General features: G+C 43.3%; 4 protein-coding genes across 15 annotated transcripts; 2 read left to right on the forward strand and 2 right to left on the reverse strand.

Annotated features, from left to right (window-relative positions):
* Positions 1 to 39,245: 39,245 nt before the first annotated feature.
* On the reverse strand, positions 39,246 to 85,570 carry LOC310922225 (uncharacterized protein). 4 transcript variants are annotated; one of them, XM_083882667.1, is made up of 6 exons: positions 85,466 to 85,570; positions 47,635 to 47,818; positions 45,300 to 45,401; positions 43,301 to 43,368; positions 40,477 to 40,575; positions 39,246 to 39,430 (listed from the first exon to the last, which is right to left on the reverse strand). In XM_083882667.1, exons 2-6 carry the CDS (start codon positions 47,808 to 47,810, stop codon positions 39,375 to 39,377), a joined length of 501 nt encoding a protein of 166 aa, XP_083738793.1. In that variant the 5' UTR covers positions 47,811 to 47,818; positions 85,466 to 85,570; the 3' UTR covers positions 39,246 to 39,374. The 4 variants fall into 4 exon arrangements, with proteins under 4 accessions (XP_083738793.1, XP_083738794.1, XP_083738795.1 ...); XM_083882668.1 differs by lacking the exon at positions 85,466 to 85,570 and adding an exon at positions 81,693 to 81,783; XM_083882669.1 differs by lacking the exon at positions 45,300 to 45,401.
* A 5-nt stretch (positions 85,571 to 85,575) lies between these two features.
* On the forward strand, positions 85,576 to 203,461 carry LOC310922222 (chromodomain-helicase-DNA-binding protein 1-like). 9 transcript variants are annotated; one of them, XM_083882653.1, is made up of 37 exons: positions 85,576 to 85,685; positions 87,184 to 87,360; positions 145,316 to 145,499; positions 147,733 to 147,834; positions 149,145 to 149,212; positions 151,490 to 151,639; positions 151,931 to 152,184; positions 156,491 to 156,716; positions 157,596 to 157,696; positions 157,957 to 158,135; positions 158,680 to 158,807; positions 158,904 to 159,120; positions 159,741 to 159,830; positions 161,120 to 161,310; positions 162,527 to 162,715; positions 162,884 to 163,046; positions 164,661 to 164,813; positions 165,099 to 165,170; positions 171,312 to 171,461; positions 172,120 to 172,268; positions 172,546 to 172,642; positions 172,724 to 172,819; positions 176,421 to 176,597; positions 176,809 to 176,966; positions 178,585 to 178,626; positions 179,229 to 179,359; positions 179,795 to 179,933; positions 180,651 to 180,801; positions 183,683 to 183,805; positions 184,168 to 184,296; positions 186,645 to 186,899; positions 187,308 to 187,448; positions 198,009 to 198,187; positions 200,298 to 200,394; positions 200,603 to 200,660; positions 201,624 to 201,828; positions 202,002 to 203,461. In XM_083882653.1, the coding sequence occupies exons 2-37, from the start codon at positions 87,311 to 87,313 to the stop codon at positions 202,363 to 202,365; spliced, it is 5,358 nt and encodes a 1,785-aa protein (XP_083738779.1). In that variant the 5' UTR covers positions 85,576 to 85,685; positions 87,184 to 87,310; the 3' UTR covers positions 202,366 to 203,461. The 9 variants fall into 9 exon arrangements, with proteins under 9 accessions (XP_083738779.1, XP_083738778.1, XP_083738782.1 ...); XM_083882652.1 differs by lacking the exon at positions 85,576 to 85,685 and adding an exon at positions 86,009 to 86,095; XM_083882656.1 differs by lacking the exon at positions 85,576 to 85,685 and adding an exon at positions 86,009 to 86,095 and having other exon boundaries at positions 200,606 to 200,660.
* A 29,654-nt stretch (positions 203,462 to 233,115) lies between these two features.
* LOC310922223 (endogenous retrovirus group K member 5 Gag polyprotein-like) lies at positions 233,116 to 237,590 on the reverse strand. Its single transcript, XM_083882661.1, has 2 exons — positions 236,706 to 237,590; positions 233,116 to 235,057 (listed from the first exon to the last, which is right to left on the reverse strand). The coding sequence occupies exons 1-2, from the start codon at positions 237,306 to 237,308 to the stop codon at positions 235,022 to 235,024; spliced, it is 639 nt and encodes a 212-aa protein (XP_083738787.1). The 5' UTR covers positions 237,309 to 237,590; the 3' UTR covers positions 233,116 to 235,021.
* A 553-nt stretch (positions 237,591 to 238,143) lies between these two features.
* LOC310922232 (uncharacterized protein) lies at positions 238,144 to 244,114 on the forward strand (the record flags this gene model as incomplete). The annotated part of the gene is made up of 5 exons (XM_083882691.1): positions 238,144 to 238,240; positions 238,354 to 238,729; positions 240,301 to 240,336; positions 240,595 to 240,805; positions 241,718 to 244,114. The coding sequence occupies 5 exons, from the start codon at positions 238,144 to 238,146 to the stop codon at positions 241,730 to 241,732; spliced, it is 735 nt and encodes a 244-aa protein (XP_083738817.1). The 3' UTR covers positions 241,733 to 244,114.
* Between the last annotated feature and the right edge of the window lie 44,244 nt (positions 244,115 to 288,358).

The raw sequence follows: 288,358 nt of genomic DNA on the forward strand, positions 1-288,358 counted from the left end.
TGTTTTATCTTGGCATGGATGGACTCAGAGTTATTTTTTAAGTTCATGCAACAGGGGAATGACGTGGAGCTGCACGTCCTCCTCAGATTTGATGTGGAAGGAGATCTCAAACTGCTTCTGTATTGTTAGCAGCAATGGTGCAAGTGTTATCTGAAGCCTGTGACGCTTTCTTTCCTCCGGACTGCTCTTGTGGATTTGCAGGACGCGTCCATTTAGCAGGAATCCATTGAGAGCCTGTAGGGGTGGAAACACATACATACCCTCTTCCCCAGTAAAGAACCTGAGCAGGGCTTTGCTACACACCAGTTTTACGGTCTCTATATGTAACATATACAGGAGGGACGGGTGCGGGGTCCTTCTGAAAATGCATGATGACAGGGGGCACATCCCTGTCAGCAAACAGGCAAAGATGATTTAATACAAACAAAGCCCTAAGCAATCTTTCTGCTGGAATGTGTAGATCGGTATATTTTTCTAAATACCGCTTCAGGGTGCCATTGGCTCGTTCTACTACTGTCTGACCTGTAGGGACATTAGGGATTCCCCTAACATGTTTAATGTTCCAAAAACTAACTAATTTTGCAAATCTCTGACTGGCATAGGCAGGCCCATTGCCTGTTTTGATTTCCTTAGGAACACCCATAACTGCAATACAGCTATGCAGGTGTCTCTCAACGTGCTTTGCTTGTTCTCCTGCCTGTGCGGTTGCCTAAATGTAATGACTATAGGTATCAATTGTAACATGAATATACTTCAGTTTCCCAAATGCTGCAAAATGAGTTACATCCATCTGCCATAATTGATTAGACTCCAAACCTCTGGGGTTGACTCCTAGGCCAATTCCTTGGCCTCCATTGTGGAAACTACAAGTGGGACATGCTTTTACTATTGCTCGAGCTTCGTTAAGTGAAATTTTAAACTCGCGAGCAAGTCCTTTGGCATTCTGATGAAAAATGCTGTGACTTTCTCGTGCTGCCGTCGTGCGTGGGAGAGGAGCTGGTTGTTGTATTGCTACTAGTTTATCTGCCCTGGCATTGCCTTCTCCTAAACCTTCTTCCAGTTTATGGCTTCGGATGTGTAGTATGGAGTATGGGTGCTGTCGATTCCGTAGTGTTCTCTGTAGCTGCATGAAGAGTTTTCCTAGCCGTGGGTTGTTGACTTCCTTGATGCTCGCATCTTCTATTCTTGACGCAACTCCAACAGTATACATTGAATCTGAGATAACATTTACGGGCTGTGCAAAAGTTTGAAAGGCCCAAATGACCGCCACTAATTCCAAGGTTTGCAGGTTGTCTTGTGGAGTGGCCTGAATAATGTGATGATGCCACTGTTCTTTGATTTTCCATGTGACAGCTGCTTTTCGTGATCGTCGTCCAGCATCAGTGAAAACAGTAAGCGCATTCGGGATAGGCTTATCCTCCCGAAGGGGTTTAACAATCCACTGCCATTGTCTTAACCATTGCAAAGCTTTGGGGCCAGCGGTGCTGAGGTGATGTGGCTAGGGGCATTAAGCAGGGCTTCCGCAAGTTCTGAAGAGTTAAGAAGATACCAGTCCATTGTCGCCTTGTGTTGCGGTGCACTCACGACGTATGTGTCCAGTACGTCCACATCGAAAATACTTCATCCGAGCTTCTGTGGGAGCTGGACGGCGCTGCACTGCCGGGGCCTGAAGGGGTGCAAGGGCAACTAAAACCTGTTGCTGAGCCTGTGCCTGATTATTCAGACCTTCACTTATCTTTTCCCCTATTTTTTCTAATGCCTGTATCATAAAAACTTGACTGCCAGCCGGGAGTGCTGCAGCCTTGTCTAACAAGTCACGAACCGACCAATCTCCTGGTGCAGTCGAGATAAGAGACCGAGTGGATGAATTTCCGTTCTGAATAACACATTGTTTCAGGATTGCATCACGCATGTGATCAGCAACGCCTGCTTTGGATAAAGCAGTCATAATCTTATCTACAAATGCACCAAGAGGTTCCTCACGACCTTGTTTAATTCCCATATAGATGGGGAGACCTCCCGGATCCCGAACTTTATCCATGGCTCTTTTTGCAACCGTCATAGCCTCTCTAAGCTTTTCCGGTCCTAACGCAGCCTGCTGTTCTAAAGGAATGTGGTTACCATCGCCCATGAGCTCATCTAATGTAATTCCCTGAAGAGGATCTCCCGCAGGGCGCGGCAATGCAACACAAGCAGCTGCTTCCTCTTTCCAGCGCGCCTCAAAAAGTATTTTCTGGTGGGGGGTATATATTAAACGAGCTATGCCTTTAATATCTCCGGGCAACAAGACTGTGGAGTTAAAAAGATAATCTAACATCTGTTTTGCGGGCTCGCTGGTGACCCCAAACTGAGCTACAGTGGCACAGAGCTGTGCTAGCAGTTTCCAATCTAACTGTGTTACGTCCGCTCTCGGGGGCGCCCCTTGACGCTGGTGAAAAATAACAGGGAACGCCAGCGACATTGCCGGAACTTGTTCCTGGGCCGCCGCTGCCAGATCTAAATCGCCGTCATTAATGCCTTGCTTAGCCAACGCTGCCCATGCCTCCCTTCTCTTTTTTGCCATAGCCTCCGCGATATCCGACAGGGCACCGGGGAACGGCTCCGTGGCATTACTGGGAGAGGGGGGTGGTCCGAGCGGAACCGGAACGGCAGATGGGAGTACCGGCGGCAAGCCGGACAAGGCTGACGGTGGGACCGGCGCGGAAGCGACAGGACCATGAGGAAAGGGGGGGGCTGACGGAGAAGCGGCAGGATTATCAGGAAAAGGAGGAGCTGGCGGGGGAGCGGCAGGGAAAGGGGGAGCTGGCGGGGGGGCCTCTGGGATTTCTACCGACGCGAACATAGGGGGATTAGGTGCGGAAGGATCGTAGTCCCGGTTTCGCGCCTGCGCTAACCGAGCGCTTTCCGCCGCTCGTTTTTCCGCCTGAACCATAAGTAACGCATTCTGCACTACTTTCCAAAATTTACTCATCTTTTTTGCTGGCTTATCATCATCTAACACTAAATCCCACAAACGATCTCCGTATCTGCGCCACTCAGCTAAATCATGAACACTATGAGGGTCTGAAAAGAACCCGTACGAGAGCGCATGCGCCAAAAGCGCTGGCAGATCTTTATCTAAATCTACACCCTTAATATCCCGCTTCCTAAGAAAAGTAGTAAAAAGTTCATACGCCGCTTGCCTGTCCATGCTTACTCGGTACCGTTGCAACCCTCAGGCTTCGGCAGCGCGTATCGGCAGAGTGCACCGATATACCCCTCTGGGCGGAGTGGCCTGACGACTTCTTCCGATGAAGCAAGGCGCAGCGCCGAGATCCGCCGTCTTAGTGACCCGAACCCATCACAGCTCTTTTAAGAGGGAAAGGGGAATTGGCTATTCGGGCGCCAATTGTAAGGGATTTATTGAGCCGTGGTAGACATGCCTCATGCTTTCATGGTCAGCATATCTCGTTTTATTTCAATTTGTCTTACACTTTTATACACTTCATAACTAGCTCATACATATGGCAAAAGTATAGCTCCTTATTGGCTCTCAGCCAATGACGCACACGTTGCTAAGTCCTAATCCCACTGTTAGTGTTATCCTTATCTTTATGGCTTGCTCTACATTCCTCAGGAAGCTTCTGCAAGGTCCCATTCCTTCAATTGCCTCATTTATTTTTCTAAAATCATGTAAAAGCCTCCATCCCCCAGACCGCTTTTTAATTACAAAACCAGGTGAATTCCAAGGACTATTAGATGGGATTATATGTCCCTTTTTCAGCTGCTCCTGTACCAATTCCTGTAAAATGCGCAGTTTTTCTAATGACATGGGCCATTGGTCCGCCCAAATTGGATCAGATGTTTTCCACTTCAATTTGGGTGTATTGCACGTTCCAGTGACCCTCAAACAAAATTTGACAGTATAAAAATTCCCCACTGAGACAAAACATCTCTCCCCCACAAGATCAGAGGTGCTGAGACCACAAATGGTTTAACAGAAGCAACTCTTCCCTCAGGCCCTGTAATTTGCACCAGATGATGGCTCTGATAACTTTGGCTGTTCCCACCCACCCCCAAAAGGACCTGGGGAACGGGCATCAAAGGCCAATCACTGGGCCATTGTCTCCGGGAGATAAGACTAATGTCTGCCCCGGTGTCAATAAGTCCGGTTAAAATTAACTCCTTGCCTTTCAGAGACACTTTACATTGGCATGTGGGACGCTGAGAAGTGATACGTTGTGTCCAAAATACTTGTGGTAGCCCAGTGGAACCAAACCCGCCCCCCTCCAAGCAGCTATCGGGAGTGCCAACAAAGGGCCTGCCGGGAAAAGAATAAGCTGAGCAATTTTGCTACCTGCGGGGACCATGCAAGGGAGGTGTGGGGTCCAAGTCATGATTTTTATTTCCCCAACTGTATCAGAGTCAATGACTCCTGGCAAAACAAACAGACCCATAACAGAGGTAGAAGATCTACCTAAAAGCAAAGCATGGTAACCCTGTGGTAAAGGGCCACAGATTCCTGTGGGGAGACAAAACACTGAGGAATTTGTTAACGTTACTGTGTTACTGGTTGATATGTCCAACCCAGCGCTTCCAGGAGTGGCTGTACATAATTCTGCAACAGAGGAGGCAGGGCTGGCTGGAAACTGTAAGTTGGTTCTGGCAGCTGTGGCTGTGAAGGCTGTGGAGCTTGTGCTTTCATGTGTCGCCATCCCATGTTGCGAGATGAGTTTCCCTGCAAAGGCTGGCCATTTTTGTGAAATTTAGAATGACAGGAATTAGCAAAGTGAGGACTCTTCTGGCAATGAGGGCATAAACTCGGTGTTTTTGCCTTTTGCACCTTTCGGCAGTTTTTTTTTATGTGCCCAGGCTCCCCACAGCCAAAACAAACAGACTGTTTCCCGGGCAGTATTTTCAAAGCAGCAAAAGCTTCAGCTATACCTTGTCCTACAGCTTGGGAGGTCACAGCTATAGTATAATGCAATGTCCCCAGGCGGTTACAAGCCTCGACCATTTGAAGTAATGTGGGCTTTGGTTCTGGGGGAAGATTTTTCAAAAGGCGTTTGCAATCCTCATTAGCATTTTCAATAGCAAGTTTTAGCAGAACCACTTCTCTCGCGTGGTCATTATTGATCTGTCTTTCTAGAGTTTGTTTCAGTCTGTCCACAAACTGCATATAGGGTTCTTGTGGAGCTTGCTTAATATTTATGAATGATTGTTGCAGGGTTTTTGCATCAGGCACTTTGAGAAATGCATATCTAGCTGCCTCAGTAACCCCCTCCAGGGCTTCCCTCGGCAAAGCAGCCTGTGCATTTGGATCGGTATGTGCCCCCTCGCCAGCCAATTGGTCAGTAGTTAAGGCAGCCAAGGCTTGGTTTGCATGCCCTGCATATGTTAAAATTAAGTTTTCCAGTCTTTTTTTCCACTGTGCCATAAATATTGCATATTGTGTTGGGGTAAGCAAAAGGTTTGCCAGGAATTTAACGTCATGAGCGGTCATCGGGTGAGTAGAGAAGATTGCTCTTAGTAAATTGCTGAAGTAAAGGGACCCCAGACCATATTCTGTCACTGTTCGGCGCAGTTCCTTAATCTCTGAATGACTTAGGGGCTCCCATCTCGGATTCCCCCCCCCCCCCCTCGAGTCGAGTTGCACAGGAGCTACAAAGATTTCTGCCACAGTTTCAAAGTCTCTGTCCTTAAGGGCTTTCTTTTTTATCTGTAGCCAATTGTTATGCGTTTTTGTAGGGAATGGGTCCGGATCTTTTTCGGGGCTGGGGTCGAAAGACTCTCCGTCGCTACTAGAGTCACTGTCTGCATATTCAATTAACATTTGGCGGCTCCGGGGTCGCTGGTGGAATAGCGGCAAGGCTACAGGTGGCGTCTGGGCTCTGTCCCTGGCTTTTGTCGGGGACAGGGTGCGGACGGGAGAGGGAGAGTAGGACCCAGGCTGATCGGGTTTTAACACGGCTGCAGGGACCGTCTCCGCAGTTACTTCACAGGTCCCCTCGCCTCCCCCCTCTCTTTTAATTGCGTTCATGACCGCCCTCCAAGCAGGGAGCAGGCGAAGCTCTGGCTCGTGGCCAGGCAGCGTAGCCAGGTCGTAGAGTTTTACACCGACCTTGTCCCAGTAGCAGAAAGAAAAAATAGAAGAAGAGGTGGTGTCGGGAAATATACGTGACACCCATCGTAGAAGTGACTTAAGGTCCCTCTTAGGGATGGGGGATCCATGCTTGCTCTGAAGGCGTAGCATGGTTTCATAGACGTCTCTCTCGGTGGACATTCCCTGTCCCGTATTTTAGTTCCCCTGGCTCACCTGTCACGTCGCAGCGTACAGGGATTGTGGGCCCAGATGTGGTTCTTTCACCATCACGATCAGTTCCAGGGGCATCGCCGATTGCCGGTTCTTCTCCTCTCACACTGATTTATTAAAAAAAACTATGGATATTGATCTATTACCAATATCCAACTATGACGGACAAAGACTCTCTAACAGTTTAAAGTTAGAAAGTGTATGTTTATTACGACGCCGAGCAGCGTGCGGGATCGCTCCCAAATACACACGTGCAATTTACAGATCATCACAGGGTCTTTTATGTATAGGAGTATTGAATACACAAACTACAAATGCATATTCATAGCTCTGGTACCTCCCATTCCCCGCTTCGTATGGTAATTAGCCCAAAAAGCCACCAAGCATGCGTAGTTTGTTCTTTGAAATGGGTCGGTGGTCTTTTTTATAGGGTAGGGTCCCAAAATGATGAAGTAAGATGGGTCTTCCTCCCTTGACTTTTTAACCTTTAGTGTTTGTGACAGCTAAATCCTGTTTTTTCCAGGACTGTTTGATTTATGATTGTATTGTATTCATGGGGTCTATTGATTATTCAGGATGCAAAAGCCTAGTTTGACAGCTCCCATGATTTATCAGTTCCTTATCAGTTCCTTATCAGTTCCTTCAGTCTGGCTTCTGTTAGCAAAAGGGAAGTCCTAGCTACATTATCTCAGCACTATCTATTTTGACTACAGTCTTTAATTCTTCTAAATCAATGCCTCATTTTCCCCACTTCTCTTTTTTAAAGTGAGTAAATTCTTTTACTCAAAAGTGTCTTCCTCATCAATCCAATTTGTACAGCTATTGTCTCTCAAGACCAAGCCATACACTTTTGATAATGAGGTTAAGGCTGCTATTCGTCATAGCATCCTCCAATTCCAAACAAGCATCACAACAGATAAAACTAAACTTATACTAACCAGAATAAGCAACACAACTATAGGGTGGACTAAGGCATTTAGTATACTAGTTGCTGTTGGAGACCACCCAAAAAGCACATCTCACTAATGATGGGACAAATGTTCCTCAAGCTTCTTAAATACTCCTTTGATGGTTTCTGTGTCATGGTGAATTGTAATTAATGTCCTTCTTCCCCCTTCTCTAATTTTCTTTAAGATTTCTTTCAGTCTGGGATGTTGCTATGGGTACAGGCAGTATCTTACAGGTGCCCGATAGGAAAAATCACATCCCTTAATTCTAACAAAATTGCAAACACACAAATTGAATTGGGTTACAACTTGGTTGTCTATTGGCATGCTGTCTTTGGACAGACACAACCTTGCCCTGTATACACCAGTGAAGTTTTTTTTTGTTTGTTTGTTTCAAAGTGACAGATCCTAACTGTCTTCTTGCAGTACAGGGCTCTAGATTAACAGTTTGCCATTTTCCTTCAATTTCTTGTGCTCACATCCGGTGTTCAGAAGGGTACAATACAGTTCCTTCATGATTTAATCTTTAGGGGACTATTGGCATGTACTTTTTATTGCACACCCCTCTATTTTGAGTCTAAATGGAGGACATTTCCTTCTCATAAGCTTGCATTTGTAACCCTTAGCATCTTATTTAAAGCCTTACGAGAGTAAGCATCATAAGCTTTTCTTTGGCACCTGTTTATCTCAGTCACATTGTACCTACACAGTATTGTGTTGACCCTTGTTATGGTTAAGCTTATTACTGCAATAATTACAACTTTTCACATAATGTCCATAATAACTATTAGTCCATCTATTCGTGGTTCCGAGTGAGTTTCTGTTTTAGTTCATCGTCGCCTGGTGTGATTTTTTAGATTCCTTCTGGGGCTTTCTTCACTTGGGAATGATGGATCCAGGCCTTCTGTTCTTTGATCTTGATTGCAGTGAAAGTAGTAAGAAGCATCTGGAATGCTCCTTCTCACTGTGGTTCCAAGAACTTTTCTGCAAAAGACTTAATTTCTAGGTTGTCTAATTTTTGTTTTGAGCTCTAGCCACATATTTCTTAATTTCTCTAAATTGTCTATTTAGGGCCACCATATACTTGTGGTCCTCTATCTGGGGATATGGTGGCTGGAACTCTACCCCCGGTATTATTTTTTTGCAACCGTGCTTTGGTTACTTCTCGGGCTTTAGCCGTTCTAGTAGGCAAGGCTTCTGGCCATCCTGAAAAGGTATCAGTTAACACCAATAGGTAACGATATCCTCCCTTCCTGGGCAGCTCTGTAAAATCAATTTGCTATTGTTGCCCAGGTCCACAGCCTTTCCCAATTTGTCCCATTTTAGGCTTTGGTGTATTTTTGGAATTAGTTTGGCGGCAAAGACTACACTGATGGGTTACCTGTATTACTGTACCTTGTAACTTTCTGGCCACAATTCTTTCCTTCAAATAACTATACAAGATGTCTATTCCCCAGTGTGTTTTCTCATGTTCTCTTTGCACTAATGACCATAACAAATAGGAGGGTACTATAAGCTTCTCTTTTTCTGTCATGGCCCACCCTTCCTGATTATAATTTGCTTTCTCTGCTTTAATAAGTTTTTTTACCCTTCATATTACATACTGGCTTACCTTTAATTGAAATTTTTGTTTTTCATCTGGATAAGTGCTGTCTCAATTGTCTCATCGGGTATCTCACCTTTAGCTGTGTCTTTTGCCTCTCTGTCTGCCAGCATACTCCAATTAGAGCTCACTTTTTGATACGATCTGTGCCATAGCTGCACAGCATCTAGCAGCTTTAGGATTTTTTCCAAATGGCTCCGTGTGCAAGGACTACCTCAAAGGCATACCTTGAGTAGATGTTCAGCCTTCTGTGCAGAGGTGTTGGTGGGCAATGGTCCAGACTCTATTACCGCTCTGCTGATGGTAACTGCATACCCAGCATGCCTCTTTCCACTGACCACGTAGCTGCTTCTGTCAGTAAACCAGGTCTCAGCATCTTCAATCGGAGTGTCCTTCAGATCCAGGTGACTGGAGTAGGTGGTTTCGATGGTCTTCAGGCAGTCGTGGATCACTGGTTTTCCTATACTCTCGCCGAGGAAGGAAGCTGGGTTCACAATGTTAGTTACCACAATCTCAACATTATCTTGTTCTACCAGTATAGCTTTAATGTCCTCCTTTTCTTCAAGGACTGCAGACATTGTATGGGACACTAGCACAGGCATCTTCTGGCCTAGAGTGAATTCAACAGCTCTGAGGCACTCTTGCTGCCCGTTCCCGAGAGAAAACACAAACCAACAGAGTGTCAGTTTATGCGGTGCTTTATTTAGGGGCCCCGGGGACCTGAGGACTAGTGTCTCAAAGTCAGCGTCCCGAGTTGGTTACAAAAGATGCTCATCTTTTATACCTTTGTTACAAGTCTTACTTCATCAGCCTACGTGCAGTTTCCTACATACTTCACTTCAAACATTCACATTCATCTTCTAGATAACCTTTCTAACGGCTATAAATTTTGCACGCTTGCTTTGGCTAAAATAAAGGTTGATTTTCTAAGCTCAACTCCCACCATAGAAAACATTTTATTGGTAACCATGTAATCATGTTTCACAAGTAATTTGTATACCTATATGTACTACATGCTCTACTGAGTCCTTTAAACATTGTTCCTTGTATCTGCAGATTCTCAGGCCGCATTTCTCAGGTTTGGTTCCCATGGGCCTGCACAGGAACCAACTCCTTAGCCTAACTACTGCTAATGGAGGCCTTATGGCAACAACTCCCCCCTTTTGAGCATTCTTCAACCAGTTGCAAGGATGCTCAATTCTCTTCTTCATGCAGCAGTCTTTATATAAGATGGTGGTGGAGTAATTCTTGTCATGACTTCATTTCAGGTCATGGCCTTCATGACTCTTCTCGTATGCATCCTTTCCCTAAAGATCATTCCTAAGAAACAACGATATGCTACAAAAATAATCACAACCAAGATTATAATCATTATTACATATTGAATAACAGAGGATATCCAACCAGAAACCTGGATCCCTTAAGAGCTAAATATTGCTCCAATCCAATTGTGTTCAGCATCTTCTTTGGTTTCCTGTATCTTAGACTCTATATCGTCCAATTGACTTATGTCTTTTTCTACTTCCTTTGTAACATTTGGGATATGGATACAGCAATGATCTGTTCTATCATGTAAGTACCCGCAGACACCACGTTCCTTTAATAACAACATATCCAATGCCATTCGATTCTGTATAGCCATCCTACTAGTTGCTTGTAGCTGCAAATTCAAATCCTTAAACCCCTTTTTAGTGGCTGATGATAATCTCTCAGTTTGTCCCAAAAGCCGGTAAAGCATTTCCCTATTTCTATAGGTCGATATGGGAGCAAATAATGATTCTAACATCCAACCCAATTTGACCCCTCCTGATGGTTCATGCCACTCATCTTCTGGATTTATTCCCTCCATGACCTCTCTTTTATTCCTCCTTCCTATGTCCAAATCTGTCAATCTTGATTGTTTCCAGAATGGGCATAATGTGGGCACTCCCAACGTTATTTGGGTTACCAATCCATCTATAGGTATATGTGTGGTCCACATTCCATGTCCCATGACCCATACTAAATTCCCTGGACTCCTTATGGTAGTAGTTTTGCAATTCACCTGCTTTTGCCCTTTTAATTCTCCTTTTATAGAGTGGTTGTATCCTCTACATTCACATCCCCATTTCAGCAAAATCTTCACTGGTACCAGCCCTATCTGCTCTCCTGGTGTATCACACGTAATTACCCTTGTGCAATTCCATGACTCTACTTTCTCTGTCATTTTCCTATGACTTGTTTCTGCTGTCAGAACATGGGCATGTGTCTGGTTCTTTCCACCAGTCCATTGTATACACCATCCAATTTTCCCTAGATAACTATGTTTCCAGCAAGCTTGGCCCCCAGATTGCTTGCCATGTAGTCCACTCTTCCTTGCCATCTTGGCAAACCACTTCATAGTAATATTTTGTAGTGGGCATTTTATGCGATTGTACCTCATCATATTCACACCATCCTACATTTTTGAATCATCCAATCGTGATAAATTTGGAATTGGTTAAGGCTTCACAATCCCCTCTGCTTCCAGGTGATGACCACTGTTTGCGGAGAGTTGTTGTTTTAACTGTCCACTCAGTACGGTTATGCAAGTCTTTCCTACATTCCTTTGTCCCATTTCTGGTGATCGGAGGCATTTCAGTGATAGGAATAATTCCCCAGGGTATAGGATCTCCTGCTGCATGGGGTAAAGGTAGACAAGCAGTTATGGATGACACATTCTGAGTTTTTCCAAAGTCTCGTATCAGTCCTACTACCAGATTTTCCTGTTTAGAGTTTCTTGGTAACCCTACCTCATTATCTACCTGCCGAGTCACTCTCATCTCATCTAGGTACATCATCGTTCTTGCATGTGCCCACCAATCATCCTGTGCTATCCAACACCAGTAAATGCCTTCATCTTTTCCTGGCTGCACATTCCTTACTATCAGGATAATTGATTCTCCTAATCTTCTTTCTATCTGATACTTCCCTCCAGATGTTAAATTTTTCCCAAACCACCATCCATACTCGGAAAAATGCTGGCCTTCTTTAACTTCACAAGTAAAAATCACATCCTTCCCTTTGGTTACCCGGTATTCTCCATGTTGGGCCTTAATTTCAGAGCCTAAGTGGGCCCTTGCCTCCACCTTTCGTAACCCAAAATTCCCTTTCCCTCCACAGGACACTATGCACAGATATATACCTTCTGTCTCTCCTATCTTCGGATCAGTATAATTCAGCCACCCCTTCCCATAAGTTCCCAGAGTCCACCAACTTATATTCCCCAGCTGTCTTTCCCATTGCTGATGTTTATTCTGTTTCCACCACTTGACTTGGATATCCTGATAACATTTCTTTTCCAATTTGAAGGTACAATTTATTCTCAAAGGAGGTCCGTCCCACATATCCACCTGAGTTGAGACTGGAGTTACATTTACAGCTACAGTTTCTTCACTTATTTTCCCAGTATCCCATGGTAAAACTTTCAATTTGAAATTCCCATAATCAAAGCTTTCTCTTATCTAGACTACGCAACGATAACTGTCGCTGTCATTTATCGTGACATTGGATAGTTGCAGGGCAGTATTTCTCTTTTGCTCATCCTTATCCCAAACCATAGTTATACCTGTATGAATTTGTTCTGCCCCCCGTCTCCTCCACTTTATATTGACTTCTTCGGATCCAACTTTCTGGTTGTCCGTGAACAGACAGGTCATAGACACATTCATTCCTTCCATCATCACTATTTTGGGTTCGAATTCTGTAATAACTAAAAATTCATTGGTTAAAAGTAATAAACAGATCAGCAAGAACCCAACCGTCAGAATCCGATCTTGGGCCGGAACACCATTCGAGTGGAGGTTAACAGTTGAACTTCCCAACGGGTCGGCCCCTTCTTTACTCGGGTGTAATGTATCCAGTTGTCGATCCCCTCGACTTTTACTGCGGTGAAGGTGGTCATGATCACTTGTCGTGGGCCTTCCCATGTTTCTTTCAGGGGGTCTGTGTTCCAATTCTTCACATAGACCTGGTCTCCCGGCTGGATGTCATGGACAGGATTTTCCAGCGGCAGGGGTCTGTTCCATTGCAGGGCTCCTTTTAGGGCAGTAAGTACCTTGTTCAGAGACAACACATAATTAAAAAGCACATCATTTCCTACTACGTGAGGGTCTCCCTTTAATACTGTAGCATGATATGGTCTGCCATACATACATACACAAACCAACAGAGTGTCAGTTTATGCGGTGCTTTATTTAGGGGCCCCGGGGACCTGAGGACTAGTGTCTCAAAGTCAGCGTCCCGAGTTGGTTACAAAAGATGCTCATCTTTTATACCTTTGTTACAAGTCTTACTTCATCAGCCTACGTGCAGTTTCCTACATACTTCACTTCAAACATTCACATTCATCTTCTAGATAACCTTTCTAACGGCTATAAATTTTGCACGCTTGCTTTAGCTGAAATAAAGGTTGATTTTCTAAGCTCAACTCCCACCATAGAAAACATTTTATTGGTAACCATGTAATCATATTTCACAAGTAATTTGTATACCTATATGTACTACATGCTCTACTGAGTCCTTTAAACATTCTTCCTTGTATCTGCAGATTCTCAGGCCTCATTTCTCAGGTTTGGTTCCCATGGGCCTGCATAGGAACCGACTCCTTAGCCTAACTACTGCTAATGGAGGCCTTATGGCAACACTCTGGCCATCCTTTAGCAGCCGTGTACTCACGTCTGGAAGTCTCAGGGCTGGAGCTGACATGACGGCCTTCTTTAGCTGATCAAAGGCCTGAATAGCTTCCTTAATCCAGGTAAATGACTGTTTGCCTCACTAGATGGGCTTTCTTCTGGGATCTGCAAGCCCAAAAAGTTTAGGAGGCTTACCGTCCAGTCCACTCATGTTCCCTGGATCTGGGTAGCTATTAGGAGGTCTTCTGCATACTGGAGCAACTGTTTGCAAGCTGCTCCCCAAATATTTGGCGAAGCACACACTATGTGAGCTGGTTCTTCCATCCAGTTTGAGGTTTTCCTGTGCAAGAACCACCTCAAAGGACTCAAATGAAAAGATTTTCTGGCTGGCTTTATGGAGAGGGAGGCAAAAGAAAGCATCTGCACATCTAAAACAGTAAATGAGTTAACAAGATATAAGGGTTAGCAACTACTGAATACAAGCCTTCAGTTATCTTGTTAACAGCTAAGTTTTGTACTAGCCTGTATGACCTGTCAGGCTTCTTCACTGGCAAGATAGGAGTGTTGAAATCAAACTGACACTCCTTCAGTAGTTTTATCTTTAAAAAGTTTCCTTTGCCCTGCTGGCATGTCAGGAGCCTACACTCCAGGAAACACCTAATCTATTTTTTTTTTTTCAATTTTTTTGGTTATCTACATTAAACTTAACAGTTTTACATATTGTTGATTCTTTACCTCCAAAATAATTTTTCTATTTTTAAATATTACTTTTGCCTCCAGCTGCTCTAGTAGATCTCTGCCTAAAAGTACAGATGGAGCTTTAGGCATATAGAAATTGGTGAATTTTTCATTGTTTCCCCAATTTAAACTTCAATGGTTTGTAAAAGTAAGCCCTTTTTAGGTTGGCCAGCCGCTTCTTTTACTATTACATAGTTACTGGTTACAGGTGTTAGGGTTTTATTGTCCTGGTGTCTATCAAGAATTTTATTTCTTTTCCTCTGTTATGGCATCAAGCAGCAATTGGAGGTCTGCCTAATCGGGTAAATGCTGCTTGATTATAAACTTCATTTTCTTAGCAACCCCTATTGCATCACTTTGATAGCCTTTAGCACTCTTTTCCCAAATCTCTAAATCAATTGAGGAAAAGGGGACCTTAATCAGTTTTGTCTCTCCATCAGAGGTCATTGCTTGTCGAAGCACCAGCTGTTGAAGAAAGAATTTTTTTTAAAAAGGAAAAATTCTTTTTATTTAAAAGAAAAACTTCATACAATTGCCTAGACACTTAATCCAAATTACTGGTTATTAATTTTTAGGGTTTCTGAAATTCTGTCTCTGGGCAGGGGAACTCTTTGAACCAGCTTTTCAATTCTTGTGCCTTCTATTCCTGGGCATATAGTTTAACCAGAAGAAGGGAAAGAACAGCTTGTTAATCTTAAAACAAAAGGTTAGCAGTATGTATTCTTTTACATAAAAAAGAAAAAATTCTTTTTATTTAAAAGAAAAAACCCACATGATTACCCAGACACTTAATTCAAATTACTGGTTATTAATTTTTAGGGTTTCTGAAATTCCATCCCTGGGCAGGGGAACTCTTTGAACCAGCTTTTCAATTCTTGTGCTTCCTATTCCTAGGCATATAGTTTAACCAGAAAAAGGGAAAGAACATCTTGTTAATCTTAAAACAAAAAGTTCAGCAAAAATCCTTCATCTTCTTCTGCCGGCATTAGGCATAAGTTTTGAGTTCTCTGCTTTTCTTGCACAAAACTACCAGACTAGGTTCTTTCCCCCCTTCACCAAAACCTGTTTATGTGATAGCAATTTTTTTAAGCTCACAAAACAATGGGTTCTGAAGACTTCAAACTCACTTAGTTAAAGATTTTAACACAGCGTCTCCGATCAAAAACACTCCACAAATTTTCTGCACTGAGGAAAAAGCGGGGGGCGGGTTTCCCGATCAGGCAGTTCTGGCTCTTTTTACAATTAAAACTGCATTCTACAAACAAACAACAGTTAAACACATCAGGCTTTTTCAGAATTTCAAAGACACAGCCTGAGGCTACAAATCCCGGCTCCCTGCCGGTTACCGGGACAACTCAGATTCCTGCCCGATCACTGTGATATGTCAGGAATAGGCTTGCAAAAAGCACAAAAGAACACCCAAAACTCTTTTACACTTGCTTGTTTTTCTAATAAACAATAAAAAGTTTATTCACCCACAGATGTTTTTCTATTGAACAACACACTGATTAAAATCACACTATCAGTTATGCAGTCAGAACTCACAGCACCCTCCGTGACACCCTCCAGTCACGGCCCAAGCACATCCCCCCGAATTCCTCCGCTTTTCAAACAGAGGTATTTTCTGTGGATTGGCAGGGGGTTTTAAAATCTCTTACAACTTTAAATTTATAACACTTACAAGGGTTAGTAACACACTTTAAAAACAAAAACACTTACAACACAAACTTTCACAATTCACACACATACGGTACACAAATTATTCTCTTTGTAAGCACGCAATTACAAAGAAAACCCAAACAGACACAAATATCCACACACATCCAGCGCTCGCGACCGCAACTCAGAATGGGACCCTGTTCACCTCAAAAATTCAGGCTAGCCTCTCAGATTGTGAATTACCAAAGTGCACCTTTAAACTACAAGCCAAATTGAAGCCACTACGCTCCTATAACCAATACAGCAGCTCTGTGCCGCCGCTGCTTTCCCCCTGGAATGCAGCCAACAGTGACCAGCGTTACCTGGACAAACCAAAATTGGAGCCACTACGCTCCCAATACCAGCAGCTCTGTGTCACCGCTGCTTTCCCCCTGGAATGCAGCCAACAAGTGACCAGCTTTACCTGGAACACAACCATACAACACTCCTCGGAGATTCCAAAACCCAGTCAGGCCTCTGCTTTGCATAAGACGTCTCTTATGACTTATAAGCCGCCTCTATTCAAAGGTACCTGCATTCAATACATTTTTCTTTAAACATACCTTTTGTCAGTAGTTCCAGGAGGTTCTGGTCTTTCCCCGGGTGGACGATAAGGTCTAAGGAGCCCTCACCCTGAAAACTCCGGGCAGGCGCCTTGAGGGGGTCCTAGACCCCACCGGCCCCACGGCCAGAGAGAGCAGTTCTCCTGGCTGGCTCGCCAAAATGATTTATTAAAAAACTATGGATATTGATCTAATACCAATATCCAACTATGACGGACAAAGACTCTCTAACAGTTTAAAGTTAGAAAGTGTATGTTTATTACGACACCGGGCAGCGTGCGGGATAGCTCCCAAAAACACACCCGCCATTTACAGATCATCACAGGGTCTTTTATGTACAGGAGTATTGAATACACAATACCTCCCTGGTACCTCCCATTCCCCCGCTTCGTATGGAAATTAGCCCAAAAAGCCACCAAGCATGCGTAGTTTGTTCTTTGAAATGGGTCGGTGGTCTTTTTTATAGGGTGGGATCCCAAAATGATGAAGTAAGATGGGTCTTCCTCCCTTGACTTTTTAACCTTTAGTGTTCGTGACAGCTAAATCCTGTTTTTTTCAGGACTGTTTGATTTATGATTGTATTGTATTCATGGGGTCTATTGATTATTCAGGATGCAAAAGCCTAGTTTGACAGCTCCCATGATTTATCAGTTCCTTATCAGTTCCTTCAGTCTGGCTTCTGTTAGCAAAAGGGAAGTCCTAGCTACATTATCTCAGCACTATCTATTTTGACTACCAGTCTTTAATTCTTCTAAATCAATGCCTCAACACGGAGCATCAATTATCGGCGATTGAAGGAGAGACGGGGAGACTGACCATGATGAGAATCCGATTTTACTCAGGTTTTCCAAGAACTTATATACCATTTCAGTAAGGTTAATAATTTCTACTACAATAATTAGGTTAAAAGATCATACAAACAACTCATACATTTTTCAACATATCCATGTAGGGGGTTGATTGAATCTTCTTCTCTTGAGCAGATTTCTAATCCCATCTTCTCGTGAGCTCAAAGTTCTGTTTGTTCTTTCCAGGGCATCCTAGTCACCAGACTAGATATGCTAATTAAGTCTGTCTTACTCTCGTGAATTCCCACAGTTTGTTAGGTGAGACCAGGTGTCATTAAGAAAGGTAGAAGAATTTCTACTACCACATCCCAACCTTAGAGCCTGGGCTGGTCATGAGCTTCTGTACCTCAGGATTCCTACTAGTACGAGTCTATATTTGAGTGCAATTCCACTTTTCCCTTGTCCTTGGATCTTTTTGCCTTGACCTTATTAAATCAGGATATTTTATACTGACATGTAAGGGGTCCTCTTGATGCCAGAATGATTTTTGCTTTTATATTTTCTTCATATATATTTGTAGCTCTGTAGACTATTGTATAGTTATATAGTTCCTAGCTATCTCCAGTAATTTTTCTCCCCTGATAGGTAGAAAGACAAAACACGTTCCAAAGGCTCTGAGCCCTGGGGGTCCAAGGCTCCTATCCTATCTTGGTTCTTCCTGAAAGCCAAGAACGAGCTACCATCCCAAGACACTTTCTCATAAACAAAGTACAGCTGGTATCAAAAGGGGGGCTCCAGAAAAGGGCTGAACCAGAAGGGGGAATTACCTCATCACTTGTGCTTTTAATTGGGAATTCTTGTCAATTATGCTAATTTGTTAAACTTATAAAACTGTATTCACCCTATGTGGGTTGGGGATTTTTTCCATATCTGCCCCTGGAGGCCTCGAATAAAGACCAGCTTTTATACTACCTACTATGCAAATATCGTCTCAAAACTGTGTTGTTTTATTTCTAGATCTTTAAGGCATCATTCTGGGAGGCCTTGACTCCCTTCCCAATCTAGACACCAATGAACTAGCTGGATATATTCCTATTGTCCTCTTTGAGGGCTATTCCATATTTCTGGTATTTGACATCCCCAAGGGGTATTAGTGCAATCTGTCCACTGAGATATTTCTTGAGGTTATTTCCAGGTCCTGTTTTGAGATATTACAATTCTCAACAGTTTTGTTCTTATGTGTCCATTGTAAGGAATATACTCCTTCCATCTCTGTCCAATTGGCATGGGTACCATTTCCTTCCCACATGTGTTCCCAAATTTTTGTCAAATTTCTGACTAAAGCTCACCACAGAACTGGATTTTCTGCAGAGGTTGGTGTTGGCTAATAAGCTGTTGTAGAGGTTACATTCTATAATCTGCCAAAATCTTGCACTAACTTGAAGACCACATTCTCCTTCTGTCCTGGTTTAAGAGACAGGTGTCTGCCCAGGAAGGTGGGAACCTTTATGGAATGGAAAATATGTCGGGCGACAGGGTAGAGGGGAGATGGCTCCTCTTGCAAAACTCACAGGGAGCAGCTGGTCTCAGTGCCACTCCGGATGGCAAACTGGACTGTAGCACTAGCCTAGGAGCAGCAGGCTGGAAACAGCAGAGGCGAGCACACCGGGGTGGCAAACAAAGTGTAGCAAAAACTCTGGGGCAGCTGCGGGGAGGGGGAGGTCTTGGGCGGCCCCAGGAGGGGAGAGAAGGTGGAGGGGGGACGATGTGTTGAGTTTTTTTTCATTTCTCTGTCTCTCACGCGTCCCATGTGATGTCCTGGTGACGGCAGCAGCAATCTAACTCCTGCAAGCAGCCAGAGGTGCTTCCTCCCCCTCCTTCCGGAGCAGCGGGGAGAGTGTTCCGGGTTTCCCCTGAGACACACAAGTAGATGATGAGGGTCCCTCCCAGGGATGTTGGTGTTAAAAAGTCCCAGTTCAATGACCGCTTTTGTGAGCAGAGGCTCACCAATGGTAAGAAGCAGTGAAGGACAAAACTCCACAGTAGCAGCAAATTCTCCCCGCAGCAGCAGTCCAACATCAAAACAACAACCGTCTCCCCTCCGATCCCTGAGAGAGAGAGGGCTGAGCCCAGCTGTAGCAGAATTTCTCAGAGAACGAGGGCATGATCTGTATTTGGATTGAGGTTTGTGCTACCCCAGCTTGGGCCTCAGATTCAGGCCTGTGAAGCCTGTGGCGCAGTTAGAAATTATGTTAAGGTGTTAGCGAAGGACAGTGGTTTTTCTAGGTATTAAAAGGTACAGTTAGTAGTGTGAACACTTTAGCCACCTTAAGCATGAATTAAACAATGTCTGTTTGCATTTTTCCCTATGCTGTATGCCAATGAGAATGTAATTGTAAACTATTTTGAAGTGTATATAACCTGCCATTTTAGACGGAATAAACAGAGAACGTATGTTGACCATATTGGTTTGGATCTGCATTTGCTCCCATCCAGCTTCCCATTATTTTTAAGGGTTTTCTTGCATCGTCTGGCACCTGAACAGAGTTCCTTCGCTTAAATGTGGTTTGCTTAAATGCGATGCTTAAAGGCAGTTTTAATTTCTGCTTAAATGCGGTTTTGATTTTCGTTTGAATATGGGAAGACTCTGCACTTGGTCCCAGGTCGAAAACCAAAACGGGGGTGAGTTTTCAGAGCTGGGAAGTTGGAACACGATGATTGCCTGTCTCAAACAAAGAGCGACAGCGACTAGCCGTGGGGGGAAGGTAAGCTGCAGTGTGAAACAAAGATAGAGAAAGAAATAATGGAGAAAGAATTGCAATCAGTGCAATCTCTAAGAGAGGTTAAAAAATAAAAGAAAATGACCTAGAACAGTTAGCCCTGTGGGCCAAGAAGAAAGGAAAGTTAAATAAACCATCACTGATGTTTAGTGCGACAGAGTGGCGTGAGATAGGGGACCTTTTGTGGGATTGTGCTATTGGAGGCAGGAAAGACGGAAAAATAGCTCAGGAGCTCGGTTTTAATTACCTTGCAAACTGTCTCTGCTGAAAAAAAGGCTGCCGAGGCCACCATTCAGGCTCTTGAAGGGGCAGTGGACAAAAGAAAGGAAGTACAGAAACCCTCCAGGGTTGCAAAGTTCTTTGGTGTTTATAATACCTGCCCCATGAAAGGAGCGATGGTGCCAGTTAGTCCCACTTTGCAGGATGTACTAGATCACATGACTCAGGCAGAGGACATTTCTCCGCCGGTGCCAAGACAGACTGAAAGCGAACAGGAAGTGGCACAGCGGCCCCACTCTGGGGGCATGGTGAAATACGAGGAGTCAGGTGGAGCCGAGGGTAGAACGGGGCTGGCACAGGGGAAGAAGCAATAGGGTGGAGACGGGAGAGAGGCAGCGCAGCCCCTCTTTTCCCCCGTGTGGGGGGAGACAGCCCCGCCTCACACAGCAATGGCGGCAGAAGCTGCAGTGGCACAGGCACCGCCATGTCACAGTGTACCATAGAAGCAGCAGAATGTCCCCTCCTCACAGACTCTGACTCCTAAGCTTTAGAGATTGAAAGTCCCGATTCCAGGTCCCAAGGAAAACAGCGGTCACAGAAAAAATTACAGCGTGCAAATGAATTACAACAAATAATAGCTAAGCTCGCTGACCTCTCGAAACGACAAGATCAGTTAGAAAAACAAACATATGCAATTCTTCAGCCTTGGGCACAGGGGGAACATAATCCCCTTTCATCCTCGTCAACAGTTCCTCCTGCATTGTCGGTTTTTCCTTCAGCACAGCAGGTGTCACTGCCAACAATTCCAAAAAATCCAATTGAGAGACACTGGGCTGCAGTTGTTAAAGATGCTATTTTGGATGGAGATTGGCAGGCTGCCAGCTCTGTAGCCTGCCCTGTTATCAGCAATGGGACTGCTACCAAGGAACCTAACGAGTGGAAAGTGCTTTAGTCAGCAAAACAGACTGTCACCAATTATGGAACAGGATCAGAAGCATCCAGAAACATAATTCTATATATATTTACAGCAGATGTACTTTGCCCTGCTGATTCTGCAAGCATAGCGTCTCTGCTGCTTACGCCCTCATAATTTCTCATTTTTGAGAGAGAGTGGAAACATTTGGCAACTGAAGAAGCCAACAAACATCAAGTATTAGGAGACCCTTTCTATGGACTCCAACCAGACATGCTGACAGGACAAGGACCACATGCTACAACAAATGTACAACTTACCTATCCCATGGAAATGCATCAACTGTCTCAATCGCTGGCTCACAAAGCCTTGCTTCTAGTTCCAGACAAAAAGAAGCCAGCACCCTATTCTACAATAAAACAGGGTGCCACAGAACCATATGGACAGTTTATAGACAGACTGTCAGCTGCTTTGAAAGATGCACCAGATGTGTCACCAGAGGTGCAAGAACACTTGTTTTGTTCTCTTGCTTTGGAGAATGTCAATTCACACACAAGAACCATTCTAGCTACACTTCCTCAAGGCAGGCCAGTAGACGAAATGCTAGTGAGTGCCACCTGAGCAGAACAAAACAACCAGACTGCAGCGTTCACAGCAGCCATGCATGATGCCATGCAGCAACAAGGACACATCATTGCAGTTGCTTTGTCAGGTGGCAAAATTAATAACCCCAACCACAGCAACAAAACTCCTTGTACCAACAAACCAGCTGGCATCATTTGCTTCCGATGTGGCCAAACAGGCCATTTCAAACAAGTCTGTCAAAAGACTGTGTGGTGTCACAAATGTAATCTTGACACCCATGCCACTGAGGTTTGTCGCAAGTTGGGAAATGACGTTGACAACAGTGACTGTGACAACTCTGAAACTGATGAAAATTGACTTTATAGTGTGCAGAAAAAATAGTTTATATAATCATAGTTATAAGATTTAGTTTATTATAAGTTGTAATTAGTGTTTAAGATTGAAGAATAACCAGCGGTTGTTTTTCTTGACAGAGAACTGGAAAAGATAACCAAAAATATAAGCAAAATGTTGTGGATTGGAATGTTTGTTTTAAGCAATGTTTTAGCAAAGAGAGTATCTGGAGTGCTTGACATTGACCAAAGACAAAATATGTGGGTCACTTGGGCCAATCAAACTGGACAAGATTAATTTTTCCTGTCTTTAGCTACGCCGTCCAATCCTTTCCGTACCTGTTTATTGGAGACCCATTGAATTTTATGGCAGAGTTCAAAAATTGGACTCAAGCAAAAATATATTCAAATTTGAATGAAGCATGGAACATGTGGTGCAATAAGTCCACTGATTCCTCCAGCACTCGTTTTGTCAATTGGTGTGAAGCCCAGAAAATTCCAAAAAATGCTTTAGGAGCACAAGCTGTTGCAGTTGCACAAAATCTTAAAGTTATGGGTAATGAGCCACAAGAATTCGACCTTCTTGGTTCTGTACCAGGCAATTATTGTTTAATGTTTGGACATGAAAGGCAGCCAAAAGATGGCAACACTTGGTTGTTTCCCAAATCCCCATCATATTATAATTATTCCGGATATTGCAACAATTGGACTCAACTTGTAACACTGTTAAAAGGTGCTGCAAGAAAATTGTCACTACGAATTTTCCTCATTTGTGAGGACCGAGCCTGGTCTGCAGTACCTCAAAGAGCTGTAGGAGGTCTATGTTATTTTGGAAAATTAACACTGTTTGCTCCCACCATTCATCAAATTTCTGGATTGCCTCAGAAGCCCCAACGATCTAGATGTAGTGCTCTCGAACGAGACCCCAATTGCAAAGACCAAGTATCATTATGGGAGCGTCTAACTGTAATAGTAGCGCCAATTTTTTCCCCAGGAGTTGCTTCAGCGCAAGCTCTCATACAGTTGCGAACCTTGGCTTGCTGGACAGGAAAACAAATTAATATAACATCTAATATGTTGAGTGAACTTGCCACGGATGTTAAAGGCATCCGTCATGCAGTTCTTCAAAAAAGAGCTGCCATTGACTTCCTTCTTCTTGCCCAAGGACATGGATCTGAAGAATTTGAAGGCATGTGTTGTATGAATCTGTCTGACCACTCTCAATCAATCTACAAGCAGCTTTCACAGCTAAAGAGTAACATGGGAAAACTTGTAGTTGTTAACACTCCTTTTGATAAATGGCTCAATTCATGGGGTTTTACTGGTTGGATCAAAGACTTAGTCCATTTTGGTATTACTCTTTTTATTGTTATTGTAGCTATTTTAGGTTTTGTGCCTTGTTTATTGATGTGTATGTGAAAAATAGCTAGCCACGCCTTTGACTCAATCTGGGCAGCTCAAAAAAAAAAAAGGGGGGGGGGACTTGTAGCAGAATTTCTCAGAGAATGAGGGCATGATCTGTATTTGGATTGAGGTTTGAGCTACCCCAGCTTGGGCCTCAGATTCAGGCCTGTGAAGCCTGTGGTGCAGTTAGAAATTATGTTAAGGTGTTAGCGAAGGATAGTGGTTTTTCTAGGTATTAATAGGTATAGTTAGTAGTGTGAGCACTTTAGCCACCTTAAGCATGAATTAAACAATGTCTGTTTGCATTTTTCCCTATGCTGTATGCCAATGAGAATGTAATTGTAATTGTAAACTATATTGAAGTGTATATAACCTGCCATTTTAGACTAAATAAACAGAGAACGTATGTTGACCATATTGGTTTGGATCTGCGTTTGCTCCCATCCAGCTTCCCATTATTTTTAAGGGTTTCCTTGCATCGCCCAGCTCCTAATCCCTGCCAAGCCTTGGTTAGCCCTTCCCCCACGGTACCTCTGCGCTTCCCAAGAGAAACCCCCCAGCTAGCAAGCTCACTCCCCAGCTAAGGGACTGCACCAACTGTACCCCTTCCCCCCTCTGCCCCATCTCAGCCACATCTTTTGTCTTTTAAGTACTGTCATTCATCATCTCTTAGGCTACAAATGAGAGAAAAATTGCCTGAGAGAAGGGAAAAAAAAAAAGAAAAAAAGAAAAAAAGAAAAAAAGAAAAAAAACAACCTTCAACACTTTCCAAGAGATTAACAACATAGTTTCTATTATTATAAATGTGAAAATATTTATAATTTTCTTCTAGATCCAATAAATAATATCCACTTAGAAAATGTTATAAATGTATATTATAAAGTTGGCTTTTCGCAATATGTGTGCTGTATGATTAATAACATTGTGGTAAGGATATATGTTTTTTATTCCTGCTTTTAGTAAAGAAAATTAGACATAGTGGTAGTAGTTGATATAGTATGCTTAAACTGTCTATTTGGTCGGGATAACATCCAGTGAACATGTAAAGAAGACTCTGCTATTGATATACCATCAGCATCTACCATCTGAAGAAAGTATGGACCAAGGCCCACACTGGAGGTGATAATGAAGACACAACCAAGAAACAAGCATGCTCTAAAAAGGCGGACCCAAGGAGGGACCATGCAAAACAGTTCCTGGAATATGGAAACTAGTTTATGGAAAAATATGAATATTCAACAGATTGGTACAATAGAAAGGGTATTTAAAGAATGGCTCTGATATAGCAGGGTGTGGACTTGGCTGAATACCAAGTCACCCGGCCAGCTGTACTTTCCTTTCTTCCCATCCCCTAATTGTCTTATTTTTTTATTATTCCTATTTCCTAAAATTTACCAAGAAAGTGAACCTCGTTTTTCACAATCTGGGGGCTCTTGCTGGGATATACCTCGTCCCTGAAACCCCAGGAAATCCAGAGCAAGGGAGGTGCCCTGCCTGGGTTTTTGGCAGCTCAAAACTTTGTTTTTCCTGGTGAGAATTGGGGATTGCAGGTAAACATCTGAAGAGACAAGCAAGGAGAGAGAAAAAGCTAGTAAGGAAAGGGGCAAAGGCTCCCTAAAACTGCAGTATATTTTTTCTCTGTAAAAATCTCATACACAAAGAACCTGAGAAAGAAAAAGGATTGTAAGTATTTCTTAGGGGAGTGGGTTAAAGGGGGTCTGTGTGGTGTGTGAATGAGACACTGGCTGGGTACCCCTGACTGGTGAAATGGTGTGGTGGCTTCTTAAGCTGCGGTTTCGTTCTCTCGTGAGAGGGACGGCCAGTACGGAAGTGAAGCGAAAGATAAAAAGAGTGAAAGTGACTCCCAGGTGGCTGGGACGGGGTCCCAGGGAGGGGTTGGACCCCTCAGGAAGGGAGCCGATTGTTTTCCTATACAGTCCACTGGGAAAACAGGATAAAAAGTGGGGGACCTCCAAAAAATTGCCGGATTGAAGGTTACTTAACCTAAGACCATCCTGAGAGTGCCCAAACATATGAATTTTTTTGCCAGATTGAGGAAAAAACACAAAAAGGCTAGGGATGTAAGGACCAAGACACCTGGGTTAAAAAAAAAACCAAAAAGCTGCCAGGTTGAGAAAACACTAGAGGCTAAAAAAGTGTGATATTCCAAGAGCATCTGGAGGAGAATTAGTTAAATACCTATAGGTAAATATTAAATATTAAAAGAGGGTACAATTTTCTTGTATTTTTTGCTTGTGTTGTCTGGTTGTAAAGAGGGAAGAGTGAAAAAAAAAATTTAAAAAATTTATAAATAAATAAAATTGTGCAAGTGGGGTGAGTGAATGTATATGTAATATAGACTGTTGAATTAAAAAAGAATTTTTTGGAAGATGGTGCATGGAATTGTACTATTGAGATAAAGAGTTTTCTTTGTCTTGGGGGGAAAAGGGGGAAAGCGGTGTTCAGGCTGTTAGGGACAGTAGAAAAGAGAGACCAAGCGATAACTAGATAAAATCCTGAAAATGGGACAGAAAATCAGTAAAAATTTCAGGAAAAATAGGAAGAAAAGAGTTGCCAGCAGAAATACCCCAAGATAGCCCTTTGGGAGTTATGTTAGCAAATTGGGATCTAGATCCTTGTACAAGAAAAAAAGACAAAGTAAAGATTTTTCAATACTGTATGACTGAGTGGACAAAAAGGGAAATAAGATCTGACCACATTAATTGGCCTAGATATGGTTCTTTTGAAGGATGAATTTGTCAGGCTTTAAATATATTTGTAAATTCAAAATAACCGTTTAATCCGGAGGAAAAAAAAATATGCTTCCTGATGGAGAGGAGACATAGACCCTATGGGGATAAGAATTTTTAAAATATCAGAAACCCCAGAGACAGAGCAAGAGGAGAAAAAAAGAGAAAAGGGCTTAGATGTATTGAAAATTCTGCTTCCCCCACCTCTGCCAGCCGCCCCGCGTGCCCTCGTTCTCGTGCCACTTTCTCCCCCGCCCCTGCCAGCCCCCCCAGTTGACCCTGTTCCCCTGCCAGCTGCCCCTCTGTACACGGCCATCCTGCCCTCCCCAGTCCCCGTACCAGTGGCTTCCCCCCACATGTTGCTCCCGTGACGCTGGCTGGCCAGCCTTTCATGGCTGCCACGCCTGTGCTTGCTCTGGGCCAGACCGCATGGCCAGGGTTGCTCCGATAGACATGTCGGGGCATGTCCCAGCCCCAGTTCCAGCAGCATGGGCTGCAGCAGCTCTGCCAGAAACCCCGTCTGGCCACCCTTCCCCCGCCTGGGGCTGCTCTGGCTGTCCCTGCCCCAACGGCTCTGCCCTTGATGGTTCTGGCTGTGCCAAGTGCAGCCAGCAGAGACCACATGCAAAAGATTCGTGCCCCGATTTGGTTTCTGCCAGAAGACCCTGTCCTGTTGGCAGTTCCGGCTACAGCCCCCACCAAACCCCTCCCCTTCTTGAAGGACTCAGCTCCTGGGCGGACCCCTCCCCCTGTCCCTCCCTCTCTGCCAGTCCCAGCAACTCCTACCTTTGCCACCATCCCCATGGTAACAACAGCCGCTGCTGGCCAGAGGGCTTCTCCTCTTAAAGGGGAAACACCATACCAACATAAGGATAAAAAACAGTAAAGCTGGGATAAAGAGATTAATTTATTCCCATTACAAGAAGTTCCTATGGGAAGGGGAAGCATAAGGTTTGTAAATGACCCTTTGACTTCTTCAGAAGTCAGAAATTTTAAAAAGGAAATTAAAGGGTTGTTGGAAGATCCTGTGAGTGTTTTGGAGCAACTAGACCTCTTCTTAGGGCCGAATTTTTTTACTTGGGCAGAGTTACAATCAATTATAAAGATTTTTTTTTTTCCCCAGGAAGAAAGACAGATGATTAGAGCTGCTGGAATAAGGATTTGGGAAAGGGAAAACCTGCAGGGAGAACCATGAGACCAAAAAATGCCAATAGAACTTCCAAATTGGAATCATAATGATGAGGCAGGACAGAGATCTATGAATTATTATCATAATTTGATAATCAAAGGAATAAAAGAGGCCGTACCATGAGGGCAGAATGCCAGGAAAGCCTTTGAAGGACAGCAGGGAAAAGAGGAAACACCGACCGAGTGGCTCAAAAGACTCAAGAGAAATACAAAAAAATATTCTGGAATAAATCCTGAGACACCTGCTGGACAGGCTTTATTTAAGAGTTAATTTTGTTACTCATGCCTGGCCAGATATTAGAAAAAAGCTGGAAAAAATGGAAGACTGGCACAAAAAATCACTAAATGATTTACTAAGGGAGGCCCAAAAAGTTTATGTTAAAAGAGATGAAGAAAAAGCCAAAACAGAAGCAAAGATCATGGTAGCCATGATGCGAGAAAGTAATTTCCAAAAAAAAACAAAGCTCCCAGGTACCACTCCTAGATATTCAGGTCTTAGAGACAGGGAAAAGGAGAAAAACAGAGCCCCCAGTATGAACAAAATCTCAGGAGCACCCTAAGAATGTCTGTTTCTTTTGTGGGGAAGAGGGACATTACAAACATGAGTGTCCCCACCGAAAAAAGGATTTGAAAATTTTCAGAGAGATAAACCAAGAAGAAGAATAGGGGAGTCATAGGCTCTATTTTTTAGGGGACAAATACCATCAAGAGCCTTTGATAACCTTAAAAGTGGGTCCCCAAGAGGAGGAAATAGAATTTGTCGTAGATACAGGTGCCGAGAGAACATGCTTATTAAATATTCCCACAGGTTATAATGTAAGTAAAGACACTGTAAAGGTATCAGGGGCAAAAGGAGAAAGTTTTACAGTTCCTGTTATTAAAGATGTGGTGATAGAAGGTGAAACTAGAATCTGGATGGGACATGTCTTATTAGTCCCTGGGGCAGGTAGTAATTTATTAGGGAGACACAAGTAGAACTGGGAATAGGGGTCATACCACAAGAAGGGAAAATGACAGCTAAAATTTTAAAACTTGACCAAAAGGATGAGGATAAAATTAACAAAGAAGTTTGGGCTGGAGAAGGAAATAGGGGAGGATTAAACATAGACCCCATAAGGGTCACAAGTGAAAGAGAAGAATGTTCTATACGTGTACATCAGTACCCTATATCCTTAGAAGGGCGAGAAGGTTTGAAGCCGGTAATAGAAGGACTAATAAAGAATGGGACATTAGAACCTTGTATGTCTCCTCATAATACCCCTATTCTGCCAGTAAAGAAGCCTGATGGGAATTACAGATTAGTACAAGACTTACGGGAGGTTAACAAGAGAACTTGGACCTGTTATCCAGTGGTACCCAATCCTTATACTCTTCTAAGTAAGGTCCCACACCAGCATCAGTGGTTTAGTGTGATGGATCTAAAAGATGCTTTTTGGGCTTGTCCATTAGCCGAGGAAAGCCAAAATATCTTTACCTTTGAATGGGAAGATCCACATACTGGAAGGAAGCAGCCACTAAGATGGACTAGATTGCCGCAGGGTTTTTCTGAGTCTCCCAACTTATTTGGACAAGCTTTAGAAACAATATTACAAACTTTCCCTACTCCTCTTGGAATACAAATTATACAACATGTGGATGCTCTCTTATTAGCAGGGGAAGCTAAAGTTGAAGTTATGGAAGCTACCATAAAACTTTTGAATTTTCTTGGAGGAACAGGACGAGGAGTATCAAAAGGGAAACTGCAATTTGTAGAAACTGAAGTGAAATATCTTGGACACTTAATAAGCAAAGGTAGCCAAAAACTAAACCCTGAGAGGATTGCAGGAATTTTATCCCTCCCCCTTCCCTCTTAAAAGAAGGAAATAAGAAAACTACTTGGATTATTGGGATATTGTAGATTATGGATTGAAGGGTATACACAAGCAGTACAATTTTTATATGGAAAACTGACAGAGGGAGATAATATAAAGTGGACCAAGGAAGATGATGATAAATTAGAAGAATTGAAGTCAAAACTAGCCTCAGTGCCAGCTTTGAGCTTACCCTCATTAGAAAAACCTTTTCATCTGTATGTAAATGTAGAAAGTGGAGTAGCTCATGGAGTCCTGGTTCAAGAGTGGAGAGGAGTGAAGAGACCAATAGCTTATCTATCAAAGATGTTGGACCCAGTGAGCCATGGCTGGCCAGTATGTATTCAAGCTATAGCAGCTACTGCAGTCCTGGTGAAGAGAGCCGTAAGCTTACTTTTGGAAGCAAACTAGTTGTGTGTACATCTCATGCAATTTGAAATGTATTAAACCAGAAGGCTCAAAAATGGTTAACAGACTCAAGGATGTTGAAATATGAAGCAATCCTGATAGACAGTGATGACCTGACATTAGAAGTAAACAAGAGTTTAAATCCAGCACAAATTTTATATGAAGAACCAAAAAGTGACTTAACACATAATTGTTTAGAAATTATCCAGTACCAAACTAAGGTACGGGAAGATCTCGAAGAGCAAGCCCTTTCAGAAGGGGAAACAATATATGTGGATGGTTCTTCCAGGTGTATACAAGGGAGAAGAATGTCAGGGTATGCTTTGGTTGATGGGAAAAATATGCAAACCATTGAAAAAGGAAAGTTGCCTTCAAACTGGTCAGCCCAAGCTTGTGAATTATATGCTCTAAAAAGAGCACTAGAATATTTGACACATAAGAAAGGAACTATATATACTGATTCAAAATATGCCTTCAGAGTAGTACACACTTTTGGAAAAATTTGGGAAGGGGATTACTCAATTCAAAAGGAAAGGGGTTGATACATGAGGGTCTTATTTTGGAAGTCTTAGAGGCATTAAAGTTGCCTGAGAAGATAGCTGTAGTACATGTCAAAGGACATCAAAAGGGAATGACCCCGGAAATAAGGGGAAATAATCTGGCAGATCAAGAAGCTAAGGATGCAGCAGAGAATGGGACTCAAAAGGTTAAGCTAATTCTGACTTCAAATGAGGAGGAATTGGAAACTCCAAAATTCAGTGAAGTGGAAGAAGTATTAAATAAGGGGGAAAGTCAGATGAATCAAGGAGATGGAAACTTCCTGATGGGAGGCAGTTACGTAATAGGCCACTCACTAAGAAAATATTAGAAAACATGCATCAAAAAGCCCATTGGGGTACTCAAGCTTTGTGTGATCACTTTCTAAGGAATTATGGGTGTATTGGGATTTTTGGATTGGCAAAACAAGTAACTGAAAGATGTATAATTTGCCAGAAGGCAAATAAAAAGGTAAAGAGAAAAACAACATTAGGAGATCAAGAGTTAGCTCTCTGACCATTTCTAAGTATCCAAGTGGATTTTAGTGAACTTCCTCAAGTACAAAGATGGAAGTTTTTATTAGTAATAACAGACCACCTGACTCATTAGATGGAGACTATTCCCACTGTCAAAGCCACAGCCAATGTGGTATGTAAAACCCTTTTGGAACAAATTATTCCCAGGTATGGAATGGTTAATAGGATAGACTCAGACAGAGGAACACATTTCACATCAAAAGTCTTACAGCAAATAGCTCAAGCCTTGGGAATAAAGTGGGAATGACACACCCCATGGCATCCACAGAGTTCAGGTAGGGTAGAGAGGATGAACCAGACTTTAAAGAGAACCTTAACAAAATTAGTAATTGAAACCCAAATGTCGTGGGTGAAATGCCTACCTTTGGCTTTATTGAGGGTTCGCACACAACCCAGGTCAGACTTGGGAGTGTCACTTTATGAGATGATGTTTGGATTACCCTTTCTGACCACCCAACATGAAACAGACAGTTATGATGTAGGGGAGATGAGTGTTAAGAAATATGTCAACACAATTGCAAAAACCCTTGAAAATATGTGGTTGAAAGGGATAATCCCTCAAACCGCACCTTTAGACTTTAGAATCCATAATATCCATCCAGGGGAGTGGGTACTAGTTAAAACTTGAAAAGAACAATCTTTAACTCCACAATGGGAAGGTCCTTTCCAGGTATTGCTGACAACTGAGGCTGCGGTCCAGACCAGGGAACGAGGGTGGATCCACGCCAGCAGGATCAAATGACCCGTGGAAGAACCGAAGGAATGGACTGTAACATCTAAACTGGGTTATACCAAACTGACTCTTAAACGAGGACTGAGTGGTAATGAACTGAGGAGAACCTAAATGACCCAAGAAATATACAAAGAATCATACCTAATTGGAAAATAAGGCCAAGCTTATATCAGTGGTTTCAAGTTCAGCCTGGAAGAATTCCGAAACACCTCCATTATCCCCCCTGGGGAGGAATACTTTCATACTTTCACTTCAAATAGGAGGATCAGGACTGTTTTGGTCAGGGGATTCTCATATTCCCACCTTAGGACTTATACACAGAAGAAGAGGAGTTACTACCTTCATCAGAATTATACTATATACCCTGCCTGATTCATCCCAATACTGAACATGTTAGCTGGGTTAAATGTAAATGTTTTAATTGCAGAAAAAATTTGGTATTGTAATTCACAAAAGTAACACTCTCATTGTATGAAGTGTTGAGTGACAAATTTATTCCCCATCCCAGTGGAACTAAGAAGAGCTGAAATAGTAACTTTGCTTTGTGTATGGGAATTACTAGTGACTGTTGAGTGGGAAAATACCTGAGGAACAGTGGGAAATTACAGTTAAGAAGTGTCAAAGACGATTTGCCTGGAAATTAACAAAAAGGAAGTGATAAGGAAATAGAGGGCAAGACTGGGTTGGCCGCTGTACTTGCCACCAAGAAGACCATATACTCCTGCTGTGGGTTGCGACCCCATAGGCATGGAAGGTGGAGGTATAAGCCATACCAGACCTCTGTTATTCCTTTTTTTGTCACTCATTCTTTGTCTTTTCCCTTATGGGATATCAGCAAAATCATGCCACAAATTCTATCGAAAGTTGTATATGGAAAGACACCGAGGTTCCTTTCTTATTACACATACCCATATCGACAGTCACTGTTATAACCCATACAAATTAGATAGTTGTACTCATAATGGGAAAAAATATTAGATTGTGGAAAACTTGGGGACCAGTGGTGACGAGTTGAGAAATAAATGTCCAAAAGGGGAAAGATGGATTTGTTTCACATATGCTGTTGGGAGTAAGGTCCAAGATTTAGTAAAAGAGCAGCTGGTAAACAAAAAGACAAAGCCAGCACAGCAATCAAACCCAGTACAAATCTCACGCCAGGATTTGTATACAAAACTGGACCAGCAATTAGAAAAAGAAATAGATAACTTGAGACTGGGGAAAAATCTGTTTGTGGAACTGGGGGAAAGAAAAAACAAGGAACTTAACATAACCAACTGTTGGGTCTGTGGAGGGGCTTTGATGTCAGAGGAGTGGCCATAGAAAGGCAGTAGCTTAGGCCCAGTTGAACTCCTTAAGTGGAACCAGACAAATATAAAGGGGAAAACCGACTGGAAGGGTGGATTTTAAGCTCAACAGTGATAGGGGAAAAATGTCTCTGGCGCACTGGAAAAAATTTTCTTAATGAAGTAGGAAACACTCCCTGTAAAAGATATAAGGTAAGCAATGGAACTTTTACTTGGTGGATCCCAGAGAAACCAACTTGGTATTGGACTCAAAAGAAAATGAAAAATGGAAATTGTAAATATAATAACGAAGATGGACTTTTTCAATGTAATGATACAGAAAAAAATCCCTATTTTGGGATCCTAGAAATATCCAAATTCTGGGAGAATATAAATCAACAGGAAAATGATTATTGGAAAGCACCAGATGGTTTATTTTGGATATGTGAAAAGAGGGCATACCCAAGACTCCCCTCTAGGTGGAAAGGGAGTTGCACTTTGTGAATCATACAGCCAGGATTCTTTCTTTTACCAGGACCAAAGGGAGATAAATTAAGGATACCAGTTTATGAGGACTTGAAAAGAAATAAGAGGGATGTGATTGGAGGATTTCAAAAATGGAGGAATGATGAATGGCCCTCTGAATGCATATTGGAAACATATGGGCCAGCCACCTGGGCACAAGATGGGAGTTGGGGATATCGGACCCCAATTTATATGCTGAACCGCATCATAAGACTCCAGGCTGTTGTAGAAATAATAACAAACAAAACTGGTCAGGCATTGGAATTAATATCAAGTCAACAACGCCAAACAAGGGCTGCAGTATATCAAAATAGGTTAGCTTTAGATTATTTACTAGCTGAAGAAGGGGATGTTTGTGGAAAATTTAATACATCAGATTGTTGTTTGAAAATAGATGACAACGGAGATGCTGTTCTGGATATAGTCAATGATATCAGAAAAATAGCTCATGTACCGGTCCAAAAGTGGGAATCAATGCTAAAAAGCAGCTGGTGGGATAATTTACTGGGAATAGAATGGTGGAAAAAACTAGGATTTTTTCTCTTATATGCTACTGCTGGCCTGATATTTCTTCCTCGTTTAATCCCCTGTTTTATTCGGCTGATCACAAACATAGTTCAAGGCATGCAAGTGGTAACAGTGCCTACAGACTCAAAATTGACTATATCTGGAACGGCACAAAGGACCATGGTGTTAAAGAAACAAAATAATGTAAAAGACCCCTTTGAAGAAGCAAAATTGATCTATGAAAAAAATGAACAAATAATGGAGGCTAGAACACAAGGAATATGGCTTAATCCAAATGAATTATAAAAGAATGACGGGGGAATTATTATAAATGTATATTATAAAGTTGGCTTTTTGCAAGATGTGTGCTGTATGATTAATAACATTGTGGTAAGGATATAAGATTTTTATTTCTGCTTTTAGTAAAGAAAATTAGACATAGTGGTAGTAGTTGATATAGTATGCTTAAACTGTCTATTTGGTCGGGATAACATCCAGTGAACATGTAAAGAAGACTCTGCTACTGATATACCAACTATCAGCATCTACCATCTGAAGAAAGTATGGACCAAGGCCCACACTGGAGGTGATAATGAAGACACAGTCAAGAAACAAGCATGCTCTAAAAAGGCAGACTCAAGGAGGGACCATGCAAAACAGTTCCTTGTAGTGGTGTGGTTTTGTTTTTATCAGTTTTATGTATGTATTTGTTCCTTGTTTTATGTTCCTTTTTATACGTTGTAATGGTTTGCCCCATGCCACCCATGTTCCATCCTTTTTGGTTTTACCCCAATCCCAGTTATATGCCAATCATAAGTTGTACAGACCCTGGGTCTTGTCTGTCACTTTGGGGTCTCTCCCAAAAGTCTGGAAAGTTCCAGTAAGAACCCCAAGTGATTGGACAAGACTTCAGCTGTCTCCCCACTCGAGTTATTGATTTGTTACAATGTATGTCATTTACCTAGAGAGCCATACCCCTTTGGCCCCTGATTTGTCCCCAGTTAAACCCATCCCTGAGTTCCTCCCCCCAATAAAAGGTGTTGCATTGAGGGGTTTCCCGCCTTTTTTTCCCTCGCTTTTCCTCCCCGCTACTTCTGCTGAGGGGTGTCTGCTGGGGCAAATACCCTGATGAATAAAGCCAGCAGTTAACCCAGAACAGCCTCCTCTTTTTTCCTGCTGTCGTTGCTTCACTCCTTCAAGGAAGCAAGAACTCACAGGGGTCAGTGAGGTTCATCCTGCTACCAGGCCATACCCTTCACTGTCGAGGTGTCAAGGCTAGCCGAGGCAGAGACAAGACACCTCTACAGTTCCTGGAATATGGAAACTAGTTTATGGAAAAATATGAATATTCAACAGATTGATACAATAGAAAGGGTATTTTAAAAATGGCTCTGGTATAGCAGGGTGTGGACTTGGCTAAATGCCAAGTCACCCAGCCAGTTGTACTTTGCTTTTTTTCTTATCTCCAAATTGCCTTATTATTTTATTAAACCTATTTCTTAAAATTTACCAAGAAAGTGAACCTTACTTTTCACAGAAAATCACATCCTATACCCAAAATGATAGGATTAGTCAGTCTTGTTTCTGTTGTGTTTAATGTATGGTTTCTGGTTTTACCTTCATGAGATGAATCCAGGATTTGATTCCTTACACCCTGAGTGCAGTGTAGGTTAGGAGGAGGACTTGGAAAGGTCCTTTCCACTTTTCCTTTGAGAGGAATGACAGACTTGTCTGAAGCCAGGGATACTGATATTAAAAAAGGGTTAGACTGAGACAAACGTAGATACAACCACTATGGTTAATTCTACAAAGTCCGTTTATTACGTGCAGTGCAGCAACTTATATACTATTCTACATTGTTTATACATGTAACAACTTTTTCATTGGCACACAGCAGAGGAAAGAATGTAAACACACATTGTTTGGTTTACCCTTAAGGTGGCTAACACGTGCATACTAACAATTTTATTTAATGACCTTCAACACCCTATTATCTTTCCCAAACACCTTAATATCTAATTCTAACTGTGCCACAGCTCACTGAGAATTTTTTGCTGCGTCACTGGCCTTGGGTCTGAACTAGGCCTCAGTTAGGCCTCAGTTAGGGTAGTTCAAGAAGGTCTAAATACACATCATGCCCTCCTTTCCTGAGGAAATCCGTAATACTTGTCTTTACAAACAAGTAGTGCGTCTGGTAAATAAAACTGGCACTGAGAAATAAAAGAAACAGTGGGAAGGATTCCACTGATTGATGAATGGAAAAGAAGATATTTGCCTTTACAAACAAACTGTAGGTTTGCTGATAAATGAAATTGGATATTGAAAGATGTGAAAAACGAGGTTCATTTTCTTAGAAAAATCTATAAGTTTAAATAAAAAAAAATAGACAATTAGGAGACAAAATGAAGCAAAATACAGTTTCTTGGCTGAGGGTGCCTGGCACCAAACCAGCCAGCATCACACCCTTATCCTTTCAAATCCTTTCATTTTAAGGATCTCTGTGTTACATATTCAATAGACCCTAATGCATGATTCAAACATACTTTTTGGGTTTGATTTTCTTTTGTTCTGTTTCAATTCTCCCCCAATCATTTTATCTGGTAGATCCATCTGTAGGTGGCTCATTTTCTTCTGGTAACATAGGTCTCATAAATTCTTTTCTTGAAGTTCGGGTTATCTTCATTTGGATAAGATACTTGATAACAGAAGTTCAATAACTTTGGTCAGCAGTCTTTATGCAGGAATGCAGGGTCACTTCCTTTACTTTCTGGTTTGGTCAGTTTAGATATCACAAAGAGAAAAAAACCTAGTCTTTTACTGTTAACACTATGTTACAATCAGAAAATATACATTCATCACCTTTCTAAACTCTATTAATAAAAGATAATACAGTACAATCTTCCCACATTATACATATAGTATTCATTTTAATATTTGTGAAAAGCCAACTATATAATATGCATTTATAACAAAAGATGAAAGAAACTATGGGAAAACCCATAAATTCCATTAGAATTAAAAATTAAAAGGGGGTTATACAATAAAGGGGAATTTTAGGTATTAGGCACTCTGGGAAGTCGTTAACTCTCAAGTACCTCAACAAATGGGGAAAGAGAGAGGGAAATGCAGCCGGGAAATGAGAATAAATAGGAGGCTGCATCCTCCAAAATTTGAGGGACCCCAGGGGAAATGCCCCATGGCCTCTCCCTTTATTTGAATAAAGTAAAAGGACTACTCTGTCTCCTTTTTTGACATAAACCTCTGGCGTTTGTGGATTAATTTTCCTAACAATAATGATAAAAGAATATACAAAACAAGCGATGCACAATGCAGTTGCTCACTACCTGTTAACTGATGCCCAGCCAGACCTTGAGCAGCGACTGGCAGCTCTCAGCCAACAATGTGCCCCCCCCCCCCCCCCCCCCCCCCCGGTTTATATACTGAGCATGATGTCATATGGTGTGGAATATACCTTTGGCCAGTTCAGGTCACCTGTCCTGGCTGTGCTCCCTCACCGTGATGGCTTAAGTTTTAGCTTTCATGTTTTTTAGATTCTGTGCTGCCTAGGGTGTAGTTCTGAGCCTCATATTAAGTGTTAATAAGCTCTTTTCACAGAGTAGGTTGACAAAACAAATCCTTTTCCTGCTGGAAACCAAGGACAACGGGTACAAGTTTTCAGGCCCAAAAGCATAAACAACAGTGGACTGAAGAGAGAAAAGAAGAAGGATGGGACTTCATAGTCTGAAGCTGTAATAGGACAACTAAACCCCAATATGAAAATAGCCCAAAACTTATAAAAGTGTAAGACCTCGGTACTGGTCATCCATTTTGTGACCATTTTAAGTCCATCTTGGGTGTAGCCCTGGCCAGGCTCTTGTACTGCCCAAGGTGTACCCTTAAAGGCCTTTTAATATATACCTACTTTATTGTCTTAGCTCTGCTTAGTCTCTGTTCCAGGTCAGCCTTCCCAGGCATCAACAACTCCTTGTACACTCCCATCTTTCTCACTGGCAGGGCAGTATGAGAAGCAGAACAGTTATTGACTTAGTGTAAAGCACTGCTCAGCAACAACCAAAACATCAGTGTGCTATCAACTGCTATCTCATCCTAAATTCAAACCATAGCACTGTACCAGCTACTAAGAAGAAAATTAACTCTATCCCAGCCAAAACCAAGACATGATTAAAAAAAAAATTATAAAATTTAATTTAATCAAGAAGTATGCTTGAGGAAAAAATAGTAATATTTTAAACTATTATCTGACACTTCTTTATACAAGGACAATTTATTGCTTGTAGGATCATGGCTATAAATTTCTTTTTTAACCCTGGATGCTAAATTTATTCCTTTTACCTTCATCCAGGCAAGTTCTTATTGTGATTGAGTAAGGCTTCAGGAATTAATTTTTCCCCTACTCCAGAATATAGTCTGAAGCAGTCTACTATAGTTATAGGTTTGCCTTTAACTTAAAATATCAAGCATTATCGCCTAAGGAAAAAAACACCAAACTTCACTCTTACTTCTCCCTAGATAAATATTGAGAAAGTTATACTAACAGGAACACCATACTTATAAAGCAGGCAAGACATTTTTAGAAAAAAATTAATGCTTCCAGCAAGCCAAGAGGAATTTAAAGGCAGATAGAAAAAATCAGAAGAAAGAGAAGTGTGAGCTTTTCTCAGCTATCTAAGTATTTTAATTTTGAAGTCTCATTATAAAAATTTAAATGCCAATGTTTAAATTATTTATTTAATCTGTTCAGGAAAACCTTCAGTCAATGCACTAATTCAGTGTCAGTGTTTGGATGTTGCAATCATGTACAGATACTCTGTCCAGACAAGTCAGTGACTTGTAAAAAGGACCTTGTTTATTGTAGTACATATCAGGTTTAAGGACACTCTTGAATTATAATTGCCAAATTATCAGGTTATCATTCAATTCAGTTAAATTAATGTAGTTAAGTAAAGAAAAATGTTTGCACACACTTGTACCAGTTGAAGCTGGTATTTAATTTGAACTTGTAAATAATCACATTAAACTGAGGTATATACATGGGTATACAAGGGTGTTGTGGATTAACCCCAGTAGGCAGCTGAGCACCACACAACTGCTTGCTCAACCTCGGCCCATCCATAGTGGGATGGTAGAGAGAATTAAAGGGTAAAATTAAGAAAACTCGTGGATTGAGATAAAGGCAGTTTTATAGGTAAAGCAAAAGCCACATGCACAAGAAAAGCAAAATAAGGAATTTGCTCACTAATGCCCGTCAGCAGGCAGGTGTTTTGCCATCTCCAGGAAAGCAGAAGTTCACATATGCAGGAGTTACTTGGAAAGACAAATGTCATCACACCAAACATTCCCCCCTGTTAAAAATGGGTGGAGATAATATTTTTCTCCTTAAAATGCCTTTATTAATCAGCTCTTACAAGGGTGGCTCGAGGGAGGTTTCAGCCCTTCCAGGTTTACTCTTGAGGAGGAGGGTCTTGGTCAGCTTTGCAGTCTGAAGTTCCTGCAAAGCTGGGAACTCTTTCCTTGCCGGGGGTCTAAGGAGTTCTTGTTTTCGTCAGGTCGGCTTGGGGTCCTGCTTCTTCTTGGGTACCTTTTAGGTTACAGCGAGTTACAAAAAATTGTTCATTAATACTTTAGGGTATACATGGTTTAGTACTGTCTTTTATGGGTTTAAATTTTACATTGGTTTGTTTTTATAGGGGTTTTTTGGTTTTAAAAAGAGTCCCAGTTTACACTGGGGTTCTTAATTTACATGTTGGTAGCACGGGGTCGCCCCGGGGAGGTTATTTCGCAATCGGCGTTGCGGCAGCCTCATGGCGGGGAGTCGGGCCGGGGTCCGGCGGCAGCGGGACGGCCACGCGGCAGCGGTGGGCACTTTTGCTTTTGGTTTTACTCCGGCGGGAGCGGCGCGGGTTGGGCTGGCTCAGCAGCCCAGGGGTTTCGCGGCAGGAGAGCGGGGCCGGACCGGGAGTCGGGGCTGCTGCGTGCGCGGCAGGGGAGCAGGGACAGCCGCGCGGGCTCCGGGAGCAGTGGCAGGGCGCCCCGTAGGCCGTGCCACGCCGGAGCGGTGACGGCGGCGGGCGCAGGCGGCCACTTTTGTTTTCGGTTTTTCTGGCAGCTGGGGTTCTGGTGGCAGGAGCCGGGAGCCGCGGTGCCGGCAGCTGTTCCGCGACGGGGGAGGTTGGGCCGGCGGCGGTGCCCCGGCGGCGATTCGCGGGCTCTGGGAGCCGGGCTGCGCCGGCCCAAGGCGAGCGGACCGCTCGGGGGGGCGGCACGCCGGCAGCTTTTGTTTTCGGTTTCTTTGGCGGCTCGGGGGGGCACTCTGGCAGGCGCAGGGGCTTTTCTCTCCTCCGGCTGCTTGGGGGGGTGCAGTTTTCAAAGAGCCCCGCCCCCCCCCCAACCCGTTTTTGCCTACCAAGGTGGCTTCTCATTGTTACATTACAAGATAAACATTTAAGATATTAATACACTTATTATACAATAACTAAGGGTCTTAACACTTTAAATTCAACATATATGTACTTAGGAGCCTTCTAATTTTCATTTTCTTCACCCCTGCCCCTTTCTTCCCTCAGCTTTACATAGGGAGCATGACACCAAATGGTCTGGAATATCCATTTTGTCAGTTGAAGTCACCTGTCCTGGTAGTGTCCCCTCCCAACTTCTTGTGCATCCCCATCTTGATTGCTGTGGGAGCAGTGTGGAAGAAGAAAAGGCCTCGGCTCTGTGTAAACTCTGCTCAGATATAACAAAAACATCCCTGTGTTATCAACATTGTTTTGATCACAAATCCAAAACAGAGCCCTATGCAAGCTACCATGAAGAAATTTAACTCAGTCCCAGCTATAACCACTACGCTGGAAATGTGAATCGAGACAGTTTGCAAAAGTGAAAGCCATCTAGTTTGCCCTAGAGATTGCCAGTGGCCAATACTCTATCTCACTTTGATTCATGGATGATGGCAAATGCCCTGTGGGGGTGGCTACAGCAATGAAAATGGACCAACTGGCAGTACAGAGGCAATCCCATCTGGGCAAGATATTACTGCCTAGATAAAAAACATTGTTTTAAAGGTCCATCATATATATACTCACATACCCAAATGCTGTGCTACTGAAGAACACTGAAACTACAAGCAAGAAGACCAGGCTGCCAGAACTGAAATGACTCAGGTGGGGGAAACTGAAGAAGCCAAGAAGATTAAGGAGAATATAAATAAAATGTAGATGTCTCCCAAATTTTGCAATTAAGAGTTTAAGTGCTGAAACAGAACTCTGCTTGAATCTTAAGCTTGTCTAGTATTGGTAGTGATTGCAAGTGAGGTTGGCCAATGTAAATAAAGCACCCTCATTTCTTTGAGCATAAACAAAAGGGCATATACAGGTACTTCCAGGGGAATTGCATTTTAAAACATGTTTAGAAGTCTTAGGGACTGGAGAGTATCTCTAGGGTGACAAAGGGTGACTAGTATTCCTGAAGTGCTGTGTTTAGGAAGCAATTTATTTTTAGGGCACACAGGTTAGGATTTCTGCTACATTCAGAAAGCAGCCACACCTCACAGCTCTAAGTAAACCATGAAACTTCAAACAAGCAAAGGATTAATCCTCATTGGAAAATAGGTAAGTTTAACCATATTTGGATGCGGAAACTACTGATGTTGATGTCCTGACCAAAAAAAAAAAAAAAAAAAAGATAATTTTTAGCAAACTACCCAGTAGTAAGAGATTATAGCAAAAATTATGTCTGTGTGTGTGGGAGGGGGCAGGTCAGGCCTTGCTCTGGCAAGACAGTGTCCTGCCCCACACCCCCCAGCCCTAGAGTATCTGTCCTAGGTTAAAATGTAAGATGTGCCCAAAGTATGTATTCTATCACCATCCTCATGAGCTGTTGAAACAAGGTGGGGCAGTGTTTTCCTTTCCCCCTCCCTCTGGACTATCTTCTGTTATGGGCCCATCAATTCCTTGCCCCATGACTCATAGGTAACTCCCGCTGGGAGCTATCTCAGTTTAATGGGCAATCAAGGACCCCCTGCATGACTCATAGAATATCAGCCCATTGTGAGATGCTTCACCCAGTAGGAGGAGCCAAGCATTCCCACCTGGATATAATCTGGGATTTGGGACAGCACCTGGGGGTCTTTATTCACTGGATTCTCAGAGGACAAGCGCTATCACAACTTTCTATGGGATCACTGCTTCAACAAGACCACTACATCTGGACTGCTACCACTACCCTAACTAACAAGGTTTCAGGTTGTATTCTGACTCTGTCAGTGGTCTTTTGTATTACGGCATTTATTTTATTTTACTTTTTTTTTTTTTCCCCACATCCTATTAAATTGTATTTCTGACTTGGAGTCTCTCACTGGTTTTGCTTTCAAACCAGCAGAGCATCCCAGACCCACAGTGTCTGTCAATCATTTGGCACACCAGAGGCAGTGCTCCACTCTGTCTAACCCAGCTCCTGAGTGGCCGAATGACCGTAAGTCTCACCTGGGGGGGGGAGGGAGCCACGAAGGCCCAGAGGTATTTAAGGCTGCGCATGAGGCAAGCACTACAAAAAACTGTTTTAAAATATAATCATTGTGCCTACATACAGTCAGTTTAGACTGCTGCAAGTTAATAAATCAAGATGAAGGTTCTATCAAAAGCCTAATAAAACCTTTTGCCCTTTGAGAGCTGTCTCACCTTTCATATACTATCACATTTAAATACCACTAAGAAAATTGTTAGAATTAACTGGAAAAGAGGAATGAGAAAACAATTCAATTTCTATACACTGTTCATTAAAAAAATACAAAACAACACAACAAAAACCAAACAAACCCCACAAAATTACAAACAAAACAAAACCAAAAACACCCCTCCTACACACAAGAGGTCACTACCAATGAGAAAGTATAACCTTTTTCACAAACTATTTCATTTACAGCTTAAAACCAGATCAATTTCAACTTAGATTTATTGACTAGCCAAGATGCTTTATTACTGTCAAACCTGTAATAATTGGAGGGGGAAGGTTGCCTCTAAAGTGTATAAAAATTTGGCATTAACTACGGAATTCCAATTAAAATTTTATCTGAGACAACCTAATTAAGTAATTTCCTATTTCTTCAATAATTTTCAGAGAGGACCTTCAGCTCAAAAACATGCCACAAATAGGACTATTTTAAAAATAAAAAGTGGTGATGAATGTTTTTCAATAACACTGTAGGCAATACAGTCTCTTTTGCTCAGAAATGAATAGTGATATCATAGAACTATAGAATAATTTATGCTGGAAAAGACCTTAAAGATCTATATATATTGATTTCAGAGTATTTATTTTAAAATATTTCAAAATATTAATCAAAATTGAGAAGCGCAAGACTGTATTTCAAGTGCAGAGAAATTAAGACTGGCTAATTATAAGCATTGTGTAACCATAAGAAAAAATTATATTATTTATGAAAAAATCTTACTCTCTATGTTTTTTCTTCTTGGCTTCACTGGAAGAGTCATCTGCAGAATCTTCACTGTTCGATGAATCCTGCAGATGAAGAAAAGAATATATACGATTCATTACCACAAAAAGAATGAAGTATTTTTAGTATTAAAAAGATAATTCAGCTCCCACTTTCAAACTGAAATCCTATTCTTCATGTCTTATTCTCTTCACCCCCCTCAGTGTACCCACTGATATCGAATAAGATCAGGATTGCTACTGATTTCATATTTCTCCATCTAAAACATACCATGTCAGCATAACTCTAGAAACCACTACAAAAAACTGTTTTAAAATATAGTCATTGTGCCTACATACAGTCAGTTTAGACTGCTGCAAGTTAATAAATCAAGATGAAGGTTCTATCAAAAGCCTAATAAAACCTCTTGCCCTTTGAGAGCTGTCTCACCTTTTGTTATAAATGCAATGGCAAATATCGGATTAATAAAAGACTATTAATAACACAATATCGAACACCAGCAAAATGAGAAAGCCACAAAATAGGAAAATATCAGCGCCGCGCTGGGTGGATAGGTGTCCGCACGCCAGGGTACAAGACGCCCAAATCCACGCCTGAGCAGCTTTCAGTCCACCGTTTTATAGGATTTTTCTGCCCTTAGGCAGTCCAGGTGTCCAGGGTGGGCTGAATAGTCCAAATTTCTTTTCGATTGCCTTCCCGGATCTTGTCAAGTCCCGTTGTTCCATTCTGGGAAGGTTCTTTCTTATGTCAATTTCACAGATCAGTCCTATGTTGATTTCAGTTTGCATGTCCTGCCAGGGCGTTGATGAAATCTGCATCGTCCTCAAGAAGGAATTTCTCCTTGCATTGGCGAGGAAGTGATTCTTATCAAGGTTGGCCAGAGTCTTTGTCTAGTCTGATGATTCTTGTCCTGTTTCGCAACTGAAGCCGGCAGGCTGAGGGGGGGAACGGTTTGCTTCCTACTGGATTTTACATTTTATTAACATTGTTCTTATTATACATCGGATTATTATTTCATACACGAATTTTTACCCCAAATTTATCACACCTTTCATATACTCTCACATTTAAATACCACTAAGAAAATTGTTAGAATAGCATGTATGTTTCTTGTCGCTCCACTCCTGAACAAAAAATAATAAATAAATCAATGAACACTTTAAAATTATTTTCCTAAAACCAATCTCATAGAGATTAAATTCAAATCATTTTTACCCTGAAAAAAGAGTCTTCAGGAAAAGAGTACTATTTAGCAAGAGCAACAAACTAATATTTCAACTATATATAATTAACTCCTGTGTTCAGTTTTAATAAGCAGCTAGATCTGACTAAGAGACACACAGAGTAATGATGATTTGCAATAACAATGCTTTTTTTTTTTTTTTAATAATGAAGGAAATATGAAAGTCTGCTTTCAAATAAATTCTAATTCAGAGTCATTAGTGCCCCTAAAAGATATTTATACTGCACAAAGTCAACTTTTGTTGAGTCTATGGTTTAGGTTTTAAAAATCTCTAAAATTGAAATATGGTTCTTAAAAGACCAGAATTCTTTTATAAGTGTTACAAAAGTTGCAAAAAATCTAGCTTTCTACTCCATAGTGTTTTTGAAAACTTCAGCAGCTACCTTTATATAGGAACAATAGTGGAATTTTTTTTAGTATTTTTAACTGTCTTTATGGAACTCAGAAGGAAGAAATACAATGAAATTTAATACAACGTGACTCGAAAAATTTGTCCATACATCACAGACTATCTAGCTAAAGATATCAATCTAAACTGCCATCATTTTGACACAACTCACCTGAAAACACACAACTAAGTATTCCCCCCGTGGTTCCTCATAAATGTCAGTTATTCGAACATTACTTTTATAGACTAAAACCAGACTTAAACAAAGAGAGAACAGAACTTGGCTCTACATAATTTTATTCTAACATATAGGGTAATGAGAAATGCATTTTTACATTTTATTTACTAACTTATATGTTATTCACCTCTTCTGAACCACTGTCTGATGAGGCTGCCTTCTGCTGTTGTTGTTTCTTGAGCACTGCTGATCTCTGCACAGCAAGTATACTTGGACTGGACTTCCAAAACTGAATTGGAATTCAGATACAAGAGTCATTTAAACCTACTGAAACTTTCAAGTTTACCACATACTTACTTTTCTTAAGCTGAGCAGCATCCCTACTAAGATGAATCTCAATTTCTTTATTAATAAAAAACTCCCTACAAAATACTGCATGCATTAATAATACAGGATAGTATTTTAAAGTAGTGAGACTTCTGTAGAAAGGAATGTTATACAAGAATTGTTGGCACAATTTGTACACTAAGTATAACAACAGTTGTGCAGGCCTCTATTATTACCTCTTTTTTTTTTTTTTTCTTTTTTTTTAAAGTAAAAATTTAAACTGATCTAGATAAGTCCTTCCAGGCCACTTTGCTGATCTATTTTTGCTTCATATGGCAATACTGAAGTACACGCAATCATAGAATCATAGGTTTTCTTGAGCTGGAAGGGACCCATACAGATTGAGTCTAACTCCCTGCTCTTTGCAGGACTACCTAAAACTAAATCATATGAATAAGAGTGTCATCCAGATACTTCTTGAACTCTGACAGGTTTGGTGCAATGACCACTTCCCTGGAGAGCCTGTTCCCATGACCAATTATCCTCTCAGTGAAGAACTTTTTCCTAATGTCCAATCTGAACTTCCCCTGATGCAGCTTCATTCTATTTTCTTGACCTGGTCACCAGAGAGAGGACATCAGCACCTCCTCCATGTCCCCTTGTGAGGAAGTTGTAGACTGCCATGAGGTCACTCCTCAACCTTCACTTCTCCAAGCCGAACAAGCCAAGTGACTTCAGCCACTCCTTGTAAGTCTTGCCCTCAAGACCTTTCACCATCTTGTTCATCATCCTTTGGACACTCAGTTGGTTAGAGCATGGTGCTAATAACCCCAAGGTTCAATCCCTGTATGGGCCATTCTCTTAAGAGCTGGACTCGATGATCCTTGTGGGTCTCTTCCAACTTGGAATATTCTGTAACTCTAATAGTTTGATGTCCTTCATATACTGAGGTGTCCAAAACTGCACACAGTGCTCAAGGTGGGGCCACACCAGTGCAGTGCATGGCAGGACAATCACCTCTCTTGACTGGCTAGCAATGCACTCCAGGGCACAGTTGGCCCTTTTGGCTCCTAGGGCATACTGTTGACTCATATTCAATTTGCCATCAACCTAAATCCCCAGATCTCTTTCTACAGCACTGCTCTCCAGCTACTTGTTCCCTAATTTGCACTTATACCCAGGATTAATCTGCCCCAGGTGCAGAATCTGGCATTTGGTCTGATTAAATTTCACACAGCTGGTGACTGCCCAGTTTTCTAGTCTATCCAGATCTCTCTATAAGGCCTCTCTACCCCTGAGGGAGTCAACAGCTCCTCCTGGTTTAGTATTGTTGGCAAACTTACTTAATGTACATTCAATTCCTGTGCCAAGATCATTTATAAAAACATTGAAGAGAAAGGACCCTAATATTGAGCCTTGAAGAACCCTACTAATGACTGTTCACCAGTTCCATTTACTACAGCTGTGAGTCCGACCCATCAGCCAATTATTCACCCATCATTTTATGGACTTGTCTAGCTGTATGCTGGACATTTTATCCAGAAGGATACTGTGAGAGACAGTATCAAAACCATGAATATAAATATGAATAAAAAACCCCCAAAACACAAACACAAAAAAAGCATTCTTAACAGCCTCTGAATCTTACAGTAGGAAATATTTTACTACCCTTCATGTATATCATATCATCCAAATTAAGACCATATTACATAGAGAAACAGATGAGAACTGAGGTAACTCATCCATTGCATTGAAGAGATTTCTAGACACCACTTTTTTTTTTTTCTAAATTTGGCAGACTTTTTCCCCATACAGAAGACAAGATGTACCTAACCCTGAAATTGTTGTACATTTATTGATATGAAGAAACTCAGCATTAGAGAGATAAGTTTTTAAAAATTTAGAAATAGGAACATTATGTGTGGCTTTGTCTTCAAAAATATACAATATGTTAATACGTCTTCTGCATTATAAAATTTAGGTAATTATCTAACTGTAGGTATTTACCGAAATGAGAACTTAGCAGCCCTGTTTGTTATGAGAGCTAAGTATGTGTGTGAATTCATTAACCCAAACAACTTAACATTCTAAGTAAAAATTATGGAGGTTTGGTTTGTTTAAATCAAAACTACGTTTGCAACTATTCTGCACAGAGTATTTTTTTCCCCACAAAGGGTCAATTTGTTTTGTTTTACCTCAGATCCATCAAGTTTTGGTAGTAGTTTAGCTTGAACTTGTTTCTTCTCTCTAGATGTGTCAGACTCTGAACCAGACTCAGAGTCACTGCTACCTGATTGACTGCTACTTCCATCACTACTGCTTCCAGAGCTTGAACCAGATCCAGAAGCTGATGCTGACCCAGAATCATCATCTGACTGGCTGCAATTAGAAGTTAACAGGATATTACACAATGGCTAATTAAATAGGATTTTTTTAAAAAGTCACATAAAAAACCCTTTAGCTTCACCTATAAATTAATTGTTAGCTTAGCCCAGACACATGGATAGCATACAAATGAATGCACTGGATTAAATAAATCAGGAATGAGAATTCAGTTTAATCAGATACCTTTCACTAAACCTTAAAAGAAGCATTGGGCACTGGGGCAGAATGAGGAAGTGGCAAGGGAGGGAGAGAGGAGAAAGAAGAACATCTATCATTAATTTGGAGGAGTAAAACAAGACTATTTCTCACCCACCTAAATCCTTACTTAACTTTAACAAACACAATGTATTTTTGTGTATATACATACACCTAATTGTTTTAAGTCTTTTTAGATCAGCAGTGTGTCACCCTCCAATTTTTTATTTTGAGCATGCATTTCTTCAAAGCAAATATAAACTCTGTTTTGTTCCCCTACTTTTATTTTTTTTTTTCATTAAAAGAATAGGTGGGAAAAGTATTCATAAGGAAGTGCTAGCAAGCTACATTTAATGCTGTGATTTGGACCATTTATATACAAAATACAACCAAACACTTGATTAAATAAAATGTTTTTAAAAGTAACTCGAAAACCAAAGGTGTGTTGTCACACATAATATAAATCCATGCAGACCATCTTATACTGTTAAAATAACAGCAGTAAAATTCCCACAGAAAAACTCTGAATTTGTCACTAATTATGACTTGTACAAAGTCATACATAATCAGTGACCTGAGCATACTCTTGAGCCACTGGATTATTCCACCTGTACATCTATTTCACACTATACTTAACATATTCAAATAAAATAATATTTAAAGTTAAACATTTATTTTATGACTATTCAAAAGCATAGAAACATTTGGTTTTCTAAAATAATTTTACAAAGGAACCAAGCTGACACTTCAATCAAATTCCTCATTATATTAAATACTAGCATACTTTAGAGATATCATGGGGGAAAACATTGGAATTACAACACCACGCAAACAAAATGCTTTTGGATTATGTACACTTGAGTTGCAAGCATTTAAAAAGAAACAACATTAAAGATAATAAAAAAATCCAAGACAATAAAAACCCAAAAGCTAATATCAAAGTCTAAGCCTATCACTGCCAGCACAATTCATCTGGCTGTCAACCAGTAAGAATGTGTGTGTGTGGGTGGTAGCTTGATCATCTTCTGCACTAGAACATACTTATCTGACAACATTTAATGCCACAAAACAGAACCACTACTCTCCCTGCTGCTAACACCAATTAAATTGTATTAGGGAGGGGGGGGAAAAAATTTAAGCTATTCAAACTGATTCCTGTAGACAGCACCTCAATCATTTGCATCTGTTGACTTTTAAAGAAAGAAACGAACCATGATAAAACTTCCTTATTTTGAAGTGGAGGGATATGAAAAAATATGACTGCTAGCTTTACTTATACTTGCTGGAGAGCGACAAAGTTGCTTCCCATTCCTGTCATCAAGGGCCTACTTGAGGCATCATGCTATAATGCTAACATAATTAACCTGACTTGAAAAATAAAAGCAAGAGACCCACTGTAGAATATGACTGGAGTTTAAACTATTTACTAAAAATTATCTCGTTGGCATTTCTCCCATGCATCTAACTCAGAGTACATTAAAAAAAACCTGAAAGCCCTTTTAAGAGTCTCATTGAGTGAGTTTTTGGGGCCTTACATTTTAATTGGTGCAGTGAAGCAGGGTACTCTTGAGGTGATGAAGAGGTATTTTATATGAAGATAACCGCTAGTCGCGGAATAAAGGAGAAATTAATTTTCGGTCAAAACCGATATTCTCCATCAGAAAAGTCATGGAAACACGGGTAAAAATTGTCCTTAACTGCTCTCCACTGGTGAAGTAGCTAAAAGCTTATAAAGCTTGTCCAGCCCCAAACAGGAGATGTGGGCTGAGGAAATCTGGCACTACCTGCAGTAAGTTGCTGAGAAAATTCGAATTTTGGCAAAAGAAAAGACAAAAAAAAAGTAGTAAGGAAAAAGGTTTGATATCCATATGGGTGGAGTCTAGACTCAGAGCTGCAAAAAGAGAGAAATATGTTGCCTCGTAGCAACAGAAAGAGCTAATCTGAGTTACAAATTGCCTAGGAGGCTGAAACAATAGCCTACCTCAGGGCAGATTGAGAATTGAATGCACAGAAGTTAGCCCCAAACCTGAAAAACCTCCTCCGAATTGAGCTCATCCAGAGACAAAGAGCGTTAGATTTGCAAATTAACACTGCTGGGGAAAGTGTGGAGAATGAACCAGGGGTTTTCTACTTCGAGGAGGAGGGACGCCCCGAACACAATGCCACCTTCCTCCACTCCCTGGAGGAGGGGTTTGACTCAGCAAAACCAACCCCCTCCTCCTCCCAAGTTCTGCCCTCTTGAAAAGATGGAATTCGTTTACCCAAAGGTGGAGCCCGCGGTAATGTGTCTCACTCTGCACCAGATTTGGTTATGTGGGAAGAGAAAAGAAAATGAAACAGAGAATGATTTGAGAATTTCATTAATGGGGGTGAATGAAATAAAGCTTGCCGAGGAGGAGAAACATGGTGAAGAGACCTGGTCTCTTGCCCAGGGAGCAATCTGTTGCGTGAAAATTTGGACTTGTTGGAGGGGGCAGGACCCATCCCTTTCCCCACTCCAGAATGTGCTAAAATTACCAGGAGAGTGTGGAAGGCAGCTGGTCCAACCAATGCATGAGAAACAGCTGGTACCCCGTTGGCCTTCTCCCATGTTATTGTTATTTATTGCAAACTTTAAGGATCGAGACCGAGAAAACAAATTCTCAGTGTTGCCCTCAATAAGTGAGCTGGGAGGGGGTGGCAAATCCAAATATCCTAAAAGGCTCCCTGAAAATAAATGGAAATTCAGTTTCCCTGTATGCTCGATGAATCTTTGCAAAATGCTCCTACACTGCCACCTTCTGGTGGTAGTGAGTATAGAGCCTTGTTTGCCACTACAGACAATGAACAGAATTGACAAAGTCATTCCGGATTAAAGGCCACAGGTGCCTATGGTAGAAAACACAAAATAGCAACAGATGGATGGTCCTTTCTTTTTAAGACCGGTCCAAGTGGGATTGAGTTTTCTTTTTCTGTCCTCTTACAGGTATTCCAAGAGTAGAGGTGTTCCATGAGAGGATGAAGTGACAACAGGACTGAAGAGTTGCTCTTCTTTGCTGCATTGTTTACATGCTTTGATCTTGATAGTTTAAAGATATTTATGTTTGTACATGTTTTATAAAAGTTAGCAGCAAGCAATGTTTTAAGATGTGTTTTCTCTCTGGTTGCCACAGTGGATAGAGAAGATTCCTCTCTAAATTTACCTTTGGTTTTCATATGATTATGGAATCAAATTTGTATACCTCTTCCTATCTCCTCAGAGCAAAGCATAAAATTACTATATCGAGGAAAGCGCATGTAGTAACGGTAAGCAATGTGTAATGTAAAGCATGATTATGCAGAAGAAGGGGATGTCAAACTGTCGGTGACCCCTGGAAGGAGGGAGAAAAGGGGTTAACGGAGGAGCCGAAATGACAGCTGGAAAGTTCTCTCCAGCTGTAAATGAAGAAGGGATAAGTGGTTAAGCTGACAAAAGAGAAGCAGCAAGATTCTGGGTGGGAAAACTAATGAAGAGTTTGGTAAAGCTGGAAAGGTATTTGGTCCAAACCCAGGACCCTGACTGAAATTATATGCTGAGGAGATTGGAATGACTTGAATTTTGTTATATCTTTGACCCCCACTCCTGAAGCAATCCAGACTATTATGTGGTAGAATTTTTACTGAATGTAATTTTCCCATGGTGCACACTGACTTTTTCCTCTTTCCCTGGGTATGAGTCCCAGGGATCGCCCTGAAACCTGGTTGGTGGGAAGGATAAGGGTACTTATCTGGAACATGTATATCTGTTTGGGTTAGAACAATACCTGGACCTGTAAAATTATGGACTCCAAAAGGCAAGGCAGCCTAACTATGGAAAATTGGCATATCTTTCAAATTTGTATTTTTTGACAAGGAGTAAAACACTATCAATAAGCAATAAAGAATCCTAACTTGAACTTGCCACGTGTCAGAGACTGGAAAAAATTGATGTCCTGAGACATTTTGGGATGCCTGTGTGTGTGGGAGAAGGCAGGTCTGGCCTTGCTCTGGTGAGACAGTGTCCTGCCCCGTACCCCCCAGCCCTAGAGCATCCCAGACCCACAGTGTCTGTCAATCATTGGGCACACCAGAGGCAGTGCTCCACTCTGTCTAACCCAGCTCCTGAGTGGCCAAATGACCGTAAGTCTCACTGGGGGGAGGGAGGGGGGGGGGGCACGAAGATGGGCCAAAATAGTGCTGTGAGAAGTGTTTTATCTTGATTGGATGTTGTACTAAACCTTTTGACAAAGTTCCTTGATTTTCTATATTTTGCCAGTAAAGTAATTTTGACCTCTTGAGAATATCTAGTCGGTATTTCTCCCATGTGTCTAACCCAGAGTACAGGAACCTCTGTAAGACCCTTCCAGCGAGTTGTTTAGGGCCTTACACCATGCTGTTTTGGAGCTCCGCTTACAAGTCCAGCAAGTACCAAAAATGGCTTTATTAAATTGTCTAACGCTTGATATGTTATTAATGAGCAAGGAATATATAAAATGACCTCACCAAAGAAGAATACAGTATCAAGAAACATGAAGGAAATTACCAACCAATCTGCTGGATTCTTTGGTCATTGCAGCCGAAAGATTGGTTTAATGAACTCTCCCCCTGGATGCCGGTTTGCACCACACAAAATTGCCTGCAATTTTAGAGACTCACGGGATTGGGAGCGATGACTTGTGTGGGGGTGCTGGAATAGTATCATAAGTTTCTTAGTTGTAGGTTTGATGTGATTTGGACTTTAACCCTAGCCTGGTAAAGTTCCTGTCTTGGAATGTGCTTATCAGAGGTTGATAAGAGTTGCCAAGACAACTCTAATCCTCTGCCCTGGGTTTCGATCGTCCTATTGTGTTTTCCCCCATCCCATTGTACTTCTCCCCCACATGTCCACCATCCCCCAGACCCCAGACCTTCAGGAGAGGTGTCTGACAGGGATTGGTGAGTCTCCCAGGGCCACATCCCAAATCCACCTGATTTGTTAATGTTGTGTATTGCATTTTGACCTTACCCACCTGGCTTTGTGTGATTGGTCTCTGTAACTTGTGTCCACCCCTGAGATTTTGGGGGAACAAAAACCCCCTGTAACCGAGGCCCGGGGTCACTCCCCAGAGGCACAGGCCTGGAACCAGGGGCTGCCCCCTGAGTTACCCGAATAAAACCTTTTCTCCCTGAGCCTCCGGAGTGTCCCCTCTTTCAAACCACGGCCGAGACAGCTAAGGCAAAGGGGCTGCGGAGCCAAGGACCCACGCAAGGGTACTGTTGGGCGTATCACAGCTAGCAGGGTGGCTCAGCTGACGCTGAGCTGACCTGAGAGACAGATACGCGAAGCAACAGATTGGCGCCCATTCGTGGGGCCTGCAGACGCCTTTTGACCCGCTGTGCCGTGGGAGCTGACACGGAGGCCTGAGGAAGACTCGGACCCTGTGACCCAGAGACCTTTTGAGAGGACGTCGCCTTGTCGTGTCCCGAGGCCTTCAGCATTTCACGGAGCCACTGGGGTTGCTAAAAAGCACCCCTGGTGGAAGAAGGGAACAGCTCCTGCCCAGAGGAGTCCCTTCCGGCTTGTGGTTGCCCCAGCAACGTCTCCAGTGTCCCGAGGGCTTGGTGAGTATATTTCCTCTAAGGGAGGGGAGGATACCCACCACAGAGGCTTGGGAAGCCTCAGGGAACCCTAGGAGGGACGGGACAGGGGGGACCGGGGGTCCACCCGAAGGAAGCCCTTACCCCTAGGAAAGGACGCCCACAGGGATTTGGGGGGTGGTTTTGCTGGGAAGGGGTGGTGGAAAAGGATAACAGCTAGTCGGAATGGGAAACGGACTAAACACCACCCAGAAAGAGGTTTTTAAAAGTTTAATTGGAGTTTTAATTGTTGCCAAAGTTAAATACTCAAAAAAGGAACTGAAAAAGTTTATTAGGTATTTGTTTTTGCATTTTCCGAATGTTAATTCGGACCAAGTGAACAGCATTTGGTTCTGGGAAAATGCTTCTAAAAAGTTGGAAAAATTAGGGAAGTCAGGAGACGTCCTGGCTGCAAAATTTGCATTCTGGCCGTGGCAAATAAAAGCTGCCTTAAAAGAGATCACAGGAATGCAAGATAACAAAGTTGCATTCTCCCAGAGCATTCCCTCAGTCCCTTCCCCCCATCCTCCTCCCCCTGCCTCTCCCGAGTCCCCCCAACCCCCCCGGTCCCATCCCCCGGCCTCCCCGAAATCTCCCAAACCCCCCAGGTCTCCCCTTTTTCCTTCCTCCAGGTCACCCAAGCCCCCTAAGTCCCCTAAAACCCCCAAAACCCCCCCAGGTATTTTAAAAAATGCTCCGGCCCCCCACGGTTCCCCCTCGCCAAGCATTTTGAGAATTCCTGGATCCCCCGCCCCCCGCAGCCACGGCCGGGTTGCGAGAGGCTCCCGGGGCAGTCTGGCTGGCCAGAACGCCCAAACCCCCCCGACTACCCCCCTGATTTCCCCAGCCAACAAACCCAGAGTCCGTTTCTCATTCGCCGAGGAAGACCGCCAGTCCCCAACTACCCCGGTTGGGTCCGGCAGCGAAAACGGCTGTGAGAAACCCCCGAAGGGAGACACAGAGACCCCCCCCTCCCCAGAGAACAAAGGAAAAGGCCTTCATAATGGCGGCAGCCACGAGGTGCAGCCTCTTTGTGCCCTTCCCCCTTCTTCTTGTTCCCAGAATGCCTTTCAGCCCCCTCCTACTGGCCCTTCCCTCTACCCGCCCCCTTTTTCCTCACAAGGCTTGCCCCCGCCCCTTCCCCCGCCCCTTCCCCCGCCCCTTCCCCCGCCCCTGCAGAGCCAGGGGTGGGGTTTACCCAACTCCTACTGTGAGGGCACCGCCCCAACTCCGCCCAGAACCTTCCCCCTGCCCGCCCCGCCCCCGAAGTGGGCGGTTCCTTCCTCCGGAGAAACTCCTTATCATCCCCACCCCCTTTTTCCCCAGCCATCTTTCCCGGAACCGATCTATCCCGAGCCTTGTGGTCCCGAAAAAGCCCCGCACCCCCCACCTTCCCCACCCCTGCTCCTGGGACCGGGAGGGGATCAGGGCAAAACCCCAACAGCGTGGGGCTCGCCGCTGCCGCCGGTGCTGCCGGCCCCCCCTCCCCCGCCGAGGCTGCCGGCTGCCCCTCCCCTGCCCGGGCTGCCGGCGCCTCCCCCAGTGCTGGGACCGCCCAGTGCTGGGACTGCCTGGGCTGCTGCCTCCCCCCCCCCGGAACCGCAGCCGCCCGCTCCCCTCCCCCCACCGAATGCCGGCGCTGCCGCCACTTTTGCCGGGTTACCGGGACAGTGGCTGAGCGGACCGGACTCCGTGGCCCCCCCTCCCTTTCTCCCCCCGCCGCAGCAGCTCCCCACAGCGCCGTGGAGCCCCTTCCCTCCCCCCCACGGCGCGAGCGAGGCGCCGCCCCTGCCCCAGCCCGCGTTCCTGCCGCCCCCCCACGGCGCGGCCGGGGCGCCCCTGCCCCAGCCTGCCCCCCCGCAGCCACCTCCCACAGGGGGAGCCCCACCGGCACCGCCCCCGCCCTACCCCCCACTCGGGAACACGGTGTCCCCGGCTGCACCTCCTTTGGGAAATGCTTTTCCAAGCTTTCAACGGCCACAGCCGCCCGTGCCACAGGCAGGCTGGCAGCCGCCCCCAGCTTACAACTGGGAACCTGAGGCAGCGGCTGGGGTCCGGGAGGGAGAGAAGCAGGAGCTCAGGGGTGCCAATGCAGATGGGGTACCCACAGTTACTCCGGTGACATACCGAAGGAGCAGGGGGCAGGGAACCACGGTAGCCACCTGGAAAGCGTTGTCACAGACGCTTGTTAAAGACCTCATGAAGGCATTAAAGGAGTATGGGAGACATAGCCCTTATTTCGAAGGCTTGTTGTTTACTTCCTTTGGTGGAATCACAGTTGTACCTTTTGATTTGAAGCAGATTTTCAAGTGCCTCTCAAGCAAAATGGAATTTGAGCTATGGGAGGTCACTTGGAAAAAACTGCTGAAAGCTGCATTGCCAGGTTTGCTGGAGGACCCAACCACAGCAACTGATAATGCAGGCAATCCTATTACCCTAAACCACCTGTTAGGGGAAGGGGATTGGAAAGCAGCCTCAGACCAGGCCACCAACATTCCCCAAAATGTCCTTGAGTTTGTAGCTAATCAAGCATGCAAAGCCTTTCTGAAAATGCGGCCCGATGGCCCCTCACAATATTACTTAGACATTTTTCAGGAACCACAAGAACCCTATGTCAAATTTGTGGAGCGACTTGCTTCAGCTGTGGAACAGCAATTTAATGGAGAGGAGGCACAGAAACAAGTGATTCAGCAGTTGGCTTTCTCTCATGCGAACGAGGAGTGCACTGCTGCAATAAATCTGATACCCAGAGAACCAGGCTCGACACCTCCTCTCAAAGAGATGCTACAAGCCGTCAGTGCCGTCGTCCCACGCTGCAGAAAACCAGCCCTTAGAGAGGGGAAAACGCGCCAGAAAATCACCGCTGCGGCTGTGGAAACACCTAAAACACCAGAACCACACAAGAAGAACGCTCCTGCACGAGCTAACAGCCAGTGTTTTCTGTGTGGAAAAAGCGGTCACTGGATCAATCAATGTCCAATGAAGGGACAATTTGACAATTTCTTAAAACAGGAAAGGGAACATGAGGGGAGGGAGAACAAAAAGAACACCAGGGTGTCAAAAAACTGATTCGAGAGCGCGGAACTGCCCAGCGTGACGATCCCAATCGGGCAGCCCAAACAACCCAAAAAGAAAAAAGGTCACCTAAATCAGATTTGTCTCTCTCTTCACAGGACCTGACAAAACAAGGGAAACCGAGGCACATAGTATTGCCTGAGCCATCAGGATCCTTGACAACAGCGGACAGGTATGAGCCCTTTAGGCTCCAGTTGGCTGAGCCTCTTCACCTGCGGGACAGTCAGTGGCAAACAGCCATGGTCTCAAAGGAACCCGGCACGTGGCACATGGTGGAGACAAAATTTGTGGTCATTGGGGACTGTAAGTTCACCCCCTCAGACATACAGATCGCCCCTGGGACAATCACAACTGACCCAGAGCGATTTGTTGTGTGGCTCCGCAGTGAAAACCCACCCACCTTCCTACCAAAAGGGCAAATTATTGCCCAGGCCATCCCTGCAGTGCAAGGACTTGTAGTAAAGACTAGTCCAGAGGAAAGTGCCACAGAGAGTGGCAAAGGAGAAAGCGACAAAGACACCACTGTCGCTGTGGTAAAAAAGATAGGCTCAAACAGGCCAAAAGATTTCTGTAAGCTTTCTATGAGTGGGGAATCCAAACTCCTTAAAGGAGCTTGGGACACAGCTGCTGATGTGACGGTCGTCCCAGAAAGGATGTGGCCATCACATTGGGAACTGCAGGACATTGCCAAACATGTAAATGGTATTGGAGGCTTGCAATTAGCCAAGCAGTCAAAAAAGGCAGTGACAATTGAAGGGCCAAATGGGCAAATGGCCACGCTTCGCCCATTTGTTTTGGATTTTGATGAACCTCTGTGGGGAAGAGATTTGATGTCCCAATGGGGAGTCACGATTAACATTCCTGACCCTCCAAAGGTTTTTCAGGCAGTGGTCACTGAGGAGCGCCCTATACAGAAACTGAATTGGCTGTCAGATGAACCAGTCTGGATAGAGCAGTGGCCACTTTCTAAACAAAAGTTAAAGGCGCTCAATGAGCTTGTGGAAGAACAGCTGAAAAAGGGCCACATTGAAGAGACCACTTCACCGTGGAACTCTCCAGTGTTTGTCATTCAAAAAGCAGATAAGACCAGGTGGAGGCTCCTCCATGACCTCCGCAAAATTAATGAGGTAATTGAGGACATGGGATCCCTGCAACCAGGGATGCCCGCCCCAAGCATGCTCCCCGAAAACTGGAGTTTGACTGTAATTGACATAAAGGACTGTTTCTTTCACATTCCCCTCCATCCTGATGATGCCCCAAGGTTTGCATTCTCGGTGCCCACCTTGAACCGAGAGGCTCCACGAAAGAGGTATCAGTGGAGAGTTCTTCCGCAGGGTTTAAAAGTTTCGCCAGTGATCTGTCAAAGGTATGTTGCTTCCCTGCTCGCACCTGTGCGTGCAGCGGTGCCCCAAGTGATAATCCAGCATTACTTCGACGATGTGTTGATTTCTGCACCAACAGATGACCTGTTGGCACATGCCCTTGACCTCACCGTGGCTGCACTGGTTGATGCAGGTTTTGAACTACAGGAATCCAAAATTCAAAAGATGCCACCCTGGAAATACCTAGGGCTGGAAATTGGGAAGAGGACTATTGTTCCTCAAAAATTGGAAATCAAAACCCAAATTCAGACCCTTGCAGATGTCCATCAGCTGTGTGGAGCTCTGAATTGGGTGAGACCTTGGCTAGGTCTTTCTACCGAAGACCTGGCCCCCCTTTTCAATTTGTTAAAAGGGGGAGCTGAACTGAGTTCACCCAGGGCCCTCACCCCAGAGGCAAAAATTGCACTGGATAACATTCAACATGCATTGTCCACCAGACAGGCCAACAGATGCAAACCTGACCTGCCTTTTCGTTTCATCATCTTAGGAAAGCTGCCACATCTCCATGGGATGATTTTCCAATGGAACAACAAAACCCTCAAAAAATCAAGGGAGGTCCAAGGCAAAGAAGATCCTCTCTCTATTATAGAGTGGGTCTTTCTGAGCCACCACAGGACCAAAAGAATGACAAAGCCACAAGAGTTGATGGCTGACCTGATTCGGAAAGCCAGAATGCGCCTTAGGGAACTGGCTGGTTGTGACTTTGGGTGCATTCACGTGCCAGTCAAATTGAAATCTGGTCAAATTACAAAAGCTATGCTAGAGCATCTGCTTCAAGAGAACGAAGCGCTGCAGTTTGCCCTAGATAACTACCCTGGTCAAATTTCTATTCATCGGCCTGCCCACAAAATTTTCAATTCGGATGCCCAATTTCGATTGGAATTAAAAAGTGTCCAAAGCAAGGAGCCTCTTAAGGCTCTAACCGTCTTCACTGACGCGTCCGGAAAGTCCCACAAATCAGTTATGACTTGGCGGGACCCCGTCACCCAGAGGTGGGAATCAGAGGTGGTTGAGGTGGAAGGATCACCTCAGGTTGCCGAGCTGGCCGCAGTCGTTAGAGCATTTGAGACGTTCCCTGGACCTTTCAATTTGGTAACAGATTCAAGTTATGTTGCAGGGATAGTTTCTAGAGCAGAACATTCTGTGCTGCAGGAGGTTTCCAATGTCACTCTATTTAAGTTGCTTTCCAAGCTGGTCAAACTGATTTCCCACAGAAAGCAACCCTTTTATGTGATGCACACCAGGTCGCATACAGAGCTCCCAGGTTTCATAGCAGAGGGAAACAGGAGAGCCGATGCTCTCGCTGCCCCTGTGGAGGTAGCCCCTCTGCCAAACCGTTTTGAGCAAGCCAGAATCAGTCATCAGCTTCACCATCAAAACGCGCCAGGTCTGGTCAGGCAGTTCAACTTAACCCGTGACCAGGCCAAAGCGATTGTGACTGGTTGTCCGCAATGTCACAGGTATGCCATCCCATCCATGCCCACAGGCGTGAATCCCCGTGGTTTGTCCAGTTGTGAAGTGTGGCAGACAGACGTCACGCACTTTGCCCCCTTTGGGAGGCAGAAATACGTGCACGTCTCTGTGGACACATTCTCAGGAGCTGTTTTTGCTTCTGCCCACACAGGGGAGAAGGCTGGGGATGCTATCAAGCATCTCATCCAGGCTTTCTCTGTCCTGGGCATCCCAAAGTCCCTGAAAACAGACAATGGTCCAGCATACAGGTCCAAAGAATTCTGCAGTTTTCTGCAACAATGGGGAGTGGAACACAAAACTGGGATCCCCCACTCTCCGACAGGTCAGGCGATTGTAGAAAGGACTCACCAGAACCTCAAAAGAGTCCTCAGCCAGCAGCAACCGATTCTCAAGATTGAGCCACCGTCTGTAAGATTAGCCCGTGCCTTGTTCACGTTAAATTTTCTTAACTGTTCCTTTGAAACCATGAACCCGCCGGTGACAAGGCATTTCCGTGGGAGCTCACAGTTGGAGCCCCGGGAAAGGCCAAAGGTCCTTGTCAAGGATCCAGAGACTTTGAGAATACAGGGTCCCCATGATTTAGTAACCTGGGGACGTGGATACGCCTGCGTCTCCACTCCCACCGGTTTGCGGTGGATCCCCTCCAGAAATGTGAGACCCTATGTTCCCAAGGCTTCGGAAATGAAAGTACCCCAGGTCACTGTGGCCTCCTGGAGAAGGAGGAAAAAGGAGGAAGAGGATGCGGGCCCAGAGGCAAGTCCTCCCAGCCCAATTACTCTTCCCTCCTGGGTTTTCTGTCATGAAGTGGAAGCAGAAGAGCTGTTTCCCCCAGAGGAGTGTTTTCGATGGTTGTTTAACTAACCTTTTTTTGCTGAGTTTTATCATCTAAGGCTGAGATCATCAAAACATCAATCCAGCAGCTGCGAGGAATGGTCGAGTCTATCAAGCAAGAAACAGGGGACTGGTTTGACAACCTCTTCAAAGGTGTTGGACTCTCTAACATCGCCAGCTCGTGGATCAAAACCGGACTGTTGTTTCTGTTCATCATCTTAATTGTAGCCATTGCTTCTGGTTTGGTCAAAAGCCTGATCATGAATGCAATTTTCCCCACTACTGCCCCCTCAGTGCATTCAGTGACACCTGCCATCGAATTCCCACCAGACTCTGACTCCAGCAGCGAGTGTGATTTAGATATCTACACTCCAGACCAGTGACACAAATAAAAGAAAAAGGGGGAGGTGTGAGGGTGCTGGAATAGTATCATAAGTTTCTTAGTTGTAGGTTTGATGTGATTTGGACTTTAACCCTAGCCTGGTAAAGTTCCTGTCTTGGAATGTGCTTATCAGAGGTTGATAAGAGTTGCCAAGACAACTCTAATCCTCTGCCCTGGGTTTCGATCGTCCTATTGTGTTTTCCCCCATCCCATTGTACTTCTCCCCCACATGTCCACCATCCCCCAGACCCCAGACCTTCAGGAGAGGTGTCTGACAGGGATTGGTGAGTCTCCCAGGGCCACATCCCAAATCCACCTGATTTGTTAATGTTGTGTATTGCATTTTGACCTTACCCACCTGGCTTTGTGTGATTGGTCTCTGTAACTTGTGTCCACCCCTGAGATTTTGGGGGAACAAAAACCCCCTGTAACCGAGGCCCGGGGTCACTCCCCAGAGGCACAGGCCTGGAACCAGGGGCTGCCCCCTGAGTTACCCGAATAAAACCTTTTCTCCCTGAGCCTCCGGAGTGTCCCCTCTTTCAAACCACGGCCGAGACAGCTAAGGCAAAGGGGCTGCGGAGCCAAGGACCCACGCAAGGGTACTGTTGGGCGTATCACAGCTAGCAGGGTGGCTCAGCTGACGCTGAGCTGACCTGAGAGACAGATACGCGAAGCAACAGACTTGCATAGAAGGAAATTTTTATATTGACTAGACTTATGCTTTTGATTATTGAAATAGCAATTGTCCGTTATATGATTTCCTGTATACTTTCCTTTCTCCTCGGTCTGCTAGATTAGGATCCCACTGCTGCCACGAGAGGAAAGGTACCATTACTGTGGTCCCAGTCAATGTCTTGAGCCATGGGGTGGTATGAGAGACTGGAAGGATTGCTGGCTTGAAACATTTTGGATGCACGTGTGGGGGGGAAAGGGAAGGTCTGGCCTTGCTCTGGTGAGGCAATGCCCTGCTCTGCACATATGCACATTCTCCCACACACACTCCGGACCTGTATCCCAGCCCTGGAGTGGCTGCCAATCACTGGCACACTGGAGGCAATGCTCTACACCCCACCTCTGGAGCCCCTAACCCAGCTCCTAAGTGGCCAAATAACCAGAATTCCCACCTAGGGGAAGGGCCCAGGAAAGCCAAAGGGTACTTAAACCAAAGCATGAGGCAAGCACATGTCTTGACCCTACCTTTCCTTGGATTTTATATCACTGCTGGAACCAGGAATGGTACCTGTATTCATTCTGTTCTATATCTTTTCTTTCTTTCTTCTCCTTTTAATTCCGTCTTCTCAGAGTTTTGAGTAACTTAAAATTGGATGGGCTTGGAGTTTGCTAAGTTGAATGGGCAAAGTTAATGCTTTGTGAAATGTTTCACATTGATTGAATGCTGCTCTAAACTTTTGCCAAAGTTCTCTGATTTTCTGAAGTTGCCAGTAAAGTCTTTTTGTTGTTTTCACCTCTTGAGAATATACTGTCAGTATTTTTCCTATGCATCTAACTCAGGGTACATAAAAAAACATAAGCTCATTGAGCAAGTTTTTGAGGCCTTACACTTGGTTAGTGATAGCCTTGGCTGCAGTAATCACAATACTGCGGTGTTTGGGACCCAGCTGTGCACACTGAAGATTAGTACTAAGAAAAAGGTTTTAGATTTCAGAAGAGCAAATTTCATCTTGCTTAGAGCTCAGTTGTGAGGGATTCCATGGGAAACTTCCATGGAGGATAAAGGACCTAGCAAGTGCTGGGAGCTTTTCAAGAAAACTTTCATGGAAGCACAAAAACAGTTCATCCCCTTTAAAGGTAAGGGAAGTGGGTGAAGCAAAAGACCTCCTTGGCTCAACTGGGAGCTTCAGAGTCTGCTCAGAACCAAAAGAGAAACATACCAGAGATGGAAAAGCCTATGAATACACCTTGAGAGCTACAAGGGCATCACCAGGGTGTGCAGAGATTCAGTTAGAAAAGCAAAAGCTCAGCTTGAATTGAAATTGACTAGACACATCAAAAGCTACAAGGAAGGGTTCTTCAGGTATGTAAGCAACAAGCAGAAACAGAAGGCAAATATTGGCCCATTGTTAAACAGGAGAGATTAATTAGTCACCAACAACACTGAAAAGACAAAGGTTCTCAACACTTTCTTCACCTCTGTCTTTACCAGCACTGATGGGCCCCAGGACCTGGGAACAGGAATCCAGGTGGATGCAAACACAGACTCACCAGCAGTGAAGGAAGAGTAGGTATGTGAACTATTACAGGAGCTTGACCCCTACAATTTATGGGCCCTGACAATATCCACCTGAGGGTGTTAAGAGCTGGCTGACATTGTTGCAAGGCCACTCTCCATGATCTTTGAGAAGTTGTGAAGACTGGGGAATCTGAAGAAGGCTAATGTCACCCCCATCTACAAGAAGGGCTTAAAGGAGGATCCAGGAAGTTATAGGTCCATCAGTCTTACTTCTGTTCCTGGGAAAGTTATGGAACAAATTCTCCAGGGGCCTATCACAAGTCAGATGAAACATGATTGGGAAAAGCCAGCACAAGGGCAAGTTGTCCTTGACAAACCTGATAGCCTTCTATGACAAAATAACCTGCTCGGTTGATGTGAGGCAAGCAATGAACAACTGTCTACCTGGATTTCCCCAAGGCTTTCGATACGTTTTCCTAGTCTCCTTCTAGAGAAACTAATGTGTTATGGTCTAGACAAGTGGTCTGTGCGGTGGGTGGGGAGCTGGCTGACAGGCTACACACAGAGGGTAGTGGTAAATAGTTCCTTTTCAAACTAGCAACCTGTCACAAGTGGAGTCCCCCGGGGATCGTAATTGGGCCCATTGCTGTTTAATATCTTCATAAGTGATCTGGCGAATGAGATGAAGTGTACCCTGATGAAGTGTGCCAATGATACCAAACTGAGTAGGGAAGTGGACACCTGGGAAGGGAGAACCACCCTGCAGGAAGACCTGGATAGGCCAGAAGAGTGGACTAACAAGAACCTTATGAAGTTCAACAAAGACAAATGTAAGGTCTTGCACCTGTGAAAACATAATCCAGGAGTGCAGCACAGGCTGGGAAAGGGACATGGGGGTCCTGGTGGACAATGAGCTCAATATGAGTGAACTGCTGTGGCAGAGTCAACAGGATGCTGGGTTGCATAAACAATGGCATCACCAGCAGAGATAAAGAAGTCATCCCACTCAGTGCCTTGTCAGGCCTCACCTGGAATACTGTGTTCAGTTTTGGTCCTTGCTATAGGAAAAAGATGTGGACAGGTTCAAGAGGGTCTACAGAAGGGCCACAAAGATTATCAAAGAACTGAAACCTGCCATATTAACAAAGGCTGAGAGAACTGGGTTTTGAGGGAAGAAGGCTTAGGGGGAGACCTTATCACCATGTTCTAGTATTTAAAGGGTGGTGACAAAGAAAACAGACTCCCTTTTTACATGGAAAAGAGGAGTGGGGGTAATGGGTACAAGTTACTCCTGGGGAGATTCTGATTGGATACAAGAGGAAAATTTTTCACAATGAGAACAATCAGCTACACCATGTCAATTTGCCACCAGAGCATCTCTTTCTAGCAGTTTGCTTATGCAGCTATAACTTCACTGGGATATATATGTACTTGGCTTTTTATTTTTGTTTCACTTGTCTAGTGCTGACCTAGTAAAATTTGAACAGTCATTACCTCTTAGTATCACCTAAGCAGGGCTCAGATTCCCCTGTCTCAGGACTTGATTGTAGCCATTTTTTAAATTTTTTGCTACAGTATTTTAGCCAATGTATTCATGAAAGAAAAACAGAATTCCCCTACCCCAGCCTCCCCACATTTTACCATAAACACAAAATTACTGGCACACTAAGGGGTAAAAAACAGTAATGGAGAGCAGCCTTCTTTTCTCCCTAACACAGATACATTAAGCAACCCTTAGTTATTATAAATGAATATATATCTCTAATCCCTGTCAGGGGATTACTTAAGAACCTCTACCACATGAGCAGTAATTCAGGTGCTAACCCTAGGAGGAAGGAGGGAATTATTTAAGAAAAGGTACACAGTTACACACATGCATGTGCTTATGAAAAACCCTTACAGCTATCATCTCCTTACAAACAGAGGAGGAACTAAAGAAGCAGCAATTTCAAAACTTCACTTTAAATGCTACTACATTAATTTTGAAATTCTTTGATTTTCACACAGTTCATAAAATGGTACAAAGCAGCACTATGAGCTATCACAGCTGAAGTCAAGCACTTTGAAAGCAGTGTCTTGGTCCTCAAACAATATATTTGCTTGCTAGTGAGTGATGCTCCACAAGAACAGTTTATTTTGACATTGCTATTAATGCCCTCTCCAACCTTCCCCCAACACAGAACCCCCTTAGTGCTGTCAGTGCAGTCTGTAGAAGAAACAGATTCAGCTTTTAAAAAACATCCTACCAACTTAGACACCACACAACAGTGCAACAAGTGAGCACAACTGAACAGGACAATATTTCTTAAGACTGCTGTCCTGAAACAAAGCATAAACCAGTTCCAAACAATACAGAATTCAGGGAAAATAAATACATTTCAAGCACAAAGTGGTTTTGTTGGTGGATTTTGGTTTTTTCAATTTTAGTACATGCATAAACATTCCACATTGCATCATGACAGACTTCAGTTGCTTTTCCAAGTGCTTAAAATGCTATGCAGTCTAATACCTTTTCCCCTTTCTTCAAGGAAGATTACTGACATAACAACAACAAAAAAACCAAACCCAAACAACCACCAAACCAAAAAAAACCAAAAATACTCTAGAACCCACTACACTGCAATATCTCAGCATCACTCTAAGTTCAGAGAACTTACTTGCCATAGCTTTAAAAATCTGCTTGAGTTTTTAAAGCTTGTAGGAAAAAACTTACAAAATCATCAAGTCCAACAGTTAAAACAGCACTGCCATTTAAAAGGTAAATTCATGGAAACAATAACTGAGGTAGTCATATTTTAACATCCTTGGCACATTTTCTTTTCCTCCTTTGCCTTTGGGCTTCTTTGATTCTCCCTACATTATCTGTGGTGTAGCATACAAGCAATTCCTCCTCTAACTGAAGAACTTTAAATATTATCTGATGCTGTCCAGCTAGGGACCTGTGTTGGTTTTGGCTGGGGTAGAGTTAATTTTCTTCATAGTAGCTAGTATGAAGCTATGTTTTGGATTTGTGATCAAAACAGTGTTGATAATTCAGGGATATATTTGTTGTTGACGAGTGGTGCTTAAACAGAGTCAAAGCCTTTTCTGCTTCTAGTACCGCCCTGCCAGTGGGAGTGCACAAGAAGTTGGGAGGGGACACAGCCAGGACAGCTGACCCCAGCTGACCAAAGGGATATTCCATACCATATGATTTCATGCTCAGCAGATAAAGCTGGGGGAAGAAGGAGGAAAGGGGGACATTCAGAAGGATCGTGTTCTGTATTCCCAAGCCACCATTGCACGTGATGGAGTCCTTTCCTGGGGATAGCTGAACACCTGCCTGCCCATGGGAAATGGTGAATGAATTCCTTGTTTTGCTTTGCTTGTGTACATGGCTTTTCTTTCCCTATTAAACTGTCTTTATCTCAACTGATGGGTTTTCTCACTTTTACCCTTCTAATTGAACCCCCCATTCCAGGGGAAAGTGAGCCAACAGCTGTGTGGTGCTTGGTTGTCAACTGAGATTAAACCACAACAGTCCTTTCTGATACCACATATGGGGCTTGAAGGGTTTGTGATAATGACAGACTGACTAGGATATGCTAGATCAAATTTATAGATGTTATTGCTGTTTAGCTATTAATAGACAGGCTCCTATGCTTGCCGTGGTACTTGTTTGCCTCACTGTATATTAGTCTACTGCTCATTAGTTAGTGGATGCTTTTTCATAGAATTATATAAACAATCAAGTTGGAAAATACTTCAAAGGTCATTGAGTCCAACCATTAACCCAACACTGCCCAGTCCACCACTAAACCACGTCCTTAAGTGTTGCAGACAGGTAGAGGTATTATAAAAGAAAGGTCTTATAGTTTAGGCCCTGCTACTCTAGCTAAGCAAGCAGTAGCTTGTAAATTCTCATAAGGACAAATCATAAGAATGAAGGCAGTTAACACAACAACCTATTCTAATAAGAAAAATAAGTTTGCACCTGCATAAACAGTAGATCTGTCCCATGAGAATCCACAAAGAAAGATGTAAACTCCTGAGTAAAAGAGTCTTAGCACGTACACACAAAACCACTTTTTAACCAATGAATTGAGTGGCAAGAAAACTACTAGCCAATCAGAGTTGAACACGAGGTCTGTGAAAACGGAATAAAAATGAGTTATGTGAATAAAGAATTGGCTTTTCCTGCATGAAGGAACTGAGTCCCATCTGTTTATTACTGTAACACTTAAGTGCTACATCCACATGGCTTTTAAATACCTCCAGGGATGGGGACTCAACCGCTTCCCTGGGCAGCCTCTTCCAATGCTTGACCACCCTTTCAGTGAAGAAATTTTTTCTAATATCCAATCTAAACCTCCCCTGGCACAACTTGAGGCCATTTCCTCTTGTCCTATCACTTGTTACTTGAGACAAGAGATCAACTCCCACCTTGCTACAGCCTCCTTTCAGGTAGTTGTAGAGAGCAATAAGGTCTCTCCTGAGCCTCCTTTTCTCCAGGTCAAACACCCCCAGCCCCCTCAGCCACTCCTCATAAGACTTGTGCTCCAGCCCCTTCGCCAGCTACATTATCCTTCTCTGGACACACTCCAGCACCTCAATGTCTTTCTTGTAGCGAGGGGCCCAAAACTGAACACAGGATTCGAGGTATGGCCTCACCAGTGCCGAGTACAGGGGGAGTACAGGGGAACGATTACTTCCCTGGTCCTGCTTCCCACACTATTTCTGATATAAGCCAGGATGCCATTGGCCTTCTTGGCCACCTGGGCACACGTTGGCTGGCGTTCAGCTGGCTGCCGACCAGCAGCCCCAGGGCCTTTTCTGCCAAACAACTTTCCAGCCACTCTTCCCCAAGCCTGTAGAGCTGCAGGGGTTGTTGTGACCCAAGTGCAGGACCCAGCACTTGGCCTTGTTGAACTGAATACCATTGGTCTTGGCCCATTAATCCAGCCTATTCAAATCCCTCTGCAGAGCCTTCCCACCCAACTTGGCGGCATCTGCAAACTTACTGAGGGTGCCCTCGATCCCCTCATCCAGATCATCCATAAAGATATTAAACAGGACTGGACCCAATACTGAGCCCCAGAGAACACAACTAATGACTGGCCACCAGCTGGATGTAACTCCATTCATCACCACTCTCTGGGCTTAACCATCCAGCCAGTTTTTTACCCAGCAAAGAGTGCACCCGTCTGAGCCATTGAGCAGCCAGTTTCTCCAGGAGAATGCTGTGGGAAACAGTGTTAAGAGGCTTTACTAAAGTTTAGATAGACAACATCCGCAGCCTTTCCCTCATCAACTAAGTGGGTCACTCTGTCAAAGAAGAAGACCAGGTTACTCAAGCCTTTCATAAACCAATGCTGACTGGACCTGATCACCTGGTTGCATCTGACATGATGGCACTCAAGATGATCTGCTCTACAACCTTCCCCAGCAGCAAGGTAAGACTGATGGGCCTGTAGTTCCCTGGATCCTCCTTCTGGCCCTTCTTGTAGATGGGCATCACATTTGCTATCCTCCAGTCAATTGGGACCTCCTCGGATAGCCAGGACTGCTGGTAAATGGTTGAAAGTGGCTTGGCGAGCTCTTCCGCCAGCTCCCTCAGTACCCTTGGGTGGATCCCATCTGGCCCCATAGACAAGTAGTGTAGCAAGTCACTGACCATTTCCCCTTGGACTATGGTGGCTTCATTCTGCTACTCATCCCTGTCAGGGAGCTGAGTACCTGGAGAACAACTGGTCTTACTATTAAAGACTGAGGCAAAGAAGGCATTAAGTATCTCAGCCTTTTCCTCATCCTTTGTCGCTATGTTTCCCCCTGCATCCAACAAAAGATGGAGATTCTCCTTAGCCCTCCTTTTGTTGCTGATGTATTTGTAAAAATATTTTTATTGTCTTTTATGGCAGTATCCAGATTAAGTTCTAGTCAGGCTTTGGCCATTCTAATTTTCTCTGTGCATTACCTCACAACATCCTTGTAGTCCTCCCGAGTTGCCTGCCCCTTCTTCCAAAGTTCCTAAACTCTCTTTTTGTTCTGAGTTCCAGTCAAAGTTCTCTGTTCAGCCAGGCTAGCCTTCTTCCCCACTGGCTCATATTTCAGAACATAGGAATGGCCTGCTCCTGAGCCTTTAAGATTTCCTTCTTAAAGCACATCCAGCCTTCCTGGACTCCTTTGTCCTTCAGGACTGCCTCCCAACAGACTCTGTCAATCAGGCCCCTAAACAGGCCAAAACCCGTCTTCCACAAGTCCAAGGTGGCAGTTCTGCTGACCCTCATCCTTACTTCTCCAAGAATCAAAAACTCTTATCGTTTTGTGATCGCTGTGCCCAAGACGGCCTCCAACCATCACATCACCCACCAGTCCTTCTCTGTTCACATACAAGAGGTCCAGCGGGGCGCCTTCCTTAATTGGCTCACTCACCAACTGTGTCAGGAGGTTCTCTTACACGCACTCCAGGAACCTCCTAGACTGTTTCCTCTTTGCTGTATTGTATTTCCAGCAGACATCTGGTAAGTTGAAATCCCACAAGAGAACAAGGGCTAGTGATTCTCAGACTTCTCCCAGCTGTTTATAGCATATTTCATCTGCCTCTTCATTCCATAGCAGACTCCCATCAGATCTGCCTTGTTGGCCTTTCCCCTTAATGCTGACACTTAAATGCTCAACCCTATCAGTGCCATCATTAAGCTCTAGACAATCAAAGCACTCCCTAATATACAGGGCTACCCCACCTTCCTTGCCTGTTCCTTCTGAAGTGTTTATAGCCATTCATTGCAGCACTCCAGCTGTGTGAGTCATCCCATCATGTGTCCGTGATGGCAACTGTCATAGTTTTCCTGCTGCGCAACGGCTTCCAGTTCCTCCTGTTTGTTGCCCATGCTGTGTGCATTGGTGTAGATGCACCTCAGTTGGACTTTTCTCAGGCGCATCTGTAGTTTATAACACATCAATAACCCTTGTATCTTTGCTGCCACATGGATCTCCATCCCCTACCTCCACTGCAGATTGCAGACCAAAGGACCTCACTAGTTTCTTAAACATTGGCATGCTGCCTCCAGGCTTATCTCTAGTGAGCCTGGGTTTCTCTCTTTCTCCCTTGCAATCTAGTTTAAGGCTCTTTCAATGAGACCTGCTAACTCCTATGCAAAGATCTTTTTTCCCCTTTGACACAGGTGTACCCCATCTGTTGCCCACAGGCCTGGTGTCACATAGACCGACCCGTGATCAAAGAACCCAAAATTCTGCCAGTGACACCAGGCTTGGAGCCAGGTACTGATCTGCTGGCTCTTCCTGTTTCTTCCCTCATCATTCCCTGTGACTGGAAGGATAGAGAAGAATATTACTTCTGCTCCTGATCCTTTAACCAGTTGTCCCAAGGCCCTGAAGTCTCTCTTGATTGCCCTCAGACTTCCTGTTGCAACTTCATCACTGCCTACCTGAAAACTCAATAATGGGTGATAATTTGAGGGCCGTACCAGGGTAGGAAGCTTTCTCTTCACATCTTTAACCTGGGTCCCAGGGAGGCAGCAGACTTCCCTAAGAAGTGGGTCTGGTCTGCATATGGAGCCTTCTGTTCCCTTCATAAGGGAGTCTCCTATGACAACAACCTGTTTACTTTTTTTTATGGAAGCAGTTTTGATGCAGGGCATAGGCTGACTTAACCTCAGCAACACCTCCATGCTAGATGAACTACTGTCCTCATTATCGTTCAGCTCCACTTGCAGAGCCTCATATCTATTATGCAATGGCACTTGGGAAGGTGGGGCAGTCACAGAGGAGACGCACTTGCTGCGCTGGGCAGGCGCTTGCCTCCATTGGTCCCTATCCCTTATGTCACCATGTTCAGCTGGGAGGAGAGAGGATAGGGAATCCTCCATATCATGCAGCCTGTCTACCTGTCAGGCCTGTCCCAGGGAAGGTAGGGTGCGATTCCAGTAATCTCTCTCTCTCATACTTCCTGATACTCCTCAACGTATTCACTTCCTGCCAGAGCTCTGACACTAAGTAGAGGAGTTCCTTTACCTGGGCTCCCTCACCCCCCACAGGTGTGCTCACTACTGATGCCCAGTACTGGCATAAGAGCAGGGCACACCCTGCAGCCTGATACATGTTCCCACCGGAGCTCTGGGCAGCTGTGTCAGTTCACAGTGGGTGCAGAGTTTAGAGAGGCCATAGCTTTCTGCCGGGTAGATACCATTGCTCTCTGGAGCACCTCAAAGCATGTAGCCATGGATGAGCTCACAAAAGAGCAGGTACGCCCCTGGAGGACCTGCAGCCATGGGTAAGGCTTTGTTGGAACAAGTATACCCTTAAGGAACTGCAGTCCGTGGATAAGTCCAAGCCAGAACAGGGGCAAGGGGAGGAGTTCATTGCAATATTAAACCCTAGAACGTGGTCCAAAGGGACCAGTGATGGAGATTGTAGCAGAAATACCTTTAAAATGTTGCAACCAATGATTTGAGTTGCCTGTTATAGGAATTACAATAGCAGGAATCACCTGAACTAATGGTAGAGAAGTCTTACAAGAAGCAGTTGCAGTGCAGCAGTGACCCAACCTGAACTGACCTTGGTGCCCAGTAACTGCACCCAACACAGCACTTCTGTCCTGAGTGACCACTATAGCAGAGGGACCCCAAAGTCATGAACTAAATGAACTTGGTGGACATTTGTGGACATTTTGCAGGGGTGGTCCATAGACTAAGGGAATGATAGGTGAATTGTATCAAAGGATGGAAAGGGGGGTGGTGGTTAATGAGGATATATTGGATAGTGTGGGACCTGACCACAATATAAATGGTATGGAATAAGGGGTGGAGAATGTGCTGGTTTTGGCTGGGATAGAGTTAATTTTCTTCATAGTAGCTAGTATGGGGCTATGATTTGGATTTGTGCTGTAAACAGTGTTGATAACAGAGGGATGTTGTTGTTATTGCTGAACAGTGCTTACACACAGCCAAGGCCTTTTCTGCTTCTCACACCATCCCACCAGGGAAGATGCTAGGGGTGCACAAGAAGTTGAGAGGGGACACAGTTGGGGCAGCTAACCGCAACTACACCAACTACCTGGAGATGGATGAACACCTGCCTGCCCATGGGAAATGGTGAATGAATTCCTTGATTTGCTTTGCTTGTGCATGTGGCTTTTGCTTTCCCTATTAAACTGTATTTACTGCAACCCATGAGTTTTTTCATTTTTACTCTTCAGATTCTCTCCCCCATCCCACCAGGGGAGAGTGAGTGAGCGGCTGTGTGGTGCTTAATTGCCGGCTGGAGTTAAACCATAACACGTCCATAATTTGTCTAATTTTTCTCACAATGAGTAATGTCTATTAACACAAAATAATACCACTGACCTCTACAAGATTAATTCCTTGGATTGGCACTACTAATTACTGAGATTCTGGCATTGTATATCTAGCTTTAGGATGCAAGGAACATTAGAACTAAAATATTTCTTCAACCAAAGACTCAGAATGCTGTCATAATTACCTGCTACCCAGTGCTCTTACATAATCTCATATAATCAGCAATTATGATCCTCTGCTCTCCAGATTTCCTCTTACATAAAAAGACAAGCAAAGTGCCTCATCCATTGCCCCCTTCTCTTCCTGTACAGTCCAGGGTCAGTGCCTTTTCTTTAGATGCTTTTATTTGAAACAGTTTGGCAAAAGGTGAAAGTGGACACCACACTCATCCTGTTGTGGACACCTGAAGTAGCCTAAAAGAGAGCATTTGAGTACAATGCAACCAGCCTTTTTTCCCCTCTTTCAAGAAAACCTACTTGAAACTGGAAGGTAGGAGGCAATCTTCAGACACTTTAGCTTAAATTAGAGCCTTCCTGGTTTTCCCTCACCCTTTTTGAATATACTCAAGAGACTGGTAGAAAAACCATGCATACCTTACATATAATGAGAGAAAGAGACAAAGTACAAGACTTAATTTTCATTTATCTATTCACCTGTGTTTGTCAATTTACCCTATCCCACCTTTTCATAATCTGTCTTCCCTTTATTCTGCTCTTGCATTGCTGCCCTTTTCCAACCAACTCTATCCTGTGGTGTAATTTGCTTCCCCTCCTTCTTCATTGATCAATGTGCTTCCAAGAGACCAAACATCAACAGAAATTATAAATGCTATCAAGACGAGAATTGGAAGAACTCTAGATCTAAAACAATAGGGCAAAGCAAATTAAGCTACAGAATAAAGATGCTGTTAATATCATGTATACAGAAAGGGAATATTCAGTATTTGCTGTTGAAGAGCATTTCTGCTCTTTTAAATACTTAATTCTGTTAGCCAAAACAAAATTCACGCATTTGTAAGTCCCTCTTTCAAACATGTCATATAAGCCTTCCTTCTCTGTGCTTCAAACAATTTTTATACATTATATATACAAAACACAGTAAAACTGAAACAGCATTATTTGATAAAATATATTCTTGAAATAAGAAACCATATGTTACATACACTGTACTTTGCTCAATTAGGAAAAAAACACAAACAAAACCACCACCAAACCCAACAACACTGAACAAAGACAGGAATGCATGAGATTGTACAAAACAGGACTGTCACGAGACCATGAAAAATAAATAAAAAAAAGAAGCAAAAGTGATGGATAACGCAAGAATGACCTCTTCAATCCTATTGAAGTGAGACTACTTCTCAACTATGCAAACAAATTACTGCAACGATGCTGAAGTTAACTGACAGTGCTAACCTACTGTAGTAGGCATGCAGGAATATATACTGAGTGAATAGCATGCTCTCAGGATGGGATTTCTACATGAAAAAGTATCATTTTCTGTATGTTGGCAAACCAATGCAAAGTCTACAGAGAGCATCTTCCAGGATATGTAGTAAATAAACTTCTCACATCCCCTAGCCCTTGAGTCAAATAGTTGCATTTGTACAGCAGCATAAGGGAAATCTGACTTGGTATGATAGTTTGATACTGTCTCTGGATATTCTCATTATATTTAGGAGCAATTTAAGAGAGATTCACAAAAGCAATATTTATTTTCAAACTATTTTACAAGAAAAGCAAGATAGCTTATTGAGAGTACCAAGAAATAATTGTTTGCACCTGCTAATTTTTCAAATCCCAATTGTGATGGTGCTTCCCCCCCAGGCTGCACTATGATCTGAGAAATGCTGGTTAGGCCTTGGCCTTGATGAACAGCACCTGGACTAAGCTCCTCTTGAGCTTATCAGAAACACTGTCTGCTCCCAGGAACTTGTGCTGTCTAATAAGCTCCTGGTTTTTAACAGCCTTGGAAACTTATTTTTCTTGCCTGAATAACAACCCAAGTGGAATAACGTTTTTGTTATCAAACTTTCAAAGAAAGTTACTGACCCGAATTGCAGACAGGATGGAAAATCATTATGACTAAAGCCCACTCTCTTGCGGACCTATAAACACCAGTTCAAAATGAGACCCTTTGAGCTCTCCTGGACCACAGCGGGCTGTGACCAGCAACCTCCCTCTGAGTGGGGCCTCTCAGAGCCAGTGAACTCTCAAGTTTGCTATAGTCGGAGCATCACTGAATGATGATGGATCCTGGGCTGATATCCCCCACTCCTCGAGGCTCAACCCTTTGCCCATTGAGAAGATGCAAGTGCATCCAAAGTGAGTACTTCACTGAATTCAAGGGGAATTTTTCACAGGTAGCTTGTACAGACTCTTTATGTCTGCATGCATGCGAGTGTGAATATGCTATAGCATATGTACCAGAAATGCTGCTCTCCTAGATTCTTAAGCACGTTAGATTTGTAAGTTAGGCTTATAAGTGAGTTACTGTTGTGCTTATAGTAAGTTCTATAGAATCTCTTGTTAATTTGTTTGAATTAGGCTATCAATTAAGTGCTGTTAAGTTTAAGTGCTGTTAAAGCTTTAGGCCTAAACTGTTGGTCAAGTCCAGGGCTAAGTTTAGCAAGGAGGTCCACTCTGAACCTTGTGACTCAATTGGAGGCTCTCCCTCATTCCTTTTTATCCTCCATATACAAATTTTTTTGTTTATTTTAGTTTTAGATTGATTTATTTTAGATTTTAGTCCAATTTTTCTCTGTCCTAGAGCGACTATGATGCTTGTATCCCCAATCGTCTGTTCTGTGTGTTCTGTACCTTTAAGACTGGTTCTGGAAGTGAGCAAAGAAAGAAAAAGTGCGCAGTTTGTTTTGAAAAACTATTCACTCCTCTGCACTTTTTCTTCATCCTTCGACTGTGTGTTCATCGAACGCACAGACAGCAGTCAGGTTTTTTTTTTTTTTCCTTTAAGTTAGTCTAGCTAGCTGGAGCAAAAAAGCTTCCTAGACTGTTTTTTTTTCCTTTTTCTTAGGACTGTTTAAATCTGCTCTGGACTGAAAAACCCAGAGAAGCACCAGGAGCTGCACCTGTGGCCCACCAAGGCCTAGACCTCGGCATTTTCCAGCGCTGAAGAGGCTAAAACTGATAAAAGACTGAGAGAGCTGAGCTAACTCCCAGCAAGGACTCTCAGTTTTGCCATCTCTCTTCAGAGCAGCGAGAGGTTTTATTGTTTCATATTATTAATTTCTTATGCTTGTGGACAGTTTGTTTGTTAAATAAAAGGTTTTTTCCACTTTTCTCCGAAAAAATTCTTTTCCCAGACCAGCTAAGAGGAGGGGCCATTTGGGTTTGCCCTCCTGAAAAACCCCATTCGGAGGTTTTCTCCCAAACTTGCCCTAAACCAAAACATTCTCAGTGCGCTTTAACCATCTAGTAAGTAATAGAGTCAACCTTGCCGATGAACTTTGTTGTGCTTTTGCTTTTATATTAAACCTGCTGTCTTTGCCAGTGATTCTTTGAGCGACCTAACACACTCCTTTGTGACAAATGTCTATGGAATAAAATCTGAGTATGCCTTGGGGAGATGACAGGAGAGACAGACTTCAAGAAAAGCATGACTGGCAAACATTAAAAACAAATGTTCTGTCACAGAGTCACTAGTTCTTTTCAGCAGTCTTAGGTTTAGCTTCACTAGCTTACCTCTTAAAAAAAGGTCCTCCTGATCAGAACGCACAACTAGGAACAGTCAGCTAATTTATACAAGGCACTAGGAAGAGCAACTTCATGACAGACAGTTATACAAGCAAGCCATGCTGCAAAAGCACTGTTAGAGCATTTAGACCCCTGTATAAAGTCTATGTTGATAAAGGACCAAAGAGAGAATAATTTATCACTGCTCATTTAGAGGGCATTCATTACATTAAACTGCCTTAACAATCTCCCAATTAAAAACCAACAGGAAACAGAATATTATTTTGAGCAAAATAAAAGTTTAACCCATTAAAAGCAGAAAAGATTAATTCCTGCAAGGTCTTTGAAAAGCATCTGAGATGACAGTCCACCCTATCTTAATAAACAAAAAATCCAAGGAAGGTCATATATTTGAAGAGCCCCTTCCAGAATGAATAGAAGTAACAAACACTAAATGCCACGCTCTTAAAACTGAAAGTTTGCAAGTAAGTTTATTTAGGCAAATACAATTAAACTGGGCTTTTGTTTTATTAAGTAAACAGAACTACTCAATCTGATTTATATGTGTAAAAGACATTCATCTTATTAATCACCACTAATATAAAGCAAAGGGAACAAAGAGTATTAAGTTTAGGCTACCAAGAACTGTTATTTCCTGTCCTCATCTATTCTGAAACACGAACTCTTTTCCTTTTCCCTGACTTAGACTGACAATTCAAATTCATTTCTTGCCAATTAAAAATAAAGTAGGATGCTGAGACACAAAGACAAAACTAAAACACTTTCCTCCCTGTTATGGGTTAGCATAGTTTGGGTTTTAGTTGAAAAGGAATATGGAATAGTGCCCTGCCAGGACCTTAGAATTCTTTGTAAAGGACAGGGACCTATCAGGGGCCAGTTCTTGGATTGGCATGTGGTTTGACCACTGAGAAAAACGGAATGCGACTTTTGGTAATACCCATATAAAGCTGAGACTGGGTTCCAGGGCCCTCTCTTGCTCCCAGCTGGCTACCAGGTAACACTGTGGGCAGCCAAGGAGGGCCTGGCTTAGGCCCCGCTGCCCCAGGGCGGCCTGGCCCGGCCGGGCCTCTGGAAGATGCTGCCCACGGGGTGGGGCGGCCCGGCCGACTGAGCTCCCTTTTCCCCAGGCTGCCGGCAGGGGAGAAGGGAGTCTGCAGCTCAGGGCTGGCCACGTGCCAGGGGCTGCAGCAGAGGGGCCCTTGCCATGGCTGAGCTAAATAACAGCTAGCAGCGGGGAAGGGGAGGAAAGCCCGGGCTGCTAACATCTAACAAGTATTAAGCTTGCCCCGGCAGCTGCCCGTGCCGCCAGCCAGGGCTGGAGGGGGATGTTTTCCCCCCGCTGGGCCCCAGGGAGCAGCTCTGAGCAGCCCAGGCCATGAGATCAAGAGGGTGGAAAAGAAGGCATCCACCAGCCTGGCATGGCTTTGAAATGTTTGCAGCTGCCACCTGGCAGAGATCACATGACCACCACAGGCCTGGGCAAGTGTTAACTCTTTCCTGCCAGCAGATGGAACTTCTAGAGCACTAGCCCTTCCCGGAGTGAGAACAGACAAAGTGATTGAACTATTAGAAGCCACAGCATGAAATTGAAGTTAGTGAAGAGAGAGTGAAAAGACTATTTGGAACAAAGGAGGAGGAGTGGCCTAATTTGCCTGGACATCTCTAGTAAACTATAGAGAATGGACTATTTTTTCCTGTAACATATGAATGCTGTTGGGGGAGATGTAAGGTTCTAGTTAAAAGTGATGTGAAGCTCTTTGCTCCTAAGGAAAAGGAGATTGTTTCATTTTTGAGATGAAGATGATTTTGGAGATAGAAGAAGAGAATCTTTGTTTTATACTAGAGGAGGCATCCTTAAACAGTACCCCTAATAAGCAGACATTGACCCATATGCAGTGTTGGGAGAGCTGTTAATGGGTAGGATTTCACAGTTTGCAGAGGTTCCTTTCAGGCCGCTGCAGATTTGTGGCATGGAAGCCACCAGAGGACTGTTCCTCTTCTGGCGATGTCTCCTCCATAAGACTCTAAGAGAGACTCCTCTCCCCAAAGAACTGATGCAAGACTATTTTAAATGGTGAAACTGATTGAAAATTACAGGTTTTGTCTCTTTTATGTTGTATGTGAGAAAGTGAATTGTTAGTGAGGAGGAAGAGTGCTTTGAAAGTTTTCATTTTGATTTTCATTTTTCCTTCTTCTGGTGTGTGTTAATAAATCTATTTGTTTTATCTTTAAGCTTGAGCCTGCTTTGCCTCTCCTAATCCTACTTTACAGGAGAAAAAGAGAGTAAACACTAAATTTAGCAAACGGAGTTCGGCGAACGTGAAACCACTACATAAATGGGTGCATTGGCCGGGAAACGAACTCAAAACCCAGAACACTCCCCCAACTCCCTTCTTCCCAGGCTCACTTTCACTCCTTCATTTCCAACTTTCTACTTCTTCCCCCCGAATTCAGGGGTGGGGAGAGAATCATAGAATGGTTTTGGTTGGGAGGGACCTTAGAGATCTAGTTCCAACCCCCCTGTGGGATGGGAGGTTGCAGTCAGTTCTTAAGAGCTTATCAGCCACTCCTTCCTCTTCACGCTTTTCCCCTGCTCCAACATAAGATATCTCCCACAGGATAGTCCTTCACTAACTGCTCCAGCATGGGTCCTCTCCATGAGGTACAGTCCTTCAGGAATGCACTGCTCCAGTGTGGGCCCCCCAGGGGCTGCAATTCATGACAGAAAACTTCCTCCCCTCCAAAAGTGAGCTCTCTAGAGGCTGCAGCTTCCTCCAGGGCATATCTACCTGCTCCGTCATGAAGCCCCCCATGAGCTGCAGGATGGTTATCTGCTCTCGTCTTCTCCACAGCCTGTAAGGAAATCTCTGCTCTGACACCTGGAATACCTCCTACCCCTCCTTCACTGACCTAAGTGTCTGCAGAGCTGTTTCTCTTGCATTTTTCTCCCTCATACCTCCCTCTCTTCTCACATACACACACTGCTGCACAGCATTTCTTAAATGCTATCACAGAGGTGCCCCAGCTTCACTTATTGGCTCATGTTTAGCCAGTGGCAGATCTATTTTGGAGCCAGTTGGAACTGGCTTTGTCCAGCACAGCAGAAGCCCCATGTCTCTTCAGATGAAAGCTGCCCCTGCAGTCTCCTAACTACCAAAATCTCATCACATAAACCCAATACAACTCTCTATACATATGCACTTTTTCCTTTTTTTTTTTCTAATTTGTATTACATACTTCTACCAAAAAGAAACCAATAGATTAAAATACTTCCCTAATTATGCTTGTAGAATCTTTGTTTTTAACTCCCACTTAGGTTTCTTGAAAGCAGGAAACTTAGAATACTGGCTTTCAACTTACCTCTTTAATCTTCTGTGGAAGGTACAAGTTTATACAGCAAATTCAAGCTTGCTGACAAAGAGCTGGCTTTACTTAACCATCTTTTGTGGTCCACAGACTATTGAATCAACAAAGCAAATTCAATCCACAGAAATCACTGTCTTTCATTAACATCAGCTTTCAAGAACATAAACAATGGCAAGGGACCTTGGTGCAAGAAGCCACTTTCTGCTTACTGGAAAAAGGAAGTACCATTCCTTCTTGAAAAATATCCAGGCTTTTTGAACTCCTCTCCCCTAAATACTTATCAACGGAATTTTTAGGAAATTGTGAAAATATTAAAAATGTCTGCAGATCTGGGGTTATATCCAACTGCTAAACCCCACACAACCACTCACTTAACCCAATCCCCACCCAAGTAGGACAGGTAAGAGAATAGGAAGACCAAAAAAATGTGGGTCACTATAAACATACTTCTATAAATAAAAGAAAGAAGAAAATTAAAGAAAACAAAACCACAACTGATTCAGACAATCATTCACCACCTCCTACAAACAGATTGATGCCCAGCCAGTCAGCCAGTCTATGAGCAATGGCTATGTCCCCCAACCCCCCTCTCTCCTGCTCAGTTTTTATTGCTGAACATTACATCATATGGTACAGAATATTCCTTTGGCCGATTCAGGTCACCTGTCCAGGTTGTTTTCCCTCCCAGCCTTCATGCCCATCCCCAGACTACTTGCAGAGTGGGAAAAGGAGAAAGCCTGGATCCTGTGGAAGCATTCTTCATCAATAACCAAAATACTGGTGTGTTTTTAACAGTTTTAGTTGCAAATCCAAAATACAGTGCCATGTGGGCTGCTACAAAGAAAATTAACTATATCCCAATTATACCCAGTACAGCTTGGGAAAGTGTTTCAGTGTTGATTACCTTAACCTAAATTAAAATTTTAAAACTGAATTTAATTTAAAGCACTTTCATTCTGACATTTTTGGGTTTAAATTCCATTGATCTTGTGCTGTTGTTGTCTATCACACTCCCTTAAGCTGACTTAAGCAAATTTAAGTGCCTCAGGAAAGAACATAGTTTTATACAGCTTTTTTTGTGGGCTTTTGTATTGGGTTTGCATGGCCAGGTTTTGGTAGCAGGGGGGCTACAGGAGTGGCTTAAGTGACAAGCTTCTGGAAGCTTCCTCCATTTCCAGCAGAGTCAATGCTAGCTGGCCAATTAGAAATGGTGGTAATGTGTCTTAGGTTACAATGTAAGATGCAACCAAAAGAATGTATTCTATTATCATCTGTTGAAAACAGGTGGGGCAGTGTTCTTTCTCTCTTCTGTGACCCATCCTCCCTCCAGGGGGATATCTTTTGTTAATGGGCCATTGAGTCTCACTGCATGACTCCTAAAATTACATCCTCCCATTGTGAGATGCTCCGCCCACGGGGAAGAGCCAAGCCTTCCTACCTGGATATAATCTGAGATGTATAACACCACAGGCAGCCTTTTTCCACTGGATTCCCAGAGGAAGACCAAACCCTTCTACACCACCACTGAACCTTCAAAGAAAAAACACACCCTTCTGTAGGATCACTGCTTCAACAGAACCACATCTATCACTCCAAGAGGACTGCAGTCACCATTTAATCAGACTGCTACCAACACCATGATTGACAGGGTGTCAGGTTGTATTCTGACTCTGTCCGTGTTTTTGTACTATTGCATTTATTTCAATTTTCCTATTAAACTGTAGTTCTGACTTGGAGTCTCTCACTGGTTTACTTTCAAACTAGTACATAATGCCTCTGTGATAACATATTTACGAAGAAGAAAAAAGTTATTGTGCAGATGTAATTGCAGCCAGAGAAGAGTGGGATGAGAACATGTGAGAGGAACAACTCTGCAGACACCAAGGTTAGTGGAGGAGAGGGAGGAGGTCCTCTGGGTACTGGAGCTGGGACTCCTCTACAGCCAAGAGTGAAGACCATGGTGAAGCAGCTGTGCCCCTGCAGCCCATGGAGGAGACCCACACCAGAGAAGGTGGATGCCTGAAAGAAGATTGTGAACCCATGTGTCCTGGGTTGCAGTGTAGGATCTACACAAAATATTTATTCTATCACCATCTTCATGAACTCTTGAAACCAGGTGGGCTAGTGTTTTCCCAAGCCCCTGCCTTTGGGGTGTCTTCTGCTAATGGCCCATTAACGCCCTGCCCATGACTCACAGGTAACTCCCTCCAGGAGTTATCTCTGTTTAATGGGCCATCAAAGACCCACTTCACACTCCTCATCCCATTGTGAGATGCTCTGCCCAGGGGGAGGAGCCATGCATTCTCACCTGGATATAAGCTGGTATGTGGGACAGTGCAAGCAGCACTTACCTACTGGATTCCCAGAGGATCAGAGCTACCAGACCTTTCTACAGGATCACTGCTTCAGGAGACCACCTCACCTGGACTGCTTCCACCATCCTGCTCAGGTTGTATTCTGACTCTGTCAGTGGTCCTTTGTGTTATTGCATTTATTTTATTTTATTTTACCTTTTTACCTTTCTTCTTATTAAATTATATCTCTGACTTGGAGCCTCTCATTCGTTTTGCTTTCAAACCACAACACCATGGGAGACCTGTGCTGGAAGAGGCTCCTGGCAGGGACCTGTGGACCTGTGGAGAGAGGAGCCCACACTGGAGCAGGTTTCCTGGTAGGACTTATGACCCCATGGGGAACTCACTCTGGAGCAAGCTGTGCCTGAAGAACTGCACCCCATGGATGAGGGACCCACTTTGCAACAGTTAATGGAGAGCTGTTGCCCATGGGCTAGACTCACATTAGTGCAGTTCATGTAGAACTATCTCACGTGGGTGGAACCCCATGTTGGAGCAGGGGAAAGACTCTTCTCCCTGAGCAGTGGCAGAAATGTGTGATGAACTGACCATAACCTCCATTCCCTGTCTCCCTGCATGGCTAGGGGGAAGGAGGGAAAGCTGGGAAGGAGGGAACGATTTTTTTAGGTCTTATTTTACTTCTCATTATCCTGATTTACTTCTCGTCTGATTTTGTTAGTAATAAATTCAATTCATATCTCTAATTTGAGTCTGTTTTGCCTATGACAGTATTTGTTGAGTGATCTCTTCTGGTCCTTATCTCAACCCATGAATCCTTTGTTATATGTTCCCTTCCCTGTCCAGTTGCCGAGGGGAGTGATAGAGGTGCTTTGGTTGGTGCCTGGCATCCAGCCAGCATCAACCAACTACAGCTTTGAAGCTGTTTTCTTGTCTAAACACCTTCTTATGCTTTTTTAAAAAAATATTTCTAAGGAGGGGAAAAAGTGCATTGTCTCTAACTCCTGAGATTTTGAGCTATTTTCCTATGATACTTGAGAGATGGACTAGAGGAAATGTCTCACCTAGCCTCTGCTGCCGCAATCCAAAAAGGAGATGGAATTCCTGTGTAGAACAGCTGATCTCAACAGTTGGTGGGCTGAAGGAACAGCCGCAGGAAATCCCTGCAGCCCTGCTGAGCGGGTAGCAGGTGCCTTGGCTGCACACCTTGCTCACCCTACGGGGAGCAGTCATGAGATAAACCCTAAGCCAACATCTCTGACTGACGGACTATGACTCAGATACTGGCTCCTGGCCAACACAAATCTTCAGGTATGAACTGATTTGACAGCTAATGTAGCCACCTTGCTCTGGTATACCCACACAATGATTCTCTTCTTTCAAGCCTTCCCTTCCTTCGTGAGCAAACTGTCTATTCATGTTAATCTCAACCTCTTTTATGCTTGCAGAGTGATGAAGAAAATTCCAAGGATGGTACCATATCCTGGTCAGTAATGACCCCACAATCCTCCCTAGCATGATGAAGTGTGATTACATGTGTCATGGTTTAACCCCAGATGACAACTAAGCACCCTACAGCTGCTTACTCACTCCCTCCCCCCGCCAGTGGAATTGTTGGGAAAATCTTTATTGTAACAGGGTTAAGTCTTGCTGATGCTGACATCTCAAGAGTTAGAAATATTTAACAATTTGTTCACAGTTACAGGGAATGAGAAGGGGGTTATGAAACAAGGTCTTGTCTAATTGATGCAAAATGTGGAATAGGTAAAAATTTCTTAAGAAAAGATGTTCTTTGATGTTTGATCTTTGTAAACTTTTAAGCCTAATAAACAAGATGAGAAATTTAATCTGTGAAACAGAGCACCTTACAAGGTCTAAGTGATGTCCAGGTGTTAGAAAAACAAATTCAAGTTTAGGGCTTGAGATGCTTCAGTGATCTCAGACCTAGCGGGGAGGCTAACAAAGATTGGGAAGAAATGCAGAATTTGTGGGCTACAAGGACATTTGGCAGAACTGCCAAGATAAAGAAGAAACTAATAAAGCCAACTCAGCAACTGTGCTGAAATCAGCTCAAACTGGGTAAAAGATAATTCCAGCAGGGAGAGATCACAACCAGCAACCCACAGACCATCAACCCAAAAGAAGAGAGAAACTGAGCATGTCGATTAATTAGCATGAGAAGCTAGAGAATCATTAACCAGTAGAAGATAGAATGCTAATTAATAAGAGAAGTATGCAACTCATAAGAAATGAACACTAATTCTTTTGTTTGCTAAAATGTATAAATAATTAAAAGTTTTGATAGTTGGTGTGCATGTGTTAGGAGTGATTCCTCCACACACCCAGCACCGAAATAAAGTAATGCTTGCTTCTGATACTGAAATTACAGTTTTAGAGTTTTATTTTCCTGATATTTTCAATGATAGGGTGGGGGAGAGAATTGGAAAAGTGAGAAAACTCATAGGTTGAGCTAAAGACAGTTTAATATGTAAAGCAAAACAAGGAATTCATTCAGTGGCAGGCAGGTGTTCATCTATCTCCAGGAAAGCAGGGCCCCATCACATGTAACAGTTACTTGGGGAAGATCAATGCCATAAATTTGAACATCCTCCCCTTCCTTCTTCCCTCAGCTTTATATGCTGAACATGATGTCATATAGTCTGGAATATCCCTTTGGTCAGTTGGGGTCACCTGTCCCAGCTGTGTCTCCTCTCAACTTCTTCTGTAGCCTCAGCCTACTCCCTGGTGGGGTGGTGTGAGAAGCAGAAAAGGCCTTGGCTGCGTGTAAGCACTGCTCAGCAATTGAAAATAAAAAATCCCTGAATTCTGAACACTATTTTCAGAACAAAGGCAAAACATAGCTTCATACTAGCTATTATGAAGAAAAATATCCCAGCCAAAATCAGCACAATATGCAGGATTCCAAAGAGGACAAAGCAGGTAAATTACTTCCTCTTTCCAGCACTCTCTAATTATGTTGCTCAGAGCTGTCTTTTACTCAGTAGCCATTACTTTTTTTTGCTACTCTGGGAACAGGTAGACTCTAGCAGTAGGATTCTATTTTTTTTTTTTCTGAACATGAGCCATCTTAAACAAACAGCTTCCTCATTAATCACTTCAAAACAACTCGAGTTAGATATCAAGAGAAAGAAAGGAGTGTTCTGCCTCCAGCGGGAGGATGCTTTCCTCATGGAGGCAAGTGTTCTCTGTGCAGCTGCATGCCAAGCCTTCCTAAATATGTCCTAATTCCAACTGTAACTGCATAGGAAGACTAAGAAATGCATATGTGTTTGTTAGGGGGCTCTCATTTTAGACAGGAAAAACCTGAAACAAACAAACAAACAAAAAAACAAAACCCGCACCTCACTAAACAGTAACGTGGGGCTTAGGCCAGCTTCCCTGCTACACTGGGTGGGTCATGGGTGCCCCTCTGGCCGGGCTGCGCCGCGCCTTGCCCCCTCACACAGGGGCTGCAAGCGAGCACCAGGAGCGGCACTGGCCCCAGCGCCCGTTCGCTTCTGCGGCGGGCAGGCGAGCTCCTACTGCCTCCGGCCCCTGCAGTATCCAAAGCAGCTGGGAAGCCGCTTGGGTTCCGCCATGCTCTCCAAGTGGCCCTTCCTGCCGCTATGCCCCGGCGGCGCTGTCCCCTCCCGGCTGTTGCTCCTCCCCCCCGCTCTGTCCCAGGGCGCAGGACTGACATCACGCCCAGGGTTTCCATCCAATTAAGGGAGGAGGAGGTTAAGCGGAGTGGTAGTGTGATGGCGGTGGTCGAGAGGACGTAGGAAACAGCGGCGGAGCAACAGAGCACTTACCAGGGTTCTCCCTGCCCGGTTTGGGGCCCTATTGTTCAAGCTGGTGGGGGCTGCAGGCGAGCCCACTGCGTGGGGCTGTAAAGAACCGGCGCCCCAGGCCTTGTGGTGGCCGCAGGAGCAGCCTTCGACCCTAGGTTGCAGCACAGATCTCTTTGTGGAGTGTAGCGCCGTCTCGGATCAGGGCAGACCTAGGAAAGTCGGGCCGAGTGCACATACGCAGGTAGGCAGAGGCCCGCCATGGCTCCTTTCTCTTTCCCTGGTCCGGAGTTGCGTGGTGGTTGTCGCTTTCAAAGATGGATGGAGAGACGACTGGCGCTGAGAAGGAGTTGGATGCCTAGCGTGCCGCTGGGCCCCTGGAGCCGGTCTCTGTTTTCCAAAGAGGGAGGGATCTGTGAGAACTGAGGTGGGCAGTCGGGGTTGAATCTCGCTGGGTCCAGCGGGGTCTGTGACGAACTGGCTGGGAGGCCTTCGCTCTTCTCTGGCCATAGGGGGGCGCTGGGAGAAGCTAACACAGAGGACAGCGGCCGCCTTGGCAATACTTCCCGGGAGCCTTGACCAGGAGCAGCGCCTGTGCAGGTCGCGTCACCAGCAGAGGGCCATTTTCGGGGGCGGGAGGTGAACTCGCGAGAGGTAGGGAGGAAGCCCTGGTCTGGGTTCTCCTCGGGAGCTGTCGGTCACGGGAGGCCGCGACAGCGGGGTGCGGGTGGTCGGGGAGGATCGTCGCAGAGCAGGGAGTGGCCGACAAGGAGAGTTTCATGGCCACTAAAGATCTTTCCTGGGGCCCAGGGAGTACCGGTCCCAGAGGAGGCAGAGTGTTCGTACCCTGGGCGTGGGAGGGCAGCCAGCGCGGATCTTGGCCTCTTTGGGCAGCCAGCGGCCTATCTGTGAGGAACCACCAATCTGCCTGGCTCGCCGCCGCGGGGGCCCCAGTCTACCTTCGCGGCTTCTCTGGAGTTACAGGGCTCTTTCCTATCACTTTTTTTTCCCCCGTCACTGCTTTTGTTTGCTGCCTGGAGTGGCCCTGGTGTCTGAGATAGTGCCTGAGCGCAGGGTTTTTACCATCCCAGTACGAGGCGGCCTCCGCCTCCATAACGAGCTGGAGCTTGGGCTGTATTAGAGTACCTCAAAGCAGGCAACCTGCAGGCGGGCCCCTAATTGCTTTCACACCACTACATCTGTGAGAGGTGCTGCTCTTTAACTTATTACCAGTGATTTTATACTTGCACTCCATTTAATGTGAACCTAAACTTTTTCTAGGTGCATCTGACACGGTAGAGATCTGATTGAAGATGTTTGAAATAGTGATCACTCCATCTGTGGCATCTTGTTAGCTTGATGTAGTTGAGCCATTTTTTAAAAATGGGACAGTCTATTTTCTTGACTCTACCCCCAACAGAATGTAAACTTGGTGTCTAGAATAGCTTATGATATGTGTTTTGTGCATTAAATAATTTTGCTAGTCATATCTTAGAGCATTAATAATTATAATTTTTATTTATGTGTTTGAGGAGGCTGTTTTCTTTTAAAAGTAAGATCGAGTTGTTCTTAAGACAGGACTATGGCATACCAAAAGCTATTTTTCAGTTAAAAAGAAGATTCCAGATATGATAGATACTCCCTTTTGATGGTGTTATTACAAGATAAGTTATTTTCAGTATCTTTCAGTTGCAACCATCAAATATTTCAAATTATGTTAACATTTTTCTTTACTACTCTAGGCAATTTTGGAAAAATCTTGCAGAGAACAGTTGAGTCATCTGGAAAACAGAGTAACAAGAAGTAATTTCTTGGCATCTGCCTTCTAACCTGAGTGGAATTCTATTTTTTAATTTCTTAATATTTACGATGAATGGGCACAGTGATGAAGATGTAAGAAACAGTAGTGGAGAGTCAAGGTAAGCATTTTCAGTCCTTGGTTACATATTCTCCTGTATTTTGTTTTTTAGAATTGGTTTACATTTTAACTTTGTGCTAAAGCTTCCTGGTTAGCAAGTGGACTGACCATGCATTTTTACAGATGCTTTATCTGCTTGTTAAAATCAGATCCTTTAATTTAATGACTGTAACAATCGTGTATATACCTTACATAATACAGCTTTAATTCTATTTAAGCTCTATCAGCATTACTTTTTTTCCTCAAACGTTGTCTGAAGTGTCAAAAGCTGAAACAGATTAGATTGAAATGATAATGTAAAACTCATGTCTATCTATAGAGTGCATGGCATGCATGCATAATATGTACTATATAAACCCTAAACTATGCTATCTCTAAAGTTAGAACAGTGGACTGTTAATTCCAGTGAGGCTTCCTTTTTTTTTTTTTAATTGAGTTGTCAAAGCAGCATAACAGAAAGTGTTAACTTCGTGTTTGTTTTCCAAAGTGAAAGTACAGTTTTCCCAGCTGTTATCCTAATTAAAAAAAAAAAAAAAATCCACTCCTCTAATGTCGATGCTGGAGTTCTAGGGTATGTAGAGGGTTCACTTGGTTGAAAAAGCCTGGCTAGAACTTTCCTGCTGCAAGATAACAGTGAACTTGTAGGGGTGGAATTGAATTCTTGTTCAACTTAAAAGTATTCTAGAATAAGTATCTATTGCATTAGGAAGTTAACATTTCTAAAACTGAGAATATGATGAATGCTTCAGATTTAAGAAGGCAAGGTAAACTTACAAATAGAAGCTGTTGTGATCATGTTGTCAGTCTACCCATCTGTCTTGTCCATCTCCTCTTTCTGATCACAGCCTGTTGAACCTGTTAGTTGATTTCATGAGTCAAAGGTCATAAAGAAAACTGAGTTCTGTGGGCTTTATGAAAACAGCCAGTTGGGTAAAGGGGGTAAGATCTAAATTATTGCCGCAAGTGAAAAAATCTAAGAACATAATGGCCAGCTGATCATTCAGCACATGCTGGCCATTAGGCTTGCATGTAGCATAGTGTGAGTAATGGGGTGGGAAGAAGGGGGAAGAGAAGTGTTTAGGTGATATTAGGTGTGAAACCTCTGAGGGTCCGAGCCCAGATGATCAGACCCCTTTGAGTTTCTTCAGGACTTAGCTCTGTGGCAACTTGATGGAGAGAGAGAGACAGCTTCGATCCAGTTCTCCAAAAAGCAATTTTAATAATATGAAAATAACAAACAATAAGGTGTTCACTGTATTGGACTAAACCGGACCAAGGCAGTAACAAGGGGCAAAAGGCATGGTCTTGGGTCAGACGGGTACTTATGTACCTCGGTGTGGGTGGGGAGTTTAGGTGGGGTCTGAGGGAAAAGTCTAATAGAAGAAAACGATTAGGAATATTAAAATTCCTGTACTAAAAATCAACTTATAGTAACACAAAGAACTAAGAACTTTCTAGTAACAATTTGCATAGAGACTATGCTAATAAGCCTTTTGCTTATGGCACTGTAAATGGGGTTTCTCAAGGCATTTTTCCAGGGTTCTCTTCTTCCCCAGGGAAACTGCCCTCTACATCTTTCCCCTTTTGTCTTTCTAAAGAGAAAATGTTTTTTTCTAAGGTTTTGAACATGAGTTTTAACATGCAACAGGAAACAATCATTATAACTACTAAGAAAATTAACAGTCCAGTTTTAGCTATGGAGAGTGCATATGAGGATAGGTTCTAGCCTTTAAAAAGTTAATTGAACCAGTCTTTGTTGTCCATTTCGATTTTTTCAAGTCTTTCTTGTAGTACTTTATTTTTTAAGGAATATTTTCTTGGAGTCTTTAGGCCAGAAGACGCAGGATATTTGGTGACTGTGGCTTGGCATTAATTTAGCTTGGGTTGTTGCTTCGTTTATCTTTGCTGCTTTTTCTCTCTAATAAAGAACTCACATTACAGGTTAGATTGTTTCAAGACTCACATGAGATGTTATATGGGTAAATGTAAACAGGACACATACAAGGAATTAATTTTGACATATGTAAGGGGTAAAAGATATAGGTAAGAAAGTAAGCTTAACGTAATGATTAATATAACACTTAATTGAAACTTTTTCTTTCATTTCTTTGCTCTCAACCCAATACCTTTTATTCTTAGTAAACCACTTGTTTTCTTCAGTCTTTCTCTCGCTCTCTTCTTCTCTTTTCCTTTTTCTCCTCCTTTCTATACTGTCACTCCTCATCATCAAATGCCTTACATGCACTTTTTTTTTCACTTGCTTTTTCCTTCTTATTAAATTTCACCTTTTCTATTAACAAAAATTGTAGTTTAACATATGAGGCATAAAAGAAAGACACTTCATTGTTAAGAACAGAAAAGTAAAACTTATCATTTGTAAAAAGGCTTTTTAAACTAATGAAAAATCAAACCAGACTTATTATACCTTCATACTCGCCCCCTTTATTACTTAATTGTTTGTAGGGGTGAGAAATATTTATGATGTCACTAAACCGATAAACCTAATCTTTCTAGCTATTGGCGTGTCCCATCAAATTTTTTACTATGATGTTTAGGAGCTATCAAGGGTATAATGTTACTGGGTGGCTTGCTGCCGACTAATTACTTAAAACTTATAAGTTAAAACTTGAACATTATAAACAAACTAACTTAAAAACTATTAAAAGTAACATTTAAAACTGTCACAGGTAGCATTTTCTTTTGCTAGTACATGTCCTTTAAAGTGTCCAACTTGAGGTCCAGGTAAAGTTACAGGTGAGTTGTCATTCCGAAGGTCTCAGATTTCTATCTAGCTGGTGCAGATGGTCGTTATCCATCGAATATTATCCATCGAATACCAGCATCTGTGGAAATATATGCATATCCGCACCCCCAAGTGACTGTTTTGTACCAATACCTTAGGTTTAGGTAACTGGACGTCACTAGAGGACTGTAATGACAAAAGCTAATTCAAGATGACAGGATTTTGAGAGTTTTGCAATATTGTTAAAGTGCACAGGGCTTTGGCTACCCTAGTCTGTGGGGTTTCTCTACACCTTTCCCCTCTCTGTTTTTCAAAGGTGTGCTTTACCTGTGTTAGCATATCTGGTTGTCATGAGTTGGTGATGGCAGCCTACAGTTTTGTAAATAGGTTGTGCTGCTGAGATTAATACATGTGACTTCAGAGTAAAATTTTGCTACTTTGCCTCACTGATAAAAATTCAGTGAGTTATAGTATCTTGGTCAATTCTTTAAGAAGCCGTAAGTTTACAAGTGTTAGGTGTCAGGTTGGAGTGCAATGGTGTTTTAAACAGGCTCATTTAAAAGATTTTATTGTTCATGCTGGCTTTGACCTGGTGAGCACTGGTTAATCACAATACATATTTAATATGCACTTATCCTATTATTGTAATAAATGAAATGCTAGAATTGCCAATGCATCAAGCAATATAGCAAATTTATTAATTTGTTCAATAAAAGAGTGAGCAATTACAGCGCTGGATGCGCGGGGGTCACCGCCCCAAGGAACGCATGAATTCAGCTCTTGAGCAGTGGTCTTCTTATACCATTCTTGGCACTTCACTTCCCCAAGTTTTTAGTTATTTTCTGCTTGCTTTTCTTCATAACCAGCAGTTGCGGTTTTTGAAGGTCTGTTGGGGAGGTGGTCCAAGATGGTCTTCTGATGTCTCTCCAGCCCCCTCATTCTTCTTTTAAAATACCTTTTTCCACTAGCATTATTTTTGGTTATATAGTTTGCTTAAACAAGCACATATATTTTGTTAGTCAGCATACATTTTGCAAGCCTCCTTTCAGTCATTGCACAACCCAAAGGTAGCAGGGCTCCAACACCTGTCTGCATGAGGCTCTTCAGTTACAAAACCTCAAAATCAGCATGTTTCAAAATATCTCTGTCAGTTTATGTTAGTCTCAGTTTCCCTTTTAATGATTATAAATTCTTCTATATTTATACTAAGGACAGTTTAAAACTTATGCAAGGTAATCAAACAATTACAATTTTGTTGTTAAAACAAGCTGTTAGCTAAAAGCCTACTGTTATATAGTTGTCTTGTTAAACCCCACTTCCATGCCTTACTTAGCTGATTTAAAACTTCTTTATAATGATCCCATGGTCTCTGTCCACATTGCCCACAGACACACATGCTATTTGATTGACACAAATTACAACCTGATTTCTCACATTATGAACAGAAAGACAATACGTTTAATCAAAATAATAAGCACTACTAAACAAAAATACTTATAACTGCTTAAATGCTTAGGATAGAAACACCTGGGTTTGATGGCATTTTTTCCTGCCAGCCAGGGCCATGGCTTGGCCAGAGCTATGGTCCTGGTCAGGAGAGCTTCCCTAATATATCTTAAAAACAAACTTTTATTAATATTTACTGAAAAAGTTCCCTAGCATAAACGACTTATGAATAATCAAAGGAATACACATAAGTAACATCAAATAATATCTTATGGCTGGATCCTTGTTTGTGCCAGGCATGGAGTTTGAAGCTTACTAAAAATAAACACTTAAGAGACAAGGTCACATTTAGATTTTGATTCTGATTTTGTCATATGTTACTAATTTTTGCAAATGTATTATCAGTATATTTAACAACATCCCTCTCTGGAAACTGTAGCTGATATGATCTCACACTAATTCCAAAAAGGCACCTTTAAAAACCTTTAGCTTAATTTTTAGTGGGTAAATATTAAAACTAATTAAAGCAGATTTTTATTAGGAAAATTTCAGTCATAACAAAACTAACAAATGCATTCTGAAACTTTTTGGAAGGTAAAGATATCTTATGAGAAATTGAAATTAATACTGTTAAGTTAAAATTGATCCTTTTTTAAAGTAAAATACTGTATAAAAATAGAGCTAAGGTTGTTTTTGACGTAATATAAGATTCATTTAAACTCAAGGTAGTCTAAATATGACTGAAGATATCTTCACCGTGGGGGGGGGGGGGGGGGGGGTACCGGGAAGTGTTAGGTTTAACACGGAGAACTTCCACAGTTATATTAATTTGTTGTTTTGAACAGGCTTGGTAACAACGACAATGGTTTTTCTTTCTTCGCCGGCGGCGCTTGGCAGCTTTAGATCTCGGGGAAGCCCGAGTGGCAAGGGCTGTATTTAAAGGGTGCACTCGGCGTGAGCGGGGTGGCTGGAGTGGAGTGAAGCAGGTGGGCGGAGCTTCCGCCGCAGCACCGCGGGCGCGGGACCGGCCGAGGCCGCTGCCACCGCTGGGAGCGGGCGAAACCTGCATGGCGCCGCCGGGTTTTTTCCCCCTCGCATCCCTCCTCCCCGCCAGGCGGGGAAGTGACCGCCCTCCTGACTGGGCAGAGCGGGATCGGGCGGTGGGACTGAAGGCACCGTCACCTGGCGCTGCGTCATGGGTGGGGAGCCGTGTTGTGTCTGGGGCGGCCCCGGGCACTGCTCGGCTGCTGAAAGCAGCGGAGCCGCTGACCAGAAGTGGCATTCGGAGCAGCACAAAGCACGGAGGAGGTGGGAGCGGGGCTTCTGGCTACAACCCTGAGAGAATGGTCCCCTCCACCTCCTTCCCCAGAGGGAGTCAGCAGCACAGTCACCATACATTGCATGTTATCAGGTGTTAGGACACGCAAGGAAAAGGTGGCTGGCACCAAGCTGGAAAAGTACAGCGAGTCTTTCTTGTGCTCCCACACAGCTTCATTAGACTCTGGCTCTTCTGGGTGGTGGGCATGCCGCGAAGGAGTGCAGGCAGAGTGTGTGAGGAGGTTGCAACGGCGGTGCAGCCGCCGCGGCAATATGGGGCTGTGTGGGGTCGAGCGGCGCCGCTCGGTCTTCCCACGGCGCGGGCGGCGACGCTTTCGGAGCGGCTGGCTGTGGGCTGCCCATGCCCCGCTCCCGGCGCTGCCCTCGGCGGGGCAGGCGGGGGCGGCGGCGAGCCGAGGCGACCCAGGGAGTGGGCCACCGCCCCCGGGGAAGGCTCTGCTCCGGGAGCAGCGGGGGGAGGCGGCTGGGCTGCGTGGTGTTAGGTCGGAGGGCTGTGGAGAACACGAGGGGACTGGCGGGACGGAGCGAGGAGGGGTCCCCAATGGCTTGCGCATTGCCACTGGGGACCCCGGGTGGAGGTTCTGGTGCCGGCGGACACAGGACGTCGGGGTCACCGACAGTGTCGCATTGCTCCCCGGGCCAGACACGGGCACAGACTTCCGCTGTCTTGGTCCCGTATCTGTCAGCTGGAATGTCCGATGGAAAAACTCTCAAGGAGGACGAAGTGGGGTGTGTGTGTGTGTGTGTGTGTTGGCATTTCCGGGTTTTTCCGAGTCACTGGGTTTTTTAATGTCCGAAGAATTTTTAAACACCCACAAAATTAATTCTCGGAGCTCTTTTTTCTAAAATTTCTTCCCCCAGTTAGCCAACTTCAACTCAAAAACTTTGTTAATTGCTCTCTCTCGACTACAGACATCCGTACTCCCATTGTTAGACGGATGTTGCCCTTCTTCCTACCTTCTTCTGAAGGTCGTTGTTAGTGATTTATTAAAAAAATATGGATTTTGATCTAATACCAATATCTAACTATGACGGAAAAAGACTCTCTTAACAGTTTAAAGTTAGAAAGTGTATGTTTATTACGACGCCGGGCAGCGTGCGGGATAGCTCCCAAATACACATGCGCAATTTACAGATGATCACAGGGTCCTTTCATGTACAGGAGTATTGAATACCCAAAACACAAATGCATATTCATAACTCTGGTACATCCCATTCCCCGCATTGTATGGTAATTAGCCAAAAAGCTATTAAGCATGTGTAGTGTGTTTGAAATGGGTCGGTGGTCCTTTTTATGGGGCGGCGTCCCAAAATGATGAAGTAAGATGGTCTTCCTTGCGTTGACTTTTTAACCTTTTAGTGTTGCATGACAACTGAATCCTGTTTTTCCAGGACTGTTTGATTTATGATTGTATTGTATTCATGGAGTCTATTGATTAGTCAGGATGCACAAACATAGTTTGACAGGCTTCATGATTTATCAGTTCCTTAAATCCAGCTTCTGTTAACAAAAGGGAAGCTTATCTATCTTACCTCAGCAATATCTATTTTAACTAAAGTCCTTAATTCTTCTAAATTAATGCTTCATTTCCCACTTCTTTAAAGTGAGTAAATTCCTTTACTCAATATATAGTCTTTCTCATCTATCCAATCTGTACAGCTAGTGTCTCTCAAGACCAAGCCATACACCTTTGATAGTGAAGTTAAGGCTGCTACTCGTTGTAGCATCTTCCAATTCCAAACAAGTATCACAACAGATAAAACTAAACTTATACTAACCAAAACAAGCAACACAACTATAGGGTGGACTAAGGCATTTAGTATACTGATTGCTGTTGGAGACCACCCAAAAAGCACATCCCACCAATGATGAGACAAATGTTCCTCAAGTCTCTTAAAAACTCCTTTGATGGTCTCTGTGTCATGGTGTATTGTCCTGTATACACCAGTGAAGTTTTCTGTTTGCCTGGATGTGTTTCAAAGTGACAAATATTTTGGTCCGTATCCAAACAAGTGTCTTTGTCACCTTCTAATGTCCCTTCACCTATGTATCCTAGTTGTCTCCTCACAGTACAGGGCTCTAGATTAACGGTTTGCCATTTTCCTTCAATTTCTCGTGCCCACATCTGGTGTTCAGAAGGGTACAATGCAGTTCCCTCATGATTTAATCCTAAGGGGACCATTGGATGTATTAGGTCCACTGAGGCATCATGTATAGTTAAAACAAAGGCTGTCACTACACTGGTCACAGGGTTATAGGTGAAATTGACCAGCACCCACCAAGACTGAAGCTCCTTCTCCATATCAGAGGCATTGCCCCAAACAATTTTGTGAATTTCAGCAGGAAATGTTCCCTCTCCGCCTTCTCTGATAACTGCGGCAGCCACTGATTGCATCCACAATTGTGCCTGAGTACACCCTAGAGCCACTGAAACGTTTTCACTAGCTGAATTGGACTAATCCCTTCTCTATCTTCTTTCTTTAGGGGGTATTGTTTAACCCTTACTGGCTGTCTTTCTTTAAGTTTGATCTGTACTGGTAGTGCATTACTCCCAGTCCTTTTCCTAGCACCCCAGTGCGATCTCTCTTACTTCTAACATTAGGAGGCATACTTTTTTGGAGCCAAGTGGTCCAGTCCATAAAGGAGTTCTTGAGAAGTGGAGCATGTTCTGGTTTACCTGTACTCCCATTTCTACTAATTTTAAAGACCACTTGGGTTAATTATCAGCTTCTGAACTCCTGTCTTTTTAATAGCATATGGTCCAATTTTGGTAATTACAGGAGTTATTTGTTCCTCTACTTCTGGGATAGATGGCACCTGGGTGATCACAGCCTTTCTTGGCACTGGTGGAGTAATCTTGGTCTTGTCCTTATGGAGCTCAGTACATACTTGAGTGATGTTAAAGTCAATGTCATATCCTCTTATTGCACACCCCTCTCTTTTGAGTCTAAACTGAGGACATTTACTCAAGCATTTGTCACAGCATTCAGGACTAATCCAGATGGGTCTCATGGGCGAGTGGTAAGCCTCATGGAACCCATCCTGTACGAATGCATACTTACATCCCCAAACATTTCTTCCTTCCCATAAGCTTGCATTCGTGACTTTTAGCGTCTTATTTAAAGCCTTACGAGAGTGAGCATCATAAGCTTTTCACATTGTACCTACATGGTATTGCGTTGACCCTTGCTATAGTTAAGGTTATTACTGCAGTAATTACAGCTTTCCACATAATGCCCATAATAACTATTAGTCTATCTATTCGTGGTTCCCAGTGAGCTTCAGCTTCAGTTTGTTATCACCTGGTGTGATCTTCCAGATTCCTTCTGGGGCTTTCTTCATTCGGGAGTGATGGATCCAGGCCTTCTGTTCTTTGATCTTGACTGCAGTGAAGGTGGTAAGAAGCACCTGGAATGGTCTTTCCCACTGTGGTTCCAAGGTCTTTTCTGCAAAAGACTTAACATATACATAATCCTCAGGTTGTATATAATGTACTGGCCCATCTAATTCCCTGTTTTGAGCTCCAGCCACATATTTCTCAATCTCTCTAAGTTGTCTATTTAGGGCCACCATATACTTATGTAGGGTTTCCTCTCCTACTTGCATGGGTGTTGTTCCGTCTTGAACTGCATACGGCCTTCCGTACAATATTTCAAAAGGACTTAGTTTCTCTTTCGCCCTTGGTTTTGTCCGAATTTGCAATAATGCCAATGGGAGAGCCTGGGGCCAGGGCAAATTAACTTCTTGTCCCAATCTCACAATTTGTAGTTTAATCAAGTGGTTCATTTTTTTCACTTGGCCACTAGATTGAGGGTGGTATGGGGTATGCAATTCCCAGTCTATTCCTAGCTGGTTACTTATTTGCTATACAATTTTTGAAACAAAGTGTGGCCCTCTATCTGAGGATATGGTGGCTGGAACTCCAAACCTCGGTATTATTTCTTGCAACAGTGATTTGGTTACCTCTTGGGCTTTAGCCGTCCTGGCAGGAAAGGCTTCTGGCCATCCTGAAAAGGTATCAGTTAACACCAATAGGTAACAATATCCTCCCTTCCTGGGCAGCTCTGTAAAATCAATTTGCCATTGTTGCCCAGGACCACAGCCTTTCTCAATTTGTCCCATTTTAGTCTTTGGGGTATTTTTGGGATTAGTTCGGAGGCAAAGACTACACTGATGAGTTATCTGTATCCCTGTACTTTGTAACTTTCTGGCCATAATTCTTTCCTTCAAATAGCTATACAAGGTGTCTATTCCCCAGTGTGTTTTCTCATGTTCCCTTTGCACTAATGGCCATAACAAATAGGAGGGTACTACAAGCTTCCCTTCCTCTGTCACGGCCCACCCTTTCTGATTATAATTTGCTTTCTCTGCTTTAATAAGTTTCTTATCCTTCTCATTATATACTGGCTTACCTTCAATTGAAATTTTTCCATCTGGGATCAGTGCTGCCTCAGTTGTCTCATCGGGTACCTCACCTTTGGCTGCGTCTTTTGCCTCTCTGTCTGCCAGCATATTCCCTTTTTCCAATTCAGAGCTCACCTTTTGATGCACTTTGATGTGCATGATTGCTACTCTCTCAGGTAGCTGCACAGCATCGAGCAGCTTCAGGATATCTTGTGAATGTTTAATGCTTTTCCCTTGTGAGTTTAATAGTCCTCTTTCCTTCCAAATGTCTCTGTGTGCATGGACTACCTCAAACGCATACTTTGATTCTGTATAGATGTTAATTTCTTTCCCTTTTGCCAGCTCTAAGGCTCGGATCAAAGTGATTATTTCAGCCTTCTGCACAGAGGTGTTGGTGGGCAATGGTCCAGACTCTATTACCTCCCTGCTTGTGGTAACTGCATACCGAGCATGCTGCTTTCTACTGACAACATTCATCAGTAAACCAGGTCTCAGCATCCTCAATTGGAGTATCCTTCAGATCCGGGTGACTGGAGTAGGTGGCTTCGATGGTCTCCAGGCAGTCGTGGACCACTGGTTCTCCCATACTCCCGCTGAGGAAGGAAGCTGAGTTCACAATGTTAGTTACCACAATATTAACATCATCTTGTTCTACCAGTATAGCTTGATACTTCAGGAATCTCTGTGGGAAGAGCCAATGTCCCCCTTTTGCCTCAAGGACTGCAGACACTGTGTGGGACACTAGCACAGTCATCTTCTGGCCTAGGGTGAATTTGCGTGCTTCCTGGATATATATTCACTGCCACTGCTGCAACAGCTCTGAGGCATCCTGGCCATCCTTTAGCAGCCATATCCAGTTGTTTGGAAAGATAGGCCACTGCCCTCTGATATGGGCCAAAGTTCTGTGCTAATATTCCCAAGGCGATCCCTTGCTTTTTGTGTGAGAACAAGAAGAATGGTTTGCTCACATCTGGAAGTCCTAGGGCTGGAGCTGACATTAAGGTCTTCTTTAGCTGGTCAAAGGCTCAAGTAGCTTTCTTTGTCCACTGAAGTTCTCTGATTCCATCCATGATCAAGGCATATAGAGGTTTAACAAACGTTCCATAATTATAGATCCACAGTCTACACCACCCCGTCATGCCCAAAAAGGTTCTAAGTTCTTTCACTGTTTGAGGCTTTGGGGTCTGGCATATCGCCTCTTTGCGATCTTGCTCTAAGGTGCTTTGTCTAGCACTCACTTCATAGCCCAGGTAAATGACTGTTTGCCTCACCAGCTGGGCTTTCTTCTGGGATACTCAATACCCCTGCAGGCCCAAAAAAGTTTAGGAGGCTTACCGACCAGTCCACGCATGTTTCCTGGTTCTGGGTGGCTATTAGGAGGTCATCCACATACTGGAGCAACTGTGCTTCTCCTGGTGGAGGTTCCCAAGACTCCAAATCCTTTGCAAGCTGCTCCCCAAATATAGTGGATGAGTTCTTGTACTCTTAGGGAAGGAAGCACACACAATGTGAGCTGGTTCTTCTGTCTAGTTTTGGGGTTCTCCCACTCAAATGAAAAGATTTTCTGGCTGGCTTCATGGAGAGAGAGGCAAAAGAAAGCATCTGTCAAATCTAAGACAGTAAACTGGGTTAGTTAGGGGGTCAAATGAGTTAACAAGGTATAAGGGTTAGCAACTACTGGATACACGTCTTCAGTTATCTTGTTAACAGCTCCTAAGTCCTGTACTAGCCTGTATGACCCATCAGGCTTCTTCACTGGCAACATAGGAGTGTTGACTTTGCCCTGCCTGGTATGTCAGAAGCCCACACTCCAGGAAACACCTGATCTATTATTTTCCTGAAATTCTCTTCTTCATTTGCAACTTCAATTTCTTTGGTTATCATCATTAAGCTTAACAGTTCTACATATTGTTGACCCTTTACATCCAAAATAATTTCCCCATTCTTAAATATTATTTTTGCCTCCATCTGCTCTAGCAGATCTCTGCCCAGAAGTGCAGCTGGAGCTTTAGGCATATATAAAAATCTATGAATTCCCCATTGTTTCTCCAATTTATACTTCAATGGTTTGCAAAAATAAGATCTTTCAGACTGGCAAGTCACTTCTTTTACTATAACATAGTTATTGGTTACAGGTTTTATTCTGCACTGAAAATGTTGCCCCTGTGTCTATTAAGAATTCTATTTCTTTTTCTCTGTTCCCCAGTTTGACTATAACCAGAGGGTTCTCTAGGGTGGGGCCCTCTGGTCCTCTTCAGTCTTCTTTTACATGAGCAACCACCTTTTCCGCTTTTTGACCACCTATTTTATGTTCATTGATCTTTTCCCAGTTCTTAAGTTTCACTTGGTATTTCTCTGGTACAAAAATATGCTGGCCACATTCAACTTTAAGAATTTTTACTGGTTTCTTTAAGGTTCCTGAAATTCTGTCCTTGGGCAGGGGAACTCTTCTGAACCAGCTTTTCAATTCTTGTGCGTCCTATTCCTGGGCATATAGTTTAACCAGCAAAAGGAAAAAAACAGCTTGTTAATCTTAAAAAACCAAAAAAAGTTAGCAGTGTTATAAACGCAACGGCAAGAATCGGATTAACAAAGAAACAATTTATTAATAAAACGATCCCAATCACCGATAAAAAGAGAAAACCACAAAAGGATTCACAGCGCAGCGCCAGGTGGATGAGGGGACCGCACTCTAAGGCACGGTTTTCCCAAATCCACACGGAGCAGGTCGCAGCTCGGGATTTTATAGGGGTTTTCATGTCCCGAGGCAGAACAGGTGCCCAGGATAGTCCAAATAGTCCAAATAATTTTCAGATGGGCTTCCCGGATTTGTCGGACTCTGCAGACCGTATTCCGGGAAGATCCTTTCACAGGTGGATGGAGCTCGCTGGCCCATGTTTATTTCAATGTGTATTCCTCGGCGGAGAATTCTCCTTTTCATTTGGAGAGGAATTTCACTGTCTGGGTGCGATGCCGATTCTTATCTGGGTTGGCTAGTGTCTTTGTTTCTCGTAATGGTCCTTGTCCTGTTCTCTTTGTCTCAGGACTGAGGACGGTGGAAACCTGGCGGGGGAATAGTTTCTATGGACCATACCTTTTTATATTAACACCAATCTAACATATCTTGCTATATTCTTTTATCACAAATTTTTACCCAATGTCACATTTATCACAGTCCCCCACCTAATAATTTTATTAAATTAAAAATTTGTGCTTCTTTATTATATTTGTTTGCTGTGAAGAAGACTATTAATACCAATTGGGATCATAGTCCTTTTGAGAAATCTCACCACATCCCGGGAGTGTTTCACCTTCTTCAAATATTTTCAAGGTCCTGGCTGCTCTTCCGTTCCCTCCTCCCTCCTTCTAGTTTCTAATAAAGCAAGGGATTAAGCCAAGAAGAATAATAATACCTGCAATAGAACAGGCTATGAAGAGTACCAAAAAAGGGTTTACCAATGAGGTTGGTTGTCTTTTTTCTTTTACCCATACGGTTTTATTGCTTCGTGCACAAACTGGGATTGGGGGAAGCATCCTGACTCTTCGTTTACGTATGACATGTGGAGCTTTTTCCCCTCCCACAACACGAATTCTTGACTGACCATCCTTAAAACTTACCCCTGAGTGTCGGCACTGGACCTCCCCTTCCAATTCACAGAGACTGAATCGAGTGCCATTAGACCAACAATAACCTCTTTGTTGCCCTGGAGGGCAGTCGATTATCTGTCCGGTTAATGTGGCAGTCAGGCACTGCTCACACTTCCCTGGGGAACTCACCCCCAGAGGCACCTCGGGGATGGCCCCCTTGGTCAAACACAGGGCTAGACTCAGGACAGTCAGGATTCCCCACAGATGTATCCCTCTGCCTCGCCCTTCTCCCATATGTGAACATATGGCAAGGGAGACCATCTTCTCGGCAGCAGGGATAAGCTTCAGGGGCCCTTGTTGTCCTGACAGCAAATCTCCTTTTATAGATCGCCCACCGAGACAGCTTAATTGTATCACTTCTGCACGGTACTTTGATAGTCCTTCGGCACTCAATTGCCAAAATCTCTGCCTTGGCATCCAATTTCCCTTTTATCCCCTTTTTGTAAATTTGGTACCACTCAGGAGAGTCTAGCTCCAAAAGTCCAGCCCGTGTGGCAAGTATTAAGAGACAGCTAGTATATTCCTGTTCTTCGGTTAGACAATTGGTACACAGTCCCTTCGGTCTGTTCCCTCCCCAACAATGAGTTACCCAAACCTGTTTACAATAGACACATTTGAAATGAATAAAAGGAAAGTGTTATAAATGCAAAGGCAAATTTCAGGTTAATAAATGACAATTTATTAATAACAGAATATCGAGCACCTGAAAAAGAGAAAAACCACAATAATAGGAAATTGTCAGCGCGCGCTGGGTGGATAGAGGTCCGCACCGATGTACAAGACGCCCTAGTCCACGCCAGTGCAGCTCTCAGTCCACCGTTTTATAGGAATTTTCTGCCCTTAGGCAGTCCAGGTGTCCAAGGTGGGTTGAATAGTCCGGATTTCTTTTCGATGGCCCTCCCGGACCTCATCAAGTCTAGTTGTCTCATTCCGGGAAGGCTCCTTTCTTATGTCAATTCCAAGAGTCTGTCTTATGTTGATTTCATTCCGCTTGTAGCACCAGAAGGTTGATGAAATTGGCATCGTCTCAGGAAGGAATTTCTCCTTGCCTTGGCGAGGAAGTGATTCTTATCAGGGTTGGCCAGTGTCTTTTGTCTAAGTTGATGACCTTCGTCCTGTCTTTGCAACTGAGATTAGCAGGCTGAGAGAGAACGGTTACCCTTCTATTGGATTTTACAATTTTACTTTAGCTTTGTTTCATTATACATCGAATTATTATTTTATACACGAATTTTTACCCTATTTTTATCACAGTCCCCCACCTAATAATTCATCAAATTAAAAATTCGCTTTTCTCCCTTTATTGACCTCAATTTTAGTTTAAAAAGTCACATTCTTCCCAGTCCTCCTGGGAGGATTCATCACCTTGTTGGAGCTTCCGCTCCTTTTCGAATTCCTTTAGGGCCTCTGCAGCCCTTCTTTTACCTTTTTCTTCCTCAAGTTTCATTATTTTGGACACGGTTTTCCCTTGTGCTGCCTCTGGATCTATGGGAAGGGATGCTATTTGCATCCCTTGGACGACTGAATGTATCAGTCGAATGAAACAAGGGATCAGACACGGGAGGAAGACAATGCCTGCAATGGAGCACGTTATAAAGAATATTACCTTCTTCCACCATTCCCCCTGTCCGAACAGCTGGTCTCACTATGAAGCCTGAAGAATTGAATTCCACTTCTGGACTGGCACATGTGCCACCTTTTTGATTTCCTGTGCTAACCCTTTGATAGTCTCCCCATAGTCATCGATTTCGATGCAGCATTCTGATTCATTGAATCTGCCGCAGACCCCTCCTTCCTCTGCTAGCAGGTAGTCCAGGGCAAGCCGATTTTGATACACAAAAGCCCTCATTTGTGAATGCTGCTTTGCCAGGAGTTCCAAGGCCTCTGAGGTGTGGTTGGAAACCACTTCTACCACTGCTTGCAGCCGAATCAACCTATTCAGGAGGTAAATAGGTGTTCGATATCCCCAACTGCCATCGTTAGCCCAGGTGGCTGGCCCATAATACTCAATGATTCTTTCAGCGGGCCACTCCTCCTCCCCCCATTTCTGGTTGCCTCCGGCTATGGGTAGCACCCGTCTTATTTCCCTTCTCTGTCGGTTTAATGTTTCGAACAGAGGAGCTCCTAACAAACTGCTTTCGGCTCTGGGCAAGGTGAAAAAGAAGGGTCTTATCATTCCTAGGGTACAGGACCCCTTCCATTTTCGGGGAAGTTCGCTATAGGCCTTCTTTCCACAAATCCAATATATCCCATCTGGAGCTTTCCAGCCTATATTGGTTCTACCCGGCTCGTCCCAGTACTCTCTCAGTCCCGCTAGTGCCTGAAATGGATTAGCCCCGGGACTTTTGTGCCAACAAAGTCCCATAGTCTCAAACCACTCACAATCTTTTTCTCGAATTTGGCTCCAATATCCGGAGGGTGGTTCAGGTTGCCAGACCCGTGTTTTGTCATTCACCGTTAAAGTATTTATGCAAGGAGTATAACCCACCAGGTCGGTGAACTCCTTCCCCTCCCGGCTGATGCAGATAGTTCCCACTATCCTTTTTTCCAAAATCCATCCCTCCGGTCTCTTTACTATTTTTGACAATTTAGAGCTTTCCCATTTTAGAAGTTGTTCCGGGGCTAATCCTTCTCCTTTCCAGGGCCACCTTTCGGCTGACTTTAATCCCCCACAAATCCAGCAATCCGTCAGCCCCAATTCAGTGGCTATCTCCTGCATTAGTTCTACAAAGAGATTTTGGTTAGGGGCCGGAAATCCCCCATCCCCGTATTGCCTTTCCAATTGCTCGTACTGTTCACTGAGCGATTTCAACCTTTCCTGCTCAATTCTCCTCTTTCTGGCCTCAGCTTCCTTTTTCCTGAGTTCCAATGTTACCTGTTTCATTTTACTTTCAGGGTCCATCCCTTCCTCGTCCCTTGAAAAACAAAAAACTTGGTCAAACTGCAAACACACACGCTTATCTCCCGGAGGCAATAACTCGAAAATGATGGGTTCTGAGTCCAAGAGACCCGTTTCCTCATGTTTGAGATTCCTCCCTTCCCAATACAATTTTCCACCCATATTACATATTTTTAGTTTCGCTTTGTCGTAGCACAGGGGGTTCACCTTATAGTAGGCAAGGAAGGTAGATTGCCTTTTTCCTCCCATCCATACAGTTTTGTTACATTGTTGACATGTTGGTACCGGGTAAGGAGTTTCGAGTTCCCGCCTTTGTCTAACGAGTGAGTGAGCAGGATCCCTGAACAGCCCGCCCTTAGGACTTGCCCCTGAGCGTTGGCACCGGACCCTTCCTTCTAATTCACAAAGGTGAAACCGAGTGCCATTAGCCCAACAATCACCCAACTGCCTTTTTAGAGGACAATCCATTATCGGCCCGGTTTCTGGTGCTGTTAAGCACCATTCACACTTCGCGGGAGGATTCTCCCCCAGGAGCGCCCCTGGAAGGGCCCCCTTGGCCCAGCACACGGCTAGGCTCAGGACCGTCAGGATTCCCCACCGAAAAACCCCTCTGCCTTGCCCATCGCCCGTATGGGAACATACGGCAGGGTAAACCATCTTCTCGACAGCAAGGGTTTGCTTCAGGGGCCCGTGTGGTCCTGATGGCAAACCTTCTCTTATAGGTTGCCCACCGGGATAATTTGATTGTATCTCCTCGGCAAGGTACCTTGATGGTCCTCCGGCACTCAATTGCTAAGGGTTCTGCTTTAGCGTCCAATTTTCCCTTTATTCCCTTTTTGAAAATCTGATACCACTCAGGAGAATCTAATTCCAAAAGTCCGGCCCAAGTGGCAAGTACTAAGAGGCGGTCTGTGTTAACCTGCTCCTTGATTAGACAGTTAGTGCACAAACCTTTAGGTCGACTCCCTCTCTAACAGTGGGTGACCCAAACCTGTTTACAGTACACGCATTCAAAGTGAATGACAGGAAAGCACTCACAACCTGGGGTATTACAACTTATCTGGTCGGTCATCTAGGTTGACGCCTGAGTTTGATTTTGAGCTCTCCAGGAGGGGTGGTGACCTTCCAGTCCGAGGCTTTTGGGTCCTCGATCTTTTTTACCCTTGAGGAATGAGTCCAACCCTTCTCAGCGGTTCGAACTGCGGTGTCAGTCGTGAGTAGTACCAGGAACGGTCCTTCCCACTGCGGGGCGAGAGGAATCTCTTTCCAAGTCCTGATTAACACTTTATCTCCGGGCCGAATCTGATGAATCGCAAATCCGAGAGGGGCACTTTGGGGGATGAGTCCACGCCTTCTGAGCTCCTGTAAATTTTTGTTTACAGTGATGAGATAAGGTTGTAACTGCACATCCTCGACTCGGGGATGTCCCACAGGCATTCCGTGTTTGTATGGCATCCCATACAACATTTCAAAGGGGGACAGCCCCGTATCAGAATGAGGCATGGTTTTTATGTAAAGCAAGGGGAAGGCATTTTACCCAACACATCTTAGTTTCCAGCATGAGTTTTGCCAACTGAGTTTTTAAGGTCTGATTCATTCTTTCTACTTGCCCTGAACTTTGAGGGTGCCAGGGGGTGTGATATTGCCATCTGATTCCCAAGGCCTCGGTTAATTGTTTTATGATTTTCGAGGTAAAATGAGTCCCTTGATCTGAATCTATGCAATCCACGATTCCGTACCTGGGGACTATTTCCTCTAATAATACTTTGGAAACCGTTTGAGCCGTGGCTTTTGCCCTTGGGTACGCCTCTACCCAATGTGTCAATTTGTCCACAATAACCAATAAGTACCTATATCTCCCGACCTTTGGTAATTCAGTGAAATCCACCTGGATCCTTTCAAACGGCCGGTATGAAAGAGGACGACCTCCCCAAGCCGCTTGTCTGGATCTGGATCGATTCACTTTCTGGCAAGTCACGCACCCCTGTACCTCTTGTTTTGCCAACTCAAAGATCCCCTTGCACCCAAAGAATTTCAGAAACTGGTCAGCCAATGCCCGTGTTCCCCAGTGGGTCTGTTCGTGCAGGCGTCTCAGGATCCCTCTGGCCACACCTTTCGGGACCAATTCCCTTCCATCCGGCAATTTCCATTTTCCCATCTCCAATGCCCCTCCCATCTCCTTAAATCCTTCAATGTCCCTTTCAGAGGGACATATTTGGATTCCGGAGTTTTCCTCCCCAATCACCTCGGGGATTCTCACTGTGAGTAATGCTGCCCTTTTTGCCTCTTGGTCAGCCAGGTTATTCCCACGCGTCTGAAATTGCAATCCGATCTGATGCCCTTTCACATGCACTACCGCAATCTCTTTTGGTTCCCTGATTGCCTCCAAGATTTGTCGAATCATTTCGCCGTGGACCAAACCTTTCCCTTTTGTGTTTATCAAGCCCCTTTCTTCCCAAATTTTCCCAAAAGTGTGAACCACCCCAAACGCATATCGAGAATCAGTGAATATGGTCCCCTTCTTTCCCTTTAACCCTTTGAGAGCCCTTAGGAGAGCATAAAGCTCACAAGCCTGGGCCGACCATTCGGGTCTTAGGGGACCCGATTCCACCACTCTTCCTGTTCTGCCATCCACCACTGCGTATCCTGATTTTCTTTTCCCCTCGACTACTCTTGCCGACCCATCCACAAACCATTTCTCTCCTCCCTCCAATTCCTGATCCTCCAAATCTGATCTTACTTTTGTCTGAAGTTCCACGATCTCAGCACAATCATGCAACAGTTCCTCAGAAAGGTCTCCAAACATGAACTGTGCAGGGTTTTGTGCCGAGGTGGTTTTCAACTCCAATCCTGGGGAGCTGATTAGGATGGCTTCATATTTCAGAAGCCTGGAATCGGTCAGCCACTTTTCCGCTTTTTGTTGCAGAATGTTTCTCACATCGTGAGGGGTGTAAACTACCAGAGAGGCTCCGAAGGTAATCTTTCTCGCCTCTTCCACCAGGAGTGCCACTGCAACTATAGCCTGCAAACACATAGGCCAACCTCGACTCACAGGATCCAGGATTTTTGACAAAAATCCTATGGGTTTCTTTTTGCTGGCCCATTCCTGAGTCAGGACTCCCTGTGCAGTTTGCCCACTAACATCTACAAACAACTGGAATTCTTTGTTCACATCTGGAAGGGTCAGTACTGGGGCTGTCATGAGAACCTCTTTTAGTTTTTGAAAATCTAATTCATCCTGTTCGGTCCACTTCACCCTGTCGGTGTTTAATCTTTCATACAGAAATTTTACCTTTTCACTGAAACCCTCAATCCACTGTCTGCAGTATCCCAGGAGCCCTAATAATTGGCGTATTTGCCTTTTAGTTTTTGGCGCGGGCAATGCTATAATTCCCGCGACTCTCTCAGGGTCCAATTTCTTTTTCCCTTGGGATAGCCAATGCCCCAGGTACTTCACTTCGGGCTCCGTGAACTGCAGTTTGGATTTTGAAACTTTCAGACCCTTAGCTCCAATAAAGTTTAACAATTCCACTGTGCATTTCCTCACCCGCTCCTCTGAAGATCCTGCTATTAGCAGATCATCCACATACTGCAACAATTTCGTCCCTGCCTTTGGGGTAAACTGAGTCAAGAGGCGCTCCAGGGCCTGCCCGAATAGATTAGGGGATTCTACAAATCCTTGCGGAAGCATCGTCCATCTCAACTGCTGTTTTCTGTTGGTATCGGGGTCCTCCCATTGAAAGGCAAAGTAATCCCTGCTTTTCTCATCCAAAGTGCAAGTCCAAAATGCATCCTTCAGGTCAACCACACTATACCACACATCCTCAGGCGTGAGCCGATTCAACAAAGTATACGGATTGGCCACTACCGGAAACCTAGTCCTGGTTCGGGCATTCACTGCCCTCAAATCCTGAACTAACCGATAGCTTCCATCTGCCTTCTTTACAGCCAGTATAGGGGTGTTATGGGGGAACATGCATGGCTCTATTGTTCCTCCCCTCAAGAGGACATCGATAACCTGCTTCAATCCCTTTCTCCCTTCCAGGGGAATGGGATACTGTTTGACCCGTATAGGGTCCTCGGGGTTCTCGATTATAATATGAATGGGGTCTATTTCTAGCTTCCCCACCTCCCGTTTAGAGTGCCATACCTCTGGATTGATGTCTGCCTCATCCTTCTCAGTGAGTTTAAACATTTTCACCACAAGATCGGAACTTCTTACAACTATGCTAATTCCAAGAGCGATGATCATATCTCTCCCTAGCAAGTTGTAATCAGCTTCCTCTACCAACAACAAATTCCCTAGGCAGACTTTATTTTCTGATTCAATCTCCACGCTTTCTATCACAGGTACTCTAAAGGGATCCCCTTTTGCACCCACCACCACAACTTTCTCCTTACCGACCGTGCACCCTATTGGTAGATTTTGTAAAGTGCTCCTTTCTGCCCCGGTATCCACCAGAAAAACGGTTTCTTGACGCTGGGGACCTACTTTTAGTTTTTCCAGGGGCTCGTTAGATGTCCTGGTCCCCAAGGTGAAGAGCCCCTGACACCCCTAATCTTCCTGAAATACTTTTTCATCTTTCATTCTCTTTTTGCAGTCCCTCCGAAGGTGTCCTACCCTTTTGCAATAGTAGCACTCGGGCAGTTCCCTTCTCGTGTCTGGGGCTGCTTTTCGGGGGCCTTGAGACTTTCGCGGTAAGGTTTTATATTTCCCCGAAGCCTGTTCCTGTCTCTGGACCTCCTTCACCGCAGCTACCAAAAATAAAGACCTCAGGATTGCCATCAGGTCCTCATATGTATAAATGCTGCTCCCTAGGAACTCATCCAACCTGTCCGCCACACCAAAAGGATCATCCAACAATCGCCCCATTTCCTTTTTTGAACGCTCTTACGTCTCCCGTGTTGAGAGGCACATTCACAAATCCAATGATCCCTGGGGCCGTTGGTACTTCCCTTAATGGAAGTAAACTGTGTCCCACATTCTCATTCTCTCCCCATTCGTCACTCATCCTCCTTGCTTTCAATCGGGTTCTGCTAGCAGGGGGAGAACTGGTAGCAGTGGGTTGTCTCCCTCTCCGGACTGCGGGGGCGGGACTGCCGCCTGTGCAGCAGAGGGGGGTCTCTCCTCCGCTCGGAGCAACCCTGGTTGCGGCGGAAAAGGTGACCGAGAGTGCCCCCAAGCTGGCGCAGACGGGATCTCAGAGGGGGCTCCCGCGGTCATGGCATCTATCGGCGGGGGCGCCGCCGACGGACCCAGGCCAGACGGGAGAGGCAGGAGCGGGGGTGGCAGTGAGGGAGCTGCCAGTGGGGACAATGGAGGGGAGGCATGACTCCCCACCTGAGATGCCTGTGCCCCCAAAAGCTGGTTTGGAGGATCGGAGGGGGCTGTGGGCACCACTTGCTCTGGAGAGGGTGGGGAATTCAGCCCAATGTAGGGAGGTGGGAGGTGATCTAGGGGCTCCCAGGGCTCGGTCCCAGTTCCGGGCCGCCCTTTCTGTTTTATCGGGAACAAACCAGCTCGGGTGTTCAGCCAAAGCCGGGCGTATTCCCTCTCCTCGGGGTCTGAGGGGCTCTTGTTTTTCACATAGCGATTTAACTTACTACATGTCCAGCTTTCAAATGATCCCATTACCGGCCACGTGAGGTGATTCCCCAATTTCTCTCCACCCCACACATCCATGCAATAGTAAATCATTCTTTCCTTAGATTTCTCTTTCCTCTGTGGACAATCTCCCCAATGCTCCAACATCCACCCCAAGGGACTATTTCGAGGGATTTTCATGGTTCCCTTTTCCCTTACCAGTGGGGGGTCTTTCTGGGGTTTTTTTCTGGGGCTTACTCTTTCTCTGTCCCATGTTTCGCGAATTTCCTTACCAAATCTTCGAAATTCCCTGCAAGTCGACTTTTCTGCCTGTGCGTTGTGTCTTTGGTTGTTTCTCAGGGGATGGGGCTTTTTCGATCACTCCCCCTCCAGCGAGCTGTGCCGAGGGTTCCTGATCGGTTTTCAATCCTTTCGGATTCTCTTTGGACCCTTACCTTGGTCCGCTGGCAAAAAGGGTTTACCAATTCCCGAGCTCAACAGGACGTACCCTTCCCCTTTTTGCCCACTCCGTGATCGGTCCCCGAGACTTCCTTCGTCCCGGTTTTGACGAGCAATGTGAGAGAGTTTCACACTAAATCGCTTCCTTCGCGGCCGACCGCTCCCCTCGCGGGAAAAGACGGAACTGCGACCTTGAAGTCCACACTCGCTTCGTGATCAGATCACATCTCACACACTCGCCCGATCACCCGCTCAACCAGCAGTACTTACAGCTCCTTTTCCTGCGTGGATGTCTTCGTGCACTTAGACGTTTTACGAGCAATTGCAAGCCGCGGCTTTTCCGAAGGCCCTTTGCCTTCCCGAGCTCTCTTTGCCCCCGGATCCGTTCTTTCCCCTGTCCTATTTTTGTGGTTTTTCTCGCTCCTAAATTTGGTTCGGAGGTTCGGGTGGAGCCGCGGGGTCTCCTCACTCACCAGGCCGCCGAAATCGGCAGGGGTACCCTCCTGGATCGCAGGTCCCCGCAGCTTCCTCCGAATCCGAGTCACGGCACCAAATCTGTTATAAATGCAAAGGCAAATTTCAGGTTAATAAATGACAATTTATTAATAACAGAATATCGAGCACCTGAAAAAGAGAAAAACCACAATAATAGGAAATTGTCAGCGCACGCTGGGTGGATAGAGGTCCGCACCGATGTACAAGACGCCCTAGTCCACGCCAGTGCAGCTTTCAGTCCACCGTTTTATAGGAATTTTCTGCCCTTAGGCAGTCCAGGTGTCCAAGGTGGGTTGAATAGTCCGGATTTCTTTTCGATGGCCCTCCCGGACCTCATCAAGTCTAGTTGTCTCATTCCGGGAAGGCTCCTTTCTTATGTCAATTCCAAGAGTCTGTCTTATGTTGATTTCATTCCGCTTGTAGCACCAGAAGGTTGATGAAATTGGCATCGTCTCAGGAAGGAATTTCTCCTTGCCTTGGCGAGGAAGTGATTCTTATCAGGGTTGGCCAGTGTCTTTTGTCTAAGTTGATGACCTTCGTCCTGTCTTTGCAACTGAGATTAGCAGGCTGAGAGAGAACGGTTACCCTTCTATTGGATTTTACAATTTTACTTTAGCTTTGTTTCATTATACATCGAATTATTATTTTATACACGAATTTTTACCCTATTTTTATCACAGAAAGCAATCACAGTTAGGAGTGGTACAAGTTATCTGATTTGTCATTTATCGTGACGCTGAAGCCTAATTTTCAGCTCTCCTGGAGGGGTGGTGATCCTCCAATCTGAGGTATTTGAGTCCTCAACCTTTTTTACCCTTGATGAATGAGTCCAGCCTTTTTCCGCAGTTCGGACCGCAGTATCAGTGGTGAGGAGAACAAGGAAGGGTCCTTCCCAGTGTGGGGTGAGGGGAAGTTCTTTCCAGGCTTTGATTAACACTTTATCTCCCGGCTGTATCTGATGGATTGCGAATCCTAGAGGAGCACTTTGGGGAATAAGTCCACGCCTTCGGAGATCCTGTAAATTTTTGTTTACAGCAATGAGATAAGGTTGTAATTGTGCATCTTCGACTCGAGGGTGTCCCACCGGCATTCCATGTTTTAGGGCATTCCATACAACATTTCAAAGGGGGACAACCCGGTCTCAGAGTGCGGCATAGTTCTTATGTTAAGCAAAGCTAGAGGGAGGCATTTGATCCAAGACATTTTTGTTTCCAGCATAAGTTTAGACAATTGAGACTTTAGGGTCTGATTCATCCTTTCCACCTGTCCCGAGCTCTGAGGATGCCAAGGGGTGTGATACTGCCATCTGATGCCCAAGGCTTCTGAGGTTTGTTTGATAACTTTTGAAGTAAAATGTGTCCCTTGATCTGAATCAATATAGTCAATTATTCCATACCGAGGGATAAGTTCCTCTAGCAAAATTTTTGACACAGTCTGTGCAGTGGCTTTTGCCCTGGGGTAAGCTTCCACCCAATGAGTCAATTTGTCCACTATCACCAATAGAAATTTGTATCTCCCAATTTTTGGTAATTCCGTGAAATCTACCTGGATCCTTTCAAATGGCCTATATGAGAGAGGACGGCCCCCCCAGGTAATTTGTCTGGATCTGGATCGATTTACTTTTTGGCAGACGACACACCCTTGTACCTCTTGTTTGGCAAGTTCAAAAATCCCTTTGCACCTGAAAAATTTTAGAAACTGTTCAGCCAACGCCCGAGTTCCCCAGTGTGTTTGTCTGTGCAATCTCTGCAAGATTTTTCTCGCCGCTTCCCTTGATATTAATTCCCTCCCATCGGGCAGCCTCCCCTTACCCCTTTCTAGGACCCCTCCGATCTTCTCGAATTCCTCGGTTTCCTTTTCAGAAGGGGGTAGAGGGAATTCAGGGGCTTCCTCCATTGTCACCTCAGGGACACTCACCATAAGCAGAGCTGCTCTTTTAGCTTCCCTGTCGGCTAGATTGTTACCACGGGTTTGGAATTGTAGTCCTGTTTGATGTCCCCTTACATGGACCACAGAGATTTCTTTCGGTTCTCGAATGGCCTCTAGGATTTGTTTAATTATTTCTCCATGGATTAAGCCTCTTCCCTTCGTATTTATCAGCCCTCTTTCTTCCCAAATTTTCCCAAAAGTATGTACCACTCTGAAGGCATACCGGGAGTCGGTATAGATAGTTCCCCTTCTTCCTTTTAGCCGCCGAAGGGCCCTTAAAAGAGCATAAAGCTCACAGGCTTGGGCTGACCAACCCGCTTCTAGGGGACCTGATTCCACCACCTCTCCCAATTTACCATCCACAACCGCATATCCCGACTTCCTCTTTCCTTCCACTACCTTTGCAGAACCATCTATGAACCACTTCTCTCCTCCTTCCAATTCCTGATCTTCCAAATCAGGTCTTACTTTCGTCTGAAGCTCCACAATCTCAATGCAATCATGTAATAATTTTTCCGAGGCTTCTCCGAATAGAAACTGAGCCGGGTTCTGTGCAGAGGTAGTTTTTAGCTCCAAACCCGGAGAGCTGATTAGAATGGCTTCGTATTTCAGAAGCCTGGAATCAGTTAACCACTTCTCTGCTTTCTGTTGCAAGATATTTCTCACATCATGAGGGATATAAACTACCAAAGGCGCTCCGAAGGTTACCTTCTTCGCCTCCTCAACCAAAAGAGCGACTACCACAATCGCCTGCAGGCATGTTGGCCACCCTCGACTGACAGGATCCAAAATTTTGGACACAAAACCTATAGGTTTTCTTTTTCCTGCCCATTCCTGGGTCAGGACTCCTTGTGCTGTCTGTCCACTCACATCCACAAATAACTGAAATTCTTTATTTATGTCTGGGAACGTCAGCACCGGAGCAGTCATGAGGATATTCTTTAATTTCTGAAAATCAGATTCATCCCGCTCAGTCCATTTCACTCTGTCAGTGTTTAACCTCTCATACAGAAATTTCACCTTCTCACTGAAGCCCTCAATCCACTGTCTGCAATATCCCAGGAGCCCCAGAATCTGCCTGATTTGTCTTTTGGTTTTGGGTGCAGGTAATGCTATGATACCTGCCACTCTTTCAGGGTCCAATTTCTTTTTCCCTCGAGTTAACCAATGTCCCAAATATTTTACTTTGGGCTCCATGAATTGCAGTTTGGATTTCGAGACTTTCAGACCCTTCTTTCCCAGAAAATTCAACAAAGCTACAGTACATTCTCTCACACTTTCTTTGGAGGGTCCAGCTATTAACAAGTCATCCACATACTGCAAAAGCTTTGTCCCTTCCCTCGGGGTGAATTGGGTCAACAGTTGTTCTAATGCTTGTCTGAAAAGGTTTGGGGATTCCACAAATCCCTGGGGGAGGACTGTCCACCTTAACTGCTGTTTTCTGTTTGTATCCGGATCCTCCTACTGAAAAGCAAAGTAATTTCTACTTCTCTCGTCCAAAGGGCAAGTCCAAAAGGCGTCCTTCAAATCTATCACACTGTACCATACATCCTCAGGAGAGAGTCTATTTAGCAGGGTATAGGGATTTGCTACCACCGGGAATCTAGTTCGAGTTCTGGCATTCACAGCTCTTAAATCCTGCACCAGTCAAAAACTTCAGTCGGTTTTTCTCACAGCCAGTATGGGGGTGTTATGTTGAGACATACACGGCTCTAGAGTACCTCCCTTCAGGAGATCATCTATTACTTGTTTCAACCCCTTTCTCCCTTCCATCGGGATGGGATACTGTTTGACCCTTATGGGGTCCTCTGGGTTTTCAATCTCAATGTGAATAGGTTCGATTTCCAACCTCCCTACTTCTCCTTTCGAGTGCCAAACCTCTGGATTAATCTCTTCCTCGTCCTTCACAGTGAACCTAAACATTTTTACCACTAGTTCTGAACTTTCTGCAATCACACTAATTCCTAATTCAATGATCATATCTCTCCCTAACAAATTATAATCAGCTTCTTCTACCAGCAACAAATCTCCCAAGCAAATTTTATTTCCAGACTCAATTTCCGCGTTCTTTATTACAGGTACTTTAAAGGGATCCCCCTTAGCACCAATCACCATCACTCTTTCCCGACTAGTCTCACATCCAGACGGCAAATTCTGCAAGGTACTTCTCTCTGCTCCAGTGTCTACCAAAAAAAATCACCTCTTGTCATTGGGGGCCCACTTTTAATTTTACCAGGAGCTCTCTGGATGTTCTGGTCCCCAAAGTGAAGAGCCCCTGACACCCCTAATCTTCCTGAAAGATTTTCTCATCCTTTATCCTTTTTTGGCAGTCTCGCCGAAGGTGTCCTGCCTTTTTACAATAATAACATTCTGGAAGTTCCCTCGGGGTGGCCGGGGTTAATTTGCGAAAACCCTGAGGCTTTTGGGGCATCGTTCTATACTTACCCTGTGCCTGTTTTTGCTTCTGAACCTCCTTTACTGCAGCCACTAGGACCTTAGCCTGTAATTTCTGTACCTCCTCTTCCCTTCTCATGTATACCTTCTGGGCCTCTCTTAGGAGTTCCTGCAAGATCTTGTCTTGCCACCCATCTATCTTTTCTAATTTCCTCCTAATGTCCTCCCAAGATTTAGCAACAAACTGAGTTTTTAACAGAACCTCCCCCACCGGAGAATTTGGATCGGTTCCAGAATACATCTGTAAACTCCGCCGCAATCTCTCAATCCATTCAGTGGGAGATTCGTCCTTCCCTTGACATTCACCAAAAACTTTGCTAATGTTTTGGCCCTTTGGAACCGCTTCTCTTACACCTTGAATTATGATATTTCTCAAGTCTACCATATTCCGCCTCCCATTCTCTGTTTGCGCATTCCAACTTGGACTAGTGCTGGGCCACTTCTGGTCGCCTGGCGTCCCCTGTGGATTGCGCCGGTCCCAGTCTCTAATACCCGCCTGCTTTATCATTTCTCTCTCCTCGTTGTTAAACAAAGACCTTAGGATTGCCATAAGATCTTCATAGGTATAGATACTACTTCCTAAGAACTCATCCAACCTTTCTGCTACACCAAAAGGATCATCCAATAACCATCCCATCTCCTTTCTTAAAAGCTCTCACATCTCCTGTATTGAGAGGAACATTCACAAACCCGATAACCCCGGGGGCCGTCGGAACTTCCCTTAACGGAAGTAAACTGTGTCCCTCATTTTCACTCTCTCCCCATTCATCACCCATCACCCTCGCTTTCAAACGTGTTCTGCTAGCAGGAGGGGAACTGGTGGCCGTGGGTTGTCTCCCTTTTGTGGGCTGTGGGGGTGGAACCGCCGTTTGTGGGGCAGAGGCGATTCTCTCCTCCGCTCAGGCGGACTCTGGTTGCGGCGGCAGTGCCGGCAAGGGCAAGTAAGTCTTTTCCCGTCTTTGTGCGAACGGGATCTTGGAGGCGTCTCCAGTGGTCATGACGTCCACTGGCGGGGGCGCCGCCGACGGACCCAGACCGGACGGAAGGGGAAAGAGAGGGGGTGGCAGCAGGGAAACTGCCAGTGGGGACAAGAGACGGGAAGCCTGTGTCGTTACAGACATAGGGCTTCCCGCTTGGGATACTTGTGCCCCCATAGGTTGGTTTCGGGGGTCCAAGGGAGCCGTAGGCACCACTTGATCCAGCAAGGGTGGTGAGTCCGGCCCATTGTAAGGGGGTGGGAGATGGTCTAGAGGTTCCCAGGGCTCGGTCCCAGTTCTGGGCTGCCCTTTCTGTTTTATCGGGAACAATCCTGCTCGGGTATTCAGTCAGAGCCGAGCATATTCCGTCTCCTCAGGGTCTGAGGGGCTTTTGTTTTCTACATAGAGATTTAATTCATTACACGTCCATTTTTCAAATGTTCCTAACACCGGCCACGTAAGGTGGCTCCTCAACTCTTTGCCTCCCCACACATCAACACAATAATATATCATCTTTTCTCTGGATTTTTCTCTTCTCTGGGGACAATCTCCCCAATGCTCTAACATCCAGCCCAAGGGGCTATTTCGAGGGATGTCAAGCGTTCCCTCCTCCTTTTCCGAGAGAGGTCTTCCTGAGGTCTTTTTCTGAGGTTTATTCTTTCTCTGTCCCATGCTTTTGTGTATGTGATTTCTTACCAGTCTTCGACTCCTTCCTGAGTCAGTTTTCTGCCTTTGAGTTGTGTTTTGACTTTCTCTGAGGGATTGGGGCTTTTTGCTGATTATCGCCCCTCCAGCGAGCTGTGCCGAGGGGTCCCCTGATCGGCGTTCTATCTCCTTCTGAATTTTTTACCTGGACCCTTACCTTGGTCCGTTGGCTAAAAGGGTTTACCAATTCCTGAGCTCAATAGGATGTACCCTTCCCCTTTTAACCTCTCCGTGATCGGTCCCCTGTGACTTCCCTAGTCCCAGGCTTGACGAGCGAGATGAGAGAGAACTTTCACACAGAATCGCTTCCTTCGCGGCCGACCGCTTCTCTCGCGAGAACACGGAACTGCGACCTTGAAGCCCACACTCGCTTCGTGATCAGATCACGTCTCACACACTCGCCCGATCACCCACTCAACCAGCAGTACTTACAGCTCCTTTTCCTGCATGGATGTCTTCGTGCACTTAGACGTTTTTTGAGCCATATCAGCCGCGGCTTTTGAAGGCCCTCTGCCTTTCCCAAGCTCTCTTTGCCCCTGGATCCGTTTTCCCTCTGTCCTTTTGTGGTTTTCTCGTTCCTAAATTTGGTTCGGGTGTTCGGAGGGAGCTACGGGGTTTCCCGACTCACCAGGCTGCCGAAATCAGCAGGGGTACCCTCCTGGACAGCAGGTCCTCGCAGCTCCTTCGAATCCGAGTCACGGCACCAAATCTGTTATAAACGCAACGGCAAGAATCGGATTAACAAAGAAACAATTTATTAATAAAACGATCCCAATCACCGATAAAAAGAGAAAACCACAAAAGGATTCACAGCGCAGCGCTGGGTGGATGAGGGGACCGTGCTCAAAAGCACGGTTTTCCCAAATCCACACAGAGCAGGTCGCAGCTCAGGGTTTTATAGGGGTTTTCATGTCCCGAGGCAGAACAGGTGCCCAGGATAGTCCAAATAGTCCAAATAATTTTCGGATGGGCTTCCTGGATTTGTCGGACTCTGCAGACCGTATTCCGGGAAGATCCTTTCACATGTGGATGGAGCTCGCCGGCCCATGTTTATTTCAATGTGTATTCCTCGGCAGAGAATTCTCCTTTTCGTTCGGAGAGGAATTTCACTGTCTGGGTGCAATGCCTGAGGATGGTGGAAACCTGGCGGGGGAATAGTTTCTACGGACCATACCTTTTTATATTAACACCAATCTAACATATCTTGCTATATTCTTTTATCTTGAATTTTTACCCAATGTCACATTTATCACAGCAGTATGTATTCTTCAAAACAAGGCTCAAAGCATCAGCTGTTGAGGAAAGAATTTATGGTTACAGAAAAAAGGGGAAAAATTCCTTTTTATTAAAAAAAACCCTCCACACAATTAGCCAGACACTTTACCCAAATTGCTGGTTATTAATCACTCATTAAACTAAAATTTTGTTATGTTTTGCTCTGGGTATATCACTACCAAAATACATTTGAAAATTGCAATCAACTTCTTATACACCATAGCAAGCGTGCAGCCGAGAAGTAGTCGTATTTTCCGCCGTGTTGTAACTAAGAGACAAATGGAAATTTTGCAAATAGTAGCTGAGTTTCAGCAGAGATTTCACGATTCTATGCTCTGCTAAAAGCTGTGAAAACTGCGATTACAGCTCGTCTTGAAGCCTTTTGGATTATTGGACAGGTTTCTGCCACCCGAGTTAGAATGCTATAGAACGCAGTGTTAACTATTTCGCCTGCGTATCTCAGCACCGAAAATCCTTCAGCCGCTTCTGCCGGAGTTAGGTGTAAGTTCTGGGTTCTCTGCTTTTCTTGCACAAAACCACTAGACCAGGTCCTCTTCTCCCTCACCAAAACCTGCTCTGTGTACCAGTAATTTTCAAGCTCACAAAACAACGGGTTTCTGACAACTTCAAACCCACTCAGCTAAAGATCTTAACACAGTGTCTCCAAGAATCCTATGGATCCCGACCAAAACACTCCACAAATCCTTCCACACTGAGGAAAGGGGGGTCTCAATCTCAGGCAGATCTGGCTCTTTTTACATTTAAAACTGCACTCCACAAACAAACAACAGTTAAAACAAACACATCAGGCTTTTCAGAATTTCACAAAGAGCCTAAAGACACAGCCTAAGGCTAAAAATTCTGGCTCCCTGCTGGTTACCAGGGCAACTCAGATTCCTGCCCGATCACTGTAGTTCCAAAGAAGAGAAAAACAAACAAACAAACAAAAAACCCAAAAAACCCCCTTTCCGTCTCTCGCTCCTCCAAAACACAAAATAAACAGCTTAAACACACACACACAAATTCCTCTCACCAGTCAAAACTTTGTTGCTAATGTTATAAATGATTAGAAGCCAATCCAAAATAAAAGAATTTTTTTAGCAATTTTCCAAGATCAAATTAAAAGACCACAATAAAATCAGACAACATCGATCGAATGGTGGGTGGACAGGTTAACAGCAGCAAAGGTGCCATCCAACCTTGCCCACAAATGCTGGGTCTCGACGTACAACTTTTATACAGTTTTTCTGTCCAGAGGCTAAGTCTACTGAAAGTCTGAATAGTCATGCATTTCTTTATTCCTGAGTAAGGTTTTGAAAGGGTTTCCCCATAATTATGAAAGAAGTCTCAAGAGTCTTCCTGGACTCCTCTGGATCTTCCACCAAGATTGATACCAGGTCTTGAGTAGCAGTGAAGTGGAAGTCCATCCTTGATGAATGGGCCATCTCCAGTCCAGCCCTGTCTGTTTCTGTTGCAAATTTTGTGGTTTCACAGCTGCACAATGGGCCTTGGAATCCCAGAGACGCCCCGAGTAGCTTTTAATAGTCCAAACTCTTAATACAATATTTTTATACGTGAATTTATACACTACATCTATCACACTAACACACAGTCAAAATTACACACAATTCAATTCACAGCTAAATACAACAAATCCTTCTGCCCTTTTAAGCAAAGATATCCCTCCGCTGATTCCGGTGGGGATTTTAAAACCCTCTCACAACTTAAAACTTGCAAAACTTCCAAGAACACAAAGGTTAGTAACACACTCCAAAATCACACAAACCAAAACGCTTACAACACAAACTTTACAAACCATAACACATACGGTACACAAATGATTATTTTCTCCACCTAAGCATACACAATCCCAAAAGTATGGGACTATCAAACAGATATGGATCTGTCAGCAATAGACACACATCCGGTGCCCGCGACCATGACCCAAAATGGGACCCTCTTTGTCTCAAAACTCGGGCTAGCCCCTCAGATTATGGATTACCAAGGTGCACTTTTAAACTACAAGCTGAAACCGGAGCCACCACTGCTCCTAAAACCAACAAGACTGGCAGCTCTGCTGCCGCCGCTGCCCCCCCCAAAACGGGACGCAGTCACAGGTTACCAGCTTTTACCTGGAACAAAAACAACCATTTACAAGACTCCGTGGAGTTTCCAGAACCCAGTCAGGCCTCTGCTTCGCATAAGACATCTCTTATGACTTATAAGCTGCCTCTGTTCAAAGGTACCTGTATTCAATATTTTTTCCTTTAAACATACCTTTTGTCTGTAGTTCCAGGAGGTTCTGGTCTTTCCCTGGGTGGACAGCAGGGTTGTAGGAGCCCTCTCCCCAAAAACTCCGGGTGGGTGTCCCGAGAGGGGCCTAGACCCCATCAGCCTCATGGCCAGAGAGAGCAGTTCTCCTACCTGGCTCGCCAAAATGACTGATTAAAAAATATGGATTTTGATCTAATACCAATATCCAACTATGACGGAAAAAGACTCTCAAACACTTTAAAGTTAGAAAGTGTATGTTTATTACGACGCCGGGCAGCGTGCGGGATAGCTCCCAAAAACACACGTGCCATTTACAGATGATCACAGGGTCTTTTTATGTACAGGAGTATTGAATACCCAAAACACAAATGCATATTCATAACTCTGGTACATCCCATTCCCCGCATTGTATGGTAATTAGCCAAAAAGCTATTAAGCATGTGTAGTGTGTTCTTTGAAACGGGTCGGTGGTCCTTTTTATGGGGCAGGGTCCCAAAAATGATGAAGTAAGATGGTCTTCCTTGCTTTGACTTTTTAACCTTTTAGTGTTGCATGACAACTGAATCCTGTTTTTCCAGGACTGTTTGATTTATGATTGTATTGTATTCTTGGAGCCTATTGATTAGTCAGGATGCACAAACATAGTTTGACAGGCTTCATGATTTATCAGTTCCTTAAATCTGGCTTACGTTAACAAAAAGGAAGCTTATCTACCTTACCTCAGCAATATCTATTTTAACTAAAGTCCTTAATTCTTCTAAATTAATGCTTCACTAGAACAGCCTCCTCCTGGCTCTCTAGCCTCGAAGAGTCCCTCTTTGACCCAATGCCGGCACACTCATGAGAAGGATTCCTATGCTCAGCGCCTGGAGGAAGGGGCCGAGTCCTGAAAGGTCTCCTGGATCCCAAGAGTCCCAGTTTAGGCACCAGATGAAACTCCTGAGGAGTCCATGCCCAGATGACCAGACCCCTTTGAGTTTCCTTGGGACTCAGCCCCATGGCAACTTAATGGAGAGAAGCACCCTCAATCCAGTTGTCTGAAAAGTAATTTTAATAATACGAAAACAACAAACAATAAGGCATCCACTGTATTGGAACGAACCGGATCAAAGCAGTAACAAGGGGCAAGAGGCAAAAGGCATGGTCTTGGGTCAGACAGGGGTACTTATGTACCTCGGTGTGGGTGGGGAGTTTAGGTGGGGTCTGAGGGAAAAGTCTAATAGGAGAGAACGATTAGAAATACTAAAATTCCTGTGCTAAAAATCAACTTATAGTAACACAAAGAGCTAAGAACTTTCTGGTAACAATTTGCATAGAGACTATGCTAATAAGCTTTTTGCTTATGGCACTGAAAATGGAGTTTCTCAAGGCATTTTTTCAGGGTTCTCTTATTTCCCGGGGAAACTACCCTCTACATAGGTTTAAATCTGTAAGAAACCTATGAACAATAAAACTAAAGAAACTTAAAAAAATACACAAAAGTTGTTAATGTCAAGCTTTGATGTTATACCTAGAAATATTCTAGAAAGTCAGTAAACTTTGAATCTTGTGAATAATTTGTAAACTTTTTTGTTGTGATTTCTACTTCTAGTCAAGATTGTACTTGTTTATTTAGTAAACAAATTTTGGGTTTCTTCTAGTAGGTGGCAAAATATTCCTGATTACTTACATTTAAAAAGAAACAAAAAATCCAAAACCAAACAAAAACCCCCCAACCAAACCCAACAATATTTTTTGTCAGTTAAGTAGAGAAACATGAACAGAATAAAAGTGTGATCAAAGCTAGACTTTTGAACTTTCGGAGAGTTATAACTAAGACCTCCAATAAACATTAACTTACTGTGGACAACCCTGATGACTTTGTGTTTAGGAAGTTTTTTACTACTTTAAATGAGCCACCTAGCTAAAGATAATGTTTGAATAATACTGCATATCAAACTATGACCACTTGTAAATACCAGTATAACAAAATCACTCAAAAGTTGTAGCAATTATCATAAGACTAAACCAACTAAATATCAAAAAAGTATTCAGACAACTTTATTATAAGCAAATATCAGGAAGATGCAAATTACTTAAGACTGTTTTGCATCTTAAATTTGCTGCTGAGCACAATTTAAAGCTTTAAAAAAGTTTTAAAAGGTTAAATAATTTTTCCCTTATGCTTGTATCAGTCAGTAACCCTGTAGCCTAATTCACAGACAGATTTTGGAAAACCTATTTCTGTGCTTGCCATTTGCTATCAAGAAACTCTTGAACAAACCTTACTTCTCTGTAGGTAAAAAAAGAGTGTGCTCAGTAGAGCTTATATGGAAAGTAGCTGGCTGGGGTGCAATTCTACTTCCTTTTTCCAGTAAGCAGAAAGTGGCTTCTTGCACCAAGGTCCCTTGCCATTGTTTATGTTCTTGAAAGCTGATGTTAATGAAAGACAGTGATTTCTGTGGATTGAATTTGCTTTGTTGATTCAATAGTCTGTGGACCACAAAAGATGGTTAAGTAAAGCCAGCTCTTTGTCAGCAAGCTTGAATTTGCTGTATAAACTTGTACCTTCCACAGAAGATTAAAGAGGTAAGTTGAAAGCCAGTATTCTAAGTTTCCTGCTTTCAAGAAACCTAAGTGGGAGTTAAAAACAAAGATTCTACAAGCATAATTAGGGAAGTATTTTAATCTATTGGTTTCTTTTTGGTAGAAGTATGTAATACAAATTAGAAAAAAAAAAAGGAAAAAGTGCATATGTATAGAGAGTTGTATTGGGTTTATGTGATGAGATTTTGGTAGTTAGGAGACTGCAGGGGCAGCTTTCATCTGAAGAGACATGGGGCTTCTGCTGTGCTGGACAAAGCCAGTTCCAACTGGCTCCAAAATAGATCTGCCACTGGCTAAACATGAGCCAATAAGTGAAGCTGGGGCACCTCTGTGCTAGCATTTAAGAAATGCTGTGCAGCAGTGTGTGTATGTGAGAAGAGAGGGAGGTATGAGGGAGAAAAATGCAAGAGAAACAGCTCTGCAGACACTTAGGTCAGTGAAGGAGGGGTAGGAGGTATTCCAGGTGTCAGAGCAGAGATTTCCTTACAGGCTGTGGAGAAGACGAGAGCAGATAACCATCCTGCAGCTCATGGGGGGCTTCATGACGGAGCAGGTAGATATGCCCTGGAGGAAGCTGCAGCCTCTAGAGAGCTCACTTTTGGAGGGGAGGAAGTTTTCTGTCATGAATTGCAGCCCCTGGGGGGCCCACACTGGAGCAGTGCATTCCTGAAGGACTGTACCTCATGGAGAGGACCCATGCTGGAGCAGTTAGTGAAGGACTATCCTGTGGGAGATATCTTATGTTGGAGCAGGGGAAAAGCGTGAAGAGGAAGGAGTGGCTGATAAGCTCTTAAGAACTGACTGCAACCTCCCATCCCACAGGGGGGTTGGAACTAGATCTCTAAGGTCCCTCCCAACCAAAACCATTCTATGATTCTCTCCCCACCCCTGAATTCGGGGGGAAGAAGTAGAAAGTTGGAAATGAAGGAGTGAAAGTGAGCCTGGGAAGAAGGGAGTTGGGGGAGTGTTCTGGGTTTTGAGTTCGTTTCCCGGCCAATGCACCCATTTATGTAGTGGTTTCACGTTCGCCGAACTCCGTTTGCTAAATTTAGTGTTTACTCTCTTTTTCTCCTGTAAAGTAGGATTAGGAGAGGCAAAGCAGGCTCAAGCTTAAAGATAAAACAAATAGATTTATTAACACACACCAGAAGAAGGAAAAATGAAAATCAAAATGAAAACTTTCAAAGCACTCTTCCTCCTCACTAACAATTCACTTTCTCACATACAACATAAAAGAGACAAAACCTGTAATTTTCAATCAGTTTCACCATTTAAAATAGTCTTGCATCAGTTCTTTGGGGAGAGGAGTCTCTCTTAGAGTCTTATGGAGGAGACATCGCCAGAAGAGGAACAGTCCTCTGGTGGCTTCCATGCCACAAATCTGCAGCGGCCTGAAAGGAACCTCTGCAAACTGTGAAATCCTACCCATTAGCAGCTCTCCCAACACTGCATATGGGTCAATGTCTGCTTATTAGGGGTACTGTTTAAGGATGCCTCCTCTAGTATAAAACAAAGATTCTCTTCTTCTATCTCCAAAATCATCTTCATCTCAAAAACGAAACAATCTCCTTTTCCTTAGGAGCAAAGAGCTTCACATCACTTTTAACTAGAACCTTACATCTCCCCCAACAGCATTCATATGTTACAGGAAAAAATAGTCCATTCTCTATAGTTTACTAGAGATGTCCAGGCAAATTAGGCCACTCCTCCTCCTTTGTTCCAAATAGTCTTTTCACTCTCTCTTCACTAACTTCAATTTCATGCTGTGGCTTCTAATAGTTCAATCACTTTGTCTGTTCTCACTCCGGGAAGGGCTAGTGCTCTAGAAGTTCCATCTGCTGGCAGGAAAGAGTTAACACTTGCCCAGGCCTGTGGTGGTCATGTGATCTCTGCCAGGTGGCAGCTGCAAACATTTCAAAGCCATGCCAGGCTGGTGGATGCCTTCTTTTCCACCCTCTTGATCTCATGGCCTGGGCTGCTCAGAGCTGCTCCCTGGGGCCCAGCGGGGGGAAAACATCCCCCTCCAGCCCTGGCTGGCGGCACGGGCAGCTGCCGGGGCAAGCTTAATACTTGTTAGATGTTAGCAGCCCGGGCTTTCCTCCCCTTCCCCGCTGCTAGCTGTTATTTAGCTCAGCCATGGCAAGGGCCCCTCTGCTGCAGCCCCTGGCACGTGGCCAGCCCTGAGCTGCAGACTCCCTTCTCCCCTGCCGGCAGCCTGGGGAAAAGGGAGCTCAGTCGGCCGGGCCGCCCCACCCCGTGGGCAGCATCTTCCAGAGGCCCGGCCGGGCCAGGCCGCCCTGGGGCAGCGGGGCCTAAGCCAGGCCCTCCTTGGCTGCCCACAGTGTTACCTGGTAGCCAGCTGGGAGCAAGAGAGGGCCCTGGAACCCAGTCTCAGCTTTATATGGGTATTACCAAAAGTCGCATTCCGTTTTTCTCAGTGGTCAAACCACATGCCAATCCAAGAACTGGCCCCTGATAGGTCCCTGTCCTTTACAAAGAATTCTAAGGTCCTGGCAGGGCACTATTCCATATTCCTTTTCAACTAAAACCCAAACTATGCTAACCCATAACAGGGAGGAAAGTGTTTTAGTTTTGTCTTTGTGTCTCAGCATCCTACTTTATTTTTAATTGGCAAGAAATGAATTTGAATTGTCAGTCTAAGTCAGGGAAAAGGAAAAGAGTTCGTGTTTCAGAATAGATGAGGACAGGAAATAACAGTTCTTGGTAGCCTAAACTTAATACTCTTTGTTCCCTTTGCTTTATATTAGTGGTGATTAATAAGATGAATGTCTTTTACACATATAAATCAGATTGAGTAGTTCTGTTTACTTAATAAAACAAAAGCCCAGTTTAATTGTATTTGCCTAAATAAACTTACTTGCAAACTTTCAGTTTTAAGAGCGTGGCATTTAGTGTTTGTTACTTCTATTCATTCTGGAAGGGGCTCTTCAAATATATGACCTTCCTTGGATTTTTTGTTTATTAAGATAGGGTGGACTGTCATCTCAGATGCTTTTCAAAGACCTTGCAGGAATTAATCTTTTCTGCTTTTAATGGGTTAAACTTTTATTTTGCTCAAAATAATATTCTGTTTCCTGTTGGTTTTTAATTGGGAGATTGTTAAGGCAGTTTAATGTAATGAATGCCCTCTAAATGAGCAGTGATAAATTATTCTCTCTTTGGTCCTTTATCAACATAGACTTTATACAGGGGTCTAAATGCTCTAACAGTGCTTTTGCAGCATGGCTTGCTTGTATAACTGTCTGTCATGAAGTTGCTCTTCCTAGTGCCTTGTATAAATTAGCTGACTGTTCCTAGTTGTGCGTTCTGATCAGGAGGACCTTTTTTTAAGAGGTAAGCTAGTGAAGCTAAACCTAAGACTGCTGAAAAGAACTAGTGACTCTGTGACAGAACATTTGTTTTTAATGTTTGCCAGTCATGCTTTTCTTGAAGTCTGTCTCTCCTGTCATCTCCCCAAGGCATACTCAGATTTTATTCCATAGACATTTGTCACAAAGGAGTGTGTTAGGTCGCTCAAAGAATCACTGGCAAAGACAGCAGGTTTAATATAAAAGCAAAAGCACAACAAAGTTCATCGGCAAGGTTGACTCTATTACTTACTAGATGGTTAAAGCGCACTGAGAATGTTTTGGTTTAGGGCAAGTTTGGGAGAAAACCTCCGAATGGGGTTTTTCAGGAGGGCAAACCCAAATGGCCCCTCCTCTTAGCTGGTCTGGGAAAAGAATTTTTTCGGAGAAAAGTGGAAAAAACCTTTTATTTAACAAACAAACTGTCCACAAGCATAAGAAATTAATAATATGAAACAATAAAACCTCTCGCTGCTCTGAAGAGAGATGGCAAAACTGAGAGTCCTTGCTGGGAGTTAGCTCAGCTCTCTCAGTCTTTTATCAGTTTTAGCCTCTTCAGCGCTGGAAAATGCCGAGGTCTAGGCCTTGGTGGGCCACAGGTGCAGCTCCTGGTGCTTCTCTGGGTTTTTCAGTCCAGAGCAGATTTAAACAGTCCTAAGAAAAAGGAAAAAAAAACAGTCTAGGAAGCTTTTTTGCTCCAGCTAGCTAGACTAACTTAAAGGAAAAAAAAAAAAAACCTGACTGCTGTCTGTGCGTTCGATGAACACACAGTCGAAGGATGAAGAAAAAGTGCAGAGGAGTGAATAGTTTTTCAAAACAAACTGCGCGCTTTTTCTTTCTTTGCTCACTTCCAGAACCAGTCTTAAAGGTACAGAACACACAGAACAGACGATTGGGGATACAAGCATCATAGTCGCTCTAGGACAGAGAAAAATTGGACTAAAATCTAAAATAAATCAATCTAAAACTAAAATAAACAAAAAAATTTGTATATGGAGGATAAAAAGGAATGAGGGAGAGCCTCCAATTGAGTCACAAGGTTCAGAGTGGACCTCCTTGCTAAACTTAGCCCTGGACTTGACCAACAGTTTAGGCCTAAAGCTTTAACAGCACTTAAACTTAACAGCACTTAATTGATAGCCTAATTCAAACAAATTAACAAGAGATTCTATAGAACTTACTATAAGCACAACAGTAACTCACTTATAAGCCTAACTTACAAATCTAACGTGCTTAAGAATCTAGGAGAGCAGCATTTCTGGTACATATGCTATAGCATATTCACACTCGCATGCATGCAGACATAAAGAGTCTGTACAAGCTACCTGTGAAAAATTCCCCTTGAATTCAGTGAAGTACTCACTTTGGATGCACTTGCATCTTCTCAATGGGCAAAGGGTTGAGCCTCGAGGAGTGGGGGATATCAGCCCAGGATCCATCATCATTCAGTGATGCTCCGACTATAGCAAACTTGAGAGTTCACTGGCTCTGAGAGGCCCCACTCAGAGGGAGGTTGCTGGTCACAGCCCGCTGTGGTCCAGGAGAGCTCAAAGGGTCTCATTTTGAACTGGTGTTTATAGGTCCGCAAGAGAGTGGGCTTTAGTCATAATGATTTTCCATCCTGTCTGCAATTCGGGTCAGTAACTTTCTTTGAAAGTTTGATAACAAAAACGTTATTCCACTTGGGTTGTTATTCAGGCAAGAAAAATAAGTTTCCAAGGCTGTTAAAAACCAGGAGCTTATTAGACAGCACAAGTTCCTGGGAGCAGACAGTGTTTCTGATAAGCTCAAGAGGAGCTTAGTCCAGGTGCTGTTCATCAAGGCCAAGGCCTAACCAGCATTTCTCAGATCATAGTGCAGCCTGGGGGGGAAGCACCATCACAATTGGGATTTGAAAAATTAGCAGGTGCAAACAATTATTTCTTGGTACTCTCAATAAGCTATCTTGCTTTTCTTGTAAAATAGTTTGAAAATAAATATTGCTTTTGTGAATCTCTCTTAAATTGCTCCTAAATATAATGAGAATATCCAGAGACAGTATCAAACTATCATACCAAGTCAGATTTCCCTTATGCTGCTGTACAAATGCAACTATTTGACTCAAGGGCTAGGGGATGTGAGAAGTTTATTTACTACATATCCTGGAAGATGCTCTCTGTAGACTTTGCATTGGTTTGCCAACATACAGAAAATGATACTTTTTCATGTAGAAATCCCATCCTGAGAGCATGCTATTCACTCAGTATATATTCCTGCATGCCTACTACAGTAGGTTAGCACTGTCAGTTAACTTCAGCATCGTTGCAGTAATTTGTTTGCATAGTTGAGAAGTAGTCTCACTTCAATAGGATTGAAGAGGTCATTCTTGCGTTATCCATCACTTTTGCTTCTTTTTTTTATTTATTTTTCATGGTCTCGTGACAGTCCTGTTTTGTACAATCTCATGCATTCCTGTCTTTGTTCAGTGTTGTTGGGTTTGGTGGTGGTTTTGTTTGTGTTTTTTTCCTAATTGAGCAAAGTACAGTGTATGTAACATATGGTTTCTTATTTCAAGAATATATTTTATCAAATAATGCTGTTTCAGTTTTACTGTGTTTTGTATATATAATGTATAAAAATTGTTTGAAGCACAGAGAAGGAAGGCTTATATGACATGTTTGAAAGAGGGACTTACAAATGCGTGAATTTTGTTTTGGCTAACAGAATTAAGTATTTAAAAGAGCAGAAATGCTCTTCAACAGCAAATACTGAATATTCCCTTTCTGTATACATGATATTAACAGCATCTTTATTCTGTAGCTTAATTTGCTTTGCCCTATTGTTTTAGATCTAGAGTTCTTCCAATTCTCGTCTTGATAGCATTTATAATTTCTGTTGATGTTTGGTCTCTTGGAAGCACATTGATCAATGAAGAAGGAGGGGAAGCAAATTACACCACAGGATAGAGTTGGTTGGAAAAGGGCAGCAATGCAAGAGCAGAATAAAGGGAAGACAGATTATGAAAAGGTGGGATAGGGTAAATTGACAAACACAGGTGAATAGATAAATGAAAATTAAGTCTTGTACTTTGTCTCTTTCTCTCATTATATGTAAGGTATGCATGGTTTTTCTACCAGTCTCTTGAGTATATTCAAAAAGGGTGAGGGAAAACCAGGAAGGCTCTAATTTAAGCTAAAGTGTCTGAAGATTGCCTCCTACCTTCCAGTTTCAAGTAGGTTTTCTTGAAAGAGGGGAAAAAAGGCTGGTTGCATTGTACTCAAATGCTCTCTTTTAGGCTACTTCAGGTGTCCACAACAGGATGAGTGTGGTGTCCACTTTCACCTTTTGCCAAACTGTTTCAAATAAAAGCATCTAAAGAAAAGGCACTGACCCTGGACTGTACAGGAAGAGAAGGGGGCAATGGATGAGGCACTTTGCTTGTCTTTTTATGTAAGAGGAAATCTGGAGAGCAGAGGATCATAATTGCTGATTATATGAGATTATGTAAGAGCACTGGGTAGCAGGTAATTATGACAGCATTCTGAGTCTTTGGTTGAAGAAATATTTTAGTTCTAATGTTCCTTGCATCCTAAAGCTAGATATACAATGCCAGAATCTCAGTAATTAGTAGTGCCAATCCAAGGAATTAATCTTGTAGAGGTCAGTGGTATTATTTTGTGTTAATAGACATTACTCATTGTGAGAAAAATTAGACAAATTATGGACGTGTTATGGTTTAACTCCAGCCGGCAATTAAGCACCACACAGCCGCTCACTCACTCTCCCCTGGTGGGATGGGGGAGAGAATCTGAAGAGTAAAAATGAAAAAACTCATGGGTTGCAGTAAATACAGTTTAATAGGGAAAGCAAAAGCCACATGCACAAGCAAAGCAAATCAAGGAATTCATTCACCATTTCCCATGGGCAGGCAGGTGTTCATCCATCTCCAGGTAGTTGGTGTAGTTGCGGTTAGCTGCCCCAACTGTGTCCCCTCTCAACTTCTTGTGCACCCCTAGCATCTTCCCTGGTGGGATGGTGTGAGAAGCAGAAAAGGCCTTGGCTGTGTGTAAGCACTGTTCAGCAATAACAACAACATCCCTCTGTTATCAACACTGTTTACAGCACAAATCCAAATCATAGCCCCATACTAGCTACTATGAAGAAAATTAACTCTATCCCAGCCAAAACCAGCACATTCTCCACCCCTTATTCCATACCATTTATATTGTGGTCAGGTCCCACACTATCCAATATATCCTCATTAACCACCACCCCCCTTTCCATCCTTTGATACAATTCACCTATCATTCCCTTAGTCTATGGACCACCCCTGCAAAATGTCCACAAATGTCCACCAAGTTCATTTAGTTCATGACTTTGGGGTCCCTCTGCTATAGTGGTCACTCAGGACAGAAGTGCTGTGTTGGGTGCAGTTACTGGGCACCAAGGTCAGTTCAGGTTGGGTCACTGCTGCACTGCAACTGCTTCTTGTAAGACTTCTCTACCATTAGTTCAGGTGATTCCTGCTATTGTAATTCCTATAACAGGCAACTCAAATCATTGGTTGCAACATTTTAAAGGTATTTCTGCTACAATCTCCATCACTGGTCCCTTTGGACCACGTTCTAGGGTTTAATATTGCAATGAACTCCTCCCCTTGCCCCTGTTCTGGCTTGGACTTATCCACGGACTGCAGTTCCTTAAGGGTATACTTGTTCCAACAAAGCCTTACCCATGGCTGCAGGTCCTCCAGGGGCGTACCTGCTCTTTTGTGAGCTCATCCATGGCTACATGCTTTGAGGTGCTCCAGAGAGCAATGGTATCTACCCGGCAGAAAGCTATGGCCTCTCTAAACTCTGCACCCACTGTGAACTGACACAGCTGCCCAGAGCTCCGGTGGGAACATGTATCAGGCTGCAGGGTGTGCCCTGCTCTTATGCCAGTACTGGGCATCAGTAGTGAGCACACCTGTGGGGGGTGAGGGAGCCCAGGTAAAGGAACTCCTCTACTTAGTGTCAGAGCTCTGGCAGGAAGTGAATACGTTGAGGAGTATCAGGAAGTATGAGAGAGAGAGATTACTGGAATCGCACCCTACCTTCCCTGGGACAGGCCTGACAGGTAGACAGGCTGCATGATATGGAGGATTCCCTATCCTCTCTCCTCCCAGCTGAACATGGTGACATAAGGGATAGGGACCAATGGAGGCAAGCGCCTGCCCAGCGCAGCAAGTGCGTCTCCTCTGTGACTGCCCCACCTTCCCAAGTGCCATTGCATAATAGATATGAGGCTCTGCAAGTGGAGCTGAACGATAATGAGGACAGTAGTTCATCTAGCATGGAGGTGTTGCTGAGGTTAAGTCAGCCTATGCCCTGCATCAAAACTGCTTCCATAAAAAAAAGTAAACAGGTTGTTGTCATAGGAGACTCCCTTATGAAGGGAACAGAAGGCTCCATATGCAGACCAGACCCACTTCTTAGGGAAGTCTGCTGCCTCCCTGGGACCCAGGTTAAAGATGTGAAGAGAAAGCTTCCTACCCTGGTACGGCCCTCAAATTATCACCCATTATTGAGTTTTCAGGTAGGCAGTGATGAAGTTGCAACAGGAAGTCTGAGGGCAATCAAGAGAGACTTCAGGGCCTTGGGACAACTGGTTAAAGGATCAGGAGCAGAAGTAATATTCTTCTCTATCCTTCCAGTCACAGGGAATGATGAGGGAAGAAACAGGAAGAGCCAGCAGATCAGTACCTGGCTCCAAGCCTGGTGTCACTGGCAGAATTTTGGGTTCTTTGATCACGGGTCGGTCTATGTGACACCAGGCCTGTGGGCAACAGATGGGGTACACCTGTGTCAAAGGGGAAAAAAGATCTTTGCATAGGAGTTAGCAGGTCTCATTGAAAGAGCCTTAAACTAGATTGCAAGGGAGAAAGAGAGAAACCCAGGCTCACTAGAGATAAGCCTGGAGGCAGCATGCCAATGTTTAAGAAACTAGTGAGGTCCTTTGGTCTGCAATCTGCAGTGGAGGTAGGGGATGGAGATCCATGTGGCAGCAAAGATACAAGGGTTATTGATGTGTTATAAACTACAGATGCGCCTGAGAAAAGTCCAACTGAGGTGCATCTACACCAATGCACACAGCATGGGCAACAAACAGGAGGAACTGGAAGCCGTTGCGCAGCAGGAAAACTATGACAGTTGCCATCACGGACACATGATGGGATGACTCACACAGCTGGAGTGCTGCAATGAATGGCTATAAACACTTCAGAAGGAACAGGCAAGGAAGGTGGGGTAGCCCTGTATATTAGGGAGTGCTTTGATTGTCTAGAGCTTAATGATGGCACTGATAGGGTTGAGCATTTAAGTGTCAGCATTAAGGGGAAAGGCCAACAAGGCAGATCTGATGGGAGTCTGCTATGGAATGAAGAGGCAGATGAAATATGCTATAAACAGCTGGGAGAAGTCTGAGAATCACTAGCCCTTGTTCTCTTGTGGGATTTCAACTTACCAGATGTCTGCTGGAAATACAATACAGCAAAGAGGAAACAGTCTAGGAGGTTCCTGGAGTGCGTGTAAGAGAACCTCCTGACACAGTTGGTGAGTGAGCCAATTAAGGAAGGCGCCCCGCTGGACCTCTTGTATGTGAACAGAGAAGGACTGGTGGGTGATGTGATGGTTGGAGGCCGTCTTGGGCACAGCGATCACAAAACGATAAGAGTTTTTGATTCTTGGAGAAGTAAGGATGAGGGTCAGCAGAACTGCCACCTTGGACTTGTGGAAGACGGGTTTTGGCCTGTTTAGGGGCCTGATTGACAGAGTCTGTTGGGAGGCAGTCCTGAAGGACAAAGGAGTCCAGGAAGGCTGGATGTGCTTTAAGAAGGAAATCTTAAAGGCTCAGGAGCAGGCCATTCCTATGTTCTGAAATATGAGCCAGTGGGGAAGAAGGCTAGCCTGGCTGAACAGAGAACTTTGACTGGAACTCAGAACAAAAAGAGAGTTTAGGAACTTTGGAAGAAGGGGCAGGCAACTCGGGAGGACTACAAGGATGTTGTGAGGTAATGCACAGAGAAAATTAGAATGGCCAAAGCCTGACTAGAACTTAATCTGGATACTGCCATAAAAGACAATAAAAATATTTTTACAAATACATCAGCAACAAAAGGAGGGCTAAGGAGAATCTCCATCTTTTGTTGGATGCAGGGGGAAACATAGCGACAAAGGATGAGGAAAAGGCTGAGATACTTAATGCCTTCTTTGCCTCAGTCTTTAATAGTAAGACCAGTTGTTCTCCAGGTACTCAGCTCCCTGACAGGGATGAGTAGCAGAATGAAGCCACCATAGTCCAAGGGGAAATGGTCAGTGACTTGCTACACTACTTGTCTATGGGGCCAGATGGGATCCACCCAAGGGTACTGAGGGAGCTGGCGGAAGAGCTCGCCAAGCCACTTTCAACCATTTACCAGCAGTCCTGGCTATCCGAGGAGGTCCCAATTGACTGGAGGATAGCAAATGTGATGCCCATCTACAAGAAGGGCCAGAAGGAGGATCCAGGGAACTACAGGCCCATCAGTCTTACCTTGCTGCTGGGGAAGGTTGTAGAGCAGATCATCTTGAGTGCCATCATGTCAGATGCAACCAGGTGATCAGGTCCAGTCAGCATTGGTTTATGAAAGGCTTGAGTAACCTGGTCTTCTTCTTTGACAGAGTGACCCACTTAGTTGATGAGGGAAAGGCTGCGGATGTTGTCTATCTAAACTTTAGTAAAGCCTCTTAACACTGTTTCCCACAGCATTCTCCTGGAGAAACTGGCTGCTCAATGGCTCAGACGGGTGCACTCTTTGCTGGGTAAAAAACTGGCTGGATGGTTAAGCCCAGAGAGTGGTGATGAATGGAGTTGCATCCAGCTGGTGGCCAGTCATTAGTTGTGTTCTCTGGGGCTCAGTATTGGGTCCAGTCCTGTTTAATATCTTTATGGATGATCTGGATGAGGGGATCGAGGGCACCCTCAGTAAGTTTGCAGATGCCGCCAAGTTGGGTGGGAAGGCTCTGCAGAGGGATTTGAATAGGCTGGATTAATGGGCCAAGACCAATGGTATTCAGTTCAACAAGGCCAAGTGCTGGGTCCTGCACTTGGGTCACAACAACCCCTGCAGCTCTACAGGCTTGGGGAAGAGTGGCTGGAAAGTTGTTTGGCAGAAAAGGCCCTGGGGCTGCTGGTCGGCAGCCAGCTGAACGCCAGCCAACGTGTGCCCAGGTGGCCAAGAAGGCCAATGGCATCCTGGCTTATATCAGAAATAGTGTGGGAAGCAGGACCAGGGAAGTAATCGTTCCCCTGTACTCCCCCTGTACTCGGCACTGGTGAGGCCATACCTCGAATCCTGTGTTCAGTTTTGGGCCCCTCGCTACAAGAAAGACATTGAGGTGCTGGAGTGTGTCCAGAGAAGGATAATGTAGCTGGCGAAGGGGCTGGAGCACAAGTCTTATGAGGAGTGGCTGAGGGGGCTGGGGGTGTTTGACCTGGAGAAAAGGAGGCTCAGGAGAGACCTTATTGCTCTCTACAACTACCTGAAAGGAGGCTGTAGCAAGGTGGGAGTTGATCTCTTGTCTCAAGTAACAAGTGATAGGACAAGAGGAAATGGCCTCAAGTTGTGCCAGGGGAGGTTTAGATTGGATATTAGAAAAAATTTCTTCACTGAAAGGGTGGTCAAGCATTGGAAGAGGCTGCCCAGGGAAGCGGTTGAGTCCCCATCCCTGGAGGTATTTAAAAGCCATGTGGATGTAGCACTTAAGTGTTACAGTAATAAACAGATGGGACTCAGTTCCTTCATGCAGGAAAAGCCAATTCTTTATTCACATAACTCATTTTTATTCCGTTTTCACAGACCTCGTGTTCAACTCTGATTGGCTAGTAGTTTTCTTGCCACTCAATTCATTGGTTAAAAAGTGGTTTTGTGTGTACGTGCTAAGACTCTTTTACTCAGGAGTTTACATCTTTCTTTGTGGATTCTCATGGGACAGATCTACTGTTTATGCAGGTGCAAACTTATTTTTCTTATTAGAATAGGTTGTTGTGTTAACTGCCTTCATTCTTATGATTTGTCCTTATGAGAATTTACAAGCTACTGCTTGCTTAGCTAGAGTAGCAGGGCCTAAACTATAAGACCTTTCTTTTATAATACCTCTACCTGTCTGCAACACTTAAGGACGTGGTTTAGTGGTGGACTGGGCAGTGTTGGGTTAATGGTTGGACTCAATGACCTTTGAAGTATTTTCCAACTTGATTGTTTATATAATTCTATGAAAAAGCATCCACTAACTAATGAGCAGTAGACTAATATACAGTGAGGCAAACAAGTACCACGGCAAGCATAGGAGCCTGTCTATTAATAGCTAAACAGCAATAACATCTATAAATTTGATCTAGCATATCCTAGTCAGTCTGTCATTATCACAAACCCTTCAAGCCCCATATGTGGTATCAGAAAGGACTGTTGTGGTTTAATCTCAGTTGACAACCAAGCACCACACAGCTGTTGGCTCACTTTCCCCTGGAATGGGGGGTTCAATTAGAAGGGTAAAAGTGAGAAAACCCATCAGTTGAGATAAAGACAGTTTAATAGGGAAAGAAAAGCCATGTACACAAGCAAAGCAAAACAAGGAATTCATTCACCATTTCCCATGGGCAGGCAGGTGTTCAGCTATCCCCAGGAAAGGACTCCATCACGTGCAATGGTGGCTTGGGAATACAGAACACGATCCTTCTGAATGTCCCCCTTTCCTCCTTCTTCCCCCAGCTTTATCTGCTGAGCATGAAATCATATGGTATGGAATATCCCTTTGGTCAGCTGGGGTCAGCTGTCCTGGCTGTGTCCCCTCCCAACTTCTTGTGCACTCCCACTGGCAGGGCGGTACTAGAAGCAGAAAAGGCTTTGACTCTGTTTAAGCACCACTCGTCAACAACAAATATATCCCTGAATTATCAACACTGTTTTGATCACAAATCCAAAACATAGCTTCATACTAGCTACTATGAAGAAAATTAACTCTACCCCAGCCAAAACCAACACAGGTCCCTAGCTGGACAGCATCAGATAATATTTAAAGTTCTTCAGTTAGAGGAGGAATTGCTTGTATGCTACACCACAGATAATGTAGGGAGAATCAAAGAAGCCCAAAGGCAAAGGAGGAAAAGAAAATGTGCCAAGGATGTTAAAATATGACTACCTCAGTTATTGTTTCCATGAATTTACCTTTTAAATGGCAGTGCTGTTTTAACTGTTGGACTTGATGATTTTGTAAGTTTTTTCCTACAAGCTTTAAAAACTCAAGCAGATTTTTAAAGCTATGGCAAGTAAGTTCTCTGAACTTAGAGTGATGCTGAGATATTGCAGTGTAGTGGGTTCTAGAGTATTTTTGGTTTTTTTTGGTTTGGTGGTTGTTTGGGTTTGGTTTTTTTGTTGTTGTTATGTCAGTAATCTTCCTTGAAGAAAGGGGAAAAGGTATTAGACTGCATAGCATTTTAAGCACTTGGAAAAGCAACTGAAGTCTGTCATGATGCAATGTGGAATGTTTATGCATGTACTAAAATTGAAAAAACCAAAATCCACCAACAAAACCACTTTGTGCTTGAAATGTATTTATTTTCCCTGAATTCTGTATTGTTTGGAACTGGTTTATGCTTTGTTTCAGGACAGCAGTCTTAAGAAATATTGTCCTGTTCAGTTGTGCTCACTTGTTGCACTGTTGTGTGGTGTCTAAGTTGGTAGGATGTTTTTTAAAAGCTGAATCTGTTTCTTCTACAGACTGCACTGACAGCACTAAGGGGGTTCTGTGTTGGGGGAAGGTTGGAGAGGGCATTAATAGCAATGTCAAAATAAACTGTTCTTGTGGAGCATCACTCACCAGCAAGCAAATATATTGTTTGAGGACCAAGACACTGCTTTCAAAGTGCTTGACTTCAGCTGTGATAGCTCATAGTGCTGCTTTGTACCATTTTATGAACTGTGTGAAAATCAAAGAATTTCAAAATTAATGTAGTAGCATTTAAAGTGAAGTTTTGAAATTGCTGCTTCTTTAGTTCCTCCTCTGTTTGTAAGGAGATGATAGCTGTAAGGGTTTTTCATAAGCACATGCATGTGTGTAACTGTGTACCTTTTCTTAAATAATTCCCTCCTTCCTCCTAGGGTTAGCACCTGAATTACTGCTCATGTGGTAGAGGTTCTTAAGTAATCCCCTGACAGGGATTAGAGATATATATTCATTTATAATAACTAAGGGTTGCTTAATGTATCTGTGTTAGGGAGAAAAGAAGGCTGCTCTCCATTACTGTTTTTTACCCCTTAGTGTGCCAGTAATTTTGTGTTTATGGTAAAATGTGGGGAGGCTGGGGTAGGGGAATTCTGTTTTTCTTTCATGAATACATTGGCTAAAATACTGTAGCAAAAAATTTAAAAAATGGCTACAATCAAGTCCTGAGACAGGGGAATCTGAGCCCTGCTTAGGTGATACTAAGAGGTAATGACTGTTCAAATTTTACTAGGTCAGCACTAGACAAGTGAAACAAAAATAAAAAGCCAAGTACATATATATCCCAGTGAAGTTATAGCTGCATAAGCAAACTGCTAGAAAGAGATGCTCTGGTGGCAAATTGACATGGTGTAGCTGATTGTTCTCATTGTGAAAAATTTTCCTCTTGTATCCAATCAGAATCTCCCCAGGAGTAACTTGTACCCATTACCCCCACTCCTCTTTTCCATGTAAAAAGGGAGTCTGTTTTCTTTGTCACCACCCTTTAAATACTAGAACATGGTGATAAGGTCTCCCCCTAAGCCTTCTTCCCTCAAAACCCAGTTCTCTCAGCCTTTGTTAATATGGCAGGTTTCAGTTCTTTGATAATCTTTGTGGCCCTTCTGTAGACCCTCTTGAACCTGTCCACATCTTTTTCCTATAGCAAGGACCAAAACTGAACACAGTATTCCAGGTGAGGCCTGACAAGGCACTGAGTGGGATGACTTCTTTATCTCTGCTGGTGATGCCATTGTTTATGCAACCCAGCATCCTGTTGACTCTGCCACAGCAGTTCACTCATATTGAGCTCATTGTCCACCAGGACCCCCATGTCCCTTTCCCAGCCTGTGCTGCACTCCTGGATTATGTTTTCACAGGTGCAAGACCTTACATTTGTCTTTGTTGAACTTCATAAGGTTCTTGTTAGTCCACTCTTCTGGCCTATCCAGGTCTTCCTGCAGGGTGGTTCTCCCTTCCCAGGTGTCCACTTCCCTACTCAGTTTGGTATCATTGGCACACTTCATCAGGGTACACTTCATCTCATTCGCCAGATCACTTATGAAGATATTAAACAGCAATGGGCCCAATTACGATCCCCGGGGGACTCCACTTGTGACAGGTTGCTAGTTTGAAAAGGAACTATTTACCACTACCCTCTGTGTGTAGCCTGTCAGCCAGCTCCCCACCCACCGCACAGACCACTTGTCTAGACCATAACACATTAGTTTCTCTAGAAGGAGACTAGGAAAACGTATCGAAAGCCTTGGGGAAATCCAGGTAGACAGTTGTTCATTGCTTGCCTCACATCAACCGAGCAGGTTATTTTGTCATAGAAGGCTATCAGGTTTGTCAAGGACAACTTGCCCTTGTGCTGGCTTTTCCCAATCATGTTTCATCTGACTTGTGATAGGCCCCTGGAGAATTTGTTCCATAACTTTCCCAGGAACAGAAGTAAGACTGATGGACCTATAACTTCCTGGATCCTCCTTTAAGCCCTTCTTGTAGATGGGGGTGACATTAGCCTTCTTCAGATTCCCCAGTCTTCACAACTTCTCAAAGATCATGGAGAGTGGCCTTGCAACAATGTCAGCCAGCTCTTAACACCCTCAGGTGGATATTGTCAGGGCCCATAAATTGTAGGGGTCAAGCTCCTGTAATAGTTCACATACCTACTCTTCCTTCACTGCTGGTGAGTCTGTGTTTGCATCCACCTGGATTCCTGTTCCCAGGTCCTGGGGCCCATCAGTGCTGGTAAAGACAGAGGTGAAGAAAGTGTTGAGAACCTTTGTCTTTTCAGTGTTGTTGGTGACTAATTAATCTCTCCTGTTTAACAATGGGCCAATATTTGCCTTCTGTTTCTGCTTGTTGCTTACATACCTGAAGAACCCTTCCTTGTAGCTTTTGATGTGTCTAGTCAATTTCAATTCAAGCTGAGCTTTTGCTTTTCTAACTGAATCTCTGCACACCCTGGTGATGCCCTTGTAGCTCTCAAGGTGTATTCATAGGCTTTTCCATCTCTGGTATGTTTCTCTTTTGGTTCTGAGCAGACTCTGAAGCTCCCAGTTGAGCCAAGGAGGTCTTTTGCTTCACCCACTTCCCTTACCTTTAAAGGGGATGAACTGTTTTTGTGCTTCCATGAAAGTTTTCTTGAAAAGCTCCCAGCACTTGCTAGGTCCTTTATCCTCCATGGAAGTTTCCCATGGAATCCCTCACAACTGAGCTCTAAGCAAGATGAAATTTGCTCTTCTGAAATCTAAAACCTTTTTCTTAGTACTAATCTTCAGTGTGCACAGCTGGGTCCCAAACACCGCAGTATTGTGATTACTGCAGCCAAGGCTATCACTAACCAAGTGTAAGGCCTCAAAAACTTGCTCAATGAGCTTATGTTTTTTTATGTACCCTGAGTTAGATGCATAGGAAAAATACTGACAGTATATTCTCAAGAGGTGAAAACAACAAAAAGACTTTACTGGCAACTTCAGAAAATCAGAGAACTTTGGCAAAAGTTTAGAGCAGCATTCAATCAATGTGAAACATTTCACAAAGCATTAACTTTGCCCATTCAACTTAGCAAACTCCAAGCCCATCCAATTTTAAGTTACTCAAAACTCTGAGAAGACGGAATTAAAAGGAGAAGAAAGAAAGAAAAGATATAGAACAGAATGAATACAGGTACCATTCCTGGTTCCAGCAGTGATATAAAATCCAAGGAAAGGTAGGGTCAAGACATGTGCTTGCCTCATGCTTTGGTTTAAGTACCCTTTGGCTTTCCTGGGCCCTTCCCCTAGGTGGGAATTCTGGTTATTTGGCCACTTAGGAGCTGGGTTAGGGGCTCCAGAGGTGGGGTGTAGAGCATTGCCTCCAGTGTGCCAGTGATTGGCAGCCACTCCAGGGCTGGGATACAGGTCCGGAGTGTGTGTGGGAGAATGTGCATATGTGCAGAGCAGGGCATTGCCTCACCAGAGCAAGGCCAGACCTTCCCTTTCCCCCCCACACGTGCATCCAAAATGTTTCAAGCCAGCAATCCTTCCAGTCTCTCATACCACCCCATGGCTCAAGACATTGACTGGGACCACAGTAATGGTACCTTTCCTCTCGTGGCAGCAGTGGGATCCTAATCTAGCAGACCGAGGAGAAAGGAAAGTATACAGGAAATCATATAACGGACAATTGCTATTTCAATAATCAAAAGCATAAGTCTAGTCAATATAAAAATTTCCTTCTATGCAAGTCATCGCTCCCAATCCCGTGAGTCTCTGAAATTGCAGGCAATTTTGTGTGGTGCAAACCGGCATCCAGGGGGAGAGTTCATTAAACCAATCTTTCGGCTGCAATGACCAAAGAATCCAGCAGATTGGTTGGTAATTTCCTTCATGTTTCTTGATACTGTATTCTTCTTTGGTGAGGTCTAGTATTTTATATATTCCTTGCTCATTAATAACATATCAAGCGTTAGACAATTTAATAAAGCCATTTTTGGTACTTGCTGGACTTGTAAGCGGAGCTCCAAAACAGCATGGTGTAAGGCCCTAAACAACTCGCTGGAAGGGTCTTACAGAGGTTCCTGTACTCTGGGTTAGACACATGGGAGAAATACCGACTAGATATTCTCAAGAGGTCAAAATTACTTTACTGGCAAAATATAGAAAATCAAGGAACTTTGTCAAAAGGTTTAGTACAACATCCAATCAAGATAAAACACTTCTCACAGCACTATTTTGGCCCATCTTCGTGCCCCCCCCCCCCTCCCTCCCCCCAGTGAGACTTACGGTCATTTGGCCACTCAGGAGCTGGGTTAGACAGAGTGGAGCACTGCCTCTGGTGTGCCCAATGATTGACAGACACTGTGGGTCTGGGATGCTCTAGGGCTGGGGGGTACGGGGCAGGACACTGTCTCACCAGAGCAAGGCCAGACCTGCCTTCTCCCACACACACAGGCATCCCAAAATGTCTCAGGACATCAATTTTTTCCAGTCTCTGACACGTGGCAAGTTCAAGTTAGGATTCTTTATTGCTTATTGATAGTGTTTTACTCCTTGTCAAAAAATACAAATTTGAAAGATATGCCAATTTTCCATAGTTAGGCTGCCTTGCCTTTTGGAGTCCATAATTTTACAGGTCCAGGTATTGTTCTAACCCAAACAGATATACATGTTCCAGATAAGTACCCTTATCCTTCCCACCAACCAGGTTTCAGGGCGATCCCTGGGACTCATACCCAGGGAAAGAGGAAAAAGTCAGTGTGCACCATGGGAAAATTACATTCAGTAAAAATTCTACCACATAATAGTCTGGATTGCTTCAGGAGTGGGGGTCAAAGATATAACAAAATTCAAGTCATTCCAATCTCCTCAGCATATAATTTCAGTCAGGGTCCTGGGTTTGGACCAAATACCTTTCCAGCTTTACCAAACCCTTCATTAGTTTTCCCACCCAGAATCTTGCTGCTTCTCTTTTGTCAGCTTAACCACTTATCCCTTCTTCATTTACAGCTGGAGAGAACTTTCCAGCTGTCATTTCGGCTCCTCCGTTAACCCCTTTTCTCCCTCCTTCCAGGGGTCACCGACAGTTTGACATCCCCTTCTTCTGCATAATCATGCTTTACATTACACATTGCTTACCGTTACTACATGCGCTTTCCTCGATATAGTAATTTTATGCTTTGCTCTGAGGAGATAGGAAGAGGTATACAAATTTGATTCCATAATCATATGAAAACCAAAGGTAAATTTAGAGAGGAATCTTCTCTATCCACTGTGGCAACCAGAGAGAAAACACATCTTAAAACATTGCTTGCTGCTAACTTTTATAAAACATGTACAAACATAAATATCTTTAAACTATCAAGATCAAAGCATGTAAACAATGCAGCAAAGAAGAGCAACTCTTCAGTCCTGTTGTCACTTCATCCTCTCATGGAACACCTCTACTCTTGGAATACCTGTAAGAGGACAGAAAAAGAAAACTCAATCCCACTTGGACCGGTCTTAAAAAGAAAGGACCATCCATCTGTTGCTATTTTGTGTTTTCTACCATAGGCACCTGTGGCCTTTAATCCGGAATGACTTTGTCAATTCTGTTCATTGTCTCTAGTGGCAAACAAGGCTCTATACTCACTACCACCAGAAGGTGGCAGTGTAGGAGCATTTTGCAAAGATTCATCGAGCATACAGGGAAACTGAATTTCCATTTATTTTCAGGGAGCCTTTTAGGATATTTGGATTTGCCACCCCCTCCCAGCTCACTTATTGAGGGCAACACTGAGAATTTGTTTTCTCGGTCTCGATCCTTAAAGTTTGCAATAAATAACAATAACATGGGAGAAGGCCAACGGGGTACCAGCTGTTTCTCATGCATTGGTTGGACCAGCTGCCTTCCACACTCTCCTGGTAATTTTAGCACATTCTGGAGTGGGGAAAGGGATGGGTCCTGCCCCCTCCAACAAGTCCAAATTTTCACGCAACAGATTGCTCCCTGGGCAAGAGACCAGGTCTCTTCACCATGTTTCTTCTCCTCCTCGGCAAGCTTTATTTCATTCACCCCCATTAATGAAATTCTCAAATCATTCTCTGTTTCATTTTCTTTTCTCTTCCCACATAACCAAATCTGGTGCAGAGTGAGACACATTACCGCGGGCTCCACCTTTGGGTAAACGAATTCCATCTTTTCAAGAGGGCAGAACTTGGGAGGAGGAGGGGGTTGGTTTTGCTGAGTCAAACCCCTCCTCCAGGGAGTGGAGGAAGGTGGCATTGTGTTCGGGGCGTCCCTCCTCCTCGAAGTAGAAAACCCCTGGTTCATTCTCCACACTTTCCCCAGCAGTGTTAATTTGCAAATCTAACGCTCTTTGTCTCTGGATGAGCTCAATTCGGAGGAGGTTTTTCAGGTTTGGGGCTAACTTCTGTGCATTCAATTCTCAATCTGCCCTGAGGTAGGCTATTGTTTCAGCCTCCTAGGCAATTTGTAACTCAGATTAGCTCTTTCTGTTGCTACGAGGCAACATATTTCTCTCTTTTTGCAGCTCTGAGTCTAGACTCCACCCATATGGATATCAAACCTTTTTCCTTACTACTTTTTTTTTGTCTTTTCTTTTGCCAAAATTCGAATTTTCTCAGCAACTTACTGCAGGTAGTGCCAGATTTCCTCAGCCCACATCTCCTGTTTGGGGCTGGACAAGCTTTATAAGCTTTTAGCTACTTCACCAGTGGAGAGCAGTTAAGGACAATTTTTACCCGTGTTTCCATGACTTTTCTGATGGAGAATATCGGTTTTGACCGAAAATTAATTTCTCCTTTATTCCGCGACTAGCGGTTATCTTCATATAAAATACCTCTTCATCACCTCAAGAGTACCCTGCTTCACTGCACCAATTAAAATGTAAGGCCCCAAAAACTCACTCAATGAGACTCTTAAAAGGGCTTTCAGGTTTTTTTTAATGTACTCTGAGTTAGATGCATGGGAGAAATGCCAACGAGATAATTTTTAGTAAATAGTTTAAACTCCAGTCATATTCTACAGTGGGTCTCTTGCTTTTATTTTTCAAGTCAGGTTAATTATGTTAGCATTATAGCATGATGCCTCAAGTAGGCCCTTGATGACAGGAATGGGAAGCAACTTTGTCGCTCTCCAGCAAGTATAAGTAAAGCTAGCAGTCATATTTTTTCATATCCCTCCACTTCAAAATAAGGAAGTTTTATCATGGTTCGTTTCTTTCTTTAAAAGTCAACAGATGCAAATGATTGAGGTGCTGTCTACAGGAATCAGTTTGAATAGCTTAAATTTTTCCCCCCCCCTCCCTAATACAATTTAATTGGTGTTAGCAGCAGGGAGAGTAGTGGTTCTGTTTTGTGGCATTAAATGTTGTCAGATAAGTATGTTCTAGTGCAGAAGATGATCAAGCTACCACCCACACACACACATTCTTACTGGTTGACAGCCAGATGAATTGTGCTGGCAGTGATAGGCTTAGACTTTGATATTAGCTTTTGGGTTTTTATTGTCTTGGATTTTTTTATTATCTTTAATGTTGTTTCTTTTTAAATGCTTGCAACTCAAGTGTACATAATCCAAAAGCATTTTGTTTGCGTGGTGTTGTAATTCCAATGTTTTCCCCCATGATATCTCTAAAGTATGCTAGTATTTAATATAATGAGGAATTTGATTGAAGTGTCAGCTTGGTTCCTTTGTAAAATTATTTTAGAAAACCAAATGTTTCTATGCTTTTGAATAGTCATAAAATAAATGTTTAACTTTAAATATTATTTTATTTGAATATGTTAAGTATAGTGTGAAATAGATGTACAGGTGGAATAATCCAGTGGCTCAAGAGTATGCTCAGGTCACTGATTATGTATGACTTTGTACAAGTCATAATTAGTGACAAATTCAGAGTTTTTCTGTGGGAATTTTACTGCTGTTATTTTAACAGTATAAGATGGTCTGCATGGATTTATATTATGTGTGACAACACACCTTTGGTTTTCGAGTTACTTTTAAAAACATTTTATTTAATCAAGTGTTTGGTTGTATTTTGTATATAAATGGTCCAAATCACAGCATTAAATGTAGCTTGCTAGCACTTCCTTATGAATACTTTTCCCACCTATTCTTTTAATGAAAAAAAAAATAAAAGTAGGGGAACAAAACAGAGTTTATATTTGCTTTGAAGAAATGCATGCTCAAAATAAAAAATTGGAGGGTGACACACTGCTGATCTAAAAAGACTTAAAACAATTAGGTGTATGTATATACACAAAAATACATTGTGTTTGTTAAAGTTAAGTAAGGATTTAGGTGGGTGAGAAATAGTCTTGTTTTACTCCTCCAAATTAATGATAGATGTTCTTCTTTCTCCTCTCTCCCTCCCTTGCCACTTCCTCATTCTGCCCCAGTGCCCAATGCTTCTTTTAAGGTTTAGTGAAAGGTATCTGATTAAACTGAATTCTCATTCCTGATTTATTTAATCCAGTGCATTCATTTGTATGCTATCCATGTGTCTGGGTTAAGCTAACAATTAATTTATAGGTGAAGCTAAAGGGTTTTTTATGTGACTTTTTAAAAAAATCCTATTTAATTAGCCATTGTGTAATATCCTGTTAACTTCTAATTGCAGCCAGTCAGATGATGATTCTGGGTCAGCATCAGCTTCTGGATCTGGTTCAAGCTCTGGAAGCAGTAGTGATGGAAGTAGCAGTCAATCAGGTAGCAGTGACTCTGAGTCTGGTTCAGAGTCTGACACATCTAGAGAGAAGAAACAAGTTCAAGCTAAACTACTACCAAAACTTGATGGATCTGAGGTAAAACAAAACAAATTGACCCTTTGTGGGGAAAAAAATACTCTGTGCAGAATAGTTGCAAACGTAGTTTTGATTTAAACAAACCAAACCTCCATAATTTTTACTTAGAATGTTAAGTTGTTTGGGTTAATGAATTCACACACATACTTAGCTCTCATAACAAACAGGGCTGCTAAGTTCTCATTTCGGTAAATACCTACAGTTAGATAATTACCTAAATTTTATAATGCAGAAGACGTATTAACATATTGTATATTTTTGAAGACAAAGCCACACATAATGTTCCTATTTCTAAATTTTTAAAAACTTATCTCTCTAATGCTGAGTTTCTTCATATCAATAAATGTACAACAATTTCAGGGTTAGGTACATCTTGTCTTCTGTATGGGGAAAAAGTCTGCCAAATTTAGAAAAAAAAAAAAGTGGTGTCTAGAAATCTCTTCAATGCAATGGATGAGTTACCTCAGTTCTCATCTGTTTCTCTATGTAATATGGTCTTAATTTGGATGATATGATATACATGAAGGGTAGTAAAATATTTCCTACTGTAAGATTCAGAGGCTGTTAAGAATGCTTTTTTTGTGTTTGTGTTTTGGGGGTTTTTTATTCATATTTATATTCATGGTTTTGATACTGTCTCTCACAGTATCCTTCTGGATAAAATGTCCAGCATACAGCTAGACAAGTCCATAAAATGATGGGTGAATAATTGGCTGATGGGTCGGACTCACAGCTGTAGTAAATGGAACTGGTGAACAGTCATTAGTAGGGTTCTTCAAGGCTCAATATTAGGGTCCTTTCTCTTCAATGTTTTTATAAATGATCTTGGCACAGGAATTGAATGTACATTAAGTAAGTTTGCCAACAATACTAAACCAGGAGGAGCTGTTGACTCCCTCAGGGGTAGAGAGGCCTTATAGAGAGATCTGGATAGACTAGAAAACTGGGCAGTCACCAGCTGTGTGAAATTTAATCAGACCAAATGCCAGATTCTGCACCTGGGGCAGATTAATCCTGGGTATAAGTGCAAATTAGGGAACAAGTAGCTGGAGAGCAGTGCTGTAGAAAGAGATCTGGGGATTTAGGTTGATGGCAAATTGAATATGAGTCAACAGTATGCCCTAGGAGCCAAAAGGGCCAACTGTGCCCTGGAGTGCATTGCTAGCCAGTCAAGAGAGGTGATTGTCCTGCCATGCACTGCACTGGTGTGGCCCCACCTTGAGCACTGTGTGCAGTTTTGGACACCTCAGTATATGAAGGACATCAAACTATTAGAGTTACAGAATATTCCAAGTTGGAAGAGACCCACAAGGATCATCGAGTCCAACTCTTAAGAGAATGGCCCATACAGGGATTGAACCTTGGGGTTATTAGCACCATGCTCTAACCAACTGAGTGTCCAAAGGATGATGAACAAGATGGTGAAAGGTCTTGAGGGCAAGACTTACAAGGAGTGGCTGAAGTCACTTGGCTTGTTCGGCTTGGAGAAGTGAAGGTTGAGGAGTGACCTCATGGCAGTCTACAACTTCCTCACAAGGGGACATGGAGGAGGTGCTGATGTCCTCTCTCTGGTGACCAGGTCAAGAAAATAGAATGAAGCTGCATCAGGGGAAGTTCAGATTGGACATTAGGAAAAAGTTCTTCACTGAGAGGATAATTGGTCATGGGAACAGGCTCTCCAGGGAAGTGGTCATTGCACCAAACCTGTCAGAGTTCAAGAAGTATCTGGATGACACTCTTATTCATATGATTTAGTTTTAGGTAGTCCTGCAAAGAGCAGGGAGTTAGACTCAATCTGTATGGGTCCCTTCCAGCTCAAGAAAACCTATGATTCTATGATTGCGTGTACTTCAGTATTGCCATATGAAGCAAAAATAGATCAGCAAAGTGGCCTGGAAGGACTTATCTAGATCAGTTTAAATTTTTACTTTAAAAAAAAAGAAAAAAAAAAAAAAAGAGGTAATAATAGAGGCCTGCACAACTGTTGTTATACTTAGTGTACAAATTGTGCCAACAATTCTTGTATAACATTCCTTTCTACAGAAGTCTCACTACTTTAAAATACTATCCTGTATTATTAATGCATGCAGTATTTTGTAGGGAGTTTTTTATTAATAAAGAAATTGAGATTCATCTTAGTAGGGATGCTGCTCAGCTTAAGAAAAGTAAGTATGTGGTAAACTTGAAAGTTTCAGTAGGTTTAAATGACTCTTGTATCTGAATTCCAATTCAGTTTTGGAAGTCCAGTCCAAGTATACTTGCTGTGCAGAGATCAGCAGTGCTCAAGAAACAACAACAGCAGAAGGCAGCCTCATCAGACAGTGGTTCAGAAGAGGTGAATAACATATAAGTTAGTAAATAAAATGTAAAAATGCATTTCTCATTACCCTATATGTTAGAATAAAATTATGTAGAGCCAAGTTCTGTTCTCTCTTTGTTTAAGTCTGGTTTTAGTCTATAAAAGTAATGTTCGAATAACTGACATTTATGAGGAACCACGGGGGGAATACTTAGTTGTGTGTTTTCAGGTGAGTTGTGTCAAAATGATGGCAGTTTAGATTGATATCTTTAGCTAGATAGTCTGTGATGTATGGACAAATTTTTCGAGTCACGTTGTATTAAATTTCATTGTATTTCTTCCTTCTGAGTTCCATAAAGACAGTTAAAAATACTAAAAAAAATTCCACTATTGTTCCTATATAAAGGTAGCTGCTGAAGTTTTCAAAAACACTATGGAGTAGAAAGCTAGATTTTTTGCAACTTTTGTAACACTTATAAAAGAATTCTGGTCTTTTAAGAACCATATTTCAATTTTAGAGATTTTTAAAACCTAAACCATAGACTCAACAAAAGTTGACTTTGTGCAGTATAAATATCTTTTAGGGGCACTAATGACTCTGAATTAGAATTTATTTGAAAGCAGACTTTCATATTTCCTTCATTATTAAAAAAAAAAAAAGCATTGTTATTGCAAATCATCATTACTCTGTGTGTCTCTTAGTCAGATCTAGCTGCTTATTAAAACTGAACACAGGAGTTAATTATATATAGTTGAAATATTAGTTTGTTGCTCTTGCTAAATAGTACTCTTTTCCTGAAGACTCTTTTTTCAGGGTAAAAATGATTTGAATTTAATCTCTATGAGATTGGTTTTAGGAAAATAATTTTAAAGTGTTCATTGATTTATTTATTATTTTTTGTTTAGGAGTGGAGAGACAAGAAACATACATGCTATTCTAACACTTTTCTTAGTGGTATTTAAATGTGAGAGTATATGAAAGGTGAGACAGCTGTCAAAGGGCAAGAGGTTTTATTAGGCTTTTGATAGAACCTTCATCTTGATTTATTAACTTGCAGCAGTCTAAACTGACTGTATGTAGGCACAATGACTATATTTTAAAACAGTTTTTTGTAGTGGTTTCTAGAGTTATGCTGACATGGTATGTTTTAGATGGAGAAATATGAAATCAGTAGCAATCCTGATCTTATTCGATATCAGTGGGTACACTGAGGGGGGTGAAGAGAATAAGACATGAAGAATAGGATTTCAGTTTGAAAGTGGGAGCTGAATTATCTTTTTAATACTAAAAATACTTCATTCTTTTTGTGGTAATGAATCGTATATATTCTTTTCTTCATCTGCAGGATTCATCGAACAGTGAGGATTCTGCAGATGACTCTTCCAGTGAAGCCAAGAAGAAAAAACATAGAGAGTAAGATTTTTTCATAAATAATATAATTTTTTCTTATGGTTACACAATGCTTATAATTAGCCAGTCTTAATTTCTCTGCACTTGAAATACAGTCTTGCGCTTCTCAATTTTGATTAATATTTTGAAATATTTTAAAATAAATACTCTGAAATCAATATATATAGATCTTTAAGGTCTTTTCCAGCATAAATTATTCTATAGTTCTATGATATCACTATTCATTTCTGAGCAAAAGAGACTGTATTGCCTACAGTGTTATTGAAAAACATTCATCACCACTTTTTATTTTTAAAATAGTCCTATTTGTGGCATGTTTTTGAGCTGAAGGTCCTCTCTGAAAATTATTGAAGAAATAGGAAATTACTTAATTAGGTTGTCTCAGATAAAATTTTAATTGGAATTCCGTAGTTAATGCCAAATTTTTATACACTTTAGAGGCAACCTTCCCCCTCCAATTATTACAGGTTTGACAGTAATAAAGCATCTTGGCTAGTCAATAAATCTAAGTTGAAATTGATCTGGTTTTAAGCTGTAAATGAAATAGTTTGTGAAAAAGGTTATACTTTCTCATTGGTAGTGACCTCTTGTGTGTAGGAGGGGTGTTTTTGGTTTTGTTTTGTTTGTAATTTTGTGGGGTTTGTTTGGTTTTTGTTGTGTTGTTTTCTATTTTTTTAATGAACAGTGTATAGAAATTGAATTGTTTTCTCATTCCTCTTCTCCAGTTAATTGAATCATCTCAGTATTCAGGGTTGTCAATATAATATCTTCAAGAAAGGAGGGGTGGGGCAAAAAGAGCCTGTTATGCAAAATAGTACTTCTCAAGTGAAGTGTCATTCTGTCTTTTGTTACTTAAGAATGTGATTAAACCTAATATCCTAATCTATTACCAGAAAGATAGTTTAGAAACTAGTAACCAAATAACTCCATATATCCAGTGCTTCAATTTTGATTTATACCTATTTTGAACAAGTGTTTGCAGCTGTTATCTGACATGCAGAGCTCATTTCTATATATAAACTTAGTACAGGATCCAAGCTTTACAGAGTGTGGTGTTCTATATGTTTTCTATATCTCCAAATAAATCCAAGTTGTGTATTTGCATAGGAGTGGGAGAGTTGGTTGGTTTCGGGTGGGGTTTTTTTTTTTTCTGTTTTTATTGGAGAGAGAGGTTGTTGTTTGGGTGTTTTTTAATTTACAGCTTACAAAAAAACCCCCAAACTTTTAAGGAGACAGATGATTCTGTAGTATTTCCAAGACACACAGATGTATTGACCACAATAAAAATGTAATTTGAGGACCACTGCATATTTAATTGAAGGAAATGTCAAAGCCCTGATTCTTAGGTTTACTCATCTGAAATGGAATGAAAAGGTCTTTGAGTAATATTTTATTTTTGAAGGACATTAGTACTATTTGATCATCTTTGTCAAAGACCCCCCTTAAGACTGATAATAGATAGTAGTATAAAGATTTAGCAACCTTTCAAAAATGCATGCCAGACTTTTCTTCCACCCCCACCCAAGCAATTAAGATTAAATTTCTCTGTATAGAGTTTGAGGTAAGATACTGTTGATCAGTGGATCAGTGGATCATCTTTCCTCTTGCAAAGTAGAATATCTCAGCTAAGCAAGAGAACAAAGATACAGCCACTGGGAGTCACAAGTGGCTTAATTATAATATCTTGCATGAGTGTTAAGCACTGAATTGGAAGCTCAATTGGGGCTTTTGGGAGCCAGTGCCTCTGATTGCCATGGTTGAAGTCTTTCTGTGTGTTTCTCAGTCTGATTCTGTATTATTTTTTGTTCCTGTGCTGAAATTCCTAATTATTCACGAGACACAGGGGATATAGCTATTAGAGAATTTTGGATTTTGCAAAATATAATGTTATGGTTTTTATGATGAGCATAGGTAAGTTCCAGTAAATATGTATCTTTCCAACTAAAGTTATTGAGGATGTCGGGTTTATTCATGTCAAAATAACTCAATTATTAAAGCTGTATTTTATACAGAAATCCATATTTTTGGTCTGATTTGTTCTTTACATCTGTCTCTTGATAACAGAATTCAATTCCCTTTGAACCCACTTGGTATTTTTACCTGTTATCCATCCATGATAATTTTCTGTCATTCCAGCTGAAATGACTATTATAACATTTTTATTTTTGTGAAGAATGTTGAAATTAAAGCAGCAAGCCTGTGGTGAATGCTTGATTTAAAAACAAAACAACCCCCCTGAAAACTAATGCAAGTTACTATTTTGTTTCTCAATATGTACAGTGAAGACTGGCAAATGTCTGGGTCAGGGTCAGTATCAGGAACTAGTTCTGATTCTGAATCAGAGGAAGATAGAGAGAAAAGCAGTTGTGAAGATAGTGAATCTGACTATGAGCCAGAAAACAAAGTCAAAAGCCGGAAACTTCCAAGCAGGTAAGAAGGTCTTGCATTTTATCTGCTATTTCTATTTTGTAATCAAGTACTGTACTACTATAGAGGCAAATGAAAACATTAATATTTATTACAAAACTTGAAGACTTTTTTAATCCGCAAAAGATGTTATCATACCAGTGGTTTGTGTTGAATACCTGTTTTCTGTCTGCTCCAACTGAAATTGGTGTAACTGAGCAGTCATGAAAAATATGTTTTCAGAAACAAATACAGAAGGCTTATAATTGTCCATGTTGAAACTCCACTATTGTGTTGTATCTTATTGCCTTCAAGAATTGAGCCAAAAAGTGGCAAAAAGATTGCAGGACAGAAAAAGAGGCAGATTGATTTGTCGGATGATGATGACTATGACAAGAGAGGATCTCGTCGCCAGGCAACAGTCAATGTTAGTTACAAAGAAGCTGAAGAAACCAAGACAGATTCTGACGACTTGTTGGAAGTTTGTGGAGAGGATGTCCCACAGCCTGAAGAAGATGAATTTGAAACTATAGAGAAGTTTATGGATAGTCGAATTGGCCGAAAAGGAGGTAATTTTGTTATCAGTGTCCTTAAGATGCTGCACTGCATTGTGGTGCAATGTCAACAGCAATTACTCTCAGCTGTAAGTAACCTGTGATGTTTTTGAGAAGTTTTAAAATACCAGAAAGTAATCTTATTTTGTTTTTCATATTCATAAGGATGTTTCTTTTGTAAGCCTTATAAAATAAAGCATAGAACAACTTAAGTAACTAGAGAAGTGGTCACAGGACCAAGCCTGACAGAGCTCAAGAAGTGTTTGGACAATACTCTCAGGCACATGGTGTGACTCTTGGGGATGGGCTAGGAGTTGGACTCGATGATCCTTGTGGGTCCCTTCCAACTCATCATATTCTGTGATTCCGTGAAAGAGAAGAAATGAAGTGGAATACCGCTCAAATGCATAGCATACTGTTACATCACTATTTGTACAGTTTACTGATATTTGATAGGTATAAACTCTATACAGGAGGGTAAAGAGAAAATGGAATGAATACGAGAGCTAACCAGTAGTCTGAATGATGTAGGATGATGTTAGGAAGGCTGAACCATTGAGATTGTAATTTCAGTTATTTATTTTCAAATAGTCCCAGTACAGTGCAATGGATGGTGGAATATAAAATTTCAGTGGTGTGCTTGCATGTGCATTTCTAGAACTAATTTTATAGATGATGGTAGGGGTTTCATATTTCCAGCAGCTGATGAGATGCAGTGTCCTGCTTGTGTGTTGCTTCTTTTTTTCACAGTGTATTCTTACTCTAGCCCCTTACTCTAATGCATAGTGTCACTGCTCTGTTAAAAGCTTTTTGGACTAGACTTCTTATATTTTACATGCCTTTTACTATCACAATGCTCTGTTTCTATATCTGTCCCCTGCATCTGGTTAGGCCCACTTCCTTATTTGGCTCTCCTCACAGAAACGAGCCTGTTTCTTGCTCCTAGCATGCTTCAGCTGTAATACTGACTGTATTTAATTAAAAATTACCCCACATAAGATTCTGAAGATGGAGGGGAGTAGTAAAACGAGTTTAGGGGAGAAATAGTTCAAGACCAGCCCATCCCAAAGAGCAGGAAGTCAGGCAAAATTGCCAGTAGGCCTGCATAGATAAGCAAGGAGCTCTTGGCAAAGCTCAAAACCAAAGAGGAGGTATAGGGAAGGTGAAATACAGAGACACTATCGAAGCATACAGAGACACAGTTAGGAAAGCCAAAGTCTGCTTGGAATTGAATCTGGCAAGGGTTGTCAAAGACAGCAACAAAGGCCTCTATAGGTGACAAAAGGAAGACTAAGGAAAATATAGGCATACTACTGAATCACAGGATAACACAGGACATGGAAAAGGCTGAGATGCTGAATGCTTTATTCATCTCAGTCTTTACTATCAAGACCAGTCTTCAGGAATCCCTGGTCCCGGATATCGGGAAATCTGGAGGAAGGAATATGTACCCTTGGTGGAAGATGATCAGGCCAGGGAATACTTAGGCAAACTGGACGTACATAAGTCCGTGGGCCCTGATGGAGTGCACCCATGAGTACTGAGGGAGCTGGCAGGTGTCACTGCAAGGCCACTCTCAATAATTTTTGATCATGGCAACTGGGAGAAGTGCCTGAGAACTGGAGGAAAGCAAATGTTGTAGAATCATAGAACGGTTTGGGTTGGAAAAGACCTTCAAAGTTCATCTACTCCAATCCCCCTGCAATGAGCAGGGACATCTTCAACTAGATCAGGTTGCTCAGAGCCCTGTTCAACCTGACCTTGAATGTTCCCAGGGATGGGGTATCCACCACCTCTTTGGGCAACCCATGCCAGTGTTTCACCACCCTTATCATAAAAAATTTCTTCCTTATATCTAGTCTAAATTTCCATTCTTTTAGTTTAAAACCATTATCCGTCATCTTATGGCAACAGGCCCTATGCAACTAAGCCCCACACAGCTGCTCACTCACTTTCCCCTGTGGGATGGGGGAGAGTATCAGAAAAATAAAAAAGGTGAGAAAATTCATGGGTTGAGATAAAGGCAGTTTAATAGGGAAAGCAAAAACTTGCACACATAAGCAAAGCAAAACAAGCAATTCATTCACTACTTTTCATTGGTAGGCAGGTGTTCAACCATAGCCAGGAAAGTAGGGGCCCATCATGCATAATGGTTACTTGGGAAGACAAACCACCTCTCCCAACTTCTTGTGCACCCACAGCCTACTCCCTGGTGGAGTGATGTGAGAAACAGCAAAGGCTTTGACTCTGTGTAAGCCCTGCTCAGCAATAACTAAAACATCCCTGATATATCAACACTGTTTCTATCACAAATTCAAAACATAGCCCCATACTGGCTACTATAAAGAAAATTATTTCTATCCCAGCCAAAGCAGAATGCCCTACTAAAAGGTTTGTCCCTATCTTTTTTAGAAGTCCCCTTTAAATATTGAAAGATCACAATAAGGTGGAGTCTTATCCATGCTGAACAACCCCAACTCTCTCAGCCTGTCATTATAGGAGAGGTGCTCCAGCACTCTGATCATTTTCATGACCTTCTTCTGGACATGCTCCAACAGGTCCATGTATTTCTTGTTCTGAGGACTCCAGAACTGGATGCAGTACTCCAGGTGGGATATCACCAGCGGGGAGTAGAGGGGAAGTATCACTTCCCTCAACCTGTTGGCCACACTTCTTTCGATGCAGCCCAGGATACGGTTGGCTTTTTGGGTTCTGATAGCACATTGCTGGTTCATGTCCAGCCTTTTATCTACCAGTACTCCCAAGTCCTTCTCCACAGGGCTGCTCTCAATCCCTTCATCCCCCAGCCTTTATTGATACCAGGGATTGCCTCAGCCCAGGTGCCAGACCTCGCACTTGGCCTTGTTGAACCTCATGAGGTTCCCATGGGCCCACTTCTTAAGTTTGTCCAGGTCCCTCTGGATGGCATCTCATCCTTCAGGTGTGTCAACAGCACCACTCAGCTTGGTGTTGTCTGCAAACTTGCTGAGGGTGCACTCAATCACTTAATCTATGTCATTGGTGAAGATATTAAATAACACTGGTCTCAATATGGACCCGAGGGACACCACTCATCACTGATCTCCATCCAGACATGGAGTCAATTCCTTATGCATGAAATAGTCCACAATTTAGAGAGAAGGATGTTGCAGGGGACCATATCAAAGGCTGTACAGAAGTCCAGATAAATGACATCTGTAGCCCTTCCCTTGTCCCCTGATGGAGTCACTCCATCATAGAAAGCCACTAGATTGGTCAGGCAGGACTTGCCTTTTGTGAAGCCGTGCTGGCTGTCCCAGATCACATCCCTGTCCTCCATGTGCCTTAGCACAGCTTCTAGGAGGATGTTCCATGGTCTTCCTGGGCACAGAGGTGAGGCTGACAGGTCAGTAGTTTCCAGGGTCCTCCTTTCTACCCTTTTTAAAGATGAGTGCAATGTTTTCCTTTTTCCAGTTACCTGGGACTTCACCCGACTTCCATGATTTTTTGAATATCATGGAGAGTGGCTTGGCAACTACATCAGCCAATTCCCTCAGGACTCTAGGGTACATCTCATCAGGTCCCAAAGACTTATTTATGTTCAGATTCCTCAGGTGGTCTCAAACCTGATCTTCCTTTACAATAGGAGAGACTTTGCCACATCAGTTCCTGCCTTGACTGGGGAAAAAAACCTCATCCTTCTACTCATCTGTTGTTACCAGTTTGCATGTTGGAGTTGTCCAGAGAGGTGGTGGAGATTCCCTCCTTGGAGATATTCAGAAGCTATCTGGACATGGCCTTGGGCAATTGGTTCTAATTGACCTTGTTTGAGCATAGAGGTTGGACCAATGACCTCCAGAAGTCCCATCCAACCTCAACCATTCTTTGATTCTGTAAATTTTATTTATGGCATCCATAGTAATAATTGAATAGTAGGCTATTGAAGTCTCAAGGCTGATTAAGCACAATTCCCAATACCTGTTATATTCTCAGAGATGAGAAGGACATAGCAAAGATGACAGCAAACATTGTTAGTGGAGCATTCTCTCAGGATCATTAGAAAGACTAGGAATACTAAGAAAATTCTCATGAGAAGAGATACTATAGGTTAGATGCAGTGTTTTTTGGTTGATTTCTTTGAATCTTGTTGGTATACTTGTGCATGTGTTAATATAGCTACATCATAATTCTTCAAATAAGAAGACTGACATAAACATTGTACATATAATTAATCAAGTTGCATCTTCATATAAGAGCATCACAAATTGCTTTCTGCAGTGTGTTTTTTGACTGGTTAATTTATGGCAGTGCATTGAGCCTTATGGTGTGGTTTCTTTATTAGCCACTGGTGCTGCAACCACCATCTATGCAGTTGAGGCAGATGGTGACCCAAATACCGGGTTTGAAAAGTCAAAGGAGCAAGGAGAAATACAGTATCTTATTAAATGGAAAGGCTGGTCACACATCCATAATACATGGGAAACTGAGGAAACACTGAAGCAACAAAATGTTAAAGGAATGAAGAAACTGGATAACTACAAGAAAAAGGATCAGGAAACAAAACGCTGGTGAGTATTTTTATAACAATTTCCATATTGCATATTTTTATAACAATATAGATGTTTTTAAGTGCCTGTACAACAGGAAGACAAAAGCTCTAAAGTTGAGGCTTTCCTAACACCTTATGATCCTGTAAGATTCTGAGCACACCAACTTTACTTGAGCAAGTGACAGTACTCACACATCTTGTAAAATCAGGGCTTTAAGGAAGCAGCTTCTGCACCTAGTTTTTAATATGTTTGTTATAATGAAGTTTTAACAAAATGGGTGGTGGGTTTTCTGGTTTTGTTTTAAATCTTAACTTTTACTAATTTTGTCATTGATTGTATTTTGATCAGAGTTCTTTGGGAATTGCTGCAGAGATTTAAAAAATCAGAAATGGCTAAAGCACTCAAAACATTACAGCATTTAGTTTTCTTGGCTCAAACTTCTGTCAAAGCCTCAGAACCAAGAAATTTAAAAATTCCTTACATTTTAGTGCTATGTTATTTTATTCTGGTTTATTAGTATGTTTAATATAATCTATGAACAGTGGTGGAATTTTTAGTGACTCATAGATTCTTATAGTGAGCCATCTGTGCTGTTTTGTGAAAATGCTGTATGAAGTACACTAACTATTGAGAACAGATATTGTAAATTATCTGCATGACTAGTATAAGATGTAGCTGATAGTAATTTCTTTTTATAAGCTTCCTCAGTCATCAGTGACAACGTACCTAGGCCAGATGCAACACTTAGAGCAGGAATTCTGGAGTCGTAGCTTCTCCAAAGAAGTTCTCTAAGCAGCATTCCTATGGTGCTTACATTCAGAGCTTTAAAATTGCCAGATTTTCTTAGTTTTAGAACTGCATAATGTAGTAAGTGCTGCAAATGACTTCCCATTTCAGGCTGAAAAATGCTTCTCCAGAAGATGTGGAATATTATAACTGCCAGCAGGAACTTACAGATGATCTACATAAACAGTATCAAATAGTGGAGAGGATAATTGGTATGTGACAAACTACCAGATAGAAAACAGTGTTGAGAATATTACAAGTTTATTGCTTGCATGTTGAATTTATAGTTAAGAAATTTAGGTTATTAATATCCCTAGAATCTTAAGGCAAAACCAAATCTTTGATGAAGAGAAATGTTATCATACTGTCTTTGCTGTGAAACTAGTTCATGTTGTCTTATCACCTAAAATGAGTGCTTTCTTAAAATACAGAAAGAAAATACTGATCTAGTATCTCTGATGCATTTCTGCAGCTCATTCAAATCAGAAATCAGCAGCTGGTTATCCAGATTATTATTGCAAATGGCAAGGTCTGCCTTACTCAGAATGTAGCTGGGAAGATGGTGCTCTCATTGCCAAAAAATTTCAGACATGTATTGATGAGTATTTTAGCAGAAACCAATCCAAGACTACTCCATTTAAGGACTGCAAGGTGAGTATGTAATTTCAATGGATTTATACAGTTGCAATATTTTTTTTTAAAAGCTGATTTATTTTATGCATTCAAAAATGCATATTATAAAATATTTTTGAATGCCGTCCAGAACGGTAATAGTGATAGCTATATTTATATATGTAGGAAGTATTACTATTAAGAATAGACTTTGGTGTCCCTGCCCATGGCAGTGGGGTTAGAACTAGATATTCTTTAAGGTCCCTTCCAACCCAACCCATTCTATGATTATTTTCTCCTACTTATTTTATTGCCATTCAAAGATGGAATTGTTTATTACTTTAATTTGTTTTTAAAGTAACCTTTGTGAATGAGTTCTTGTCACTTCTGTTGTGGAATTTAGATCAGCAAACTAATTTTAGCTTGCAAATGGGTAGATATTGTTATATGGCCTAGATGTTTGTCATTAATAAAGACTATACTTGGTGACCAAACAGAATCCTACTGCTACTTTGTTTCTATAAGAAGATATTTTGGTAACTTCACTTAGTAGTAGGACTGATGCTCAATTTGCTTTTGACAGATTCTAAAACAGAGGCCAAGGTTTGTTGCGCTAAAGAAGCAACCATCTTATATTGGAGGACATGAAGGTTTAGAGTTAAGAGATTATCAGTTAAATGGATTGAACTGGCTTGCCCACTCATGGTGCAAGTAAGTAGTCTTCAATTAGTCTTGCTGGTTTTAACTTGAAAGCATTTATAAATTTTGTTTGCTTGTTTGTTTGTTTGTTTGTTTGTTTGTTTTTAGAGGGAATAGTTGTATTCTTGCAGATGAAATGGGTCTGGGTAAAACAATACAAACAATTTCTTTTCTGAACTACCTGTTTCACGAACATCAACTGTATGGGCCTTTCTTGCTAGTCGTGCCACTTTCTACCTTGACATCTTGGCAAAGAGAGATTCAAACTTGGGCTCCTCAGATGAATGCTGTGGTTTACTTAGGAGATATAACTAGCAGAAATATGGTAAGTATTTCTTTGTATGATTGGAAATATTAGTGGTAAATAAGATTCGCTTCATGTTCCTGTCTTATGGTAATCTCCAATATTTTGATTCAGAATGAGCAAATAATTATTTGAAACATTGCATGTGGTTAAAATGCAAATTAAAAGCATAAATTTTGATCTGATATGAATGAATGTGAATTTTTTTATTCTTGGTTAATAATAAAAAGGATTAAAAATGCAACCTTGCATTTGAAAATAAATTATCTTTTGTCATGTGATTATTTAGATGCATAAAAGATATATTTAAGCCAAACAGACATAATCTTAATTTGTTTCCTGAAAGGAAGAATATAAGGAACCTTATCCAATAAAGTTTAAAAGCAAACAAAAAAAAACCCCAAACAAAAACCCCAAAACACAGAAAGAAATCATCAAGAAAACCCAACTGAGCAAAAGCTAACAAACACCCTCCTACTACTGTTTAATAACTTTAAGAAAAGAAGCTTCATATGTTATATTTCTTGTTCATGATCTTATTCTTGTATGTCGCTTAACGTCTATTGCTATAGTACCTGAAGTCATCCTGTTCAATAAGACCATTTTTCTCTAGCTCATAGTTTGATTGATTCTTCTTGTAGATAAGAACTCATGAATGGATGCATCCACAGACCAAGCGATTGAAATTTAATATACTTCTAACAACTTATGAAATTTTGCTGAAGGATAAGGTAATGACACTTCTTCAGGGAGATACAAATAATTTGTACAATGTAAAATTCCCTTGGAGTTGGCACATATTTGGGTTCTGGGCTGTTAAATGGATGGGGGAATATGACAGCTTTACTCTTGGAAGTATGAAGCTTGTTTTCTTTAAGCACTTTTAGATTTTATGTATGTGTGGTTAGACTTTCTGCCCCCTCACTTAACTCACATATCAAGTGGCTAAAACTTATTTTTCTTCAGTTTGCTTGTGCTTCACATTGTTACCAAAAATCCATAAAAATAAAACTCCTTAACACCAATGTAGCATGAAGAAGCAGACATTCTTTATTTGGCTGAATGTATGAGGGGATATGTTCTCTGAAATGCATGCTAAGTACAGGAAACTTCCTGTTTATATGCTGTATTTTGCATACATATTCATAGGTTTCCCCAGAAGAAACATACATATGATAATCATTTCCCCAAAGTCATTAACCTATGTTCCCTCCCCTTTATGCATGTGTTCTATTCTGGGGCTCTCTGTCATACCTGATCACCTGGTGAACTAGTAAAAGTTGGCAAAACTGGGTTGGTTGCTTTCCAGCTCTTCTTCCCACAGAATAAGCAGTGTGGTTCCATAGGCCAGTGTTTTTTGAAGAATAAGCATTGTATTAACCCACTAGCTGCAAACAATTCTTCATCTGGCAACAACATTGCTGTAGTAATTTCTTTGCATCTCAAAATCTACTTTCCTGTTAGACAGTCATCCAGGAACTGAAAAAAACAAACCAGTCCATAGCTCCAAACACCTGTGATTGAAAATTCTGAAATCTCATGTTTTTTCTTTGTATTTGTGTGTGCAGTATTACATATATTTATATTACTACTCTCTTCATGATGGTAGCATATAAAGTTATTGTTTATTCTAACAGCATATGATAATTATAATAAGAAAGTTTTGCTTGCTGACTTTCTATTTCATTTGTTTGTACATGCTGAAAAGAAGAGAGTCAATACTGGATTTTTATCGGGGGTTTTTTGTCAATTGAAAATGTATAGATCAGCTTTTTGTCTTCTTCCTCCCCCTAAGTATAAACTTGGTTTATAGTTTCTTTTAAATCTTGGGATGCCTGCATAGCCTTTTGTTAAATCTAGCAAACATAAAACCCCTAATTAATACTAAAAACGTATAGGCGTCCTTTTTTATTAAAATGAAAGGAGTGATGGTATATATATATAACCTCATGTAAAATGTCAGACATTGCATGATATATTAACTTGTATAATGTCTTCCCCTCTCCCCAATTTCTTGAAGTCATTCCTTGGTGGTCTGAATTGGGTATTTATAGGAGTTGATGAAGCTCATCGTTTAAAAAATGATGATTCCCTTCTGTACAAGACTTTAATAGACTTTAAGTCTAATCATCGTCTTCTTATTACTGGAACCCCTCTGCAAAACTCCCTTAAAGAGCTTTGGTCTTTGCTGCACTTCATCATGCCAGAAAAGTAAGGAATGTGATGGAGGGGTGTGTTTGTTTTTTTTTTTTTTTGGGGGGGGGGGGGGGGGGGGGGGGGTTGTAGTCAAGTTTCTTATGGTCAAGTATTGTAGTGATTGGAGAATCAATAAAGAATTGCATTGTGAAATAGTTTTAATATTTTTTATAAAATAGATGAGCATATTTTTCATGCTGCTCTGGATAAATTGTTTTGGTAGCAACTGTCACTTTTTCTGTTTTGGCAGTTCAAGAAAAGGATGGATTGATGTATGGCTCAGAACCTTGAAAACATGCTTCATCTTAATTTAAAAGGAAAATCATATGGATTTGCTGTAGGGAAATAGAATGAGACTGAGGATGTCATCTTTTCTGTGTTAGTACCATGAATGAAAACCATAGTGCCCAATATTCAGTGATTCATTCAGGCACATGATGTGATTCTTTGGGTAGTCCTGTGCAAAGCCAGGAGTTGGACTTTGATGATCTTTGTGGGTCTCTTCCAACTCAGGACATTCCATGATTCTATGATTCAGGCAGCCAATTTGCCCTTACAATTCACATAGAATAGGTTTACTATTTTGACATTATTCTATACTGACTTCTGTTTATATTTGGAATAAATAAGAGCACATCTTCCTTTCAAATATCACGTAAATACAAAGCATTGTAGCTCCAATTAATTTCGGTGCTATGCATTGCATTGACTTCTTCAGAACCTTGCAAACAAAGCCACTAAGTTTGTTGTCTGGCACCTATTCTTCATTTGATCACAAAGTGCATTCTCCTAGTCTGTTAGCACATACCAGAGGATAATCACATTTCAGCTAGTCCATACAAGCTGCAAAAGGTATCTGGTTGATTCTCTTGCACTTCCTCCAGCTATACAACTACTTGTTCATACTGCTCTTGAGAAATATAATTGAATTTCTATATCCTACCTGTGTTTCCATGCAGAAAAATAAAAGATTGTGTTTTCACTGAAGAAATTAAGATTCAGGAGTTTGTTTTGAATTTTCATTCTGCAAAAGTTTGTTAATTTCCATTCTCCTATTTACAGACCAAATATTTGGAATTTCTTGTGAGATGCAAATTCAGAAACTTATTTAATAAAACAGGGGAGTAGTGAAGAAGTCCATTTGTGTTTGTGCATATGGTATATTTATGGTCTTTGTGTGTCTGTGTTCATGGTATGTCATTATTTTACCTTTATTCTTTCTATGTTGAAGATTTTCTTCCTGGGAAGATTTTGAAGAGGAGCATGGCAAAGGGAGAGAGTTCGGTTATGCAAGTCTTCACAAAGAACTTGAACCATTTTTACTCAGAAGAGTTAAAAAAGATGTAGAAAAGTCTTTACCTGCTAAGGTTGAACAAATTTTGAGGATGGAAATGAGTGCATTGCAGAAGCAATATTACAAGTAAGTAATGACACTAATTCCTGCTATTTTAATACATCTCTATATAAAAATTACTGAAGTGTAATAGTTTTCATAATGCAATTTTAACTGATATTTTGAGAGATTACATCCTTTATATTTCCACAAATGATTATAAATTACTTCCATTGTGCACATTCTGTATCATAGGTGGATTTTAACCAGGAATTATAAAGCCCTGAGTAAAGGTTCAAAAGGCAGTACCTCAGGCTTTTTGAACATTATGATGGAACTCAAGAAGTGCTGTAACCATTGCTACCTCATTAAACCACCAGATGATAATGAATTCTATAATAAACAGGAAGCCTTACAGGTAATACCTTTTAAAAAAAAATGTTAAGTGATTTTACATCTCTAATATGCATGCAACAATTTTATAGTGTTCTGTCAATTTATTTCTTCTTATTAAATTATGTTAAGAAAGACTGAGTTCTCTATCAAATGTGCATCCTGGGTTTTACAGGTAAGTGAATCGATTACCTTTCTGTTTGTTTCTTAAGTGGAACTGAATAATAAAGAGATCAATACTAAATAAAATATCCTTGGCTTGAATTATGATCAAAAAAAAAAAAAAAGGAAATAGTTTGAAATAGTCTGCATTTTCAGACTAAATAAACTGAAGATCTATTTTAAAGCCAGAATAAAATAAAGCAGTTAAATAAACAGATAAATTGAATATAAATGCAAATGTATGTGACTGGTAGTGTTACACCAACAATCCATGTGATAGCAGAAAGTAATCTGCTGAATCTCTTTAAGTTTAGTCTAGTTGTTTTGTTGTTATAAATTAAAGCAATTATAGCATCACTACCAAAGATGATTTGTGATTGTGTTGTGAGTTTATAGTTTGGGTTTTTTGTAAAGGTTAACTGATCTTTGTACTAAAACTGTTGAGAACCAGAGCAACAAATAAAAGGACTGTTATAATTGATGCCATTTATAACACCATAAATGTTTCAAAAGATCAAGGGTTTCTTTTCTGTAAACTTTGAAGTTTATAATGTAGAAACTTTCCCAAAACTACTTGATGTAAATCACAAGATGTCACTGCACAAGCTATTTTATATTATAAAATGCTTATCAAAGCTAAAGGGTGTTTGCAACTTGACATACTCTAACTACTTAAATTTATAATTAATCTCATCAGAACCATTCAGCTATTATTGCTAATAATTGCATAGTTGTAACAATTATTTCCTTGGCTCATCTGAATAAGCTTTGTTAGCTCTAATTATGAATTATACATCCTTCTCATTTCTGGCATAAAGAATAAAAGCACCTAACTCCCAATTTTTTATTCCCCAAAATTCTATTCTGAGCCTCTTCAGCTAGAGGCTTAATGATTTCAACATTAAATTCCGCATGCCACCTGAGTTGCTGTTCTAATTGTTTTGACTGGAACTGAGAAGGTTGAACATTGTAACCCATCTAAAGTATGGTGACTTCTATTAACAGAATTCCTCTCACTTTTATCTTGCTAGAAAAACTTGACTGATTAGGCATTGTTTAAAAATACTTAGAGGATCAAGTAGCAATGCTTAGGTCTGTTCAAAAGACAGTGAGGAGCAAGTAGTGCTAAGGTGATCAGGTAGTCTTCTTGTTGTTTATTTGATGAAAGAGAATTTGAGTCTACACTGTAACTGCTCTAACTCATAGCACAGTATATTTGCTTAACCTTTTAATGAAATGTTAAGATGCTCTTTTATGAGCCAGAGCTGAGAAATGCATTTATTTGAAAAACATGCTAGTCGGTACCCCTGTTGATTTCAGTTAGAGCACTTAAAGCTTTTATAATGAGTTTTTACAAGATTAGGACTGACTAAATGCTTATACAACTTTCATGTTCAGTTAATGAATGTCTAACCATTTGCAGTGTGTTAGTGTTGAGGTGAACTTACCTTGCGATACACACTTTCTTATCTTGTAGCATTTAATACGTAGCAGTGGAAAACTAATCCTTCTTGACAAGCTACTGATTCGTCTCCGAGAGCGTGGCAACAGAGTATTGATTTTCTCTCAGATGGTGAGGATGCTAGACATCCTAGCAGAGTATTTGAAGTATCGTCAGTTTCCCTTTCAGGTAAGAAATTTGCTGGTAGTAGTCAAGAAGCCTTGATTTTTACCATTTTATCTTTTAAAAAGTGTCTTTTTTGTAGAAAGATTTATGAAAGTTTAATTTTTCTGTACAGTAAAAGACTACCAATTACTATATGCCTAATAGTATTTTGAAATTAAACTGATTAATTGGAAGTGTTACATTATTTTTATTCCCCCCTCCCCCAATTGGTTTGGCAATTGAGAATTCAAGTTTCTCTGGATAGACTAGTAGGAGTTCCTTTTTAACTGTATCATTCAATCTCTTTAGAGACTTGATGGATCAATAAAAGGGGAGTTGAGGAAACAAGCCTTGGATCATTTTAATGCAGAAGGCTCAGAGGTATGGTATAAGTGGGTGGTTGTTTTTTTAATCTATTCAGTTGTTTTTTTTTTTTTCTTCTAGGAAATATAACAAATGTCACACAGAAACTGAAGATAGAATAAAGTGAGGGATGTATTAGGTTGAAATTCCATTGCTGTTGCAGAGAGGATAAGGTTTACAACCCATGCAACAACAAAAAAACAAATCCCCAAAACCAACCAACCAACCAACCAAAAAAAAACTTTAAAAAGCTAAGAGAAGGTTCAATAGGAAACACATAATTTATTAAAATGGTGTTTACAACTAATATAACTGCGTAGTTATATTTTTAGATTTTTGTCAATGCTCTTTAACAAAATAATTTTAAGTGCTGTTTAGAAACTGAAGAATTTAATTTGTTGTGTAGGACTTAATCCTTCAATTTTTATCAGAGCACTGAACTTTAACACAAGTTTTTGACATCAAATGCCTACTTAAGCAATGGGCAAAATTAAGTTGTGTATATCCTCGCATAAAGAAAAATATCTTGAATAGCTTTAAATCTGACTTCTGTTATCTTCATTTTTTGCCTCTTATTTTCTTGCTGTGGAAGAAACTAAAGAACTGATTTCTAACCATTGTTTGTATACCACTTAAAATTCCTGGTTTATTTAGGTTTCCTATTATGGAAGCCATTCCATACCTTTGATAATCTTAGGTCTTTTGTCCTATACTGACAGTTTTTCCATAATAGAAGCATAACATTTATCAGTTGCTGCTGAACTTATGTTTCTGCTATGGTTGAGGAGGAAGAACTTAATTTCATAACATAAACTTAAGATATTTTTTTAAATACAGAAGTTAGTTCTGTTTTGAATTTCTAGTACAGACATATTTGCCTTTTTCTGGAATCCTTGTAGTTGTACTGTACAGTTTTTAAGATGAAGGGGGATCCAAATTTCACAAGGTATTCAAGAATGAAGACAAACCATGGAGTTGTGCAGCAATAACACTGCTGCCTGTTTTATTTTTTATTACTTTCCTAATAATAAATTGCATGCCTTTTTTCTTTTTCTTTTTTTTTTTTTTTTTCTAATACTGAGCTAAAGTATTCATGGAAATATTTACAACTCCAAGGACTCATTACTTAGCAGTAATGGCCTCTATTAGCTTTGACTGTATTTAAAACTCAAATTTATTCCTATTAATCTTTAGTTTCATATGGTTTTATTGTCTTTCTCATAAGATCCTTCTGTATTCCTTTATAGTTGACCCTGAATAACTCCATATCATCTGTAAACTGTCACCTCATTATTCATCTTATTTTCAAATTCTTTATGAATATGTTGAAGAGCATTGACCCCAGCAGAACACTTTCATTTTCTTTACAAAAAAACAGATGGACTTGGGCACACGAGGCTTTAACAATAAGGGGTGGTGGTGTATTTTTTGGCAGTGTTTTGCTTGGTATTTTTCTCCCCAAGTGGCTTTTGTTCATCTTCTAGAGTGCTGCTTCCTTTAAACCATGGAGAAGCTGATAACTGTTTGCAAGAGAAGTTGATATCAGTTTGCTTTATACTTATACAAGGTCTGGCTGGACTGGAGTTAATTGTCTTTGTAGCAGCTCATATGGTGCTGTGTTTTAGATTTGTGATTAAAACAATGCTAATAACACACGAGTGTGTTAGCTGTTGCTGGACATTGTTTGCATAGTATCAAGGCTGTTTCTGTTTCTCACTCTACTCTTCCAGTGAATAGATTGGGTGGTGCACAAGAGGTTGGGAGGGGACATAACCAGGCAGATGGCCTGAACTAACTAGAGATATTTCATGCCATATAACATCACGCTCAGCAATAAAAAAAGTAGAAGAGGGGGTTTAGGGAGATTAGCCATCTTTTGCTTGGGAATTGGCTGGGCATCAGTCCTGCCTATGGGAAGGTGGCAAGAGATTACATTTGCATCACTTGTTCTGTTTTCTTTCTCTCTTTTTCTGTTTCTCCTTTGCTTATTAAACATTTTTTATCTTGACCCCCAAGTTTCCCTGCTTTCATCCTTCCTTTCTTCTTCCCCTGTCCCACTGGGGATGTGGGCAAGAAGTGATTGTGTGGCTGTGTGGTGATTAACTGCCTATAAAAAATACTAGCTGGTCTAAAGAAAACAGTGGATTGATACTTGTTGAAGATGAAAGTGATCACCTGACTAATAAAAAGTGGAAGCATTCAATGTGTTTTTAGCCTCAGTCTTTAATAATACTTATAGACCTTAGGCTGCCTGGTCCACTGAGTCAGAGGACCATGAGTGTGGAAACAGTGACTTTCCATTTGTGGACACTGAAATTGTGAGGGACCAGCTGAATCAGCTGAATGTTCATCAGTCCACGGGGCCTGATGGGATCCATCCCAGAGTACTAAATGAGCTAAAGGATGTTACAGCAGGACCTCGCTTGATCATCTACCAAATGTCTTGGGAGTCTGGGGAGGTCCCTGCTGACTGGAAGCTAGACAATGCTATTCCGATTTACAAAAACGGCATGAGAGAAGACCCAGGAAACTACAGATGTGTTGTTAGTCTAGCCTCAGTACCTGGAAAAAATATGAAGAGTTGAAGCATAGAATAAGGACTTTACAATTAGAAATTGTAAAGCAGGTATGTTTTATTCCCAGCTGGGACACATGGGGGATATCGCCTCCAAACCGTACATACCTGGTCAAGACAAGGTCCAGGTTTAAATACACATTGATCCCACAAACCCATACCTCCCCACCCACCCATTCCCAGCCTTCTCTCACTTCGTATTCTAATTAGCTGTCACGCCTCCTGGTGGTCGTGAGTTGGGGTCTTGGGAGGAAGGCAGACATCTTCCTCAGGTTGATCTTTGCTTCTGGGCAACCACAGTGGAGGTTTGGCTATTTTTCAGGTCACTTTGCTCTTGCCAAAGATGAGCTTGATTTTGCTGGATTCAAGCCATAAAGTTCTGCTTTATCGATTTTTGACAAATACCTAGGACCCGCTTTGCTGAGTTTCAACATCATACATCTTACTTATATGACTTCTACTTAGTAACTACCTAACAACTAAGCTTAATAGCTAATCTTCTATGTGTTCTTAGTACAAGTTGATTTTTTACTTTTACAAAATCACCAAAAGCTGCTTCTAAAATCCTGTATTTTTATATTTATGAACATCCTCCATAATAGATTATACTTGGATGCTATTGAAAGGCATTTAAAGAACAATGCAATCCTCAGGCACAGTCAATTTGGGTTCACAAAGGGAAAGTCCTGTTCAACTAATTTGATATCTTTCTATGATAAATGTCACTTCCCTAGTGGACAAAAGGAAGAAAGTGAATGTAGTTTTTATCGATTTTAGTAAGGCCATTGATACTCTCCCTCACAGTGTCCTTCTGGACAAGTTGTCCAACTGTGGGATGAGCAGGTTCACTGTGTGCTGGGTGAAGAATTGATAGAAGGGCAGAGCTCAAAGATTTGTAGTGAATGGAGCTACATCTGCCTGGTGACTATTCACTATCAGTATTCCTCAGGGTTCAATTCTAAAGCCAGTCAGTCCTGTTCAATATTTTTATCAATGATCTGGATGCAGGAGTTGAATGCACCATTAGCAAGTTTGTTGATGATACCAAACTGAGATGGGCTGTTGGCTCTCTTGAGGGACAATAGGTCTTGCAGAGGGATCTAGATAGGTTGAAGCACCGGGCAACCATCAGTGGCATGAAATTTAACAAGTCCAAGTGCCAGATCCTGTACCTGGGATAGAGTCATGCTGGGCACGAGTATAAATTGGGAGAGGAGTGTCTGGAGAGCAGCCCTGCAGAAAGGATCTGGGGGTGCTGGTCAGCAGCAAGCTCAGTATAAGTCAGCAGTGAGCCCTGGCAGCCAAGAGGGCAAACCCCATCCTGGGGGGCATCAAACACAGTAGAACCAGTTGGTCAAAAGAGGCGATGATCCTGCTGTATTCAGTGCTGGTGTGGCCTCACTTTGAGTACTGTGTGCAGTTGTGGGCCCCACAACTTAAGAAGGATGTGAAAGTCCTTGAATGCATCCAGAGAAGGGCAACCAAGCTGGGGAAAGGGCTGGAAGGAATGTCCTGTGAGGAGCAGCTGAGGACACTGGGTTTGTCTAGTTTGGAGAAAAGGAAGCTGAGGGGTGACCTCATGGCTCTCTACAGCTTCCTGGGGAGAAGTGGAGAGGGAGGTGCTGAGCCCTTCTCCCTGGGATGCAGTGACAGGATGCATGGGAATAATTCAAAGCTGGGGCAGGGGAGGTTCAGACTTGACAGTAGGAAGCATTTCTTTACTGAGAGGGTGGTCAGACACTGGAACAGGCTTCCTAGAGACGTAGTCGATGCCCCAAGCCTGTTAGTGTTCAAGAGGCATTTGGACAATGCCCTTAATAACATGCTTTAACTTTTGGTCAGCCCTGAAGTGGTCAGGCAGTTGGACTGGATAATCGTGGCTCTCTTCCAACTGAAATAGTCTAGTCTAGTCTATTCAAATAGCAATCCACTGGCTCTAGACATGACAAACAACTTCTTGTATTACAAGTCTAACAAATGTTTATTATATACTTAAAGAAATATATGACTTCATAGTCTGCTCCACGGAAGTGATTTTTTCCAAGAGAGTTATAGCAAAAACCAATTAATGACTGGCTTTGAAGTTGACAGATTGATTAACCAATTAGAGAGTTAGATACACCTCTGGGCTACACAGGTTAAAAATCAGAGGAATTCCAGGAAAACTCCTTTTCCTCCTGGCCCCAGAACAGGTAACAGGGCTGACCCCACTTTGTTGCATGGCCCCCGGGGCCTGGCAGGCCAGCCGGGCCCTGCCACTGCAGCTGTCTCGGCCGGGGTGGGCCCGATGACTCCCGGGCAGAGGGAGGAGAGTATGCCCTGTCCCCGCTGAGCCTGGGCCCAAGTGGCTGCTAACATCTGCCGCTATGCTGCACCTCCATCATGGCCCGGGCCGAGCCCTCCCCTCCTCCAGCGGCTGCCAGGCAGAGGAAGGGGGGAGGGGGGGGGGGGGTGTGGAAGCCCAGCCATTCGAGAGATCCTGGCCCCAGCCCTGGCAGGGCCTGAATCTACCACCTTCGGCCATCTCTCGGGGAAGAACCAGTATGCCCTCTGAAGACCTGAGAGAATGTTAACCCTTTCCTTACACATATGAAACTTACAAAGCACTAACCTTTCTCTGAGTGAGAGAACAGCCAGAGTAGGAGACACGTAAAGAGAGAATATGAAGAAATCAGGGTCAGTTAAAGAAAAAGTGGCATCTTAGATGAGGAGATAGAGAAGATGCCTTGGTTTTTGGGCTGAAAGTCTTTTGTGAGCCATGGTAACACACTGTAATATGCTAGAATATCCCTTTAAACTGTGGAAAATATGGATTGAGGAGATGATGAGAGTATTCAGATTGTAGATTTGAGCAAAGGTATTTGTGATGGACTAAGTAAATATTGAAATAGCTGTGATCTAATGGAGAAGTTTGAACAGAGGAAGATAGAAAGATATAGAGCCCTCTGCCCTCAGGGAAAAAGACCTCTTTCTTGAGATGGAGATGATTTTAGAGATAGTGAAGAAAACATGTTGCTTTTGGAACCGTTCATCTTTAAAAATGATACCCCAATGAATTTCATGGCCCATATGCAACCACAGGAAAGGCTGCATCATATGGGAGGGATTTCACAACTGCAGATTTCCCCAGGCAGCTGCTTTTGTGAGAGTTTAGAGCCACAAGTGGACTGTTCTTTCTTGTGGAAAGTTACCATAACAGACCAAAAGAGACTTCTCTCTCTAAATGGACTGATGAAAGACTATTTTATAAGTGGTACTGACCTAGAGTTCTGAGTTTTGTCTTTATACGTTGTCTGTGAGAAAGAAAAGAAGCTGTTGGGGGAGAGGAAAAGTGTTTTGAAAGTTTTATTCTGATTCTTATTAATTTTTTTCTCTCTTATAGTTTTGTTAATAAACCTATCTTTATACCTTTTAAGTTTGAGCCTGCTTTGTTTTTCTCCTAATCCTATTTCACAGCAGAAAAAGAGTAAATGATTCTGGTAGACACTCAAACCACTACCCAAATTTTGAGAAACAGGAATCGGCGAATGTGAAACCACTACAAGCTAATATATATAAAGCTATTTCTTCTTTTATAATTTCAGGACTTCTGCTTTTTGCTGTCCACCAGAGCTGGAGGATTAGGTATAAACTTAGCATCAGCTGACACTGTAGTTATATTTGATTCTGATTGGAATCCACAGAATGATCTGCAGGCGCAGGCTAGAGCTCATAGGATTGGACAGAAGAAACAGGTACATGCGTTTGTCTTTTAAGTACCAAACCTGAAGGAGGAATTCATTATGTTAGCCATAAGCTGTCTGTCTGGCCCATCATAGTCCTCATGTATTTTGAGAATAGCTAATACTTGCTAAAAATATCTAAAACTGTTAATATTCATGATTTGCCTTTTAAATGTTTTTTTTTTCTAATTTCCCTATACAGAGAGATAGCACAGTATCTGTAGTATATGGATGGGTAGGAAAAGTGTTGAGGACTTGTCCCATGTGCATTGGCATTGTATCATTTTAGAAAGCAACTTCTGTACTTCAGGCACATCCATTTTGCTTTGTTTAATACTTTGTAGTTCTCTTTGGGTTTCTTTCTTGCAGAATACTTCAAGTAGTAATCAGACAACACATTTCCTTGTGGCCATGCTTGTTCTTAATTATAGAAGTTTAAAGAGGAGAGGTCTAAGAAATTTTTTTAAATGTAATTTCTATAGAGACTGTGATAACATGATTGACTGGTTTCATATATGCAATACTAGTTCCACAAAATTGAGAAGATTTGTAGTCATGGCTAATATTTCTCCCTGTTGTTGCTCAAGGTTTTTTTGTTAACTTCATCTGAGTATTTTTTCATGGGTAATTTGTAAGCAGGTAAATAAAACCTTTTTTGTAATATACATAGGTTAATATTTATCGACTTGTCACAAAAGCATCAGTAGAAGAAGATATTCTTGAAAGAGCCAAGAAAAAGATGGTGTTAGATCACTTAGTAATTCAGAGAATGGACACTACGGGGAAAACTGTACTACATACAGGCTCTACTCCATCCAGGTATATTTGTTTATTCTTTCATATTACCTTATGCTTATGTATACCTGACTATTTGAGTAAAAATGCAAGTCATTTCACTTGGTTAATAAAAGGCAAAAAATATGTGGTAAGGAGTTATGTAAGTAAAGACTGCAAAGTATATTGTTCATGTCATATATTTTTTTTACATATTAAAACTAGTTTTTATTTAAGACAAAAGGAAACTTGACTCATGGTTATAGTAAATTGAAACAGTTCACTAAGATAAAGTGTTTATCTGAAACTTTCTGTATTTCAGCTCAACACCTTTTAATAAGGAAGAGTTATCAGCAATTTTGAAGTTCGGTGCTGAGGAACTTTTTAAAGAACCTGAAGGGGAAGAAGAGGAGCCTCAGGTAAATGGAACAGTGCATCTACACTTGATGGACAGCGAAACATATGAATTGTTTTGTTGTAAAGAGAAACTTCTGTTTCAGGAAATGGATATAGATGAAATCCTGAAGAGGGCTGAAACTCGAGAAAATGAACCAGGTCCACTGACTGTAGGAGATGAGTTGCTTTCACAGTTCAAGGTATTGCTCTGTTCCCTCCCTCTTTCCTTAATTATACTTTCCTTTATTAATGCTATTTTTTGTTCTTCACCTATTTATCTTTCCTTCATTCTTACATCATTCACACATCATGTGATGGGTGAGCAACTGGCTCATGGGTTGGGCAAAAAGGGTTATGGTGAATGAGGTGACATCAGACTGGCAAACCTGTCAGTAGTGGGGTTCCACAAGGCTCCCTCTTAGGCCTTGTGCTCTTCAACATCTTCATAAATGACTTGAATACAGGACTTGAAGGGATACTAAGTAAATTTGAAGATGATACAAAATTGGGAGGAGATGTTGACCCCCTCAGAGGCAGAGACCTCAATAAATTAGAGAAACGGGCAATCACCAACCATATGAAGTTTAATAAGGGCAAGTGCCAGATTCTGCACTTGGGATGGAGCAACCCCAGATGTATGGACAGACTGGGTGGGGAATGAGAGGCTGGAAAGCAGCACCATGGAAAGGGCCCTGGGTGTCCTGGTTGATGGCAAGTTGAATATGAGTCAGCAGTGCCCTGGCAGCCAGGAGAACCAACCGTGTCCTGGGGGAAATCAAGCCCAGCATTGCCAGCCAGGCAAGGGAGGTGATTGTCCTGCTCTGCTCTACACTGCTGTGGCCTCATCTTGAGTACTGTATGCAGTTTTGGGTGCCACGATATAAAAAAGACATTAAGCTATTAAAGAGCATCCAAAGGAGGGCCACAAGGATGGTGAAGGGCCTTGAGGGGAAGCCTTATGAGGAGCAGCTGAGGTCACTTGGCTTGTTCAGCCTGAAGAAGAGGAGACTGAGGGGAACCTCACTGCAGTCTTCAACATCCTCACAAAGGGACATGGAGGGGCAGGCACTGATCTCTTCTTCCTGATGACCAGTGACAGGACTTGAGGAAACAGCATGGAGCTAAGTCAGAGGAGGTTTATGTTGGGTATAAGAAAAAGGTTCTTTGCCCAGGGGGTGGTTGGGCACTGGAACAGGCTCCCCAGGGAAGTGGTCACAGCACCAAGCCTGACAGAGTTCAAGAAGTGTTTGGACAATGCTCTCAGGCACATGGTGTGACTCTTAGGGTGTTCTGTGCAGAGCCAGGAGTTGGACTTTGGTCCCTGTGGGTCCCTTCTAACTCAACATATTCTGTGATTCTGTGAAATGTGTGAAACAGTAAGTTAGCTCTTTGGCATGCAGTGTCTATTCACCTATACAGGTGTCGTGGTTTGACACTGGCCCAATGCTAGGCACCCATGAGAGTCGCTCACTCACCCTTTCCTGCCACAGCTGGGTGGAGGAGAGAAAAAAAAAATTAAAGAAAGATTAATGAGTTGAGATAAGGACCAGGAGAAAACACTTCAAGGGCAAAACAGGCTCAACTTAAGGTTGCAAAGCGAATTTATTACTAACAGAATCAGAGGAGGATAATGAGAAGTAAAATAAGTCCTTAAAACACCTTTTTCCCCCAGCCCCTCCCTTCCACCAACAGCACAGGGAGACAGGGGATAGGGGTTTTGGTCAGTTTGTCACCCAAAATTTTCTTCTGCTACTCTGGGAGAGGAGTCCTTCCCCTGTGAGACCATGGGGTCCCTCCCACGAAAGACAGTTCTCCATGAACTTCTCCAGCATGGGTCCACTTTCATGAGCAGCAGTCCTACCACACCTGCTGCAACATGAATTCCCCCCATGGACAGACAGTCCTCCCAAAACTGTTGTGACGTGGGTCTCTCTTTCCACGGGGTGCATTCCTCCAAGGTCAGACTGCTCCAGCCTGGAAGCAAGGGCCTTCTCTCTCCACTGTCTTCCACTGGATCAGAGCCTCCTCCAGGCATCCACCCGCTATGGCATGGGCACCACCCCCACAGGCTGCGGGGGATCTCTGCATCCCCCCGTGGATTCCCATGGGCTGCAGGGGGACAGCCTGCTTCACCATGATTTCACCACAGCCTACAGAGGGATCTCAGCTTTGGTGCCTGGAGCACCTCCTCCCCCTCCATCTCTACTGACCTTGGTGTCTCCATGTTGTTTTCCCTCACATATTCTCACCTCCTTCTCTTCTCTGACTAGACAGAAAAACTGTGTGCCCTTTGTTTTGATTTTCTTCTTAAATATGTTATCACAGAGGCATTACCAACCTCTCCCATTGGCCCAGCTTTGGCCAGCAGCATGTCCATCTTCAGAGCCATCAGGGATTGGCTCTGCTGGACATGGTGTAAGCTTCCAGCAGCTTCTCACAGAAGCCACCTCTGTGGCCCCCCCACAAAAAAAAAACAGGCCACACAAAACCAATACAACAGGGTAATTACTGCCAGTGCAAGCATGTAAAATACATAATATATTTTGCTAACAAAATAAGAAAGATATTTACAAATACATTAGTCCTTGATTTAATTGTTAGCATACTGGGGAGAGCTATTTTTAATTTAATGCTTTATGCTGTTAAGCACCTGTAGTACTACTTAAAACAAAGAATGAAATTTGGTTTTCTTAGTTGATGACTTGTAGAAACTTTTTTCAGCCTCCATGGGTAAAATGGAATGCTTCTCTAACTCTACCAGGTCTTTTCAAGGACAATCTGTCCAATTATGAAATGCCACCTAAATTATTTTACTTTAAGCCAAATAATTAGCTACTTGAAGTCTGCAATGTGGACTCCATCAACCAATTACAGAAAACCACACAAAGCCATGGAGAAGAAGGAAGAAGGACTCAGACAACACCTAAAGTCCTCCATCTTAACTCACATGTATTGCTATATACTAAAATCTTAAATCTAAGTTTTTCACCCTGTGAGATCACACAATACTATTCAAACTACACACCTACCACCTCAGTGCTATCACTCAATCTCAGAAGCCTGTTCCAAGGCCTCAAGTCAAATTTGGTGCTTGCTTGAGGGTCAGCACCTTTTAGCACAAGAAAGCCTGAAATTTTCAGCCTCCAGGGTTCCAACACCCATGTAAACATGAATGCCAGATATGCCTAACTGGGTAATACTTTAAATATTGAGTGAGTCCAATTGTGGATGGTGAGGCATTTTTGTTGGTTGGGGCGTTTTTTCTTTGTTTTTGTGCAACTTTTGTTAAGTTTGGTGTGGTTTTGTTTGGTTTCGTTTAAATCAGGGCAGGACTTCTTTAGATCAGTAGAGTAGTAAATAATTTTTATGCTAATCATTCATTTACAATATACTGTGATTTCTAGTTTATTAATGTTTAGTTAGTTCTACATTATTATACTTTCATATTAACTCTGACATATAGTTAGACTTGCTCTCTGTTTTGAAGGAATTTAAACAACAATCACAGCTATCGGGTATGCATTTCATAGTGTTTTTATAGTACTCAACTTGTAAAAGAAGAAAAATATTCTTATCTCTATATTCAGACATGTTTTATGCAGTGTGTGTTTCATTTTTGAAAATATTTTCATTAGAGACAGTCCTTCATGAAGCATTTTATATGTATGCATTTTGTGTATATACAAATAAATAAAATGTGTCATTCTGAACTAAGTTTTCCTAATATATTAATTACTGGCTCTTTGAATAAGTAAAAGCATGTATTGATTTGGTGAAAATACTTATCTTCCAATATCTAAGGTGGCCAACTTTTCAAATATGGATGAAGATGACATTGAGTTGGAACCAGAACAAAATTTAAGAAACTGGGAAGAAATCATTCCAGAAGTCCAGCGGCGACGAATAGAAGAGGAGGAAAGACAAAAAGAGCTTGAAGAAATATATATGCTGCCAAGGATGAGAAACTGTGCAAAACAGGTATCTCTGGGTTTTGACTGGCTAACTGATTTTGTTGTTGTTATTATTTGGGTTTTTTATTGCAGTTGTTTTGGCTTGTATTTTTGGGTTGGGGGGTTTTCATGTGTGGCACACACACACACACACACACTCCCCTCATTTTTGACAGGCTAGATAACATTAATAAAATGTTTAGTCATGTAGCTTTGAACTACTTAATCTGAAATTCCAGATCAGCTTTAATGGAAGTGAAGGGAAACGCAGTAGGAGAAGATATTCTGGATCTGATAGTGACTCAGTCTCAGAAAGAAAACGACCAAAAAAACGTGGAAGACCGCGAACTATTCCTCGAGAAAATATTAAAGGATTTAGTGATGCAGAGATTAGGCGGTAAGATGTGGGGGACATGCATGTCTAAAGGGACAAATAATTTTTTTTGTCATTTTAGAGTTTGAAATTATGGAAACTAGTCTGTTTTGCATTTATTTAGGTAAATTTTTTTATTCTAGGCATTTAAGGCTTTACTCTTGAGTAGTTTGGGGTGGTGACATAAGGAACTGTTATGTGCAGAATTTGAACCTATTTTGGTGAGGAATAACTTGAGTTCAAAAAATGTTCTACAAAAAGGTTCAGTGAGTTTTTTGTTTTTTTAAAATTTCTTGCCATTGTGATTGTGTTAATGTTATATGATGCATTTTAAAACTAAAAAAAAAAAATATATATATTATTTTGATAAATTGTCGTGGTTTAACCTCAGTAGGCAGCTAAGCACCACACAGCTGCTTGCTCAGTCTCCTCCAGAGGGACTGGGGAGCAAATCAGAAGGGTAAAAATTAGAAAACTTATAGGTTGAGATAAAGACAGTTTAATGGGGAAAGCAAAAGCCACATGCACAAAAAAAGCAAAACAAGGAATTCATTCACCACTTCCCACTAGCAAGCATTTACCCATTTCCTGGAAAACAGGGCTTCACCATGTGTAACAGTTACTTGGGAAGACAGGTACCGTAACACCAAACATCCCCTCTCCCTCCTACACAGTTTTTATTGCCGAGCATGACATCATATGGTCTGGAATAACCCTTTGGTCAGTTGAGGTCAGCTGTCCCAGCTGTGTCCCCTCTCAACTTCTTGTGCACTCCCAGCCTACTCCCTGGTGGGGTGGTGTGAGAAGCAGCAAAGGCCTTGATGCTGTGAAAACACTGTTAAGCAAGAGCTGAAACATTAGTATGTTATCAACACTGCTTTGGTCACAAATCCAAAACATACTAGCAGATATGGTGCTCTGAAGAAAATGAACTTTATCTCAGCAAAACCCAGTACATAAGTGAATCTGTACAGCTGGTCCCACAATATTTGATGCTAAAAATACTTCTTTGGGAGAAGGAGTAGAAAATGTTTTGCTTTACTTTGGTTTGTGAAATGCTACTTTGCTTCTGTAATTTTTCATTTTTCTCTAAAATACTGTACAGCTTATAAAATATTTTTGATTATATAAATAACCTTTAATAGCCTTGTTTCCTTTTCATTTTATCTAATATATATATAATGGTTTGCTGCTTTTGTCAGGGGTGTTCTTGTGCTTACATTCCTTTATCTTTCATGTTATGTTTTCCTAAGTCTTAAAATCACCTTAAAATTGCAGCTAGCTTCTCTTTATTATGAGACCTAACATAATATCTGAATTCTCAATTTACTATAAATCCACATTTGATTTTTATGATTAGGCACATCACATTGCTGAATTCTTTGTCTTATGAAACTAATTAGTAAAGTAAGTTTTGAAATAAATTGTATCTTCTGTTGTTTTATTTATATCGTTAAAACAAATAGAACTCTGGTTTTAAATGTGGGTTGTCTTCATATAGTAAGCTGTCCTAGTCTCTCTAGTTCTTATTTTCTTTGCATTATCCACATAGCCTTGTACTAAGACTTTACACAAATATTTTTAAAACCGATGTAGTTAAGCATACATTTTTTTTAACTGCAAAATTATTTTCTGTTATTAGGTTTATAAAGAGTTACAAAAAATTTGGTGGCCCACTTGAAAGGTAAACTACTTTGCTTATATTTGTATAGCAATTTGGTACCTTGTTTCCATTAAAATTAAACAGTACACCAAGAAACCTTAGGTTGAAGAGGAAATAGTGTGCCTAATCTTTTGCCTGTACTATGGCATGAATTTAAATTATTTTTTTTCCTTTCATCATATATGGTATGTATGTAGACAGTCAGTTTGGCAAATCTTTGCATTTTGCAAGACTGCTTGCTTTTCTTTATACTTAACCTACTATTCTGTTAATTCTGCATTAGTGACAGTCATTCAGTTTTTTCATTTGATAAGTGAATAAAACCATACACTTAATAATAATTCCTTTTCTATTTAAAAGAATGTGTTGAAATGTAACTCAAAACTGCATAGATAGGATCCTTTATATTTCCCGTCGTATAGTCCTTTGTGAAATACCCTTTTTTATAGTTTCTGTATTCTTTTCTTTAGCTGCTTCTAGCTGCATGGATTAAATTTTTATGCAGGATGGCAAGTGTGGATGAATGCTAACTTACAGGATCACATATCTAGTTTCAAAATCTGAAGGAGTCATTCATAATACTAAAGTTTTAGAGCTGTAAAAACATATTTGTTTTCTTCCAGGTTAGATGCTATAGCTAGAGATGCTGAGCTAGTTGATAAATCTGAGATAGACCTTAGACGTCTGGGAGAACTTGTACATAATGGATGCATTAAGGCTTTAAAGGACAATTCCTTTGGCCAAGAAAGAGCAGGTAAAGTGTGTTTTGGGGTGGGGGAGAGGAATAAAAAGTGTCAAAAATATGAATGATTCTTGCACTCTGATTACAACAAAACAATTGTGTTAGGAGAAAGCATTAACAAAATGTTAGCATGCTAGGTGATTTAGAAAAAAGGATTTTAGCAAGAAGACTTTTAGGTTTTGTTTTTCTTCCCCCTTTCCCTGAGTGAGTTGTCATAGTAGAATGCAATATGTTTTTACTTTACCATGAAATTTAAAATTAATCTACTACTATTAACTGGAAGACCTTGAGGTTCTGTAGTTTAATTAAAGCATTTGGTTAAGAAAAAATAATTTCCTATAAGTGAATGTCTGCTGCTATAGCATCAAATTTTCGTTTTTCTCTATGTTTGTCTATAAGATACAAATAAAAGCAAAATATTTTAATAATTTTTTCCTTTATTTTAAGGAGGTAGATTTGGGAAAGTTAAAGGCCCAACATTCCGAATATCAGGAGTGCAGGTGAATGCAAAGCTAGTTATTTCTCATGAAGAAGAGTTGGCACCGTTGCACAAATCCATTCCTGCAGATCCAGAAGAAAGGAAAAGGTATTTTTTTTTTCTTCCTGGAGGAACTTATAATGTAGAAAGTTATTCAAGGCTTTTATGAATATATTTAAGCAATCCAGACTGAGTACACTGGGACACCCATGCCACTCCGTTACCTCTAAGAACTGGCAGCAGAAATTTGCTCCACATCCTTTCTTTATTCTTTCTTCCCTCTCCTTAGAACCCAGTATTTGCTTTGGCTTCTGAACTGTATTTATTGGGGACTGGGTTCAATTACTCTTAATTATTCCAGGCTAGAAATTAGACTTGTTGAGGAACTGCTTTGTGTCACCTCTGCCTGAGAGAATGCAATATTTGTCAAAATGGAGCAGATGGTAATTACTGGTAGTTGTTTAGACCTACCTATGAACTTTTTAGCATACTACCTTGTGTATCATAGTCCCTAGACTATCTGCTTATTCAGTTAGCAGTTACACTTGAGTAATATTTTAAGCTTATTTTCATGGTTAGCCAGTTCTGACTCAGTCCATGGCCACAGATAGATGACTGTTTTTTTATATCTTAATCTTGATCTCCTTTAAAACATGTTTTGGTACTGATTTGAATAAATATTTTATAGAAATTGTAAGAAAGCCTGATAGTTATGCAGATTACTTACTAAATATACCAGGATCTCAGTGATATGTGGCACGTTCTTCTATCCCTTACTAAGTTTGAGAAGTTTGCTTATTTATATTTCTAATTTATTTCTACTAGATATGTCATCCCATGCCACACCAAGGCAGCTCATTTTGATATAGATTGGGGTAAGGAAGATGATTCCAATCTGTTAATAGGTATCTATGAATATGGCTATGGCAGCTGGGAAATGATAAAAATGGATCCTGATCTCAGTTTGACACAGAAGGTATGTCATCTGCAAAATTTCATCAAGGAGTTTTTTGTTTAGGTAATAATGTTAATAAGAACAGTTACTGAAAGTGTTTATTTTATGATAACTGAAATTGCCCAGAAGTTAGGTCAGTTGTATCCTTTGTATCCTTTTGGTAAATTATTAGATTTTAAGATTTTGTGTATTCAGTTGAAGTATCTTCTTAGAGTCTGCTATGTTTCTGTATTTCTATGTATTTGTGTCACTTGAATTCTCTCTTCCATCTTTTGCTTCCCTAGTTTAAATGCTCTAGATGTGTTAATTTGAATTAATTCCAGACTTTTGGAAGAAGGGGCAGGCAAATCAGGAAGAGTACAAGGATGTTGTTAGGTCATGTAGGGAGAAAATTAGAAAGGTGAAAGCTCAGCCAGAATTCAACCTGGCCACTGCTGTGAAAGATAAAAAATGTTTTTACAAATACATTAACAACAAAAGGAGGGCCAGGGAGAATCTCCATTTCTTATTGGATGCAGGGGGGAAAATTGTCACCAAAGATGAGGAAAAGGCAGAGGTAGTTAATGCCTTCTTCGCCTCAGTCTTACAGTAAGACCAGTTATCCTCAGAACAACTGACCCCCTGAACTGATAGACAAGGATGAGGAGTAGAATAGCGCCCCTGTAATCCAGGAGGAGGTAGGTAGTGAGCTGCTGAGTCACTTAGACACTCACAAGTCTATGGGGCCAGATGGGATTCATCCAAGGGTACTGAAGGAGTTGGCAGAAGAGCTCACTAAGATGCTCTTCATCATTTGTCATCAGTTCTGGCTAACTGGGGAGGTCCCAGACAACTGGAGGTTGACCAGTGTGATGCCCATCTACAAGAAAGGCTGGAAGGAGCATCCAGGGAAGTACAGGCCTGTCAGCCTGACCTCGGTATCCAGCAAGCTTATGGAGCAGATCATCCTGAGTGTGATCACAGGGCACATACTGGACGACCAAGGAATCAGGCCTAGCCACCATCAGTTTAGGAAATGTAGGTCCTGCCTAACCTGCCTGATCTCCTTTTATGACAAGGCGACCCACCTAGTAGATGAGGAAAAGGCTGTGGATGTTTCTGCTTGGACTTCAGCAAAGCCTTTGATTCTGTCTCCCACAGCATTCTCCTGGAAAAACTGTCAGCCCACAGCTTGGACAGGTGCACTCCTTGATGGGTTAAGAACTGGCTGGATGGCCATGCCCAGGGATCAGTATTGGGCCCAGTCCTGTTTAATATCTTTATTGATGATCTGGATGAGGGGATTGAGAGCACCCTCAGCAAGTTTGCAGATGACACTAAGTTGGGTAGAAATGTTGATCTGCTGGAGGGTAGGAAGGCTCTGCAGAGGGATTCGAACAGGCTGGATTGATGGGCCAAGACCAATGGTATTCAGTTCAACAAGGCCAAGTGCTGGGTCCTGCACTTGGGTCAAAACAACCCCCTGCAGCTCTACAGGCTTGGGGAAAAGTGGCTGGAAATCTGCCCAGCAGAAAAGGACCTGGGGCTGTTGGTTGACAGCTGGCTGAACATCAGCCCGCATGTGCCCAGGTGGCCAAGAAGGCCAATGGCATCCTGGCTTGTGTCAGAAATAGTGTAGGAAGCAGAACCAGGGAAGCAATTGTCCCCCTGTACTTGGCACTGGTGAGGCCACACCTCGAATCCTGTGTTCAGTTTTGGGCCCCTCACCTCAAGACAGACATTAAAGTGTTAGAGTGAGTCCCGAGAAGGTCAATGGAGCTGCTGAAGGGTCTAGAGAGTAAGTCATATGAGGAGCAGCTGAGGGTACTGGGGTTGTTTAACCTGGAGAAAAAGAGGCTCAGGGCAGACCTTATCACTCTCTACAACTATCTGAAAGGAGTTTGTAGCATGGTGAGGGTCAGCCTCTTTTCCCAGGCAACTCGTGACAGGACAAGAGAACATGGCCTCAAGCTGTGCCAGTGGAGATTATAGTTGGGCATCAGGAGAAATTTCTTCATGGAAAGGGTTGTTAAACATTGGAATGGACTGCCCAGGGAGGTTTTGGAGTCACCATACCTGGAGGTGTGCAAGAAACGACTGGATGTGGCACTTAGTGCCATGGTCTAGTTGACAAAGTGATGATTGGTCAAAGGTTGGACTTGATCTCAGAGGTCTTTTCCAACCTAAATAATTCTATGAATTCTGTAATTTTATTCTTGATCTTTTGTAGGGAAGTTGGTTTGGGGATTTTGGTTTGGTTTCCCTATCATTGTTTTCTTTGCTTGAAACTGACTTTCATTTGCAACATGAGAATTGCTGTATTTGTCAGATTAGTAGTGCACTGTCTACTTAGAAGTAGTGAGAAACATTTAGGGAAATACTAGAGAGAAGCAAACACAATGGTACTGCCAACCTGTAGCTTTGGGATTTGAGAAGCCAGGGTTGTATATAAATCTGTTTAATGATATCCTACCCCCACCTTCCATTAATTGCTTGTTTTATGAAATCACTCTTTTTTTTTTTTTTTTTTTTTTGGCTTCTGCATATCCTGTGGTAATGAGTTAATGCATTTAGAAGCACACAGCAGAACTAGGAGATCTGTGGATGACAGTAGTACAGAAGCTCTGAATTTTTTAGATAAACTATGAGAGTGGAAACAGAAATCTGAGGCTGGTTTCTTGAGTTGACTGTAAATTTTGTGAGAATATTTTCAAGACTACATTACTTGTGTGTTTGAGGAAAATAAAATGTTTAAGTTGTCCATTCCTTGAAGCTGCCTGCATATTGGTCAGGTATAATTGGAGTGGATTGGTTTTTTACTTATTTTTTTAATTCAGCTTTTTCTGTTCCCAGTGCTCCACACTAGCAACTTCCCAATTTGATAATGTGCACTTGTAGTTGATGCTACCATTGCTCTCCTCAGATTTTACCTGATGACCCAGATAAGAAACCGCAGGCAAAGCAGTTGCAGACCCGTGCAGATTACCTCATTAAATTACTGAATAAAGACCTTGCAAGAAAAGAAGTGCAAAGACTTACTGGTGCAGTAAGTTAAGCTTAATATTCAGTAGCGAGATAACATAATATACTTATGGGAATGTCAGCAGATACTTGTTTTATTCTTAGTTCCCCTCTTCTTTGTGTCATTTTTCTCTGTATTGGTAATTGTATTATATGAGACTAATTCAAGGAATGTATTGCAAGTTTAATATTGTTTTTTTCTCCCTTGTTTGTAAATATTCTCTACTATTTCATTAGGCTCTGTCTCCAATCCTGAGAAAAGTGGTGGTCATTAGTGGCAATAAATAAATTGAATGCTTTCTTTAACATAAAAAATAAAATATTTTTCTGCATCTGTGATGCAGACACTTATCAGTTGACATAATAAAGGTGCTAATTTGCATTCAGGGCAATTCAAAGAGGAAGAAAGCAAGAAGTAAGAAGAATAGAGCAACAAAGGCTGCAAAAATTAAAGAAGAAATAAAAAGTGACTCATCACCACCCTCAGAAAAATCTGATGATGATGAGTATAATGAGGTAAACATTATTCATATAAAGACTTGATCATTTTATCTTCTCAAAATGCAATTATAAAATCTGATTATAAAGCTAATGTTTCTGACTAATCCATTTTTACTACTGATTATGATTCTTCAGGTAGCAACTTTTGTTCAGGCTCAGGAAAAAAGATCAAGATTATTTAGAAAGTACAGCATAAATAATCAGTGTTTTGAGACATGCAAGTGATTGCTTCTGTATATGCCAGGGCTTTCATTATCACAGAATGGGTCAAGTTGAAAGGGACCACTGGAGGTCATCTAGTCCAACCTCCCTGCTCAAGCCAGGTCCCCTAGAGTATGTTACTTGGGATTGTGTCCAGATAGTTCTTGAATATCTCTAGAGAAGGAGACTCCACACCCTCTCTGGATAATCTGTCCCTATGCTCAGTCACCTGCACAGTAAAGAAGTTCTTCCTCATGTTCAGGTGGAACTTCCTGTGTTCCAGTTCCTGCCCATTGCCTCTTGTCCTATTGCTTGGCACTGCTGAGAAGAGCCTGGCTCCATCCTCTGACACCCTCCCTTCAGATAAGGGGATACTGATAAGGTTCCCTCTCAGATCTCTCCCTTCCAGGCTGAAGAGACCCAGCTCTCTCAACTTTTTTTCCTAAGTGAGATGTTCCAGTCCCCCAATAATCTTTGTAGCCTTCTGCTGGATTCGCTTTGGGAGTTCCATGTTTCTCTCATACCGAGAAGCCCAAAACTGGACACAGCACTCCAGATGCACCTCACTAGGGCAGGATCACCTCCCTTGACCTGCTGGCAATGCTCTTCCTAATGCATCCCAGGATACTGTTGGCCTTCTTTGCCACAAAGGCACTGCTGGCTCTTGGACAGCTTGTTGTCCATCAGGTCCCCCAGGTCCTTTTCTGCAGAGCTGGTTTCCAGCAGGTCACCCCCAGCTTGTACTGGTGCCTGAGGTTCTTCCTCCCCAGGTGCAGGACCCTGCATTTGCCTGTGTTGAATTTCAGAAGCTTTTTCTGTCCATCTCTCCAACCTGTTGAGATCTTTCTAAATGGCAGCACAGCACTTTGGGGTATTGGCCACTCCTCCCAGCTTTGTATCATCAGTGAACTTGCTGAGGAGGCATCTACCCCTTCATCCACTCATTGATGAAAAAGTTAAACAATACTGAGCCCAGCATTGAATCTTGGGGGCACCACTAGTGACAGGCCTCCAACTAGACTGCAACTGATCACAACACTCTGAGACCTGTCTTTTAGCCAGTTCTCAATCTTCCTCACTGTCCACTATGATATGAGGATGTCACAGGAGACTGTTGAAAGCCTTGCTGAAGTCCAGGTGGGCATTATCCACTCCTCTCATCTATCTAGCCAGTTGTCCCTTTGTAGAAGGCAATCAGGGTGGGCAAGCATGATTTCCCTTTGGTGAATCCATGCTGACTACTCCTGATCACCTTCTTGTCATCCATGGGGATAGACATGGCCTCCAGAGTGAGGTGCTCCATCACCTTTCCAGGGATTGAGGTGAAGCTGAGTGGCCTGTAGTTCTCTGGGTCCTCCTTCAAAGATGATTGCAAGTTGCCTAACAGTGATGTTTGCCAGTTACTTCAGCAGACATGGGTGCATCCCATCAGAGCCTATGAACTTGTCGATGTTGACTATTATTCAATAAATATTGTTCTAGTAGGCTACTTAACTTTGTTATGTTTTTATTGCTTCTGATGTGTTCCTTTAGGACTGTTTTTGTTGGTTCATTTATTTAAATTTATCACACAGCAGAAATCACTAGAGAGAAGAAAAAAACCCCAAAAGATTAAGTTTAGGGGCCATGTTGCAACTAATTTTGTGACTTTGAAGGTAGCTGAAAAGCACTAGATTCTTCAGAACATCTCTGAAAAAGCAAAAGTTAGAACTTAGTTCCCTTCTCCTGTGACTGTGACTGTTTAATTTGGGGTCACACAAAAGTTACTGGAACAAAATTAACCAGAAGTCTTTTATCATCACCAAACCCCCAAAAATCAGCTCAGTCTTGTGATGTCTTCTTCCTTATTGCTTTTAGCTCTTTGCAGTTTAACTACTTTTTACAGGGGCAGATTTCTTTGGTAATACAAAAGTTAAATGGATTTAATCTCTCACACATGCCCATTACCCCTGCCCAATCAATACTTGTTTTGTGTCACATCAAGGAAATGAGTAAGTAGTCCTCATCTTGTTTTGCAACTGCATCCAGCTCCATTTGATAGGTGTTAAACCTAAATCTAAAGAAATCACACATAGAAAAAAAGTACATTTTAATCTGATGGTTGCAAAACTTGTATAGTTAGAAACTCCATTTGATGTGACATATATGCTTGTGTATTTCAGGATGAGATTGTTTCAGTGAAATGTCCACATAAAAAAATAAAAGCAGAAGAAAATGAAGAAAAGCCTAAGCCAGATATTGGTATAAACATGGAACCTCTAGAAAAAAGAGAGAGGAGAGAAAAAGAAAATAAGAGGCATTTAAAAAGAGAGAAAAAAGAAAAAGAGGATAAGAAAGAATTTAAAAATATTAAAGAAAAGAGAGAAAACAAACTAAAAGAATCCACACAGAAAGAAAAAGAAGTAAAAGAAGAAAAGGTAACTAGGTTTATCTTTTCTTATATAGCACTAGAAAAGACCATCAGGATTTGTGGATGATTTTGAGTTGAAAAGATATTTTAGATCACTGTCATTTCATTGAAATCTTTTGCATCATGTGAAGTTTTATTTTTGCCACTTGTAAGTACAAGGACAGGCAAATGAAATGGGAAATTACTTTTTAAAAGATCTATAGCTTAGTGGGACTGAGTGCAAGTGGTGTAAGAAACTTGTCCATTCTCCTCCATCCCTCAGAGAGAGAAAATAAAAGGTACTATCACTGCATGACAGATTTTTTTTTTCTTTTTGTTATTATTGAAGAGAATGCAGTGATTGCCTAATTACAGCATCATTTCAGCCCAAAAATAAGGTTTACTTATCAGATAAATTTTCATGTTTTGTTCTTAGGCAAATGAACTCAAATCTGAAAATAAGGAGAAAAAAAAAAAAGTTTCATTGTTGGACATTCCAGTTCATATTACTGCAACTAGTGAAACAGTTCCAGTATCAGAAGAATCTGAAGAACTGGATCAGAGGACATTTGGTGTGGTAAGTACCTTGTTGATAACTTAGTGTTTACACTTGATATTATAAATGAGCACAATTTCTGATGGTTTTGATTCTGCTATTAGGTATTATAATACAGATATCTATTGCCAGTAAAATCTTAGATCAGTGAAGGCTTATTGACACTATACTAAATTCAGTTTTGTTTTCAGGTCAGCAATTTTGTTTTATTGCATTTATGCAGTATAGTGAAGACTATTTGTCTAGTTGTCTGTGTGCTGGATAGTTTTAAAATACAGACTGTGAAGATCCATCCTCAAGAATAATTCATGGATAGTGATTCTTAAAGGACAGAAATGAATTTTAATGCAGCTGCTGTAGTCTCTGACTTGGCCTTATCAAATATCCCTTTGTTCTTTGTAAGCTAACAAGAGGAAGTTACTCTTGAAGTATTACAGACTTCTTGCATTAGACATAGGGAGGAACAAATCCTTAAAGTCCTTAGAAATATTTGATGGAGTAATATCTCTGATACCAAAAGAATTTCACTTATATAACTACTCTTGACCATAACAGAAACAATATTGGAAGAACAAAAGAGAGGTAAGTAACATTTTATAGATTGATTGGGGACTTTGGAAGGATGCTAAGAATTTACTTTGAGCAGCTACTTTTCTGCTGTAAAAGTTCTATCATTCCACTTTCAACAGTTGTCTGTTACTGCTAGACAGGTTTACTGGGTCTACTGTGGTGCTGGCTATAAGAAGCAAATGATCTTGTTTTCTCATCAGTATGGTACTGACTCATTTACCTATGTGGGGATTGTTGTTTTGCGTTGTCCTGGGTTGTAGTGTAGGATGTGCACAAAGTATTTATTCTATCACCATCTTCATGAACTGTTGAAACCAGGTGGGGCAGTGTTTTTTCCCAGGCCCCCTTCCTTTGGGCTATCTTCTGCAAATGGCCCATCAATGCCTTGCCACATGACTCACAGGTAACTCCCTCCAGGAGTTATCTCTGTTTAATGGGCCATCAAGGACCCACTTCACGACTCAGCATCCCATTGTGAGATGCTCCACCCAGGGGGAGAGACAAAGCATTCTCACTTAGATATAATCTGGGATTTGGGACAGTACGAGAAGCCCTTACCCACTGGATTCCCAGGGGACAAGAGCTACCAGACCTTTCTATGGGATCACTGCTTCAGGAAGACCACCTCACCTGGACTGCTTCCATCACCCTGCTCAGGTTGTATTCTGACTCTGTCAGTGGTCTTTTGTATTATTGTGTTTATTTTATTTTACTTTTTTTCCTTTCTTCCTATTAAATTGTATTTCTGACTTGGAGTCCCTCACTTGCTTTGCTTTCAAACCACTATATATTTTTGGTTCCCAACGTGGGGGGGAGGAGGCACTGAGAAAAGTCAGAATTACAATTTTGTATTGAAGAAGACACCTGTTTGCTATGATGCTCAACATGCTTACATGTGTCATATACCTATCTCTCTATACTTTTCCCGCACGTGGGGCACTATCTGCCGGTCTTAATGCTCCTGTGTAGACCAGAGTATGGTACTAAAATTGCCTTATTGGTCTATTATGTCCATTGCTTGATAAACTCCGAGGCAATGAACAGCATTCAAAATATATACCCAGTTTTGTTTGCTTGTCCTGGTCTAGGATGCTACGTTGGGGGCCTCAACAATCTCACCCAGCCCCTGTGGGGAGGAGTAAAGAATGATTTTTTCCAGCTTTTCAGGCATGACACAGCAGTTTTTGAAAATATTGAGTACCCTCTGGATGCCAACGACAGTATTATGTTATTGTTAGTCCTGCTTTGTCTTCTCTGCACAGCCCTTTGTCTTTTCTGCATCATGCTTAGAATCAAAACACTACATGGTGTGATGCAGTGTGTTCTTAAGGAAGAGGAAGAGAGGAAAAGAAGCAAAGCAACAGCGTCACTGTCTACACAGACCGTCACAGAGGAGAAAGAAGCCAAAAGTGAGGCAACAGTGTCCACATCTATGCAGACTGTCACAGAGGAGAAAGGAACCAACGGTGCCGTCAGCATCTCCACACAAACCATCACCGAACCAGAACTGCCTAAACCGGTAGCAGCTGCCACCACTCAGAAGAAGAAATCAAGGAGCAAATCAGTCTGCATAGTGACTGACGAGAATGCAGCAGGACCTTCGCACCCAGCAGAAGAGACAGAGCCAGAGATCATCACTCACTCTCTATCTCTGGGTGAGCTGCGTTGTTAGCGGAGGAAAGAACACACAATCTCAAAATTGCGTGCAGTGCTTTATTTTAGAGCTCTGGAAGCTGGGGTGCAGACGACGACCCAAATCAGCTTGCCCAACATGCTAAATGAATACAATTTTATACCTTTCTTGTTACATAAGGATTCGTGTTAATCATTAAACCCCATTGTTCCATTGATTCCATTGCAAGGAACAATGGTCTGTGTGATTCTTGCTCAAGATTCTGGTTAGAGAAAATAATCATATTTAATTACCAAACTAATATCACAATCAACAATTCTGGCATGCATCATATTAATGATTATATCGGTACAGATCCTCCTGACCTAACTTTATTCTTTTTAGAGTCTGTGTGTTCTACCAGGGTTCTCCTCCTTTCTCCCCCCACCACCTGAGCAAAGTTATACTTTATACTTCATTTAGTTAAAACAATAGCATGGAATAACATCCTGGTTACAGTGGAGCCGATCCCCTGTTCTCAGGCCCTTGCTACTTCAGAAATCAATTTAACCCTATGCTATCAGCGTGACCTGCGGAGGGAATTCACCCGCCAGACCAACGAGTCCATCCTGACCTGGCTGCTCCGCATCTGGGACGCTGCAGCCAATGACACCATTCTGGATGGAATTGAGGCCAGGCAACTGGGATCACTGTCCCGGGATGTGGTCATTGACCAGGGGATCGGGAAAACCCAAGAACCTCTCAGCCTCTGTCAGCGACTGCTAGCAAGTGTGAAAGACAGTTATCTTTGTAAAGAAGACCTCCAAGTGCACCAAGGCAAATGGAGCACAATAGAACAAGGTATCCGATGCCTGAGGGAACTGGCTGTGCTGGAGATCATTTTTTCCGAAGATGAGAGATTTCCTAAAAGCCCAGATGATGTCCAGTGCACATCACGGATGTGGCTGAGACTTGCACGGCTTGGACCAGAGATGCACTCACGTTACCTGGCAACACTGCAATGGAGGGAAAGTGAGAACAAGGTGGGTGTCTTGGCTAATAAATTAAGAATTTACGAGGACACTGTCACCGCCCCAGTTCGTACCCATGTCTCATCTGTGGAAACAAGACTGGCTGAGCAAGTCCGGAGTTTGATTGAAGAAGGCCATCAGAAACTGAAAAAAGAACTTAAGGAAGAAATATACCACATCTCACCAGAGTCGACGAGAGTCTCTGCCATTAGGAACAGGTGTCCCCCAGCCAGGGAGAGAGGATACACACCACGGGGTAATCTCTGGTCTTTTCTTCGGGAGCATGGAGAAGATATGAGGAAGTGGGATGGAAAACCCACGTCCTCCTTAGCAGCCCGGGTACGTGAACTGAAAAGAGAAACACCTACCACAAGAAGCCCATCTAGAGTCAATGTTGCTCCGGTCTCTCATGCACAGAACTCCAGACGGTACAGGAATGATGATATGACTGATCCTCTTGAAGGGACCTCAGAAACATATTTGCAGGAAGAGAGCAATGTATGCCATGACCAGGAATAAGGGGGCCCTGCCTCTAGCCAGGTAGAGGAAAGGGACAATCGCATCTACTGGACTGTGTGGATCTAATGGCCTGGCACATCTGACCCACAAAAAATATATGGCGTTGGTTGACACTGGGGCCCAATGTACCATGATGCCATTAAGGTATGTAGGAACAGAACCCATTTCTATTTCTGGGGTGACAGGAGGGTCCCAGCAACTGACTGTATTAGAGACCGAAGTGAGTTTAACTAGGAACGAGTGGCAAAAACACCCCATCGTGACTGGCCCAGAGGCCCCATGCATCCTCCGCATAGACTATCTCAGGAATGGATATTTCAAAGACCCGAAGGGATATCGCTGGGCTTTTGGGATAGTCGCAGTTGAGAAAGAAAACATCAGACAGTTGAATACTTTGCCTGGTCTCTCAGATGACCCCTCTTCTGTGGGACTGCTGAGAGTCGAAGAACAACAGGTACCAATTGCCACAGCAACAGTACACCGTCGGCAATACCGCACTGACAGAGACACTGTGATTCCTATCCATGAGATGATTCGTAAACTGGAGAGCCAAGGGGTGGTCAGTAAGGCTCGTTCACCTTTCAACAGCCCAATATGGCCTGTGTGTAAGTCCAGTGGAGAATGGAGACTGACGGTGGATTACCGTGGTCTGAATGAAGTCATGCCACCACTGAGCGCTGCCGTGCCAGACATGTTGGAGCTTCAGTACGAGCTGGAGTCCAAGGCAGCAAAGTGGTATGCAACCATCGATATTGCCAATGCCCTCTTCTCCATTCCTCTGGCTGTAGAGTGCAGGCCTCAGTTTGCTTTTACCTGGAGGCGCGTGCAGTACACCTGGAACCAACTGCCCCAGGGGTGGAAACACAGCCCCACCATCTGCCATGGACTGATCCAAGCTGCACTGGAAAACGGTGAGGCCCCGGAACATTTACAGTATATCGATGGCATCATTGTATGGGGGAACACCCCAGGGGAGGTCTTTGAGAAAGGAGAGAAGATTATCCAAATTCTGCTGAAATCTGGTTTTGCCATTAAATGAAGTAAGGTTAAGGGACCAGCTCAAGAAATCCAGTTCCCGGGAGTCAAGTGGCAAGATGGACGTCACCAAATCCCCACAGAGATAATAAACAAGATCACTGCCATGTCCCCACCTACCAACAAGAAGGAAACACAAGCTTTCCTAGGTGCCATAGGTTTTTGGAGGATGCACATTCCTGAGTATAGCCAGATTGTGAGCCCTCTCTACCTGGTTACCCGCAAGAAGAACAATTTCCACTGGGACCCTGAACAGCAACAAGCCTTTACCCAGGTCAAGCAGGAAATCGCTCATGCAGTAGCCCTCGGCCCAGTCAGGACAGGACCAGATGTGAAGAATGTGCTTTACTCCGTAGCCAGGAACCATGGCCTGTCCAGGAGCCTTTGGCAGAAAGTGCCTGGGGAAACTCGAGGCCAACCAATGGAATTCTGGAGCTGAAGTTACAGAGGCTCCGAAGCCAACTATACTCCCACAGAGAAGGAGATCTTGACCGCCTATGAAGGAGTTCAAGCCACCTCAGAAGTGATTGGCACTGAAGCACAGCTGCCCCACCATATAATGAGCTACCGGAGACTGAAAGACAATATGCTCTCTTCACTGATGGTTCCTGCCGAATTGTAGGCGCTTACCGGAAATGGAAAGCTGCAGTATGGAGCCCCACATGTCAAGTTTCACAAGCTACCGAGGGACAAGGTGAATCGAGTCAGGTTGCAGAGCTTAAAGCTGCCCAGCTGGCTTTGGATATTGCTGAACGAGAGAAATGGCCAAGGCTCTATCTCTACACTGACTCATGGATGGTAGCTAATGCTCTGTGGGGATGGCTGAATCGCTGGAAAAAGGCCAACTGGCAGCGCAGAGGAAAACCCATCTGGGCCACTGACATTTGGCAGGACATCGCTGCCCGAGTAGAGAGACTGACCGTGAAGGTTTGACACGTGGACGCGCACGTACCCAAGAGCCGGGCTATATGAAGAGCATCGCAACAATGAGCAGGTGGACAAAGCTGCCAAGGTGGAAGTATCACAGGTGGATCTGGACTGGCAGAACAAGGGAGAACTGTTCTTAGCTCGTTGGGCCCATGATGCCTCAGGTCATCAGGGAAGAGATGCAACATACCAATGGGCCCGTGACCGAGGGGTGGACCTTACTATGGACAGCATCTCACAGGTCATCCACAACTGTGAGACCTGCGCTGCAATCAAACAGGCCAAGCGAGTGAAGCCTCTGTGGTATGGTGGATGATGGCTGAAGTACAGGTATGGGGAAGCCTGGCAAATTGACTACATCACCCTTCCCCAAACCCGCCAAGGTAAGCGCTACGTGCTGAACATGGTGGAAGCCACCACTGGATGGTTGGAGACCTACCCTGTGCCTCATGCCACTGCCCAGAACACCATCCTGGGCCTAGAAAAGCAAGTCCTGTGGAGACATGGCACCCCTGAAAGAATCGAGTCGGACAATGGAATATTTCAGGAACAGCCTTATAAACACCTGGGCCAGAGAACATGGTATTGAATGGATATATCACATTCCTTATCATGCACCAGCTGCTGGGAAAGTTGAATGGTGCAATGGACTACTACAGACTGCCCTGAAGGCACTTGGCGGGGGGACCTTCAAGAATTGGGAAATAAACTTAGCCAAAGCCACCTGGATGGTCAACACCCGAGGGTCTATCAATTGAGGTGGTCCTGCCCAGTCTGAACCCTTGCACACAGTGGATGGAGACAAAGTCCCTGTGGTACATATGAAAAGTATTTTAGGAAAGACTGTTTGGATTAATCCCACCTCAGGCAAAGGCAGACCCATCTGTGGGATTGTCTTTGCTCAAGGACCTGGTCACACTTGGTGGGTAATGCAGAAAGATGGGGAAACCCATTGTGTACCACAGGGAGACCTAATTTCAAGTGAGAACAGTATGTAATGTTTCATTCTGTATGTATATATATGTACATCTATGTATGTATATGTATATGTATATGTATATGTATATGTATATGTATATGTATATGTATATGTATATCTCTCTAAGAATGTATTGATTTGGGTATGATGTAGATGGTAATAGAATAAGGGGTGGATTATGTCCTGGGTTGTAGTGTAGGATGTGCACAAAGTATTTATTCTATCACCATCTTCATGAACTGTTGAAACCAGGTGGGGCAGTGTTTTTTCCCAGGCCCCCTTCCTTTGGGCTATCTTCTGCAAATGGCCCATCAATGCCTTGCCACATGACTCACAGGTAACTCCCTCCAGGAGTTATCTCTGTTTAATGGGCCATCAAGGACCCACTTCACGACTCAGCATCCCATTGTGAGATGCTCCACCCAGGGGGAGAGACAAAGCATTCTCACTTAGATATAATCTGGGATTTGGGACAGTACGAGAAGCCCTTACCCACTGGATTCCCAGGGGACAAGAGCTACCAGACCTTTCTATGGGATCACTGCTTCAGGAAGACCACCTCACCTGGACTGCTTCCATCACCCTGCTCAGGTTGTATTCTGACTCTGTCAGTGGTCTTTTGTATTATTGTGTTTATTTTATTTTACTTTTTTTCCTTTCTTCCTATTAAATTGTATTTCTGACTTGGAGTCCCTCACTTGCTTTGCTTTCAAACCAATACATGTGTTTTGGTTTTTTTATCTAAATGATGTTATAAGTGACTCATCTATAATTTACAGGATATCTTGTGAGTAGCTAGGTCAGTGAAAATCACGCAATTCCCATGTACAATTGTGCTTCTCTGTTGACCTCTACACTCAACTTAAGCAGTGTACTTTGAAAACTGTCTTTTTAGAGGTTGTTTAAGCTATGATTAGTGCAATAGGTTATGTAGCTGCTTAATTACTTAATGGCATGATCTGGTAATGGAACAGCTTCACTGATTTTTGAGTTGTCCCTAGATGTTGACACAGTGATGGTGATGTTCTTCAAAATCCCTCATATTTTTGCTTTTCAATATACAGACTTGTCTTCCTGACTTAGTGGGAGCAATTGTAGGTTGGGTTTGCATATAGAACATTTTTTTGGCCAGGACCTCTGTTCTGGAAGATATATTTATGATTATGCCATGATCAGATGCAATCTAATTAGGATGTTTATCTTTTCAAATGGAAATTACTGCTGTGGGTTGTTGAGGCTAACTCTGACTTGTCCATCTTGTGACAGGTAAAAATATGCTTTTCATCCACTTTGCCATTGTGATTGAATGGTATTTCCAAGAAAAGGTCTATAATTTAAAACATGCTAACTGGTTTATCTGTATTTACTATTAACATGTTTAAATTAGTGTGAAAATTCAAGCATACACATATGAAATATGTGGTGGTACGGTGCTTCTCCTAGGGCTTTTGACCGCTCTTTTAGGCTAGCTCTAGCACTGGTGTCACAAAAAGGTACAGTCCTGTATTGTGGAATACAGTTCTGCTCCTGTGGATCCTTGCCTCAGCAGCAGCGTGAACAATGCAAGAAATAAAGGAATGAGACTCTAGTGGGGGACTTCAAATGGGTTTTATTATATTCACACGACTTCCTTCCACCCAGTGGTCAGCCCACCAAAGCCCGCTGAACTCAAGGGGTTTCAACTTAAATATGGGGGTGGGGGAGTAGGAAGGTTACAGCTTGGAACCAATCCAGAATGGGAAGGGACTGACCCTGAACCAATGTGACAACCCATTGAACAAATCAAGGAATAAAGGGGGACGGGGAACCTAGACTCTGCCAATCATCTGAAGCCTTCATAAGAACTTTCTAGACAAAAGGTGAGACCTCGAAGTGATAGACAGGATCCAAGTGTCACATAAATGATGATTGATCAATAACAGTAATTGGGATAAACCATAATGGGGTAAAACATGGGGTACATGGGAAAAACCATTGGGAAACAGTATAAAACAAACAGATGCGTATAGAAAACAGGTAAAGCCCCAAAACAAACCACTACAGAAAAATATCTATGAGTACGTGTTGTCATCACTGTTACTAATTTAGGCACACCTAAACTAGCTTTATCCTAGTATCTGCATAGAACTCTGGCTTAAAAGCTGCTCAGAGAGGGAATGCTGATCCTCTGTTGAATGCCAAGTTTAATTGTTGCAGAAAGTATCTATCACTGTTCCCAGAGAGCCTTCAGGCTTGCTGGGCTCTGTCGTGATATCGTAAAGTTTTAGGCAGGTCCAGACCCCGGGCAGAAGCGTGCTTAAATCAGAGAAGGAGCAACTTACGATCGGTGGTAAAAAGGTGTTTATTCAGGGCAGAAGCCCAGGTGGTCAAAGCGTGAGTGCGTGTCCGAAAGTAAGGGACCAGAGAGCCCTTTTGGGTCTGTCTTGCTCTTCTCAACAGGGGTGTTACTGAATACAAATGAAGGGGAGTAACTCCAAAAGAGGGGATGTGACATTACCATTTAAGGTTTGAAGGGGATGGGATGTTACCTGAGGCCTCGACAGAGCCTCCTGTCCTGGTAGAGCCATCAAGTATCTGGGTGTACACCCAGATAAGATATAACAGGTCTACAATGGCCTAGGCCGGGCTATTAGAGACATACAATGGGGATGGCCCGGGCCTATTGATAATATACAATAGACTGGGCCTGGGCCATCAAACGACATACAATGGAAAAGGGGAACCCTTTATGTGACTCAACTACTGTGATCAAGAGGAGTGGAGATGCGGGGGGGGTAGGAAAAAATCTTACAGAAACTTATTAACAAAATTATACCAAAATTAAAAAACCCAATTTCACACTGTGATAAAAATAGGGTAAAAATTCGTGTATAAAATAATAATTCGATGTATAATGAAATAAAGCTAAAGTAAAATTGTAAAATCCAGTAGAAGGGTAACCGTTCTCTCTCAGCCTGCTAATCTCAGTTGCAAAGACAGGACGAAGATCATCAACTTAGACAAAGACACTGGCCAACCCTGATGAGAATCACTTCCTCGCCAAGGCAAGGAGAAATTCCTTCCTGACGACGATGCCAATCTCATCAACCTTCTGGTGCCACAAGCGGAATGAAATCAACATAAGACAGACTCTTGGAATTGACATAAGAAAGGAGCCTTCCCGGAATGAGACAACTAGACTTGATGAGGTCCGGGAGGGCCATCGAAAAGAAATCCGGACTATTCAACCCACCTTGGACACCTGGACTGCCTAAGGGCAGAAAAATCCTATAAAACGGTGGACTGAAAGCTGCACCGGCGTGGACTAGGGCGTCTTGTACATCGGTGCGGACCTCTATCCACCCAGCGCGGCGCTGGCAATTTCCTATTTTTGTGGTTTTTCTCTTTTTCAGGTGCTCGATATTCTGTTGTTAATAAATTGTCATTTATTAACCTGAAATTTGCCTTTGCATTTATAACAACACCACTACAAGTATCTACTTAAAATTTATTAAACATTCTCATACCTAATCTTGACAATGAGTTTGTATAGCTTTCAAGGCTCTAAAAAGTAAAATAACTCTTTTCCTATATACTTGTGCTGAAAGTTAAACCCATGATTGTAAAACCTAGTAATTCCGTTCCCTCAGAAAATCTTTTATATTAGCTTAGTGCTTTCTTAAATCTTTAATATGCATTACATACAATTTAATGCTTTCATATAGGAGTAAATTTTCAACTGGATTTAAAAAGCTGCTTTTTCCAAATGAAATCTTATAGTAAAACTAAAAGAGCTGCAAGCAAAGACTTCTTTTTCATTTGGCTTACAACAGTACTGTCTTTGCCTGTGTAAGGGTGTCATGTTTTTCAATTTTTATCTTTTTATTTTTGAATTAACGTATTACTTTTTTTTTTTTTAAATTTTACAGTGCAAAGAAAGAATGAGGCCTGTTAAAGCAGCATTAAAACAATTGGATAGACCAGAGAAAGGCCTTTCTGAAAGGGAACAGCTGGAGCATACTAGACAGTGCCTAATCAAAATTGGGGACCACATTACTGAATGTCTAAAGGAGTACACAAATCCTGAACAAATTAAACAGTGGAGAAAGTAAGTTATTCTGCATGATTTTTCTTGAAAAAGGGAAATCCATAATAGCTTATATTAAGCAGAATAGTTTTTGATTATTTCTCATTTCTTATTTGCCATTTATTTTATTTTTCTGCTTTATTAAATAAGGATTTATAAAAAGATGATTATAAATGGTTACAGCTTTTATTGGTTTCACTATTTTATACTTGCATAACAATGCATTTTGTCCAGTAGGCGGAGTCTTCTCACTTTTTAAATCCAAACACAAAGAGAAAATAACTGTATTTAGAGTATATTTAATGTTTAGTGGAAGAGAGTTCTTATGATTAAAGGATCTGCCTTTTTCAACATTGAAGTTTGGGTTTGGTTTTTATTCATGCTAAAAGCAGGCCATTATAAATGTGTGTTGAACTTTGAATGATTTTGAGTTTCAGAATCCTTTATTCTTTTTAAAAATATACTCTAAAATTAAATCATATATTAACTGACTTGATAAAAAACATTTATCATAACATAGAAATGTATTTCAAAATGAAATAAGAGTTTTAAGTGTTCTTATGCATTTATGAGGTGGTAACTTTGGAAAAAATAAGAAAAATGTTGGTTTATAAACTTGCTATATTTTGTTGTTAAGTTCTTAATGCAGTTAGAGTTAGTTTTATCATAATGTACACTTTAATCCTTTATGGTTGCAAATATGGTTGCACTTCCATATGTGAAACTCAGTCAAGTGTTTCATTTTCTTGCAGACTGTTGTTAACAGAATATTTCTGCTGTTTGTACTTGCTTTATTTTAAAATATTGGGGTGAACTGAAATACAAAAACAATGTCCATGTCTTAAAGACACTTTGGTAAACATTCTATTTCTTTAAGTGGAAATTCATAGTAGGATCATAGACTCATGGAATTGTTAAGGTTGGAAAAGACCTCTGAGATTATTGAGTCCAACTGTTAACCCAGCACTATCACTATGTTCATCACTAAACCATGTCTCCAAGTGCCACATCCATATGTTTTTTGAACACTTCCAAAGATGGTGATTCCACCACTTTCCTGAACAGCCTGTTTCAATGCCTGACTACCCTTTAAGTGAAGAATGAGTATAGTAGAGCTACTATAATATTAATTCATAGTAATGCTACAGTACCATGCGTAGTTTATTAAAATATGTTTTATCTATCTTTAATAAGATGTAGAATTTAGTAAAGGTATTCATGCTATATTTCTTATACAGATGTCATTGGGCATACCATTTGCTGGTTTTGTCTAGTTTTGCAAACCTCTAGGCCAAAACTATAATATTTAAATCATCACAGTAAAAGAGCAGATAGATGCTTCTTGAGCCTACACACTTGAGATGTTTCTGAACTAAACACTAGTTAGAACAGTAATATTCTGTAGTCTTTTAAGCATTCCACCTGTAAACTTTGCTAAAAGAATTCTAGACTTTAGATCTGGTGTCTGCAATCATAGAAGCAAATCTTGTCGTTAAGGTTTTGGCTTCTTGACACCAAAAGTGTTGTTTTGTTTTGCTTTCTTCTTTCATAGCATAGATTAGTATCAAAGATTTTGGCATGCTGCTTCCATCATCTTTCAGATTTCTCATTTGGTTTCTAAAGCTTTGACCAGGCTTTGGAATTTTGTGGGAAAACCCCATCCCTGATATCTGTAGGAAATTGGGCACGTAGGTCAAATTTCTTATGCTGCAAGAGTTTTAAAGTTCAGAAGAATCTTTACTGAGTAGTAAATACTCCAGTTTTCTGATGTATTTCAAATAATCTTTCAGAAGAATTGCACAACAAATTGAAAACTACATTTTTATGCAATTGCCAAATCATTCTATTAACAAAATTGCCATTAATACTATTTTTCATGCACTTTACATTCTTCAGTCGTGATAAATATTATGAAATGACAAATTATTAAAGTAATTAATTTCTGAAAAGTTTAAAATACAGCTAAGTAATATTTGCTGTGCAGCTAGGTAATATTCTGTGTAACAGACTTTACAATTAATTCAGTTTACTGAAGTACTGTTGAAATTATTTCATTTAAGTCCATGTTCTGTTGTACGACACAATAAAAACTAATATATGGAATAATTATAACCTCTTTCTTTTTCCTCAGAAACTTGTGGATTTTTGTCTCTAAGTTTACAGAATTTGATGCCAGAAAGCTGCACAAGCTGTATAAACATGCAATCAAAAAACGCCAAGAATCTCAGGTAATACTTTCAGACTTTCTAAATATACAAAAATATATTCTAAATTTTATAATTGTTATTATAAAGTATCAATTGTTTTCACTCAATACACTTTAAATGTATTTTACTGTTCATAGTAAACTAGTTTATTTTCTTAAGATATTTTCTGAAGAATTAAGATGCAACTTTAGGATTTATCAATGACAATTTTTGTACTTGTCTCTTTTAGCAGCACAGTGACCAGAATATTAGCAACAACGTGAATACACATGTAATTAGAAATCCAGGTAAGAAATCTGGACCATATTATTGTGCTGGATATCTTAAATGATGGTATGTAAAATGAAATAAAACTGTCTCCTGGAACTCTCATACCGATGGATATCATAGGGATAGGCTGACTTAGCATAACTTCACTAGTTTGCTCATGAAATTCAACTGAGCATGGACTGAATTTGGCACTTAGAGATTTTAGTAGCAAGTTATTTGGCCATTCTCTTAAAGTAAGTAAATTAATTTTTTAAAAGCCACACTTTTTTATATTTAATTTTGAGAAGGGAAAGACACCAACTCAACACTTGTAAACTTCTTGGAGTCTCTATACCTGTTTGTAGCAGTTTTAATGTCACCATATCATAATAAAGATATTCCCTGAAGTCATGGTTAGCAATCAGTTATATGGGATGTCTTTTACTATTGGCAATAATACTGTTTTTCTATGCTTCCACAGTTTCCTTCTTGTAATGCTTTCTTTTATACCATGTTATATAAAACCTAGAGCATGTTATCATGAGTTTAAAATTAATATAATGTATTTTAGGAATACCACTAAAAACCTTTCATTAAGAAGGTGTACCTCTAAAACTAGTGTTCTCACTAGGGCTCTCTCCTTTGAGAGGAACTTCCTACCATTCTGTTTGTTGCTCTACTAAAGGCACCTGGTTTCTACTCCTTGCTCAATTAGACCACATTGATCTTCTCCATTCAGTCTGTAAGGTTGAAAAATTTAGTTTCTCAGTCCTACATATCTACATTTCTAGCTTCCTTGCCTTCTATTTACTTCTGAGGTCTCTCTCAGCTTGCTCACATTACTGCATTTATCTTTCAATTATTTAGATATTGTTCCTGTCAAACTAAAATGCCACTTTTGCATTGCTTTAAATCTGACAGATAGAAGTGCTGTTTAAATGGGTGAAGAAAAGAATTAATACTGTATGAGGCTTCCTTATAACCTCTGCTTTATTAAACAGATGTTGAAAGACTGAAGGAGAATACAAACCATGATGACAGTAGCAGGGACAGTTCTGATAGCCATTTGTGTCAATACTATGATCATCATAAGGGCAGGCATCAGGAAGATCCTTATAATAAAAATGACTCAAGGAAAAGATCCTATTCAGCCTTCAGCAATGGAAAAGACTACAGAGACTGGGATCACTATAAACAAGACAGCAGGTAAATTGCTCTGTTAAAATTTCTTTCCTGGTTTTTCAGTATGCTTGTGGTAAACACCAATGAATCTTTTCTAAGTAATGCAAAATTACAAAGACATATCTCTTATGCAGTTCTGTTGAATTGACTTAATTGTAGTCCTTACTATGTGTTCAGTAATAAGTAAATTTTTTCAGATACTATAGTGATGGTAAACATAGAAAGCTGGATGACCACAGGAGCAGAGATCACAGGTCAAACCTGGAAGCAAGTTTAAAAGACAGTCGGCCTCATTCAAATCACCGTTCCCATTCAGACCACAGGATACATTCAGATCACCGTTCCACTTCAGAGTATATCCATCATAAATCTTCCAGAGATTATAGGTACCACTCAGACTGGCAAATAGACCACAGAGCTTCTGGTAGTGGCCCAAGGTCACCATTAGATCAGAGGTCTCCTTATGGGTCAAGATCTCCTATAGGACACAGATCTCCATTTGAACGCTCATCAGATCACAAAAGTACACCTGAACATACATGGAGTGGCCAGAAAACGTAACAAAGACTGACATTTTCTGGACCATCTTTTAGCCATATACAGTAAGCTAGCACAGTAATTGCCTTATGTGACTTGAAAGATATGGACTGGATATTGTTAGTCGCGGTATTGTTACTTCTTTCCAGGATGCAAGGTCTATTATCCCAACAATAGAAAAATATTTTTGTATTTAAAATTTCTGCTGCACTGTCCTGAAAATGTTGTGGCAGGTGTTTTTTGGGGTTTTTTTCCCTCTTTAAGAAATGGAAAATGTTTACTTTTACAGGGACCTCAGCACTGCCCCATTCAGACTGAATCTCATAAAACTGGCTTTAGGGTGAACACAGTTGAAATTATGTTTGCAAAGGAGTTTTTAAACACAGACCTGTGATCATGTTTCAGGGAGAAATGAGGAGGGGTTTTTTTCGTTTTCTTAGTAATTCTTTACTAAGGACATTTGTTCACTTTTCAAAGCTATTTATTAACACTGTATACTGCAATCACCTTGCCTCTTTGCATCACAAGCTTGAATATTTAAGTTCTGTATCCATAACTGTAAAATAGCCAGGATTTCTCCTGTTTGTGGTCAGTTGTAATAATGCATTTTTTCAAAATAAAAGAAATCGCTGAAAATTATTGCAAACTAATTAAATGTGATTTTTTTTTTGCTTGTTCCTTTCCCTACCTACTCAGTCCTTCTTGACACAGAGTCAGTATACTAACACTTATTAATAAAAATATTTTTATGAAATCACTGTTCAGAATGCAAAAATGGGAACAGGAACCTTTTAATTCCATTTAGTCCCCCTTTTGTATTGGATGCTTCAGATACATGTTTTGGTTTTGTTTTTCTATTAAACTGACAATATTGTGATTTGTTGTAATGAAATGGGAAATATTCAGCTAAACTGTGGTCTGGAAAGTTTTTCAGTCTATAGGTTTTAAAAAAGGTGTGTTCACTATCTGAACACTTTTGAATCCAAATCAGACAAAATTTATTGGCAATTTATTGTTTTTCCTCTTGAAATGAGCAATAATGTCAAATGTGCTATGCAGCCAGTTAATATTTTAGATTTGAATGACTTTCTATTACAAGAATTATTACAATACACACTGATTGTATATAGATATCTTCTGTTTGACAAATTAAATTTAAAATTAAATGTTAGCTCTTGTTTTCTGCTGGTGTTTTTCTACAGCATACATCTTTCTCATGTAACCATAAAAATATTCAACTCTTAAGTACTAAATACACAACATAATTAAGGAAGATAAATGTCTACCCTGGCATCATGTGGTTGGAGCTAATACATTGTCCCAATTTTTCTTCATCTTGCAATGTGTTGATGTCTTGGTTTAAGACAATTTAAGGGGTAGACACAAAAATGAGTTACCTCCCATTTTAGTTTTAGCCACTCCCCTCTCACCAATAGGGAGAGATGAATGCAAGAAGATATAAGTGAAAAAATGACAGTTTACTAAAAAACAAAACAGCAACAAGCAAAAATAACAATAATAATCACTAGATACACAGCTGCTGAATCTCGTGGACTCCCCAGGGACAAAGAAAACAAAATGGTGGAGAAACCCCTCCCCCAAGATGGTGCCCTCCATAGACAACATCAAGATCTGAGAGTTAAAGTTAGAAATGGTGGACGACCACCCCCCCAACCACATGTGAAGAGAGATAACAAATAGAGAAAAACAGCACAGCAACCAAACCTCTGCAATAGCAAAAACTCCCTCTTCCCCCAAACAACAACTAACAGGGAACAAGGACAAAATTTTAAAAAACCCTAGACTCCAAAAAACAGCCAAATGTTCCTCTTATCTCTCTGATGGTGGCAGTTCTGTTTACTAAGGTGGCCAAAAACTGGTGACTGGAACTGGGTTAGCAGCTGGAACTCATGGAGGGACTACGCCTTCTCAGCAAAAGCAGCAGGCAGACAGCTAGGACAACTCAGACTCCATATCCTCCTGATTCAACTAGGCGCTGCTGGTGGGCTGAGGCAACCGTATGGACCAGGGGCTGTTCTGTTTTTCTTGGTGTGGCACCACGACTGGTTGTCCTGGGTGGTGGCAGCAAAAAAGAAGAAAAAAAAGGTCCAAAGACCTGCCTCAGCTTTCATGGTGAGAACGAAAGAGAAAGGGCAAGAGAGCTTCTGCCTGAGAGTCCCTGACCTTCAAAGGACCTAGCACCTGCCAACCTTCATGGTTCTGTTTCTGGCTACCAGGTCTTGAAGAGAGAGTAACAATTTTGGCATATGACATCGTACAGATAGAAATGGAATACAATAACATTTTGGGTTGCCCAGGACAGTTGAGCATTTTTTTTTTCAGTTAACCAAGGTTACATGAAAGCATTAAAATTGAACCAAAACCTGTTCAGAGTACCTGTTTGTTATAATCTCACTATAGGCACAGCTGCTGCACATTTGAAGTTAATATCATTAAGCCAAGTACATTTAAGCTAATTTAATGTAGGCTGCAACTCAGATAATGCTTCTTCATTTATTAGCTGTCATTTTCCTAGGGTTCGGAGGGTTTTGAACTCTGCTTTTGAGCTTAATTACTGAAGCAGTGTTTAGCTAGTGGTGGCTAGTAAGGTTGTGCATGTGTGCTATGCATCTTCTAGTGGTGAAAATCTAGAAGTTAGAGCATCCACATCCACTGCCCAGTTCTTCCTGTTTAAGTAGTGAGCTGGAATCCTGGATCCACTCTAATACATCAATAGAACAGTCTCACTAAGTCTACTTCACTATCAGTATAGCTAGACAGAACATAGTTGGTGTCTTTGGTTAGAATCTTCGCTAATTAGGATATTTAGGTTGTGCTAACTGTGATTATGTTATAGCTGTTTAAGACTTAACTGAATGCTGGGGGGAATGAAGTTTGATGGCAGAGGTGTTCTCCATGACTTATGAAACTGACTGTTATGGGATTCTCCTAATTCGTAATATATGCACCATATCCTCTGCAAATAAATCATTTATCATTCATTTTCCATGCATGCAAATGTGGTGGCTGGACCTTGGCTGGATACCAGGTGCCCACCAAAGCCTCTCTTATCACTCCCCTCCTCAAGTGGACAGGGGAGAGAAAATATAACAAAAGGCTCACAGGCTGAGATAAGGGAAGGGAGAGATCATTCACTATTGTTATGGGCAAAACAGACTTGACTTGGGGAAATTAATTGAATTTATTACCAAATCTTTAAAACACTGTCCCCCACCCCTCCATTCTTCCTGATTTTCTACCTCCTTCCCCTAGGGGCTGGGAAATGGGTGTTGTGGTCAGTTCATCACGTTGCCTCTGCTGCTACTTCCTCCACAGAGGACAGACTCCTCACACTCTTCCTTTGCTCTGGCATGGGGTCCCTCCCATGGGACACTGTCCTCCATGGACTTCTCCAATGTGAGTCCTTCCCACAGGCTGCAGTTCTTCATGAACTGCTCCAGGGTGGATCCCTTCCATGGAGTGCAGTCCTTCAGGCACAAACTGCTCCAGCATGGGTCTGCCATGGGGTCACAAGTCCTGCCAGCAAACCTTCATTGGAAACAAAAGATTAGTTAGCAATAGGGGCAAAACCTAAATGGTTATTTTCCAACACCTGAAAACAAACACCTTTCTTCCTGGACCTCCTGACAGCTGCCAAACAGTCCATTTCAATCACTTTGCTGATTACAATGTACTGCTGAAAGACAGGGCAGGGAGCATGATGAGGCTAAAGAGAATAACTGTTCCTTTTGAAGTTATTTTTCCTTATTTTTTATTTTTTTTAAGTGCCCGATAATTACATTATTGGTCTCCAATCCTGAAAATGGTTAAGCAGGTGAATAAACATACTTTGATAATGATTTAGGAGTGGTTTGTTCACAATTATAGTGAAATAACTTTCATGGGGAAAATGATTTTGCTTCTCTCAATTTTCATGTACAGCATTTTGCTTCATGTTAGAAAACATAGCTTAAGAAAGCTATAGATATATTGATTTTGATTAAAAAGTGCCAAGCACACACTGTACAGATCTAATAGACTGTCAAAAGCAAGGACCCTGATCTGAAAAAGAGCCATATCCAGGGCAAATTGTACCATATATACAGAGAAGTATACAAGCCTAGGTGCCAGAGCCCCATGATTAAACCGGGCAGCATGGTGACCAGTGAGTTCTGTACCAAATATAAAATGCTCCAGACAATTTTTTTTTTCTCTTTGTCAGGAAAATTAATCCACAAACACCAGAGTTTTATGTCCAAAAAGGAGACAGAGGAGTCCTGTAACTTTATTCAAATAAAGGGAGAGGTCATGGGGCATTTCCTCTGGGGTCTCTCAAATATTTAGGAGATGCAGCCTCCTTTTTATCCTAACTTCCCAGCCGCATTTCCCTCTCTCTTTCCCCATTGGCTGAGGTACTTGAGAGGTACAGACTTCCTGAAACGCCTAATACCCAAGACCCCTTCTAATACCTCCCCCCCATTTTTCTTTTTCCTTGTGCCTCTGTTCTTTTTCTCTAAATTCAGAGATTTAGCACATTCTTGAGTGAGTAACAGTCTGTGTCAATTAGTGGAATTCCTATGGAATTTATGGTTCCCCCATTGCTTCTTTCACCTTGCCGTATCTGGCCTTATCTACCATCAGGGCCACAGTTTCTTTGTAAACACACCTCCTTCTCATTCCTTTCAATCCCTCCTCTTCTTATTTTCTCAATAATTGTCTTTACAAGCCTTAGTTATCATTGACTTAACCTTCTGTTTTTCAGTTCTTTTTGGTTTTGCAATTATTTGCAGTGACATAATTTTCTGTCTTTTTATAGTCATTTCTGGATTAGTAGGCCTGGCTACTACCTGCATCCCCTTGATCACATGCTGAATAAGTTGCACTAAGCAAGGGATCAAATATGGTTAAAAGATTAGCGTTGCTACAGCACATAAGAAGGAAAAAAAAGCATTAATTTAACCCATAGTCCACCAGGTAACCATGAAAACATGTCCCATTCCCATCCTTTCCACATTTGGACCGGTACATGAGCTAACTTTCTTATTCTCTTTGTTATTTTTTCATCACTTTTCCATTGTCATCTATTTGCAAACAGCAGTTTAAGTCATTTAATTTTCCACACACTCCCCCTTCTTCTGCTAATAGATAATCTAATACAATCCAATGTTGAAATATTGTATTTCTCATCTGAGTGGATTGATCAGCAAGAAGGTCAAGAGCTGTAGCTGTCTGCTTGGTTATTATTTCAAAGACAGCTTGTAACGTAATTATCTGATTTAAATTATAAATGGGTTATCTGGCACCTGATAATAATTCATTAGAATTCCAATGGCTGCTCCGTAGTGTTGTATGATTAGCTCAGGTGGCCATTCATCTTCTCCCCATTTTGGGTGCTTCCTCCAGCCAGGAATGTATCAATTGACCACTTTTCTCTAATTAGATTATCATATACCTTGATTCCTAACTGATTTCCCTGAAGTTGTGGTAGCAGAAAGAGCAATGGTCTAATATACCTTATGTCTCTCGTGTTTAATCTGTTTTTTTCTCACCCGAGATTCCAAAGCTGGTGATTCATGTGGGCTCGAGGGAGTGATTTTCCCTCTTGACCTCTGAAGGATTTAGGTCTGCTGTCTGACTCTGTGTCTCTGTGTTCTGTGGTCGGAGCGAGAAGGATGAGGACTCTCAAGGTCTTGGTTTTCTTGGTTTCTCACGTTGTTTATTAGTTCTTATCTTACAATTCTCTGTGTCTGGCCAAGATATTCACAGCAGCCTGGACACGAGGTGATTCCCCCTGTGTCCGGCCAAGATGTTCACAGCAGCCTGGACACGAGGTGACTCCCCTGTGATGGGAGGTCGCTACCTCTTATACAGATAACTACGTACCCATTGTTTACAATTCTATGCCACTGTCTATCACCTATCCTAGAAGAGTCATTTCCACTTTGACCCAATCCACTGAAACTACTTTGTGCCCACATCACTACAGAAGATGGATGCCAAGGGAGAAGAAGAAGAACCCAGGGCACCGCCCTAAAATCTCCATCTTGTCCCTTTGCATCTACATTCTAAAAATCCAAAACTACAAAATCTTCTACACAGTGATAAACTACACTACTCTCTGTCACACATTTGTGACTTGCAATTCTTCTCTCTGTTGGATTTTTTCACATGGACCAAAATCAAAGACTGTGTCTTCCTGAGCTCTGTGCCAGGCAAAACCCCCTGCACAGACCCCAGACCCTCTTTCTTGGGTCCCAGGCCTCTCTACCAAGGTCTGTGACCATCCAGGGTGCCCAGAGTGATGCCCTGGACTCCAACAATGTCCTTATGTCTTGGTTTGGAAAGACAGGTATCTGCCAGGGAAAGCCAGAGCTCCTCTTTGAATGAAGAATGCAAACCCCTCCCTCCAAATTATTATAATTTTGCAATTAGGGGCTTTCACGCAAAGATATGGGAATAGAAATAACAGTTTTTTTACTAGGAATATCAAAAATACAAATGTAGTAGTACAAAAAAACAAGCAAGCAAACACAAAAATCCTAGAAAACCCCGACAGAGTCAGAGATATGACCTGACACCCTGCTGGTCAGGGTGTTGGAAGCAGTCCAAAGAAATCCTCCTGGAGTAACAGATGTGGTTCTGTTGGACTAGAGATGATCCTGTAGAAAAGGGTCCATTGGTGGTGAGATGGGTCTCGTCTTCCTCTGGAATCAAGTGGAAAACTGGCTACCTGGTGTTCCTGGGTCTCAGTTTTTATCTAGGTAGGAACGGTTGGCTCCCCCCACTGGGTGGAACATCTCAAAATGGGATGATGTAATGTTTTCAGTCATGTGCTGAGCCTTAATGGCCCTTTACCAGAAGATATCCCCCGGAGGGAGGATGGATCGTGGAAGAGATAAAGAACATTGTTCCACCTGGTTTTAACAGCTGGCCCATTAACAGAAGACACCCGCCCTCTCCCCCCTGGAGTGATGAGGAATGGGTTATACAAGAGATAAAGAAAACACCTCCCCAACCAGTTTCAACAGATGGAAATAGAATACACATTTTTGGTTACATATTGCAAACCAAGACACCTTACATAACACATCCCTGACCAGTTTGGAGGTAACTTGTGACATGTTGGCCACCCATGGCCAGTTGTCAGATCTTCCTGGCCTTCCACAGATCTAGCAATTGCTAAGGTTAAAAGTTTTTGCTACTTCTTCTCCTAGGACTAAAAAAAAGATTCTCCCATCTCTGGCCCAAACCTAACTGACAATATAAAGGTAAGATTATTAAGAAAGACATTCTAATGGTGTAATCTAATCTCCAAATCTAATTTTCATGTTGTCTTCCACACCACTTGTGATGAGTGAAGGTACAAAAACCACTTAACATAAAGAAACAATGACAGTGAGGATTAGCTCCTAATGATGAGATTCTAAAGGAGGGATGCCCACTCAGACTATTTCAGCAAACAGTCTGTGGGTAGGCACATGAGGCTTCCCCCAATGCCAACGCCCTGGCTGCTGCTCCAGTCCATTCCTGCAGTGTCAGTCAAAGCCTCCCGTCCTTCTCCTCCAGCTGAGATATCCAAATCTCTGGGGCTTCAGAGACCTTGACCCAAGTGTGATGGGTACACCTGCGTTCAGCTGTCTTGACGGCTGTTTCTGTGGTCAGTAACACTTGGAAAGGCCCACGCCACTTAGTCACCAGTGATGCTTCTTTCCACTTCTTAACTAGGACCCAATCTCCTGGTTGGAGGTTACAAACAGCAAAGTCCAAAGGCAGGGGGTGTGCCAGCTGAGCTTCCTGTTGGAGAGATTACACAAGAGACAGTATCCTGGCCACATATTGTTTTAAATATACATCACTTATTTTCACCCCGCCACTAGGTTGAGAATTACAAGGGTAAGGAATTCCAAACATCAATTCAAAGGGAGATGATTGAATATCTCCTCTGGGTCTGGTTTTTATTCTTGCCAAAGCCACTGGCAAAAGCTGCACTCACGGCATGTTAGTTTTTATCACCAGCTTCAAAAGGTGTTCCTTTATTTCTCCATTCATTCTTTCAACCTGGCCCGACCTCTGGGGTTGCCAATGGGTATGGAGGTTCCATTGTATTCCCAAAGTAGTCATTACTCCTTGAAGGATTTTTCCTGTAAAATGAGTTCCCCTATCTGAGTCTATTGCTTCTACAATCCCATATCTTGGAATTATTTGTTCTAAAAATACTTTAATAACTGTTGTTGCTGAAACAGTTGGAAATGCTTCTGGTCACCCTGTTAGCTGACATACTGTTACCAGAAGATATTTAAACTTTGCCACTCAGGGCGTTTCAGTAAAATCCACCTGGCATCTCTGGAAGGGATGTACAGCCCAAGGCCTCCCTCCCCTGGCAGTTTTCTTTGTAATCCTGTTACTGGTTTTAGCATAAATCAAACAATCCTCAATAGCTTGCATTGCCAAAGTAAAAAGACTCACAGTAACATACATTTTGAGGAAGGCTTCTGCCAGTTCCCGAGAGCCCCAATGATTTCCTTCATGAAGTTGTTTTAATAGCTTTAAGGCCAGAGCTTTTGGTATCCACTGTTTACTACTTCTTGTAAACCAATGATCCCCTCTTTCCTCTGCCCCACTCTTTTTAATTATCTCAAGCTCCTCTGGTGGAAAAGACAATTTCTCTAGCAGTGGTGTGTCACTGTTGACCTCATTTCAGAGAGACAAGACACACTTTCAAGGAGTGAAAAAAGCTAAACTTTATTGTATACATCCTTTTATATAGAGTTTTATAAACCCTCCCATATCTATCCCCTATTGGTTGGTAATAAGCTGTCATCCCGTGGTAATTGGTCAGTCTTAGACAAGGTGTCTACATGCAAGAAAGGATTGTTTGTGAGATGTTTTCATTCTTTGCTGAGACAGTTGGGACTGTTGAAACAGGTGCCAGAAAACAGTCAATTTGTAGAATTCTTTTGCTGGGAAACAAGTTGTTTTTCACCGTTGCAGGCTCCTGTTTTCATGAAGAGCTGTTAGCTTTCTCACAGCTATGTCAGAATAAATCAGGATTCAGACTTTAAGGCTTATACAGGCCTACTGTCAGCCACCACAGTGGTAGGGTTACTGGGAACAAGGGGAGGATCTTAGAGATTTTTGGCAACAATGCAGCTTTCTGAGCTTCTTTATCAGCCAGTCAGTCACCTATTGCTTCCTCTGAGCACCTTACCTGGTGTCCCCTAATGTGTGTTATTGCCACCTCTTTTGATGAATTCACCATCTCCAATAGGTGAGAAATTAGGCTCTCATGAGCTAACGTTTTTCCCCTGCAGGTTAATAAACGTCTTTCTTCCCATAATTTTCCAAATGCATGTATCACTCCATATGCATATTTAGAATTAGTAAAAATATTCACTATCTTGTCCGGATATAATTCACAGGCTCTCACAAACACATACAACTTCACTGTCTGAGCTGACCATGTGGGTGGCAATCTCCCCCCTTCCTTTAATTCCCTTCCATTAATGATAGCATATCTTGCAAATCGATTTCGTTCTACCACTCTTGAAGACCCATCAATAAACACATTTTCTCCCTCAGGCCAGGGAGTGTCTTGTAAATCTTCCCTAGCCCGTGTCTGGAGATCTATCACTTGAATGCAGTCTTGGGTTTCTTCTTGACACCCCTCTTCAGGGCCGTTCACAGAGGTTGGGTTAAATCCTTCCCCACTTTTAAATTCTAAATCCTCCTGGTTCCATTAAATAAGATTCATACTGTAATAGCTGAGTGCTGGTCAGTCAGTTAGAGGCTCTTTTAGTTAACAAAGCTTTAACTTGATGTGGAACTTTAACAATCAGATGTCCTCCCATTGTCAGTTTTTGGGCCTCTGTTACCACTAAGGCTGTGGCTGCACAGATCTGCAGACAATGAGGCCAACCTCTGGCCACTGGGTCTAACAGCTTGGAAAAATAAGTAACAGGCCACCATGTTACCCTGTGTTCTTGTTCCAAAACTCCTTTAGCATGGCCCTGTTTAACATTCACATATAACTCAAATTCCTTTTCTGAGTCTGGAAGATCTAAGGCTGGGGCATTAATCACTTTGTCTTTTAATTTTCTAAAGCTTTTGCTCTCTGGTGTCCATATCACAACATTAGGACTGTCTTGGGTTAAAAAGTCATATAAAGGTCTGGCCAAAACAGAAAAATCCTTAATCCATGCTCTGCAGTACCCCACCAACCCTAAAAACTGCTGTAACTCTATCTGGGGTAATGGTACTTGTAAAATCCCTTGTGTTTTTTCTGTATCAATACACTGTAACCCTCTAGTCAAAATGTGGCCCAAATATGTAACTTTTTTTCTCTACCAACTGTCTTCTTTTCAGACACTCCAAGTCCCTTTTTATCAAGAAAATTAAGCAGCTTCACGATAGCCTCTTCAACCACCTTTTCTTGTTCCCCTGATAAAAGCAAATCATCCACATATTGCAACAACCTGACTCCTGAGGGTAAAATGTCTTAATATTTTCTGCAAGCCTTGCCCAAACAAAACTGGTGACTCTGTATATCCCTGCAGGAGGACTGTCCATGTCAGTTGTTGCTTTACCATCTTCCCTGGAGCTGCCCACACTTCTGGGTTTATTTCAGCATAAATCTTCTCAGACATTTTACACAAAGTAACCACAGTATTAGCCTCTGTATCATTTTTTACAATACTTATTTGCATTCCCACTTTAGCCATCAAATCCCTTCCCAGTAAATTACAATCACAATTAGGAACAAACAGGAATTCATGCATTTCAAACCTATCCCACACATATACTAACAGCGGTTGAATAAAATGCACCTGCTCATCCTTTCCACTCACTCCTTGAATAATCAATGATCTTTTTGACAATTTTCCCCCCTTAGGGATAAAATTCAAAGTGGATTGAGAGGCCCCTGTGTCTATCAGTAAACATATCTTCTCTCAATCCGGACCCACCTTAAAAGTTAGCAAGGGCTCCAGTGTGGTGGGTCCGTGGTATAATGGCAGCCCCTGACACCCCTAACAATCCATCTCCATTATCCTCTGGACTTCCTCTTCCTGAGGGTCCAGTTGTCTCTGCAGACATTCCTGCTTCCAGTGTCCCTCTGCCCTGCAGATAGCACACTGATTCCTTCCCAACCTCTGGGTTGGCTCTCCCCTGCTGAGGAGGGAATGCCTCTGCCAGTTCCTTGTGGCTGACCCTGTCCCTTCTATCCTGGGGGACCCCTTTGCAGGGGGGAAATGGGCCACTGAAATAAACAAATCAATATGATTCCAACAGAAGCCACTTTATTGTTTACATTAAGCCACAGTTATAGTTTCTGGCACTACTGTCCATGTGTACAGGTGTCTCTCAATTGACTAAGTCGTTTGTCCATCAGACAGGCCCACATCCTTTAGGGCACCTAATTGGTCAAGTGTCCATCACCACGTGTGTCCTCTATCTAAGTTTTGCATTTCTTGAAGACAGTTTCCCAGGCTCTTCCTCATTATTTTTAGACCTGTTGTTGTTCCAGTAGCCTTGATGAATTCCTGAGAACTCTGAAAAACAAGACGGCAGGTGTCTTCTTATCTACAAACAGTTTGGCTGGTACAGGGAATGGTCTAATTTATCCAAATACATTGCTACACCCCTTGGGTCCTGAGGTTTATCCCTCTTGTGAGAAACAACGCTCACTTTTAAAATTCAAAAGGTTTATTAAACCTTAACAAAATACAACAAAAGACTGAATAAGGAGAAAGAGCAGCGCTGGGAGTCTCCATGACTAGCAGCCACATGCTCACCTACAAAATGGCCGCACGGCCTTTTATACTCCTGGTGTTACATGAGCCAACCTTAGCCCCTCCCAAGGTCTGTCACTCAACTTCTCTTTGCCATCCATTGGCGGAAATCACTTTCTTGCAATTTGATTGGAGGTCAGGTGTTGCCATGCTGTGCCCCCTAGTAACAAGCCGGCCCTCCCCAAATGCCCTAACTACCAAGGCCATCCCATGACAACAATACAAGGGAGAGGGGAAAGGACTATGGGAGGACATATCACAATAACATAACTATACATCTACAAAGCTTCTAACATACACATAATATTTATCCCCTAATTGTGAGAGCCAACCATCTCATTACTCATCTATAACACTCTAGGGCCATAAAAACTCTTTGCCTTTGCTTTCGCCTTTTCCTCATCCCTTCTTACATATACTTGCTGTATCTTTCTAACCAGTTCATCCAGGGACTTATTCTGTTCTTCCTCTAGCCCCCACCTCTGCTACTGCCTGTGGGGGCTCATTTTCTCACAGCTCAAAACCATTCATTTTTCCAGTGAACTAAACAAAATTCTTAAAAGAAAATCCTAATCCTTCCACATACAATCTGCATTTCTCAGATAGGTCTTCTCCTTCATGCTCACTCTCTTTATCACACACCATATACCAGAGCCAGTCTCTGTCCTGCCTCAGGGTCCTCCCTTGGCTCTCCTGGCGGGCACGGCCAGCAGCACCACAGGTGGCCAGGGCATCCCACAGCCTCATGGGGGCTGGCAGCCACCGCCGCCCCTGCCCAGGGGTGGCAGGGTCAGGCACTGCCCAGAGCTGAGCCCCGGCTGCCACACAGCCCCCATAGGCCCCCAGCCCGTGCTCCTGGTCCTGCACTTCCATGCTCAGTCCTGTTAGGGTGCACATTTTGGATCTCCTAAAGTTCTGTATGTTTTGTTATTAGTTTTTGTAATGGTTTATCCCTATACCCCCCCTTTCCCAATTCCCTGTAGCTTTTCCCTGATAATAGACAGGTTCACCACTCCCCCTTTTGTCCCTAGATAGCCCTGCCAATGCCCCCTGTTCTTAGTCACTCCCCCCCATTCCCTAAATTGATTCTGGGTGTCGCCTTGCCTGGGAGACACCCCTGGTATTTAATGGGCATGCTAAGCCCCAGAGAGCTCACTCTGCACGTGGGTTTGGGGCTGAAATAAACCTTCCTGCTTCCCACATGAGTCCTCCTTCTTTCAAGCCGCAACCACATTTCTGTCTGAGGTTCAGACCCACAAATACTGCATCATATGGTTGTCAGGAGAGCTAGCTAGCCGGTGAAGCAGCTCAGAAGAAACCATACGGTCCTGCTGGTTCTCGCCTCAACCATTTCTCTCTACATTCCCCTTCACCTAATCTTTTCCTCAACATATCAACACTATTTGTCCATCTCCTGGTTTCAAGATGCCTTGTCCACTCTCCTTATTGCCCCCTCGGGAATGGATTGTTAAGACCCCTTCTCGACTTTCCCTTATTATTGAAATTCTTGTAAAGCCAGATGTTTTTTAGCTCTACAAGGGTTCAATACACTCTGAGGGTGTCCAGCACTGCTCAGAATGGCTTAATAATATTTGTGAGATGGCTCATCGGGAGTGTTTTGAAAAGCAAAGTTTCTAATAAATGAGAAAATAAAAAACGATACAGAAACAAAACAAAAGCTGGGCACAGTGCAGAGAAACCTCCAGCACTGGCTAAGACACCCCAAAAAGCACCTGAGCCCCTCTGTGCTCCTTCTTATCTACACAATGACCAAGGAGGGTTCTTTTGGCACACTGGCAATAGAAACAGCTACAGGCTGTGAGAAACATTTCCAAAGCCCAATAGGTGCTCCTATCCTGGCACTGAGCCAAGCATGGTGAGAGAAACACAGAAAGTTCTGGTGCTTCTCCTTAAAAGTTGGGGGTGTAACTGAAACCCCTTTTCCTTATTTGGAAACACCTGCTTGGGTGTGGGGGTGCATTCCTACACCTTATTGCCCCCTTTGGGCATCTATGTCCTTAATTACCTCTGGGAGAATATGTAAACCAACTTAACATTCTTCCAGGGATTCTTCAAAGATATTTTGGGATTGTCATCCCTTTTTCTGGGGCTCCTTCCTGGCTTTACCTTTGCAACCCTCCATGGGTGCCCCGTTTTACCTGTGCTACCCTCCATGGGTACCCTCTTGGGTATACCTGTGCTACTGTTATAAATAACTATGCAGATTGTTGGCTTTTGCTGTTATGTATTAGTGTTTGCAAGTTATTACTAACAACAAATTTGATGCAGTACAATTTGTAATCACTTTTTAACTGTTCTTGATATAATTTGTCAGCTTTTGTGGCTAATGCCCTGGCCATGTGTATCTTATCTATGTATAAGTGTGATAAACATATATTGAAGTTTAGGCTTTCGCAAAATATTAAAATAGACATTATGGAGTGTTGCCTTTTGCAGGATGCTTTTACCTTTAAGTAACCGACAATAGTGAAAATAACTTTGATAAGTTTGTGGAGATTGCTAAAACTGTCTGCATGATTAGATAACGTTGAAGGAACCACACAGATAACATCAAAAAAAAAAGGATGTGAAAAAGACTCCTGCCACTGACCCTGCGGCTACCAATAATCCCCATTTGTCATTGTGAGGAAATAGCATACACATTGTGAGGAAATGTCCTGGGTTGACAGTGCTCTCTATCCCATATCGTGGACTCCCTTGTTATGTCTAACAGCTGTCCCTGCTTTCCTGTTAGCTGGGTGGGCACTGTCTGCCCCCTGCTCTCTCTGCTTGGCTTCTGGCTTCCAGGCGGCTGGATCCGCTTTTGCTGCTTTGCAATTTCTGCTCTTTTTTTGCCTTTTCCTTCTGTCTCCTTCTGCCGCCTCTGTGCCTTTGTTTGTTTGTTTGTTTGTTTGTTTTTCCCTTTCCCTCTTATCTCCTTCCCCCCCTCTCCCTCTTTAAGATTTAGGACCGGCACCAGACCTCGATCTGAACGGAAAAATCCGAGGATCTCCGGGGCCCGTAAAAGAAGCTCTGCGCCCTCCCCCTCACAGTAACCTGAGCTTTTTCTTTTCTTTTTTTTTCCTTGTGTCGGGGGGTGTTTGTTCATTTGTTAATAAACCGGTTTTTTCCACTTTTGTTCGAGAAATTCCTTCCCAAACCCAGGGTTGGGGGAGGGGTGGTAGAGGTTTTGTTATTAGAGGATTCCTTTGGAGGTTCTCCCCTAATTCAACCCAAACCAAAACACCTTTTGGTGCATTGGCCGGGAAACCCGAGTCAAAGAAAGTGGAAAAAACCTTAATAATAATATTGGTGATTCTAATTGTTTTGTGGGTGTATCAGGATGTTTTTTTCTGGACTCATAATGGCATTCGGGGTGAAAGCCTGCCAATATTTCTGGTCCCTAGGGTTTTTTGAAGTTTTATTACCTCTGTGGTGTCTAGGGTTATTTCCTTACCCGGAGATAGCTTTGGCATTTCTCCTTATACATAATTTATGTAGCCGTGGGGCACTAACCAGAATTTTGACCGGGCTCGGGTTGTTTGTGATTGTTTACAAGAAGGTTGTAAATATGTTTGATGATTCGTTGTTATGGTTGGGCACTCAGTTTGTTAGAGAAGAAGCAGGGGAAGAGGTTTTTCAGCCTCTGTTTTCCCTCTTCTCCTTTGAATTGTTTATATCTTTATTAGAAAATATTCAATTTCCCCTGAGTGTTAAAGAGACCATCTTTCTGGCATTTAATTTAGTAAGCATTCTCTATACTGTCTGCAGTTTATATAAAATGAAAGCTAAGATTTCCAAAGGGGCTAATGAGACTTCTGAGTTAGGGGCAAAGCCAAGTAGGAGAAATCTTGAGTGGAGTGGGAAATGGGAAGATATGAGTCAAATTTTAAAGGAATTTTCTGATCCTATAGTCTGGGACTTTCCATCCGAACAAATTCAGAACCCAGCCGAGGTGGCAAAGTATTTGAAAGAGAAGTGCCAGGGTAATACCAAGGAAAAAAGGATTATTACAGTGAGCTGGGCCCTGGCATATGTTTATCGTACTCTCTTAGATACTGAAGGGCAGCAGACAGAAGACAGAGAACAGAGAGATAAACTAGTTACTATCCCAATCACTCAGGCTGCAGCTAGTATCCCAGGCCCCAGGCCAGTAGCTGAATCAGACAGTAGGGCTCAACCAAGGGCTGTTGCTGCTAATAGAAAAGGCGGAAAGTGTACAACTAAGACCGATCGCAAGGTGGAGGATGATGATGATAATCCAGGAGAAGGACCTTCACCAAAATCAGAAACCACATCGAGGGGTGTAGATTCTGGAGCCAATATTGATTCCTTTTCCCTAAAAGACCTTCGAGGCCTGAGAAAGGATTACAGGTGACAACCTGATGAATCTATAATAAGTTGGTTAGTCCGCCTTTGGGATGCTGCAGGGGAGGCTACAGTTCTGGATGGCACTGAAGAGAGGCATTTGAGATCTCTGTCACTTGACCCTGTTATTGATCAGGGCATGATGAGGGAGGCTAGCCCTCACAGCCTCTGAGAATGGATTCTGAATAGTGTAGCACAAAGATACCTGTGTGCAGATGACCTTTATTTGCAGCAGACACAGTGGAGGACTATAGAACAGAGGATCCAACGTCTGAAAAAGATGGCAGTAGCAGAGCTTATTTTTTCAGATGATGTAACAACTAGGAATCCAGACCTGGTAGCATGTACACCTGTAATGTGGAAGAAACTTGTGCGACTTAAGCCATCTGAATACACCTCTGCTCTAGCAATAATGAAGCAAGAGGAGACAGATGAGACTGTGCTCGATATGGCGAAAAAGTTTTGAGCATATGCTGACGCTGTACATGGCCCAACTCATGCCAGAATTGCAGCTGTGGAAACACGACTGCAAAAATTAGAAGACAAAATAGAGAAGAATCATAAGAAACTCAGGTAAGAGATTAAGGAGGACTTCCTCCAAATCTCGGCTGTGCAAATTAGAGGCCCTGGTATCCAACGCAGGTGCTCCTTTGATGGGGAGAGAAGGTACACTCCACGAGCTGAGTTGTGGTTCTTCCTGCATGAATCTGGAGAGAACATGAGGAGATGGGATGGAAAGCCCACTGCTGCTCTGGCACAACAGGTGCGTAATTTGAAGGAAGGTAGGATTCAAAGAGGAAGTCTCAATAAACAGAGAGCAGCTCCAGTTGTTCGCAGCCAGGATGTCAAGTATGATGTCGATGATGACATGTCCGATCCCCTTGAAGAAGCCTCTAAGACATATACCCCAAGAAAGAAGGATAATCATGCTTAGAGGGACCCTGCCTCTAGCCAGGTAGAGGTTAGGGAAAATCATGTGTTTTGGACTGTGTGGGTTCGTTGGCCTGGCACATTGAAGCCACAAGACTATAAAGCTTTGGTTGACACTGGCTCGCAGTGTACCTTGATCCCATCAAAATATGTAGGGGCAGAATCGATTTCTATTGCTAGTGTGACCGGGGGATCACAAGACTATACGTTGGTGGAGGCAGATGTGAGCCTGACTAAGAATAAGTGAAAGAAATACCCTATTGCGACTGGCCCAGAGGCCCCATGCATCTTGGGCATAGATTACCTCCAGACTGGGTATTTTAAAAACCCGAAAGGGTTCAGGTAGGCCTTCGGAGTAGCAACTGTGATGGCAGAAAGCATTCAACAGTTGAACACCTTGCCTAGACTGTCCGAAAACCCGATCACCGTAGGACTTTTGAAAAGAGAAGAACAAATAGTACCAATTGCCACTTCAATAGTGCATCGGCGGCAATATAGAACCACTCGAGATGCTGTGATCCCCATCCATAAGATGATTCGAGAGCTGGAGAGCCAAGGGGTGGTCAGCAAAACCCACTCACCCTTTAACAGCCCCATCTGGCCGGTGCGGAAATCTGACAGAGAATAGAAATTGACTGTAGATTATCGTGCCTTGAATGAAGTGACTCCACCTCTGAGCGCGGCCATACCAGACATGCTGGAACTGCAGTATGAGCTGGAGTCCAAGGCAGCAAAGTGGTACGCCACTATCGACATCGCAAACGCATTTTTCTCTATTCCTCTGGCAGCAGAATGCCGGCCTCAGTTTGCCTTTACATAAAGGGGAGTGCAGTACACCTGGAACAGACTGCCCCAGGGGTGGAAACACAGCCCCACCATCTGCCATGGGCTGATCCAAGCCACACTAGAAAAGAATAAAGCCCCAGAACATCTACAATATATTGATAATATCATTGTGTAGAGAAACACAGCAACAGAAGTGTTCAAAAAAGGAGAGAAAATCATCCAAATTCTCCTAGAAGCCGGCTTTGCTGTTAAGAAAAGTAAAGTTAAAAGACCTGCTCAGGAGATCCAGTTCCTAAGAGTGAAGTGGCAAGATGGACGGCGTCAAATTCCTACGGATGTTATTAACAAAATCACAGCTATGTCCCCTCCAACGGATAAGAAGAAAACACAAGCTTTCTTAAGTGCCATAGGTTTCTGGAGGATGCACATTCCGAAATACAATCAGATTGTGAGGCCCCTTTATCTAGTTACCCGCAAGAACGATTTCTATTGGGGCCCTGAGCAGCAGCAAGCTTTCACCCAGATCAAGCAAAAGATTGCTCATGCTGTAGCCCTCGGCCCAGTCAGAACGAGACCAGATGTGAAGAATGTGCTCTACTCTGCAGCTGGGAGTCATGGTCTGTCCTAGAGCCTTTGGCAAAATGTACCTGGTGAGACCCAAGGCCAACCACTGGGATTTTGGAGTCAAAGCTACAAGAAGTCTAAAGATAACTACACCCCAACGGAAAAGGAAATCTTAGCCGCCTATAAGAAAATCCAAGCTGCTTCAAAAGTGATCAGTACAAAAGCACCACTCCTCCTGGCACCCCGACTACCGGTGCTAGGGTGGATGTTTAGAGGAAAGGTTCCCTCCACCCACCATGCCACCAGTGCTACCTGGAGCAAGTGGATTGCCCTCATTACACAACGCGCCCAAGTTAGAAAACTGAATCGCCCTAGAATTTTGAAAGTAATTACAAACTGGCCCAAAAGTGAAAGTTTCAGCGTCGCAAATGAAGAACAAAAACCAGTGACCCAGGTTGAAGAAGCTCCGCCATACAACCAGCTGCCGAAAGAGGAAGCACGTTATGCTTTATTCACCAGCGGTTCCTGCCACGTCATAGGGATAAGTCGAAGGTGGAAAGCAGCTGTATGAAGCCCCACACGACTGGTCGCAGAAGCCACTGAAAGAGAGAGTGGATCCAATCAATTTGCTGAACTCAAAGCCATCCAACTGGCCCTAGATATTGCAGAAAGAGAGAAATAGCCAAGGCTCTATCTGTATACTGATTCTTGGATGGTAGCCAACGCTCTGTAGGAATGGCTGAAAAAATGGAAAGAGGCAAACTAGCAGCGTAGAAGAAAACCAATTTGGGCCGCTGAAGAGTAAAAAAATATCGTGGCCCGGTTAGAGAAACTACCTGTGAAGATTCGCCATGTAGATGCCCATGTCCCCAGAAGTAAAGCTAATAAAGAGCAGCAAAACAATCAGCAAGTAGATCAAGCTGCAAAAATAGGGGAGCTGAAGATAGACCTTGACTAAGAGCACAAGGGAGAGTTGTTCCTAGCACGATGGGCCCATGATGCCTCAAGTCACCAAGGTAAAGATGCCACCTATAAGTGGGCACAAAACTGAAAAGTGGATTTAACCATGGACAGCATTTCTCAAGTTATCCATGACTGTGAGACGTGCACTGCCATTAAACAAGCCAAGCAAATGAAGCCCCTCTGGTATGAAAGGCGATGGTCTAAGTACAAGTATGAGGAAGCCTGGCAGATTGATTACATCACACTACCTCAAACCCGCCAAGGCAAGCGCCATGTGCTGACCATGGTAGAAGCCACCACGGGATGGTTGGAAACCTACCCTGTGTCTCATGCTACAGCCCGCAATACTATTCTGGGCCTTGAAAAGCAGGTCCTTTGGAGGCACGGTACTCCCGAGAGAATTGAGTCAGACAATGGGACTCATTTTAAAAATAATCTTATTAAAACCTAGGCAAAGGAACATGGCATTAAATGGGTGTACCATATCCCCTACCATGCACCAGCTGCAGGTAAAGTGAAGAAGTACAATGGGTTGTTAAAAATCACCCTGAAAGCATTAGGTAGGGGGTCCTTAAAGAACTGAAAGCAGCATTTAGCAAAAGCCACCTGGCTAGTTAACACCCGAAGTTCTACCAACCGAGCGGGTCCTGCTCAGTCCCAGCTCCTTAATATAGTAGATGGAAATAAAGCTCCAGTGGCCCATGTTAGAAGTTTGTTAGGAAAGACAGTATGGATCAACCCTGCCTCGAGTACAGGCAAACCCATCCGTGGAATTGTCTCTGCTCAAAGACCGAGTTATACATAGTGAATAATGCAGAAAGATGGAACAACGCAATGTGTACCTCAGAGAGATCTGAATGTAAGGTGAAACTCATATGTGCTGAATGTTACTACCGTTGTCTGTACATTAGATCACTCAGACATAAAACAAAAAGAAACGTATAAGTGTCAAAAGTCTGAGCAAGTAAGACGGATGGAAATGTGTAAGTGTCGAAGGTCTGAGTAAGTGAGATAAAAATTTTTATTGTGTGTCCACGTATAGGATAAGGGGTGGAATGTCCTGGGTTGACAGTGCTCTCTATCCCATATCGTGGACTCCCTTGTTATGTCTAACAGCTGTCCCTACTTTCCTGTTAGCTGAGCGGGCACCATCTGCCCCCTGCTCTCTCTGCTTGGCTTCTGGCTTCCAGGCGGCTGAATCCGCTTTTGCTGCTTTGCAATTTCTGCTCTTTTTTTTGCCTTTTCCTTCTGTCTCCTTCTGCCGCCTCTGTGCCTTTGTTTGTTTGTTTGTTTTTCCCTTTCCCTCTTATCTCCTTCCCCCCCCCCCCCCCCCCCTTTAAGATTTAGGACCAGCACCAGACCTTGATCTGAACGGAAAAATCCGAGGATCTCCGGGGCCCGTAAAAGAAGCTCTGCGCCCTCCCCCTCACAGTAACCTGAGCTTTTTCTTTTCTTTTTTTTTCCTTGTGTCGGGGGGGGGGGGGGGGGGGGGGGGGTGGGGGGTGGGTGGTGTTTATTCATTTGTTAATAAACCGGTTTTTTCCACTTTTGTTTGAGAAATTCCTTCCCAAACCCAGGATTGGGGGAGGGGTGGTAGAAGTTTTGTTATTAGAGGATTCCTTTGGAGGTTCTCCCCTAATTCAACCCAAACCAAAACAGGAAATTACATACACAACTCCCAAAAATCAAATCTACACTATTGCAAGATGGGTCAAGGGTCGAACAAAGCTAAAGAATTCCCGGAACATGTAAAAGAACTCAGTAGGATGTTAGAATATGTATAATCTTCATAAATATGCATTGGATCAATGCAATGAAAAAGTATATAAGTTGTTATAGCTAACTAGTGTGCTTCTGGCAGTTTGCCAAGCACCCCAGTGCTGGATACTGTCCCTTTTATCCCTTATTAAACTTTTTAAAATGTTAAAGAGAGTGAGCCTTGTTTCTTACACTACCCTCCATGGTTGCTCTCCCAGGTTTATGCCTCAAAAATCCCATTTTACTCACCTGTGAGATTTTCAGTGGTCCTTCTCTGCGGACATTTCACAGACTCCCCTGGTCCACCACTCATCTCTCTCCTGGACAGTCTTAAGAACCCAATCAATCTCCCGGTGCTGGCTGCCACCAAGGGGAGCTGATCACCGAAACTGGGTGAGGCATGCCTTCAGCTCTGCTCGCTGTCCGCCACCCCTGGACGGTGGAAATATCCTGTACAAGAGTCCCCAAATTGTCAGGAAAATTAATCCACAAACACCAGAGCTTTATGTCCAAAAAGGAGACAGGAGTCCTGTAACTTTATTCAAATAAAGGGAGAGGCCATGAGGCATTTCCTCTGGGGTCTCTCAAATATTTAGGAGATGCAGCCTCCTTTTTATCCTAACTTCCCAGCCGCATTTCCCTCTCTCTTTCCCCATTGGCTGAGGTACTTGAGAGGTACAGACTTCCTGAAACGCCTAATACAGGTTCCCTTCTAATGTGCATCTTCCCCTCTCTTCTTTTTCCTTGTGCCTCTGTTCTTTTTCTCTAAATTCAGAGATTTAGCACATTCTTGAGTGAGTAACAGTCTGTGTCAATTAGTGGAATTCCTATGGAATTTATGGTTCCCCCATTGCTTCTTTCACCTACCTGTATCTGGCTTTATCTACCAGCAGGCCCACAGTTTGTAAAGATACATCCCTCTCATTACTTTCATCCAGAACAAAGAAAGAGACAAAATGCTGGGGATCCTCCCCCAAGATAGCATTCCGCAGCCCAGTGTGTAGTTCAAAGGACAAAGGGAAAGATGGTGTCAGCCTTCCCCCACTGCCTCACTCTGCTCTGCTTATCTCCCCAACAGCTGGAGCTCTGACTGATTGTTCTGGTTTTGCATTAATTGACATTTGGTGAGGAGGGAAGAAGTCACCCACAGAAATGATTTTTCTGAGAGAAGCTGTTAAGAGCTTCCCCTGTGCCTAGCAAAACCAATAGCTGGCTAGCTCTGAGAATGGATAACCTATTAAACCATTAAGAAGCTAGATCCGCCTCTGAGAGATTCATATTTTAAAGACAGGCAAGCCCAGGAAAAGTTCTTTTACTTCCAGATCTTGAAAAGGTAACAGGGTACTGGTGGGGTGCTGCAGTGCTGGCTGGGCTGCCCCCCTCCCCTCCCCCCCAGCATGGCCAGACCGGCCCCTGGCTCAGCTGAAATTCTGCCGCTGCTGAGTTTCACCAGAAACTGCCAGGCAGGGAGAGGGGAAGCCATCATCCTGAAGCTGAAATTGAACGAAGCAGGGGCCAGAGACCAGCTATGCAGCCAGAGTGGCCACTGCCGTTCTGGCTGGGCCCCCTGAGATCCTGTCACAGCCCCAGCATGGCCTGAAATCCATCACCTTGACTGCTTTGGCCACTGCCCGGCAGAAACCATCATGACCATCCGCAGGCCCTGGATGAGATATTAACTCTTTCACTGCACAAATGAGACTTGCAAATCTTCAATCCTCTCTCACATGAGAGAAAAGGACAGAGTGAAGACACATAACAACATGAAGACACCAAGGTCAGTAAAGGAGTCAAGTCTCAGATGGGAGGAGAATGGGGAGATGCCCTAGTCTTAGGCTGAAATTCTTTTGTTAGGCCATGGTGATAGACTGTGATACACTAGAATATCCCTTTAATTCATGAAAAAGCATGGGGGGATGGAGTGTTCAAATTGTAGACATGAGCAAAGGCATTTGTGCTGAAGCAAGTAAATGTTGAAGTAGCTGTGATCCCATGAGAAGCTTGAACAAAAAGAGAGATGAGAATGATGAAGATCCTTTGCCCCCAGGGAAAGAAGAAGACCTCTCTTCCCAGAGATGAAGATGATCTGAGATATAGATGAAGAGAACTTTTGCTTTTGAACAGCTCATCCTTAAAGTAGTACCCTATAAATTGACATGGCCCATGAAAGCAGCTGTGGGAAGGCTGTGAAAGATGGGAAAGACTTCACGAATGTAGATGTCTTGGTGGCTGCTATTTGTGGAAATTGAAGCCATGAGAGAACTGTTTTCTTGTGGAGAAGTCTCCATGACATGGCAAGAGAAACTCTATAAGTAAACTGAAGAAAGGTTATTTTAGAGGTGGTAAACTGACTGAAAATACCAAGTTTTGTCTCTGTACATTGTCAGTGGGAAAGGAAAGAGGAGTTGGAGGAGAGGAGAAGTGTTCTGAAGGTTTTATTCTGATTCTCTTTGTTTTGTTTTGTTTTCTCTTATTTCTGTTAATAAAGTTTTCTTTATACCCTTTAAAGTTTGAGCCTGCTTTTCTCTCCTGTTAATTCTTATCGCGCAACAGAAAATGAGTAAGTAATTCTAGTGGGTACCTTGGCATTTGGCCAGCACTCAACTCACCACATTATTCGGTGCATTGTCCAGGAAATCTCAGATTGGTGAACCAAAACCACTACACTGGTATTCTCTGGATCAAGGGCTAGAAACCCATAGAAGGCTTTCACCTTCTGCGTGGCAGGAGACAGGCAAGGCAAGATGCCTGGGCTGGGGTGACTCCACAGTCATTCCCCTCAGCTGGGTACTGTTTGCGCTGCCGGCGGAGGAGGGGGGGGGGAGGCATCTGTGGAATTCGCCCCAAGGCAGTTTCTCCAAGATGAAAAGAAACCCAAAAGAGAAGCCAAAAAAGGGGAAAAAAGCCCCTGCCCAAGCAAAGACCAAGAAGCCAGCAAGGCAAAAATCACTTGGCTAACGAGCATGAGCTGCCTGCCAGAACAGACTTTAAAACTGTCAGCGGTACCACCCTGCCCCTGTTTCCTGGCTGCAGGGTCTTAAAGAGATAGTAACAATTTTGGACAGAGAGAGCTAGATATAGAATACAGTAAGATTTTGGGTTACCCATGACAACTCCCCATGGAACTGGATTTTCTGCTGAGGTTGGTATTGGTAAGCAAGCTGTTACAGAACTCTAAGGAAAAAAAAAGTAGTAATACAAATTCCCCTACAAAAAATAAAATAGAAAGCAGTCTTGTTTCCTTCATGTTTTCATGCGTAAAGGATTATCCACCAGTTTACAATGATATGTGATACCCGGTTTTTAGGTGTGGCCTGATAAAAATGAAATTTAAAATGTTTATCTTGTAATGTAACAGTGAGGGGCCACCTCCGTGGCACCTCCCCCCAGACCACCTTAAAAACGAACCTCAAGAGCTCCATTCAAAGAAGCCCAACACCGTGGCTCCCCCACCCCCAACGATGGAGCAAGAGGGACCAGCGGAGCAGCCGGCGCTGCTGCCGCCAAAGACCGAGAGAAAAGACTTCGAAGAAAGGCGAGGCGCGGGCCTCGCCCCCAGTCTCCCCCCCCATTCGGGCGACTGTCTACGAGCCCCCCGCTCCCGGAGCGAGCCGCTGCGGCGGAGCTCGTCCCCGCCGGCGTCGTGCTGCGGCGTGGCGGCGGCGGCCTGGGGCGAGAGCGAACAGAACCGGCCACTTTTCCCTGCCCACAGCGATGACCCCAGTGAGCGGGGCCGTCCGGCCCCGTTCCCCCGTGCCACCGCGGAGCTAGCTCCCAGTGTCCCCGAGACTGCCGGGCCCAGCGCTGCCCGGCACGGGAGACCCCGGCCGCCCGCAGCCGCCGCCGCCGGAGCGGGAGAAAGAGGGGCCGGCCACTCCCCCCAAGCCCAGCACGGGGAATCCCGGAGCCCACAGAGCCGCCTCCCCGGCGTGGCTCCAGCCGCCATGCCGCCCGCCCGGCTCAAGCCCAGTCGCAGAGAAGCCCCAAAGCCCGCACGTGGCTCAGCCCGCCCGCGGCCAGCTGCCGCTGCTGGATGGCGCGTCCACAGGCCCGCAGGGCCGCGTCCCCAAGCGCGCCCGGGCCGCCGCCCCGCTCCAAGAGGAGAGAACCCACGCCAGCCACATCTAGCAGCCCTGGTGCTGCCCAGCCCCGAAGCCTCCGAAACGCCATATTGGATACTATGAAAGCCTGCAGCCCCTGCTGCCCAGGCCGACCCCGTATGCAAATCAAAGACCCCGAAATGCATCTCAGGACCCCTTTTAACACCAAAAACCCCTTATAAAATAAAACTAAGTAAAATTGAAACGCACAGGAACCAATGCTAAGCCGTGTGGACCCTGGAGTATCGAAGGAGCTGATTTCTCCGGTTTTTCTTACTAGCTGTAAGTTAAAAGGACCAAACCAGAGATGAGACCCCCGGAGAAAACAAAAGAAACTAAGAACCCTGGGTTTACTCCCAGCGAGAGGCGGGTTCTCCAGCTCTGCTCAACTCCCTGCAGCAAAGCTGATAAAGACTCTCCTCCTCCGCGGCGCACACGGGCAGCCAAAAATCCCTCGAGCAACTATTGTAAGAGCTGATTAATAAAGGCATTTTAAGGAGATTAATATTATCTCCACCCATTTTATTCATAACATGGCCGATGAACCCAGTGCTTGATTTCTTCTACCTTGAGTACAGTGTAGGTTACCAGGAGGACTTGGAAAGGTCCTTTCCACTTTTCCTTCAAGGGTTCAGAGTTTTAAGTCTTTACATATACAAAATCCACAGGTTGGTGTGGATGAACAGATGCATCCAAAGCAACAGGTCCCAGTAGGGTTATAAACAGAGTCCAGCAAGAGTTTGTCATTAAGAAACCAAGTATAGATTTAAATCTGTTTCTCCCTTTAAATGCATTTCTCCTGGAACTGATGGTGTTTGATATGGCAATCTGTACAGGTGAGTCTAGTCCAAATGATCTGTTGGTAACAATGTACCTTTTAAGACTTAAGAGTTAGTCCTAGTGCTATTGTGAGAAACAAAGACCACTCCTCAGTTAAAATTTAAAGAAAATTTAATAAGGGACAATAGGCGACAAAGTCAATAAAGCAAAAGGAACAGAACTGGGTGCTTAACTGCAGCCAGAGGAACACTAGCCAACACAGCAACACCCCTTATATACCCTGGGTATTGCATCAGCCAAACACATATTGTTATATGTAACATCTGTATAAAGTAATTTGTGCTTGGAAATTAAAGAATCTAAAATTTGGAGGCTTGCAACTGCGACCAGGGAGACCTGATTTGCAACTGAGAAGCACAGGCAGTTCCGAGGAAGAAATACAAATTTGCAACAGAAAAGAACTGCTGTAGAGGGAGATGAGTCATTACAAAGGCTGGGCCGGACCGCACCTGGGTGATTGATATCTGATATGCATCTGGGATAAGACAATCAGAGTCATCATGAGTGTGGAATCCAATGCTGACTTCTCAAAAATCTAATGGAAGTCTAATCAATCTCTCACCCAGAAAAGCAGTTTCAGAGCACATAAGTCCCAAAAGAAGAAACATGAATATGCGATCTGAGCGAAAGTGGACAAAGAACCCTGCCTTAGGGGAAATAAACTGTACATAAACTGGCCCCTCAGTGGCTGGATTTCTGAATGGGGAAGGTTCGGTGTGATAGAGGCTGACTGCAGGTTCACCCAATACTGATCCCGGGGTCAGTATTGTACTTTTATTGTGACTTTCCGCGATCGCTGTTTTTAGCGAAATAAAATGTATTTTTGGATTATTAATCTGGCTATTTAATTGATAACATTTATGGTGATCCCGATGTGATGCAATTTTGGGGTTCACAGGCTCCCCTTCCCACTCAGGAGGCATCCCACTGATTTTTAGTGGCCTGACGGTGTGGGAAACCCCGTGGAATCGATTGTATCTTGAACAAATTTAGGCCAGAGCCACAATAAAAGGGAATACGGGTTCAGAGCTCTCTGAGAATTCAGAGAAGACCCAGGGAAAGGGGGTCTTCGGAAGCCGTGGCAATTTTTTTTCACTCATAAAATTCTACGTGCATGAAGAGCGCACAATAGAAAAGGAACTGTAAGTACCACGTGGTTGAGTGGGAGTGATTGAGCGAGTGTCTGAGACGTGATATTATCACAAAGCGAATGCAAAACTTGTCGCCGCAGTTCCATTCTCCCGTGAGGGAAATGGTCAGCCAATAGGAAAGCAAACGTAACTGGATAAACTCCTTTCACGCGTAAAACCCAAAACTTGGGGAGTTTTTGGGGATCAGTCACAGGAAGCTAAAAGGGAAGGTACATTCTTTCGAGTTCAAGAACTGGTAAACCTTTTAGCTTAGGACTTGATAAGTCCAGGAGAAAAGAAAAGAGAGGTGATAGAGAGCTCATTGCCAGCTGAAAGCCCGCAGATCAGTTCACTGCAGGGTCAGTAGTCTGGCAATACTGGTTAAAGATAGGCATATTTCAGTACCAACAGAAATTTGAGGTTTGTGTGAAGAGATCTAACACTGGACTGCGAGAAGGAGTCACTTGTAAGTGAGAAGGACTGAGATTCTTAACAAAATGGGAAAGAGAAAGAGCAAGGTCCAGAAAAAGACCCCAGATAAACATGGGTCAGGTAAAAAGAGTGGTGCTCTCAAAATCCCAAGGGATAGCCCGTTGGGATGGATGTTGGAAAACTGGGGAAATTGTCCTAGAAGAAGGAGAATGTCTAAGGAGAAAATGATATATTACTGTATAGAAGTATGGGGGGGGGGGGGGGGGTAAGGAAATTAGAAACCATCTTGTTAAAAATGGGCGGAGATAATATTTTTCTCCTTAAAATGCCTTTATTAATCAGCTTTTACAAGGGTGTCTCGAGGGGCCAGCAGCCGGGTTCACCCTTGAGGAGGAGGGTCTTGGTCAGCTTTGCAGCAGGAAGTTTCTGCAGAGCTGGAGAACTCTTCCCTCGCCGGGGGTCTCTAAGGAGTTCTGATTTCCGTTTGTTTGCCTTGAGGTCTCACCTTTTTTTTGGTATTTTTAGGTTACAGCGAGTTACAAAAATTGTATTAATCAGCTCTATTAATACTGTAGGGTATACACAGCTTAGTACTGGTTTTTGTGGGTTTAAATCTTACTTGGATTTATCTTTATAGGGGGTTTTTGGTGTTAAAAAGGGTCCCAGAATGCTTTGGGATTCTTAATCTACATGTTCTACGGGGCTGCCCCGGGGGTGGCAGGGGCTGCAGCAGCCTCATGGTGGGCTGGAGTTATTTCGCAACTGGCAGCAGCGAGATGGCCGTGCTACATGGGGACCGGGCGCCTCGGAGGTCCCGCAGTTTCGATGGGGGGGGGAGACGCCGGTGGCGGCGCCTCGGTGGTGATTTGCCGCGTCTTTGGGAGCGGGTTTTTGGAGTGGGCCGGGGCGGGGGCGGGCCGCCCCGTCGGCAGGGCCACGCCGGGATGGGGGCAGCCGTGGGAAGGTGCGGGCACGGGACGTTCCGCTTGTGCCGCAGCGCGGGAGCAGTCTTTGGGAGCGCAGGGGTTCTCCGTGGCGGGCGGCCGTGCCGCGCCGGCCCGAGGCGAGCAGACGCTCGGGGGGGGGGGAGGGGGACGGCATGCCGGCAACTTTCGTTTTCGGGTTTTTTCAGTGGTGTGGGGGCCGGGAGCAGCGGCAGGAAGGCACGGGCAGCCAGCATTTTGCGGGGGTTGCAGGCTCCTCCGAGGCGGCGGGCAGCCCGCTCCGGGGTCTGGGGGGGAGGTGCAGGCTCTCCCTGAGGCGGCGGGTAGCTTGCTCCGGCGTCGGGGGGGGCTGCGGGCGGCCTCCAGCGACCAAGCAGGCCCCCCCCTCACTGCCCCCCTCAGGGGGACCACAGAGGTGGCTCCTTACTGTTACATTACAATTTAAAATTATCACATTTAAAATATTAATACACTTATTCCATGACAATCAAGGGTTTTAACTCTTCAAATCTCCAACATTCTAATTTTCATTTTTTGCAATCTGATCTGGCCCGTGTTTGGCACATTTGAGACATGGACTTGCCGATCCTTAAATAATTATGCGGATAGCAAAATGCTGGAGGATCAGGAGGAAAAAGGCTATGCAAGGATATGAGAGGAACCAAGGGTGGGGTTATTCCTGATGAAAACTAAAAAGGGGACTGAGACCCAGAGTGAGACATGGGAAACCCTAGACAATCTCCCGCCCCCATATCTGGTATCCATGCCTGCCCATGCGCCCCTGCCCGTGCCTCCAGAACCCATGCCTCAGCCCACACAGGCTCAAGCCCCTCCACTGGAGGTTTTGGCATCTATGCCAGAGCAAGCCTCCGCATTTCCCCCTTCTCAGGTTGTGCAGGCTGTTCCATTGTTCCCACATCTTCCCCATCACAGCCCCTAAATCTCCAGCCAGCACAAGCTTCTGTGGTACAGACCCCACAGGTTCTTGGACCACCATACACCCAGGTAAGTCCTCAGCCTCTGCCCCCGTTACCTTCCCAATCTACCAAGTCCCCACCTCTGCTGGCACAGGCTCCCATGTCCCAACCCTTACAGCCCTATTCACAGCCTCAGCCCCCCCATGCACCACAGCCAGCCGGAGCCAAAAAGCAAACCACACGCACTGAGGTAACATACTCTCCCCAGAGAATGCGGCATAAAGCGAAGAAGACTAATGAGGAGGATAGTGAGAGTGAAGAAGACAGTCACCATTTGCTTCCCTTAAGGGAAGTGCCAATGGCACCAGGGATCATAGGCTATGTGACTGTACCTATTGATACAGGAGATGTGAGATCTTTTAAGAAGGAGATGGGGAGGCTGATGGATGATCCTTTTGGAGTTGCTGACAGATTGGATGAATTCCTTGGCACAAGTATATTCAGTTTTGAGGATATTAGCTCAATATTAAGATCATTATTTAATACTGAGGAAAGGGAAATGATTAGACAAGCAGGAATACGGTATTGGGAATGCCGGAATCCACAAGGGGTGTCAGGGGAACAGAAATGGCCAAGCCAGAACCCAGGATGGAATGCTCAAACCAAGGAAGGTAGGCGTAATATGATAGATTTAAGGAATATTGTGATACAGGGCATATAGGAGGGGGTACCAAGGGGGCAAAACATCAATAAGGTATTTGGAGAATGCCAAGGGAGGGATGAAACTCTGACTGAGTGGCTGGATCGATTGCAAAAGTGTTTGAAGGTATATTCAGGAACAGATCCTAACTCCCCAATTGGGGAAGTATTGTTAAAAACCCAGTTTGTAGCCAAGTCATGGAAGGATATACGAAGGAAGCTTGAGAAATTAGAAAACTGGCAGGAAAAAGAGTTACAGGAGTTATTAATAGAGGCTCAGAAGGTTTACATGAGGAGGAATGAAGAAAAACAGAAAATACAGGCAGAGGTATCTCATCCAGGCACCCAGGGACGCCAATTCTTGTCCAGGCACCCAGGGACGCCAATTCTCGGGTTGGTTTTCTCACCCGAGATTCAAGTTGTTTAAAGTCCTTGCCCTCTAAAAGCCCCGAGTCGCGTTGGTACAAAGAAGCAGAGTCTTCAAGGCCTTGCTTTCTGGTTTCTCGAGTTGTTTATTATTTGATATCACAAAGTTTTTCTCCGCTCTCAGCCGAGGTCCGGACAGCGGCTGGGACACGAGGCGACTGCCCACCGATGGGACGTCACCTTACATTTATACAGATAATTACGTATAGGATATTTACTATTTCACACCAATGCCTAGTGCTTACACTAAGAGGGTCACTTCTGCTTTGACCCAATCCACTCTAACTATCTTATTTCATCACCACCCCAGAAGATGGAGGATGAGGAAGAAGGAGAGGGACACGAGGTACCACCCAAATTCCACCATCTTGTCCCCCATTTACCTCTATTCTAAGAATCCTAAAACTACTGAATTTTGTATGTTCTACTGTGTTAAACTACTATTTTCACTTCCTGGTGATTTGCAATTCCTCTCCTAATGCTGGAAGTTTCTCCCATGGGCTAAGATCAAACTCAGTGTCTTCCTGGGCTCTGTGCCAAGGTTTCCAACCCCCCTGGACCGGTTCCACAGCCCCCTGTCCAGGGCTCAAATTCTCTTTCCCAGGTCTCAGGTCATCCAAGGGGATGTCCTGGACTCCAACATCTCCCCCTCCTGTTTGCACCAAAAAGACCTCTTTTGCAGCCTTGTGCATGAGTCGCCGTATGCATTGAAAGAAGCACGGCACGACCATGAGAAGAATTACAAATCCCAACAGGATGCAGAAACCTGTTTTTGAAATTTCCTTCCACAAAGGTGAAAGGTCTAAAAAATTGAACATGCCATCCAACCACGACCCTGTTACCTTTCCAATTTTGTTCACACTTTCCCGCAATTGTTTGATGTTCTCATGGATTGATTTAGAATGATCTGACAAGTTCATGCAACACATCCCTTCAAATTCCTCACACCCATGTCCATGTGACAGCAAAAGATAATCAATTGCCGCCCTGTTTTGGATAGTTGCTTGTCTTACACTATCGGTGTCCATTAACATGTCACTCAGTGTAAGAGAAATGGCTCGGGCATGCTTACTCAGCCAACAAGCCATATGATCCAATTGTGTCAAGGCTACTCCTGATGCTGTCTGCGGTGAAAAAATTGCAACCGCAATTCTCTGTGCCTTAGACCAAGTATGAACATCATCATCACATTTTGAATCATATTGCTGGATAGATCTTTTCTCTTTGGGATTTCGCTCTCTCAGTAACATTATGTTGGGTGTTAACAATGAAAGTCTTCCAATGCTGCATGGACCGCCTTTGACATTTGCGGGGATTGCGGGCCAAACTCTGTCCCCACAAATAAAAAAGATTCCTCTTGGCAATTGCACTGGATCATGGTTGGATGGTCTGCTCACCATCTTAGTGTAGTTACACTAAGATGATGCTTTTCTATAAATTATGTGATTTGGAGTGACATCTATTGTTTTGTTTTCCGCCACTCCAGAGTGATTAAATTTCACACAAAATTTCATTCTGACCGATCCAAGAATTTCCAGTTCCTGAGGTTCAAAAGGAGCCACAGGAAGGAACTTTGTCCAAACGTCCCATTTGTCCACCGGATTTGAAATGATCTTTAAGATTGCTGGAGGGACGTTTTCTGGAATCGGCCATTTGCTCACTGGCAACCCCACTAAACATGTTGAAAAAGGCTTCCCTGGTCTTGAGTGTGTCAAACAAATGGTGTCCAATCCTGATGCATTGGCCAGAGTTTCCCAAACATTTTCCTTTGGTTGAGCCATGGGCCAATCTGTCGCGTTGCTCAAGGCAACCAATGAGAAAATGAGGCAAATGTGTGCTATCAGAGGCCTCCTTCCCCTAGGAACTCCTAAAATGCACCACCACCCAAGTCCCAAGGGAAACCCAAATCCCAAAGTCTCTCTTGCACGTAGAACAAGGGGATGTCTGCTGTCTTGACATCTGCTCATGTCTGCGTGCCTGTGTTCCTGCTTCCCGTCTTGGGGTCCGCGTCTGCTTGCGTTTGGACTCGGTAGGGCTTCACGTTCTTTGCAGCCACCCATCTCGGTCCAGCTCCTGTGGAGACACAAGCATAACCCTTGCCCCAAGTTACTAATTTGAATGGTCCTTCAATTTGTCCTGTGTCTGGGTTCCTGACCAAAACTAAAGGATTCTCCTTCATTTTTGCTTTTGTACTATTTGAAAAGTGTCTGATGATTGGCGGAGTGGGCTCTGTAAAAGAGCCATTTAGAAAATTCAACACATACAAGGCTTTGTTCAAGTGCATGTGTGGTGTTGCATCCGCCTCCCCCCTTTTCTGTTTTTCCAAAAGGGCTTTCAGTGTTTGGTGTGTCCTTTCAATGATTGCTTGACCTGTTGGAGAATGTGGGATACCAAAAGTGTGATGGACGCCCCACCTTTTCAGAAATTTGTCAAGCACTTTGCCTGTGTAGGTTGGACCATTGTCTGTTTTGATTTCTTGCGGCACACCTAATGATGGAAACGCTTGTAAAAAGTGTCGACAAGCGTGTTGTGCCGTCTCGCCTGTGTGCAATGATGCAAAAGTTGCACCTGAAAATGTGTCTACTGAGACATGGATGTTTGCCAAAAGATGGGTATTTGGTGACATCTGTCTGCCACAGTTGCAGACTGTGCAATCCTCTTGGATTGACTGCTCCCATGGATGCAGGAGGCTGTACACGCTGACAGTCTGGACAGGTATTGATGATTTCCTTTGCCTGGCTTTTGGAAATGCGAAAGGCTTCCATCAATGCCTGAGCATTCTGATGAAAAAATGCATGACTCAACTTTGCCTGCTCAAAGATGTTCGGCAAAGTGTTTGAAATTGGCATAGCCAATTCATCTGCGTGTGCATTGCCCTCTGCTAAGAATCCTGGAATGGGAAGAGTGTGCCCTAATGTGAGAAACAAAATATTCATGTTTTCTCTCTTGTAATAGAGTCCTCATACAAAGTAAGTATGAATACAAATCTTCATTGTCAACTTCCTTTAAAAGTGAATTTTCAAGCCTTCTGACCACATTTGCTACATATGCTGAATCTGTGATCAGACTGAGAGGTTGAGAAAACAGTTTGAAGACTCGAACCACTGCTGCCAACTCCACTATCTGTGGTGAACCTTGCACTCTTTCTATGTTTGATTCCCACTTTTCTGTTGTTGCATTTTGCCATGTGATTACTGATTTGTGAGTTTTCCCTGAGCTGTTGGTAAATATGGTTATTGCATCCAACGGCACCTCACTTATTTTTGGCTTTTCTCTAAAACTTATTTTTGCTTTCAACAATTTGTGGCTTGGAAAGTGGATCGTGCAAGTGCCATTGTTTGCCGCACTTGTATCATTGTGCTCCTGAAAGTTTCGCTGTCATTACTGTTGTGGAGTTATTTTGTCGAAGAGTTGCCAAAGCCTCCTTAAGGTTTTCAGTCTGGGCTTTGATGATTTTTTCCATCTGTTCTCCCCAGATGCTTGCTTGAATGGATGCAACATGCTGTGGTGTTCCTACTTTGCTGCATGCTTCCAACATTTCTGCCAAGGATGTCTGGCCTGGCATTGCACTGATGATGTGTTTGCAATCTGCGTTGGCATTTGCAAAAGCAAGACTTCGAAGCAGATGCGGCTTCGCTCCCTCATCATTGACTTGCCTGTCTATTGCTTGTGTGAGACGATCAATGAATGAGGAGAAAGATTCTGATGGGCTTTGCTTTACCTCTGTGTAAATGCTTTCTGGAATTCCTGCTGGTGGAATTTGCACAATTGCTTTTCTTGCTGCTTCCTTTATATCTGTCAACACCTCTCGTGGCAAATTTCTTGCTTGACGACCTGGGTCATCATTTGGTGGATCACCTGCCATTTCTGCCACAGTGATGCCTGCATTTGGTCCTCCTTGATATCTTCTCCTGAGCTCTTCAAGGGCTCTTTTCCATTTCGCTTCCCAGATAAGGACTTGCGAATCTGTTAGAATCATTGATGCGATAGATCTGAGATCAAAAGGCGTTAGATCATATATGTTGAATGCTGCCTTCAAAAGCTGCTTGAAGTACGGGGATCCCAATCCATTATCACGGATGGCTTTCACTAATTCCTTGATGACATCATGATCCAATCGCTCCCATCTCGGATTCTGACCTTGTGCATCGTATGCCACTGGCAATGCTAGACTTCTTGCACCTGTTAAATTGAATTCTTTCAATGCTTTTTTCTTTATCTCAGTCCAATCTGTTGCACTGGGTACCTGTGCATCAGATATCTGTGAATCTTCCAAAAATGGAATTAATTGCTGTGATTTCCATGATGATGCTGCTCCTGTCATTCCGGAGTCTTCTTGTGTTTGGTGTTTGTTCACATCTTCTTGAGATGTGATCCCTTCATCCCTGAGGGATATGTCTCTTCTTGAGATTTCTTTTCCTCCTAATTGAGGAGTAGGAAGTTGGGATTTCTGTGCAGCACGTGATCCCTGTGCAGTACTACCAAAGGAGAGGGTTGATCCATCGGGTAGCCGGAGGATAAATGGAGAATGCGTCTGTGCAGTTGATTGAAGAGGAGCTTGATTGGCTTTTGGTGAAAGGAACACTTGAGGGAATTGAGTGTTTGAATCTGGGTTGAGCTCCAAAGCTGTTTCTTTAAATTTCAGGAGAAATTGCTTCATGAAATCTTTCGATAATAAAATTGAAGGAGCTTGAGATGAAGAATCTGCAGTTGCTGTTGTTGTTGATATGAAAGGAATGCCTTGCGAAGCAGTGATATGAATCATGCTTTCATCCGTGCTGACTGCTTGTTGTTGTAGTTGAATTGCTTCGTGATCCTCTAAAGTTGGCACAGGCTGCGTTTGTTCCTGTTGAAATTGCTGCTTTGGAGAATAAATCTGTTTTTTGCATGTAATTGGGGAAAAATGATGTAATGTGGGTGTTCCGCCACTAGCTGGCGCTGTTGCTGGACTGGCTGAGTATGGAAGTTGCCGTGTTTGCTGTAATTGTGCAGTCCCGCCACTAAGTGGCGCTGTCATCGAGACAGCTGGACCCTGTCCGGCACTAGGTATTTTTTCTGGGATCTGTTCCATCAACTCCGACAAAAGACGCTGTCCTTGTAATAAATTCTCCGTTTCTGGATCTCTGGAAACTGTTGTAATATTTTTTGGACGTGCGTCCATGCATATGAACGAGCTAGCTGATTGTGAATCACTGAGCGCCTGCTGTGCTGGTATCAAGGCGCCGCTCGTGGGCGGGGTCATGGTCTGCGGCTGCCGTGAGGAGGCGGCTCCCTGGAGAAATTCTCCGCCCTGGCCACTCTCCATCCCCGCCTGCGCCACCCCCGCCTGCTCTGATCCTGCTTGCGCTGTCCCGGCACCCTCCTGGGAGGCGTTCCCTCTCGGCCCGCCCCCCGAGACCGCCCTGTCCCGCTCGCCATCGGGGTTTACCCCGCCCCAAGCGAGACTGCGGCTTGGAATCCACCCCACTCCCACCGCGCCTGCGCCAAAATCCGCCGCAAGCGCCTCTGGGGTTTGCAGTGCATGGCTCTGCGCCTGCGCCTGCGCCGCCCTTTCTGGCTCTTTGCCCATGCTTTGCAATGCGGAGGCAACTTGGTCCACATTGCTCCCCGTAGCTTGCGTCATCAACCTGCGCTCAGCTACCGGCATGGACTTTCCCCCCGCTGCTGTCCCGGTCCCGCGGTTCACAAAATCCCGACGATCGCCCGCGAGTTGTTTTTCCCCGCGATCCGCGCCCCCTTGACACGGTATGTTTTCCCACTGCCCCCCGTCGCGTTCCCCGTCACCGCCGTATGATTGTTCCCAGCACGACTGATTCGGCTCTCTTTCGCGCGCATGCGCTGTGGTCTTATCTCCCGCGGCTGACGCGATTTGGGGTTGTTTTCCCTGCTGTTTTGGTGTTTGGCACCCTCCCCCTCCCCCCTGCTGTGTCTGTCCTTGCTCTGCTGGAGGGAAAGGTGGCGAAGCGATTTCGCGTGATGTCTGGGAGGGGGTAAACGGGCTTCTAGGTGGAATCTGTTCTGAATCTCCCTGTTTCTCCCCCTGGGGCAATTGTCCCATGTCCAGGGGACGTCTCAAAAGAAAGCATGTCTCTGTCTTGATCGCTGGGATAAAGTACAAGTTTTTGCTTTCCCGGGACTGGCATTGGGGAATCAGGTTTTGGGGTTTGAGGCACCGAGACAAGCTGCTGTGCATCATGTGCCTCACCTCGGGGAAGCTGCTGGCTTTCCCCTGATGTTGCCTGGGCGAGCTGATGGCTCTCCCCTCCCACATCCCCACTAGGAGATTTGGGATCCGCCTGCTGCTGAGAGGCAGAACAAGTCGCTGCTGGCTGCTGCTCAGCGGAAGAAACCTTGCTTTGTCCCTCTTGCGCAGTCCTCTGCTGTTGTAAAGAAGGAGGAACTGCTTTTCTGTTACGTGAAATGGACTCTAGCATGGTTCTCGCTGCGGGCAAAAGCTTTGCAGCTGCTTTATCTTTCTTAGTTGCTCTGTTGTAAAGTTCCCTGTTTGCCTCTTGCCAAAATGCAGGCTCAAATACAACGTGGGTCTCACAATGTGGAAAGTTACACCGAGCCCACAAAAGAAGAGCTTGAAGCTCCTTCTCAGAAAGGCCTGCAGGATGTGCAGACACTACTACCCTTAATTTTGATAGGATCCTAAGCTGTTCCTGGGAGATTCCCACCCCCATGTGTTCTAAATTCGACTGGTCTTACCAAAGCCGAAAAACAGGGTGCAGGTGTTCTCAAATTCGTCTCGGGGGTGTCCTGATCACCGACCAGCAGATCTCAGGGTGACGACTTCAGGGCCCTTGAAGTTCGTCTGTCCAAGGCAAATTTGAAGGCAGCTGCTTTGGCCAAAAATCTTCCCCTGTCTTCTCTGGCTGTTTTCCTGGCTTCAGAGGGCTTGGTGTGTCCACTGGAAAGTACCCAGGGACGCCAATTCTCGTCCAGGCACCCAGGGACGCCAATTCTCGGGTTGGTTTTCTCACCCGAGATTCAAGTTGTTTAAAGTCCTTGGCCCTCTAAAAGCCCCGAGTCGCGTTGGTACAAAGAAGCGGAGTCTTCAATGCCTTGCTTTCTGGTTTCTCGAGTTGTTTATTATTTGATATCACAAAGTTTTTCTCTGCTCCCAGCCAAGGTCCGGACAGCGGCTGGGACACGAGGCGACTGCCCACCGATAGGACATCACCTTACATTTATACAGATAATTACGTATAGGATATTTACTATTTCACACCAATGCCTAGTGCTTACACTAAGAGGGTCACTTCTGCTTTGACCCAATCCACTCTAACTATCTTATTTCATCACCACCCCAGAAGATGGAGGATGAGGAAGAAGGAGAGGGACACGAGGTACCACCCAAATTCCACCATCTTGTCCCCCATTTACCTCTATTCTAAGAATCCTAAAACTACTGAATTTTGTATGTTCTACTGTATTAAACTACTATTTTCACTTCCTGGTGATTTGCAATTCCTCTCCTAATGCTGGAAGTTTCTCCCATGGGCTAAGATCAAACTCAGTGTCTTCCTGGGCTCTGTGCCAAGGTTTCCAACCCCCCTGGACTGGTTCCACACCCCCCTGTCCAGGGCTCAAATTCTCTTTCCCAGGTCTCAGGTCATCCAAGGGGATGTCCTGGACTCCAACAAGGTACTGGTGGCAGTGGTCAGAGAAGTCCAGAAACAGGAACGTGCCCGGGACCCGGTGAAACTGACCCAAAACCATGATGCTCAGAGGAGGCAGTCTGTGACCAGCTCACACAGAGGAGTCTCAAGTTGGGACGTGGGTGCAGACCCACACAGGGTCTGCAGGCAGCAGCAGGTCAGATATGGAAAGCTTCTTTATTTTTTCTCACTCCATCAACTTATATACACTTTTTACAGAAGGCCAGGATCGGCCCAAGAAGGTTACAACCTCATGACCTCATTGGTCACTCTGACTATCAATCAAGTTCTCCTCTCAGAGAAGAACTATGCAAAACACATAGATAATTTCTAAAAATACATATAGTTTACATGAAACAGTGTGAGAATCAGGTTGCAAAGATTCAAACACTTGAAAGCAAGAAAATGCAGGGCAACAGCAGTCTGCCACCTCAAGAAAGAATTAAAATAGCCAGAGGGAGGTCCCGGAATGTTACTGTTGTAAAAAGAAGGGACATCTTAAAAGGGACTGTAGAAAAAGGATGAAAGATGAACAGATCTTTCAAGAGGATTAGGGGTGTCGGGGGCTTTTTATTTTGGGGACCAGAACATCTAATGAGCCCTTGATAAGATTAAGAGTAGGTCCCCAGAAAAAACTTACCACTTTTTTGGTTGATACGGGAGCGGAGAGGAGCACTTTGCAGATGTTACCACCAGGGTGTGCTAAAAGCAAGGAAACAATGTTGGTTATAGGCGTGAAGGGCGAGCCGTTCAAAGTGCCCGTGATTAAAGATGTAGAAATAGAATCAGAAACTAAGATTTGCTTGGGAAATATGTTGTTAGTGGAAGAAGCAGATTATAATCTATTGGGAAGAGATGATTATAGCTCTTGGTATAAATCTAATTGTGAAAGAATACCAGCTAGTCGTGAGTTTATATAAATTGACCACGAAAGATGTAGATAAGATAGATTCTAAGGTTTGGCATACTCAAGGAGAAGCAGGAAGGTTGGAAATAGAACCTATTTGCATTGAGATAGAAAGACCTGAAGATCCAATTAGAATTAAACAATATCCTATTTCCATGGAAGGAAGGAGGGGGTTGAAACCCGTAATAGATGACCTGGTGAAAAAGGGAACTTTGGAGCTGTGTATGTCAAGGCACAACACCCCCATCCTCGCAGTGAGGAAAACGGATGGGAGTTACAGGTTGGTACAAGACCTTTGGGCTGTAAATGAAAAAAACAGAATCTGATTTCCTGTAGTAGCAAATCCATACACCCTTTTAAGTCAGGTTTCCCCTGAGGATATTTGGTACAGTGTGATAGACCTAAAAGATGCCTTTTGGACCTGCCCCCTAGCAGAGGAAAGCTGGGATTATTATGCTTTCCAATGGGAGGACCCTGAAACAAATAGAAAACAGCAATTCAGGTGGACATCTCTGCCTCAGGGATTTGTTGATTCACCAAATCTATTTGGTCAAGCTCTAGAACAATTATTAAGTCAATTCATGCCCATGGAGGGAACAAAATTGTTGCAATATGTTGATGATTTATTGGTGGCAGGCCCAAAGGAGGAAGATGTGAGAACAAGTACAATAGCCTTACTGAATTTCTTGGGCGATAAGGGATTGAAGATCTCTAAATCCAAATTACAGTTTACAGAACCAGAGGTAAGATATTTGGGACATTGGATTACAAATGGAAAGAAAAAATTGGATCCTGAGAGGATAGCAGGTATTATTGCATTACCTTCTCCTTGGACAAAAAGAGAAATCAGGCAATTGTTGGGACTTTTGGGATACTGCAGGCAGTGGATTGAGGGGTACAGTGAGAAAGTAAAATTCCTATATGAGAAACTAACTACTGATAGGTTGAAATGGACAGAGCAGGATGAAGAGGGATTCAAAGAACTAAAAGAGACACTTATAGCAGCCCTGGTATTAAGCCTCCCCAATGTAAAAAGGCAATTTCAGCTATTTGTGGATGTCAGTAACCATACTGCCCACGGAGTGCTAACCCAGGATTGGGCAGGGGCTAAGAAGCCTGTAGGATATGTATCAAAGCTTTTGGATCCTGTAAGCAGAGGATGGCCTACTTGTTTGCAAGCAATTGTAGCAGTTGCATTATTAGTAGAGGAGGCTAAGAAAGTCACTTTCGGAGCTCTGCTGGTAGTATACACTCCTCATAATGTGAGGGGCATTTTACAGCAAAAAGCAGACAAATGGCTCACAGACACTAGACTCCTTAAGTATGAGGCTATATTGATTCATTCACAGGATTTGGAATTACGGACAACCACAACTCAAAATCCAGCTCAGTTTTTATTTCGTGAAGCATTAGAGGAGCCTACTCATAATTGTGCAGAGGTGGTAGAGCTGCAGACAAAAATAAGGCCAGATTTGGAAGAGGAAGAATTAGAAGAGAGAGAGAAATGGTTTGTGGATGGGTCAGCAAGGGTGGTGGAAGGAAAAAGAAAGTCTGGATATGCAATTGTGGATGGCAAGTCAGGAAAAGTGATGGAGTCAGGACTTCAGTGCCAGTTGGTCTGCTCAGGCTTGTGAGCTATATGCAGTGTTACAAGCACTTAAGAGGCTGAAAGGAAAGAAAGGAACCATTTTCACAGACTCAAAATATGCTTTGGGGGTGGTTCATACATTTGGGAAAATTTGGGAGGAGAGAGGTCTGATTAGTACTTGTGGACAAGGATTGGTTTATGGAGAAATCATAAAACAAATCCTAGAAGCTATCAGGGAACCAGAGGCTATTTCTATTGTGCATGTGAGGGGACACCAGGTAGGAATGCAGTTCAGAACTCGAGGAAATAACCTGGCAGATAGAGAAGCTAAGAATGCAGCATTATTGGTGGTAAGTACACCAGAAGTTGAGGGGAATGGGGTTCAGGAATTCCCCCCTCGCCTCTCCCAGAATGAAATTGAAGGATATGAGAAAATAGGAGGAAGACTGGAGGAAGGCAGGTGGAAGTTACCAGATGGGAGAGAGCTATTATCTAAGGAGTATACTAGAAAAATCTTTAAAAAACTCCATCAGCAGACTCACTGGGGAGCACAAGCTCTTGTGGAACAATTTTTCAAAATTTTTGGGTGCAAAGGGATTTATGAATTGGCAAAACAAGAAGTACAGGGATGCATGATTTGTCAGAGGATTAATCGAGATAGGTCAAGGCAAACACTTTTGGGGGGATGCCCTTTAGCTTATCACCCATTTGAAAGGGTGTCCTGGGTTGACAGTGCTCTCTATCCCATATCGTGGACTCCTTTGTTATGTCTAACAGCTGTTCCTTCCCTGTTAGCTGGGCGGGCACTGTCTGCTGGCTCTCTCTCGCGCTGCTGCTTGGCTTCCTGGCTGTTAGGCTTGCATTGCTGCTTTGCAATTTCTGCTTATTTTCTTGCCCTTTCGTTCTTTTTTTTTCTTTTTGCCGCCTCTGTGCTCTGTTTGTTTGTTTGTTTGTTTGTTTTTTTCCTTTCCCTCTTCTCCCCTTCCCCCCCCCCCCCCCCCCCCAACTTTAAGATTTAGGACCGGCACCCGGAGCTGATCTGACTGGAGGAGTCCGAGGAGGATCGCCGGGGCCCGTGAAAGAAGCTCTGCGCCCTCCCCCTCACAGTAACCTGAGCTTTTTCTTTTCTTTTTTTTTCCCTTGTGTCGGGGGGGTGTTTATTTATTTGTTAATAAACCGGTTTTTTCCACTTTTTGTTCGAGAGATTCCTTCCCAAACCCAGGGTTGGGGGAGGGGTGGTAGAGGTTTGTTATCAGGGGATTCCTTGGAGGTTCTCCCCTAATTCAACCCAAACCAGAACAAAGGGTTCAGATAGACTTCACCGAGGTACCTAAGGTAGGTAGGTACAAATATCTATTGGTAATAGTAGATAAATTGACCCATTGGGTAGAGGCTTTTCCAAGTGCAAGGGCTACAGCCCAGACTATGTCAAAAATATTATTGGAAGAAATTGTATCTCGATATGGGTGGTGGATCATATAGATTCTGATCAGGGGACACATTTCACCTCAAAAATCATCAAACAATTAGCAGATGTTTTAGGGATTCAGTGGAATATTCATAAACAGTCATACATATTCAAACATTTTAACATAGTTCCTCCTCTGTCCCACCTTTTTGGAGCATGTGCAGTTGTCCTAGTCGTGATCATTTGTTACTTTTTGACACATTTAACAGATTTTGATTCCTTCATTGGTTAAATGTTAACATTACAACAACTCTTCACCAACAGTGGTATCACAACACATTTGCATTAAAAGAACTCTAAACTTTAGCAAAACTTCTCTTACAAAAGTCAACACTATAAAACACATACTATTCGCTCTAACAATTGTGAAAGCTAACACGGTTGTTATAAATGTGTATTATAAAATTGGCTTTTTGCAAGATGTGTGCTATATGATTAATAACATTGTGGTAAGGATATAGGCTATAAGTTTTTTATTTCTGCTATTAGTAAAAGAAGACTAGGCATAGTGGTAGTAGTTGATGTAAGTATGCTTAAACTGTCTGTTTGGTCAGGGTAACATGCAGTGAACATGTAAAGAAGACTCTGCTACTGATATACCAACTATCAGCATCTACCACCTGAAGAAAGTACGGACCAAGGCCCAAGCTGGAGGTGATAATGAAGAACACAACCACGAAACACGCATGCTCTAAAAAGGCGGACCCAAGGAGGGACCATGCAAAACAGTTCCTGGAATATGGAAACTAGTTTATGGAATTGTATGAATATTCATAAACTGTTGCAATTAGAAAGGGTATTTAAAGAATGGCTCTGAGATAGCAAGGGGTGGACTTGGCTGAATGCCAAGTCACCCAGCCAGCCATACTTAGCTTTTTTTATTTCCTAATTGTCTTAATTTTTTTTATTAAACATATTTCCTAAAATTTACTAAAAAGTGAACCTCGTTTTTCACACTGTAATATATTTATCACACTATTAACTTGTCGCCCTGATTCTTTAGCCTTCTGATTGTTTACATTCTTGAACAGGAGTTTCTCAAAACAAAGTAGATTGTTTTCATATTTCTCTGTGATGGACTTCTGAATTGACCACTGGGGTCAGAGAGGTGTTCCTGTCATCTACCAATCCTTGACCAAATTCCAAATCCTATTTAAACCCCAAATCATAATAAACTGCCCCTTCTTTCCTCACTTCAACCTGACCAGTGAGCGTGTGGTTCTTTCGTGTCCCTAACAGCGACATTAACTAATAATTTCAGCAAAACTTTTGAGACTTCCCTTACCTGGTTGGTGCAACATGGGAAAAGTCCTGGCCATCCAAGAAAAGTGTCTACCAACACCAAAATCTACCGGTACCCATTCTGCCTGGGCAATTCTGCAAAATCAATTTGACAATAATCACCTGGTGAATTCCCCTGCTATATTAGCCCTGGAGGTGGCTTTCTTCCTTTCTTGGGATTATTTTGCAAACAAATCACACATTTTTCCATGACTGATCTATTAATTTTTGTCACTTTTGTGCTTACTATATTCCTTTATAATCTAATCACCATATTCTATATTTCCCAATGTGTTTCCTGATGTTTTAGTTCTGTTATCTTATACATTAGTTTTGGAGATGTTGGGGGTTTAGGAGTTCTCCTTTTGTTTTTTCTGCTTAAGGAATTTTCCCCATTTGTGTTGCTAGGAGACAATAACGACTGGCTACTTAAGAGAGACAAAAGGAGGTGTCAGCTCAGGGGAGGGGTGCAGCTGGCTACTCTCTGTTTACCCGAGGTTTCCCGTGGAGAGCAGAGATACCGTGATATTTGGATGGGGGGAAAAGGGGTTGGGTGCAGCCCCCAGCCAGCTTGTGCTCTCAGCATTCAGAAGGGAGAGAGGTTGCGGTCAGTCGATGTAGGGAGAATTCGTCACCTGTGGGGGTGCTGGAATTGTTTCATGGGTTTTTAGTTAGAAGTTTAGTGTGGTTTGGACTTTAACCCTAGCTAGGTAAAGCTCCTGTCTTAGAATGGTTCTTATCAGAAGTTGATAGGAGTTTCCAAGACAACCTAAGCCTCTGCCTGGACTTTGGTCATCCCATTGTCTTTTCTCCCATCCCAATGTATATTCTCCCCCTTGTCCATCAATTTCCCAGGCCCGAAACCTTCTGAGAGGTGTCGGACAGTGGTTGGTGGATCCCCCAAGACCCCACCCCAATTTACCTGATTTGTTAAAGTTTGTGTATTGTATTTGGCATTAGCCACCTTGCTTTGTTCTATTGGTTTGTAACTTGTGCCCACCCCTGAGATTTCTGGTGAACAAAAACCCCCTGCTGACCAGGCCCTGGGTCACTCTCCTGAGGCACAGGCCTGGGACCAGGGACTGCCCCTGTGATCCCTGAATAAAACCTTTCTTCCTGAGCCTTAAGAGTGTCCCCTCTTTCGAACCACGGCCGTGACAGCCAAGGCAAAGGTGCTGCGGAGCCAAGGCCCACGCAAAGGTCCTGTTGAGGCGTATCAGAGCTAGCAGGGTCGTCCAGCCGAACGCTGGGCTGGCCTGAGAGACAGATACCCGAAGCAACAGATTGGCGCGCCAACATGGGGCCTGCAGACGCCTTTCGACCCGGCTGTGCCGTGGGAGCTGACACGGAGGCCCGAGAAAACGCTCGGACCCTGTGACCCAGAGACCTTCTGAGAGGATATTGCTTTGTCGTGTTCCGAGGTCTTCAGCACTCCACGAATCCACTGGGGTTGCTCAAAAAGCACCCCTGGTGGACGAAGGGAACAGCTCCTGCCCAGAGGAGTCCCCTTCTGGCTTGTGGTTGCCCCAGCAACGTCTCCAGCGTCCCGAGGGCTGGGTGAGTATTTTTCCTCTAAGGGAGGGGAGGATACCCACCACAGAGGCTTGGAAAAGCCTCAGGGATACCCCTGGGAGGGAAGGAGGGGGGACCGGGGGTCCGCCCCGAGCAGAGGCCCTTACCCCCAGGGAGGGACGCCCGCAGGGATTTGGGGTGGGTTTGCTGGGAAGGGGTGGTGAAAAAAGTAACAGCTAGTCGGAATGGGAAACGGACTAAACACCACCCAGAAAGAGGTTTTTAAGTTTAATTGGAATTTTAATTGTCGCCAAAGTTAAATACTCAAAAAAGGAACTGAAAAAATTTATTAGGTATTTGTTTTTGCATTTTCCGAATGTTAATTCGGACCAAGTAAACAGCATTTGGTTCTGGGAAAATGCTTCTAAAAAGTTAAAACAGTTAGCGAAGTCAGGAGATGTCCTGGCTTCAAAATTTGCATTTTGGCCCTGGCAGATAAAAGCCGCTTTAAAAGAGATCCGAGGAATGCCAGAAAACAAAGTTGCATCCTCTCAAAGCATTCCCTCAGTCCCTTCCCCCCTTCCCCCCCCCGCCTCTCCCGAATCTCCCAAGTCCCCCCTGTCCCGTCCCTCTGCATTCCCCAAGTCCCCCAAATCCCCCAAGTCTCCCCTTTTCCCCCCCTCCAAGTCTCCCAAGCCCTCCGAGTCCCCAAAAACCCCCCAAACCCCCCCAGGTATTCTGAAAAGTGCTCTGACCCCCCCGGGGTCCCCCAGTCCGGGCGCTTTAAGAATACCGGGGTCCCCTCCCCCCTGCAGCCACGGCCGGGCTTCGAGGGGTTCCCGGGGCAGCCTGGCTGGCCAGGACGCCCAAACCCCCCCCGTTACCCTCCCGATTTCCCCAGCCAACAAACCCAGAGTCCGTTTTTCATGTGCTGAGGAAGACCACCAGCCCCCGACACCCCCTGTCGGGACTGGCAGCGAAAACGGCTGTGGAAACCCCAAAAAGGGAGACGCAGAGGCCCTCCCCTCTTCAGAGAACAAAGAAAAGTGCCCCCATAATGGCGGCAGCCACGAGGAGCAGCCATTCTCTCTTTGTTCATTTCCCCATCCCCCTTCTTTCTCCCAGAATCCCTTTCCCCCTCCCACCAGCCCTCCCACGTACCCGCCCCTCTTTTCCCCTCATGGCTTGCCCCCGCCCCTTCCCCCGCCCCCGCAGAGCCATGGGTGGGGTGTGCTCACCTCCTGCTGTGCAGGCATCGCCCCGACTCCGCCCCGAACCTCCCTCCTGCCGTCCCCGCCCCCGGAGTGGGGTGTTCCTGCTCCGTGCCGTGCAGGAGCCGCCCCATACCCGCCCCAGCCCCTCCCCCCTCCCCCCACTTTCCCGGTGCCGAGCTGTCCCAAGCCGTGTGGCTCCGGGGAGGCTCCGTACCCACCCCATCCCCCCACCGCCCTGGTCCTGCTCCTGGGACCGGGAGGAGATCACGGCACAGCTCGAACAGCGTGGGGCCCGCCGCTTCTCCCAGCCCCGGCGCCGCAGCAGCCGTTCCCGCCGGAGCCATGGCCGCTTCTCCCGGCCTCGGCGCCGCCGGCGCCCGCTCTCCCCCCGCCTGGCCGGTCCCCCTTCCCCCGCCTTCGCACACAGCAGGCGGCGCCGCTTTCCCAGCGCCGCTTGCCGCGGCCGCGGGACTCTCTGCCCTCCCGAACGCCAGCACCGCCGCAGCGTTTCCTGCTTTCCTGGAGCCGCTGCCGGACGGAGCGGAGCGCGGGATCCCGGCTCCCTTTCTCCCACCGCCGTGGCCGCCCCCGATAGCGCCGTGGGCCCCCTTCCCCGATCCCCACGGCGCGAGCGAGGCGCTGCCCCTGCCCCAGCCCGCATTCCCGCCGCCCCCGCACGGCACGGACGGGGCGCTCCGGTCCAGCGTGAGCCCCCCCCACCCCCACCTGCCGCTGCCGGCGGCAGCATGGAGCCTGCAGCCCTCTTCCACCATGAGTGCTGCTGCCCCCCCACTCCCGCCCTACTCCCCACCCGGTGACACGGTTTTCCCAACTGCACCTCCTTTGGGGAACGCTCTTCCGAGCTTCCAGCCGCCCCAGCTGCCCGTGCCACAGGCGGACTGGGTGCCCCCCCCAGCATACAACTGGAGTCCCGAGACATGCTGCAAAGCGGCAGCTGTCCCGGAACCAGCAGCTGATGCTGCGATTGGGAACCCAGCGGGAGGAAATCAGAAGCCAGGGGGTGTGACCCCAGGTGGTGTGCCCACAGTTACTCCGGTGACATACCGTTGGAGTCGGGGGCAGGGAACAACTGTTGCCACCTGGAAAGCATTATCACAAACCCTGGTCAAGGATCTCATGAAAGCCTTGAAGGAGTATGGGCGAGATAGCCCGTACTTCGAAGGCATGTTGGTTTCTTCCTTTAGTGGGATCACAGTTGTCCCATTTGATTTAAAGCAGATTTTCAAATGCCTCTCAAGCAAAATGGAGTTTGAGCTTTGGGAGGTCACTTGGGGAAAACTGCTGAAAGCTGCCCTTCCAGGCTTGCTGGAGGATCCAACCACAGCAACTGACAATGCAGGAAACCCAATTACCCTAAACCACCTCTTAGGTGAAGGTGATTGGAGACCAGCCACAGATCAGGCCACCAACATTCCCCAAAATGTCCTTGAGTTTGTAGCTAATCAAGCTTGCAAAGCCTTTTTAAAAATGCAACCATATGGTCCCTCACAATGTTACTTAGAGATTTTTCAGGAACCACAAGAACCCTATGTCAAGTTTGTGGAGCGACTTGCATCAGCAGTCGAACAGCAGCAGTTGGTTGGAGAAGAGGGACAGAAACAAGTGATACAGCAGTTAGCATTCTCCCATGCGAACGAGGAATGCACTGCTGCCATAAATCTCATACCCAGACAACCAGGCTCGACACCTCCTCTCAAGGAGATGCTGCAGGCTGTGAGTGCCATCGCCCCACACTGCAGATAACCAGCCCTGAGAGAGGGGAAATCGCGCCAGAAAATCACCGCTGCTGCCGTGGAAACACCAGAGCCACACAAGAGGAACACTCCTGCACGAGCTAACTGCCCGTGTTTTCTGTGTGGAAAGAACGGTCACTGGATCAACCAGTGTCCATTGAAGGGACGATTTGACAATTTTTTAAAACAGGAAAGGGAAAATGAGGGGAGGGAGAACAAAAAGAACACCAGGGTGTCAAAAAACTAAGTAGGGAGCGCGGGACTGCCCAGCGTGACGATCCCAATTGGGCAGCCCAAATAACCCAAAAAGAAAAAAGGTCATCTAAATCAGATTTGTCTCTCTCTTCACAGGACCTGACAAAACAAGGGAAACCGAGGCACATAATATTGCCTGAGCCAACTGGATCCTTGACAACAACGGACAGGTATGAGCCCTTTAGGCTCCAGTTGGCAGAGCCTCTTCACCTGCGGGACAGTCAGTGGCAAACAGCCATGGTCTCAAAGGAACCCGGCACGTGGCACATGGTGGAGACAAAATTTATTGTCATCGGAGACTGTAAGTTCACCCCCTCAGGCATAAAGATCGCCCCTGGGACAATCACAACTGACCCAGAGCGATTTGTTGTGTGGCTCCGCAGTGAAAACCCACCCACCTTTCTACCAAAAGGGCAAATTATCGCCCAGGCCATCCCAGCAGTGCAAGGGCTTGCAGTAAAAGCAAGTCCAGGGGACAGTGCCACAGAAAGTGGCAAAGGAGAAAGCAACGAAGACACCACTGTCGCTGTGGTAAAAAAGATAGGCTCAGACAGGCCAAAAGATTTCTGTAAGCTTTCCGTGGGTGGGGAATCCAAACTCCTTAAAGAAGCTTGGGACACAGCCGCTGATGTGACGGCCGTCCCAGAAAGGATGTGGCCATCACATTGGGAACTGCAGGACATTGTCAAGCATGTAAATGGTATTGGAGGTTTGCAATTGGCCAAGCAGTCAAAAAAGGCAGTGACAATTGAAGGGCCGAAAGGGCAATTGGCCACTCTGTGCCCTTTCGTTTTGGATTTTGATGAACCTCTGTGGGGAAGAGATTTGATGTCCCAATGGGGGGTCACAATTAACATTCCTGACCCTCCAAAGGTTTTTCGGGTAGTGGTCACTGAGGTGCGCCCTATCCAGAAACTGAATTAGCTGTCAGATGAACCAGTCTGGATTGAACAGTGGCCACTTTCTAAGCAAAAGTTAAAGGCGCTCAATGAGCTTGTGGAAGAACAGCTGAAAAAGGGCCACATTGAAGAGACCACTTCACCGTGGAACTCTCCAGTGTTTGTCATTCAGAAAGCAGATAAGACCAGGTGGAGGCTCCTACATGACCTCCGCAAAATTAATGAGGTAATCGAGGACATGGGATCCCTGCAACCAGGGATGCCCGCCCCAAGCATGCTCCCCGAAAACTGGAGTTTGACTGTCATTGATATAAAAGACTGGTTTTTCCACATTCCTCTCCATCCTGATGATGCCCCATGCTTTGCCTTCTCGGTGCCCACTTTGAACCGAGAGGCTCCGCGAAAGAGGTATCAGTGGAAAGTTCTTCCTCAGGGTTTGAAAGTTTCGCCAGTGATTTGTCAAAAATTTGTTGCTTCCCTGCTCGCACCTGTGCGTGCAGCAGTGCCCCAAGTAATAATCCATCATTACATTGACGATGTGTTGATTTCCGCACCAACAGACGACCTGTTGCCACATGCCCTTGACCTCACAGTGTCTGCACTGGTTTCTGCAGGTTTTGAGTTGCAAGAATCCAAAATTCAAAAGATGCCACCCTGGAAATACCTAGGGCTGGAAATGGGAAAGAGGACCATTGTTCCTCAAAAATTGGAAATCAAGACCCAAATTCAGACCCTTGCAGATGTCCATCAGCTGTGTGGAGCTTTGAATTGGGTGAGACCTTGGCTGGGTCTTTCTACCGAAGACCTGGCCCCCCTTTTCAATTTGTTAAAAGGGGGAGCTGAACTGAGTTCACCCAGGACCCTCACCCCAGAGGCAAAGATTGCACTTGATAACATTCAGCACGCATTGTCCACCAGACAGGCCAACAGATGTAAACCTGACCTGCCTTTTTGTTTCATCATTTTAGGAAAGCTGCCACACCTCCATGGGATGATTTTCCAATGGAACAGCAAAACTCTCCAAAAATCAAGGAAGGTCCAAGGCAAAGAAGATCCTCTCTCTATTATAGAGTGGGTCTTTCTGAGCCACCACAGGACCAAAAGGATGACAAAGCCACAAGAATTGATGGCTGACCTAATTGGAAAGCCAGAGTTCGCCTTCGAGAACTGGCTGGTTGTGACTTTGAGTGCATTCACATGCCAATCAAATTAAAATCAGGTCAAATTACAAAAGCAATGTTAGAGCACTTGCTTCAAGAGAACGAAGCACTGCAGTTTGCCCTAGATAACTACCCTGGCCAAATTTCTATTCATCGGCCTGCCCACAAAATTTTCAATTCGGATGCCCAATTTCGATTGGAGTTAAAAAGTGTCCAAAGCAAGGAGCCTCTTAAAGCTCTAACCGTCTTCACTGACGCGTCCGGAAAGTCCCACAAATCCGTGATGACTTGGCGGGACCCTCTCACCCAGCGGTGGGAATCAGAGGTTGTTGAGGTGGAAGGATCGCCTCAAGTGGCTGAGTTGGCCGCAGTCGTTAGAGCATTTGAGACGTTCCCTGGACCTTTCAATTTGGTAACAGATTCGAGTTATGTTGCAGGGATAGTTTCTAGAGCAGAACATTCCGTGCTGCAGGAGGTTTCCAACGCCACTCTGTTTCAGTTGCTTTCTAAGCTGGTCAAACTGATTTCCCACAGGAAGCAACCCTTTTATGTGATGCACACCAGATCACACACAGAGCTCCCAGGGTTCATAGCAGAGGGAAACAGGAGAGCCGATGCTCTCGCTGCCCCTGTGGAGGTGACCCCTCTGCCAAATCGTTTTGAGCAAGCCAGAATCAGCCATCAGCTTCACCATCAAAACGCGCCAGGTCTGGTCAGGCAGTTTAACTTAACCCATGACCAGGCCAAAGCGATTGTGACCGGCTGTCCACAATGTCACAAATGTGCCATCCCATCCATGCCCACAGGTGTGAATCCCCGTGGTTTGTCCAGTTGTGAAGTGTGGCAGACAGACGTCACGCGCTTTGCCCCCTTTGGGAGGCAGAAATACGTGCACATCTCTGTGGACACGTTCTCAGGAGCTGTTTTTGCTTCTACCCACACAGGGGAAAAGGCTGGGGATGCTATCAAGCATCTCATCCAGGCTTTCTCTGTCCTGGGCATCCCAAGGTCCCTGAAAACAGATAATGGGCCAGCATACAAATCCAAGGAATTCTGCAGCTTTCTGCAGCAATGGGGAGTGGAACACAAAACTGCTATCCCCCACTCCCGGACAGGTCAGGCGGTTGTGGAAAGGACCCATCAGAACCTCAAAAGAGTCCTCAGTCAGCAGCAACCGATCCTCAAAATTGAGCCACCATCTGTAAGACTAGCCCGTGCTGTGTTCACTTTGAATTTTCTTAACTGTTCCTTTGAGACCATGAACCCGCCGGTGACAAGGCACTTCCGTGGGAGCTCACAGTTAGAGCCCCATGAAAGGCCAAAGGTCCTTGTCAAAGATCCAGAAACTTTGAGGATACAGGGTCCTCACGATTTGGTCACCTGGGGGCGCGGGTACGCCTGCGTCTCCACTCCCACTGGCTTGCGGTGGATCCCCTCCAGAAATGTGAGACCCTATGTCCCCAAGACTTCAGAAACAAAAGTACCCCAGGTCACTGTGGCCTCCTGGAGAAGGAGGAAAAAGGAGGAGGAGGAAGCGGGCCCAGAGGCAAGTCCTCCTCGCCCAATTACTCTTCCCTCCTGGGTTTTCTGTCATGAAGAGGAAGCAGAAGAGCTGTTTCCTCCAGCTGAATGTTTTCAGAGGTTGTTTACCTAACCCCTTTTTTTTCTGAGTTCTATCATCAAAGGCAGAGAACGTCAAAAAATCAGTCCAACGGCTGCGAGGAATGGTCGATTCCATCAAGCAGGAAACAGGGGACTGGTTTGACAACCTCTTCAAAGGTGTTGGACTCTCTAACATTGCCAGCTCGTGGGTCAAAACCAGACTGCTGTTTCTGTTCATCATTTTAATTGTAGCCATTGCTTCTGGTTTGGTCAAAAGCCTGATCATGAATGCAATCTTCCCCACTACTACCCCCTCAGTGCATTCGGTGGCACCTGCCATCGAATTCCCACCAGACTCTGTCTCCAGCAGCGAGTGCGATTCAGATATCTACACTCCAGAACAGTAACACAAATAAAAGAAAAAGGGGGAGGTGTGGGGATGCTGGAATTGTTTCATGGGTTTTTAGTTAGAAGTTTAGTGTGGTTTGGACTTTAACCCTAGCTAGGTAAAGCTCCTGTCTTAGAATGGTTCTTATCAGAAGTTGATAGGAGTTTCCAAGACAACCTAAGCCTCTGCCTGGACTTTGGTCATCCCATTGTCTTTTCTCCCATCCCAATGTATATTCTCCCCCTTGTCCATCAATTTCCCAGGCCCGAAACCTTCTGAGAGGTGTCGGACAGTGGTTGGTGGATCCCCCAAGACCCCACCCCAATTTACCTGATTTGTTAAAGTTTGTGTATTGTATTTGGCATTAGCCACCTTGCTTTGTTCTATTGGTTTGTAACTTGTGCCCACCCCTGAGATTTCTGGTGAACAAAAACCCCCTGCTGACCAGGCCCTGGGTCACTCTCCTGAGGCACAGGCCTGGGACCAGGGACTGCCCCTGTGATCCCCAAATAAAACCTTTCTTCCTGAGCCTTAAGAGTGTCCCCTCTTTCGAACCACGGCCGTGACAGCCAAGGCAAAGGTGCTGCGGAGCCAAGGCCCACGCAAAGGTCCTGTTGAGGCGTATCAGAGCTAGCAGGGTCGTCCAGCCGAACGCTGGGCTGGCCTGAGAGACAGATACGCGAAGCAACAGTCAGCACTGCCATCTCCTACTGCCTTTCTTCCACCGTGAGTGGAGCTCTGCTCATAAGAGCAGCCGTTGCACTGAGACATTTTCACCATCTTCTTGGGTGCCTCAGGGAAAAAACCCCGTCTTCTCAAACTGCCATTACCGCGTACTTCCCAGGCTCTCACCGGAGTGTCCCCTGCAGCCACGGGGGAATCATCACACCTGCCCTGCCCACTGGGAGCCACCAGCGCCCCTGCCAGCTGTGACCATCACTACACCAAAGGGGAAAGTGCCTGCGGCTGGGAAGGTTGTTACTGGGTTTCTGGTTCTGTTTGTTGTAACTGTCATAGCTGTTGTTTGTTTGCTTGCCTTGTTATACATACTAGTATACTGTTATCCCTATTCTCATATCTTTGTGTGAAAGCCCCTTAATTTCCAAATTATAATAATTTGAAGGTAAGGGGGTTACATTTTTCATTCCAAGGGAGTATCCTGCCTTCCTTAGCAGGCACCTGTCTTTCAAACCAAGACAGGAGGTACAATTACCTGCCCACATGAAGTTACCAATCACCTGCTGGGCTTTTCCATAGCTTCTAATGCTGGGGCTGACTGCCTGTCCTGGTTACTATAATTTGGTTTTTGTTCCAGGATATTCAACTTTTTGCTAGGTATTAGTGCAAGGATACCTTTTTCATCAACCTCTTTAGCTGTTTTGTTAGCTAACTAATTCCCTGTATTAACCGAGGAGTCTCCAAAGTGATGGGCTTTACAAGTGCATCACAGCCACTTTTTTCAGCTTTTGCACACTCTGTAGACATTGACTAATTTCTTCTTTGTACTTAATAGTGTCACAGCTAGTCTTTAGCTAAGACAAAATAAATCTGGTCATGACAAGTCCAGTTCGGCTGACCTGGCTTGTTCTAGAAGTCCCTAGGTGAATAAGAGAGCTTTTGAAGAGACCTCAGCCAATCATAGTCAGTCCAGAGAGCAGACATATCACTGGTCAAGGAGCTGGGCAGGGCTAAGACTCAGACCAATCAGTGTCTAGATCCCGTAGTTTTGAACTCACTATATAAGAAGGTTTCAAACTATAAAAGAGGCTGTTTGTCTCATGATCAAGAGGACTCAAGTCATGTTTTCTGTCTCCCTACCCACGACCGTCACGTAATATAATAGGATACCTTTGTGCCAATAAGAATCCCCTTTCCTTCCATATGGCTCCATGTGCATGTATTATTCTAAAAACATATTTTAAATCAGTGCATATGTTTTCCCTTTTACCCTCAGTGATTTCTAGTACTCAGTGTAAAGTCAATAATTTTGCTTTTTGTGCTGATGTGTTAATAGGTAAAACCTGGACTTCTATTACCTGGGTCAAGGTTACCACAGCTGCTTGTCTTCCATTTAGTACCATGCTGCTCCCACCAGTGTGTAGTTCTGGGTCCCAGATGGGATTGCTCTTTGTTAAAAATGGGCAGGAGACAGTGTTTTCTCCTTAAAATGCCTTTATTGATCAGCTCTCAAGGGGTAGCTCGAGGGATGGTCTGAGCCATCACTGCTCTTCCTGGTCCACCGTTGAGGAGGAAGGGCAATTCGGCTTTGCAGCCTTTGTCACTGCAGAGCCGGGAGTCTGCCCTCACAGGTGTCCTTGAACTCACCCAGGCTGGCCTGATCCAGGGGTATCCCCCTCTTCTCGGGCACCCTTTAAATTACAGCGAGATGCAAGAAACTGTCTGCCAACACCCCAGGGCATAGGCAGTTCAGTACTGTCCCTTGTGGGTCCGGATTCCGCATCGGTTTGTCTTGGCTGGGGACCTTCAGCACCAACCAGGTCTTGACTCACAGCGAGGCCCCGTGGGGGTTTCACTGATTTCCATAGGGTGGGGTGGCAACAGCAGCAGACGCCAGCAGGAAATGCCGACAGGGGGCATGAGGCCAGAAATGCAGGAGGGCATGAGAGCGGCCGTGCCAGCGGCGGCGGCAGTGGTGGCGGACCTGTGCCGCCGAGGACGCGCGGCCGTGCTGGCGGTGGTGGTGTGGGCGGCGGCAGCTGCAACCCCGCGCTGCTGCCGAGAATGTGGACTTGTCGCGGTGCCGAAGGGCGAAGAGCGAAGCGGCCGCGCCCTGGTCCCCTCCGGGGAGCGCAGGTGCGAAGAACAAGACCCTTCGCTCCCCCTGAGGCAGCAGCAGTAACTTGGGTGGCGCCGCTGCCGTTTCCCTCTTGCGGGGAGCAGCCGGCGGTGCCCGCGAGGAGCACGTGCGGCCAGCTCTCGTTCAAACTTCCTGCGACTGCCCTGAAGAGAAATCCCGCTCCCCCGCAGTGCCCAAAGAGCAAACGTGCTTTTTGCCTCTGCAGGGAGACCACAGAGGTGGCTCCCCACTGCCACACCACAGCGGAGACTGACTCAAAGGGAGGCGAAGGGTTTTGGAAATGGGGCTTACGATTACAAACCATTCAGAACATTGATACATTTGCTACACAACAATCAAGAGGATACAATTATTAGTTCTTAACACTTCAAACTTTCAACATGTAACCAGGAATCTTTTTAACTTTATTCACTTCACTCTTGAGATCCAGTCTGCCAGAACACACTTGTTCAATGGTTACCAGTCATTGATGGTAAAAATATCTCTGGACTTCTTCTGAAGCCTGGAGAAACATGGTTGGGTTCAAAGCAGTGGTTAGATTAAGTTCAAGAGTCCTGCTCCAATAAGACAACCTGGTATTTCAGCATCCTGCTGGCGATGTCCAATGTCCTCTTTTTTGTTCCAAACCAGCTATTACGATGCGGGGTCCATGTCAGCTTTTGTGCTTCCTGGGTTAAAAGCTCTGCAGCTACTGCCATGTAGCAGGACTGATTGGCGTAATAACCATAGTTCTGACATTAAGGGATTATATTCCAAATTTGCAAAATTGGATTTAACAAGATGTGTAAATCTGACAATAACCATTTTCTCTAAAAAGGTCTCAGAAGAATAGATTTAACTTTGTTTACATAGTATTAAAAATATTAATTAGTACTACTGAAGTACCAAAATGATTGATAGTTTTAATTGTTTTGTTAATATTTGTATATGCTTTGTAGCTTTCTGCAAGTATTGCTTTGGAATGCTTGTGTCTTCACTCTGATTGACACAGTGGGTAGAAAAGACTTGTCCCTGAATGTAACTTGAATTTTCATATGATTACAGAATCAGTTTTGTTTACCTCTTCCTGCCTCTTCAGGGTAAGGCATAAAATTCCCAACTGGAGTAATATGCTAAATAGGTAGAAAAAATTGAGTTTCATTACATCTTTGATTCCCCATGACAATCAGACTATTATATAATACATGTGTATTTGTTTGGGTTATTGTAAAGTTGTCTAACACTTGATATGTTAAGCAAGAATATGTGAAATACTGAATTTCACTGAAGGAGAACACTGAATTAAGAAGTGTGAATGGAAGTGAAAGGAGTTTTGCTGACCATCTACTGAACCTTTCCAACCACTACAACCAAGAAGCTACCTCCATGAACTCTTCTTTGTTCCTGATTTGCATTTCATGCTCCTATGATTTTAAGACTCAAGGGGTGGGGAACATCCTGACCTACACAGACTGGTATCAACACAAGTAAAGTGACTTATTGGATTGTCCCCAACTACCATGAACACTCTGAATATAATGCTGTCTTGTAATCTCTTGGTTCATCACTAATCATTTTTTATATATCTGTGTTACATGAGCTAATACATAAAATACATAAACTGAAACAACAGCAGGTGCTTCTCTATTGACGACTGATAGAGAGACTGGAAGACTGATTTGGTGATCAGAATTCAATTTTACTCAGGTTTTCCAAAAGCTTATATACCATTTTAGCAAGGTTAATAATTTTCCACTACAATAATCAGGTTAAAGATTATACAGACAACTCATACATTTTACAATATCTTTTGCTTGCAGAAGGTTGATTGAATTTCTTCTCTTCCTGGTAAGCAAGTTTAATCCCATCTCCTGTAATCTTCAAAGTTCTGTTTGTTCCTGCCATGGCGTCTTGGTTATCAAACCAGCCATGCTAATTAAGTCTGTTTTACTCTCTGTCCTGTGTATTCCCACATTTCTCATCAATATCAATAACATGTTTAAGACTTTTTAAAGAAATAGTGAAGCTTAGAAGAACAATATATATCAAAACACTCAGTGATGGCATACGCATATGAAAGTGGATGCTTTTATAGCATGGAGGCAAGAGGTACCTGTGCTACCACTCCGTGAGGTAAAAGTGACTGCCGTCAAAGGGTGGAATGTGGCAGGACTTCCCCCCTCTACCACAGAAGATTTTATTTGTTCTGTCCATCAGCTTGTGCAATACCTCCAGGCATTCTCCCCCTCACATGAATTGGTGAGATAAACCAGGCTGGACATCTGTCAGGTAAGGAGTTATCTCTAGCTAGTGAGATACCTCTGGTGTCAGAGGTGGAATTCCTAGCTGACAAACATCTTACCTTGTGTTGGAGTCCAGGACATCCCCTTGGATGACCTGAGACCTGGGAAAGAGAATTTGAGCCCTGGACAGGGGGGTGTGGAACCAGTCCAGGGGGGTTGGAAACCTTGGCACAGAGCCCAGGAAGACACTGAGTTTGATCTTAGCCCATGGGAGAAACTTCCAGCATTAGGAGAGGAATTGCAAATCACCAGGAAGTGAAAATAGTAGTTTAATACAGTAGAACATACAAAATTCAGTAGTTTTAGGATTCTTAGAATAGAGGTAAATGGGGGACAAGATGGTGGAATTTGGGTGGTACCTCGTGTCCCTCTCCTTCTTCCTCATCCTCCATCTTCTAGGGTGGTGATGAAATAAGATAGTTAGAGTGGATTGGGTCAAAGCAGAAGGGACCCTCTTAGTGTAAGCACTAGGCATTGGTGTGAAATCGTAAATATCCTATACGTAATTATCTGTATAAATGTAAGGTGACGTCCCATCGGTGGGCAGTCGCCTCGTGTCCCAGCTGCTGTCCGGACCTCGGCTGAGAGCGGAGAAAAACTTTGTGATATCAAATAATAAACAACTCGAGAAACCAGAAAGCAAGGCCTTGAAGACTCCGCTTCTTTGTACCAACGCGACTCGGGGCTTTTAGAGGGCCAAGGACTTTAAACAACTTGAATCTCGGGTGAGAAAACCAACCCAAGAACCTTGAGAGCAACATGTAGGGATATAAGCTGCTGGAATTTCTGACTGACAGACACTTCACTTTACAAACTATAAAAGCCACACAAACTTTCACAAAGTCAGAAGTGTCCTACACAAACACCCTGAAAAAGAATAGGGCTTCTTCCCAAAGTTTGGATGCAAACTTGGGGTTCCCTTCCTGGGAAGTGAGAGAAGACTCTATGTGTACTCCATGATCAATTTGGTGTTAAGCTACATTGACTCCTAACCAATACTATTTCTTTGCTAGTTGTAATATAGGTATTGATGCCTTAAGTTTTAGCTTTCACATTATTGAGATTCTTTACTGCATTAGTATATAACTCTGAACTTCATATAAAGTGTTAGCAAATTCTCCTCACAGTTTAGACAAAACAATCCTTTTCCAGCCCAAGAACCAAGGACACCATTGCAGCTTCAGGCCCAAAAAGTATAAACAACAGCAAATTGAGGAGAGCAAACTGTGAGGATGGGACTTCATAACCTGAAGCTGTAATTGGACAATTAATCCAAATATGTAACTGGACCAAAACTTATAAAAGTGTGAAAATGTGTGACCTGTCATCCATCTTGGGTGTAGCCTCGGCCAGGCTCTTGTACTGCCCAAGGTGCATTCTTTGAAGACCTTTTTAATAAATACCTACTTTATTCCTTTAACACTGTCTAGCCTCTGTTCTAGGTAGCCTCTCAAGGCATCAGTACCTTTTAACGTGCACTGTATTTTTATCTACTAGTAATTCCTTTTGTGTTATCCTGTGTAGTAAGTCTGTTTAGAGTCTTCTGTCTGTTAATCTTGTGTCTATTCAAAAAATAATTCATTTTATAATAGACTTAATTGGCCATTATTAAGAACTTGGAAATGAGAGACATTTGGGGTGCAGGCTGCCTCAAACAGAGCTACTGCCAGAAATCTGACTCAAAGGCAGGACTTGTCTAATTTCTCACTCCGTTCATAACACACCGCTCTCAAGCATCTGGGTCATCCTTTATTTGCATTGTCCAGTTGCTTGGAAAAGTATCTCTCAAGCTGCTTCCATGACCTCAAATGCTGTGCCAATACGCCTAGTGCCATGTGCATTCTTTCATGCACAAATAATTCAAATACTTTTGTTAAGTGTGGAAGTCCCAATGCAGAGGTTGGCATTAAGACTCTCCTTATGGCTTAAAGGCCCTCTGACTCTCAGGAGTCCATATGAAATTTTTTGGTGGAGGACCATACAAGGGTTCTGCCAGTACCCCATAACTGACCATCTCACTCCAGAACAAGAGGTTTTATAGTTTCATATTATTCATTCTTTGTGATTGTGGGCACTTTATTTGTTGAATAAATAGTTTTTCCTCCTTTCTCCATAGAGATTTTTTCCTGTGCCGGTTGGGGGGAGGGGTCATTTGAGTTTGCTTTTCCAGAGGAACCCCATTCGGAGATTTCCTCCTAAATTTGCCCTAAACCAAGACACTCTCCTCGTGACTTGCTCTCTAGACCTTTCACCAGCTTCCTTGCCCTTCTTTGGACTTGCTCCAGCACCTCAATGTCTTTCTCATAGTGAGGGGCCCAGAACTGAACACAAGACTCAAGGTGTGGCCTCACTGGAGCTGAGGACAGAGGAACAATCGCTTCCTTGTCCCACTGGTCATGCTATTTCTGATACAAGCTAGGGTGCCATTTGCCTTCTTGGCCACCTGAACACATGCTGGCTCATGTTCAGACAATTGTGGACCAGCACACCCAGGTCCTTTTCTGTTGGCCTGCTTTCCAGCACATTCCTTACATAAGGATGTTGTCATGGTTTAGCCTCAACTGGCAAGTAAGTACCATGCAGCTGCTCACACACTTTCCCCCCCACCCTAGTGGGATGGGGAGGAGAATCAGGAAAAAAAGGTAAAACTCGTGGGTTGACATAAGAACAGTTTAAGAAATTAAATTAAGAAAATTCTACTACTAATAATAATAATCTTGATAATAATTTTGATAATAATGAAGGAGAAAGACAGAAAACCCAAGAAAAACAAGTGATGCACAATACAATTGCTTACCACCCCCTAACCAATACCCAGCCTATCCCTGAACTGTGATCAGCTCCCCTTCCTGGTAACTCCTCCAGTTTATATACTGGGCATGGTGTTCTATGGTATGGAATATCTGTTTGGCCAGTTGGGGTCAGCTGTCCTGGCTATGGTCCCTCCCAGGTTCTTGTGCAGCTCCTCCCTGGTAGAGCATGAGACTGCAAAGTCCTTGACTCAAGGCAAGTACTACTAAGCAACAGCCAAAACATCAGTGTGTTATTAACGCTATTCTCATACTGAATCCAAAACACAGCACTGTAGCAGCTTCTAAGAAAAAATGAACTTTATGGCTGTATGAATGAAATGACTGTAGCGGGTTTACCCTGGCTGGGTGCCAGGTGCCCACTCAGTCACTCTATCATTTCCTTTCCCACTGGGACAGGGGAGAGAATAAGATGGAGCACAACCAGCAGGGTGAGATAAGGCAGTTTTATTACAGTAAAAGAAAGAAATAAGTAGAGATCTGCACACGTATGGGCTAAAAAGAAAAAAATGCCAGTCTCTACTTCCCATCAGCAGTGATGTTTAGACACTTCCTGGGAAGCAGGGCTTCAGCGTGTGTAATGGTTCCTCTAGAAGGCAAACATTGAAAACTCATGAATGCTCCCCCTTTCTCATCTCTCCCTTAGCTTTTGTGTCTGAGCTGACATCATATGGTACGGAATATCCCTTTGGCTAATTTGGGTCAGCTGGCCTGGTTATGTCCCCTCCTAGGATCTTGCCCACTCCCAGTCCCTTGATGGAGGAAAGGAATGTTAGAGGGACAGCACTGCTCAGCAGTAGCCAAAAACACTGGTGTGTTATCAACACCCTTCCAGCTACCAATGCAAAGCACAACACTGTGAGGGCTGTGAACTTTGCCTTGGTCAGACCCAATACACCCTGCCAAAACCAGGACAGATGTGCAAGAACCTTGGGAGCCTGTACAACAAAGTTGTACATATGCCTTCTGGAGAAGAGCTAGGTATAATCTCTCATTCTCCCTAGAAGATACCTTACCTAGCACAGGAACTGCATCAATGCCAGGGTTATATGCCAGCCTAGGTCCAAGATTAAAAAGTTCCTAGGCACAGTGAAATAAAGTGATAAGTAGCACAGCAAACAACAAGAGCCAAAAGCAGTCACTAACAAGTCCTGAAGTCTAATAAACAGGAAAGAAAGCATAGTCCATGATCAATGCATAAGCCTGCCAATTAATAACTGCAACAGTTATGTCACAGTCAGATCAAAACTGTAATCTCAAGCCTCATGCTGAGTGCCAAAAAAGAACTGTGGTAGATTGACTCTGGACAACATCCAAACACCCATCCAGTCACCTGCTTTCTTTCCTCTCCCATGAGATGGGGAGTGTGGGGGTGCTGGAATTATTTCATAGGTTTTTTAGTTGTAAGTTTGATGTGATTTGGACTTTAACCCTAGCCAGGTAAAGCTCCTGTCTTGGAATGTTCTTATCAGAAGTTGATAAGAGTTTCCAAGGCAACCTAATCATCTGCCTGGAGTTTCGGTCATCCCATTGTCTTTCTCCCTCATCTCAATGCATCTCCCCTCCCCGCCCATCAATCTCCCAGACAGTGGTGGGTGGATCTCCCAGGACCCCATCCCAATTTACCTGATTTGTTAATGTTGTGTATTGCATTTGGCATTAGCCACCTTGCTTTGTTTCATTGGTCTTGTAACTTGTGCCCACCCCTGAGATTTCTGGTGAACAAAAACTCCTTGCAAACCAGGCCCTGGGTCACTCTCCAGAGGCACAGGCCTGGGACCAGGAACTGCCCCTGTGATCCCCAAATAAAACCTTCTTCCTGAGCCTTAAGGAGTGTCCCCTCTTTCGAACCATGGCCGTGACAGCCAAGGCAAAGGTACTGCGGAGCCAAGACCCACGCAAAGGTACTGTTGGGGCATATCAGAGCTAGCAGGGTAGTCCAGCCGACCGCTGGACTGGCCTGAGAGACAGATACGCGAAGCAACAGGGGAGAAATCAGAAGGATGGCGAGATGACTCAGGGATCAAGATAATTACAGTATAATAGGAAAAACAAAAGGTGTGCATGTAAGCAAAACAAAAAGGAATTAATTCACTAAGTTTTTGTTCCTGAGCTCAACATCATACAGCATGGAATATCCATTTGGTCAGTTTGGGTCAGCTGTCTTGGTTATGTCCCCTCTGAACCTCTTGTCCACTCTCAGCTAACTCTGTGTGAGAGTGAGCAGGGCACAGTGGGAAAGAAAGCCTTGTTGCTGTGCAAACACTGTTTAGAAATAGCCAAAACATTGGTGTGTTATCATCAGAACTGCTTTTAGCCACAAATACAAACCACAGCACCATATGGGCTACTATGAAAAAAGTTGACTCCATTCTGTAAAGTTATGGTGAAGGAGAGTGACTGCTCATTTAAGGGTTGCATATTTAGGAGCTAGTGATCCACAATGCAGTTAACTTGAGTAGGCCCAGGTCTGTGTTGAGCTGCACAAATCCCTTGGCCACAGGATAACCTCAGCCAGCTCAATGCAACAGAGAAACCTGTAAGCAGCTCCTGCTTGGTATCAGTGATTACATCACCTTTGTGCCTTCACCTTTATCTAACAGTGCAGCAAGAATTTTTAATGAGAACATATTTTAGAAATAGTTGGGGTTTTTGTAAGGAAATTAGCTCAAAGGACAAAAAAAGGAAGAGCTTCTCTCCATGGACGGGATCTGTTATATGAAGCATGCCATGGGAAAATTCATCTGGTCTAAGTCCAATTCTGCACAAATGTGGAGTAACCAGCATCTGAAGGGATGCAAGATTTGCTCACTATCTATTGTGGAGGCCCCTGCCTCTGAAGAGGTCATTGAAAGGGTCATGCACCCTGCACTCCCTTGGAGAGCAGATAGTGCATGAGCACCCCCCAGCTATGAATTGGCTACCCCAGTTCTGTTCCCTGGTTGGTCAGTTCTGTATCCTTCCCCTGATTGGTCAAGTTTCGATCCCCTAATTTGTTTATTAATGTTCTCCCTGATTGGTCCATTTCCTCAGTTTGTAACCCCATTGGTTGTTGGTAAAACCCCACCCCCTTTGGTAGGTGCATAAAACCCTGACAGCCGAGCCCTTCGGGGTCTTTGGCTCATCGGCGAAGATGAAGTAAAGAAGCCTCCCGAAGACCATCCCTGGCTCCTGTGTTTCCTTCTGCACCGCTTGGGATCGCCCCCTCAGGAAGAGCAGCCTCCAACAGCTAGAGCCTTGTCTGGACTGATAGTCCTGGACTTCACAAAAGAGCTGAAATCAGCAGAGGCGCCCTGCGCTACCTGGGCTGAGGCTGCCTTACTCAAGGCAACTCGCTAGGGAAGGTTGCTGCCCTCAGAAGAGCTAGCCGGAGGCAGAGGCGAGTGGCGATAATCTATATTCCTCTTCTTTTTCTGTCTTAAAGCAGTTATTAAGCCATTTGTTGTTGGGCTTTTCTTATAGAAATCTCTCCTTTGCTATTTCTCTCTCCCTCACACAAGGTGCGGAGCACAATGATAAGAACAAACCTCGTCAGTCTCACTAATTGGTAAGGATATGTGGAGTGTGAGAATGTTTAATTTTTCAGTTGGGAGGATGTCCTGGGTTGCAGTGTAGGATGTACACAAAGTATTTATTCTATCACCATCTTCATGAACTGTTGAAACCAGGTGGGCTAGTGTTTTCCCAAGCCCCTGCCTCTTCTGCTAATGGCCTTTGGGGTGTCTTCTGCTAATGGCCCATTAACGCCTGGCCTATGAGTCACAGGTAACTCCCTCCAGGGGTTATCTCTGTTTAATGGGCCATCAAGGACCCACTTCACACTCCTCATCCTATTGTGAGATGCTCTGCCCAGGGGGAGGAGCCAAGCATTCTCACCTGGATATAAGCTGGTATGTGGGACAGTGCACTTAGCACTTATCCACTGGATTCCCAGAGGAGCAGGGCTACCAGACCTTTCTACAGGATCACTGCTTCAGGAAGAGCACCTCACCTAGACTGCTTCCACCATCCTGCTCAAGTTGTATTCTGACTTTGTCAGTGATCCTTTGTGTTATTGCATTTATTTTATTTTACTTTTACCTTTTTACCTTTCTTCTTATTAAATTATATCTACATGGCTACATGGTGGTGATCTCTCCCTAAAGGGGGGACACCTCTCAACGTTGCTCCCCAAGGTAGAGAGACCTTTCTACCGATGACGGATTTTTGGATGAGTCCAATTCAAACTCTGTCCAAATTGTACCTGGACTGCACACCAGTGACTCTCCCCTTCAGCTGGGACATCTTTCAAGGTTTGAGATTCCTTACCTGAGACTGAGAGATTGTAATGGTTTCATGTTCACAAAATTCTCTTTGCCAAACCTAGTGTAGTGGTTTGTGTGTCTTCTCTGCTGTGAGATAGGATTGGGAGAGAACCAAAACAGGCCCAAAACTTAAAGGGTACAAAGATAGAGTTATTAACACACACTAAAAGAAAAGAATGAGAATCAAAATGAAACTTTCAAAACACTCCTCCTCCCCCCACAAGTGTTCATTTTACCAAAGAACATAGAGATAAAACCTGTGATTTTCAGTCAGTTTCACCATTTAAAAATAATCTTTCATCAGTTTGTTATAGATGTGTATTATAAAATTGGCTTTTCACAAGATGTGTGCTATATGATTAATAATGTTGTGGTAAGGATATAGGATATAAGATTTTTATTTCTGCTATTAGTAAAAGAAGACTAGGCATAGTGGTAGTAGTTGATGTAAGTATGCTTAAACTCTCTGTTTGGTCGGGACAACATCCAGTGAACATGTAAAGAAGACTCTGCTACTGATATACCAACTATCAGCATCTACCACCTGAAGAAAGTATGGACCAAGGCCCAAGCTGGAGGTGATAATGAAGAACACAGCCACGAAACACGCATGCTCTAAAAAGGCGGACCCAAGGAGGGACCATGCAAAACAGTTCCTGGAATATGGAAACTAGTTTATGGAAATATATGAATATTCATAAACTGTTGCGGTAGAAAGGGTATTTAAAGAATGGCTCTGAGAGAGCAAGGGGTGGACTTGGCTGAATGCCAAGTCACCCGGCCAGCCGTACTTAGCTTTTTTTATCTCCTAATTGTCTTAATTTTTTTATTAAACATATTTCCTAAAATTTACCAAAAAGTGAACCTCGTTTTTCACAATTTCTTTGGGACAGTAGTCTCTCTTAGAACTTCCATGGAATTTTCCCACTGACAACATAGAACAGTTCTCTTGTGGGTCTTAACCCTTCACAGAAACAGCCGCCTGGGAACCTGCCTTTGTGAAGTCCCTCCCATAAGCAACTTTCCCAACACTGCATATGGGTCATGTTTGCTTATTTTAGGGTACCATTTAAGGATGCCTCTTCTAGTATAAAATAAAGGTTCTCTTCTCTAGTGAGGGCTACCTAGATAAATAAAAAAGAGACTGGCCAAAGAAACGCAGGTGCGATCAATGTGATTAACACTGCGCAACTCCTTTATTTTGCGAGAAATGGCGTCTTTTATACAGTTCTATATAGTTTACAGTTCGGATAGCTCAGTCATTGGCACACAGCAAGGGAAAGAATGAAAACACACACTATGTAACTTACAGTTAAGGTGGCTACACATGTGCCTACTAACTACTTTACTCAGTGACCTTCAAATCCCCATTATCTTTCCAAACACCTTAATATCTATTTTTAGCTGCGCCACATGCCTGGAGGAATTTTAACTGCACAACAGGCTTCAAGGCCACACCGAGGCCTCAGGTCAGGCCTTGACCAGGCCTCAGGTCAGGGTAGTTCAACATTCTCATACAAATCATGACCTCCTGCCCTGAGGAGATCTGCAACACTCTTCCTCTATTTCCAAAAATCATCTTCATCTCAAGGAACAGAAGCCTCCCTTTTCCCTGGGAGCAAAGGGCTTCACATCACTTTCTCTCTATCTTCCTCTGTTCAAAACTCTCCATTAAATCTCAGTTATATCAATCCACAACTTTGACTAATGCTCTGCATCCCCCTAAACAGCATTCACATGTTACAGGGAAAGTTAGTCCATTCTCCATGGTTTCACAAGAGAAGTCCAGCCAAATGAGGCAATTCCTCACTCCTTTGTCCCACTTAGGACTTTCACTCTCTTCACTGACTTCCATCTCATGCAGTGTCTTCAGTACGTTCATTCTGTCCCTTTCCTCTCAGAGAAGGGTTAGGGCTTTGGAAGTTTCATTAGTGTAAGGAAAGAGTTAATATCTTGCCCAGGTCTACAGAGGGCATGATGGTTCTTCCTGGCGGTGACCAGAGGTGGTAGGGTCTGGCCTCACTGGGCTGCGCCAGAGTCTTTGGGTTCTGGCTTCTGCAGAGCAGCCTTTGATCTTAGCTGCATGATCTCTCGAGCAGGCTGGGCTTTCCTCCCCCCCCTTCTCTTCCTCTGCCTAGGAGTCACCGGAGGGGGAGGGGGGCTTGGCCTCCACAGCTTAGCGGCAGGGTGTTTTACAGCTGCTGGAAACTTGATCTGGGCCGGGAAGGGGCATATTCTCTTCCCCTCCCCCGGCCTGGGAGTCACTGGTCCCAGCAGCTTCCTGGGAGAAGCCTGGCCCGGGCAGGGGCTGGCTGGGCCTGGCCCCTCGGGAGCTGAGAGCCGGGGCCAGCTTACCTCTTTCAAGACAGGGAGGAAAAAAGGACAGTTTCATGGAATCCTCCGATATTTAACCCTGTGTGCGTTCGCAGAGATGTATCACTTTCTAATTGGCTAATCAAGCCGTCCAATTCAAAGCCAGTCACTAATTGTTTTTTCTGTAACTTCCTGAAAAATCACTCTCTAGCCAAAGCACCACAGAGATCCTTTATTACCCAAGAAGGAGACACCCCTTGTTCACATCAGATCCTTGGTAAATTGCTGATAGCATGCTAAATCAATACTAATGAAATCTATGTAGTTATTTCCTTTAGATATGTCATTGCCCAAGTCTGAGACTAAAATTAGAACTAGTCACACCTGAACTCCATCAGGAGTTGAGAAATCAAGGGGGTCAACTCTGAACCTCACGACTTAATGTGAGAGGGTCTCCCTTATTTTCATGGTTTAGGAATGGTATTCCTCAATTTAGTGTTCCCACAAAAAACACTACAAACCACATGCCAATTGCTTACTTCCCCCTCCCCGTGTGGCAGGCTGGAGAGGAAAATTGGAAGCACAAAGAATAGAGATCATGAGCTGAAATAAGAACAATTTACTGGAAACAGCTATGGAATAAGAAAATTAACAGTAACTGTGAAAAACGAGGTTCACTTTTTGGTAAATTTTAAGAAATATGTTTAATAAAATAATTAAGACAATTAGGAGAGAAAAAAAGCCAAGTACGGCTGGCCGGGTGACTTGGCATTCAGCCAAGTCCACACTTTGCTATCTCAGAGATATTTTTTTAAATACCCTTCTTATCGCAATAGTTTATGAATTCCATAAACTAGTTTCCATATTCCAGGAACTGTTTTGCATGGTCCCTCCTTGGGTCTGCCTTTTTAGAGCATGCGTGGTTCGTGGCTGTGTTCTTCATTATCACCTCCAGCTTGGCCCTTGGTCCATACTTTCTTCAGGTGGTAGATGCTGATAGTTGGTATATCAGTAGCAGAGTCTTCTTTACATGTTCACTGCATGTTACCCTGACCAAACAGACAGTTTAAGCATACTTACATCAACTACTCCCATTATGCCTAATCTTCTTTTACCAATAGCAGAAATAAACTTATATCCTATATCCTTACTATGTTATTAATCATACAGCACACATCTTGTAAAAAGCCAATTTTATAATACACATTTATAACAATTCCCCACTCCTTTTTTTATAATTCATTTGGCTTTGAGCCATATTCCTTGTTTTCTAGCTTCCATTATTTCCTCTTATAGACACTTACTTTCCAACCAGTCACCACTGGTCCTCAAGTTTTCCACAATCTAATATTTTTCCAATTATGAATACAACTATTTAATTTGGATGGGTTATAACAGTGACTGTCGATATGGGTATGTATAATAAGAAAGGAACCTCAGTGTCTTTTCATATAGAACTTTCAATAGTATCTGTAGCATGATTTTGCCAATATCCCATAAGGCAAAAGACAAAGAATGAGTGAAGTGACAGAAAAAGGAATAACAGAGGTCTGGTATGGCTTATACCTCCACCCTCCATGCCTATGGAGTTGCTACCCACAGCAGGAGTATATGATCTTCTTGGTGGCAAGTACAGCGGCCAACCTAGTCTTGCCCTCTATTTCTTTGTCACTTTTTTTTTTTTTTTTTTTTTTTTTGGTTAGTTTTCAGACAAATTGCCTTTGACTTTTTTTTAATCGTAATTCTCTCCACTTTTCCTCAGGTATTTTCCCACTCAACAGGCACTGGTAATCCCCATTTACTGGGATATATGTACATATGCATCACTAAAAGGCAGTAAAGTCTTTTAATCCAAAGGCCAGCTACAAAGCCTTTTTAGAACTGACAATTAATTATGCTGGCCAGAGCTGCACTTTGAGTAAAACTGCACTGTGATTTGTCTGCATGATCATTTTACTGAAATTAGGGTGTCATCTTCCTCTCTGAGGAATCACTTCTGATACCATTTAATTTTTGAAAGCTTCCACCTTTTTAACTGTAACTAGGATTGAGGGACAGGTTAAAAGGAAATTTAAAGAGAGAGAAAAAATTTACTCAACAACAAAATAACTTAAACTACAGAGTGAAAAAAAACCAGAAACTTCTTTTACCCCTTTACTTCTTTCTTTTCTATTGAAGTATTTATGGGCTAGTCTTAACTTGTTAACTTAATAAATATTCTGATGTTAGAGCTTTATCATATTGAAGGTTTCTGATGGGCCAATCCTCTGCTCAGCCTATTCTTAGGGCAGGAAGACAATGAATTCTTGCTATTCTAGAAGATTTTCCTTCACTATTTAGGAGAACTCAGAAAGATACATACACTATAGGATTTATTTCTATCTAAGGCAAAAACACTCACTCAATTTGACATGCATTGATTTGAAAGATTAGATACTCCTTAGAAACTTCGATGAGAACCCCCTTTGACAATTAACACCACCAGTTTTGTGAGATAGGTCTCATCTGCAACCAGCTGGAAAACTAAGTAAAAAACTTCCAAAACAGTTTCTGCAAAATTTATAGTAACTTATCAAGCAGGGAAATAAATGAAATTACTAGAAAAATTTTGCATATGCCACAATAATATTTCCAAGCAGCGTCTTGTCATTCATACTATCTCTCCTTATATTCCACAAGAAAATCTGACATCTTCTTATATAAAAAAGAAAACCAAAACACCTTCAAAAGTTTCTTAACAAAGACACACAAAGAACTGTCCAAAAAAGAGAAAAAAACCAAAAAAACCTCTCAACCAATACCTACATCTCAACCTCTGTCTAAGAGGTGAATGACAAAGTATTCCATCTTATAAAGTTATATAATTAGTACCTTAAATTATTTTTGATCCACCCACTTGAAGAGCAAATCTTTATATCTCTTCTCATGACTTCTAAATAGTAGAAGAAAAATTTGCTCTTGAGAATAAACCTGACAGAACTAGATTTCTATCAGTAATTATCTGTACCTTTTTGTGGGGACAACACTGCCAGCATAACTGAAGAATGTCCCGTATTGGTTACAAATATCTGCATGTTTGTGTGTGTACACAAAGGAATCACAGCTACTGTATTAACTTTGACACAGTACCAGTTTAGTTGAAAACTCTTTCCGTAATTACCACTCTGCCGGGTAGTAGTTCACCCGATATTTTGTGAGCACTAACATATCCTCTTGGTATTTCACATAGGCGCTCTTCTTTGCCCTCCTTCTTTAAACAAAACAGATTAATAAGTAATAAAATGTCTTTAAGTTAGTATGAAAGAAGTACCTTAATCACACACAAAAATTGGGAAAATAAAAGAGGCAAAAAATCCCATATTGTTTGTTCTGTAAGGTATAAAACCTAAAATAAATTAGCCAAAATGTTAGGGATATGGAGCCAGTCCTCTTCTTGTGATTTTCATGTACCTGCAATATTATAGAGTGGAGTGACATAAACACTTTCAAAAACAATATTACATATTTCAATTTCAATTCCCCACACTTGTAGAATTACTTGAAAGTCCATTTTCTTTGTAGTTGTGAAGAAACAGAGGTAGGATTTGACAGACCAGACTGATTTTTAAGTGTTATGCAGAGAAGTAAAACAGAGAAAGACCTTTGTCCAAAACTTCCAAATTTACTTGAGTCTTTTCCAGTTCATGACCACTCAGCTCTGTTTAAAATTCAACTTGGTTTCACCTGGTTTAGATGCTACAGTTCATTCTTGGGTTCTCACACCAGTCTCTTGATCTTGCTGGCGTTGATTCAAAACTTGCAGCTTTAGTTTTTCAGCCATACTGCAGCTTCAGTTGCCTGCAATACCTGAAAAACCATCTTCCCACTGTGGGGTTAAAGAACTTCCCTTCCCATTTTGCAATTGCAAAGCTATACCCTCTTAACATTAATTTCTCTTTATAATTTAAACATTATCTCATAGGGTGTTACTTTCAGGTTCCAATCTGGGTTGCATTTGGACTCCCAACATACATTTCACTCATGGCATTTGAGCATTAATTTTGTTTTAAAAAATTCCCAATAACAAAAAATCTAATTTCATCCGTAATTCCTTCTTCTTCTAATTCCTTCTTATCAAACACCAGAACTCTCACAACTCTTTTGACTCCAATTTCCTGTTCCGTTAAAACTATTCCTTCCTATTTCTGAGGTCACCCCCCCCCAAGCATTTGATGTCTTATAGCTATGTCTTTAGTCAATTTCAATGCCCCCTCCCCAAAAACCAAACCAAACAAAAACAACTTCTAAGACCTCTAAAAATTTCCAAAATTCTCAAAAAAACCTTTCAAGACCTCTAACATAAGACTCTCATGTATCAACCCTTTTCCTTTTTTTTTTTTTTCTGACTTCTGAAGAAGTCAAAGGGTCATTAAAAAAACCCCTGTGTTTCCCCCTCCATAGGAACTTCTAGTAATGGAAATAAATTAATTGCTCTATCCCAGTTTTCCTGATTTGTAACCTTATGTTGGTATGGTGTTCCCCCTTTAAGAGAAGTCCCCTGGCCAGTAGCAGCCGTTGTTACCATGGGGACGGTGGCAAAGGCAGAGGTGGCTGCGCCTGGCAGAGAGGGAGGGGTGGGGGCAGGGGTCTGCCCCGGGGCTGAGTCCTCCAGGGGAGGGGGGTTAGCGGGGGCTGCAGCTGGAACCGCCGACAGGACAGGGTTTTCCGGTGGAAACCATATCGGAGCATGGATCTTTTGCACGTGGTCTACACTCGGCACCGCTGGAGTTATCAGGGGCAGAGCCGCTGGGGCCGGGACATGTCCCAACATGGCTATCGGAGCGACCCCCGGCCATGCAGGCTAGCCCTGAGCAAACACAGGCGCCATGGACGGCTGGGTAGCCAGCGGTGCGGGAACAATGTGCGGGGGGGCAGCCGCTGGGGCAGGGGCCAAGGCGGGCGGGGGGCCCGAGTACGGGGAGCGGGGTTGGCTGAGGGGGGGGGGGGGGGGGGGCCACAGGGGTGGAGGAGAAAGCAGTGCGGGAATAGGGGCTTGCGGGGCGGCTGGCAAAGGCAAAATTTTCAATACATCTGTTAAAAATGGGCGGAGATAATATTTTTCTCCTTAAAATGCCTTTATTAATCAGCTCTTACAAGGGTGGCTCGAGGGATTTTGCAACTGGGTTCGCCCTTGAGGAGGAGGGTCTTGGTCAGCTCTGCAGCAGGAAGTTCAGCAGAGCTGGAGAACTCTTCCCTCACCGGGAGTCTCCAAGAAGTTCTGATTTCTGTTTGTTTGCCTCAGGGGTCTCACCTTTCTTTTGGTATTTTTAGGTTACAGCGAGTCACAAAAATTGTATTAATTAGCTCTATTGATGCTCTAGGGTATGTACAGCTTAGTACTGGTTTTTGTGGGTTTAAATCTTACTTAGATTTATCTTTATAGGGGGTTTTTGGTGTTAAAAAGGGTCCCAGAATGCATTTGGGATTTCTAATCTACATGTTCTACAGGGTTGCCCCGGAGGGGCAGGGGCTGCAGCAGCCTAATGGCATTTCGCAACTGGCATCAGCGAGATGGCCACGCTACATGGAGAGGGGGTGTCTCGGAGGTCCCGCGGGCTCGATGGTGGGGTAGGGGGGCGCCGGTGGCGGCACCTCGGCAGCTATCTGCCGCGGCTCGGGGAGCGGGTCCTTTTGGAGCAGAGCCGGGCCGGGGCGGGCCGTCGGCAGAGCCGTGCCGGCGGCAGTCCGGCGGCCGCGGCTGCCCGGGATGTCCGCGTTACATGGAGCGATGGAGGGGGGGGAGGCGCCCATGGCTGCGCCTCGGCGGCGATCCGCCGCGGCTCGGGGAGCGGGTTCTTTTTGGAGCGGGGCCGGGCCGGGGTGGGCGGGCCGTCCCGTCGGTAGAGCTGCGGCGGTTGCGGCTGCCCAGGATGGGAGCCGCGGGCTGCCGGCATTTCGCGGGGGTTGGGGCTGGGATAGCCCGCTCCGGGGTCTGGGGGGGCGGTGCAGGCTCTCCCAAGGCAGCGGGCAGTCCACTCCGGGGTCTGGGGGCCTGCGGGCAGCCTCCAGCGACTAAGCAGCCCCCCCCCCACTGCTCCCTTCAGGGGGACCACGGAGGTGGCTCTTTACTGTTACATTACAATTTAAGATTATTACATTTAAAATATTAATACACTTATTCTATGACAATCAAGGGTTTTAACTCTTCAAGTCTTAAACATTTCTAATTTTCATTTTTATCACATCTAGGCCCTTTTCTCTTTTTTTCTCTTCTTGCTCTGTCTTTGGGGTTTCTGATAATTTAAAAATTCTTATCCCCATAGGGTCCATGTCTCCTTTCCAGCAGGCAGCATATATATATATATATATTTTTTCCTCTGGATTAAACGGTTCTTTTGAATTTACAAATATATTTAAAGCCTGACAAATCCATCCTTCAAAAGCACGATATCTGGGCCAATAAATATGGTCAGATCTTATTTCCCTTTTTGTCCATTCAATCATACAGTATTGAATCATCTTTACTTTGTCCTTTTTTTTAATTATTATTTTTTTTTTTTACAAGGATCTCGATCCCAATTTGCTAACATAACTCCCAAAGGACTATCCTGGGGTATTTCTACTGGCAACTCTTTTCTTTCCTTTTTTTCCTAAACTCTGATTTTTACTAAGCTTCTGTCCCATTTTCAGGATTTTATCTAGTTATTGCTTGGTCTTTTCTGTTATCTAACAGCCTGAATACCACCTTTTCCCTTCCCCCCCCCCGAGGCACAGAAAACTCTTTATCTCAGTAGTACAGTACCATGTGTTGCATGTACTGTCTTTCAAAACAAAAATTCCTTTTCAGCAGTCTATATTACACATACATTCACTCAAGAACAACAACAATAAAAGCTATTTAAAATGAATTTTCCTATTAATCTGTAAAACTGCATTAATCCTCTTTTTTTTTTTTTTTTTTTAACAGCCCTCTTTTTCTCCTAATTTTTTCCTAGGTATGTATTCTTCCCCAATCAAACATTTTACACCCTTTTTTAAAGTCACATTCTTTTCTTTAAGATTTTCTTACAAACCATCAATACATTTTCTCTCTTTTTCTAAGAGGATTTTTACTTTTGCCAAACTTTCATTATTCTTCTGCTATAGCCTTCATTCCCAATAATATTCTTAGATCTTTTCCCAACACATTAAGACCCAATTCAGGCATTAATAATATATTTCCCATCCATATGTTGGTATTCCTTTTAATTACTACGTTTTTTATAATGGATGCTTCAAACTTTTTCCCTTCTGCAGTCACCATTTCTGAGATTTCTTTACTTACTTTACATCCTATGGGGCTTTTAATGATACATGTTTTCTCTGTTTTAAGATCAACCAAAAATTGGAATACCTCCTCTTTAGGACCTATTTTTAAAGTCACTAAAGGCTTTATAAAATATTCATCTCTTGAAAACCAAACTCTTTGTTTTTCTTTTAGATGCAACTCTGTTGGAGTTTGGTTTTCCCTTCTTTCTGTCTTCAAAACTCAAATCGAGACAATTTTGGATTCTAACTAGGCTTCCTGTCTCAAAGAGAAAGTCATTCATTACAGATGTAAGAACAGAATCTGTTTCGTGGATTAATTCTTCTAAGGCAGAGGGGAGAAAAACAGGACTCCAGGCCGAGTCCTCCAAGAACGAGGGGGTGTGAGCCACCTCTGTTGTAACATAAGCAGGTGAGGACAGGTGTGAAAAACGAGGTTCACTTTTTAGTAAATTTTAAGGAATATGTTTAATAAAATAATTAAGACAATTAGGAGATAAGAAAAAACCAAGAACGGCCGGCCGGGTGACTTGGCATTCAGCCAAGTCCACACCTTGCTTTCTCAGGGATACTCGTTAAATACCCTTCCCGTTATATCAATATATGAATATTCATAAAATTCCATAAACTAGTTTCCATATTCCAGGAACTGTTTTGCATGGTCCCTCCTTGAGTCCGCCTTTTTAGAGCATGCGTGGTTCGTGGCTGTGTCCTTTTTATCGCTTCCAGCTTGGGCCTTGGTCCGTGCTTTCTGCAGGTGGGAGATGCTGATAGTTGGTGTATCAGTAGCAGAGTCTTCTTTACATGTTCACTGGATGTTATCCCAACCAAACAGACAGTTTAAGCATACTTACATCAACTACTCCCTTTATATCTAATCTTCTTTTACCAATAGCAGAAATAAACTTATATCCTATATCCTTACTATGTTATTAATCATATAGCACACATCTTGCGAAAAGCCAATTTTATAATACACACATATAACGAACAGGGCTGCGGGGAAAGTGGACGGCGGTGGAGTGGTCAGAGTCAGTGGGACCCGTGGCGTGGCAGGCGGAGCAGCCGCGGTCAGGGCAGCTAAGGCTGGGTGAGACCGAGCTCCCGGTGGGTTTAGGGCTGGCGCGGGGGCCGAGGTGAACAGGAGCACAGGTGGCGCCAGTTGCCGGCAGGGGCGGGCAGGCAGCAGCACAGGGTCTAACGTTTCAAAGAGATCCCAATCTCTCTCCTCCTCCTCCCCCTCCCATTCCGCTTCACGCGTTTCTGTCATTACAAACAACCTTCTTAAACCTGAATTCTTCATTAATTCCCTCGCAATTCCCCCTCTTTGTGAGCACAACGCCTCAGAATTCCACTCTGGCCTGCAGTTCCCCTCTTTCCATTCAGACATTTTAACCCTTTCAACAATGCACTTCTTTAACACAAATAAACTCCACAACAAGCACACCTCTTCAGCTGCACTTACTTCCACTTACACAAAGACAACACAAAAGGATTAGCACCCTTTTTTTTTTTTTTTTTTTTTTTTTTTTATTATTTGTTAGTATTTACTCATAGGTATTTGACTAACCCCCAGATGTTCTTTGATTATCACACGTTTCAAGCCTTTAGTATTCCTCAACCTGGCAGCCTTTTCTAAAGCCCAGGTGTCTTGGACCTTACACCTGCAGGCCTTTTTTGTGTTTTTATCCTCAATCTGGCAAAAAACCAAAAATACCTATATTTGGCCAAACCCTAAATGCTCTTGGGTCTTACGTAACCCTTTTAATTCAGCAGCAAGTCTAGGTGTTCTTTGCTCTCTTCCTTTAAGGGGTCCAACCCCTTTTCCTGGGACCCTGTCCCGGACCAGAGGGTTCAAATGTTTTTCCCCCCCCCATTATCCCGTTTTCCCAGTGGATTGTATAGGAAAACTATCGACTCCCTTCCTGAGGGTCCAACCCCTCCCTGGGACCGTCCCAGCTACCCGGGTTTTTTTTCAACCCCTCTTTCCTCTGGGACCCCGTCCCAACCACCTGAGGGTCACATTCACACTTTTTATCTTTCGCTTCACCTCTGTACTGGCCATTTCCCTTGCGAGATAACAAACAGCATGAGAAGCCACACCACACTCGTTTCACCAGTCTGGGGTACCCAGCCAGTGTCCCATTCACACACCACACAGACCCCCTTTAACCCGCTCCCCTGAAAAATACTTACAACCCGTTTTCTTTCTCAGGTTCTTCGTGCACGAGGTTTTTATGGAGCAAAAATACTGCAATTTTAGGGAGCCTTTTCCCTTTTCCTTACTTGCTTTTTTCTTTCTCCTTGCTTGTCTCTTTGGATGTTTACCTGCAATCCCCAATTCTCACCAGGAAAAACAAAGTTTTGGGCCGCCAAAAACCCAGGCGGGGCGTCTCCCTTGCTCTGGATTTCCTGGGGTTTCAGGGATGAGGTATATCCCGGCAAGAGCCCCCAAATTGTGAAAAACGAGGTTCACTTTTTGGTAAATTTTAAGAAATATGTTTAATAAAATAATTAAGACAATTAGGAGATAAAAAGAGCCAAGTACGGCTGGCCGGGTGACTTGGCATTCAGCCAAGTCCACACTTTGCTATCTCAGAGATATTTTTTTAAATACCCTTCTTATCGCAATAGTTTATGAATTCCATAAACTAGTTTCCATATTCCAGGAACTGTTTTGCATGGTCCCTCCTTGAGTCCGCCTTTTTAGAGCATGCGTGGTTCGTGGCTGTGTCTTTATTATCGCTTCCAGCTTGGCCCTTGGTCCATACTTTCTTCAGGTGGTAGATGCTGATAGTTGGTATATCAGTAGCAGAGTCTTCTTTACATGTTCACTGGATATTATCCCAACCAAACAGACAGTTTAAGCATACTTACATCAACTACTCCCATTATGCCTAATCTTCTTTTACCAATAGCAGAAATAAACTTATATCCTATATCCTTACTATGTTATTAATCATATAGCACACATCTTGCAAAAAGCCAATTTTATAATACACATTTATAACAGTAACAGCAACAATGTTAATAACAGAGGGAACTGGTGCTACCCAACCGCTTCCTCCACCATGCTTACTCAACCAGAAGGGACCCCTTCCCCTGTGCCTGGAAAATGAGGTGAGGTGTTGTAGAATAGCCTCCTGGTCCTAGCCATGTCCCCTCCTGGCTACTGCAAAAATTAACCCTGTCCTGGCCAGAACCAGAACATTATACATCCCTCATTCTATGCCATCTGCATCTTGCCCAAATCCTATACCTTGTAACTATATACATACATATATATATATACACATATATGCATATATATATGCACAAGCACAGGTATCATTTCCATAGTCAATGGCCATCCCTTCAAGATGTCTGTTGAGTTTAGTCCATGACTATGGGTTCTATTTCTTCTAGATGTCTTCCAGAGCAGGAGGGATGGTGTGCTGTTGACTCACTGCAAGCTGCATTAGGAGCTCACAACTGGTGTATCTGGAACAGTCCATCCTCATTGTCCATGGTAGTTATGACACACAGTGACAGTGTCATTCAGCAACTAATATTATACAACTCAACATTACAGACTATTCTCACCCAAAAATCAAATCATGTTTCCCCGTCCCTCTGCATTACCCACCAAGTGTAACCAGGTCCTTGAGCAAAAGCAATACCAGGGATGGGTTTGCCTTTGCTTGAAGCAGGACTAATCCAAACGGTCTTCCTTAACATATTGCTCATATGCACCATGGGGACATTATCCCCTTCTGTTGGAGTCCAGGGCATGGGGAAAACCCCTCAAATTGCCCTGGGAGCTCCGAGACCCCTTCTGGGACCCCAAGAAAGCATTGCCTTTGACCTTAGTCCATGGGAAAAACTGCCAACATTTATGGATGAAATGAGAACAACAAAAAATTAAATTAGATAGTAGTTTAGTTTGTCACAGGGTGAAAATTTGTAGGTTTGAGTTTTTAGAATGGAAGTAGATAGAAGCAAGATGGAGAATTTTGGGCAGTGTCTCAAGTCCTTCTTCTTCTTCTACTCCATCTTCTGCTGTAATGGTGGCACAAAGACATTGGTAGAATGTATGTGATGTAGAAAATTGCGTGTCTAGAATTGGTAGTAATTATTGGTACAAAATTATAAATATAGTATGTTTTAAGAGTTAATTGGATTAGAAATCTTTAAGAGACCTTGGACACCAGGTCTCGTGCTCTTGGCAGTGGTGTCCTTCAGCGTGCTAAGCCTGGTGTAAGGTGGTGTGCTGACCTTCAGATAAGGAATTTAATAAATTCCTTTTAAGACCAAGATGCAAGTTCCGCTCTTCTTTCAAACCCTGTCACAGGACTTTGAAAGGAAAAAAACCCTAATTAAGGGGATCTTGGACTTGAAATACAAGACCCTTCTATGGTACATGGAGATTTTGATTGGGCAGGGCCAGCTTGATTGGTGGAGCCTCTAGTATTAACTAACCAGGTAGCCTTGTAGATACTGATCTTTGAAGGTCCCACCACCCATTTCTTTCAATGTGATTTTAACAGTCCAATGCACCGTTCAACTTTCCCAGAGGCCGGTGCATGACAGAGAATATGATACATCCACTCACTCCTGAGCACTCTGGCACAGATGTCTATGAGGATATTTTTGAAATGAGTCCTATTGTCTGACTCAATTCTTTCTGGGGTGCCATATGGCCACAGGACTTGCTTTTTAGGGCCCAAGATGGTGTTCCAGGCAGTGGTATGAGGCACAGGTTATGTCTCCAGCCATCCAGTAGTCGTCTCCAACACTAATCATGTAGCGCTTGCCTTGGCTGTTTTGTAGAAGTGTGATGTAATCAATCTGCCAGGCCTCCCCATATTTATATTTTGGCCATAGTCCCCCATATCACAGGGGCTTTACCAGCTTGGCCTGCTTGATCACAGCACGTTTCACAGTTATGGATAATCTGGGAAATAGTGTCTGTGGTTAAGTCCACCCCTTGATCATGAGCCCATCTATATGTCCCATCTCTTCCCTGATGACCTGAGGCATCATGGGCCCACTGAGACAGAAATAATTCACCCTTATGTTGACAGTCCAGATCCACCTGAGACACTTTAAATTTGACACCTTGATCCACCTGTCCATTCTTCAGTAGCCCAACTTTTGGGTACGTGAGCATCTACATGACATATTTTTATAGCAAACTTCTCTACCTGGGCAGTGATGTCTTGCCACAATTCAGCAGCCCAGATGGGTTTCCCTCTGTGCTGCCAATTGGTCTTTTTCCATCAGTCTAGCCACCCCCACAGTGTTTGCCACCATGTCCTGGGGTGACTTTATGATGCTTGGATCCCCAATTGTCTGTTCTGTTTATACTGGATATTAAGTTCTGCACCTTTAAGACTGGTTCCTAGAGCGAAGGGGGAAAAGAAGCGGCGTGCAGTTTGTTTTTAGAAACTGCACTCACTCCTACGTATTCTGCTTCTACGGATGGACAGCGAGAGAGAGCTCTCCTTTGCTTTTTAGTTAGTTTTTAGCTAGCTGAGGCAGAGAAGTTCCCTGGACTGTGTTTTTTTCTTTTTCTTGTAACTATTTAAACCTGTTCTGGACTCAAAAACCCAGAATAACACCCAAAACTCACACCTACCACCCACTGGGGCCCAGGACGGCATTTTCCAGCACCGGAGGGACTGATAAGACACTGGGCAAGCTGAGCGACAATCCGCGGCAAGGACTTTCTAAATTTTACCATCTCTCTTCAGAATGGTGAGAGGTTTTATTGTTTATTATTATTCATTTTTCGTGCTTGTGAACACTTTGCTTGTTGAATAAACAGTTTTTTCCACTTTTCTCTAAGGAATTTTTTTTCCTGGACCAGTTGGGGAAGGGGCCTCTTGGGTTTGCTTCCTAGAGGGACCCCATTTAAAGGTTTTCTCCCAAATTTGCCCTAAACCAGGACACATCATCCATGAGTCAGTGTAGAGGTTAAGTGCTGGCCATTTCTCTCATTCAGTGATATCTAAAGCCAGATGGATGGCTTTCAGCTCTGCAACCTGACTTGATCCACCTTGTCCCTCAATAGCTTCTGCAACTCGCTGCATAGGACTCCATATGACAGCTTTCCATTTTCGATGTATCCCTATGATACAGCAGGAGCCATCAGTGAACAGTTGTGGGAACTGACAGTGGTCAGAACATGGATTTTAGGATCCAGGCAGTGACTTGAAGCCTGTGGGGACTTAGTGTTTTCTCAGTCTGGCCTGGGAAATCATAAGGAGGAACCCAAAACAATCCTTGTAAATCTCCTCCTCCTGACACCTGGTGTTTTTCTAACTTGTTATTTACTTGTAAGAAAACGGTTGAGAGGTGTTGCTCTAAATGACCAATCATATTGATTGTACCAAGACACTGTATAAAATAGTCTGTCTTTCAATAAATCTTTGCTATAATGCCCTCTAAAGAACCAGAGTTCTACGTATCATTAATTAAGCCGTCCCAAATCGTAATGATAAACACTGTGTGTTACTTTTTATTTTCTGACAGCTGATTATATGGTGGGGCCTCCTCAGCATGTAGCCTTTTCCTCCTCTGATGATGATAATCTGAAATTTTTGCCTTCAGACCAGTTCGTGATGACTTCCAAGAACCCTGGGAGATTGGGGTTTCCTATTTGACCTTGCTGTGTGATGAGCACAATCCACTCATTCCACATCACATCAGTGGCAGGAGGTGTGGAAGGGACTTTCCCTTTGAACATCCAGGCCAGCACTGGCACTCAGGGTACCAAGAAGAGCTGTACTTCAGTGTCAATCACTTCTGAAGCTGTTCAAACTCCCTCATAAGCTGCCAGTATCTCTTTTTCAGTTGGTGGTGTAACAGGCCTAGGATCCTTTGTATCCCCAACTTCAGAACTCCAGGAGTCATCCTCAAGTGTCCCTGGGTACATTTTGCCAGAGACTCCAGGAAGGACCCTTATCCCCAGACTCAGTGTAGAGCACATTTTTCACATCTTGTGCTGTCCTGACTGACCCAATGGCTACTGCATGAATCATGTCCTGTTTAATTTGTTCAAAAGCTTGTTGTTGTTCAAGGACTCCACTTAAATTTGTTCTTCTGTGTCACATGATAGGGTTTACAATCTGACTGTACTCTAGAATATGCATCCTCCAAAAACCCACAGCCCCCTAGGAAAGCCTGTGTTTCCTTCTTGCTGGTTGGTGGGGACATAGCTGCTATTTTACTGACCACATCCTTTGGAATCTGACGATGTCTATCTTACCAGTTTACTCCTAAAAACTCAATTTCTTCAGCCAATCCTTTCACCTTAATTTCTTTTATGGCAAAACCGGCCTTCAAGAAGATCTGGATTGCCTCCTCTCCTTTCTCAAAAACTTCCTCTGCTGTGTTGCCCCATATGATGGTCATCAATGTATTGCAAGTATTCTGGAGCCTTGCCCTTTTCCAATGCAGTCTGGATAAGTCCATGGCAAATAGTGGGGCTGTGTTTCCACACCTGGGGCAGTCGGTTCCAGGTGTGCTGTGCACCCTTCCAGTTGAAAGCAAACTGCGGCCTGCACTCTGCTGCTAAAGGAATGGAGAAAAATGCATTGGCAATGTCAGTGGTGGCACCACTTTGCTGCCTTGGACTCCAGTTGGTACTAAAGTTCCAGCATATCTGTCACAGCAGCATGTCGTCCTGATTTTCAGCCTTCTGATTTTGTTTACATAGTTCTACTGGAGTTTCTCACGTATTTAACATAAACAAAGTAGATTGTTTTCGCATTCCTCTCTGTGATGGACTGCTGGTTTGACCACTGGTGTCAGAGGGGTGTTCCTCTCATCCCCCAATCCTTGACCAAATCCCAAAAACTATATAAGTTGAAATTCCCAAAATAAACGTTTTCTTTTCCTCACTCTCAACCTGACGGTGAGTGTCGTTCTTTCATGTCGTGCTTGCGACAGCAGCACTCAGTGATGGTGTGATTTTATTCAGGCCACTATAGTCCACTGTCAGTCTCCACTCTCCCTTAGACTTATATACAGTCTGTATGGGGCTATTGAAGGGTGAGAGAGTCTTCCTGATCACTGTCTGTTTCTCCAGTTCATGAATCATCTCATAGATGTGGGTCATGGAGTCCCAGTTGGTGCGGTATTGCCAACGATGTACTGTTGTGATAGCAATTGGTTGTTACGAAGCAGAGTGTCACAGACTCCCTAGGCAAGTGCAAACGAGAACTCCTTTATTGCAAACATCAGTTTTTTAAAGGAATTAGGCCATTATCAGTTACATTCCATTTAAGCATAACAAATGTAGTTCAATCAATCACCATAAACCACGATGTGAACACGTAATGGTTATATAAGTTGTTTTTCTACCTCTAATTCAGCTGAGTCATTTCCCATAGTCCTTTTCTACTTAGCTGAAGTAACAGACCTGAGCCATGGTTTTACAAGGGTAACAAGGCCCTTATTTTGTAAGTTTTTACCTATCCGCAACAACTGGTACCTGTTCAACCCTCAGCAGTCCCACAGCAGAAGAGTCCTCTGAGAGACCAGGCAAGGAAGTTTAATGTCCTCTGTCTCCACAGCAACTATCCCAAAAGCCCAACAATGCCCTTTTGGGTCCTTGAAATATCCTCTCCTGAGGTAATCTACGACAAGAATTCACAGGTGTGGAATCCCTGCAGCCCCTCAACATAATATCCAGGGTCTGGTCTTGGCAGGACAGACCATAGTTACCTGTCCAGCCTGAGAGGGAACTTCCCAATGGTGTTGTGTACACATGGTTTTCCCCGGTTCCTCCCCCTGTTAATGCCCCTGGCCCCTGGTTTCTCCTCTCCTCAGTGTGTCTCCATTGGTTGTGGGACCCAGTGACCGGCCCTGTCTCCCCTATGGAATACTGACCTTACCTGCCCTTTGCTCTACCCCCATACCTCAAGGTCATTGGCTGCTGAACCCCATACTTAAGTGGGAACAAACACATGACTCGGCCTCTTGACTCTGGGTCTCCCTTTGGCTCCTGGAAATAAACCTGCTGGAATTGATCTGGTGTCAAGGCCTTCTGCCTCTCCTAGCTGAGCTAGCCATGTGGTGTGTGTGGATGTATGAGCTTGACTGCTTTGCCTGAGTTTCCCCAAGCAGCCTTTCCACCGGAGAGGCTCATTGGGATCTAGGCTCCAGCTCAACTCCTAAATTCCACAATGCCACACACAGGGCTTTAGGATCAGTCACAATGGGGTGTTTTTGCTATTCAGTTTGTCAGGCTCACTTGAGTTTCCAGTACAGTCAGGTGTTGTGATCCTCCTGTCACCCAAGAAATGGAGATGGATTCTGCCCCTGCATAGCTCAATGGCATCAGGGTACATTGTGCGCCAGTGTCAACTAAAGCCTTATACTCTTGTAGGTCTGATCTGCCAGGCTATTGGAATCACACAGTCCAATAGATCTGATTGTCCCTTTCCTCCACCTAGCTGGAGGCAGGGCTCCTCTAGCTCTGGTCATAGTACTCATTACTCACTTCTTGTAAATATGACCTGGAGGTGCCTTCAAGAGGATTGGAAGTAACATCAGCCCTCCTCTTCTGTCTGAGGACTTGCCCACTGGAAACTGGAGCATCATTTATCCTTGAAGAATTTAATGCAGTGATTGTTCTTCCTCTCAATTCATGTACCTGTGCTGCCAGGGCAGAGGTGTGGTTTCCATCCTGCTTCCTCATGTCCTCTCCATGGCCATGCAGGTAAAACTACAGGTTACTTCGTGGTGTGGACCCTCCCTCTCAAGCAGGGAACACTTGCTCCCAATAGCAGAGACTCTCGCCCATACTGGTGGGGGCATGGGATATTTCCTCTCTAACTTGCTCAAATCTTTTGAGTATGTCTACAATCTTGAACGGTCTTTCCACAGCCAAGGTACAGGTCAGTAGGGAGGAAAAAGGATGATCTTCATATTGCCTGAGCTGGGGAGTCACCTGAAGCTGTTTTCCTTCTTTCATTGACATCAATGCCACTGATTTGGTGTACGATGATGGCATGCAATGGCTGCAGTCCTCTTGAAGTGGTAGATGTGGTTCTGTCACGGATTATGTGTGCTAGACCTCATCTGGGTCTACAGGGAACTGTTCGTTATTTGAATGCCTAGAGATTACCTCCAACACAGCTAATTCTTTCAGGTACTGGTTACCTTTCTCTGTAGCATTCCATCTGCTTGGGTGTACTACTAGAACATCCTTGAGAGAATACCTTTACCTTTTTCTTGACAGGAGTCCCCTCCAGAAGCTGAGAGTTTCTGTCCTCTTCCCAACCCCCTTGTCAATGCCCACATTCCAGGAGAGGGATCCCAGTTGCTTGGCTTCACTACCATCTAGTTTCATATCATCAGCTGTGATATCTCAGCATTGGAGCAGCCTGGTCGCCAGGGGCTCACCCAACTGGCTGGTGAAATCTTTTTGCATATCTCTCAGCTCACCCAGGGATGACGATTGGGTGATTGTCCCTGCCTCTTCCTCCTGTTCTGAGGCCCCTACTTCCTCTTCATCCCTCACTAAGTGAACTGATGTGGCCTTGAATTTCTTCTTCTGTATAGGGGCGACTGCTACCAACACGGGTTGCTCTTCTGGTTCAGCTGCAGTTTAGGTGGCTACAGTGCCTGTTGGTCTTTGTTCTTCCTTGTCCCCATGAGGGTGCTGTCTAGTATACAGCAGTGTCCAATAAAGAGTAGCCAGGGCCCAGCAAGTTGCAGAACTTTGCACCTCTCTGGAGCTGCCACAGCCTTTCTCCATCACATATTTTATTACTTTAACAGGGTCCTGTTCAAGGGGTGAACTTCCAAACCATCAAACAAGTCCTCTAAACACTGTCCTATGTCCTACCATATTCCATGCCACTCACATCCTCCGAGATGCAGGCACAGTGCCCTGTCGCTGAAGCTGAACCTTAGTCCACTTGCACTGCTCTCATCACGGAATGCAAGGGTAGGGGTCCCACAACTGACTCGTGACTTTGGTCCAGGGGGACAGGATCAGGAGGTTTCCCTCAGGCAGGCAGTGTTGGCTCCGAGAGGCCTCAAGGTGTCTTGCAGCAGGCGATGGTGGTGGTGGTGGTGGTGAAGGAGAATGCTCAGGCATTCTGCCCTTCTCTTTCCCCTCCACATTTTGCACCTGTTTTCCCTTCCTTTTTATGGGCCTTAAGGCGGGCTACTCACGGTCCATACAGTACGTAATTTTCAGGTGTTCAAGAGTGATTATGATAAGCAGACATAATGATGAGGCACTTTTTGAAGCCTTTCTCTTATTATCAGCCTCTTACAGATGCTAAGGGAATACACTTCCCCAGCTGGTGGGAAATCCCCTCCCTGCCTCAAAGAGGGAGAGTCTGATGGTGCAGCAGTGGAACCCATGAATGTTACAGCTGTCCAGGTTCCAGCTGAACTGCAAAGGCAGTCATAGCCAGCAGCAGTTGCCCCTGTGCAGAAGAGGAAGTATAAGACCAAATCAGTGTGCCCAGTTAATGATGATGGGGAGCCAGAGCCTGAAATCATCACCAAGTCCTCTGGGGAATAAAACAGAGAGTACAATGAAACTGATGAAGGAGCCTGATATCTTAGGCCTGATCAAGCAGAAACTGTGGGGCAAACAAACACAGATATATGCTCTCTGGTCAAGAAGTGACCAGGAAACATGTTGTGAAACTTTGTGATAAGATAATGCTACCAGGTGACAAGATGTCATGAAGAATGTGTAACCAATGGGAAATTGTTACCAAAAATAGAACCCTATATAAGTGTTATACGAGTAAAACCCAATATAAATGCCTTGTATACTCAATAAAATTGGTTTCTGATCCAAACTCAGATGTCCCTGTCTCTCAATCCCTGATAGAGTCCCAAGACAGTCTCCATAATCTG

Source organism: Zosterops lateralis (assembly GCF_965231275.1).
Source record: "Zosterops lateralis genome assembly, chromosome: W".
NCBI classification, from domain to species: Eukaryota; Metazoa; Chordata; class Aves; order Passeriformes; family Zosteropidae; genus Zosterops; species Zosterops lateralis.

Bases quoted from the DNA above. Each gene is read 5' to 3' on its own strand.
- LOC310922223 (XM_083882661.1), bottom strand. From the start codon at position 237,308: ATGACAGGAGCAGCATCATCATGGAAATCACAGCAATTAATTCCATTT. The intron at 235,058-236,705 runs GTAAAGCAAAGC...GTGTCTCCACAG, and splicing joins CAGAAAGCATTTACACAGAG to GAGCTGGACCGAGATGGGTG.
- LOC310922225 (XM_083882667.1), bottom strand. From the start codon at position 47,810: ATGATGATTCTGGGTCAGCATCAGCTTCTGGATCTGGTTCAAGCTCTG. The intron at 45,402-47,634 runs GTAAAACAAAAC...ATTCCAATTCAG, and splicing joins CAAAACTTGATGGATCTGAG to TTTTGGAAGTCCAGTCCAAG. The intron at 39,431-40,476 runs GTGACTTCAACT...GTAACCTAAAAG, and splicing joins AGGGGACACTACCAGGACAG to GTACCCAAGAAGAAGCAGGA.
- LOC310922222 (XM_083882653.1), top strand. From the start codon at position 87,311: ATGAATGGGCACAGTGATGAAGATGTAAGAAACAGTAGTGGAGAGTCA. The intron at 161,311-162,526 runs GTAAGGAATGTG...TCTATGTTGAAG, and splicing joins CACTTCATCATGCCAGAAAA to ATTTTCTTCCTGGGAAGATT. The intron at 180,802-183,682 runs GTATGTCATCTG...TGCTCTCCTCAG, and splicing joins ATCTCAGTTTGACACAGAAG to ATTTTACCTGATGACCCAGA.